General features: G+C 43.6%; 4 protein-coding genes across 31 annotated transcripts; 3 read left to right on the top strand and 1 right to left on the bottom strand.

Annotated features, from left to right (window-relative positions):
• Positions 1 to 5686: 5686 nt before the first annotated feature.
• AAK1 (AP2 associated kinase 1) lies at positions 5687 to 148721 on the bottom strand. Of its 21 annotated transcripts, none has more exons than XM_042840274.2 (22): positions 148223 to 148704; positions 147621 to 147978; positions 78863 to 78981; positions 75318 to 75426; positions 72793 to 72935; positions 65545 to 65666; positions 63530 to 63611; positions 59575 to 59707; positions 57911 to 58014; positions 55766 to 55845; positions 53378 to 53532; positions 52350 to 52609; positions 51323 to 51547; positions 46723 to 46952; positions 43945 to 44102; positions 42352 to 42468; positions 39018 to 39113; positions 24696 to 24797; positions 23710 to 23811; positions 21677 to 21787; positions 18110 to 18214; positions 5687 to 7694 (listed from the first exon to the last, which is right to left on the bottom strand). In XM_042840274.2, the coding sequence occupies exons 2-22, from the start codon at positions 147781 to 147783 to the stop codon at positions 6553 to 6555; spliced, it is 3858 nt and encodes a 1285-aa protein (XP_042696208.2). In that variant the 5' UTR covers positions 147784 to 147978; positions 148223 to 148704; the 3' UTR covers positions 5687 to 6552. The 21 variants fall into 21 exon arrangements, with proteins under 21 accessions (XP_042696208.2, XP_065440494.1, XP_065440493.1 ...); XM_065584422.1 differs by having other exon boundaries at positions 46723 to 46949; XM_065584421.1 differs by having other exon boundaries at positions 148219 to 148456.
• Positions 148722 to 153657: 4936 nt separating this feature from the next.
• Positions 153658 to 170336, top strand: LOC122172156 (uncharacterized protein KIAA2012 homolog). Of its 2 annotated transcripts, XM_065584443.1 has the most exons (3): positions 153658 to 153791; positions 162713 to 163297; positions 164284 to 164905. In XM_065584443.1, the coding sequence occupies exons 2-3, from the start codon at positions 162760 to 162762 to the stop codon at positions 164835 to 164837; spliced, it is 1092 nt and encodes a 363-aa protein (XP_065440515.1). In that variant the 5' UTR covers positions 153658 to 153791; positions 162713 to 162759; the 3' UTR covers positions 164838 to 164905. The 2 variants fall into 2 exon arrangements, 1 of the variants encoding a protein (XP_065440515.1); XR_006172198.2 differs by lacking the exons at positions 162713 to 163297; positions 164284 to 164905 and adding an exon at positions 170207 to 170336.
• A 1931-nt stretch (positions 170337 to 172267) lies between these two features.
• ANXA4 (annexin A4) lies at positions 172268 to 197346 on the top strand. Of its 3 annotated transcripts, XM_024105607.3 has the most exons (14): positions 172284 to 172371; positions 173700 to 173800; positions 180382 to 180435; positions 182342 to 182429; positions 183629 to 183723; positions 186739 to 186852; positions 188709 to 188799; positions 191233 to 191312; positions 192558 to 192614; positions 192940 to 193033; positions 194281 to 194376; positions 195212 to 195270; positions 195606 to 195728; positions 196860 to 197346. In XM_024105607.3, the coding sequence occupies exons 3-14, from the start codon at positions 180427 to 180429 to the stop codon at positions 196917 to 196919; spliced, it is 966 nt and encodes a 321-aa protein (XP_023961375.1). In that variant the 5' UTR covers positions 172284 to 172371; positions 173700 to 173800; positions 180382 to 180426; the 3' UTR covers positions 196920 to 197346. The 3 variants fall into 3 exon arrangements, with proteins under 3 accessions (XP_005285267.1, XP_023961375.1, XP_023961376.1); XM_005285210.4 differs by lacking the exon at positions 173700 to 173800 and having other exon boundaries at positions 172268 to 172371; XM_024105608.3 differs by lacking the exons at positions 173700 to 173800; positions 180382 to 180435.
• Positions 197347 to 199425: 2079 nt separating this feature from the next.
• GMCL1 (germ cell-less 1, spermatogenesis associated) lies at positions 199426 to 230160 on the top strand. 5 transcript variants are annotated; one of them, XM_065584441.1, is made up of 15 exons: positions 199604 to 199734; positions 200693 to 200816; positions 205277 to 205427; positions 205966 to 206062; positions 207153 to 207250; positions 207773 to 207885; positions 208713 to 208778; positions 210084 to 210168; positions 212157 to 212247; positions 212820 to 212960; positions 219273 to 219342; positions 225206 to 225281; positions 226835 to 226980; positions 227216 to 227303; positions 228666 to 230160. In XM_065584441.1, exons 3-15 carry the CDS (start codon positions 205404 to 205406, stop codon positions 228792 to 228794), a joined length of 1224 nt encoding a protein of 407 aa, XP_065440513.1. In that variant the 5' UTR covers positions 199604 to 199734; positions 200693 to 200816; positions 205277 to 205403; the 3' UTR covers positions 228795 to 230160. The 5 variants fall into 5 exon arrangements, with proteins under 5 accessions (XP_005285269.2, XP_042696198.2, XP_005285268.2 ...); XM_005285211.4 differs by lacking the exon at positions 205277 to 205427 and having other exon boundaries at positions 199428 to 199734; XM_005285212.4 differs by lacking the exons at positions 205277 to 205427; positions 227216 to 227303 and having other exon boundaries at positions 199426 to 199734.
• The last annotated feature ends 3675 nt before the right edge of the window (positions 230161 to 233835 follow it).

Here is a 233835-nt window from a genome sequence, read left to right as displayed (position 1 = left end):
ATGTCTGCACTTTTTGATCTTTCTTTTTAAGGCACATTTACCCAAATCAATAGGCTCAGTGTAACATACTAGCTGGTGTATACTTGTAGGTGTTAGCGGCGAGGTAGTGGTAATGTACAGAAAGTAAAAAGCTCTATTTCCAGGGAAAGAAGAGAGTTTGTGTAGATTTTGTGTGTCATAAAGAGCCTGTGTTTTTGCAGTAAGGTCCTGAGATCCACCTCTGCTGCTGCTTGAGTGCAGATTAGCTGAACACCATGATGCAACCCTAGGTTAAGCAAATCAAAATCCCTTTAAAATAACATGGGACCTCCATTGTGTGACCCTGCTCAGAGAGGCCATGCCAGTTTGAATTTCCTGGTTCAAAATCTAGAATCCTACCTCTCTTTAGGCTTTTTAGAAGCACCTGTGACCTTGGTTGTTGAGCACCATGGTACACCTGGGCGTGCAGAAATTCAATTATCAGGAAGGTTTTCTTTAACACCAGCATGACAAAAGAGACTGTAAAACCAAATGCTTTGTATCCAGCCCAGTGAAGATTTCATGCCAACAAGAAGAAACAGAGCAGGGAAGGTGCATTTTATTCAGATGAGGTTTTTAATAAAATGTACATAAGTTTACAGCTCTAACATTTCTTCATCAAGACTATCAGAAACATAGCAGAATCACACCTGGAGTGCAACAGGACTCCGATAATCTGCCCGTCAGAGGTATTTCCAACACCATTCTGATTTCACCCAAATAAAAATGGGATTTGAATGAAGCTCTGGTCTTACAATACACAGCCTACAGTTGCACACAGATTGTATTCCCAGTTATCTGACATGTCCAACTCAGACTTTGTGACATTAAGAGTGTCTTTCACTATTTTAGTCAATGATTAGTGGAATCTACCTCATTCAGATCCACTGGATATTTTCTCATCAGGCTTCCTCAGCCAGAACATAATCTACCCTCCCTCTACCTGTATAAGATTATTAATCCCTTTTTCTTTCTCTCTTGGGGGGAGGGGGAAGTAATCAGTGACTACCCCTCTAATTTCACAGGTGGCAAGTCTAGATTTATTGTAACAGTAAAGCATTTACAGTACACGTAACAAAAACGAAAGGCCATGGTTTAGCAGGATCACCACCACAGCTGATCATAATTCAGGAATGTGTTTCAAAAGCAGAACAAGATTACAGGGTGAAAATACCTAGAGTAAAAATACTTTGAGTCTTTGGGTGTCCTAAAGAGGCCTGGATTTAAATAAAAAGCTAAACAATAACCAACTCTCCAACATGACAATCTTTGGTGGAAGCTGAGTTAATGTAACGGATTCCCACTTTGGAGTGATTGAAAGTCTCAGTTATATCGAGCCCACTCAGTATAAACTTGCTATATTAAATGTAGCTGAAAACATGCCCCGCTACAGTGTTTCGGGATTGGTTACATGGGTTTCTTGCAAGTTTAGGATCTTCTGTGTGCTCCATGCATACTGTAGATTGCAGTTGAGTGCACGCTGGCTTCAAGAGAGTAAGATTGTAAACTCAACACTTATCACATATACTATAGTACTGAGCTGGCTGGAAGGGAGAGCAGATGCAGTTACGAGTCTCGGAAATAGAGCAATAAGATAAAGAAGATGCAGGCTAATCCGAAAGCAGCTCTTATAGCTATGATCATTGTAAAAATGCAAAGGGAACAGAGCGGAGCTGATTGCCTGGCCTGAATTTGTGTGTGCAGAAGCTCTGATTAAGCCTTTCCAAGGAAAGGGTTTAACCAAACTCAAATTTAAATTGGCAGCAAACTGGGAAACAACACCACCACCACATCCCCAGTTGAGAATTACAGAAGCAGAAGATTGTCACAGGACTGACTGGTATTTGTCAACACAGCAGGATGAAATTATATTTGAGTTCTTTCTGTGCCATGAGTGCATTTGGAAAGGGGGGGGGGGGACAACCAGGAGAAATCTTATATGATTTGAGGTATGACACTTGTTGTATATTTAATGTCAAGGGGGGGAGGGGAGGGGAGTGGGAGGAAGGAGAATCAGAATAAAAATGGCCTCCCCTCATTCTACTGCTGCTATCATGAAGGGAGGAGTTTTCTCCTCCTTCCTAGAAAGTCAATTAGGGACAGCCACTGAGTTGCAGAGCTTAGAGAGAGCGCCTTGCTCTGCTGATTGCTTAAGGCCAACGAGGAAGTTCACCAAGACCCTGTTTTGTGCAGATGGGCCCCTAAACCAGTGACCTCGATGGGATTTCAGGCAGGCACAGTCTGCATTGATCCATTTGCAAGACTGGAAGGGGTACTATTTTCAAAAGCGCCATGTAGCTTAGGAGACTACAGTCCTTGAAATTCAACAGGTCTTGGTTGCTTCTGAAAAGGGACCTTTATCGTTTTTGGCCAGAGCCAAAACTGAAAACCGATTGCTTCAATTTACTGGCTACTGGGAAGTGGCAGAAATAAGAAATTTAATAGAACTTGTTTTTTTAAGTTGTGCTTATGTTCAGAAAAGTGATTTAAATTGTTGCATTTGTATCTCTGGCTAGTGAACAGTAAAAAAGTCAAAGCCTTATGAAATCAAGATTGCCAAAAAACCCAGAAGCTCCATAGTACATTCTGCCACGCGCATTAAAAACAGTGAACTTTAGATGATACAGCGAGATACCAATAAAAAATGGAGTTCAGGTTGAGGTTGTCGTGCTGACAACTTGAGAGGTGGGGGGAGGGAAAAAGTTGATCTGGAAAAAATCAGATTAACAGGGCAATGAGATGCAATTTTCAGGGTTTTCTGATCATAAGCAAAATTCCAGAATTTGGTAGATTGAGCAAAATGAACTCATCTGAACAGAGTGCTCCTGTACATAGTTAAACTATTCACCTGTTGGGTTTACTAGCAGGATTGTTAGTTTCTTGTGCACAGTTTTAACTTGCTTTTCATAAAAAGTGCTTGAGGAATGAGATGTCAACTGCCAACATCCTGGTTGGAAAATTCAATCCATAACAAAACCTAAATAAAGAAATTGAGGAAAATACTCTCAGCTGTCAAAACTACTGTACATTTCCCATTCTCCCTTTCCTGCCTGGCAGTGTAAGATAGCTAGATCTGAATTACCTGCAACTCCGGTCTTCATTACGGACTAATTGGCAAGAAAGCAAGGAGCTGGATCCTAGCAGGAGTTTGAAGAAGGATTTGCCAATACTTTTCCATCAGTACTTTTCACAAAAAGTCAAGCATTCCAAACAACAGACAGAGCAACCGAGCTCTGTAGTAACTTTTTCAAGTAAAAAAAATATGACACCCATTAAAAAAAAAAAAAAAAAAAAAAAGAAACTAGGTTTGGGAATCCAGTTATCAGAGACAATGGGTCCAGTTCTCATCCCATTTATGCTGGTGTAACTATTTATTTCCATGGAATGGCTCCTCATTTACACCAGATTCAGTCCATAGAATCTAGATTTCTCCTTCCTTCCCTCCACTACCTCACCAAGTGAAGTTAACAGTTCAGAGCAAAGTTCTGTCTCCAGGTTCCACAAGTGACCATAACAGGGGATTGCAAAATGCAAGGACAAATCTGGGCCCAAATACTCAGTCTCATCTGTATGCCTTGTATTTCACAGTTTGACATCGCAGATGTTCCAGGCATTCCGCATTCATCTATTCCAGCAGTAACGCATTTGATACTTTTTTTTTTTTAAACCAACCAACCAAGCCACCCACCCACAAACTATATCCTCAGTTTAGTTGGGGAAAAATGTTATTTCCAAGAAACTCAGAAACGGGTTCACAGTACTTCCGTTTTCTAGGATGGCTGACAGGGTCCGCTGCCACCACACAGCTACAAAAATCTAACTTGAAACGCAACGGACAAGCAGCAGGAAGTTGCCCACCTTTTAAAAAAGGGGTTCTACTTAACCTGAGCTAGGCTAACTGTGTCACCAACCGCCAGCTATCTATGCTCCTTATTTTCAAGTATTCTTCCCTCCCCTACCTGAGTATTAAGCATATCAGGTCAAGTTCTTTACCCTTGGTTACATTCGTACAGCCCCGTTGAAGTCAGAACTGCACCAGTCCACCAGCAAAATGTGACTCGTGTCACTGACTGCAGTATGGGTTGGGCAGAGGAAGAGGAACAGCGTTTCATTAATCCTCTCCCATTTGGTGGCAGACAAGTTTGTTCTAATTCTCTCTCCTGGCTGTGATGTTAACAGTGAGCTGTAGGACTAAATGTTTTGCTTTGCATAGCAAAGATCTGCTTATATGTAGTTTCAATGTGCCTTCTATGTTCCTTGACCAGCTATTTGGGCACCTGGGAGCTCAACGTCATAGGTCTGAGTTTTTGCAAAGCAGTTTCCCCATGAGACTGGAAGTCTTGTGTTTAAGTGACTGGACCCGATTCTACACTCAGTTACACCAGGTTTACACTCATGAGAGACTGCTGGATTTACAAGTCATGCCCTGATTGACACCAGTGAGAGAGGAGAACCCCCGCTACATACTCCATTCAATAAAGCTAAAGATAACAGTTTCTAGGAGCACATGCCCATCTTGTAAGATGGCAGAACCTAAACACCAGTCCCACACCATCTATTTACAAACTTTTAAAACCTCGGCAAACCAACACTACCCTAAGATTTCCCCTGTGTAAGCCCAGAGAATTCAAGGAGATGTTGCGAGTGTAACCAAGGGCAGAATTTCCCCTTAGTTTTCAGTGCAAAGCTCTAGGTCAGGGGTCAGCAAGGTTTGGCACGCGGCTCGCCAGGGTAAGCACCCTGGCGGGCCCCGCCAGTTTATTTACCTGCTGACGCAGCAGGTTCGGACGATCACTGCCCCCACTGGCTGCGGTTCGCCATCCCGGGCCAATGGGGGCGGCAAGAAGTGGCACGAGCGAGGGATGTACTGGCCGCGGCTTCCTGCCGCCCCCATTGGCCCGGGATGGCGAACCGCAGCCAGTGGGGGCCGCGATCGTCCAAACCTGCCACGTCAGCAGGTAAATAAACTGACCCGGCCCGCCAGGGTGCTTAGCCTGGCGAGCCGCGTGCCAAACGTTGCCAACCCCTGCTCTAGGTCATTTATTATTAAGTTGTCAAATTAAATCGGGAACAAAGTCATAGCTACGCTCTTAAGAGCTGGCTCCAGAAACTACTGGCGTCAACAGGACTGTCTCCATTGACTTCAAATAGGCATTGGATCAGGTCCTTAGAAAATGAGAATCATGGAGACCTTCCAGAGATCGCGCTCTTCTAGGATGTCCACTAGGAAAGTGGCTTCTCTGGATATGCCAGATGACATTTAAAAAAGGGCAGCACTATTAATGATCAGCAGCCAAAAGCATCCCTATAGTCTGACATTTAGAAGTGTTTTCTGGGGTGAAATAGCTTGAAAAACAACAGATTTGGCAGGGACTGTTTTGTTACCTGGTGCTTGCCATTAAATATGCACGCTTATTAATTAAGGATACTTGCCTTTTTCCTTCCTTTGCGAAAAGACACGGGGGCAGACTAACAATTCCTAAGGAGGTCAACTGTACTCCTGCTCAGCCACCAACAGTAACACATGACAAATATCACAGTTAACTTCCACACTAAACAACAACTATATTTTCCTCTACACTCAAGTGTGATACACTAACATTTTAAAATTATATTATAAATACTAAGCAACTGTCCTTTTCCTTAGTAACACAGTAGGATCATGGTATTTCTGGAGTGTAGCCAACTGTGAGAGGAAGAATATGTCTGAAAGATTGCTTTGCCAATACTTCCATCCATATGTACCTGGGACCTGATCCCAAAGAGCTGATCCAAAGCTCATTGAAGTCTTTCCATTGACTTCAACCGGTTTTGGATCAGGCCCATAGAAAGATACACATTTTCATGTATTTTACCTGCAGACAGTGAAAATTGCCTATTACATCTGCAATGAGGGAAAACTGCTTATAGGCAAGAAGACCAGCACAAGGCCTATGCAATACTTAAAAGAGGACTTCCATGGTGCATAGGTCTTGTGGTAGACTAGTGGCATGTGTCAATTTTACTCCACGTGCATATGATCCACAAACACACACACACACACACCCCTCATCAAGTTGCCAATCTACAGCTCCTGGCTTTGTGATGACATTGGTCTCTTCCACAATTCCCCTTGGTAAGAAGAAAAAAAATCATGACAGCCTTTCTACTTCAAACTCATTTCTTCTCCAGAGCATTAGCTTGTCCTGATTGATTTGCTCTGGCATCCTAACTGTATGCTAGTATCAATGGTAATTCATTTTATCCCAAATGGATTTCCCCCCACTGAAGCCAGAAAATATGGAATATTACTGGTTTAAATAAGAATCTAAAAAGTATTGGGGGGAAATAGCCACTAAAAAAGGATGGGAAAAACCTTGAGAGCCTGGAATTCAATATCCTGAAACTATCTAACATAACTTAAAATGGTTTAACTAAATATCACCGCAACTGGAGTTTTGAACAACAAAAAAAAATATTGCTATGGTTGCTCGTTTTGACTAAGAGATTGAAGGTCCTGTGAGAAATGCACATTCCCCCTTTCTCTCAGACTGTTTAAGGCTTTTGCTTTCCTGATTTGGAAGGAAAGGGTGCTGAAGCAAATGGGTCAACGCTGGGTAGCTCTTTAGTCCTGGAAGACAGAGAAGCAATAGAGACAGATCCTGCGATAGCCTGTTTGTTGGTCTGAGAAACCACTTTGTATGCTGCTATAGGTTGGACTTCCAGACCCTGCCCATCTTCCGGACTGTAGTGACGGGAATACTTTGATAGAGACTGTGGACGGAAAGGCTTACTAACCATTGAACCCAAGATGGCTTCTTGGGGGAGTGCATGTCCTTGGTTTTTATCATTAGGAATGCCACCAAGATCTTTAAATGTACCTTTGGGAGGAATGCCTTCTTGGGTCTCCACTGGTCTTACGGAATGAGACGGAAGGTTGGCTGGCTGAATAAACCCTACCCCAGAGTACTGAACTCTAGATGAGACAGACAATCCGCATGTTCCTGTATCCAAGTTTTGGAACTTGGAGTTATCTACATGTTGGACATCACCAGTTTGACCTAGGAAAGAGGCTTGAATGTGAGGCTCCTTGGAAACGTTATGAAAAGTCAACTCTTCCAAGCTTTTCTTTTTTGTGAAAGGGGCACTTAGGAATACATCTGCCTCTTCTGGCTGCCTGACAGGCACATTGCTCTTGGAGATGAAGGGAGCTTTGGTAAAGATGTCCAACTCATCATGCACTATTCTTGAGCTTCGGAAAGGAGCCGTGGCAAAGACATCTGGCTCATTGAAAATTTCTCCGGAGTGCTGCTGAAAGGCTGTAAACAGAGCTTTCCCCATACCGCTCTGGGAAGGCTGGGGCTTGGAATCTTCTCTGGAAGCCACAAATCTTTCCTTGAGTGTCGATTGCAACTTACTGGACTCCTCTTCTTCTTCTGAGTCCATAAGTAAAGGCCTGGACCCACTACAATCCAAGATGTCCACCTCATGGTCTGTCCCCTCTCCCTCACTGCTGTGGAAAGAACTGTTGCTTGAAGGCCCATCTCTTGCGAAGTAATCAGATTCTGAATTGTGCTGAGTTTTCACTTCAAGCATTTCAGGCTGGCCTTTGTACAGAGGAAGTCCATCAGTAGCAGCAGACAGTTTACTGTGCTCAGTGGTTAGGACAGGATATACAACTTGTTCCCTCTGCAAACCTATAAGAACAAAACAAGAGCATTACTCAATGGGCTAGATTCATGTAGTCAAACACAAAAGAAACTTAACCATATCAGAAATGTTATGATGTTCAGATTTAAACTGCCACACATGGAAAATGGGAAAATAAAATAAAATTAAGATCAGGCAAGGCATTCAAAGCACACAAACTGGAAAAAAATTAAGCACTTCCTCACAATTAAGGACACCACAAGTACAACATGTTAAAAAGAAATGGAAGATGTTAGATACTCAGACGTTCCAATTCAACATTCCCTCCTGACATCGTTCTACAAGGATCTTTTCTATAGATCACTCACAAGAACCACAACCTACGTGGGTTTTCATTTCGGAAAACTGCTGTCTAGCGTGAAGTACCAGTGAATGGACAGGTCTCAGTATAATCAACACTGCCTATTGACATAACAGCCCCCTACTTGCAAATAGCAGTGGAGTAGAATCTCGATTTTACAAATCCAATCTTACAAATGACTTCTTATATGAACCATCTTTCTGATGGGGAGGGCAAAAATCATAACACAAAAAATGTCAGTGAAGAACAAGTTGACATTCACATTCTGATGCATTCAGTGCCTTGCAAATCACTTTGCAGTGGCTTGAAGAACAAGAAAGAAAAACCAAGAATGTGGTGCACCACCCTGCAACTTATGCACCATACCTCTTGCAAAGTTGAGATCTTCAATTTTATGAACTCTTGGATTTTATGAATGCCTCAATTCCAAATTAGTTCATAAAATAGGGGTTCTACTGTATATTGTTTGGCATTTTTTAAAGATTTAATTTTTATTTCTGGGAGCTGGCTCACAGAAAAAAGTGGCATTGCACTGAGGGCACGTAAAATACACACACTGGCGTCCCTTACTGTGAAAGTAGTAGGTGTTTTAAAAGAAATAAAACGTGTTTCCTTTAGCAAGGTATCCTACAGGATTTTGTATCAAATCCGGTAATTTTCACAATGGTACTCAAGCCATTGCAAAACAGTCACAGTTAAATTTAAACAACCCTATATAATGATTACAAATGAAATATCTAACACGCTTCTAATGGACTAGCTTGGTTCTAGGTGTTAGTAAGATATTACTAATAAGGAAGAAATGGAGGCTTACTATCCTGCTGTTCTCTAGTTATACAAGCTCAAGAGTTGGCTTGTTTTTGCCTTATGAATCACACAGACAGTTATCAGAATACAAGATATCTTACCTTCAAAGAACTATTAGCAGGTTAGAAGTATGTCATTGGACTCATGTTAGCAAGAGGATAGGAAAAAGGCACATGAAAAACTAAAGCAGTATAGATTCCAGACAAAAATATTTGGGTTTTGGTACGTGATATTCATCGAGCAATAGGACAGAAAAATGCACTTACACTTCCTTTTGCTTTAAGCAAAACACATCTCGCAGTTTTGCAAACTTGCATGATCACCCACCCCCATCCTCTGCATATATAAAATATGTAAACATACACACTGAACTTCAGGCATAAAACACATAATATATTACACCAATTTCTCATAATTAAAGACAATACTCAGATAGACATCCAAACGATTGTTTATTGGGAAACTATTCACTTAAAATACATTACACTGTAAAGTAAAGCAGTGTAGATATAGGTGAGCATTTTATAAGATACTGTACAAAAATACTGTCTACCTTCTCTGAAGCGTATGCTGTCAGGAATGATTTAAACTTAAATACTAATCTCAGTTTGACTACAGTAACAAAAAAGGTCTAATTATCTATATAGATTTTTTTTTCTCCTTTCAAGAGGTTGACTATATATTTACTGAGTGCCCACGCTGGGTGGTATTGTGTGATTTTTAAAGCAGCAACTGACAAAGACCAAGACTTGCAGAAGCCTTACATTGGAACATGATGTGGTACAGGAAAATAAGGAAGGGGGTGGGGGGGAGAAAAGAGGATCATGAGCATGCATCATCACAGATGTAACATACATGCGAATTCGCTGTAATTAATGTTATAATGCAAACTATTCAATATTTTTGTAGACCACTATTTCACTAGACAAATCATTTTACCTGAATTATGATTTTTCCTACAAGATTATGCAGATAACACTGTATCTACAATCATGGTGTACAGAGTATGATCTATAAAAAGATAGAGATAGGAGGGAAAACAGGTTCAATCTAATTTAAGCCCCAATCAGTTAAGGACAGTAGCAGCATCCATCTGAACAGAATATGGAAACAGCACCGGATAGTTACATTGCCAAGGTTCTGAAGTTAGCATAATTTGTTCCATGACATTCTGCTCTCTGCCCTTGTTGTTAGCTTCAGCCCGGCAAAGCAGCTGTTCTATGCAGTATTCCAAACTATGGACTGTCAGGGCAGCCGCAGTTTGTGCACGTGCCCAGCTTTCAGCCCATGCCAGACCAGTGGCTCTGCGCTAGGTCTACATCCTGCAGAGATGCATGCAAGGGATGTAGATGCTCTTCTGGGTAGCCACTGCGCCTTCCACTTGTCAATACCTCACACTTAGGCTTAAGTGTGGATGGCCTTGGACATTCGGGACAGAAATTCACCCCCTGCAGAAGATCAGGTCAAAGGCCTCTGCATCATCATTTAGCAAGACTTCAGTGCCCAAAACAGTGCTTACACTGTGCCTAGATCTTGTGCTGGCCTCTTGCACAGGGGCCAGTTTCACCCCGAGCCTATGTAATAGTTGCTGGAAGGTACTACAAGAATTAGAGCATACTAAAGATTTTCAAGACAAACAAGTGTGTATAGGTGTGCCACTTGAGACGCCATGTGTCGACAAAAGTGGAGTTCTATTCAAGTGTACAGTGATTGCCATCAGAATCTCAACATTTGCCAATGGTTACCACACCAGTATCTATGCTACCACACTTGTTTCCTATTCTAACTACAAGTGGGGAAAACTTGGCTCCCCTACACCATGAGGAGTTAACGTTCCTCTGATACTAGCTATTTTTTTAAATGGCCAGCCACTGTATTTTAGCATATTGCTATCATATGACAAAGAAAGATGAGCAGAAATGCAGCAAGGTATGCAAGTCTGAGGTGTCACCTTTGCTTAGTTGGGACAGCACTGTCCAAGAGAGGGGCCAGCCACCCCTCAGTGTAACTTCTGATGGTTCAATGCTTTTACAAGGTAATTAACATTTTAGTTGTGAGGGCAATATTAATAGAGAAGGACAAAGTTCTACCGTCATTAGTCACCAAGGGAAATTTTCCGGCATCTTTTCCTGAAGGAAGAAAGTGAGAATTTTGTAGCAGTACCTTTAAAAAAAAAAAAAAAAAAAAAACACACACAATCACTCCACCCCACAATGGATTCAACATTGATGAAGGATCCAGGCCCACGTTCTAAATTCTCTGGTTCTCTCAGTGCATTTCACTAAGAGAAGAGTAAAGGATTAGTTACAAGAGTAGCTAGTGCACCAGTCCCATAACTAACTAAACTGCCAAGCTTTTTAGAAATATTTAGGTGTGTCCCCTTTTGGACAGGGGCAGTAGGCCAATGGGTTTGTTCTTACAGATAAATAGTTTTTATATAAGTGAGTTAAAAAAAAATAGGGAGATAGGATAAAGTTAGACTCTGAAGTGCTCAAGGTCTGCATGAAGGTGGTGTAAAAGTTAACAAGCAACCCTGTGACAGGAACATGAAGACAGTCATATTCGGCCCAAGCCCCAGGTTTTGCCGTTGATTAGTCTGGAGGAGCATGCAATGTAAACATAAGTGCAAGTGGATCCTTTAAGTTAGCTCCTATAGATAGTGTCCAACATGGACGGTCCAACAGTTCCCATCCCAGGTCAAAGAGAGACCAATGTGACTGATGCACTCAAGGGAAGGCGATTTCTATTTTAAAAGGGTACCAGCCATTTCATTCTATGTCATGGGTGAAGGGTGGAAAGGACCATTCCACAAATAGCTGTGGTTAGAATGTAAAGGGCAGGCTTAGTAAAATTACGACAGTGCTACTAGCTTTGAAATCCTATTTCATGGCACTGTTTCCAATCACACTATCGGTAAGCAAGCTAAACAAGATGCTTGGTTGCCTTTTATGAACACACAGAACATCCTCAATCTCCACACATCGGTTTTTTGGCATCATCTATAGGCCCAGTTGCCAACCTCGATAAAGTTGTGCAAGAATGGGATGCACACAACCTCTCTTTGTTGGGAGATGATACTCTAACACTTTAGCATGCCAAGAAATATTAACACTGCCAACGGGCAGTTGCCCTTCAGTTATCCAATCAGAAAAATGGTCCATACTTGTAAAGTTAGAATATTTCTAAGCATGCTCACTAGTAATAGTTGAAGACTTTATTCCTTAAGATGTTTACATAAGATAGAACTTGGATTAGATAACTTTTTCCCCCTTGTATACAATACTTGGTAGAAATTTTTAGACTCAAACATTGTACTAAAGAAAAACACTCCCCGAGAACATCGACTTGCTTTACCTTCTTCAGAGAGAAGGTATATATTAAAAATATACATCCTGGGATAGATCAGGATCTGCACAATGCCGCAGTGTAGAATACTCACAATAAACAGATGTAGTTCACGTTGCTACAGTAAGTATAGACAAAAACAAAACAAAACCCCTCTATGTGATAACTGCTGCTTTGAGACTTTAGTTTGCATAGATTAGCAACATATAAAGCCTGTAATAACCTTAATGTTTATAGCGTGTGAGAGGGAAGAGACAGCTTGTTACAGGTTAGAATATATCAACACTTGAACGGTTTTCTTCTTTTTATGAACATTGTGCAGTGATTGCAAGCTACTAGAATAATTAACGCAAGAAAACAAAAAAAAATACACTGAACAGCTTTTGCCTCAAGTCAATGGGAAACTTTTCATTGACTTTAAAAGGACACTGGATCAGGCCCTACAATTAGAACGTTTGAAAGAATACAGGTATTGCCGGAGTTGAAGTTGCCTTTCAATGCAGTAATTCTGCTGTTTTGTACCAAACATTTTATCTAGACAAAGCCATAAAGATCCTATCATCTGATGTTGACTGGGTAAAACTAATACAATAGCTGGAACATATGGCTATTGGCTAGGTTTGTTTGTGATCTTAAAAAAAATAAAAAATAAAAAAAATAAAAAGTGATCAATGCTTCCCTTATTCACCTTCATTGAGGAGATGGTGTATTCTTTCTTTGTACTCGAATGCCCGTCGAGGTTAAAAATAAGGGAGCAGTAATCATAATAAATATCTAGCTCATACATAGCACTTTTGATCTATAGATCTCAAAGCACTTTACAGAAAGAAGCCAGTACCATTCCCCCCCCCCCATTTTAAACATGGAGAAGCTTAGGCACAGAGGGGTGAAGTGAGTTGACCAGGGTCACCCAGCAAGCCAGTGGCAGAGCTGGGAAGAGACTCCAGCTCTTCTGAGGACCAGTCCATTGCTGTATCCTCTAGGCCACACTACCCCAAAGATAATGATTTGTGTCTCCTCTGTTTGGCATCTTGTGCAGCCATTTATTCCCCTGCAGAGTGAGTAAAAGCAGGTATAAAACATTCTGATTAGGAAGAGTTTTATTCCCACTTCATACATGTTTAAGTGATCCTAGTAGTGGAGAATAAAGCTTACTCAAATTGTGAATAAATCTTCTTTTTAGATAAAGCTGAGACAATTAGACTCCTCAGATACACATAGTTCAGGTTTAAAGAATGGTTTGTGATTGCTTCAGAGGAATACCCGGCTGATTTAGTATGGGTAAATCTCACTCTGGTGGAGCAGACTAGCACAAGGCCTATGCACCACTCCAGTCCTTTTAAAAAATAAATAAAAAAAAAATATAAGAGGGCTTATGTGGTGCACAAGATTTGTGCATGCCCTTTGCACACAAGTGAATTTAATCCCGTGTGTGAAACAGCTGGCCTCCATCTATAAGGAACAGTTCTAACCTCATTATTCCAAAACTCAGTTTTCTGCTAGGATGAAGTGGTTGTAGCATGCAGTGCCCACACTTTGATGCAAAGTTGCTACATGATTAATTTGGATCGATTATTTCCATCCCACATCTCTCAAAACATCCCTTCCTTTTACACCCAGATTTACCACACCCAAGGCTGATTTCTTATAAATTCCTTCCACAATTTAAAACAAAAACAAAAACCAGGAAATTATTTTTTTTAAACCGAAAATGCCGCTGAAGAAAATTAATTCCAAGTCATGAATGTTTGTGCTTTATCCCATGTTTGTGTCCCTCTTTGAGGTCTGTGGCTTACAGGCTCCACATCTGGGGTTTGCCAATGCACCCCTCAACTTTCTAAGCTCACCTGGGCCCCCCGTTCTCATCGGATCTTGTATTTCAGTGATGCAGCCTTTTCAAATGGCTTTATGGAAAAACCATTTTAGGCAGAGCTAGCTCCTGGCTGGTTGTGGAAAAGGGGGATGGGGGGTTAAAATAAGTTTTTTAAACGGTAGCAGGATCATCAGTAGAAGTCCCCTCCACACAATAGCTGGGATTTGCTGGAACGATCACATGCACCTTGCAATGTGTCGTAATAGAGCCCAGAAGCTCTGACCCAGTCACCTTTGCCACTTGAAGACACTCGCATCCATTTTGATCAATTGTTTTGTGGGGCTCAAAGTTTAACTGTTCACCAGTTTGTGCAGTAACTTGGAAGTCCACAAATAAATCCTGCTCCTGATGTGATAATGAAGATTGCAAAGTCCTATCTCTGCCTTGAAAGGGGAGTTGCTCGGACTTTTGTATGGTGGCTACATTTGAAAGTATAAAATCCTGTAGGCGCATCCATTAAGGTACCAAGGAAACCAATGTCAAGAACTGCACTAGTGACCCAAGGACATTGGGATGTGATGGTTCCTTCATCGGTATATGAATCAACAACATGTACTAGCAGAAAAAGGAGAATCATCTTGTGTCATTTCACTCAGCATAGATTTCTACCCATTTGGGGACAACAGATGGAGGAACAAACCTTGGAGGAGATAGATAAGCATTTGACTTGTCCCCCTTCTTGTTTTCATGACTATAATAGAACATCTTTATGGTGGTTAGTAAACTTGTATTCTTATGCCAAATTCTTTGGCATAGAAACTGGATGACAGTTCACTCTGTGCCTTTCCTTCTTGCTAGCAATTTTCACACAACTTCTTCCCAATTGGGCAGTTTACACCACGTGAACCTAATGTTTGCAGGCTAAAACCATTTTTTTTAAAATATAGAGATATACCTATCTCACAGAACTAGAAGGCACCTTGAAAGGTCATTGAGGTCAGTCCCCTGCCTTCACAACAGGACCAAGTACCGTCCCTGACAGATTTTTTCCCCAGATCCCTAAATGGCCCCCTCAAGCATTGAACTCACAACCCTGGGTTTAGCAGGCCAATGCTCAAACCATTGAGCTATCCCTCCCCCATTTTGGCAGTTTTTAAAATTAATCCCCCATCTCCTTTAAAGAAAATGAAGTCTTCATACTTCTCTTGCATTTTCCATTCCACACATCTCTTCTGTAACATTTCCTTAACAATCAGTGTCAAGTCTTTTCTTATGAGCTGGGTCTAAATCATACACCTTTATAAAGGATTATGCTTCCATTGTATTGCATTTCCCTCCCAGATCCATGAATAGCTATTTTAAAAACAATAAAAAGAACATATACCTCTGCTTATTTAATAGCATCATTCCAAAACAACCCAGTGCTTTTATAATGTTGATTCCAGAACACTTGAACAAACTATTAGATTTAAAATCTTAAACATTCTTTAAAAGTACTTTAATTCACAGAAATCTCTTGGTTTCTAATATACAGTAGATGGTTACTTTTTTTTTTAAATCCATTCTCTTTTCATGTATTTTCAGTATCTGGCTATACAATAACTTTCTATCTAAAGCTTTTTCATGTTCTCCAGTCCAATTTGCCTGCTTTAGGAATAAAAAACAAACAAACAAAAAATAAAAATAAAATTCTATTGACAATTTTACTAAGATCATTTCCATAGCTCTCTCATGTAAAGCTTCTTCTGGAAAGTGCAGTATTACACATGTAATGATACAACACATTTAAGCAATACTTTTATTATGAAGTGTAGATTTTAAAAGAAGATTAACGGAGAGCAGACAATTGATGGTTAGTTCTATTTACAGAATTTGTTAAACTAAATGTTGGTGGTGGTGGTGGGGGAATAGTGGTGAAACTGGAAATAGGAGAGAAATGCTCACAGACTTTAATGTCTTTCCCTCTCAGGGAGAGGTCAATACATCTATAATTTAGTCATTCATACTTTCGCACATGAGAGTCTGCACTTGTACTAATACAGCTACATACACATACACAAGGTTAGCAGTAAGCTAGTAATTATTCCACTACAGAGGAAGAGTCCTTTTATTCAGGAAGAATTTTCAAATATATGATAGGAATGCTGGACTTTAAGATCATAAGCCAATGAAAACAAGTTTAGCGTATCCAGTTAGTTGACAAACTAAGCATGTCAAGGTAAAAAGAAAAAGGTAAATGCCATCAAATTGTATCTAGCTTGTCAGCACTCATTTCCAACTGTTTGAGGAGAGTGCATGCTTGTTCTACAAAGACTGAAGATCTGAATAAAGTTTACAGTAACTTGTCTACTGAAAAATGGTTCCATACTTAACTATGTTGCACTATATGTAGTTACAAGGGAAAAGAGAAAAACCCAGAACAGATACGAGACGTTTGACTAAAACCCAGGTTAAGAAAAAACAACTGTTGGACAATTTGGTTTGTACACAATTTACAGCTTGTTTTTTTAATCTAAAAACACATACATACACGCACGCACACAAAAATAACAGGAAAATACATCCGCTGCTGCCACATTGCCCTTTTCGGTTAACAGTTCATTCAGTATAAAGACACTACAGCCATACTCGCATGTATTTGGTTCTCAATTTTTGAAATATTTCACTTGGGGTCCTTTTTCTATCATTAACATTTGGGGTTCTTTTTTGAGAAAGCACAATCTGTTCGTGAGCAGGATCATTTTAGAGGGGGTGTGGAAAACCCTCTCAATTTACATGATCACCATATTTACCGTGCAGCTCCACTGCAGCAATGCCCAATTTATTTTTTTTCCCCCTCTGAAGCATATATTGCCAATTTAAAAACATCTTCTCCTAATTTGTCTCCTACCTAGGAGATGAATAGCGCTAGTGATTTTATGTGTCCTTTCCTTTTGCCCATTTGTCGGAAATCCTCCCTTCTCCCCTCTAAGGTTAAACACATATGTTAGCACTCTAGCCTAAGGAAAAAGAAATATCCGTTGTATGCCATTTCTAGCAAGGATCATACATAGACTACAATTAACTAATTCATTTACAGTTAAGCTTTCGGTGGAGCTATGTGTAAGTCTCAGCAGAGTGGATAATGAGGAGTAGTGCTTCCTTTAGACATATGCTAGCCAAGACAGGTGCATAAGGAACCATAGCAGATTGTACCAGGGATGAGCTGAAGGACGGACTATGGGAATAGGTGGGACAGAAATAGAATCCGTTCCTGGGCCGGGAGATGGGAACATAGGGGGTTGTCTCCTTCTGTTTGCAGATTTTTTTTTTTTTTTTTTTAAATAAAACCCAAAAAAACCTGAAGGTTAACTCCTCTGGAAATGAAAATGTAGATAAGGTACGTTACAGAAACTGCATCTGCTACTGGGTCACTGCTACAGGTCTATGAGCTGATCCACCAGCAGTAAAGACCTGGCTAGGTTGGGAAGACTGGATTCAGAGCTTCCACTGTTGTTTCTAGAATGCCCACCTGAAAGGGTGAGAGATAGGAATTCAGTATTGCACAGGACACACACAGGTTAGTTTCAGATGTTCAAGCACAAGCAAAGAAAGAACAACCAGAGAAAGCAACTTTAAGCTGAGCTAAGCTATTCTATGTTACGGGTATTATGGTATGCAGTGTTGTTATAGCCGTGTCAATGGCAAGGATATTAGAGGAGACAAGGTGGGTCAGGCAATATATCTTTTATGGACGGACTTCTATTGGTGAGGGAGACAAGGTAGCAGCCACCGCCAAGATTTACACACAATAAGGCCTTCATGGGGCAAAGTAAGCCTTCTAATTCATGACAGTGGGGCAGCCAGGCCAAATTTGAGTGAATGGCATTGTGACCAAGTGGTGAATGAATCCTTCTCAGTATTGTATTATCCTATCTCACTGGGCCCGATTCTCCTCTCCCCCCACCCCCCATGTTTGAAAATCAGGAGTAACCTGAAAGAATGGAGCAAGACAAACTGGCATAAGCCAGAGGAGAATTAGGCTCACTGATAACTAAGGAGATATGGTTTCCGTGTAATTTAGGTGTACGGCTTAGCATGACTGCCCAATAAACTGGTTGCCATCATGTGTGTTCTTTTTAAAAATCCTCGCTTACCTTGTGAATTTTTGGATATCAACACTGGGATAGGGTCAAACTCATCTTCTGCCACCTTTTCAGAGCCCTCAGGAACATCAAAGCCTGATATCAGATTAGTATCTTCTGCAGTGTAAAGGAGAAACGCAGGTAAAGAAGCAAAGATAGCAAAAAAAGCATGTTAGAATTGCCAAAAATGTTAGGGTTGGTTTTTTTTAAGTGGTTAAAAAGTAAGAGTTTAAATAAAAAGTTGAAATAAAGTTGGTAAGTCTATAAGAAGATAATAGGTGAAGAGTCAAACTCAAAAGCAAAAAAATAAAAACCAAACCCAAAACATACACGCACATACTCAGCTGAACCAATTAATGAGAACCAACATAAAATTTGGCCAACCCAATGCTTTAGCAGTTAGTACCTTTCCTAGCTATGCTAGAAAACATGGTTTGAGGTTACACTGGCACACTGCATGGCCAGCAAGAATAGGGGGGCAGGGGGCAAAGGAAAGAGGAATGAAAATATTCTTTTGCATCTTATGTTCTTATTCTCAAACACCAGTACAGTTCCAGCAAACAGTCTACCTCTTTGGTCATGGGACCACATATATAAAGGGAGATTTTGAGGAGAAAGATGGCAGCCTGGCACAAGGGAGGTGTACAAAAGGTCCAAGACCGATTAATCAGATGAGCCAATACATGAGTTATTGCCCGTGGGAAAGAAGGCAAATAGGGGCTTGAAATCAATGGGAATTAGGTGCCTAAACTTGTTAGGGATTTTTTGAAAATCCCACTAAATGCCTCTCTGCTTCTTTAAGTAACTAAGTACCTTGGAAAATCTGGTCCTCAGACCCTATGTGAAGCATATTCCCTCGCTATGGCTCAGGGAATAAGAGTAAATAGGTTCTGTTGACCAGAAGCATTCTCCCACTCATACAAAAAAATCCCTTTAGATGAAGTTGATAGATATCCTACTAGATTTTGGCCGTGCAGGTGAAGGAAACCCTGTGAAAACACCTGGCTCTTAGGAGTATAAAGGGGAAAACCACATGTTTCTACAGAATGAACATGCAGACAAGCCAGGATCATGCAAGTAGGCTTTATGGCTTGGCTTAGAAGTAGTGTTCTTCAGCAATCAGACAAATAGCTGAGCACCTTTTTGAGCCAACCAATGTTCTTTTCTGCTCTATCCATAATTGTTGATAGCTTTGAGACAACAGAAGTTTGTAATACATTTAGCCATCTACATCTGTAGGCATTAAGGGAAGATTGTTGAAACTTGCACTCATTTTAGGCATCTTCTCAAGATGAGACAAATGCAAGCAAGTATATACTTTTGGATGGGTTTCGTTAAGAGATGCATTTTCTCTTCAGCTCACTGTTTCAGCTATTTATAGTAATAAACACACACTATTCTGTCACAGTCTTTCCCATCCCACACATCCGGGATTCAGTTTTTTGTTGAGTAAATGCAAAGTAATGACAACCAAGTCTTGAGGGGTTCTAATTTACAGCCTAAGAAACACAATATAACCTAGCAATACATTTGAATTCTCTAGTGTAACTTGCTGAATAAGATACAGCGGTTTGGAGAGAACATCAACTCATCTCTGGATATTATTGTTATTGATATAAGCATCCAACCCATTTTTTAAAATCTTTCTACATTTATCAAAGTTCCCAAGAGCCAATAGCTGACGTGATTAAGGCATGTCTGTAGTATCAATAATATCTTGCGGCATTGAGTTCCACAGGCTGATTATTCTTTTGCACACAGTGCACAATTAGCCAGTTCAACTTATTGCCACGGGATTCACTGAAGCAAAGAATTAAAAAAAGGATTAAAAAAAGGATCGGACAGCTATATGGATAAGGAGATCATCCAGAGCTATAATAAATAATAATAATAATAAAGATTTTGTAGAAAAGCCACAGACAAGAGTTTTGGAAAAAGATATAAACCTTATGTGTCCAATAACCTTGAAAGGGAAAGTGAGATTTCCACGTTTGCCCTCAAGGCAATAGAAATAGTGGGAAATCAGGCAGAAGTCTCAATTCATTCTCTCATTTCTTATTGAAGTCCAACATTTTGAGCTTCCATTTTGCTGAGTTCCATCACAGAATAATAGCCAGTGAACATACATTTCAAGCCATTTACTCAGAATAAAGTGGCAGGGAAGTTTACTGTTGCAATGAGTAATTAGGAGAATTGCTTGTTTAAACCCAGAAGCTTTATGAAAAATGCAATCTCATTTTAAAATGCCATTGACTGTAAAAATTGATTACAGACTATTTCTACTGCACTTCCTCTAGGGACTGAACATTTTCTGTTGCCATAGGGATGCTTATCAATTGAGCTAAACAAACCTCAGTGTGAACAGACACCCAGAGGTCAAATCCAGGTTAGTATTTCGCTCTTTGGGCCTGTCTTTTCAATGCATTAAATGAAGGAAAAACCCCTGTAGAGAGGTATTTACCATCCAAGATACACTCCACATTTTATTTGCATATTACTCATTGCCTGGCATTTTTCTAATAGTTGGAGATGTTACGGTGATCGCTTCAGCACAGAGCAGGAAACTGGAAGATCACAGCAGGAAAAGTACATTTTAAAACCTGTGCTTGAAGCTCTGAACTAATGAGTGATGGTGAAACATTCCAGATCCAAATACACCGAGGACCTAATTTTCACCCCCACTGACTTCACTGGAGTGGTGGATGGTGAGCAACTTTGCGGGGGGGGGGGGGGGGGGGGGGGGGGAGGAAATCAAGCCTCAAGTATATTCAGATCCTAGCACAGATGGTAAATGAAACATGCAAGGTCTTGCACAACACAACAAGAGCAGAGCTGGAAACAGAACTCGGATCTCCTACGCCAAGGCATGTTCGTTAGCCACTAGACAATGCTCAGGCCAACCTCCAGAATTGCAATTCTTCATAGCCACAACACGTTAGCCCATTGTTACTCTGCAGTTCAGGTTCCCCAGCCCACCTCCCACAAGTATACCCCACTAAACTTTTCGGTTTGTACATTACACTTGAACACCTAGTCACTTCTGTAATTAGTGTGACTTGGTTCATGGGCTTTTTCTAGCTAAACGCTTCAGGGAAGAGGACCTGTTCCTGAAATCTGGCAATACTAAGTCACAGAGGACTTATGCTACAGACAAATCAAACAGTGGCTCTTCGAGATGGGAAGCACAGGGTTTCAAAAGCACACGTGGTCAACCAACCAACCACCCACCCACCCACCCTATGAATACTGGAGCATTAAGGCAAATACTATTACACACATGTACACGCAAAAAATATACAGCAAGTAAGTCTTAAGTGCATTTGTTTGCAGAATCATGCTGAACGGTTTTCATATTTTCTGTTGGTAATTTGATGCCCCCAGTATTAAAGGCTACACTGTACATTACAAGTGTTACCAAGTCAGGGGACAAGGCAACAGGGCCCAGTAAAGAATATGGGTCAGATCATCAGTTGGTATAAATCAGCATAATTCCACTGATTTTGAGTTACACCTGCTGAGGATCTGACCCTACAACATCAAGTACGACAGGTATGACAAAAACGCCCAGTGGCAGGTTACCTTTGTGAGCTTGAGCTGAAATAGCTATAGGAGCAAACTCGTCCAAGAGGTCAGCAGCGGGGTTAGAAAGCAGAGAGCAGTCAAGTAGAGAATCTTCCCCAGTGAGCGAGTCTGTCCAGATTAACAGCCATCAGGCCACAGCAACGACAGCATTAAACAGCACACACACAAGACTGTTAGATTAATACTGTCACACTCCTGTTACCATCCAGTTAGTACTGAAAGGGCAGTTTGCAGATCCTGCATGTAGCCACATCTAACATTATTCTGGCGGGGAAAATTTCCCACCATTAGAGAGAGCAGTGAAGGATCCCAAAAAGTGTTTTAACCACCTACATGCAGAAAACCAGATTCACCGCAGGACAGCAGCCACCTCTGGAGCTGTGAGAGCAGCAGCCAAGTCAGAATCTTGCATAGTGGAATGGGCTAGACATTAGCCAAGAGAAGAGCGAGAGTCCCTCCCCTCTTGCAAAAAAAACCCCTGATGGATCTTTGGATATTGTTTAAGTCAAGACTGGAATGAGGAGGCTTTTACAATTGTTGGCCTGGTTTAAGGTCTTGTTGGAAAGACATACAGACTATGGTATTTACTTTGCAAAGAAGGAGAGAGTTGCTCATAGGAGAATTTGAGCCCATGATTTCAGGGAAGCAAGCCTGATATTTTAGATGCAGCTGACAACCTTTTTGAGATAAATAAGTAGCTGAGCTCAAGTATCTGAAGAGGCTTGTCAGCCATAGATCAGACTACACACCATTCATTTCTGTGTAAAAGAAACATTAAGTAACATTTCAGATATCTTAAAGCTACTGGTCTCCTGTGGCACATTGGGACGCTGTCAGCTGGGGCCTATCCTGCGAAGTGCTGAACACCCTGTTGAAGTCAGTGGGGCTCTGAGAAGATATAAGGATCCACCCGTAGGAGCAATTTTCAGGATCAGGGCTTATGGGGTAAGGAAGAAGGATGAATTGCCAATTACAGAACACAGACAAAATACATCTCTACCCCGATATAATGTGACCCGATATAACACGAATTCGGATATAACGTGGTAAAGCAGCGCTCCAGGGGGGTGGGGCTGCGCACTCCAGTGGATCAAAGCAAGTTCGATATAACGCGATTTCACCTATAATGCGGTAAGATTTTTTGGATCCCGAGGACAGCATTATATCGGGGTAGAGGTGTACAGGTGACACTGAAGACTGGCATTCATAACAGCCACAGGAGATCTCAGCAGTAAACTGGAAATTACCAGGGAAGTTTCATATTCATATTGGCAACACACCACTAACAAATGTCTATAACTAGAAACATATGATTTTAAGGGAAGCTAATTGGGGGAGGGGGACACGACTTTTTATTCTAGTGTGTTAAAGAGACATTAATGGATTAACAAACCATAGAGACATGGTCTGTCTACTCAGCAATTGGGGATGGGAGGGGGGAAGGTGATTGCCACATGCGTAGGGATACCCGAGTTAGCTTTGATCTAGTTAGCTTGCAAGCACAGGCTAGCTACTCCACTGCATAGTCAGGGTCCTGAGTGGGCTTGCACTCAGCAGCTAGCCTGTGCTCCCAGTGCGTAACTGCCATTGGCACTTCAGCATGTGTGGATGTGTTCTAGCTAGCTCAAGTTCACATCTCTGATTACAGTGTAGACATACCCACATTTCTACACCCTCAAGATCCAGAGGCCTCTCTAGCCATATATACCGGAACAAACAAACAAAATTATTTTATATATGTGTCACCCTCATAGGAGCAGCACTTGTCAGTCCATCGTAACACCTGCTCTGGAACAAAAAAAGGGTACTTACTGCTTTCTTAAGATTCTTCTCCCGTGGGCTAACAGTGACCTTTAAGGAACCGGCTGAAATTAGCTTTATAAACACATGGTCAATTTAAACTGCAGGTGAGGTTAGGGGGAGGAGAGAGAGAACAGTTTAGTCCAGTGGAGAAGGTCTTCCTATTCACTATAAAGAGGTCCTACACCCTAACGCTACCCCCCCATTTCAGTTTGTGGCATCTCACCAACCTGTTCTGTTGGAAGCAACTGAGTCGGTCTGGGAGGGGAGGTGCTGGGGCAGTGGAGCCTCCAGGCCAGGTATGAGACTCTCAACAGGTATGTCATCTTTTCCTTTCAGAATGCACCCGAGATCAGAGCAGAGAGAAGGGAGAAGTTAGTTTACCAAATACAGCACAGGTTGAAGCGGAGAAGGCAGTTGTCTGAATCTTTAATTACCTCTTTAATACATAGGTCAGCTAGACTGGCAGGAATGTGGCAGCTTGATATTATACTCAGGTTTGTATAACAGCAAATCACTGAAACAGACCACTCAGGAATAACCCAGAGCCTGAAAGTTATTAGTCTTAAGTTTTTGCTAAGAAATCATCCATTAAAATTCCATCTCTCTTGGGTATTTATATGTCCCCTATTACCAAAGTATCCGAGTGCCTCTCAATCTTTAATGTATTTATCCTCACACACCCCCTGAAGCAGGGCACTGCTATTATCCTCATATTACAGATGGGAAACTGAGATCCAGAGAGGCTAAGTGACTTGCCCTAGGTCACACAGAACTCGGTGGCAGGGCAGGGACTTGAACACAGATCTCCTGAATCCAAGGCTAGCTCCCTAACCACCCATCCTTGTTCAGAGGCCCTACATCCATTCCCCTCACCCAGCACATTATCCTTCCTCTACACACGGCTCAAAGAATCCCCTCCCCAAACACCACACTGTCACAGCTCTGCCACATTATTGATGACAATAGGGTAAACCTCAAGAGTTTACAGCAGTGCTGAGCTGTTCAGCAGTGACTCCCCCTGGAGTCAAGGGGTATGGTGCCTTGAGAGGCAAATTCGGCTCTTTGCACATACTCTCTTCTAAGCAAGGTGTGTTTTGCAATGGCTGCTGGCCTACCTTTCGCCTATCCTAGCCAGGCAGCATAAACATGCACAGTTATCGTGTAAACATGCAGGAGCACAACATGCCATACAAATTACAGTTTGTTATTTTACCATTCACAGCATCAGAGGTGCAACCGAAGGGGTCAGCTAGAGGCAGGATATCAGGGAGCAGAAGCGCAGTCTCAGGAGATTTGAGACCCTCAATCAGTTTTTCTGGGTTAAGCAGAAAAGGAAGAAGAAAGGAAGAAAGCAGAAAGAAAGAAAGAAAAAATCAAAGATATTAAACAGCTGCTCATCTGAGGGACCAATCGTCTTACATTACACTCTGTTAGTTCATATTAGCATGGCTCTATGCAGGAACACGCATCCTGCTTATACAGCGCCCGCCAAACAAGGATCTCAAAGCACTTCACTGAAGTATTTAATTGATCCATTTTACTTAGAGCTAAAATGACACCTACAGAGGTTAAGGCCCTAATTGAGTAAGTATGTAAGCATGTGCTTAAGTACTTCGCTGAACTCGGGGCCCTAAGTGACTTGACCAAGGTCACACAACAATTCAGTGGAAGAGAAAGTGTTCTAACCCCCACTGCCTTGCTCTAGAATACCAGGCTATGTTGCCTCCAGGAAGTCACCACAACAAAAACAAGCCAAGTCTTGCAATAGCATTAAAAATAAATAAATAAAATATATCTATAAACCCATGAACTGTAAAACAGTTTAAAGCTCGTGAACCTTTCCCTAACTCTTCCTATATTAGAAAGCTATTTGGTTATATTAGAATCATCATATAAAAAGAAGGACACAGATCGTCAAACCCACCCAAAAGAGTTAGGCATACTATTTCCATTAATTATTACTAAAACTGCATACACAAATGCCTTAGGTGGCTAAAGAAAAATATTAAAACACTACAAAGCCAAGCCTCACAGATCTAACTTGGGTTTATACAGCTGTCCAGTTACCAATCTTTTTTTTCCCTCCGGATACCAAATATATTTTAAAATTGGATGTCGAGTTCTTGGCAACGGAATGCCCATTATTTCCATTGCTGAATATGACTTCATTTTGGCAACTGCCAGAGACGGTGCTAGGGTACCTGGTTAGCATGGGCAGACAGTAAAGCTGGCTTAAGTTGCATGTACCTAGAAATCAACCTGGCACACACAACTGTGGAGAATTATGGATCAGGCCCCATGTGTGGTATTCAGATCCGGGAGTTTGGTTTGGGCCCTATTTCTCATTTTAGCTTTTACATTTCCTGTAAAATTCGGCTCATTTTCTTAATCACTGTACAAGCCTTGCACAGCACAAGAGTTAAAATTACAAAGTTTGGTATTTTTTAAATTAGATCTGCAATTTTAGTTATTCATATTTGAGACACCTTCCAGGGGCCTGATTTCCAGATGAGGGTCTCTAGTCGGACACTCAAACTTTCTGAAAGCAACCTGGAATTGTTTGAAACCATTCTCCTCCATCACCCCCCCCCCCCCCGACCTCTTAAATGCATTTCTGTTCCACCCCCATGTTTCTTTAGTGAAATGTGTTCCTCTTTCATTTCCGCCCCCCAACCCCAAAAGGGATCATCCATTTAACCCTCACATGCAAAAGGATCTCTCTTTGGTCAGCCATATGGCAATTTTAGCAGACATGCAACCACGAACTGACTCATTGAAACATCTTCTGTTGATTATTGTGGGATGTGAGTGTTAGTGAGTCTCTAGTCACTGGGTAGCTGTCTCCTGAGAGAACGCTTGGAGTTTTAGAGAGCCGGAGAACATTTTTCGAACAAAAACTTGGGTTTTCTAGATGGAAAAAGGCCTTCCCCATTTCCTAAAAAGTGAAGCTATTCTCATCTTCCCCACACCCGCATCAAGTTTACAATTTTTCCATGTAAAATTTGATGAAAAACTTCAGTGGTTCTTTGCCATAACTTGTTGCCTGTTTTTAATTTCTTGTTTCTTTCACTGCCAACTTTGATTGGTCAGCATGGTCACTGAAGTGCTACGTTCTTATGAATGCTGACATCTTTTAAGAGGACTACATCCCTTCAGAGTAGGGTTTACAATCTAAGCTAGACAAAACACGTACAGGGTAGGGAGCAGGCAAAGGAAGTTCACAAGGAATGTGATTGCACAGTCCTGTTTGTTCTAATTGAAAATATAGACGGAGTGAGATTTTCAAAAGCTCCCAAGTGACTTAGTAGCTTTCAAGCATGTGGGTGCATTTGAACAGCCCTACCCATAGTTTCTATTTTATGTTGTACTCAGTCCTAAATGTAAGGATTGTGAGATGAAGCATGGTAACAGTAGCGGTGAAAGCCAATACCTGCAGGTTGGGGACGGAGTGAGGGCTGCTTAGCAAGTTATTAAATGCTCATTGACCTCTATGTAGACTGATCTATGGTTCTGCTTTAAGCAGCAGGAAGCGCTGCTATATTAAAGAGGTGCGTCTCTCTGACAGTTAGATTAGGGCAGTTTCTTTAAAATAACATGCTTATGAATAAACCACAAGCTCAGATTCTTGACATCAAGATCATCCAGCACAAAACAGGTTCGTGAATTCAAACTCTTTAGAATAACTTCACCAGGATGCATTTTTGACCACAGACGCCAAAGAAAAATACATAAACAGAAGGAAACGATCTTTTACCTTAGACTACTTCCAGTGCACTGATCTTAGGCAGCTGCAGTTCAATGGTAGGTGTGCCTAGAAAGGCAGAGCTCCCTGCTCTTCAGCCTCTCTAGTGATATGCCCTCCATCCAAGCAATAAAATAATTCAAGCTAAATGCTAGTTTTTATTTCAGACAGGAAAGTTACTTCATTGGAGCGGAACGGAGGTCACTTATTGGTTGGGGGAGAAACCAGCATGGTCAGATAACTAAGCTTAAATTGGAAAGATCATTGTGCATGAAGAGAGATAGAAGCATTTACAGGGGAAAAGTTACGATGGAGATCTCAGGGTCTCATTCCATTATCTGTACAAACACAGTAGCTAAAGTACACGCAGTCTTCCACATGAATTAATAAGGCTGCTTCTTGGGTAAGCAAATTTCATCCTCATCATCAAGCCTTCCACATGTCTTGGGTTCCACATGTGACAGGACAATCAACTGCCAAACAAACACACAATGCTTAGTGCTAGCTGCATCTTCCATTATATTTCATGGGATGGATTCTATAACCCCCGTTTTCTTTAGGCTATTGTGACAGATCTGTTACTCTCCTAACCGATAAAAATCTTCTCCTAGAAGATAAATAAGGGAAAGATTTTCAAAGCTACAAATAGCAGTCAGGCACCCAACTCCTGCTGACTTTCACAGAGAGTTTAGTACTTCTTTGCCATCTGTGCTTTGGAAAAACTACACCTAAATCTCTACAACACAAGGGGGGTGGGGAAATCTATTTAAAATCTGATCAAACTTTAAATAACTAAAATTTTTGCTCTAAAGGTTTTGTTAAACATTCTTCTACTAAGGGACTAAAAAGGTAAGTTAAGTTACATGAATAATAGCAAGTCTAATGTAAAAACAGAAGTCACTGAAATTTTTGTGTTACAGAATCAAGGCTCATTATCGCAAGATCTATGTTAAATTCTGTTTTTTATAGCATAGCTGAAAATTTAATGGGGATCTTTCCAACACAGCTTGCACTAGTGTAACTAACATGTAAAGTCCATCTGTGCCTGTGTCACTTCTCAGGTTATATCACTGAAGTGTGATCTACTAAGGATACCCTTGAACAACTGCACAACTGGAACGGACACTGGAGTGGTGTTAGCTGTCATGAACACCTAATACAAGGTCCTTGTTTATGGGTGCAATGCAAGGAACTGGTGATAATTGAGAGCTTTCAATAGGCTGAGCTATCACCGATCTTTTTACCCATATTCCACTATGGAAATTAAGATTAGGTGGGGGCACGGATGAATCCAAGGGCAAGCAATGTTTGCAAAGACCAACTGGACCGTATAGGTTGGGCCTGTCTTCTGGCTACGGTTGCTGAGGGACTCCTAAAGGGTTCCTACACCATTGAGCTCCTTGGATATTTACTACTGGACCTTCAAATTTAGCTTCTGGCTAGAAGGCTTTTGCTGTCTTTTCTGGAGCTGAGCTCTGCGCTCTCATCTCAGAAGTCCCCGCCCCACGATAGGCTGCCAAACTTGATGAACAGTCTACATCATGGGTTCTCAAACTGGTGGTCATGATCCCTCAGGGGGTCACAAAGTTATTATGTGGGGGTCACAAACTGTCAGTCTCCACCCCAAAACCCGCTTCGCCTCCAGCATTTATAATAGTGTTAAATATAAAAAAAAAAAAAAAAAGTGTTTTTTAATTTGTAAGGGGGTGGGTCACACTCATAGGTTTGCTGTGTGAAAGGGGTTACCAATACAAAAGTCTGAGAACCACTGGTCTAAGTCTTCCAATCACAGCGTAAGTGATTCAGCTTAGGTCTGACTTTGTTATTTATTTTCTGGTTGGTTTCCAGGTTGGCAGTTTTCATTCCTGGTAGCAGGAGGGTGATTCTTAATGTTACTGCGACTGGCCTTGCTTTTACATGATCAAGGCTGCTGGCTGGGTATGCAAATTGTATCCTTGAGTCTTCATGCACATCTTGCCAGAGTTGACCCAAGAGAATTATTAAAAAAAACCCTCATATATTGTCAGACCCTTTTTCTGGAGCTGCTGTGGGAAACTGAAATTCTGCAGGAGTATTACTATTTACATATCATTTAAGCTAGTAACAACAAGCATTGGGGGGGGACGGGGACCGTTTCCTTTTGGGTGTGAGGCATGTTGCATAGAAAGCAGTGTGTCCACCAGTCACCTGCATTTGAGGACCCTGGCATATCATTTCAAAGGTGCTGAGCATCGAAGTCAATGGGAGATGCTGATTGCTCAATCTCTTTGAAAGCGAGGTCACTTATTCAGCAGCTAAAACGCCTGCTTCTCCTCTCACTCACATCAGTGTAAAATGGATACTGGAGTCCAAAGCAGTTGCAGAGTTACTCTTGACTTACATCAGTGTAAGAGCAGAATCAGGCACCAAATATTGATTCAGGAACATAACATTAGAAAATCCAGCCTGAACAATTTGGCCTGTGTCCCCAAATCCATATCCGATCACGTGTATGCAAATCAGGTACTTCAGGTCTGCAGTTAGTTCATTGGCATGAATCAGGGATTTTCCATCTGCAACTGCTGAAGGCAATTTTTTTTCAGGCTCGTAAATTGCATCCATGTTTGGTAATCTGACCCTGGAATGTCCTGGCCTAGCAGTGAGTTTAAAGAGTGCGGTTACAAAGCCCTAGGAATTAGAGAGGCTGATGGGCCTTTAACTGGAGCAGTCCATTAGGTAGAGAAAGTAAAGGAGGATTCCTAAGAGACTTTCAAATTAAGCAGGGAAGGAAAAAAACACCAAACCAAACCAAAACCAAACCACATTTCTCTACTATGATCCACAATAATTCAATACCACTCTAAACAATCAAGCTGCAATATCTCAAAGCCAAGATCTTTATAGCCAGGCACTGCACGCTACAGGAACGTTACTCACTCTCGTGCCATGGAGGAAAAGCAAAAAGAAAGATAATTCAATAGAGCACACAGCAGAGTCCTTTTCTTCTGGTGTCAACTGAGAAAGAAAAACAAGGTTGTAAAAATCCTGCCAAGTCAACTGTGGCACCGGGGATTGGAGGTGGGATGGGGGGGAATAACTGAAGTAAATAGAGTAGTCACTCAGGAAGATTTCTTCCTATTGATTAATCAAGTATTAAAGATGAAAGGAAAACTTCTAATTATTCAGCCTCAGACGGCTCTGACTAATCAAAGGATGGGCCTGGACTTTAATGCTCCTAATGGAGTTTCTGCAGACCTGAATTAATATATATTTGATATTGCAGAGCAAAAAAAAAAAAAGTTTGTTATAAGAAATTAGCAGGGTGAGGTGTAATAAATAGAAAGCAGTTCCTTAGCGATGGAAGGTGGGTTTTTCAGTCTCCTAGGGGGCTTAGTACAGGTCACTAAGCTTTTAATGGGAATTGAGCATCTCAGTCCCTTAGACCTGACCTATACAGTGTTCGTACTGGTATAACTATGTTGCTTGGGGGTGTAATTTCTCTACCAGAATAGTTACACTGGTACAACCCCAGTGTAGATGCATTTGCACCAGTATGAAGGTGCTTTACATCAATACATCCTATTCCCATACAGGAAGGGGGAAAACAAGCTATAGCAATAGAAGGCATCTTTATACAAGAGTAACTGTGCCCACACTAGAGCGGTTGTACTGCCTTATCGAACCAGGATAGCACTACCACATCTGTGTTTAGACAAGGTTTTAAGCAGCTTTGAAAGCCTGCTCCCTATGCTTTTTGCTCCAGTTTTGCCAACTCTAGCAAGTCTCATGATTCTTGGCCTTTTTTTTTTTTAAAGCTCCTGGAGTCTTGTCATTGCGGGTCTCTCAACTCAAAGCTCAAAACCCAGAGGGCAAATAAGAACCCAACATTTGTTAGTTTAAAAATCTCAATTGTAAAGCCAATCCTGATTTTGTGCAGGGGGGGCGCATAACTCTTGATTCCCCCCACACTGGGGTTGGCAGTACTGGGGGCACAGACACAATTGCAATTCAGCTGCTAGCTAGCTGTACCGTCTCAGAACAGCACTGATCACAATGGTGAGACTGTTGCTTTGACACACCTCTTGGGAAAAGAAAACACTATGAGGGCGTGGGGAGAACAGACAGGGAAGAGAGCCTGTCTACTTATTTGAAAAAAGGCAGAAGACAATTGTGAAGAGTTAGCTGTAAGCCTCCAAGAGCTATACAATGGGTAATTTCTCTTTAAAAAGCAACACTACTTGTTGGGCCACATGGGAATCTTAATAAACACTGGGGATCCGATCCAGTTCTGCTCATGGATACAGATGCCACGTATATTCTTTCTCTGCCTACTTTTCCCCAACTACTCTTGCCTATTTAGATTGTAAGCGCTTCGGGGCAGGGACTCTCTCCTACTATGTTTTCTATAGTACCTGGTACAACAGAACCTGGTAGCAGTTGAGGCCTGTAAGCATTACTATAATGCAAATAAATATGTATCTAGGGGCAGAATTTGGTTCTGTATCATTTTGAGGGGAGGTAAGTTACTATATGAAATTAAAGCTATGCCCTAAGAAAGAGTGGCAGGTTTGGGGGCAGGACAAACCCTCATTATCCTTCATGGATGGACAATACTCTTCTATTTTCAGGATAGAGGGTACTTAAGACTGAAGATAAAGGCTGAGGTCCATCAATGCCCATTATCTTGCAGTCACAAGAAGTCAACCAGGAGTAGAATAAGGGAGGAGGGGAGGGGAGAAAGTGCAGCTCCCCCTTCTCTTCTGTAAGCACAGGTATGCTACCCCTGCTCTCTCCACCTGGACTGTTCCTTGAGAACTCCCCCATCCCCCCATTTCAGTCTACTGTAACCACTGACCTGACCCTAACAGATCATTCAACTCCACAGAGGAAGGAGAAAATAAGCCAAGATCCCTGCCAATGCAGCATGGCTGGGGGTGGGAAATTCATTTTGGAGGAGAAATTCGATTCAACCCAAGGCTGTGAGTAAGAATTACCCTAGCTAAAGTTCTAGTCCCATTCATGCCTGCAAGAGACCACTGATCATCAGGTGACTGTGTATTTCAGTTCTGAATTACTATAGCTTGGATTGTGTCAGTATGACCCAAGACACTCTTACACTGATCACTGGGACTGGTCAAAACGTTTTGTTCAAACCACTATCCTCCCTTGCAATGAAAGTAGCCTTAAAAAAATAATTTGTTCCCCCAGAATTTTTTCATTCTTTTGATGACAAATAAGAAACCCCCAAAGTCTTCAGTTTCCATTTTATCAGTTATTGTTACCCTCACACGCCAGCACTCCCCGCTACCCTTTTTTCAGTGCCAAAATTGGGGGGGAGGGGAGAACTAGAGAGAAAGGGGAAAATAACAAACATGAACAAAATTTGGAAAAGTATTTCAGTAGCCTCCTATTTCACATATTCATAAACGTTTGTACATCTAGGTATGTACGTTCACTAAAGATATGGATAAACATTCCAATATGCCCTAATATTGTGAGACTATGGAATTAAGGCCCTCATTCAGGTGCTTAAATGTAAGTACGTCCAGAAGTTTGTCCCTATTCAGCAAAGAACATGTGCTTAAAACGGACTGTTTACATGCTTGAAATTAAGCATGTGCATAAGTACTTTGCTAAAGCGAGTCTTCTGGGCTGTTTTGGAACAGACCGTTAGCAAAAAAAAAAAAATGCATAAACTCGAACTGTATATACAGGTCACATGTAAAAAAACTGATGCGAGGTTATTGCAGAGGAGGAATTTTTTTTTTCAAAATGAAGTAAAATCTGCCTTCAAGTTTCATAACTCAGTTTAATTTATGGCTTCCAGACTATCTTGTGCAAAAATTCACTTCCAATAATACAGTGGCTACTTGTTCATTGTAAGCTAGATTTGTATTGATAGGAATCAAATAGCCACACGCAGCAGAAAAATTAGCATTCTGATCAACCGCTCCATTATGATTAATCAGCAGTGAAGCCTGGAATAAGCTTATTAAGAAAAACTTGGCTCACTTCCCTACACAAGCACAAAGAAAAACGTTTTCAGCATGAATATTTCATTTTCCAGTATTTTAACAGATGTTTTGCTGTATTTTTATACCTCGCTTGCCAGCCTCGCTTACCAGTTACATTTCCATTAGTGATTGTGCAGAATAAAAAGGGACGGGTTAAAGAAAATCCAATTTCCACTAGACTGTTGCTTTAATTTTTTATCTCTGTTTCTCCACTGGACACTGGACCCCATTTTCCCTAGAACTATTCTAATTTGAGGAAACATTCTTAATGTTAAGTTATTGAAATGAAAACAAAACTCCTCAACTAGGAGACTGTGCATCCTTGGGGCTGATCCATGAGAGACGGTAAGAGTACTCTCCATCGGCTGTCTAAGGCCATGTCTTCACTGCAGAGTTAACTCATGTGATCAGAATCCAAGTTAACCGAGCCCAGGTGGGAGCAGATGCACTGCAAAGCTCTGTCCAATTTACTGGGTCCTCCCTGGTGCTGCAGTCCCCTGTGTGTGTTGCTGGGACGTCTGCAGGGGCAGCTCCAGGCACCAGCGCTCCAAGCGCATGCCTGAGGCGGCAAGCTGCGAGCGGGGGAGGAGGGGGGGAAGGGAGTGGCAGCCTGCCAGTCGCCATGAGGGCTGCAATCAGGCAGTCTTCGACGGCATGCCTGCGGGAGGTCCGCCAGTCCCGCGGCTTCGGTGGTAATTTGGCGGCGGGTCCGCCGAAGATGCGGGGCCGGCGGACCTCCCGCAGGCGCACCACTGAAAGCCACCTGCCTGCCATGCTTGGGGCGGCAAAATACATAGAGCCACCCCTGGACGTCCGGGGGCGCATCCCATTATTCACTGAGCTACAGTGAGCTGAGGCGCTCTGTGATTCTTTCCCAGTGAATTGTGGGAGAACTTGTCTGTCCTTCCGGGAACACACAGAAATTGTGGGAAGTTGTTGAGGGACTAGGAGGACTCAAGCGGTTTAGCCTACATCCTCACTACAAAGTGGGCACAATCCAGCCCATGTGAAAGCAATACCTGGACTCTAATCCTTAGCGGTTATGTCTACATAAACATTGAGGTGGTGATGTGGCTTGGGCTGGTGTTGTCAAGCCCACCCCACCCCCAGACCCAAGCCACAACATCTACACAGCATGAGCCTCACCAACAGATGTCTGTGAACTCTGGCTGGGAGACTCATTTCCAGATACAGTGTAGACACACCAGCCAAGCACCGCCCAACTCAGGGGAGAAAGTTTTGGGTGAGAATGGGAGGCGGATTAGGGGCGACACCTGAAGCAGCAGCAAAGCCTGCAGTGAAGACAGACCCTAAGAGAGTTATTCCTGCAGCACAAGTGGTAGAGGCTCATGCTTTCAGTGCTGAAGTCCTCCGATCAAAATCTACTGGTGGACCAAGCCAGCAAGGTGGTTAAAACAAATATTCTACAGCTGACCAATATTTGCTGTACTCTCCCTCCTTCCCACCCCTTTCGGAAAAAAAAATTTAGCAGACATTAATTTAAAGCAAATGTTTATCAAGTGGCTGTGCTCTCCAACTGACCCTCGCCAGAGAAGTTAAACTAACTCAGTACGAAGTATGTAACCAGACTCTCTTGCAGTCAAATAAGGAATTCTAAAGCAATTTGTCCACACACATTTAAAGAGAGTTATACACAAACAGATGCCTACAGGTAGCGCAAGTCTGGCTCTACTTGAGAGAAGGGACTCTATAAAACGGTTGTCTTCCAACTAGATGTATCCACTCCCCTCATGCCTAAGCTACCTATACTTACTTAGCAGACATGTTTTTGCAGGAAGTACTGTAGAGGCAATTACAGGTATGGGAGAGCACGCAGGGTGCGTCCTGCCTGATGAATCTGTGAAGTTGACAGCCAAGTTCAAGTCCAGAATGCTCTTCACTGCTGACTTTAGAGACACAGGCAGCCATCTCCATTTTCAAATCGCAGGACGAGTTTGTGCCAGAAGCAGATAGAAAAAACCCCAGAAGCATGTGACCTGAGCAAATGTGCCATCAAAGTCCGAGAAGAAGAAGTAGTCACTGTAGTCTGAACTTAACTGTTCCAGTAGTTTGAGCACCAGATGCAGACCGGAGCATGCATCCTGCAAACATGTACACCTATAACTTCATACATGCATGCAATGGATTAGTGAAGGCAGGTTTGGGCTCTAGCTTTAAATATGAGACATATATGGGGCTAGCGCAGTCCAACATCTCAGAAACTATAGACAATCCCTCCTCTGATTATTGTCATCAAGGGCAGGGTTGGAAGGCAATTTCCTTTTAATGGTTTCTATAAAGAGGCTTAAGAGCTGCCTGCAGCTAAGTCTACCAATGCTGCTTGCTGCATGGAAATTCAATAAGTAATATGAAAAAAAAGCTGGCTCAGCATGCTAGCCTCTGCCATTTGTGTTGTGCGTACTCTGCAGGGAGTTTAGCAACTGCTTCAGGCTGACAGGCCAAGAAAGAAAAATGCTTCCAATAGCATTTGGAAAAAAAAGGAAAACACAAGGGGATCCCCTAACAGAATGGAGTATCAACTCTCGACGTGTGCTCATTTAGGAGAGGCAGGGTTTGGGAAAGTATTTATTTCTGTTGCAGCATTAAGTTCGCATGGCCCAAAATTTAAGCCCTGAAAGTGACCTAAAAGCACGAGCTGTCACTGCTTGAGCTGTAGAGCCAGGTTCTGTAGTTGGGCCCTGTAACAGCCTCACATCCTCTGTGGATTGGACAGAGACAGGGATCTAGAATACAGACTAACCAGTGGGTGACACAGAAACCAAGGGTAACATTTTTACAGCAGAAGTAGTGCTAACCAACAAGCCAAAAAAAAATAAAAATAAATAATAATATCGACCGTCTTGTGGAGGAGGTTCGAATTTAATATCTAGAAGTCTGAAACGGCTCTAAAATAGCCTTAAAAAGTATGATTAAATACCGGAGTATTCTTTAAATTACACTGGTCTACAATTTTTGAGAAGTCGTCTGCTTCAGAGATAAAATGTGCTATTTATTATGTATTTTGATGTGCTGAATTCAAAGATGACAATTAAAACAACTGATTGGCTGCTGTTTCTAAGATATTTAAGTGTTTACATTTTATGTCTATGTATATGGTGTAGACAGAGTTTTAATCATAAATTGTAAACCTAGGTCTTTTCCTGTGTTTATGGTTGCTTTACATAATAATATTTCACCTGTCCTGTTTACATAACACTTTAAAAATCAGCAAAAGGGTTATATAAATAAAATGTATTCTGAAACAAAAGGCAGAAAACTATTATGTACATAGTTTAGTCCTATTCAGTGTCTACTCGGCACTTCTTGGCTTGTCTCTTGTATTCATTAAATGGAGCATCTCATATCACTGTCCAGCAATAGGCTGCAAGCATTGATGGGCTCCATTTGTCCTGATTGCAACAACGGAGAAACGCTATGTCCTGGTGAAATCGCTCGCCATGCTCATCGCTCACTGCTCCGCAGTTTGGTGGAAAAAAACTAGATGAGAGTGCAAAAAATGGATCTTTAGTGACATGTTGCAACCAAGGCTTTTGTATGCCTTGAGGAGGTTTTCCACCAACAACCTGTAGTTGTCTGCCCTGTTTCCGAGAAATTTTATTGCCACTAACTGGAAGGCTTTCCATGCCGTCTTTTCCTTGCCACGCAGTGCATGGTCAAATGGGTCATCTCGAAGAAGTTCACGAATCTGAGGACCAACAAAGACACCTTCCTTTATCTTAGCTTCACTTAACCTTGGAAATTTTCCACAGAGGTACTTGAAAGCGGCTTGTGTTTTGTCAATGGCCTTGACAAAGTTCTTCCTCAGACCCAGCTTGACGTTTAAGGGTGGTAACCAAATCTTCCTTGATTCAACAAGTGGTGGATGCTGAACACTTTTCCCTCCCAGGCTCCAATGACTGTCGGAGTGGCCAATCTTTCTTGATGTAATGGAAATCTCTTACACGACTATCCCATTCGCAGAGAAAACAGCAGTACTTTGTGTATCCAGTCTGCAGACCAAGCAAGAGAGCAACAACCTTCAAATCGCCACAAAGCTGCCACTGATGTTGGTCATAGTTTATGCACCTCAAAAGTTGTTTCATGTTGTCATAGGTTTCCTTCATATGGACTGCATGACTAACTGGAATTGATGGCAAAACATTGCCATTATGTAATAAAACAGCTTTAAGACTCATCATCGATGAATCAATGAACAGTATCCACTCATCTGGATCGTGAATGATGTTGAGGGCTGCCATCACACCATCCATGTTGCTGCAGGTTACAAGTTCACCTTCCATGAAGAAGAATGGGACAAGGTCCTTTTGACGGTCACGGAACAGGGAAACCCTAACATCACCTGCCAGGAGATTCCACTGCTGTAGTCTGGAGCCCAACAGCTCTGCCTTACTCTTGGGTAGTTCCAAATCCCTGACAAGGTCATTCAGTTCACCTTGTGCTATGAGGTGTGGTTCAGAGGAGGAGGATGGGAGAAAATGTGGATCCTGTGACATTGATGGTTCAGGACCAGAAGTTTCATCCTCTTCCTCGTCTGACTCAAGTGAGAATGATTCTGGTGCATCAGGAACCGGCAGTCCTTCTCCGTGGGGTACTGGGCGTATAGCGGATGGAATGTTTGGATAATGCTCAGTCCACTTTTTCTTCTTTGACACACCTTTCCCAACTGGAGGCACCATGCAGAAGTAACAATTGCTGGTATGATCTGTTGGCTCTCTCCAAATCATTGGCACTGCAAAAGGCATAGATTTCCTTTTCCTGTTCAACCACTGGCGAAGATTTGTTGCACAAGTGTTGCAGCATATGTGTGGGGCCCACCTCTTGTCCTGATCTCCAATTTTGCAGTCAAAATAAAGGTAATCGGCTTTCTTAACCATAGTGGTTATACTGCGCTTTTGGGATGCGAAAGTCATTTCATCACAAACATAGCAGAAGTTATCTGCACTGTTCACACAAGTATGAGGCATCTCTGCTCACTTTGGCTAAACAGAAATGTGTCCCTTTGCAAAATCAAACACTGACAAATAAGAGAGCACGACACTGTATGATTTCTAGAGCAGATATAGGGCAATTTGTTCAGCAGAGTGATGTAAGCTTCGTTATGATTGCCCCATCCTTGACTTCTAGGAATAACATGATGCAATTCATATCATGTATGACGCAATACCAGCTTCAGATTGCATCATTCATTGTTTTGCCTAAAAAGCAAGTACTGTCCAAACTCAGTCATAGATTTATTCATAGATCCTGTCAAAGATGTATTTTAGTCATTTCTGGTTTAAATTGAGATCCCTTCCCTTTATAACTCACTTATCCTCCGCCATTCCCAAGTCAAGGGTCGTATATACTGAGCCAATAGCATATCTTGAAAACTAGAGCCAATCAACAATTTTAAGCATCATTTTCATTCTCAGTGACCCAGAATTAGTCAAGTTTGACTACATTTATTTCAGAAGCATTTTGGCTGTAGAGCAGTGTTATTGTATAAACTGAACCCTTGAAATAAGTTAGAGAAAAATTCCATTATTATTAGTAGTAGTAGTATCATCTCAATAGCACCCCAGGATTGAATCAGGAATGAGAACTCCATTGTGCTAGGGGATGTATATCCATCCCCCCACACCTACACACCCCTACTAGGGCCCATTTCCAAAAGGTGAGGAGCATTTGTCACTCAAATCCTGCAGGCTTTTGATATAGGCCCCAATTTTCAAGTTTCCCAAGGCGCAAACCGGAAAGTGACAAATATTGATATTAAAACTCCACATTCTGTTCTGGTTACCTGGTGTGTCGGATAACGGAAGAGGAATGAAAGGATCAGGCACAGCTAGAAGCGGAGGGCTAGTGTCCAGACTCAGGATGTCTTTTGTTTTTTCAGCTGGACAGGCAACAAGAAACAAGAGGAGAGAGAAAGAAAAAGCAAACAATGTCAAGCAGAAAAGGTGCAGCACTGAGACACAGATAGATCTTAAAAGATTTAAACCATGCCTGGGGAAACATGCTTATTTTGTTATGGAAAAGTTAGTAATAAGACCATCCTGAGCAGATCCATTGTGCTTTTAAATCTATACATCTCAAAGTGCTTTTCAAAGGAGGTACTATTATCCCCATTTTACAGGTGGGGAAACTGAGGCACAGAGTGATGAAGTGACTTATCCAAGGTCACCCAGCATCAGAGCTGGGAATAGAACCCTGGTCTGCTGAACCCCAATCCAGTGCCAAAACCACTGAACCAGACTGCTCCCCGCCCAGCCCTGGCCCCAAATTCACACTATTATGCCATCATATGCTTCTCATGCACTGAGAAACGCAAGTCAATTCACGAGCACTCCCTCATTAGCACTCACTTAAGAGCAAAGAAGGAAAAGAGATGGTGCTTCCACCGGGATTGGAAACTTCCAACAAAACTTCTGAGAGGCATGCCCAAAACAAAACAGATCTTAGTGCAGGGAAGAGTCTATGGAGGTAGGAAACTTAGAGCGCAAAAGCCAAAGAGATCCACAGAACAACGCCAATTCTTTATTTCTATTGTAGTAGCCCAGATCAGGGCTGTACAAATAGAAAGCGTGGAGAGTTTCTGCCCTGAAGAGTTTACATTCTATGGATAGAAGACAAAAGTTGGGAGAAGGGAAGTGATCATCCAAATTGTACTGATTGAGGAAATGAAGTAAAGAAAGAAAGTCACCCAATATCTGCGCAGCGGCAAAGCTCGGAATTAAACCAAGGTCTCCTGAGTCCCAGTTCAGTGCTTTACCCTCAAGACCCTGCTTCCTCTTGTAATATTAATACTAAGCTTGTTTATAGCACTTTTCAACCAAGAATTTCCAATGATGTAGCGAAGACATTGAGTCAACACCTCCCAACCCTTCAAAGCAGGAGAATATTACACTCATACCTGTGTTCAGACAGCTGAGCAAGCTACAGTGTCATGGGAAAAAGTCTAGAAACTTTTGGCCCAAGGCGAATTAAGGACACTTTGTACCTGGAAGGACACGGCCTTACGGGATGTGTGTTAGGGCATTTAAATAATAAACAGAGGACCAGCACCTCAATTGGTATAAATTGGCATTTCTCCGTTAAAGTCGATGCAGCAACACTGATTGACACCAGAGGCAAGTCTGACCCAGATTGTGTCGAGTGGCTAGAGGAAGTTAACTCACTAAAGCGTCTTCTAGTTATTCCGCAGCTCTCTAGCTAGTGGGTACAAGCCACTGCAAAGCTACTGAGCTCTATTATAAGCTTCTCTAAGTCTCACTTCTATTTAGAAATCATCTTAAAATTGATTTCTTTGTTTTCTTCCTTCCGAGTAATTAAGATTCTAGGGTGATCTAAAATCTGACCCAGCCCCATAACCTGGTGCTCTCATTAGCACATTCCACGTGCCCACAGCTAATTTACGATGCAGAAAGACTGTCTACTTGCCTTGAAGCTTGCTGACCCCTGTGGAAGTTTTATCCCAACAAATCCAGTTTTTAAATGGTAAAAAGGTCAAATGTTTAGCTCGGCGTTTGAGCCTCCCTCCCACCGCCCCAGACATTTTGTTTCGGGTGGCTGTGGGTGTTTTCCAGAGTGCTGGGATTTTCCAGGTGCCCCCGCAGCCGAAGAAAGTGACAAGATGTGCAGTAGCATCCAGCCAGAGATTTCTGAGCTTGAAGAAGCTGGGTTGGGTTTTACTTGAGAGCAAGAGAAATAAATTTTTAACGAGGCCCTGATCCTGCAACAGCATCCACTTGGGCACCCGCGCAGAATCCAGTGGTGCACCACACCAGGCTCCATGCACTCAGATGCAGTTGCAGGATCAGGTCCGAATGAATTGCTGATCTGTGGAATCCACGCTCGTACAATCAGTTCCCACTTTTTCCATCTACCACGAGGTTTATATAGTGTCCTTAAGCAACCTTGCTATCCTTCAATTTGCAGCAATGGAGATTTAGGTTAGATATTAGGAAATTCTTCTAACTAGAAGTATCACAGAAGATTAGGGTTGGAAGAGACCTCAGGAGGTCATCTAGTCCAACTCCCTGCTCAAAGCAGGACCAACCCCAATTAAATCATCCCAGCCAGGGCTTCGTCAAGCCTGACCTTAAAAACCTCTAAAGAAAGATTCCACCACCTCCCTAGGGAACCCATTCCAGTGCTTCACCACCTCCTAGTGAAATAATGTTTCCTGATATCCAACCTAGACCTCCCCCACTGCAACTTGAGACCATTGCTCCTTGTTTTGTCATCTGCCACCACTGAGAACAGTCGAGCTCCATCCTCTTTGGAACCCCCCTTCAGATAGTTGAAGGTTGCTATCAAATCCTCCCTCACTCTTCTCTTCTGCAGACTAAATAACCCCAGTTCCCTCAGCCTCTCCTCATAAGTCATGTGCCTCAGTCCCCTAATCAATTTTGCTGGACTCTCTCCAATTGGTCCACATCCTTTCTGTAGTGTATATGGAAGCACTGCACAACCTCCCATGATAACCTGTTCCAATCTCAGTCATTGGAGGTTTTTAATGACAGGGTTAGGCAAACACCCCTCAGGGATGATCTAGGTAGATTTAGTGCTGCCTTAGCATGGAGGGGACGGACTAGATCACCTCTGGAGGTCCCTTCCATCCCTATATTTCTATGATTCTATATCTCATCACAGCCACTCGAAGTGGAATCACTTGGCACATCTCAAGGAGTCAGGCAAGTTTTGACTAACAAGTTCCCCTAGCCCCATCCATTCCAGACTACATCTTCCAGTGCAGAACAGCTACTGTATGATGCATAATGGTTAGTAAGGAGAGGCTCTGACTTTCCTATAGACTTTAAGGGATTTATTCAGTGTTTAACTTCGTCCATTCATTCTGGATCCATTAGCCAACTGAGATGAACTAAACAGGTTTCCCAGGATGAGGTCTTTCATTACAGGGCATCTCTCAGTAGATGTGTCCCTCCTGCCATCCTTTTTCAATTAAGGTCTCATGCCTGTCCTGTATGTGCTACTGAGATGCCCAAAGAGGCGACTGGCTGAAGAAACAAGGTCAGTCAAATGGATCTGGGCCTCCAGAGGGCTGCAGAAAAGCCACCACCACCTGTATTATCTCAAAGGGAGGCTCTTTCAGGGTACGCTCACGTGCTTACCTGATGCAGCTGTAAAGGAAGAACCACCGAAAGCATCTGCCTGTGTTGTAGAGGGAGCTGGCTGAAAGCCTGGAATCAAGTTCTCTGTGGAGCTGCCAAGCTTTTCTGGAGGTTTACCTGAAATTCCAGAATGTCGGATTACACTCGACAGTAGATTGCTCCCATTTTGAAGCTGATCTACATTTCTCTATTTAAACACCTATAAAATACCATGGCAGAACAGTATTTTTACTCATACTTCTTGCAAGCCATCATTCATAGAATATCAGGGTTGAAAGGCACCTCAGGAGGTCATCTAGTCCAACCCCATGCTCAAAGCAGGGCCAATCCCCAACTAAATCACCCCAGCCAGGGCTTTGTCAAGCCTGACCTTAAAAACCTCTAAGGAAGGAGATTCCACCACCTCCCTAGGTAACCCATTCCAGTAATTCACCACCCTCCTAGTGAAAAAGTTTTTCCTAATATCCAACCTAAACCTCCCCCACTGCAACTTGAGACCATTAGTCCTTGTTCTGTCATCTGCTACCACTGATAACAGTCTATATCTATCCTTTCTGGAACCCCCTTTCAGGTAGTTGAAGGCTGCTATCAAATCCCCCCTCATTCTTCTCTTCTGCAGAATGAACAATCCCAGTTCCCTCAGCCTCTCCTCATAAGTCATGTGCTCCAGCCCTCTAATCATTTTTGTTGCCCTCCGCTGGGCTGGACTCTTTCCAATTTCTCCACATCCTTCTTGTAGTGTGGGGCCCAAAACTGGACACAGTACTCCAGAGGAGGCCTCACCAATGTCGAATAGAGGGGAACGATCATGTCCCTCGATCTGCTGGCAATGCCCCTATTTATACAGCCCAAAATGGCATTAGGCTTCTTGGCAACAAGGGCACACTACTGACTGATATCCAGCTTCTCGTCCACTATAACACCTATTTTCTGCAGAATTGCTGCCTAGCCATTCGGTCCCTAGTCTGTAGCAGTGCATGGGATTCTTCTGTCCTAAGTGCGGGACTCTGCACTTGTCCTTGTTGAACCTCAGATTTCTTTTGGCCCAATCCTCTAATTCGTCTAGGTCCCTCTGTATCCTACCCCTGCCCTCCAGCCTATCTACCACTCCTCCCAGTTTAGTGCCATCTGCAAACTTACTGAGGGTGCAGTCCACACCATCCTCCAGATCATTAATGAAGCAATATAACTTAATCTGCGTGCTGCAGGTCTGTATGCAGCAATGTAATGGATATACCGTGATAGGCTCTGGCCCTGATAAGCCTACCATCCTTACTCGAGTTCTCCCTGACCTCACTGAGAGGAAGGCACTAGCAGAGGTGAGCAGGGGTTGCAGACGAACATTACATCTTGGAGGGCTTGTGCAGTATGCCACATGCCCAATTAAAGTAAGAGACAAAACTACTGGATGCACAATGTTAACAGGTTAGTTCCGCGGGTTCTCGCGCTCACAAGAACTCTCTGTAACTGGGACATTTCAGAAGCCTCTAGCTGCTGTCATCCCCCCCACCGTTATGCCATTCCCGCTTTCCCAGGTCCAGAAGGGAGCAACGCCAGTCGCTAGCTGACACCGAAGCGCTCCTGTAAACTCACCGTCGCTCAGTTTTGCAAAGTCCTTGTTCAGCAGCTCCTCCGCCGTGAGTTTGGAGAAGTTATCGTCATCGAACGGGTTCCACGTGGAGACGTCCGGTGGATTGTAGACATTCTGCTGTGAGGTTCTAGGGGAGCCAGACGGTGTCGTGGATGCAGACCTAGAAGCATCCCACCCAATGGAAACATGAACATTAGTAACCAGGCAAGTCAACTGGAAATTTTCTGAGTGCAACTGGATGAAGGGCTTGCTTGAGATGGTGAAGGGTGGGGCTCAACAGCTCTGGGGCTCACTTCCAGTTTGTGTCTTGTGTTATTAAAGTACCTGCTTCAGCCAGCCACCAGCAGCGGTCAAGCAAGGGATTCCCCCCCATGTATTCTGGAAATTTTTATCTCCTTCCTCTGCAGCATCAGGGATGGCCATGATTGGAGATGGGATTTTGGGTGGGGTGGGCCTGGGCTCTGCGGTGGCACCGAACATTCTCTCTCTCTCTCTCAGGTGTCAGCTGGCTGGTTCTCGCTCACATGCTCAGGGTCACACTGATTATCATGTATGGGGTCGGAAGGAAATTTCCCTCCAGGTCAAATTGGCAGTGATGTTAGGGGTCTCTTGACTTCTTCTCCAGCATCTGGGTGGGGGTCACTTGCCAGGATTATCTGGGTACATCTCATTTAATCCTTTTCCTGCCATTGAGGGGCCTGGAGCACTGGTGCACCTTAATCCCTCCTATTCTCGGTCTGTGGTACATAATAGTTTAGTCTCCTAGCAATCTCATTTCCATTGGTGGGTTTAGTGAGGAGGTGCTGAGTGGTATTGGTGGCCTGAGACATACAGAAGATCAGCTAGAGGACCTAGTGCTCCCTTCTGGCCTTAAACGCTGTGACTCCCTGCAATGGAGAAAGTCAGACCAGCTGATCATAATGGTTCCTTCTGGCCTTAACGTCTATGAACTTTTTGCACAAGTTGCTTTTCTTTTTAACCCACACTACGCACGTCCCTCAACCCAAGTCACAGCCAGGTCCTGGATAGCCTTCATAGGAACCAGCATTAATTTGCTATCATGGAAATAGCCAGGAGACCACAAAATAAGGGGTGGGAGGGAACAACAGAGCATTAAACCAACAGCTGCACCGCGGGTGCTGGTGGTGAGGGCGGAGGAGTTGGGGAAGACGGGCAAATAACAAAGTAAACAAAATGGTGGGAGCCAAGCACTCCCATGTACTCCAGGGGTTGCACTTACAGTGTTCTATTTAGAGTTCAGGGATGCAGGGACTGGGCTCTTCTGATCTGTCAATGTAGTGCCTAGTGTACTACTCGCACCGGGGACACAAATAGACACGTATTAGGGCCTTTGTGCAGCTGGAGCAAGGTTTTCAAACCGTGGGGGGGCACGGAAGAACATTTGGAGAGCGAGCAGCAATGCCAGGAAGCTTGTGCCAACCCCACATGGTGGGGAGCGTGCGCCACCTCCACCCCCCAACTCACCTCAGCGGGCCAGCATCATCTGCCACGGCCAGATGGATTTCCGCTCCCGACAGCCTCCGCACCCAGAGACCGTCGCACGTGCCTTCCCCCGCCCTGAAAACCCGAGCGGGGAGGGGCAGTAATTGGCCCTGCCCTAGCAGGGCAGCCTGGCCCGCTGCTGAAGCAACCTTGGCTGTGCCAGTCAGTATCTGTGTACTTGAAACTTCCAGGTTTAGGTAAATTAAAGCGGCGTTAAGGTCTCGGTTAGGTTTACGAGTAAGCTATCAAGTATACTTTTGCATGCGTCTATTTTTGTCTGGGTTTGGGGGGGCTCAACCAAAAATCCTAACTCAAAAGGGGGAGAGGGGCGCTCAGCTCAAGACGTTCGCAAACCGCTGCTTTAGGGAACCCTGTCGAAATGCCGTATTGCAACATGCAATAAAAGACTGTATCCAACAGGACATGTGGCAGCCGCCTGATTTTACAGGTTTGATGGTATGGATGAAACAGAGCAGATTCTTTGGGGGAAGCATTGCTGCATGTGCCTCTGACGCAGTAGCGAGTGGGGTGGATTGACCTGGGAATGTCGTTTAGTTTTACTGGGGCTGTCTGCATGGGGGATGGGAGAGCAGAGGATGACTTTAGGTGAGAGATGGTACCTGAGCCAGGAAGGGGGTGGGGAGTCGAGTCCTTTGCCTGGGAAGCTGGACAAAGGGAGAGGGGGAGAGAGCCGGCTGGAGGGGTATTTGGTTTCAGTTTGGGGCTGGCTGGGAAGAGGCAGGGAACCCCAAGTCTGGGGCCTAAGATCCTTGCCCCCCAGAGGGACCTGGCTGAGGGGTCCTGGTTGTATCTACAAGCCCTGCTTGAGACTGTGTTCCTGTCCTCTAATAAACCTTGGGTGTTACTGGCTGGCTGTGAGTCACGGTGAATCACAGGAAGTGGGGCGGGGGGGTGCAGGGCCCTGACTCCCCCACACTCTGTGACAGTGCCATGTTCAGAATAACGGCCAAAGGATTGCTGGGGGTTCCGTGCAAAGCAAGAGCCAGGGGCTACTGATAACCTTCTTGTCCACCGTGTAGTCCACCGGGGGTGGGGGGCCCAGTTTGCTTGGCACATCGAGAGAGCAGAAGCAGTTGGAATTTTTTTATCCTCTGGGCAAGGAACAGGCTTTGGGAAGGCTTTCAGGCATGCTGGGGGGGAGGGGAGTACCAAACTGGGGTCCCAGATAAGCTGACTCAATCTCACTTTCTGGGCATTCCAGGGCAAACAGCTTCTCCCCTCCCTCCGTACCCATCATAAAATCAACAGCCACCTACTTGGACTTGTTGAGACTGGCCTCAGCAGCAGCCGCCTGCAGGAGCTGGGTAGATTTGCTGACTGGGACCCCAAAAACTGCGCTGTGCGTCACGTCGCTCAGAATCCTCCTGTGTCCCACGCGCTGCGTCTTGGGGGAGGACGGAGGGGTGAGGGAGCCCAGCTTTTGCCCCTGGACAGCTGAAGGCGGTGTCGTTTGAGGTTTTTGCTGTTGCCTTATCGGGGCCTGCTTCTAGGAAGGGAAGCAGATGTACAAGCTACTCATCCACGAACAATGGCAGGGTTTGAAGAATTACTGAACATCAGGGCCCTGACCTCACGCAGCATAATGGAGCAGGGGAAAACTGAAAGAGCCTCACTGACCTACAGTATTAGGGTCCCATTTAGATATAATCACAAGTGACAACACTTTTGAGCTGCGCTGGAGCTCTGGCAGGGAAGACGGATTCAGCGTGTGCTACTAAAAGAGAAACAGCAGCCGCCACAACCAGGCATAATGGTTCACAACCAGGGCAGAAAAAATTCACACTAGAGAGGCCAGAAGTCTTGTCGGCTGGATGGATGGGTTAGAGGTTGTAGCAGGACAGGATTAAGGAGCAGAATATCTGAGAGTGCTAGCTGTTTATCAGGGAATGGATCCCCATGGATTTAATGGGATTTCCACAGAAACCTTGGATGTAATAGTTTCTTCACCGCTCAGGATACAAATTTCTTCCAAAACACAAGCCAGCCACATGCTTCAGTTGATTTGGGCTTGTTGTGTAACCATTTCAAGCCCCCATCCCAATACCCCCAGTGAGAATAGAACCCAGAACCTCCAACACCAAAACCCACAGCCCAGCACTTGAGCTAAAGGAACAATCCATTAGCTGGTAGCAGAGATTGGCTCCTATCTTCTGTGGCTCAGACAGTAGGGGGATACAGGACATAGCCAGCATGACACAAAACTATCCCAGAGCTGTGGGAGCCAACACTATTAAACATTACCGGAGTGTACACAGCTCAACCAAGGAACAAGGAAGGGCTGGACAGAAGGGAGTGGGGTAACAAAGTATTTGAAAGGTTTTAACAGCAAAAGGGGAAAGGAATTGCATAGGGAGGTTGAAGGGTGTAATGCTAGTCCCTAGCGTTTTTGATACAAAATGAAGACACGATGGGTCAATTCTGAAGCCTTTGAAATAAGAACTTCAAAATGTTACACAAAACTAGTTTCGCTTTCTGACCGCGTCACTCCTGCGAGATACATATACATGTACACCCACTAAGAAGACTGTGATGTTCAATAATAGCATGATCTGTCACCACTTGGTTTCTAAGTCAGCCTGCCAAGCGCGACTTCACAATCCAGCTGTACCTCAATCCCGATTTTAGAAGGGAAAAACTGGGGTGTGGAAAGAGATAGGAATCTATTTTATTTCCCAAGTTGAGGCATTTCTGTTAAGTCTCTGCTCCAGTATGCAGCAGCATCTTGGTCCATCTTCAACCAGGAAAGAGACATTTCCCTCTTTGTTCCTCCGGAACAAAAAACAAACAAAAAAAAGCACACATCCAGCATGGAGTTTGAATGCTGCAGTGTCACGTGCTCAGAGTGGCAGAGGAAGGCAATCAAGAGCAATCTTCCTTCACCTGCTTCATTTTAAGCCTAGTATCGTTCTCTGTAGGTCACAGTAAAACGGTGTTCAGGAAGGGACAGACGGGTTGTACTGAAATCTCGGCAGAAACGTATATGGCTTGTAATGTCAAAAAAGTTATGCAACGTGAAAAGGCCTTGGCAGGGCCAAGCCTGGCATTCTCTGCTGAGAGAGCCTGCTATGAAGAGATGTCGTCTCACTGCTCATTTTTTAAAGGAAACAATTAATGCTTTTTCCTGGTTTCTGTAGGAATGGGAACTGCACTGCATGCAGCAGTTGTGATTCATCTTTTTGGGGATGCGGGGGAATTTTCACGCTGGATTGTTTTATTAAAGTTACGAAGATTTTCACGTAATTGAATTGTGTCAAAGGATCTCCAGGCACCTTCAGAAAGGCTCTTTAAGTCTCTGGAATTTTCTCCTGTAAGGGGAGTGGAATCATTCATAGATTACAAAGCCAGAAGGGACCATTGTGATCATCTAGTCTGACCTCCTGTATAACATAGGCCAGAGAACGCCTCCAAAATAATTCCTAAAGCAGATTTAAAAAGAAATATATATCCAACCTCGATTTAAAAATTGCCAATAGTAGGGAATCTACCACACGTGACCCTGGGTAAACTGTTCCAATGGTTAATTACTTACACTGTTAAAAATGTACGCTTTATTTCCAGCCTGAATGTGTCTAACTTCAACTCCCAGCCAATGGATCGTGTTAGACCTTTCTCTGCTAGATAATGAATGGGCCTGATCCAAAGCCCGTTCAAATTCAATTGTCAAACTCCCCATTGATTTTGGATCAGACCCACATGGGGGCAAAGCACTAATACACCTTACCCAAGGTCACCTAGCAAATTCAGGAACACAAGATTTGTGACTGTGTCCCCTATTCAATGTCCAGCTAAACATGAAAATTTAACTCATAGGTAACAGAGAAAAGTATGATACAGCCATAAGGGGTGGGGAGGGCAGAGAGAAACACTGCCCCAGCTTTTGGTCATATGAGTAATTCTGACAAAGTCCATTGGCCAAATAACCCTGGTGACATTCCATCAGCTTCACAGGGACTACACCAGAGAAGATCTGGGCCCAAGAAGAGTTACTTACTTATGAGGATAGCAGGATTTGGCCCTTAAATTTGGAATCAAATATTCTCTAGTAGAACTGGTTTATATAATGCAACTTACTTTGTATGTGTAGAAGATATAGCACGGAAACTGAGTGCATCCTCTTTTCATGCACAAACAAAATTGAAGTGATGGCCCTCCACTCCCCAAGAGACAAGCAAGAATGAATAGGCTTGGGCAGCAATGAAGGACAAAATGTAACTGCAGACACATTTTGGTAACGGGAGAATCACACTCTCTGGCACATCTCCCCTGTCTTTAATGAGTGGACAGTCATCTGCTCTCACGTCTCACTGCAAGGAAAGTCCTATTTCCCATCAAGTAAAGAGCACTCATTTTGGATATATGTGCAAGGATGATTGGGAACATGGATGAGTGTGGTTTTTTTTTTGTTTGTATAATCTGTTGTAAAAATCTCTTTTTCAATATAGCCAGAAAACACAAAACACGCCCACCCCACCTACCAGAATCAAGGCAGAGTGGAAGGCTGCTCTTTTTGTACCTGCTTTTTCCAATCAAGGTTTCAAGTAAACTAGGGTCAAGAGTCTCAGAATCTACTCCTGATTTTGGGTGCTTCAGTTGGCAGATGCCCAAGTTCATGGCCCATGTTTACTAGATGATCACAATGGTGCCTTCCTGCCTTGGAATCTAGCAATCTACAATGCCTCAAAGTGGACTGATTTCAGGGAGTGTTTAGCACCTGCCCTCTGGGGAAAATGCAAAACACCCACACCCATGTCCCTAAAGCATCTGTTTGGGCACTCAATTCTAGTCACTTGACAGTCTTTGCTTAGGAGACTAATGCTGGCACATGGAGTGGGCACTACCCACTGACCTTGGTCAGCCCACTCCAGGAGAGAACACATCAGTTTTATGCCATATGTTAGCATTACCTCTGCATAAACACGTCTAGATGACATCATAGGAAAAAATGTTTGCCAGCTCCTAATGGGGCACATTGTTCAACCAGATTTTCAGAGCAAGGGGCTAGGAGTCAGGAATCCTGCACTCCGCTCCAGTCTTAGATAGTACCCCCACTGCTGTAGTATCAGTGTACCTCACAAAGTTGTAACGGCGGTATCCTCACACACTCCTGTGAAGCAGGCTGTGCTATTACCCCTACTGGACAGAGGGGGAACTGAGGCACAGAGAGACTAAGTGACTTGTCCAAGTCAGAGTGTCTGTGGCACAGCACGGAATTGAACTTGGGTTTCCCCAAGTCCCAGGCTGGATTGTGAAGTCACGCTTGGCAGGCCATCTTTCCTCTCCTGATTTGCAGTATCCATCTCTGCTACAGTTCCACACCCCGCCCCCACATCAGTGAAATGCATGTGATGCCTATCTCATGCAGGGTTGAGCAGCTTTGCCATATGTATTCAGGGACACTTAATGCAGGTTAAGTATATTCTGTACAAGAGAGGAAAAAGTTATTCTCCTCCCTTCTCTCACCTCAACCTACACTGCTCTGTTACAGAAGACCAAACTTCAGTATACCTGAGGGGCAGTTTCCACAGAGAATCTAGCACCTACTGGTAGGAAAAAGCCCAAACAAAACCTGTCTCTTGGAAAAGCACCTTAGAAGCAGCAAGACTGGCTCTGACAGCTAGAGCTTGGTACCAAGTACTGGAGTTGCAGGCCTTATCCCCTAGCCCCTTTGGGTTGAATCCTGGGGGACAAAAACAGGATCATATCCCGCACAACTAGCCAGGCAGGTTGCGAGTTTGGTTTGTGCCCGGGAAGTGCTTCGAGTTCCTCCAGTGAGCAGCACTTATATTGCACTTCCATTCCTTCCCCCCCCCCCCCCACTCCCTTCTCTGCAGCTTTCAAGGCCTCGCTGGTTCTTACCACTTGCTCCTGCGCAGGTGCTGGCTGGACTGCAGCCTGTGGCTGCTGCGGCACTGGAGCCTGTTGCTTTGGCTGAGCCACCACTACCGCGGTCTTCTGTTGCATGGCTGCCTGCTGCGCAATCAGCTGCTGCTGGTAATAGTTCTGCATCAGTTGCTGCTGCGCCGGCGCTCCCTGCTGGATCACTTGGAACTGCGACATGGCTGGCTGCTGCATCACTTGGAACTGCGGCACCGTAACAAAAATGGAGAGCCATGGCAATTGGGGAAATAAAAAACAAGCGGTGAGGACTTCGAGGCCATCTGCAAAGGGCTACTGGAAAACTGGATTTGTGCCCTAAAAATGTAGCAACATTTTCTATTCCTTCCCACCTTGATCAAATGTTAAAAAGGTCTCCTCTTTCCTTGTTTTACTGGGTATCTCCTTGGCGTGACCCTGAGTTAACACACCTACCTATTCAAGTTTAACAGAGGCTTCCTTTTACCACTTCTCAGTTAGGCATTGGGCTTATATTGGGTACGTCTACACAGCAAAGAAAAACCTGCAGCTGGCCTGTGCCAACCAACTCAAGCTCACAATGCTTGGACTTGAGGTTTTTAAGGTCAGGTCTGACAAAGCCCGAGCTAGGATGATTTAGTTGGGGTTGGTCCTGCTTTGAGCAGGGGGTTGGACTAGATGACCTCCTGAGGTCCCTTCCAACCCGGATATTCTATGATTCTATGACTTGGACCCACCTTCCAGGGGGTCCCAGAGCTCAGGCTCTAGCCTAGAAGTCTACATAGTACTGAAACAACCCTGCAGCCCAAGCCCTGCTAGCTTGACTTGGCTGGCACAACCCAACAAGGCCCTGATAGCAGCTGATGACTCAAGGTGCTAACAATAGAAGAGAGAATAAAGAAACCCCCTCGTTCCTCTAACGCTTCTCTGTGCCTCTGCTAAGAGTAGGTTGGAGACATCTGTACTTGCTACCTTGTGGCACCATGGCCTAGTACAGATGCCAGACGCACTGAGAAGCAACCATGCTTACCTGCTGAGCTTGCATCATCTGCTGTTGCTGCTGCAGTAGCTGCTGCTTCAGGAAGAGCTGCTGCTGATGCTGAGGTGTGGCCTGCGGCTGAGTAGAAGGGACTGGCGGCTGGGCTACTGGGGTCTGCTGAGGAGCAGGCGGCTGCTTGGGCTGGGGCTGAGGGGCAGGCTGTGGTTGAGCTTGCGGAGGTGGCACTTTAGGCTGCTGAACGCTTGCAGGAAGCGAGGGCTGGCCACCACCCAAAGCAGCAGGGCCTGCAACTAAGAGGGGAAAGACGACGTACACAGAGATCAGAGCATGCAAACGTCCTGCTGCCCAGCAGAGCTCCAGCAGGGTCCAGGAACAATGCTTACACTCAGCCTCCCCTTAGAGAAGAGTCCTAAAGAGAGGCAGCATCTTATTGTTCTTCAGGAGCATCCTAGGGGATTTAATAGGGAATTGTATAGGAGGATTCCAAAAATCCATAGGTTCTCAGCTAGACTGTCCAGATTCTCAGAGCAGGTGAGACAGCACCAATGATTTTCACAGGAAATTTAGGGTTTTTGGAAGTTTCCTGTGAAAAATTCCATTTGATAAAAATTAAAAAGAAAAAAAAAGTTTCCAAAATAACTATTTGCGCAGCGCTAAAAAAGCTTTATATGTTACTATCAATTGTAAAACTTTACCAAAAGTATTTTCAAGTTTTCATTAAAACAAAAACCATCAAACAAAACTAGAAACTGTTGACCAGGATGAAAGATTTCTGCAAAAAGTTTTGGTGGCTAGAAAAACCAACCACCAACTTGCTTCAAATCAAAACACTTTTTTCCTCCATTGAAAAAGGTACCAGCTAGCTCTAATTCTTCTTACACTAAACTTCCTTAGAAGCCTGTTTAATTTCTGTAAGACTATCCGTTCTCTCTGTACTCAGTTCTACAGGATTTTTGCCATGACTGAAATGTTGGAATGAATTTATTAAGCAAATTCAAGGAGCTTCTGAGCAGGCTCAGGTTCTGCTCTGTGGATTTTATAAGTAGGCCCCGACCCACCTTGTGGCTGGATGGCTGCCTGGGCTGTGGGCCTCTTTCTAGGGGTGAGGGCTGGCTGAATAGGCAGAATTCCAGGGTTGGGTTGAGTCTGTCCTGCTTTAGGTCTCTGACGTGGAGCTATGGAGGTTTCCATTGGAGGAATGGGATCAGTCAGCCTGAGTCGGAGGAAAAACAAAACATGAATAGAAGAAGGTAAGCTGCTTCCAATTAGCTGCTTGAATTAAAAAAAATGTTTTACTGAGCTACTGAACACCATGGACAGTGATTCCTAAGGCAGGAAACTGCTATGGTTACATAGGTCTGAGACATAAGGTAACCATAAAATCAGAGCTATCTACATCAAAAGCCAGTTAGATTCCCATTAAATAAGACTAAGGAACAAAGAACTAAATTTACCTGCAAAGTTCAGGCAAACCAACATTCTAGCCCAGTGGCCAGTAATCGTATTTTTACAGAATAATCTTGTTATTACTTAATATTTATATAGTGCTTTTATCAGTAGATACCGAAGTGCTTTACCAAGATCAGAGAGTATCATTATTCCCATTTTAAAGGGGAGAATAACTGAGGCCGACAAAGGAAGCGACTTGCCCAAGGTCACTAAGCCAGGCAGTGGCAGAGAAGGGAACAGCATCTATACCTCCCAATTCCCAATCTGCTGCTTTACCTAGTTAGTGGAACTCCCTCCATGACAATGCAAACTGGGGAAGGTAGCACATGGCATTGCTCCGACTGCTGCCAACAATGCTTAAGTAGCAAGTGAATAATCAAAGTGAAAGACACCGGAGTGAATATACATGAGTCATTCCTACGCAGGCTACTGCAAGTCATTTGGAAGTTGAAACAAATGCACTTGCAAAATTAATCCAGCATGTTCATTTTGCCTTCTCTTGTGATTATGGCTTTTCATCTTGCTGGACAGCTGGAACGTGTCAAAATTGCTTAATGCATTTAATGTGCATGTTTGACACAACATACTATTTAAATCTGGACTTTTTATAGATTTATGGAAGAGCAGATGAAGGGCATAATGAATTCGCTTTATGGCAGCTGGCCTCCTTCAGCAGAACTGTATAGATTGGCATCTTAAAAAGTACTCTTACCGAGAGGTGTTGGCTTCAACCGAAGTATCAGGTACTTGTACTTTCCCCTTCATATTTACCATCCCATAATAATGCAAACCCGCAGGGCATTATTGTGCCCTGAGGCGCTCAAGACATCTTAATGCCTTTCAGTATTTTTGATCGCTGAGCTAGATAAGAAATTACTCTATTATTATTGAAGCTCGGGTATAAAAATACTACTAAGGGAAACTTCTGGGGCTAATTGCTGCTAGGTAGATTGCATCACAAGAGGTATTCTTTCAGTGTTTGATTGTTATCTACATAGGGCCTATGAATATATTAGACACACTGCAGTAAATATAAAAGATGTACTCAGTGCCCTGAAGAGTTTACGGTCTGACCTGAGTCAGGACACAACAAGAGATGGAAGGATGGAAGATGGGTCCATCAATGGCTATTAGCCAGGATGGGCAGGGATGGTGTCCCTAGCCTCTGTTTGCCAGAAGCTGGGATTGGGTGACAGGGGATGGATCACTTGAGGATAACCTGTCTGTTCATTCCCTCTGGGGTACCTGGCAGTGGCCATTGTCGGAAAACAGGATACTGGGCTTGATAGACCTTTGGTCTGACCCAGTATGTCCGTTATGTTCTTAGCGAGGTTATTAGAACATCAACGAGCAGAACGACATGCATTACAGCAATATGCTCCCTATGTGGTGGATTCTCAATCCCTGGCAGACTCCAGACCTTCGCTGATTGTCATTCTAAGAGATGTTCTAGCTCCAGCAGAAGCTCTGGGTGAAATGGTCAGGCCCATGTTTTGCAGGAGGTCAGACTAGATCGTACTGGGTCCTCCTGGATTTAAAATCTATAAAAGTTCATGTGGTTGCTCTGCAGGTTTAAACTCTGGGGGCCTAACCCAAAGGCCACTGAAGTAAACAGGAGTCTTTCTACTCATTTCAATAGGCTCTGGATAAGGCCCTTAATAGGGATGCTGCAGAACAGACTGATAAACCTTTGGCATATGGACTTCAAGCTGCTACATTGAAACAGTGCCATTAGTTTACAAAAATCTAGCAACTGACTCAGACGCAGCACTGTGCGTACGGGGAAAGAACTCGCTTTCATCTTACCATTTGCTGCCTTTCACTTTAATGAGCATTTTTATTTTAAATTACAAGTCCCAGGATTACAGTAGAAACCACAATCTACTTTCTGTAGCGTGAGCCAAAAGATAACACTAGTGGTTTTTTTAATGGAAACACGGTTCAAAATCTGAAAAGAGACAGATGAAAAGAGAAATGTGTTACACAGATGCTCTTACCTGGCTTTTGGCTGGCTCTTTTTTGCAGCTGCTTCACTAGCTTTCACTGGTTCTGGGAGCTTAGCAGGGATTGGAGAATTCTGAAAATCCAAAAACCATTGGGTTTACTACACACAAAGTAGAAATCATGCAGGATTATAGATAAAGTTTGCAAAAAAAGCCTGAGCAAAATCAATGGAATTTAGGATCTTAAGTCAGTCAAGTTACATCATTTTTGAAAATGACAACTACCCCATCATTAATGGCTTAGGGAAATAAAGTATGGAAACCCTTCCAATGTTAAAAGTGACAGACAACCTTATAAATCAGGACCAAGTCAACTTCATAATGTCTGGTTGCCATTTGTGGAATTTGAACACAAATATACAAATAGACGGTTGACATGACACAAATGGGTATTTTAAAAGGTAACAAATATAGATAATGAATAAGATTTGTTAATATTTGAATGGAAAGTTCATGTACGTTAACTTTGACAAAATAAAAAAGTTGCAAATATGCCCCAAACAAGAGAAATGTAATCCGAAGCTGAATGGAAAAACCAGGAAGTCTCCAAACCATTATCTTTAGGCAACTGGATGAAAGTTGTGTACCACCCAAATATCCCTAATACAGTATAAAGCTCCTGTAAACCACAGTTTTGAATTGGATTCTAACAAGATATACTAAACATCATCAGATGACTATATTCGATTTAGTGTACATTTTAAATGGAATTTGGCTAATCTCAGTTAACCAGACTATAATCACAAACCCAACTGCAGTAATGATTACATATGCTATGAAGAATTAGCCTGGAAAAATCAGTTCCACAAGCTTGGTCTAGTTTGCCATGTACATATGCACCTCAACAGAAGTTCCCCATGACAGCCTCATACTGGTAACTTATTTACCACCATGTCCAGTTTATTTGCCAGGGCTGATTTTTATTTATTTATTTTAAACTATGGGGAGTGGGGAACCAAACCAAACCACAAAACAGCATATGCTTCTGTTAATTATAGGCCTGGGAACCCACTGATGCAATAGGCCAGTTGTCCTAATATTCAGGGTTTCCCCCATTTTTCACACAAACAAGTTGTACCACCAATTGTTTGTATAGTAGCCCTGCAAGATTTCTATCGCTACTTATGTTCACGTAGTCATTTAATGTTGCTTAATTATCAGCTGAAAAAAGATGAAGGCCTACATTTTCAAGAGGAACTACTGATTTTGGGGGGACTAGCTTGAGCCCCCTTCAATGTGTCTGATTAATCACTTTTGGAAGTTTCAACTTAAATGTGGGAGAGAGAAAGAGAGAGAGAATGAATTGACTCTATACGGTGAACTTGCCCACTTCCCTCACACCTACAATGAACAGGCTTCCAATCTCCACAGAACAAAACATGGGCAGCATCCCAACCCTTCCCCACACCCCCACCTCCCAATACCACAAGACATTAATGACTAGAGAGTCATTGCTGGTGTAGCGCAACACACAGAAACCTCCTCCCTACACCACTCTATTGTACTTTACTGCAACATGCTTGGAATCCCATGGGCTGTCCTCTTTCTGGGTTGCATCATTGCTACCTACCTTTGCTCCTGTACCGAAACTGAAGTGCACATAAAAGAAGGGCACTTAAATGCATCCCCCCTCTTCTCTCCTTCCAAGAGACATGTTTTCACTGCCTCCTTTGATAACACTCAGACAGAAAGTGTTTGCTGATTTTTCTTGGGCCTGTACAACCAAACCTCCAGAGATTTGTCCTTCCTAGCCGCCCGCATTTTCACATCATTTAGAAGCTGTCAAATCTCATCACCCCTTCTGCTGCTGCTTTTAGACATGGTGATGGATGGATGCCACCATGAAAACAGCAAAATTACTTCCTTTCCCGCACTTTGCTAGTTATCTTCCCCAGAAAGCTTTTAATCTACCATCTACCTGTATTACTCAGTAGGTAGGACGTGTCCTTTGTGCAATCACTGATTCCTAGTTGTCTCAGACAAGGAATCTGCCATTCTTATACCCCAGAGCCACAAACTAAATTAAAGCAATGGGTTTCTCCAGCAGCCTAAATTAAATGGAGATAAGGAATAATAGTGCAAAGAACCTTCAGATGGATTCCAGCCCCAACTCCACTGAAAGGGTCCCTGCGAACTTACCTGTACATTTGGGACAGGGCACTCCCTCTTTGTTAACTTGAATGCAAAGTAGGAGACCTGGTAAATATCAGGTCTCTTGTCAGGGTCTGGTTCAAGCATATACCCTAAAAAAAAAAAAAAAAAGATCATCTGAAGACTTGGGTGCCAAATATTAGATGCAGATTCATGGATAATCATGCAGCTAATGTCTGCCAGATTTGCACATGGTACATGAGCCACACCTTCCAGGTCAAGTTTGGATTGCAAGGCAGCAAATCTCTCACACCCCTCAAGAGATGGTGTACTTAATGTACTTATTCTGCTGCGATTGTATGTATTCTACACATATAGACCAGAGTACCAAATCTTGCACTGGACCTGCTGGGATTATACAGCGTACGTGTCGTGGCTCAGGGTGTCCAAGAAGTCTTTAATTGCAATCCTGGAGCCCTACTGTACTCCCATTAAAGTCAATAGCAAAGTTCTTCTTGACATCAGACGGAGCAGGAGCAGCTGCAGTTCCTTAATTAAAATACCAAGTCAGTTTACTTTCCCAAGCAAACCAAGGTAAGCATATTCATCTACCAATGGAACTTTTTAATGGTGCCCCTACAGTAGAAGTTGTCAGACTTCTTGGTGTGTCCTTGGCCCAAGTTACTGCTCCTATCTATAATTCAGTTCTCCAACTTTGAATCAGGGATATAGATACTTTCCCCTTCCCTTTATTTTGTCTATTTAGAGAGTAAGCTGTTTGGAGCAAGGACCAGCTGTTGCTATGTGTATGTACAGCACCTGGCACAGTGGAGCACTGATCTGGGATGATTTAGTTGGTGTTGGTCCTACTTTGAGCAGGGGGTTGGTCTAGATGACCTCCTGAGGTCTCTTCCAACCCTAATATTTTAGGATCTCAGTTGGAGGCTTCTAGTTCCTACAATAATGACAATAGAAAACTTTACATGTTTCTAATACTCTACCCATCTCTGCCTGAGAGAGTAGCTGAAGGACATCTGCATTGACTTGTCCCCTGCATAAACTGACTTCAAGCACTAACTTAGTTTTAATATCTGCTCAAACCAGGGCATATGGAACAGTGAAGAAGTACCAGCTTATTTTGAAAACATGTTGGAGTCTGCGTTACTCACACTCCTAGCTGGCAAAACCAAATGCTCTACTGAAAGCAAGCAAGATATTCCAGCTTTGCTGAGAGTAATGCATTGTATCCTTAATTACACAATCACTTGAGTCAGTGGGTTATTTATAATTATTTTACTTCTGTTTCTCAGTTCACAGAAGAAGATGAAATCTTATCACTAGTCTAAGTCACTGTGGCTCTTTTCAGCTTCTTATGCAAATAGACTTATTACTGGAGAAACATTTTTGCATAAACAGGCTTATTGTGCAAGTTTCTGAAGCAATCGTAAACCAAAGGGTTGTCTATTTCCCTAGTTTTCCACATAGAGTTTCTATTTGGATGGACTGTGATAACCTACTATCATAACCATCTTTGGCACAGCCATCTTCTAAATGACTGTAAACTCATTTGCTTCATCCTTGCATGTGAACAGGCCTTTTTGAAAGAGAGTACACACTCTAGGTCCATAGCTTTAATAGTTGGAAATTATAAAAACCAATAGAGCTTTATTTGTAACATGGAACCAAACTCTGCTATTGAAACATATACTCACGTATGAGACAGTGCATGTCCTGGGAGTAGCGAGAGTTGTCCGGAATGGTGAAGTTTCCATCACAAATTGCCACCTGACTCTCCCCAAATGGTAAAGTAAAGTAACACAATTTGTACAGTAAACAACCAAGGGCCTAAAGAGAGGAAAAAACAGTAGGAAATATTTAGACAACAGTAACCACTGCCACCATAGATTAAAGAGGAAGGATAGTCCAATGGTCAGAGCACTAGCCTGGGACTCAGGAGAACAGGGTTCAATTCCTTGCTCTGCCACAGGTTTCCTGCATGCCCTTGATCAAGTCACTTAGCCTCTGTCTCAGAGTTCCCCCTCTGTAACATGGGGATAATAGCACTTCCCTACCTGACATGTGAGGATAAACACATTAAAACAACATGAGGTGATCAGATACTATGAAAATGGATGGCAAATAAGTACCTAAGATAGACCACACACATTATTAGCCACAACACCCCCTCAGTCCACATATCAATATCTATATGGAGGGGACTAAGATACAGCTACTTGGTCCCAACATCAAATTAATCTAAATATACTTCATGTGTTGGGCCAGGTAGGAGGCCAAAAAGTTGTAGGCGCTTCAATCATACAAACTCTTCACCCACATTTGCCATTGTCCCCCATGGTGAGGAGGGTTATGCTGAGTAGAAAGAACAGTTTCACAGTACAGAGGTTCTCTTCTGGCTGAGGATTTTGTCTACAATGATTTCTCTGACCCAGAGCAATTTCTGTTGTCATAAATCAGCCTCATTAGGTCAAGGTCTAGTCACAGCTGCAAGCTACTTTTAAAATGCTCCACAGTCCTGAAGAGAGGTAGGTCTTATCTACCCTAGAAAGCTTTAAACACACCAGGATAAACAAACCAGCAAAACCCTCTTAGGGCTCGTCTACACGCACATTTAGTTGGCAGCAACCTGGGGTGTGAATCTACACCACATTAGCCTGCCGCCCTCTAACTGTTCGTGTGGACTCTGCTGACAGTTCATTGATCTGCTTCAATCTAGTCCTCTTCGAAAATGAACTAAATCAAAGCATATTAAACTTCAAATGCACATCAGCTGGGTCCATCTGGACAGTTAGTCTGTGACAGGCTCGCCAGGGATAGATTCATGCACAAGTTTGCCGCAAACGGATGGTTTGTGCAGACAAGCCCGTAGTGCAGATGCAGTTATACGAATACAAGAGTTCCTCGAAGTTATACCAGTATGAACTCTTTGATACTGGTATAATTGAGTCCATACTGGGAGTTGTACTGATAGAATTGTACTGCTAAAATGTGACAGCCCTAACCAAAATAGTTCCACCTGAACTAAATCTGTGAGTAGACAAAGCCCAAGTAAATTTGTATTAGTTGAAAACAGAGAGTAGTAAGAGAAATACAAGGGAAAGGAGGTTAAACGAAGCAGGATGGTCTCAGGGAATTGCCAGACTACAATCAGACAAATGGTCCATTCAGTCCTGATCCCATTTTTGACAGAAGCCAGAACTAGCTGCTTCAGAAGATGCTAAAGTCTCACAAAAGGGGTAATTTTGTAACAACAAAATCTACACAGGGGAAAAGTTTCTTCCTAACCCCAGATGTTGTACAATTGGCTTTTGCGTATAAAGAATATGAAGGAAGGTATTGTAATGAAATTGTGTTCTTCTTTAACATTAATTCTGGATTTTTAAATGTAATTTGTGAAATAGCTACAGGGAATGCATGGAGTTTATGACGCACAATTATTAATTATTATTATTATTACAGTAACACTTACAGGCTCCATTGTGCTAGGTTCTGTACAAACAACATGACCACATCCACACTAGAAGCCCTTCATAAGTTTGGGAATAGCAGTACAGTATACTCCCAACTATCCAAATAGTGGGGGGACATGGATTGTCTTCGGGTAATTGGGAGTTCAGGCACTCGAGAGGGCAGGAGCCATTCAGCAGCAGGGTGGCCTCTTCTGTGGCCGGGGACTTGTTCTCCTTGCAGTCTTGGCCAGTGGTCTCTGCTCTGCTCAGTTTATTTGCTCCTGTGACAGAGGGGCTGCAGAAGGCGGGCTGCCACAAGGATGGCCTCCCCCAAAGCTGCAGGCTCATTGTCCTCCTTACAGTCCTGGGGTCTGTTCTGAACCTCCGCATTATTCAAATCCCTTCCTCGTCCACCCCCCCACCCATGTATTTCATGCATCTCCTGCTCAGAGCCAAGGAAGGGTTCAGAAAACGTGGAGGTTTGACAATATGGTTTGTTAAAAAGGAGTATACTGTACACTACACTGGAAAAGCACTCCTAGGATGGATGCAACTATATCAGTAATGCCATGCTTCGTAGGGCATGACCATTCCTCCCCGAGCCATACAAGTTATACCAGGAAAAGCCCAGTTTGGCTAGTAAAACTATGCCTACACTAGAGGCTTCTGGCAACCGAGCTTTTGTCAGGGATCACACCCCTGACAGAGCTATTCTGGCAGGGGTCTGAGGCATAGACCTGCCCCAAGAGCCAGACACTGCCCCAGAAAGGATACGCTCTGAGGAGACAGGAAAGACAAAGGATGGTCAGGAAACAGACACTGTGAAGGTCAATGACTGGGTCCGGGTCAAACAGCAGGTCAGTAGCGGAGTCAGGAATAGAACCCAGGGAGTAATTCTGCCTGGGAGGGTGCTAGGGTGGCATTAAGTTTTGTGCCCTCCTGCTTTTGAGCTACTGAAGGGGGCCATCATAGGCTGCCTCTGGCTAGCAAAGCCACCCGAGACCCCTGCAGGGCTGCCCCTTACGCTGGAGGCATGGGGGCTGCCTTGCACAGAGCCTGCATTGGAAAATTTTTCCCCAGATTGGCTCCCTTTTATGCTGCCACAGCCGTGCAATTTCCAGTCAACTCCCAGTCCAGTGCCCTATCCACTAGATCACACTTCCTCCCAAGCCAGAGGCTCCTCACAACAAACAGCCCCCAGCCCTATAGGGGCTCCCACTGAACATAGCAAAATGAAAAGCTCAATAGGACTAGGTGTGCACGCAGGGTTTTGCGGGACGGAGCTCGTAGCAAGGAAAATGGCCTCTTGCACAGCAGAATGTACTGTGCTCGCTTTTCTTCCTCTCGTATACATTGAGCTGTATACGTAGAGCAGTTGTTGAGGCTACAGTTCAACTCTTGTACACCAGTTACTGTCTGACCGTTACCTAACTCAGAACTTTACAAAGCAGTTAGCTACACCCAAGCGTAACCTTTAAACTAAGCCATTCCATTCCTTCTACTCATTAACTTCTGCAGAACCACCATTATGCGGACACACCAGAGACAGGAGTTTCTTCTCTTTTTTCACTCTGATGTGAAGATAAGCCACCTGTATTTTATTCGGTCCTATGGGTACACATTGCTCAACAGTCACATTTCACCTTCAATAGGACAGCAAGTAAAACAGGTTTAGAAGTTATCACTAGAAACAGAGTGCTAAAAACATCAATGAGGAAAAATCTGGTTTTTCTACAAACCGAAAACTATAGCCAGGTTTGGGAATCCAGGGCCGAGTTATTGTCTCGGGTAGGAACCCATGTCAGACTTTTTTTTTTTTTTAAATACAGTATAGCTTTGATTTTATGTGATCAAGACCCAAAACCAGGTGCAGCTTTGGATCTGTTCCAGTCTGGGGATTTATCTGAACCCAAACCAAAAAAATGCTAGGTTGCACACTCCTGGGAAGTGTTATCGGATTTGCACTTACATGTGCAAACTGCAACCAATGAATTTCATACAGCTCTGAATTAAAGCATCATAAGAGGGAGTAGAACAGAGATTCAATCATGTTTCATGAACTGGCCACCATCATTTGAAATAACTCAACACAAAGATCAAATGGAGGCTCTCACTATACAGAACTAACTAAAGTAATCCAAGTTTTTTTATTCAAAGCTGCAAGTCAGTTATGTGAATTTTGAGTGGATTTCATACATACCCATATATCTGCTTTTGTAGTAATAAGTTTGCCACTATACAGGTTGACCATTTCTGGTGCTCTATAGGATAATGTGGTGTACCTACAAGAGAAAGCTTTGTTAGTTAATGGAAGTCACAGGGTAGTGAGTTGGGGAGGGAAATTCATTCATTCATTCATTTTAATTACACAGGATTCCCTTCCACATGCCCCAACAATTCAAATTTCACTTTTCTATAACAGAAATGCGCTAGGTGCTGAAGTTCTAAACCAGCAAAAGGATTTCTAGTGCATTTTATAGGTTGAAGTATGATAGAATGAAGCTGGTTATTAAAAAAAAAAAAAGTTAACTCCCACAGACTTTCTAGGGAAACGAGGGATATTGCAAGATCCTTTTAACAGCCAAGAGTTTGCTTACAAGAAGTCCAATCCTCTTACAAGTCAGAGCTAGTAACATACAAAAACTCAGAATGTTAACTTGCTATTCCACATAGGTCGGTAGCTGCATGTCCCTTGCACTGTCCTCATTCCCGGGGCTTTGGACAAAATCCAGTCATTATAATTTCAAGTGTGGCTTCTAATAAATAGGCTTCCATGCTGGGAGTTCTGCTCAGAGGTATTGTGAACAGGAGGAAAATTACTTTATAAAAAACAAATGGTAATTGAAAACTGCACCAGTTGTAACTAAAGTACTGGCAAGAGTCAGACAGTCTAAAAGATCTCTAATAATTAGGTTTTGTATGAGGGTGGATACCTTGATTTAAGGATGCTGTGGTCATGTGTGCTATTTACCTTGATTATGGAAGGGTGTGGCACAGGGCCAGCTTCTTTTGCCAGCTTAGCAATAAGTGTGCAAAACAGGCTTGGACTGCATTGCAAGACTAGGAGCACTATAAAAATCGAAGTCAAACAGCTGTACATGTGAGATGCAGGAAGGACTCACTTTTCATAGGGTTTAGTTATTTTCATGCAATTCCTGGCATGTGATTTTATAGTCAGGGAGTGTTAGAGTAATCAAAGAGTTTTCAATAGAGATTTTAAGCTATATGAGACCCCAGGTCTCCCATTCTCTGTCCCTTCCTTTCCCCCACATATCTTCCCCCCGACCATCACCTCCCTGACTCAGGACCTGCTACAGTATCACCCAACTTTTCTCCCCTTTTAACAGCTTCCTCAGGACCCCACTTTGCAGCCACCACCTGTCAAATCTCAGATGAACACTTTCAGAGCCCCATGCTGCATTTTTTAAGGCAACCATAAGAGTCACTGCTGAGTAATGTATGGTGTGTCAGGGATTATTTTGTCCTATTCATTGCCTCGCAGTGCAGGCAACCCTAGGAGCGAGGAACTGAGACATACTGACCCCCATAATGTAGACCACTGAGCTGGTCAGTATCTATCAATTCAAGGGTTCTATTAGTCTTAAATCAATTTCCTGGCTTTCTGGAGTAATTTGTTTCCTCACCCACAAAGCATCCAAACTACCATGCTTAGACCTATGCACAGGTTAGCATTATCATCACCACCACACCAGGGCTAGGATCAGGGCCCTATGGGGCTAGGTGCTGCATAAATTCAGAACAAAAAGACAGGCCCTATCCCAAATATCTGAAGCGTAAACTGTAAGCTAAGAGACACCAGATGGATACAAATAAACCATTGGGGAAAACAACGAGACAATATTGGTTACCATGTTAGACAGCGGCCTCAGCATACCAGCAGCCTAACGGTTGTCATGTTTTTTGGTAGGTATCGTGACAAAGGAGAGTTTTAAGGAGAGCTCAGAGGGAGGCTCATGAGGTAGCTTTGTGGAGGTTTAGAAGCGTGAGGGGCAGCATGGGAGAAAGCGCAAAGGAGTTTGTTTGAAATTTTAGCAGGTGGGCGACTGAGGCTGGCATCATGGACCAGTTGGAAGGGGCAGTCAACATCTTGGTTGCAAACGAAAGATGACAGAGAATGGGAGACCTGCAGCTCATGTACTAATATTAACAGCTATGGGGAAAAAGAAAGAAAGAGAAAGAGAGAGAGGCACTTACTTCTTGATCTCCTCTTCTACTGCATTCACTCCTTCCATTTGAGGGTTCTGGAATTTGTTGGTGGCACTTCCGAAATCACACAGGACATAATGGCCACGATCATGTAGCAGGATATTTTCAACCTAGAAGCATTGCACACAAAACACATCCATTTCTTTGCATTAAATAAGAGTTCTCCTCATTTTCTATAGCCACAGCAAGAGGAATATTTTTAAGATTCTACAGCACATGTACTGGGTAAGTTTGAAATAGAAACATTCTTATAATAAAGAGGGGAAGAATAGCCATATAAACCAGCAAGACCCATGCACACCTCGGGGGGGAGGGGAGGAAAATCACATGGAAGACCATGTTCTAGCAGCAACCCTTCCCCTACATGCCCCTTTTCATTCCCCTCAACCCCACAAACAGATTGTATTGTCTCCATTAAGATTGTCAATTCTTCAGGACAGTGACTGTGTCTTAGTTGTCTAAAGTGTCTAAATATATTTTAATTGCTATGACCTACATTTTCAATAGTGAATTTTAATTTGGTGTGCTCAGCAAGAGATGCTTAAGACGGGCCTGATTTTCAGGAGATGCTAAGCACCTGCTGTCCATGGGGAAAGAAAAATAAAATCAGGACCCTTTAAAGTTGCCTCAAGTTGTGCACCCACAAATAACTAGTCATTTTAAAAAAATCCTTGCTTATACAAGTATCAGAGGAGTAGCCGAGTTAGTCTGCATCCACAAAAACAACGAGGAGTCTGGTGGCACCTTAAATTTGATTTGTTTGTTAGTCTTTAAGGTGCCACTGGACTCCTCGTTGTTTTTGTTTATACAATTTCTGCATAGAAAATGTAGGGTACCAAATATGCAATGGTTATAGCTAAAGAAATAAGATCTGAGCACACAACATATATACCTTAGATCTACTATCAAAGTGCATCAGCCAATGACCAACACGGACTCCAGCCCTCTCGAGCAATGTCTTCCCCACAAAATAGCTTGCAGAACTAGGCCCATTAGATTAAGCCCAGTTCCTCAGTTTCTTTCTCGACCACCGGCTACATTGATCACAGGATTGTCACTGAATTTTATCCAGCTTGATTTTCATGCAGGCTGTCAAAAGGCTTAGCACTTACAAGTGTTATTTGATAGGCCAAAGCCATACAACTGGATACTGAAACATCTATGATGGGCACAGGGTTAGTCTCTGGCTACTCCCAATATTTAAACATTGCCAAAACACTAGGATTACCCAGGTATTGTTTCAAACCAGTAGAACCATTGCCTTCCCTCACACTTAGGCCTTTCAACACAGATGGAAACAGAGAAAGAGAGAGAGAAGGAAGGATAGGCCAGGGTTTGGACACTAACCTAGGTTCAGGAAACGTCTGTTCAATTCTCCACTCCGCCACAGACTCTGCGAGACACCTTGGGAAAGTCACTTGGGTTCTCTATGCCTCAATACCCCATCTGTACCAATGGGGAGAGTAGCACTGCAGAACCTCACAGGGCTGTTGTGAGGATAAATATATTAAAGCCCTGAGAGGCGCTCAGATACCTTGGGACTGGAGGACATATGGCTACATAAGATATATTGCTTTAGACGTCCAATGCCATTGTACAAATATTAGCTAATAAAATGGTTTTAAAAAGCGACTTCCCTTTAAAGATGATCCAAAAAGTGGAGCATTTTAAGCAACAGAAGAAAATAAAGCCTACAACAATTGCGGCTAGGAAAGAAAAAATTGCTGGATTGCTTAATCCATCCTCGTAACACCCCTCCCCCTCCACTGACATTCATCTGCTTTGAATAATGCACTGTACACAGCTGTTCTACCTAACAGAGCTACAGCAACAGAGATATTCCTTATTCCAGGCAAATACCCTGTAAACATTTCCTTGAAAGCCCCTCCACTTTAGCTTGCTGAGAATTCCTACACTGTTGTGCACGGAAGCATCTAGCAAGGTTTATTATGGTGGCATCAGGCTCTTAACATGCAGGTTTCTTCCGACACCCTTTCAATAAACTTCCAAAGAAAATAAAGCGATTCTGATGAGAAATGAATGACCGTTGCTGACTGGTGGGCCAACATAATGGATGGTTTGTTTCAAACCCAGGCAGGAGGCGCTTTTGTTCAGATCAACTCAACAACCAGGACCAGACTATTACAGACGCTGAGCACTGAACTCTAGATGAAGTCATTGGGAACTCAACGGTTCTACAGTCGGACACTTACAGTCCAAAAATCGAGACGGATGCAGGAAAGCTGTGGGTTGCTTTGGCTTCATTAGCCAAAGGACGTAGCCTTTACCTTTGGATTCGGAGGCAGCTACGGCTCCCTGCTAACACAGCGAGAGAAAAGGTAATGCGGGGAGTGGGGAGGAAGTGGGATAGATCAGTATTTTCTTTAATTGACAAGTAATAGGCACCTATCACCCACATCTCTAAAGAAAGCCATAGCTTCAGACCTTGCATGTTGCACTTAATATGGCCTAAAATTTTCAAATCTAACTAAGTGATTTGGGGTGCTTTAATTTTTGGGTACTTGACTGAGACCTTGAAAGGGGCTGATTTTCAGAGCATGGGTGCTCAATGCTTTCTCAATAACAGGGCCCTGTAAGGGGTCTCAAGCTAGGCATCCAAATATTAACCCCCCCCCCACCCTCAAAATCAATATTTACAGTTTAACTGTAGTATTTTATAGCATAAAAAACTGCACACCACCATAGCCTGGGGAAGCATTAGGATTTTGGCATACTATCACCACGGCCAAGATCATGCTTAATTATTATAGTAAAGTTTCAACAAATATACATCACTAGGTTGAACACAGAAGCCATGGAAAAAAAAAATCCTGAGACAGATGTTTATAGGTGGTGAGCTGGGGAAGCGGGGAGAATAAATCAGATGCACTGTTGTCCAACAGAGACTCAGGACTGCCTAGTCACACTGCATCAGAAGTATGACATTCAGAGGATTAGTGTTTAAAAAAAAAAAAAAAAAAAAAAAGAAGCAGAAATCCATAACATTAGTATGCCAGCAAACAGATTCTGACTATTCCATAGCTCAGTAAGGCCAAAAGAGCCTGTGTTTAGATCATCATCTGTATTGATCAGAGCGGTGTTTTACAATCACCTGCTGCATCTCTGCTACCACAGAAACAAGCAGTGCCTCTGTCAATCCAGCCTCCTTTGCAAGTCTGGAGTTTGGAACGGGTTTGGACTAAACAGAAGTATGGTTTGAAAGAGCAGGCGGCTTCTCATTAAAGGGAGCTTGGAGCTGACCTGTGCTTTAGAAAATGAGAGTCACATTGAACTAAAGAAGAAAGGGAGGCTGAATATTGACAAGCTATACAAACAATTGCCTGGAACTATGTAAAGCAGGGGTTCTCAACCTCTCTCTTTCTAGGCCCCCCCTCACCAACATACTATAAAAACCTCCACGGCTCACCTGTGCCCCAATAACAGCTTTTCTGAGTATAAAATCTGGGGTCGGTGTTAATGGGTAGCAAGCAGGGCAATTGCCTGTGACCCCATGCCACAGGGGCCCCCACAAAGCTACATTGCTCAGGCTTCGGCTTCAGCCCTGGATGGTGGAGCTCAGGGCCCTAGGCTTCAGCCCTATGCAGTGGGGCTTCGGCTTTCTACCTTGGGCCCCAGCAAGTCTAATGCTCGCCCTGCTTATCAGCCCCCCTTAAATCTGCTCACAGCCCTCCCTTCTCCCCCGGTGAGGCTCCAGACCCCTCGTTGAGAACCACGCTAACATTAGTGATGTTATCGTGGAAATACTTGCTAGGATTCTCCTACCACCCACCTCTATGGGTCCCTAAGGCTGAAGTTTTCTGGAAAGACTTGCTCTCTTTTAGGCACGAAGACTACATTTTTCCCCTAAACAGGGTTCACTGTAAAACCAGGGGGGTCTGCAGCAGAGAGATACTAAGGAAACAGAAAGCATTAGAGAACACCCAGTCCAGTCTGCAAGTGAGCCGGATGTGAATGAATGCCTCAGGACCATGCTGGAGATACTCTTACTCAAATGGAAACTTGAAACAGATTTTGAAATGCCCTGTGGTAATAAGTATGCACCTATATCAATACACACACAATGCCAGTTATTGTATTATATGTAAATATACACAGTACGGCCGTAAACGTGTGCATCACAAATACAAAGAGATGGCTTTGTGCCACACAGCAGCCTGCCATCCCATTGGGAATGAATAGCATTGACAAAGGACACAAGGGTTCCAATCCCAAATACAGTGTTACCCTAACCTGAGGGGGCCAGGGTTACCAACACCCTTGGGGGAGGGAGGGGTGTCTGTCTTCTCTTACACTTCGGCAAGACTGGTATAATTTGTCGTGCCAATGAAGTCTCATTGTATTGAGCTAGAATTGTGTTCACAATATGGAGTCTTTAAGAGTAAATAAATACATACATAGTATCTCGCTCATCATCTTTAGATCTCAAAGCACTTTATGAAGGAGGTCAGTATCTTTATCCGGGGTGCTGGAACAATTTGTATAGTGGGGTGTTGAGAGCCACTGAACCAAACTGTAAACCTTGTATATGATGGAAACTACTTCAAGCCAGGGGGTGCGTCAGCACCCTTAGTTTTAGCACCTATGTCATTATCTCCATTTTACAGATGGGGAACTTTTAAAGTTTTATATTCGGCCACATTCAGACCCCTTACCATGCTGCAATCAATGAGACTACCTTGAGAAGGATAGTGCTAAATCAGTAGCATCGGAATCTGGTGCACAGCATCAAATGTGAATAAAATATGAGCATCATCGTGCAGTATCATGAACTACCAAAAACAAATTAAATACCTTGGAGAGGCACCCTAAAGCCTTGCACAACACAATGGTTGACATTATATTTATTCATCTCATGAAGTTTTGGTTAAAGATCAGAAGGAACAATTTCATTGTATTTGTGGATTGCTCCTGCTTTAAGTTTACTCCTCTTCCTCCTTTCTTAAATGAGGCTTCCTCCTCCACCACCACCCAGCCCTCTCTTCTTTTTCATTATATTATATTATATATTTCCCATCCCCCAAGTGCTTTTACTGAATATTGTATTATCTGCACTGCGGTAACACCCAGGGACTCCAATCATGGACCAGGGTCCCACTGTGTTAGGTGCTGCACAAAACAGAACATAACAGATGGTCCCTGTGCCAAAGAGCTCAGAATCTAAGGGCTTGTCTTCACTACGCGCCTGGATTGGCAGGTAGAAATCGATCTCTCGGGGATCGAATCATCGTGTCTCGTCGGGACGCGACAATCGATCCCCAAATCGACACGCGTACTCCACCAGCCCAGGTAGGAGTAAGCTTCTAGGGGCTATAGTAAAACTAATATTAAACTTTGTGTTCATGTCCCAAGGCAGAGGATGGCAAATTTTTTCCCCGACCCCTAGGCGTAATCTTATCATTAGAGAGGAGCAAGGTTTCTGATGTAGAGACCTCACTGATGAGCTAGTGATATTAAACCAGCCCATAGCAGTCAGTTTCAATTGTGTGTGTGTGTGTGTGTGTGTAAAAATAAAATAGAGAGAGTATACAGAAAGGATTAACTCATTAATCCATCACAGATCTCAGCATTTATTCCTATGCTACATACTGATAAAGAGTTTGTTTGTAAACCATTAAATGACGCTAAAGCCAAAACACAACAGGAGGTGTGAGATTAGTAACTATCCAACAGATTCCTCTCTGTAAACCTCTTTTTATGTGTATTGCCTATCCAAGCTACTGGAAGATTCCCACTGGGGGGAGGGATAGCTCAGTGGTTTGAGCATTGGCCTGCTAAACCCAGGGTTGTGAGTTCAATCCTTGAGGGGGCCATTCAGGGATTTAGTTGGGGATTGGTCCTGCTTTGACCAGGGGGTTGGACTGGACCTCCTGAGGTCCCTTCCAACCCTGATATTCTAGGACTTCAGTGAACTTTAAATCAGGCCCTAAATTTGTCCAAAACCAGAATCAGCTCACCCCAACTGAAAGCCATCTACAACCACATTCATTAGATTTATTTCATGCATTCCAACCGACCACACCATAGGTCACAAATATGTTAAGTGCCCTGAAGCATAACCACATAACTTAGCTGACTTAGTCTTACTACCTGGTTCTTTTTGGTGCACGTGTTTTGTTTAGCTTCTCTACAAAAGTGGCCTGCCGCATAGAACAAACATCCCTTTAAGGCTCAGAAAACGAAGCCTGATCCGTGAAGTATATTTTCAAACCTTCACATGGATTCTGCTTCTTGGCTGAATACATCATTCGGGCATTTTAGGAGTTGGTTGAAAGGAACAGGGAATTCATGTTTTGTTTCATGATCTCAAAGATGGCGACTTCAAAAGCGTTCAGTGTTGGCCTGATTCTGCTCCCACTAAAGTCAATGGGGGTTTGACCATAGACTTCAACAATCTTAGCCTAGCAAAACAAAGGGTGAGGGGATAGGATTGGTCTCTATAAATATATTCAAGGGGGTGGTGGAGGGAGAGAAGAACAACTATTTAAGCTACAGGACAACACTGGCACAAGAACAAATGCATCTAAGCTGGCCATGAGTAAAGGCAGGCTGGAAATGAGAAGGATTTAAACAATCAGAGGAGTGAGGTTCGGGAACAGCCTTTCAATAGGACCAAACAAACTTTTTTTTAAATTGCAGCGTGATAAGTTTATCAGCAGGATTATACAACAGGTTGCCTGGGACAGCAGAATACTGGCCTCCATGATGGGTCCCTTCCAGACCCGTGTTCTTAATAGGCAGCAGAGCCAGGTGAATGTTTCCAGAAAACTCACCTTTAGATGCTGCAAAACAGCACAGGGTAAACGAGAGTCAGAGTTGCATGCTTAGGCAAGATCCATTATACAGAAAAACCCATGGGCTGAACTCTCCACTCAAAAGGTGGCTGGAATTCATGGTGAACAATTTCTCTCATCAACTTTGGCAGGCTTTTTGTGACACAGTTGTTCACAAATGGCTGCATAATTTGAGCAGACCTATAGATGGTTGAACATATGGCAAACAATGTGACTTTTCTGTTAATAGGCAAAAAATTTATTCATGAGTACATTTTCTCATCAATATAAACGTTATGGCAATACACCGAGTCCCTGATCAGGAGTGAGACCCATTGTGCTAGACATTGTCTAGAGAGTAGATGCAGTCCTTGCCCAGAAGAATTGACAATCAAATATGTTATTCAGACAGCTCCACCCTGTACCATTGGTATCTGAGAGTTACCTTCAGATCCCTGTGGATTATAGGCGTTTTACACTGGTGCAACCTGGCTACAGCTTCACAGGTATCGCAAAAAATCTGCAAGACCTCATTCTCTGTGAATCCCGTCTGCAAGCGTTGGTTCATCAGGTTCACCACCTGGCCTCCTGAAAGGAGGAAAAGGCAAAATAAATTAATTAAACATGCACCTACTGCTAAAGCACAGATCAATCAAAAAGGAGCCACCTTCTCGAAAGGGGTCCAACATGCCAGGTTTTCAACTGCCTGGTATTGTGACATGTGTGGCCTTAGGGTCTGAGCATAATCCTGGGAACTAGAAACTCATGAGTTCCAACTCCACCTTGGATCAAATCTCCCCCTGCAGCCTTCAGCATCTCACTTAAGCAACCAACTTAACCTCCTGGTCCATCGGTAAAATGAAGTGTCTGATGTACCAAACTGTCAGGAGGTGCCACATGGAGAATTTATGTTTGGAAAGTGATTTGAGAGTAGTTACTGATTTTAATCTAAGATTTAAAGTTACCATTAAGCGCCTCCAGCCCCAAATCTATACTAGGAAAAATAACTGCAACGTTCAAACATGTTTTTGATGAAGCCATGTTCTTTTCTTTTCTCTGTAGTCATAAAACCCCCACAAGATTAGAGAAATACCTTTTAGTCGTACATAGTTTGGGCTAAACCAGCGGCTCCCAACCTTTCCAGATGACTGTACCCCTTTCAGGAGTCTGATTTTGCTTCAAACCTCCAAGTTTCACCTCACTTAAAAACCTACTTGCTTACAAAACCAGACATAAAAATACAAATGTCACAGCACACTATTACTGAAAAATGGCTGTCTGTCTCACTTTTACCATATAAATTATAAAATAAATCAATTGGAATATAAAGATTATACTTGCATTTCAATGTATAGTATATAGAGCAGTATAAACAAGTCCTTGTTTATACAAAAATTTTAGTTTGAACTGACTTTGCTACAGCTTTTTATGTAGCTGGTTATAAAACTAGGCAAATATCTAGATGAGTTGATGTACCCCCTTGGAAGACCTCTGCGTACCCCCCAGGGTACGCATATCCCTGGTTGAGAACCTCTGGGCTAAATATAGTTAACCAACTTTTTTTTGCAAGAAAAAAACAAACAAAAAGAAAAGACACCCCCCCCTCCCCCCCCCCCCCATATGGTTTGGCCAGAAATGCGTCTCAACCATGAATTTTTTTTGTAGTGTAGATGGGGGACCTTGAGAAAGCAACAGAGTGAGAGCGACAGACCAAAATTTTCAAGAGTGACCAGTGATTTTTGGTGCCTCAATTTGTGTACCTGTCCTCTGAAAGTCTGGGTACGTCCAGGTGTTATGAGTTGAGCACCAAAAATCACTAGTTACTTTTGAAAACCTTGGCCATAAAAAACTTGTAGCAAAGGAGAAGTGTCATTTAAGTCATAAATATCAGAAGGTGTCAAAACCTGTCTAACATGAATATACTGTACAGCAGTGGCATTAAGCTCAGTTTTAAACTGTTCATGCTCTTATATCAGAGTGTGATCTCTGCATATGGAGGCAGAATGATTGATATCATCAGCTCTCTTTACCAAGGAGGAAAGCAGTGATAAGAGGAAATCTAATATTTTTATAGAATTGTGTCTAAAATGTTTAGAAGCATTTGTCACCTAAGCATTTTCAATACAATTGTTTTCATGACACTAGGGGGCATCTGGATGTGGGTCTTCTCCGTCCCTATCATCATTGTGGGAAGCAAAGCCTCAGCCTTCCCTCCAAGCCCCATGCAACAGATGTCTCTACACAGCTAACAGATGTGCAATAGCATCCATCTCTCTCTTGAATAGCACACTGGCAGATTCCTTTTCAGATTTGTGGTAATCAAGTCTTCATAGGAGTCTCACTACTTGACAATGCTCATGTACCTCTTCCTGACCTAAGGGGTTATTCCGGAGGCTTGTAATCAATATTGTTTATACAAAAAGTTACTTTATTCACCCTTCCCCTCCTGTCTGGCACTTAATTTTAACAATGTCCAGCCCACTGGAGGCTTTGATCTATCTGTGGTTAGAATCATTTGAAGTTGGGGAATTAGAAACAGACTCATACACTGTATTAAAATGTAACTTGCAGGAAGACACACCACACCCCCACACCCACCCCCCATTAAGCAAAGGAGAATTTCACTGTTTAGTCTGGTGGCCTCAGAAGACTGAGGTTATTTCACGTGGAAGCAGCAGATGGAAATAAAATACAGAGAACCATTAGGCCTAGCAACTTAAGCAATGGACATCTTAGCCAATAGAAGAAGGTGCTAGCAGTTCTATATTCTTATTCTCGTGTATAATGGAGACCTATTCATTTTATTGTGGGGCAGGATTCTCGACTGGCTTGGTTACCAATTATTCACCGATGACAAGGAAGGGTTGGGCCTAGGAGTAGTTTTCCTAAAGAAATTTATTATACAAGTGCCTTGAGAGTTCCTCAGAGGAATACCTGTCCCAATGAGCAACACATTGAACGAACACTTACCTCGGCAAAAGTCCATTAGAATCAAGACTTCCCACACATCACCACTGCTCACTGAGTTTATACTAGAATCAATGTATCCAACAATGTTCTTGTGTCCAGATAGATCCCTCTGTAAGAAAAGACACGTTAAAGCACAAAAACAGCCAGGTATACAGCAGTTACATTTTAATAAATTGATCTGTACAGTACAGACTTCCCAGTGTTGACCTGTCTAGTCCCTGTGTTAAGGAACAGATCACACAGAAGTTAGTCAACTTTTAATTCTGCCTTTGTTGGTTTCCTGTCCAGTGAAACTTAGGGCAAGAAGTCTTGAACAACAAGTCACCCAGCCCCCTGAACAATCTATTGTGCCTCTGGTCAAGAGGTGTGCCCATGAGACTAGCCTGATCCAGATTTAGGTTCTCTCACTGATTGGGTGCTCCATGGGGAGTAACCTAGAGCAAGCACTTATATCTGCACAAGGGAGACTGAGCCAGCAATTGCCATGTATAGAATGAGCTGCATTTCCTCTCTACCCTCCCCAGATTAAACTGCATGTTAAACTAACAAGTTTGACCTTTTAAAAATGCAGCTCTCTTCTGTAGAGTGATAGTAAAATGGCTTTTTGGGATCCTACATTTAGCTATTTTTGCATCTTACAGGAGATGCTTCTTTCAAACACCCAGGTTTGCAAACATGCTGGGATGCAACAGTCAAGGTGGGTTCTTTCCTTCTTGCGCAACCTCATCAGTAATAGGCCTTGGCTACACTTACCCGCTAGTTCGGCGGCTGGCAATCGAACTTCTGGGTTCGACTTATCGCGTCTAGTCTGGACGCGATAAGTCGAACCCGGAAGTGCTCGCCGTCGACTGCGGTACTCCAGCTCGGCGAGAGGAGTACCGCGGAGTCGACGGGGGAGCCTGCCTGCCGAGTGTGGACCAAGGTAAGTTCGAACTAAGGTACTTCGACTTCAGCTACGTTATTCACGTAGCTGAAATTGCGTACCTTAGTTCGAATTAGGGGGGTAGTGTAGACCAAGCCATAGAGATTCTTCATGTTAAATTCTGCCTTCACTTACAATCAGAAGATTAGGGTTGGAAGAGACCTCAGGAGGTCATCTAGTCCAACCCCCTGCTCAAAGCAGGACCAACACCAACTAAAGCATCCCAGCCAGGGCTTTGTCAAGCCAGGCCTTAAAAACCTTTAAGGTTGGAGATTCCACCACCTCCCTACGTAACCCATTCCAGTGCTTCACCACCCTCCTAGTGAAATAGTGTTTCCTAATATCCAACTTAGAGCTCCGCCACTGCAACTTGAGACCATTGATCCTTGTTCTGTCATCTGCCACCACTGAGAACAGCCGAGCTCCATCCTTTTTGGAACCCCCCTTCAGGTAGTTGAAGGCTGCTATCAAATCCCCCCTCACTCTTCTGCAGACTAAATAACCCCAGTTCCCTCAGCTGCTCCTCATAAGTCATGTGCCCCAGCCCCCTAATCATTTTCATTGCTCTCCACTGGATTCTCTCCAATTTGTCCACATCCCTTCTGTAGGGGGGGGGGGGGGGGGGGGGGGGGGGGGGGGGGGGGGAGGAGACACCAAAACTGGACGCAGTACTCCAGGTGTGGCCTCACCAGTGAGGAATAGAGGGGTATAATCACTTCCCTCAATCTGCTGGCAATGCTCCTACTAATACAGCCCAATATGCCGTTGGCCTTCTTGGCAACTTGCATCTATGCAACCTTATTACCCTCAACTATAGCTATTATCTTCCAAGGGTTAACACAGGTGTAAGGGAGGGCACAAATTGGAGACAATGGGGTTGGAGGGTGGCTCTGCAATTGGAACTTGGTTAATGAGTCCATTGATGATGTGCAAGCTAGAAGAGAATCCAGTTCGCTCTCCCAATGCTGTGTCAGTTCTGCAGGTCTGACATGAAGTAAGAGTTTCACATGAACAGATAAAACAATGCAGAGAAGGAGCAGGCCTGCTGAGTAAGGTATTACTCTTTTTACAGTTGCTTTTCAGGTTTTACCACACTAACATGAGATCATGCAGATAGTTTTGTTCCATAGTCAATAGAAGGAAGTGGACAAATAAAATGCAAGCAAACCAACTTTTCGAGTATAAACTTGAAAAAAAAAATCTAATACAAGATCAAATCTTGCTGTGCCCCCACATCATCATCTAGGGTTAAGATGATGTCTCCATGAAAGCTGTGCCACATCGTGTGGTGTGGTAACTCCTGAAATTCATGTTCATAGTCACAGCCGTAAAGTAACACACAAGTTACTATAGAGGACGCACACTTGCTACTGTTGCAGGTAAGGGATTCCATCATACATGTCCTTTTTCCAAGGCTACACCTAATATGAATTCACAATGGGATAAGGCTCTAAGTTTTAGGGCAACTCAAGGGAAAAAAAAAAAAAAAAAAAGCCTTAAATCGCCATTTCAAAAAAACTTCAGTGCCCAAGCTGCTAAGTTCAAATCAGGGTTAAGAGGCCCAGATGGAGGCAGCCCTGCCCTACCCTGCACACAGAAACACCCTCTGAACTTGTGTTTGTATAATGCAAAAAAATTACTAACAACCCTATTTAAATTATGTCTGCAACTAGCCTACAATACTACCAATTACTTTTAATATTCTGGACTACTGTTCAAGGCTATTACAGACAGACAGTTACCTTTATAATAGCTACTCATCATACACAGTTTTACTAGACATCCATATCAACATTTGTACTAATTCCAACCAGAAGGTTAGCGGCTGCTCTCAGATTAATCTCTGCTTGGATGTTTTCCATTCAAATGCTGACCAAGTTCAAGTGTACTAAGCTCAGTATTACTAGCCTCCAGTGTTCAAAAAAAAAAAAAAAAAAAATTAGTCAAGTTCCCTCTAAGCTGCACAGCCACGCAGCAGGCTATCAAGGGTGGGGAGAGGTGCCTCTACCCCAGCTATTGCAGGAAGGGAGGGCTGGGGGGAGTCCTCTCTCCCCACTGCAGCCTCAGGGCAGCCTATACCCCAAACCCCTCAGCCCATACCCCCAGCCAGAGCCCTCACCCCAACCCTCTGCCCCAGTCTTGAGGCCCTTCCTGCACCTTGAACCCCTCGGCTCCATCTCTGCCACACATCACCTCCATATTGGTGCACGTAACAAAATGCATTCCACACATGGATGTAACACATAAGAGGGAGCATTGGTCAATCCTTCCTCCCCCCCCCCCCCCCCCCCAAAAAAAAATGCATGAGATTTTATAAAAAAACATTTTGGTTCTTTGCTTTCTGGATTTTGAAACTTCAGGATTCATATGTTCTACAACAGCCATAAGGGCTAGAAACTTACTTTGAAAAAATGATGAAAGCTGAGATTCTCATGTAGTCACGTGACTCCAGGAGCTAGCTCTCATTATATATTTATTTTAAAAAGGAAAAAAGGGGGAAAAAACCCACAAATATTGCAAGACTTGTGATAAAACTAGGAGAGTCGACAACACTGACCGATCACAGCCCCAGATGACATGCCTTTCCATGAACACTTAGGACCCCTAATGCAGCATGACTTACCATGATCTGAATCTCTCTTTTGCAGACTTGCAAATCATGCTCATTGTTGACGTACATTCGTTTCAGGGCACATTTCATCCCATTGTTAGTCCTCACCAGAAACACGATAGCAAATCCACCTGTAAGAAACAGCTCATTCAGTAATGGAGAAACGCCTTGATCCATGCTTCCAAGCCTTGTCACTTGGCTTCTGGCTGTTTTCACAGCCTCCTTGGTAAGGAGGATATTCAGCAGCAGTCCTTCGTGACAGTATCTTTGATCAGCCCAGCACTGCAGCTTGTATCTCTACTTACATGGTTATTTCAGGGAAATAAGCATCGGAAGGGGCAAATTTTCAATTAAAGAAATCAAAGTCAAGAATATACCGATAGCAACAAGCAATTATGCAAGTTACTTAGCATGCCACATGGTCTTTTATTGCACCATTAGTTTCCATTAGAGAGGAAATATGGAATATAGAACAGCAGCACTGCCTTCTACAGAAGCGAGAACCACAAAACATCCACGGCCTTCACTAAATGCCTCAAGCGGAGCACATTTACAGCTTTTGAAGCACTTTTGCAAATTGCATTAGAAGCCCAATTCCTGCCACATGGAACACAAAGCAATCTCCTGTGCGTTGTTTGATGGTATTGCTTTAAAAAAGCATCACACAATTCATTTTGTGGTCATGACTATTAGCGAAGTCACGACCCCTACAACCTACACCGCTGGCTTATGAGGAAAGTCTTTCATCTTTATTACCAATGCTCAGAAATAAAAAAAGGCCAGTACTGCGTACTTGGAACACTCGACAAGAATAGGACGACTAGAGTATTCTCTCATCAGAATTTTGAGCCTGGCTTTTAGAGATCAAAACAAATTTGGACGCAGGGATTCCAATCGCCTTCAGCACATTGTTGAAATGATACATAATGATAAAAAAAGAAGACAGCAGCATACTCAAAATGACAGCCTAACAGCAGTGTGGGGACATTTCTTTATCCTTAAATCATAGCAGACATTTCCTTAAAGTATCTGAGCTACTAGCAATAATGTATTTTTGGACTTTAACTCAGTATCTCCTTCAGCACACCAAGAGAGATCAGGCTCCAATGTGCTAGGAGCTGTACTTAGTACAGACGAGACCATCCATGCCCCAAGAGCTACGATCTAAACAGAGAAAGTGTGGAAGAAAAAGGGGAAGAACAGTATTGTGGTTAGAACATTAGCCTGCGGTTCAGACTTCCCCAAGATCACACAAGGGGTCTCATTGTGCCTCAGTTCCCATCTCTCAAATGCAGATAATACTAACTTTCCCACCAATGGGGTGTTGTGAGGTGTAGGGTGACTGGGCCCTCACAGGATATCTAGACTATAATCATACCTAGATATTTATTATTAACCCCATTTTACAGAATGGGGAAACCAAGACACAAAGGGTAGGTCTGTACAGCAAAGAAAAACCTGCAGCTGGCCCGTGCCAGTCGACTCAGACTTGTGGGACTGTTTCATTGCTGTGGGGACTTCCAGGACTCTCCCATGGCACAGGGTCCTAGAGCCCAGACATCTATACAGCAATGAAAGAGCCTTGCAGACTGAGCCCTGCGAGCCCGAGTCAGCAGGTCTGGGCCAGCCGTGGGTGTCTAGTTGCTGTGTAGACATACTCAGAGAATAGGGAGCAATGCATCCAGGTGCTACTTACATGCCTGAAGTTAAGCATGTGCTTAAATGCTTGGTTGGGTCACAGCCTAAGACAGTGACTTGTGAAAAGTCTATGGCAGAACCAAGAGCTGAACCCAGACCCGCCCCCTCCCAGTGCCTCGACCATGAAACCCCAATGTATGGATAATGAATTCCTTATAATATAAGGAATTAGTACATGTTCAAAGCTTTCATTTGTGTGGGTTCTGGGGGTAGCAGGTTTGAGGGTGGGAGGAGAAGACAAGCCTTTTGATAACATGTCCACTTATGTGGTGTAATTGTAAGTACAGAACTTGTATTAACATTTAAAAAAAGAAGAAAAAAAAAAAAGATTCATTCTTGGGTACAGAACCACCTGTGTAGTAAATACCCCAATCCATTAGCTAATATATTCCACCACATTACGGTGACTTTAAACATTTGAGTGGGTAACCAAATCAAGAATAAAATTAAAATTTCCGTCTAATCTAATGGGGGTTGGGGGAGCAACACAATTCTCATTACATCACCACTTTTGTGTATGTACAGAGCCTAGTACGAGGACCTTGTTCATGACAAGGGCTTCTAGGAGCTCTCGTAATATAAATAAACCAACCACCACCGATGCTACATGCCCCTTTCAAAGGGGCTATCAGAAACTTTTGCTTTCTGCATTCTGGAAGGACTCAAGAACTCTCTCTTCACTTGGATCTTGCAGAGTGCACGGTTCAACCCAAGGGCTGGAGCACAGAGACTGCTTTCATCAGTCCTGTGAAACATAGGACCATCAATGAAGAGATCAGTGCTCGTGCTTTGAAGACTTCAGGTTTCTTCTGGGCAGGGAAACCTCTGGTCATTGCTCCTCAAGAAGGGACCAGCAGGAGTGTACTTTTCAGTAACAGGTTCTGTAAATAGCAGCTTGGGCTGACCATCCTGGTTCTCAAAGGGTATTTTCACCAACATGTGCAGCTTTTTTGACAAGCTAGTGATCTGAGCATGTTTAAGGGCCCACCTCCCTGTGGGCATGCTGATCTAATCCTCTACAGATGCTAGATGGATGGCCTCTCATGAATGGAGACAGTGCTGGTGTGACATCCTGTGCCAAGATGCTACAGGGGGAGCAGCCAGAAGCGTACGTGGCTAAGGAAAGAGCAAAGTTCAGTTTGTGAACTGGAATAAGGTTCTACAGCAGCAGCAAAAACCTGGAATCTAGTCATTGAAATTCATCGCTAGGACACCCAAGACAGCTTGCCCTCTTTTAATACACTCTAGAATAGAACCAAGGCTACATTGCTTTTTGTTCTGATGCCATGGACATTTTAAGTATCAAGCCCATCAAGTCACTTACCTTGGACTTATCTCCCTCCTCCTCCCCAGACCTTACCATAATAAGGATGGATATTTTACTTCCGCATCAAAGACACAGTTATAGTTACCAGCCCCATGTGAATGGCATTTTAAGGCCAAAAAGGCAACCGAATACACTCTCAAAAGTGACAAAATCTGAACCCGTTCAGACTCCAGGATCATTAATTTATTTGCAGGGAGTAGAGGGGGAAAGAGCAGGTGGAATGAGCCCACTGCAGTTTTGTAACAAGCAGTAAAATGGATTCTGCCAATTTACATATTTAGCAGCAAGCGTCTCTCCTTACAGGGCTTTCAAAAGGTTTAAAGATACAAAGGGAGACAGAACACTTAACTCAGGCAGGCTCTTTGTGAAATATTCATCTTTGCCTGGGATCACTTACAAACCTGATCTGTGAAGTTAAATGCAGATATAGTACCTGGGGAAGGCAATGAAAAATTAAGTGACTTTCGTAGAGCAGAAGTTCTCTAATAGGGGCTGACACCAGACACCTCAGAGTTAGGCCTAGGATATTTATGTATAGGTAAAAACAACAAAGAGTCTGGTGGCACCTTAAAGACTAACAGATTTATTTGGGCATAAGCTTTCGTGAGTAAAAACCTCACTTCTTCGGTGCATCCGAAGAAGTGAGGTTTTTACTCACGAAAGCTTATGCCCAAATAAATCTGTTAGTCTTTAAGGTGCCACCAGACTCTTTGTTGTTTTTGTAGATACAGACTAACACGGCTACCCCCTGATACTATGTATAGGTAGTAATCACATATTTGGGACCCAACTGTGCATACGCGGGTTTCTTCATGTTATGTTGCACAAAGATATAGCCACCTGCTAAGTAAAATTTAGCATTAAAATCATTTGCGTTTGACAGGCTAACAATAACTAGTGATTGCGGATTGTTTCCAAAATTGGATGTATATGCAGTCTAAGGCCTGGTCCACACTGACTTTAATTCAGATTTAGCAGCATTAAATCGAATTAACCCTGCACCCATCCACACAAAGCCATTTATTTCAAAATAAAGGGCTCTTAAAAATCGATTTCTGTAATCCACCCCGACGAGTGGAGTAGCGCCAAAATCAATTTTGTCATTTCGAATTAGGGTTAGTGTGGCCGCAATTCGATGATATTGGCCTCCGGGAGCTATCCCACAGTGCACCATTGTGACCGCTCTGGACAGCGATCTGAACTCTGATGCACTGGCCAGGTAGACAGGAAAAGCCCCGCGAACATTTGAATTTCATTTCCTGTTTCCCCAGCGTGGAGAGCACAGGTGACCACAGATAGCTCATCAGCACAGGTAACCATGCAGGCCGATAATCGAAAAAGAGCACCAGCATGGACCGCACGGGAGGTACTGGATCGGATTGCTATATGGGAAGAGAATTCAGTGCTAGCAGAACTTGGTTCGAAAAGACAAAATGCCAAAACTTTTGAAAAAAAATCTCCAAGGGCATGATGGAGAGAGGCCACAAAAGGGACTCAGATCAGTGCCACGTGAAAGTCAAGGAGCTCAGACAAGCCTATCAAAAAACAAAGGAGGCAAACGGTCGCTCTGGGTCAGAGCCGCGGACATGCCGCTTCCATGCCGAGCTGCATGCAGTTCTGCGGGGGGTGGGGGGGGTCCTCCAGGGACATCTCCATGAAGCTCTCCTGGAGGTACTCCAAAAGCCTTGCCACAAGGTTTCTGGGCAGTGCAGCCTTATTCCGTCCTCCGTGATAGGACACTTGACCGCGCCATGCTTGCAGCAAGTAATCTGGTATCATTGCATGACAAAGCCTGGCAGCGTATGGTCCCGGTGCTTGCTGGCATTCAAGCAACATCCATTCTTTATCTCACTGTGTAATCCTCAGGAGAGTGATATCGCTCATGGTAACCTGGTTGAAATACGGGAATTTAATTAAGGGGACAGAGGTGGCTGTTCCTACTGGGCTGTTTGCCTGTGGCTGAAAAGAAATCCTTCCCTGCAGGTAGCCAAGCGCGGAGGGAGGGGGGAAATTGGCCCAGAGCTTTTCACGTTTTGCTAGCAGGGATCTTCCCTGATACCAGCCACGCGGTGGGGGGAGGGATAAAGCGATCATCCAGAGAATTGGATGGGGGTGGTTAGTTTGTTTTCTGCTGCTGAAGGTTAACAGGAAAACCGCAGCACTCAACGGGCTTTGCTTGGTATGTGGGAAAGGAGGGCGCAGAAGCCGAAAGACAATGGCTTACCATGGCCGCATGCAAGCCGAATTCTGTTGCCCGGACCTGCGTCTGTGATCTCTAGCAGCAAAGCCACAGGCACTCAATATTAAGAGGCAAAATGCGACCTTGCACAGAAATCACATGTGCTATGTAATGTGAATAGTGTTGGTCACCGTGAAAGAGTATAAGCATTGTTCTGCAAAATGTATCTTTTTAAAAAATTCTCTCCTTTTTTCCCCCCTCCCTCCAGCAGCTGCAAATTCTTCAAGCCGCCCTCCTCCGTCCCGAAGGCTATCACAGATAAGGCATCGGAAAAAGACGCAAGACGATATGTTCACAGAAATCATGGAATCCACCCGCAGTGACAGAGCTCATCTGAATGAGTGGAAGGACACGGTTTCAAAGTATAGGAAAGAAGCCAGTGAAGGTGAGGACAGGAGGGATGCTTGAGAGGAGAGGTGGCGGTGGCAGGAAGATCAGAGGAGGCAGGATGCAATGCTGGGGCTGCTGCGTGAGCAAACAGACATGCTCCGGCATCTGGTGGAGCTTCAGGAACGGCAGCAGGATAACAGAGTGCTGCTACAGCCCCTGTATAGCCCCCCTCCCCATGTTCCATAGCCTCCTCACCCAGACGTGTAAGAATGCGGGGGGTGGGGTGGGGTGGGGGGTGGTGGGAGGGGAGGCTCCGTACACCTTTCCATTCCACCCCAGTGGACAGCCCAAGCAAAAGGCTGTCATTTTTTTAACCTTTTCTTTGTGGCCTTTTTCCTCCCGCCGATCCTCCTCCCAAACCCCACCCGGGTTCCCTCCCTCTTTTTATAATCAATTAATAAAGAATAAATGATTTTTAAATGATAGTGACTATTTCCTTTGAAAGCAAGCTGGGGGAAGGGGGAGGGTAGGTTCCTTACAGAGAAGGAGTCAATAAAGGGGGCGGGTTTTCATGAAGGAGAAACAAACAGATATTTCACACTGTAGCCTGGCCAGTCATGAAACTGGTTTTCAAAGCTTCTCTGATGCACAGCGCTTCCTGGTGTGCTCTTCTAATCACCCTGGTGTCTGGCTGCGCGTAATCAGCAGCCAGGCTATTTGCCTCAGCCTCCCACCCCGCCATAAAGGTCTCCCCCTTACTTTCACAGAGATTGTGGAGAACACAGCAAGCAGAAATAACAATGGGGAGATTGGTTTGGCTGAGGTCTGAGCGAGTCAGTAACGATCGCCAGCGACCTTTTAAACGGCCAAATGCACATTCTACCACCATTCTGCACTTGCTCAGCCTGTAGCTGAACAGCTCCTGACTCCTGTCCAGGCTGTCTGTGTATGGCTTCATGAGCCATGGCATTAAGGGGTAGGCTGGGTCCCCAAGAATAACTATTGACATTTCAACATCCCCAACGGTTATTTTCTGGTCCAGAAAGTAAGTCCCTTGCTGCAGTCCTTTAAACAGAATAGTGTTCCTGAACATGCGAGCGTCATGAACCCTTCCCGGCCAGCCCACGTTGATGTTGGTGAAATGTCCCTTGTGATCCACAAGTGCTTGCAGCACCATTGAAAAGTACTCCTTGTGATTTATGTACTGGGTATCCTGGTGCTCCGGTGCCAAGATAGGGATATGGGTTCCATCTATCGCCCCACGACAGTTAGGGAATCCCATTGCAGCAAAGCCATCCACTATGACCTGCACATTTCCCAGAGTCACTACTTTTCGTAGCAACACCTCAGTGATTGCTTTGGCTACTTGCATCACAGCAGCCACCACAGTAGATCTGCCCACTCCAAATTGATTCCCGACTGACCAATAGCTGTCTGGCGTTGCAAGCTTCCACAGGGCTATCGCCACTCGCTTCTCAACTGTGAGAGCTGCTCTCATCTTGGTATTCTGGTGCTTCAGGGCAGGGGAAAGCAAGTCACAAAGTTCCATGAAAGTGCCCTCATGCATGCGAAAGTTCCGCAGCCACTGGGAATCATCCCACACCTGCCACACTATGCGGTCCCACCAGTCTGTGCTTGTTTCCCGGGCCCAGAATCGGCGTTCCACGGATAGAACCTGCCCCATTAACATGATCTCCAAAGCACCGGGGCCCGCGGTTTGACAGAATTCTGTGTCCATGTCCATGTCCTCATTACGCTTGTCGCTGCGCTGCCGCCGCCTCCTTGCCTCATTTTTCTGGTCCTGGCTCAGCATAAACTCCACGAGAACGCGCGAGGTGTTTACAATGTTTACAATGACTGCTGTCTTGAGCTGAGCGGGCTCCAGGCTTGCCATGGTATGGAGTCTGCAGTGTTCACTCAGGGAAAAAAGGCGCAAAATGGTTGTCTGCCGTCAGTTGCTTTCATGCAGGGAGGGAGGGGTGAGGCTGTACCCAGAACCACCTGCGACAATGTTTTTTGTCCCATCAGGCACTGGGATCTCAACCCAGAATTCCAATGGGCGGGGGAGACTGCGGGAACTATGGGATAGCTACCCACAGTGCAACGCTCCAGAAATCGACGCTAGCCCCGGTACCTGGACGCACACTGCCGAATTAATGTGCTTAGTGTGGCCGCATACATTCCACTTTATACAATCTGTTTCCCAAATTCGATTAATCCCGTAGTGTAGACATACCCTAAGTCTGGAGCAATGGCTCTCAAGCTTTCCAGACTACGATACCCCTTTCAGGAGTCTGATTTGTCTTGTGTACCCTCAAGTTTCACCTCACTTAAAAAACTACCTGCTTACCAAAAAAAAAAACAAAAAAAAAAAAAAAACAAAACAAACAAACAAAAAAAAGACAAATACCAACAGTGTCACAGGACACTTATTGCAAAATGGCCGACTCATTTTTACCATATACAGTAATTATAAAATAAATCAACTGGAATATAAATATCGTACTTACATTTCAGTGTACGGCATATAGAGCAGTATAAACAAGTCATTGTATGACAGTTTGTACTGACTTCACTAGTGCTTTTTACGTAGCCTGTTGTAAAACTGGGCAAATAACTAGATGAGTTGTTGTACCCCGGAAGACCTCTGCATACCCCCAGGGGTACGCGTATCCCTGGTTGAGAACCACTGGTCTCAAGGACAGCAATAGGGCCTATTGAAACTGGTACTAGCCATGGGATTCATTTCATTAACGAAACTGAAATTACTCACATCCTTTACTCAACATGCTCAAGATGAAAGCCAGCAATTGTAGGTTTCTCTAAAGAAGCCACACTGGCTTTTGCATGGTCTGGGACAGAACTGACAGGGGACAGCCTGGGTACAAGGGCTTTCCATATGCTGCCTTCCCCACCAATGGGGCCAGAAAGATGCCACTAAGGACCAGCATAGCGTGGGCTCAAGGTGAGGTCCCTAACTATAGGCAAGTAGTGAAACAGATTTTAAACTAGGACACAACCCCAGGGTGGAACATGTCCTGCAGATGCTGTTCTACCCAAGCCAATATTTTCCACAACTAGCTAGTTATTTGGGGAAGGGGGTTAAATTTTTTGGGTGTCCAAGTTGAGACACCTGAAATTGAAGCCCCTTTGAAGTGTCTCAAGTCACTTGGAAAATCTTGGACCAAAATAGGAGCCTTCACGGTTCTACTCTAACAAAGTTTGCTCTGCTACTGTACGATTTTGAAGAACTGGTTTATACATCTTGGCTGTGCTACCTTAATTTCCACATGCATCAAATGTCCAAGAACGCAAGAGTTACAGCCCTACTGAATTAGTTTCTTTTATGAGAGTCTTTCATTGAGCTACTTGGAAAAAGGTCTTTACCCACCCCTGAAAATTGAAAAACACACAACAAAACACACAGTTTGGGCTTTCTTTTTTGAAAAACAGTTGAATGGGAAACTTCTACACAAAATTGCATTTAAAATCATAAAAAAAACTCATTTTCCATAGAAATCATTTAGAAACAAGTCTTGAGCAGCTCTAGTCTGATTTCTATTTTTAATTTCAAGCACAGAAAAAAAAATTCAGGGTACACAGCTCCTGATGGCATCTGATCCATCACCAAAACTACCTGGAATGGTTAAGATCTTGATTCAGGCAAGCACCACCACCACCACATTAAGGAACATCTGTTAAAACCAACCCTAGAAAATTGAGTTCTATTCCCACGCCTCCTGGTTTACAGGACTTGCTGGAGAAGACTATATCCCCATTTATAATACTTCACATCAGATTCCCCAGCAATTCCTTTTGGTAGAAAGAAACATGGTGCTGCAGAAGCAGCAAATAAATAAAATAAAAAACATAACTCCTATCTACAACAATCTTCTCCCTCTAGGCATTTATGATTCTGCTCCAAGAGAGTGGTACCGCCTCCAAAACAGACTAGCTACTAATTCATTGCTTAGAACATACCAGGGTGGATAAAAAAAAATAAAAAAATTAAATTTTTTTTTTTAAATCAGATTTTTTTTTTTTTTAATAAAATGCTTTGAGGAAAAAACCTATCTAAAGATAGTTTTAATTAAGATACATTATAGCTCAAAAATATCTCATGTAATAGGGATTATAAATTCTAAATCTATAGTAGGAGACAATATATTCATGTAGTGTTTAAGAAAAGTTTTGTAAATGAGTTATAATAGTTCATGGATTAGGGACCCAATCTTATGGGGTTCCACAGGCTTCTGTATAGATTTAGGTTAATCTTTCTATCTACCCAATGGGACTAGTGCTCAGTCTAGAAGATACCATCAGAGATGCTTAGTTTTGCAGTTCTCAAATTGTGGATTTGTGTCTCCAGAGGTAACATGCTTGTTAACAGCAAAAATGTTTTTAAAATAAATAAATGACATATAGAGGTGAGAAATAACAGACCTCAACTCTATTGTCCCTCTTCAAATTTGTGTACACAGAGTCAATCCCTTACCTCTCTCTAAAAGGTGCAAAGTTTCAAAAAGTTCAATGAATAGAAGATTGTTGGGGGCAGAATCGATTGTTGGGGACAAGGAGAAGAAGTCTGGAGATAAATGTGAGAAGTGAGGGACATATGCTTTTTTGTTAAAATATTATATGTTTGCTGTTGAAGAAAAAAAATCCAGAATGTTTAACGTGGTTGTTTTAGTTAAATAAAGCAATTTAAATGTCCGTCTGGTGAGGTTTTCCTCCTAATACAGCGTGGCAAGAAAATCCTCCAAATATTAATGACTAACCTGTTGAATTGGGAGATATTTATGAAGTCATTGGGAGGTGAACTATCCGCTTCAATTACCTTTGGTAAATCAAATAACCAAACAATCATTCATTTTCTGACATAGCTGTAAAACTCATCTGAAAAGCTTTCAAAATAAATCACTGTTTAAAAATGTATAGTGTGTACCTTCTAAAAATGAAACCTACATCTCTCTCTGAGTTGTGAAGAATATGTATTAAGGTTATAACCACCAATAAGAATGCACTCATATAGTAAACTATGATTAAATCAAATCCACCCTGGAACGTACCCTTCAGAAGCAGCTTTCCGCCCCGTAATAAAATTATTCCTGAATGTTGCCATGCTTATTAACTCAACCACTCCTAGAGCACAGCTGATAGAATATGTATCTCTGATCTACATTGTGCTACTTTTGTTGGAAGTGACCAAGCCAACAGGCCTCTCAATTAGATTGACCCCAGTGGTTCAAGGGCAGCAGATAACAGAGAGTCTAGAATAAATTAGAAAAAAATTGGAAAGTTAATTTCTGACAAAGTAGGATAAAAACTTGGCCCATTAGGGCTTGACATGCTTCATATAGTGAAGTGTCTTCTGCATGGAGCGATGGGAGTGGAGTGTGTATGGGGGAAACTGGCACTCTCTCCCCCTAGATTGAGTTCAGAGAGATGGACAATTTTTTTAAGTTGTCATTAGTGTTTATTACAGCACAGCTTATAAAATGTGCTGTGAAGTTATATCCTTACACCCTTTCCTCAATCATCTTCAACTGCTGTCAACTTCCACTGAGATGATTGCAAATTTAAGCAATTCAAAAGAATTTAGGTGTATTTGCAAACAAAATAAGCTATCAAGAGAATGACTTGCTACCCAGAACAGCGGCAAGCTTCTCTCAACAGGAAATTAGTTATGGTTTAATCACAGTGCAAGACAATAAAATACAACAAACAAATGGAACTAATTACATTTGCTATCAGACACAGAACACATAGCGGCCAGAGTCCATTCAGAAGGGGTCAAAGAATTTTAAGGCCAGAAGGATCATCATATCACGTAGTCCAACCTCCTGACAACACATGCCACAGAACATCACCCAGTTACCCCTGTATTGAGACCAATTTGTGTCTGGCTAAACCCTATCTTCTAGGAAGCCATTTGGTCTTGATTTGGAGACATCAAGATATGGAGAACCTAACATTCCTCTTGGTAGTTTATTCCAACAATTAATCACTCTCACTGTTAAAAAAAAATGTATGCCTTGTTTCTAATTTTAAATTTGTCTGGCTTTAACTTTCAGCCTTTAATCTGATGGAGAAAGACATAACCGGGACGAAAGAGCCCTTTAGTACCTGGTATTTTCTCCCCAGGAAGGAATTTTATACACTAATCTTGATCTTTTGGATAAGCTAAACATATTGAGCTCCTAAAGTCTCCCAGTGTTCTAAGGCATTTGTCTCCAGCCCAGGTTTCAAGGTTGTTTCCATTGAGCCTCTCCTGCATGCTCACTGCAACCAGGTGACATTTACTACAAAGCTTGATCGGAGGCCCAGGATCGCAGAGCTCAGTAAGCGTCACCTGGCTGCCAGTGGAGTGGGAATGAGAACCGAAAGAGAAGCACTCAGTAAGAGATGGTAGCAAAGGTGAGAGAGACCGTCAGAGCACAGAGATTAGGGGATACAGTAGAACAGAACAGCTGCTCTGTCCCCAGAAAGCCCACAGGCCCCAGAACACAACTGCCCCATCAGAGTGCAAGGCTGCTTGGATCAAGATGGATCATGTGGAATCCCCATCACTGGAGGTTTGAGGACAGATTGGATAAACACCTGCCAGGGACAGTCTGTTTATTTGATCCTGCCTCACCGCCAGGGCCTGGATTTATAACTTCAAGGTCCCTTCCAGCCCTACATTTCTAGGATTCTAAGACATGGACAAGCTCCCTGGATACTTTAGGGCCTAATGTTCACAAGTGCTTAGCAGCCACAACTCCAACTGAAGTCAATGTGAATTACGGATCCTTGGAGTCAGCCCCAATGTAAACAAGGCCCCTGCTCTTCCCCTGCAATCACACCTATGGCTACAGTGCAGACATACCCTTAGTTACAGGCTAACCCATTAAGCTACTGAAAGGGGTAAAGTCCAGTCTCTCTTGCACCTTGAAACAAGCTGCCAAGTCACTCTTCTGGGTGTGAATGGGTTCGTGGCAGAGTAAAAAGCAAGGGAGGAAGAGAGTCATAAAAGGCCCATTGACTGAACAGTACTCCTATGAGAAGGTTGGTCTTGCAGCAACAGCACCGGCCTAGGGACTCTGAACACTTGGGTTCAGTTCGCAGCTCTGGCACAGACTCCCTGCGCAAATGTAGGTCGAGTCACTTTCCCTTTCTGTGACTGGCCTGCAAAGTAGGGGCAATGCTTCCTTGCCTTCCAGGGTGGCAGGAAGTTGAATTCACGTATTAATGTTTGTGAGGTGCTCAGACAGTCCACTGATGGAGGGCTAGCTGGGTATAATATGAATTGGGTGCCTGGTTCAAAGTGTTGGGTACACAGGAGTCCCAAACAGATCCAAGAGGGGGAAAAAACCACCAATAGCCATGTGTCTTTCACCTTGTATTCCTTGCACACTTTCAATGGCTTCAGTGTGACTCCCCTAGGAAGAGGTGATCGAAGTCAAGTTACAAAGGCATCAGGACTAGGTTTCCCAGAATGCTGAACACCCACAGCTCCAAACTGACTTGGAAAGGAACCAGCTCAGCTATGCGGGATGGGAGGAGAAATTGGGCCACCAGTTATGCAGTGCAAATATGCACGCACGCACACACCTGCAGTTTGTTTGCCTCCATGTGACGGAGAGCAAATCAGAGCCACCACAGGACTGCTCTTCCTTACAGGATTGCAGAAAGGCTATTCTGGAGATCACTCCGGTCCAAGGTTGCTTGTATGTAGGTCTATGTATTTCTACTGCAACTATCACTTGGTAGTCAAGTGCCTGGAAAGCCCATGAGCACTATCTGTCCCCCCCACCCTTTTTTTTTAAGCTACTTTCAATTTTGCTTTTTGAATTAGAACCTTCCAGTTCTCCTAGACAATTGCCCACAGCTCCATAGGCTCAAGAGGTTCTGTGACAAGAGGCCTCTGCTCGTCAAGCCTATATGGCTAGTAATGTTCCACTAATAAAGCAAGCCTCTAGGGAAGGGAAGCAAGTTTACAGCACCCAGCTAAATAGGAGTTGGTTACAAGCTTGTGCGTGCTCTTAATGGCCAAAAATCTATTTCCTCTCCTCATGCAGGGCATCCTATGAGAGCAAGAGACCTGTGTATCTCAAGCATTTAAGAACTAAAGAGATTACACACACACACACACACACACACACACACACCCCATTACAGAGAGGCTATCCTTTATCAATATACTGCGTGTGTGCATAAAACACACGCACACGCGAATACACCTATGTAAATAGTTCACTCCATCCATCATTAAAATGCAGCAACCTCTGGGTTGGAGAACAGTAGCAGTACATAACAGTTGAAGGCACCAAAAAAAACCACCACCACCACCATACTATGCCCAATTAATATCACACAGAGAATTTACATTCTGCCTTTCTAAATGGCACAATGAGCCAGGCTGGACACTAGAGTAAACACATCAGATCTTAGAAGAAGTGCCATGAGATTTTTAATGACCAGGAGGTGGTCAGGATATGACTTAATTCACATTCAAATGATTACATCTGCAGCAGCCCAGCACCAGCCAGCATGACACTGGAGCACTGGTTCAACATTGAAGGAGGAAGAAGAATGCCACCTGTCCAGTCACTAATGCCACTTCCTGCAGTACTTTGGTTTTCACTGAAAGCCTCCCTTTCGGAGTGGGCTGAAATCTGACTAAGGCATGGGCATATTTTAAGACCGACAACTGGAAGACACAACCTCATATTATACTGCATCTCCTCTGGAGATGCATTGATCTGGAGGTCTATTCTGCTACTCCACATCTCACAAATGTCTGCCTTGCAAATTTACTGCTGGCCACAAAATAAACACCGGCTTTCCACTTTGTCACTTACAGTGACTACGTACACAATGAAGTACACGCCTTGCCAAAGAAGGGAGTTACACCACTTTTTTCTTTTTCATCAGGCAAACAAGGGAAGGGAATACTGCAGTGTCATCATTTTAAGGTTAGAAGTTAGGCTAGTTTTATGCGCACAAGGTACTTGATGCATGGTTTACACTTTCATTGGCAGCTACGGAATAATCCAGTTTAAATGGTAAAATAGTAGCTCCTAAAGGACTTTTGTTTTTACATGTTTAGTATTGGCTTTTCAGTAAGTGATATGCAAAATCCAGTGAACATTTTTCAGCAAGGTACTAAAAGGTAGTAACAGGAAGCCCAGCGGATTGCTGAAAGTGTATCGTGGCAGCTTCAAACTGCATTGAAGAGTGATGCTGTTCAGCAGAACAGGCTAAGGAAGTGAGCCATCCTACTGAGCAACTGAACAGCAGCCAGCGCAGCCTTAGTAAGACCTTTCCAGTAGATTTAGGACAATATTGTTCCAGCAGCATTACTCAGCAGAATTAGAATAGGATGGCCTAATTTTCCCAAGGCGCTGAGTACACATTGGTGGCTCTGAGTATCAGGCCACCAATATTACAGCCCATGTTGCCAAAAAAGTGTGGCCACCTAGGATTTCATGGCTACTAGACATTGTGGCCACTCAGAACTTCACAGCAACAGGGAATATGCAAAACAACCATCCAGAGTTGTAATTTTGAATCGGATACAAAAGCCTCATGTTTCTAGGCTTAAACCAATTAAAGGTCAGGAAGGAATTTTCTCGGGGCGGGGGGGGGGGGCAGGTTATACCATAGCCATCAGCTGCAGGGTTTCTTTCACCTTCTTGTGAAGCAGCTGGTGCTGGCCACTGTGAGAGACAGGATATTGGAATAGCTGGACCACTAGCTTTATTCTGTATAGTAATTTCTGTGTTCCAGATTCTCCTCCTTCAAAAATCCAGGCCCTTACTATCTGACCTAAAAAAAGCTCTCCATGAGCAGCATATGCCCTATGGCACACAGTTGAGCAGCGGCACAGATACACATGTTCACGACACTATCTAGCTGTGAAATCTTGAGTGCATTTCGTTCATGTGTCAAGTTTAGACACACGAGCTAAATGAGCTTCAATAAGTTCCTTCAAATCTTTTACTTGCAAGTTTTGATCTCGGACAAGGTGACCTGGGACACTGGATTTTCGAAAGGTTAGTTCTCATTGGGCTCAAGAAAATGGGGTCGTTCTGCAGTGAAAAACCCGCCTTGCAAAACAGAGCATTAGAATGCTAGTCTAGTGTTACTACAGCCGTGACCTAACTGATCACATGGGCTCCGTGTGGAAAATAATGTTACAAGGTGTAAGTCATCAGCAGATTAATTTTCCCTCCATTGACAATACAAGTTTGTTTGAATTGGGTCTAATCCATTGCTTCCATTTACTTTTTAAATTGTGCATTCAGAACAGCTAATATTTACTAAAAATCTATTTTGTTTCCATTATTTGCTCCCTCATTTCTGCGCATGATACTTTTGCCCCTTGCAAGACAAAACCCCTGTGGTATTAATTTTTGGCCTGGGAGTCGCATCATTTTAGGATGACAACCAACATTTTGCTCTTAGTGCCTTTCAACCAATGTGCTTTAAACATTAAACTTCACACCACCCTTTGGACAGTGAGCCTATGTTGACAGATGGGGGAAAAAAGGACAGATGACTTAAGTGATTTGCCCAAGGTCACAAGAGGAGTCAGTGGCAGAGCCAGAAACGGCACCCAGGGGAAAGATTCTCAGCGGATGTCCATCGTCATAGCTCCATTGAAGTCAACTGACCGTGGGAGTCCCACCTTCCCTGCTGTAATGAAGAGGCCACAGATTTCAATAAAATACAAGCTTGGTACGTGGATTTAACACAATGAAGGGAAAGCAGAAACAAGTGGCAGGGGATGTCATTTTTCAACAGCAAATGGTTTTTATAATAGAATTAGGGTGAGCTATAGATTCACCCACCACTGCTCAATTACACTGCTCAGCAAATGGGCTCTGGTTACTTTAATTGCCCACCACGTGCCATTTAGAGAAATCAAGCGTCAACCTCGGCTCTCAAGGTTTCTGGAGGACAAGGAGCATCTTAGCTGGATATTAATTCAATGGATTTTGATTTTTTGTACTCTACACCAAAAGAGCATCCATCCGATGTGTCACACACCCACACCCTTAGGAAAGGGAAACAGACCCATCAGGTCACCCCTGATCAAATCAAATAACCAAGCTACAACAAGCATCAATCAACTTCCCCACACCATCCCCAGTCTCATACCACCACCACTACCCAGCTTTCAACTCCAAGGGAGAACAGGTAAGGGTGGCATGCTCCCACTGGCATGCTCGGAAGGCTGACGAACTCTGGCTGCTATGGACTTGAAGCAGCAAGTTCCAAAGGTCCAGAGGCCCCAAACACAGAATGCTCTGCTAGCTCTGGATTGCTTATACCAACAGGCCTTCAGCTCAACCACAGCAGCATTTCACAGGGAGAGAGGCAGCATCCTAGAGACAGGGCCCAGGTGGTTAGTCTTTGTAAGATCCCATGTGAAAGGAAGCCAAATTCAAGTTTGCCAGGCGTAAGAGCTAAATTTTGAACCCACTCCTTGGCAGGCAAGGTACAGCAGCACAGATCAACTCAAAAAGAAAAACACCATTCCCCACTTCAGTGCTCTTCTTCTGACCTTCTTTACAGGTCAGTATCAACGGCAGCTATCAGCTGCAGCCATTAGGGGCCAGACTTACATCGGTCTTTAACAGTTTAAAGTGACTTTGTCAGGCTAAGAGTCATCATTAAAAGCAGTTACCTACCACTGTTCCTGATTTAATGCTGGAAAGGCCATCCAAACCCATACATTTCTTTTAATCATTTATGCACCTTGAAATAAGAATACAAAAAAAAAAAAAAAAGGGGGAGGAGTCCCTAGGAAAAACCAGGCTGTAAGCCACTCACCGTCTGGTTCTCGCCCATTAGCACAATGCTGCAATAATTGTAATCGCTGCAGGAGGTTGTTTAAATCTAGACCCAACAACTGTTCATTGAAATTGATTTTAGGAACCCTGGAACATGGACATTAGGATACAGACAAGCTTCTAAACACAGAACTAGAGTTTGGCACAAGATACTCAGTATGGTCTTTGCAGCGATACTCCACAGTTTCTTGAGAAACTATTACTATTTCTTGTAAGACTAGCACTTAAAAGGCTCCCTATTGAGATCAGGGCTCCACTGCACTGAACACTAAGACACGTAATAAAAGACAATCCTTAAGAGCTTACAGTCGAAACAGACAAGACCTCAAAGGATGGGAGGGGGGAAAAACGGTAGCACAGAGATGTGCAAGACCACACAGCCAGTTGGCAACAGCGCGAAGAATAAACCCCAGAACTCTCAGGACAAGGTAGATCGTTTCCCCACATTGTAACGTGAAGCAGCAACCACCAGCTGTAGAACTACAACCCATCAGAAATGCTCTTGTTCTTTCCCTTGGCCTCTTGCTTCCCCCTCACCTGAAAAGATGTTGAGGAAAGCTCGACCTTCACTATCACAGCCCTGGGTGAAGCAGACCATCCAGGAAAGTCTGCTTGGAGCAGAGAGAGACCCAAGACGACAGCAGTAAATCTGACTTCACTTCGGCACAGCTCAGCTTGAGCTGAACTTGGGACTCCCAGCAAAAAAAAAAAAAACAACCACCACACACACACACACACACACACAAAAGCACCCTTACAAACCTAAAGATTTTTCATTCTAAACCTAACGATCAAAATGAATTAAGAGTCGATTGTCTGGATTGTTTTATTTTAAGCTCCGGGGGGAAAAAAACTACAAAAATTAGAGCAATAAAAAGAGCTGCAGCTAAGTCCTTTCCACTGGAGTGAAATATATTTTTGTATAAATAAAAAAAAAAAGTTACTGGAGGACAGGCTCTGTAGAGTCCCTTAGACTTGTTTTCAATCACCAGAGGTGCAGAGCACAACCAATTGGTAATTTTTCTCCCAGTAACTCATAAGCAGCTGTTGCAGCACTGTAGGCCAAAGCCCAAATTAGCCAAATTTTGGTCAAGTTAAAGGGAAATGAATCAAAGAAAGAAGAAACTAGCAACGCAACAAATAAGCATTACCTGTGGAGTAACAAGGAATGCAGACTACAGGACCATTCAGGTCTGTTTGGAGTGACCATCTATCCAGCTACAAATAGCCAGATATTGCTCACTCCAAGACCATGCACACGTGTGGTCGGATCTGGACAGCACCAAGCCAGCCACGATCTTGAGAGCTTCCGCTGCCCTAAGTGAAATTAGACGGATGTGCCTGATATAGGGTCAGAGGAAGTGGTCCTTACCAGAGGAAAGTTTAAGGCAAAGGAACATGTTCATGGACTGCATTAGCAGACAGGCATTTTCCTACCATTTTTGGCACTGGGGGAGGGGGGGGGGAAGAAGAGATTTGAACTCTGCCTCAGTACAGGTGAAGAGATGCACAACTTTACCTCCAGCTTCAAACAGCTGCTGACATTGAAGTAAAAACTTTCAAGAGGGACAACAGAGCTGATGGCATCTGCACTACAAGTGCCCCTTGTTCATAGGCACCTGTGTTAAGAGTGCTTCTGAGCTTGCCACAGGCCAACCTAGTAGACAAGTAAAATTATATGGGCTGAGATTTTCAAAGCAGTATAAGGGAATTGTCTTACACCCGAGTTAATAGAAAATGTGGTCTAAATTCCCAGAGGCTCCTTTGAAAAACTAAAGCATAACTCTAGTTCTAAGGCCTCTCTCTCAAAACACACCCACCCACCCAGGATACAGTGAAAGCCTTGTGAAGTAAGTGCATCTCATGATCTCATCCATTTAGGATGAACATTGGCCATGTCAATCTTAGCAAAGTTCAACCAGGGCTTCACCCTCTTTCCCCCCTCCCCCATCAGCTCTTCCAAACAAGTTCTGCCCCCCAAACTCCACCCTTAGCTGGGTAGCAAACCCAGCAGGTTTGATTTGGGGACTGCACACTTTGTTAAGCCTCTTATGCCAGATACCCCATGCTCTGCAGCTTATTCTTACAGCTAGGTCGCCTTGAGACTGAGCCAAGAAAACAGGAGGACCTGATAATTTGTGGCCATTACAGATGTCCTGGGGGTTGGTATGCCAGCTTCAACGTTTTGGCCAAATCCAATGCTCATAGTTACAGTCTCAGCATCTCTGTAGTTTCAATAAGATGCAGGATTCTTCCCAGCCTGTCAAGCGCTGATAAACAGCTGCATTCCAACCTACAGGTGATCCCTTTCTACTCCCCTGATAGTGGTGGTATGAGGTATCTTTTTGAAGTGATCCCCATTGGACGAAAGGAACTCAATGTGTTCGGAGTCTTCTTGTAACCGGCAAATCACAGGCAGGCAGTGACGGCCGTGTAATAATGGCCTATTTGAGACATGTTTCCCAGTAGGCAATTGGATTAGCTGGTATTGAGACCCCATGCAGGAAGGCCAGAAAAGAGTCTGGAGGTATTTAGCAACCAATGTCTTGATTTACACAGGCTGCGTAAGAGAAGAGGAGTCTTTTACTCTTTACACAGCAAATGTAACATGAAGGGACAATATGGGCACAGTGGGGTCCAATCAACTGTGTTCACTAACTATGTGCAACAGGCAAGGCTTCACACCCCCACACCCCCTAGAATGCTCACAAACCATTTAAAGAGGTGCTACCCAATTTCTATATGCTACAGGGAGATAAGGCAACATTAGAGTTTCTAAATAAAATAGGTGGTATCTGATTTAATGTCGTTCAGGCAAAAGTTTATGACTGGTGATTTCTCAGGTAGAGAGCCCTGAGGCTTGGGCACAAAGAGGGAACAGAAGATTCCAAAACAGCGTTCTAAGAGGGGGAACCGCGTCGCATGGGGACTGGAAACCAAGAGGAACAGTGACAGCTGCCAATACTTGGTAACAGAATTGCCTTATATTCACAATGTAGGGGCCTCCATCATGCTTCTGGCCAAGATCTGTGACAACAGCGACTTGCCTCTCTACTCAGACCTCTTCAACCACCTGCCAGTTCGCCTGTCTTCTACACGCCCTTTATGGTCACTTTTGCCACCACAGGACATGGCAGTGGAATCTGCTTGGTGTAATGAGCAGTCAGCGACAGTCATTAATCACTCTCTCATCACCGACCCAACTATCTGTCCACTGCACCTGTTATCTCTGAACCGGTTTCGAACAGGACAGGGCAATTTTGAGGCCAATCTCTTCAAATGGGGATGCAGATGCAGTCAACTTCAGACTATGTCGCATATCCTTGACGAGCGCCCGCTGACTTACTTGTACGGTGGGCTACTGGCTCTTCACCTGGCTGAAGACCATGCTATGAAATGACTGGGCACGCTGCACATATGCAGAGAGTCACAGAATCAGCTTTTCCTGTGTTGCAGGGCAATGGCAAAAGTTTTGGGGTGGTCTGCATACAGTCTGGGCTTAAGATCAGGAGCACTTGTGTTCACGCAGGATAAATAAGCAAGTTACACTATGCCTTATTCCATGTCCCTGATTTCTTTAACAGAAAGTGACTCATTGCAACGCCCCGAAAGCTACCACAGATAAGCAGAGGGGCAACAATGTCATGTCTCCAGTAGCTCGTATTTTGAACATCAGGAAAAGCACAGGAGCTGAAGGGTGCTCTACAACACTTTATAGCAGATGAGATCTCATCTGTCAACATGCACACTAAGTTTGCCTTGTTCACTTCGTACCATACAACTTCTTTGCTGCAGGACTAGCATAGGATAATTGCCTTACACTGAAACAGCTGTTTCACAGGAGACCACATGGTCCAGTAGTTTGATCAAAGGACTGGAAATCAGGAGGTCTAGGTTCTAGTCCAGATTTTGCCACTGACTCACCATGTGACCTTACACAAATCACTTAAAGACAGAAGTTAAAAACAGTCTCCTCGGTCAGATGGGGATAATAATGCTTATGAACCTTTATGAAGTATATGGAGAGCTTTGGATAGAAGACATAATATGGCAATATTCCTAACTGGGGATCAATCTCAGAAAAACAGAATCTGAAAGCTTTAGTCTGTAATGCTTTTGATTTCTCAATCTTTAATACAGTCTAGAAATTAGAAGACTTCAATGCATTGGAACAGAAAACCTTGAGATTTTATACAATGCTGAATAAAAGCTGCGTTACCGTCCAACTTACCTCAAAAATAAAATAACTTTAGTAGCAATGCAACTCAATTACTCAACCTTAAATGCATCTGAATGTGCCTGTTAAAACGGATCAAAGTTCTGGTTTATTGAGGATCTCTTATCAGAAATGCAAGAAAGGCAAGATCATGCCCAGTCTACACTTCAGAGTAAAATTCTTTCCAGAAGGGCAGCATGACAGTGTCCTGGATTTTAAATATCCATTGTAAATAAATCAGTGGCAATGGGTTATAACAATCAATAAACAGCCAATGTTAATTTAGAATCTATGCTATTGGGAACTTAACATGTTCAGTTCAATGATTGGAAAGTACAACCCACACCTTCTACTTAGAGCTGTGCCAACGTGGAAGGTTTCGTACAGCTAAGGATGGTCTTATGGGTAAGGCACAGGACTGGGACTCAAGAGATCTGGTTAATGGACTCCCTGTGTGACCTTGGGCAAGTCATAGAATCTCTCTGCATGTGTGGCCTGGGGGAGGGAAGAAAAGAGCGAGAGCGCGCGCGCACACACTGGACCAGGACTCAGTTTGAAATGGTAGTATGTCAAAGCAAAGGGACAGGACGTTACTGTGCAGCAAGGTGGCATGCCGTAGATTCACACCCCGGCATGCTACACACTAACATCAGAAAAGAGCAACAAAAATTATTAGGGGTATGGAACAGCTTCCATATGAGGAAAGATTAATAAGACTGGGACTTTTCAGCTTGGAAAAGAGACTGCTAAGGGGAGATATGATTGAGGTCTATAAAATCATGACTGGTATAGAGAAAGTAGATAAGGAAGTATTGTTTACTACTTCTCATAACACAAGAACTAGAGGTCACCAAATGAAAGGCAGCAGGTTTAAAACAAATAAAAAGGAAGTATTTCTTCACACAATGCACAGTCAACCTGTGGAACGCCTTGTCAGAAGATGTTTTGAAGGCCAAGACCATAACAGGGTTAAAAAAAGAGCTAGATAAATTCATGGAGGACAGGTCCATCAATGGCTATTAGTCAGGATGGGCAGGGATGGTCTCCCTAGCCTCTGTTTGCCAGAAGCTGGGAATGGGCAACAGGGGATGGATCACTTGATGATTACCTGTTCTCTTCATTCCCTCTGCGGCACCGGGTAGTGACCACTGTCCGAAGACAAGATACTGGGCTAGATGGACCTTTGGTCTGACCCAGTAGGGACATTCTTATGTTAACACCCTGTGTGGACAAAACCTTGTTATTAACCTACATGAAAAAATTGCATTTATTTAACTAAAGGTGGGATTTTAAACCTATTTAGTTAATCTGGAGCCAGCCCCTATATGGACACTTATTTTACTTTAGCTTAAACCTGCTCCAAACAGACGCAAGCTACATCAAAATAAGCCTGGTTTAAAGCAAAATAAGAGTGTGTCCAAACAGGCACGTGCACTGATTTAGCCAAATTGGGTTAGCAAACACACATATGCCCCTTTAGATAAACTAGTACAACAACGGTCTTCATTTGCATTTACCATTCCCTTTAATATCTTGCTTTGCCTATGCAATCTGGATAACGGAACCAGATTGACAAGTGGTTTCCCTGCTGTTGTGTTCAATTTCACAACTCCACAGAGGAAAGGATAAAACAAAAAAAGTTTCCACTGTAATTGTCAAGGAGGTTCTTTAGAATGATTTTGCTCTGTATCTTAGATCAACCAGTTTACTTCCAGCTACTCTAGTAGAGCAAGACTCAGGAAAGAAAGAAAGAAAAAAAATTAGTCCTAAAAGAGACTGACTAGCTACTAAGGCGGTCATGTTGCCTTCGTGCACAATTGTTTATTCAGCTGTTTTTGAGGCGTGTGTAGCTTTGTGAATACAAGGCTTTTATGCATGTCGTGAGCCTTCTAGAGTGAAGTGGAAAGACAGTGCTTTGAGCTAGCTCAAATTGCTGCTGGTTAGGAGCAAATCTCACATACTGCAGACTCACTCCCTTGTGGAGACTGTTTGTTCGTTCGTTCTCTGATGTTGTCCTTTCATACAGAATAATTCAGCCACCCAGATTGAAAATCCATTTGCTTTCCCTCTGTGGGAGAAGAACTTTTCATTCCCATTTACTGGGGTTATTTCATACAAGAACCTTTAGGGTGAAATGCAGTCTGAGGAGTCATTAGTGTTTCCAAATTACATTACATCACACACAAAGCCCCCCTAAACTGATCTATTACCCTCAAAAAGAGTCATCAGGGAAGGTAAAGAAGCAGGAGTACCATCATCCAAATGCAATTAGGTCATGATACAGAAAGTGTGTCTCTATAAAAACTATGGTGAAAGCACCTTTTAGAAAGATGCAAGTGCTATTTATGTACGAGTAAACGAGGCACAGGCCACAATCACTTTCTAGTTGCATGTTTTATTCTTGTAAGAATTATTGTACAGAGATTGCATTACCACAATTCTATGTCTCCTCCCCAATCATTTCAGCTTCCCTATGGAACATTCCCATCATTTTTTCCAAAGGAAAAGTTGGATGATCCAAAGACAGTTGGGCTTGGGGAGACGGCATCACCTTGTCTCTGTCCAAAGCAAAGAAAATTATGATGCCAGAAACAGCCAAACCACTATTAACTCATGGATTCCAACTGTATAAAGCAAACTTTCTAATAAAATATGCACTCGGTCTCATTTTGTAGACATTAACCATCTTACATTCTATGTGTGTGCAATTCTGGTCTCCCGTGTTTGAGAAAGAAGAATTCAAACTGGAACAGGTGCAGAGAAGAGCTACTCGGGCAATCAGACAAATGAAGAACCTAGCTTATAAGAGGAGACTTAAGGAGCTTGGCTTGTTTAGCCTAACCAAACAAATGCTCTCTACAAATACATCACAGGGATAAACACCACCGAGGGAGAGCAGTTATTTAAGTTGAGGGCCAATGTTGGCACAAGTATATAAACTGGCCATTTGTGCTTTGCCGAATTGGGCCCTAAACTCTAATTTACAAAAATCAAAATAGTATGTATCAGAGATTATGATGCCATATATCATGCAAGCTAGCAGAAGTATCCCACAGTTTGCTTATCTAGCTATGCTAGGCTTGCTTGACCACCTAAGACCTTTATTTATTTATTTAATTTATTTTTAAACAAACACCCCCCCCCCCCCACACCACACACACACACACCCCCCCTATGATCCAGTTACAGGAGAACCATAATGAATCTCTCACTCCATGTATGAGCAACTTACCATTCCTGCAGTATTACTAAAATATGGCGCCTGGCTTTTCTTTTGCCTCACGGTCTTAACTACCATACCCACTCGACTCTATCAACCCTACAAATTAGTCCATTATTGGGTGTGACACCTTGATTTGACCTCTTATTTTCTTCCTGTACATTTTCTCCTTGTTTCTGTACTGAGCTTCCCACTCTTGTACCTTTGACACCTCTCTTGAGTTTGCTTAGTCTTCCCTGTTGTTCATTTAACTACACCAAGCAGTTTTCCCCAGGTCAGTATGCATTGCACTAATTCTGGAACATCTTTTACAGAAAGAGATGGTTCCAGTGAACCACAATTTTAGATTTATCCGCCTGTTGCAATAAAAACACACCCACCAAGGGAAATAGTTCAGTGACTTTAAGCACAAATGATTAGCTGCAAAGTTCTACCGTTTGGTAACTGATACACGAGGAGCAAATTCAGCCTTCAGATATGGCTTACCCCAAAGGCCAATAATACTTAGCTCCTCTATAGCTATTTTCATCAATAGGTCTCAAAGGGATTAACAAAAGCCAAGTAAGTATCACTATCTCCATTTTACAGATGGAGAAATTGAGGAACATGGACATGGAGGGACTTCCCAAGATTACACAACAGGTCAATGACAGAACTGGAACAGAAAGCACATCTCCCAGTTAGGTGTCCTATAGACTAGACCATGCCGCTGTGCATTGAGCTATTTTAGATAGATTAATAGCTCTGCGTGGCAAAGGGGCCTATTACACTCTCACAACTTCCAGTGCACCCAAGTGCTTTAGCTATGCAATGCAAGGTATAGCCCTGTTCTCTTGTGGAGGATAGTCTCGGAACTGCCCTCTAGGCCACCTTTTGCACCCCAAAGATATATAAATAATGGACTAGAAACCCACAGATAGTGGTTCCCTGTTGATTAAGTTCTTTGTGTGTATTTCTATTATTTCTCCTTCACCATATATAAACATGTGTTGGCTTATTTTTATATGGAGCTTTTATATTATATACATCTATCCCCATAATTCAACTGCAGCGGGGTATTAAGACAGCTGTATTGATTTTGTTGGTATTAATCTGATGAATTAATACATTGTTCTTGCTCTCTCTCTTTTATGCAGTTACTGAACTGCGTATTTAGAAAGAGTTAACAGTTTTTCAGCAGGTGAGAGTTACGAACACTACATTGGTTCGAACTTTTTGTTAAAGCGATTCCCTTATCACTACAGCAACTGCAGACAGATTTATTTACAAAGCAGGGTACTTCAGCAGCAGCTCCATTTTCGCTTCAAATGAGGATGATTATTAGACGTCATTTGTATTATTTTAAGCATCTACAAGTCCTAGTCAGACCAGAATCTCATTGTGTGCCAACATAGAACAAAAAGATTGTAAACTCTTTGGGATAGAAGCAATCTATGCCAAATGACTGATGTACATTAAAATAATTTGTCCATCTGAATCCAGTTCCTTTGAAGCACTGTTGATCTAATGAATTCTTATTTGTTTAGGGCCTAAGCCAGAGACCATGAGAGTCTTTTCATTGGCTTCAGTGGGCTGTGGATGAAACCCCACAGAGAACCAAGCTATGGCATGTGATTTTCAAAGGAATCCATAGTTAGGTGTCCAACTCCTTGTGTGATTCAATGGGAGGTGAATACATAACTAGGGTTACCATACGTCTGGATTTTCCCCGGACATGTCCGGCTTTTTGGGCCTCAAATCCCCATCCGGGGGGAAATCCCAAAAAGCCAAACATGTCCGGGAAAATAGGGACATGCAGGGCCGGCGGCCGGGACCCGAGCCGAGTCAGGCTGGAGACGCCGGGGCCGGAGGGAGCCGCTCGGTTGCGGGGGCCAGACTGGGTCGCGCCTCCTCCCCCCACCCCCCCAGCTTACCTGCTGCCTACTTCAGGCTTCCCGCGAATCAAGTGTTCGCGGGAAGCAGGGGAAGGGGTGGAGTTGGGGCAGGGGCGGGGCTGGGGCCCCGTGGAGTGTCCGCTTTTTGGACACTCAAAATATGGTAACCCTAACATAACTCTCCTATGTGACTTAGGACATCTCAGCCATGGTTTATCATAGAATATCAGGGTTGGAAAGGACCTCAGGAGGTCATCTAGTCTAACCCCCTACTCAAAGCAGGGCCAATCCCCAACTAAATCATCCCAGCCAGGGCTTTGTCAAGCCTGACCTTAAAAACCTCTAAGGAAGGAGATTCCACCACCTCCCTAGGTAACCCATTCCAGTGCTTCACCACCCTCCTAGTGAAGAAGCTTTTCCTAATATCCATCCTAAACCTCCCCCACTGCAACTTGAGACCATTGCTCCTTGTTCTGTCATCTGCTACCACTGCGAACAGTCTAGACCCATCCTCTTTGGAACCCCCTTTCAGGTAGTTGAAAGCAGCTATCAAATCCCCCCTCATTCTTCTCTTCTGCAGACTAAATAATCCCAGTTCCCTCAGTCTCTCCTCGTAAGTCATGTGCTCCAGCTCCCAATCGTTTTTTGTTGCCCTCCGCTGGGCTCTTTCCAATTTTTCCACATCCTTCTTGTAGTGTGGGGCCCAAAACTGGACACAGTACTCCAGATGAGGCCTCACCAATGCTGAATAGAGGGGAATGATCACGTCCCTCGATCTGCTGGCAATGCCCCTACTTATACAGCCCCAAATGCCGTTAGCCTTCTTGGCAACAAGGGTACACTTTACTCATATCCAGCTTCTCGTCCACTGTAACCCCTAGGTCCTTTTCCGCAGAACTGCTGCCTAACCACTCAGTCCCTAGTCTGTAGCAGTGCATGGGATTCTTCCATCCTAAGTGCAGGACTCTGCACTTGTCCTTGAACCTTATCATGCCTTAACCACATGCTGGTTCTTATGATTAAGCTGGTTTCCTGGTGGCTAAAGCTTCATATACACAAGAGTTTTAGAGAGCACAGTTTGCCACTCCTGAATTCTGACACAGGTCTGGATTCTGCCTGTAGACACGTGGCTGCAGCGGTACTCAGGTCATTAAAAATTTCACCCAGGGGAGAATTGGGCCACGGATAATACAAGGTGGGAGGAAGGACGCATTACCCTCAACTTACAGAAGATGGCACAGAGAGGTTAAGTGACTTGGAACAAATATAGCGCAGGAGAAACAAAGAGCCCCAGAACTCCTCTGATGAAAATGAAGTTAACGATGCCTAAATAGCGCTCTTCCCTGACACTCCAGTGTCATTCCCCATCCCAGAGGAGGCAGTTTTAGGTAGTCTTAAAGCACCAAGTCCCAGTTTTTAGGGTGGCTGAGTGACACAAAAGAAGTGGTAGGAGGAGTTTAACCTCTATTTCCTTCCCCATATCAGGCAACTGAGGCCAGTATTGCAACAGGTTACGCCCTTGCCCTATAGCAAAGTGTTGGTCATGATCAATATCCACTGACCCCCCAATTATTGTTATTTACAATATCAAGCACCTTACAGCTCTCCTTGGGTTAATGGGAGTGGCAGGACCTCAATACTTTTAAAAATAAAAAAATCAGGTTCTAATTTAAACAGTGTTTGAGGTTTAATTAGAAAGCCATAACAACAAAGCAGATTTACAGTGAAGGCTGTAAATTCCAGATGACACCTCCACCATTGTGCAAGAAGAATTTAAAAAAAAAAAAAAAAAAAAAAAAGGAAGAGACTGGTACAATTTGAGAGTTACCAGCTCAGACTGGATTTCAGCCTCCACTCCCATTTCCTTGTGTTGGTGACTGGCAGTCAGACTCGCAGGCAAATTGCAACTGAATTTCCTTTACCATATAAAGCAAACCGTATTTAGGGGAAATGCTTATGCTACTAGAGTCATAGTTTAACCCAATACTGAGAGGTAAAGTAGTTAATTAAGGAGCCGGCCACAAAAAGTTCAGATAAAGTTGAATAATACAGGAAATACTTGCAGTGTTAAGTGAAGGCCTGCACAGAAAGTGTACATCACGGATTGATTCCTTAGTTCTGGCTGAAACAGTTAAAGCGCATGCTGTGTGTTCAGAAAGTAGGTCTGCACAGCGAAGGGGGCTTTGGATGGTCATATGGAAAAAAAAAAAAAAAAAAAAAACAACCACCAATGAAAAAAGTATCTTGCTTTAAAAGCCAAGTCTGCCAGTTTGTTTATTCCCCCACCAGACAAGGAAATGACTCTGTATTAATATAGTGCCTGCAAGGATACACTTTTTCCACACTAGGGAAAGTGATGTAGGTTTGCATTCTGAGCTTCGGATCCAGATGCCAGTTCTCTCCTTCCTCAGACGCAGCTCAGTTAGTTCCCAACCCCTTTTTAAAAAAAAAAAAAAAAAAAAAGTGCTGAAAGCCTTTGGCCTACCTAACCCCCCTGTAGTCACAGGTTCAAATCCCGACAGAGTTAGCTCAACTATGCATCCTTCTGTGGTAGAGAAGGCTCTCTCACGTTGTTCACTTTAGGGTTGCAACTCTCGAATTGGAGCTCCTGTTTGCGGGGCACGGACAGAAAAGATCCCATATCTCATTTTTAAAGAGATGGGGTTTCCCCAGTATTGCTCCCACTCCTGTTAGATACAGCCATGCTGCCCTCCCCACTTTCAAAAACTTATGCAGCTTCTATAGTTTAAGGTACTTTGGGAAGAAAAACCTATTATAGAATGTAGGTATTTTAGACAACAGCTATTTCCATAGCAGAGTGGGAATGAAGTTTTACCCCAGGAGCTTTGCCCAGGCTCAATATATTGCTGGGAGGAATGGATATTCAAAGGGGGCTCATTTGTGCTGCCGGGGTGGCATGAAGGGCCCTCCCTCCAGCCGAGAGCTATAAAGTGAATTCTAGCTACATTGTCTGTCCATATCCATGTTGTACACACAGTTCTGCACTGTGGTGAAGGGACAGTAATTAGCAGCAGCGTACTGTATATACACAGCATTTCGTACCTCCTCTATTTGTAAAACAAAGCAGTTTGTGCGTGTACTGGAAACGCCCTGTAAAAAAAAGCTGGTCGGCTAAACAGCACACTCATCCTTTCCAGGGTAGGCTGCAGGAGCCATCTCAGATCAAAATAGTCCTGTGGTTTTCTGTGTTCAGCTAAGCATCTTTAGCCAGACACCACCACCCTGGAGAGGGAAGAATGTACGTGTTGGAGGCTCTCTGGCTTTTCTCCCACTCAGATGCCTGTTAAAAGCTTTTTGGCCTGCATTTACAGTTTATATGGATAAGAGGATTTCCCACCTACACCACAGAGCCCCGCTGAGTGAACCTGGAAAGGATCGATTTGAAATGACAAGATCTAGGAGTGGAGGAGTTCTGCCTCCCCCCATCCCCCCCAAGAACCACTTTTTCCCCCCTTCTAATTGCAATAGGCTGCTTGCCTTTTGGCACAATGCCGCCCGATGGGGAAATACGAAGTTTTGCCTGCGTCAGTCTGTATTGCTCTATTTGTATTATTTCATTACTAGTTATGTTGGAACAGAAAGACACTAGGATCCTTGTGGTTTAGGACTTAAGTACCTGCTTCTTACGCCCAACCCAATGTCATAATCCTCTGGTTACGATGGCCTACTTATTTGTATTGGTCTAGAAGAGGCTTTATAGTTGCAAAGGTGTGCTATGTACTACAGAAGGGCTTCCAGTACAGCCTGTAGGTTTACAAGAGCCACAAATGGCAACTGGCTGCCTCATGCCCATTGAGCATCAGTGGGAATCAGGTGCCCAAATCCTGCTTGTGCCTTTGAAAATTTCCCCTAATAGAATCATCTCCTCTTCTGTAACACTGCTCAGTCATAAACCTCAAGTGCTTTCCAAAAGCACGTTCCACTTTCTCTCCACTTTATAGAGGGAAACTGAGGCACAGAGCTGTGATGCAACTTTCCCAAATTCACACACCAGGTCAGTGGCAGAGGCACAAAGGGAAGCCAGGTATCTGGAATCCCAGTCAAAAAACACTCCATGCTCCCGCTGATCCTCCTCATCTTGGGAAGTAATATGGCCTAACAGATGGTCACAGCAGAAAGTCAAATATCCCGGGAAGGATTCATCCAGCTCAACGCATTAAACCAAATATGAATTGGTGCATCTCTGGTGACTAGAAATGCCGGAAGTGTGACTTTTTATTTCAATTCCAGTAGCACTTAGAGCTGGAGCCACGAGGCCCATTATGCTAGTTGACGCGCGCGCGCACACACACACTCCAAATTTGTAAAGTTCTTACGAGACCCATGTAGACACAGATCTGGAGGGAAAAAACCCAGCAATCATCCGGTGCAAGAGAAACAGAAATGGACACCTCAAACTCCATGGACAACTATAGGTTTGCCAGTTGACTGCGAGACTAAAAAGAGGTAACGCAATGAATCCACAACACCGAGGTTTCTCGTTGCAAAGGAGCCACATAACGATTCGCTTGGCCGAAGACCAAGGACAGTGATCTTATGATTTAATAGCAGCCTAAAGTTCTATAACTCTGAATGCTCCCAGTGTTTTTCATTTAATATCTCTTTTTTTTTTAAATTAATATCAACTAAACCAAAAAGCCCAGTTCAGATCCCCAAAAGCCCATCTGTTGCCAATGGCCTGTCTAGCTGAGAAAAGCAGATTATTAAGTACGCTAAGCTGAGGTCTCTGCTCACACGGAGACTTTGCTCCTCAGAGGAAATAACAAGCCTTGCAGACTTGGATGTTAAGACTGCCCGATTTACCTCAAAATGCTGGCAGCGCCCAGTACAAGGGATTCCTTTAATCTACAGTCAGCCCTAGCATATCCTAGTTGTCTTTGAGTCAGATAGGATCTGGTGGTCTGAACTCAGCATAGGGGACAAGTCACATGCCAACTCTAGCACCAGCTCGGACCCCCTCTGAAACCCTGGGCAAGTCTCAGCCTTCCTGTTTTGGCACCAAATAAGAAACAAGGTGCCAGTTCCTCAGCTGGTACGAATCAGCAGAGCTCTGTGGAAGTCAATGCAGCTCTGATGATTTACATCTGCCAGGGATCTGGCCCAGAGACGTACCAACTCAGTGAAGCATCTCTCTGAAACGGGAATAGAGCTTCTGTTAGGACGGATATTCAGAAAGCGTTGAAGGTGTAGACCTCTTATTTCCATATTAGATGCCATTGTGCAGTAGAGATTTCTGTAGATATCATCAGTGGATACTATAGTAATGAACTATTCTGGGTATGAGGCGACAAAGAGTCCTGTGGCACTTTATAGACTAACAGACATATTGGAGCATGACCTTTCGTGGGCCAATACCCACCTCGTATTCTGGGTATGTGCACACCACTGCCCTGTACAGGATGTAATGAGCACGGCTCCACTCTGTCTCTTAGGGCCTGTACTGCTAACAGAAGTCCTGTCACAGCCCAAGAGGGAGGGGACTGTGCTTTTGAAGCAGGAGGATGTGAATTCCATCCCCATCCCTGTATGAAGTTCCAGATGGCCATGCTGAACAGAAGGGTTCTTCAAGGATGTCCTTAAGCGGCCAGGAAAAGAAAAGGGAGACCATCCCAGAAAAGGATGCAATCAAATCAATCTTCAGGAGAAGCAAATGCAAAAAGAAACCAGCGTATGCTAGTGCTTGACAACATCCTTCAGAAGATATATACTACCAATATATTGCAGAAGAGTCTTCTTGGTCAGATTTAAAAAGTAGCCATACTTCAACAAAAACAAAAACAACATAACAAAAAAAACCACAAACAGACTTCAAAGAGAAACTGCAGAGCTACAATTCATTTGAAAATTTAAACACCATTAATTTGGGCTTGAATAGGGACTGGGAGTGGCTGGCTCACTACAAAAGCAGTTTTCCTTCTCTTGGTATTGACACCTCCTCCTCAATTATTGGAGGTGGACCACATCCAACTTACCTGAACCCTGTGAATACTGGTTCTCCACTTGTAAGGTAACTCCCTTCTCTTCGTGTGTCAGTATATTTATGCCTGTATCTGTAACACTGGGCTACAATTTGAGAAGTCGTCTGCTTCAGAGATAAAATGTGCTATTTATTATGTATTTTGATGTGCTGAATTCAAAGATGACAATTAAAACAACTGATTGGCTACTGTTTCTAAGATAGACATAAAATGTAAAAGCTTAACTATGTATATTGTTTAGATAGTAGAGTTTTAATCATAAATTGTAAACGTAGGTCTTTTCATGTGTTTATGGTTGCTTCACATGATAGTATTTCACCTGTCCTGTTTATGTAACACTTTAAAATCAGCAAAAGGGTTATATAAATAAAATGTAGTATTAAACAAAAGGCAAAAACTATTCTGTACACAGTTTAGTCCTAGTCAGTGTCTACTCGGCGCTTCTTGGCTTGTCTCTTGTATTCATTAAATGGAGCATCTCTTGTCACCGTCCAGCAATAGTCTGCAAGCGTTGATGGGCTCCATTTGCCCCGATACTGTTTCTCCATTGTTGCAATGTCCTGATGAAATCGCTCACCGTGCTCGTCGCTCACTGCTCTGCAGTTCGGTGGAAAAAAAATCTAGATGAGAGTGAAAAAAAAAAAAAAAAAAGATATGTATCTTTAGTGACATGTTGCAACCAAGGCTTTTGTATGCCTTGAGGAGGTTTTCCCACCAACAACCTGGAGTTGTCTGCCTTGTTGTTTCAGAGAAAATTTATTGACACTAACTGGAAGGCTTTCCATGCCGTCTTTTCCTTGCCACGCAGTGCATGGTCAAATGCGTCATCTCTAAGACGTTCACGAATCTGAGGACCAAAGACACCTTCCTTTATCTTAGCTTCACTTAACCTTGGAAATTTTCCACAGAGGTACTTGAAAGCGGCTTGTGTTTTGTCAATGGCCTTGACAAAGTTCTTCAGACCCAGTGTGACGTGTAAGTGTGGTAACAAAATCTTCCTTGATTCAGCAAGTGGTGGATACTGAACACTTTTCCTCCCAGGCTCCAATGACTGTCAGAGTGACCAATCTTTCTTGATGTAGTGGGAATCTCTTGCACAACTATCCCATTCACAGAGAAAACAGCAGTACTTTGTGTATCCAGTCTGCAGACCAAGCAAGAGCAACAACCTTCAAATCGCCACAAAGCTGCCACTGATGTTGGTCATAGTTTATGCACCTCAAAAGTTGTTTCATGTTGTCATAGGTTTCCTTCATATGGACTGCATGACCAACTGGAATTGATGGCAAAACATTGCCATTATGCAGTAAAACAGCTTTAAGACTCGTCTTCGATGAATCAATGAACAGTCTCCACTCATCTGGATCGTGAACGATGTTGAGGGCTGCCATCACACCATCCATGTTGCTGCAGGCTACAAGATCACCTTCCATGAAGAAGAATGGGACAAGGTCCTTTTGATGGTCACGGAACATGGAAACCCTAACATCACCTGCCAGCAGATTCCACTGCTGTAGTCTGGAGCCCAACAGCTCTGCCTTACTCTTGGGTAGTTCCAAATCCCTGACAAGGTCATTCAGTTCACCTTGTGTTATGAGGTGTGGTTCAGACGAGGAGGATGGGAGAAAATGTGGGTCCTGTGACATTGATGGTTCAGGACCAGAAGTTTCATACTCTTCCTCGTCTGACTCAAGTGAGAATGATTCTGGTGCATCAGGAACCGGCAGTCCTTCTCCGTGGGGTATTGGGCGTATAGCTGATGGAATGTTTGGATAATGCACAGTCCACTTTTTCTTCTTTGACACACCTTTCCCAACTGGAGGCACCATGCAGAAGTAACAATTGCTGGTATGATCTGTTGGCTCTCTCCAAATCATTGGCACTGCAAAAGGCATAGATTTCCTTTTCCTGTTCAACCACTGGCAAAGATTTGTTGCACATGTGTGGGGCCCACCTCTTGTCCTGATCTCCAATTTTGCAGCCAAAATAAAGGTGATTGGCTTTCTTAACCATAGTGGTTATACTGCGCTTTTGTGATGCAAAAGTCACTTCACCACAAACATAGCAGAAGTTATCTGCACTGTTCACACAAGTACGGGGCATCTCTGCTCACTTTGGCTAAACAGTAATGTGTCCCTTTGCAAAAATCAAACACTGACAAATAAGAGAGCACGACACTGTATGATTTCTAGAGCTGATCTAGGGCAATTTGTTCAGCAGAGTGATGTAAGCTTCGTTATGATTGCATCATCCATGACTTCTAGGAATAACATGATGCAATTCATATCATGTATGACGCAATACCAGCTTCAGATTGCATCATTCATTGTTTTGCCTAAAAAGCAAGTACTGTCCAAACCCAGTCAGATTTATTCATAGATCCAGTCAAAGATGTATTTTAGTCATTTCTGGTTTAAATTGAGATCCCTTCCCTTTATAATTCACTTATCCTCTGCCATTCCCAAGTCAAGGGTCATATATACTGACCCAATAGCATATCTTGAAAACTAGAGCCAATCAACAATTTTAAGCATCATTTTCATTCTCCGTGACCCAGAATTAGTAAAGTTTGACTACATTTATTTCAGAAGCATTTTGGCTGTAGAGCAGTGTAATTTTTACTCCATGCATCTGAAGAAGTGGGGGTTTTTACCCACGAAAGCTTATGCCCAAATAAATCTGTTTGTTTTTCTTGGTCCGAGGAAGTTGAAACCCAAAACACTTTGCCAGCTATTAAACAAAAAAAACACCACACACACAAACCACATTTGTTTAAAATCTGATGGATTTAGAAAACTCTGTTGTGGTTCAGTTTGAAATCTTGGAGCCGTTCCTACTATTAGTGAACAGCGCTTTAAAAAACTTTTAATACCGGAGTAGTGTAGAACTGCGTTAGGACACTTATCTTCAGTATCAGATCTTTAAACAAAACTAATTACCTAAAAAAGTCTTTTTTTTTCTTTTTTTTAAAGTTGGCATTAGAGCAGAAGAAAGATAATCACAATTTCAAGGTGAAGGTCACATGTCTGTTTAAGCATGCATTATCAGCATCACTCCAGAACCAAACAGAAATTCATCTAAGATCTGAAAGCGAGCCTTTTCAGACATTTAAGATTGGCAGAACTGTTCAAGAACTAGACAGACACATATCCATCCAACCCAAAGGAGACACCTAAGAATCTCAACTTCAGGTCTGCCAGGTAGTAGACACCCTGGAACAACAGATACCAATCTCCCAGCAGGGCCAATTTAACCCTTCACTTCCCTAAATCAGTTCCTGGGCAGCTAAATGAAAGTTATATTTGAAGCTAACTAAAGTTATGTGAGTAATTTAAAGGCAAAAATACTTACAAGAATGTTATGTCAAGTTCCGGGGGGTGGGTGGTGAGGGGAGGAGGGGCACGAAGAAGAGGGGTTAAACACCACCAACTAAACACCCTTGTTTTTCCATGAAGTTCACAGTAGAGGCTAAAATTATAAGGAACCCAGAACATTTCAAACCATGGACACACAAATCCAGGATTTGTCTGGATTAAGAAAAAAAAAAAAAAAAAAAAAAAAAAAAAAAGAAAGCGGTTGAGGTAGCGAATATGTTAGCTAACCCCAACCTAACGTCATCCTCTTTTCCTAAACTAGACAAACCAGCAAAATGTACCCAAAACTATCTTAGACTCCATCTCCACTACTAGCTTCACATCTTCCTTTTGCAGTGCAGCATCTCCGAGTGCATCAGCAGAAAAGTGGTTTTATTGTTTTTCACAGGAGGAGCAGATGTCGGTGCCTTCCAGGCTTGCTTCCATTGGAGGAGAAATCAGTGATGCAGTGTCTAGGTATATTACTATTGGAACTCCTTTATTTACCATGTATACACCAGTCCTGGAACAGAGGCGGTCACAAATAGCACATAGACAGACAATCCCTTATTTCAGGGATCTAAGCCCAAATACCAATGACCAGAGAGCAACTCTGCTACAGGAATTGGCTCTAGTTAGAGAGATTAAAGGCAGAAAGCAAGCTCCCCGACTGCTTGCCACCACTCCCCTGTAAAAAGTGCACCAGAAAACAACAATGCAGCTGACCATAAGCACCTCCATATTCACACCTTACACTACTGCAAAGATACCTGTACAGAATATGCCTTGAGGCATCATTTGAAAACTAATATCACACTGAAATCTATGCGACAATGCTGTGTGGAATTATGAATACTCACCAATAACTATGCCTTAAAAAAGGGCTGGTCTTCGCTGCCTTGCTACATTGGCAGAGCGCTTTCCTGTCAACATAATTACACCACCTCAACAAGAGGCGGAAGCTATAGTGCAGTACAGACAACGCTTTAAGGCAATGTAATTTACATCACTTAGGGTGGTGGCTTTTTCACAGCCTTGAGCAACCTAAGTCACATCAGCATAAGCAGTAGTGTAGACAAGCCCCAAGTCTGTGACTAAAACAGGTATTCTCCAGACAAAGGTAAGAGACCAACACTTCAAACCAGATGTGGCCAAATTCAAAGCGTTTGTATCAGATGTTGCAGGACCATTTGCATGGTCGAAATCTCCAGTGGGAGGTGACTGGGAAGAGCGTATGGTATCCACATGCAGCAGGGAAAAGGAATTGTATCTGGGGATACATTTCAGAAGCGCACATTTCAAAGGTTTACTAGACTATAAAGAGGTGGGGAGCAAGCCCCTCAGGTGAAGGATCACTTAGGACTCAAGGAAAACCAGCACCTTGGACTCTGGGAGGATCCTGGCTAAGAGCGAGTCAACTGTTGCTGGAAAGGGAAGATTATTCAGGGTAGTTTCCTTACCAAAAAGACTGTAGCTTGGTAAATTAGATCTTTGCTATTACAGTTATTTTGACTTTTGTTTATTTGTAGGACTATCTTTATTCCTTCTGCTGGTGTCACTTAGCCTATGTCCTTTGGTTAAGGAATAAACTTGCTTTATTTATTTTTTACTATAAACCAATTCAGTGCTGTGTTTGAAGGGAAGGGTATGTTCGCCCCAATTAAGTATGTTACAACTTATTAACTGACTTTTAAAAACACGACAGCAATCTTAAGATCTTCTGTGAATGTAAATATGACAGGGCCTGTCCATTGTAGAGAAACATCAGAGAAGCTCGGGGGCTGAAGTTCATTGAAGGTCACCTACTAAGCAAGATTTGGGCCCGGAGGAGTTTGCTGGTGAGGAAGACAGACTGGTATGGCAGGGAGCGGACACAGTCTAATCTCCAGAAAAGCTTACTCTTGCTGAGGCAGAGAGGTAACACAGAGGCTCCCAGCTCTCAGCACCCCCAGATTGTTACAGCTGTATTTTCTTCTATGACTTAAAACTTGCTCAAAAAACACTAAGAAGAACTTGAGACTGTGTAATTGCACCATTTGCCCTAACAATAACTAAAAGCCTCTGATACAGTGAAGGGAAATGGAGTGTAGCCAGGACTCTGGATTTAAAATAATCAATCCTACCTTCTAACTTCACTGTTTATACTACAGTCTACAACTGCTACCACTGCAAATCTACAGTGGTGGGGCATCACGGATCCTAGTTTTCCGGGTGAAGAAGCCACAAGAAGGCTCTCCCAGTAGAAATACATAAATCCAAGGTTTTGCTTTGTGAAGCCACAATCTTGTTGGTGGCACACTAATTATTAATAATGGTGGGTGTCATGGTAGCATTTAGAGGCCCCAAACAAAGGCCCATTGGACTGTACATAGACATGCTATGAGCTAATCCCTACCACAGAAACCTTACAGTCAAGAGGACAAAGGGAGTATTACTAAACCCAGTTCACAGGTGGGGCAGAGAGAGCTAGGTCTATACTACACTCTACCCATGCTGCAGTCACACCTCAGGTATACCCATGCTAGCACGGATATGCAACAATGTAAATGCAGCAACTTGGTCTTTAGCACGGGCTAGCAACTTGAGAATGGACCTGAGGTCCACAGTATGCTTGTGCAGCCACCTCTGCACGGCACCCGCGCTGCTATTTGTAGCCATACTAGTGCAAGTTAAACTAACGCTTCAGTGTAAACATACCTGTAAGTGACTTGTCCAAGGTCACCCAGGGAATCTGTGGTAGAGATGAGAACTGAGCCCTCATCTCCTGAGCCCCAGTCCAGTGCTTTAACTACAAGACCACTCCTCTGTGTATCAATAGCTATTAAAACCAGACCGCTTGTCATATAATGGACCCTGAAATTACCAGCATAGATGCAGCCAGCGTGTGATTTACAAAGCTAGAGTTTCTTTGCCCAGTTTCAGCTCACACACGCACCACAAAAAAGTCAGGTCAGCCTGAATAAATAATTTAGTCAAACCCTTCTGAATATGCATGTCTGGTTTGGCCCCACACAGCTGACCTGTGCCAAGGGGGTGAGGAGAGCAGGACAATGGGATCTGTACCTCCTATTGGCTGAAACCAGAGGAGCCCTAACTACAGGCCAGAGCCAGCGTGCTAGAGGATTTCATATCAAATGAGTCAACTGGCAGAGAGAGTCTTGCCTCATTGTAAACTTTGCACGGAGCACAGAATCTAGCTGTGCAATGGCCTGAGTGAGAAACCAGACACAAAAGGGGTTCTGGCACCCCACGCAGCCAAGAGAAAACACGGGCCATTCAGGCAGATCTAAAACACTTCTGATTCTGCAACACAGCCTCAAGCCCTGTCCCTGCTGGTCATTAAGAATGCCTCTCATAAGAAGCTCAAGGAAGCAGCAGCAGCTCAAACAGCTTTGACTGAAGTACTGATTACTTTCTAGTCTTTAAACACCACTAGGCACACTTTTATTAAAGTGTCTAACATATTTAACGTACTAAAGGATTTCATCTCCCTAGGTAAAACAAAAAGCTCCAGTTTGTTTGAAGTCGGAGGGCCGGATCCTCAGCTGGCAGCCAAGTTCTGCTAACTTACATGGGACCGGCACTGAGTGAGACATTTAACTGCGCATCTTCATAATCCTGGGGGGCAACGTGTCAAATAAAAAGCCACCCACCAGAGAAACAGCACTCCCTCAGCTCTGCTGAGAAAGCTAAAAGCAGAGCTGTAAATCCTTAGGGGGCAGAGAGAGAGAAAAAAAAAAAAAAAAAAAAAAAAAAAGAGGCGGCTCATGTCTTTGGGAGGCAGTGTCATTAATATTCAAGTCTTGAGACATCAATGGGCAAAATTTACCTCTGTGCAGGCTGCCAGCACGGCACCCCTGGTATAGGGCATAAGTGGTGCGTAACTGGTGCTGAGCCCTCCGCATAGGGGCAATTTACACCTGTGAGAATGCACTCAGATCTCCAAACCCTTCTAGAAATACACTTGCATCAAGGAGGGACCCTTTCTGCGAGGTTTTAAAGTGGCAATTAAATCATCCACAGGAATGAATCAGGATTGCAGGACTCGACCGGAGCAGCCGCCCTATGTGCGGCAAGCATGCTTAGGTTTTTCACCCAGTTACATTTGCTAGACGTGTTCCATTTTCACGGCCTTGTGCACAGACTTCATTCTTTCCTGCCAGAGACCGGCTTGCACAACTGAAAGCTGACAGAGGAACGTTTTATTACTATGCAGCAAGATACACTGCCTTCTCCTAGATTACTTTGTAAAGCAGCTTCAATCCCTCTGTGTTGTGACAACTTCAGTCCCTGAACCTCCAGCACAAGACAAACAATTAAAAGGTCAGGAGTAACTCACAGGGCCAAACACAACCAAAACAAATGGTATCAGTCAGCCCTCTAAGAAGTACGTTTCAACTGCGATTATGCCACACAGCAGCTAACAGCATTCGAGAGGCCTTGTTCATCTCCAAGTGAAGTAAGCAATGGAACAGTGGACCAAGGCTGTTTCAGAGTGATCCTGACGAACTGCAGAGAATACTAGCAGAGGAGAGATTACATCTCCTTTGGGGGCTCAATGCATAAAATGCTTTGGAGGCATCAGATTTATAATCTAATGAAAACCAGAACTGCTGACTCAAAAACAGACCAGGAAGGTTAAACTCCTTCTTTCCTTGCAAACAAGCTTTTACATACAATAAGTTTACTTCAGGCTCTGCCACCCGTGGGCTGTGCAAGTTATTTCAGCAAGACACCCCACTGTGCCTGTTTCTCTTCCCACCCTTGTCTAGTTTGATTTTAAACATTTCAGTGCAAGGACGGTCTCCCAAGATATGTCTATACTTAGGGCGGCGTAGAGCACAGACACTGCCCAGCTAGCACAGGTAGAAATAGTGTAGATGGGGACGCATGGCTTAGCCTAGTAGAGTGCCGTCCACACTTGACCCCCCAGGTATATACATGACACAGCTCTAGGGTTACCATTCGTCCGGATTTACCCAGACATGTCCTTTTTGTGTTAAAAACAGCGTCCGGGGGGGGGGGGGGGGGGGGGGGGGGGAGACTTGTAAATCACTGAAAATGTCTGGGATTTCCCCCCATGCAGAGCGAGGCGCGGCTGGGAGGGCTGCAGGAAAGTCAGCTGCTCGCATGGGGCTCTGGCAGCCAGAGCCCTTCCCCTGCAGCTTGCTGGGCTGGACTCCGGAGCAGCTGTAGAGCTCCTCCTCCCCCCCTCCCTGCATTCTGAGCCAGCCGGCCGGCCTGCCGTGCCATTCGCGTCGGGCCTCTGAAGCTCCTCCTCCCCTGCTGCCCAGCGCCCCGCTCCGGCAGCACTGTGCAGGGGCAGGGACCGGGTTGTGTGTTGCGCTGGGGAGCGCAGCCACGTGTCCGGCTCTGCACAGAGCCCAACACCATGTTCTGAGCGGCGGGGTAAGGGGGCCAGGGGGCAGGAGAAGGGGCAGGGAGATTTTGGAGGTGGCAGTCAAAAGACGGGGGGGGGGGTGTCGGGAGTTTGGGGGGGGGGGTGGAGAAGGTTTTGGGCAGTGAGGGTACAGGTAGGGGGTAGGGTCCTGGGGGGCAGTTTGGGGGGGTCCCAGGAGGAGGCAGTCAGGGACAAGGAGTGGGGGGGGGGGGCTGTCAGGGACAAGGAGCAGAGGGGTTTAGATGGGTTGGGAGTTCGGGGGGGGCTGTCAGGGGGTGGGGAGTGGTTGGATGGGGCGTGGGAGTCCCAGGGGTCTGTCTGGGGGTGGGGGTGTGCATAAGGGTTGGGGCAATCAGGGTACAGGTAGGGTTCTAGGGGGCCAGTTAGGATGGGGGGAGGGTCTCAGGAGGGGGCAGTCAGGGGACAAGGAACGGGGGGGAGGGTTGGGGGTTTGAGGGGGGCGGGAAGTGGGAGGGGCAGGGGCAGGGCTAGGGCAGGACGGGGGCGGGGCTCCTCCCGTCCTCTTTTGCTTGCTGAAATATGGTAACCCTACACAGCTCTCTACATGCCCAAGCAGCACATCCTAGGTCTACACAGCTATTTTTAGTGTCCTGCTACCAAAACCTTCCCCCCCCCCCCCCAACTGCCAAATGTGGCTACACACCACAGTGACAAGTGTAGAGACAGTCCACACGCCACCATAGCTAGCGCCCAATGGGGCTCGAGGGTGTTTCAGAGCTATGGTAATAAGGATATAAACTGTGTTATGGAAGAAATTTCTTCAAGTGTCATAAGACAGCTTGTAGCAACAGAAGAGTTAAAATATTGTTATGCAAGGACCTCTGATTATTATGGTACCTCCTATTGTGCTAGGTCAGGGGTCAGCAACGTTTGGCACGCGGCTCACCAGGGTAAGCACCCTAGAGGACCGGGCCAGTTTATTTACCTGCTGACGCGGCAGGTTCGGCCGATTGCGGCCCCCACTCGCTGTGGTTCGCCGTCCCGGGCCAATGGGGGCATCGGGAAGCAGCATGGGGGCTTCCCGCCCCCCCTCCCCATTGGCCCGGGACGGCGAACCACGGCGAGTGGGGGCCGTGATCAGCCGAACCTGCCGCGTCAGCAGGTAAATAAACTGGCCCGGCCTGCTAGGGTGCTTACCCTGGCGAGCCGCGTGCCGAATGTTGCTGACCCCTGTGCTAGGTACTATTAAACATATACCGAGACAGTCCCTGCTCTAAAAAGTTCATGAACAAAACAGGATAAAAGTTTAAAGCAAATATGATTTTTTTAAGGATATAACATGGTATCCACTGGGTGGGGGTGTGTGTAACAAGAGATGTATTTTCGGCTAAATCCTAAGAATCCAGATTTCTGGGTTCTAATCCCAGCCCTGCACAAGTCATTTTACCCTCATGTGCCTCTGTTTACCCATCCATAAAGTCCATGTTCCTCATGGAAGTCTTGTGAAGCTTATTCAGTTAGTGTTTGAAAAATGATTTGAGTACCTCCAATGAGAGGGTCTATTTCAGTGCACTTTGATCTGAAAGTCTATAAGCCAGATCCTCAGCTGTTTTTTTTTTTTTTTTTTTTTAAATAGAATCATAGAATATCCGGGTTGGAAGGGACCTCAAGAGGTCATCTAGTCCAACCCCCTGCTCAAAGCAGGACCAATTCCCAACTAAATCATCCCAGCAAACCAATACTCCATTGAAGTCACTTGAGCAACCACAACTGATCATGTTTTTGCCATGATTGTAAGTCAAACTTATAACTTGCAAATTCTACACTAAAATAGGATGTGTTGATGTTAAATGTGAAGAACTTAAGAAGGGCCATACTGGTTCAGACCAAAGGCCCTTCTAGCCCAGTATCCCATCTTCTGATAGTGGTCCATGCCAGATGCTTCAGAAGGAATGAACAGAACAGTGCCATTTCAAATAACCCATCCCCCTGTCATCCAGTCCCAGCTTCTGGCAGTTGGAAGTTAAGCGACACAAGGACATAGGACTGTGTCCCTGACCATCTTAGCTAACAGCCAGGGATGGACCTGTCCTCCATGGACTTAGTTCTTTTTCGAATCCACCTCTGGCCTTCACAACTTTCCATAGCAATGAGTTCCACAGGTTGACTGGGCTTTGTGTGAAGAAATATTTCCTTTTGTTTTCAACCTGCTGCCTATTAATTTAATCAGGTGACTCCTGGTTTGTGTCATGTAAAGGGGTAATGGAAAGTTATAGACCAAAAAGAAAAAAGAAAAAAAAAAAGGCTCTAGTACTGCAACATGCGACTGAATAAACCAAATCTACAAGAAACAATGCAAAAAAGAGAAGCAAAATTGGATAGAAAGTAAGGCTAGTGAAGCTGAAGCAGGGGAAAGAAATGATACAAGAACAGTCTACATGATCCTGAAACAGGATATGGATCAAAATTCAGACGTGTCCCAGTGGAAGGGAAACAAGGAGAAATTTTGAAAACACAGGAGGAACAAAAAAAATAGATGGGTGGAACACTTCAAAGAAGTGCTAAACCAACCAGAAACACACACAAGACTGGAATTTAACAATGATACATCTATATCTAGGTCTAGTGGTTTATCGGAGGTAAATAAATAAAAATATCGAAGAGTAAAAATCCTTGCAGAAGCTGAAAAACAACAAGTCACCTGGTTTGGACAGCATTCATCCTGAGATGCTTAACTATGGAGGCGAAGACGTGGAATCAGTCAGCTATTCACTGTGCAACAAAATATGGACAGGGGAGAAAGTGCCGGGGGGGGGGGGTGGAAGAGAGAAATTGACCCTCGGCATCATAATCAAGTTACCAAAGAAAGGTGATCTAAACAATTGTTCAAATTGGAGGGGAGTAACACTTCTATCTGTCACAGAAAAAGAGTCTTAGCAGCAGTCCTCCTGAACAGAATGAAAGGAAAGATGGATACCATCCTAGGTGAACAAAAAACTGGATGTATACAAGGGAGATCATGCACAGATGCTATTTTCACCCTCAGATGGATTTATTCAGAACACAATTGAATTCCAAGGCAGATTTGCAATCAATTTTGTGGACTTTCAGAAGGCATTCGATAGAGTAAACAGAGAAACAATGTGGTAAATTGTGGAACAATATGGAATTCCAATAAAAGTTAACATTATGAAGGCATTCTACGCCAACTGAATGTCAAAATGCTGCATTTAAATGGAAAATGAATTGAGTAAGCCATTCAGCATCACAACAGGTATAAGGCAAAGGTGCGTCATGTCCCTTTTTTTTTTGTTTATGCTAATCATGGACTATGGATTAAAACAATACAACAGTGATACATATGGCCTAAAATGGAACAATTCAAGGCTATTTGGTCTAGACTTTGCTGATAACATCACTCTTATCAATGAAGATGCCAATGGACTACAAAAATGCACAAACCAAGTAAAAGTAGTAATGGAGAAGATAGGCTTGAGATAAAGGCTTTACAAAGAAGTGTAAAGTCATGTTAATGGGAACTACAGGGACAGAAATCAAAATTGAAGAGAAACTGGAGAAGGTGGACAATTTTACCTATCTTCAAAGTACCATCAGCCAAGATGGTACTAGTTCTGAGGAAAGAAGAAGAAGAAGAAGAAGAAGAATCAGGAAGGAAAACACTGCATTTGGAAGACTCAAAAACATCTCCCGCAAGACAAAACTGTTGCAATTGTTGTCACCATTGCAACGTATAGCAGTGAGACATGGCCACTTACCAAGAAAGATATGCAAAAGCTGGATGCATTTAATCACAAATGTCTGAGAAGAATATTGGGAACATAGAGAGATAGGAAGACGAATGAAGAAGTCAGAAAAATGACTGGACAATGCAGCCTCTCACAAATAATCTGTAAAAGACGACATCAGTGGCTGGGACATGTGCCAAGAATGGAAAAAGAAAGCTTACCAAATACCACCCTTGAATGGAAGCCAGAAATCCTCAACATGAAATGGGAAGATTTGGAGAGAAGGGCAGTTGACAGGCAAGGATGGCAAAAGTGGGTAGCCCAATGTGCAGCAAAGCACAAGATGGACTAAGTCTAAGTAAGAAGGGGTAATTAACATGTCCCTCTTCACTTGCTCTACACCATTTGTGATTTTATAGACCTCTATCATATCTCCAACTTAGAAGAGACAACTAAGGGAACAGCCCCAGTCTTTACTCTCCGTCATGTGGAAGGTGTTCCATACCCCTAATCATTTTCGTTGCCCTTCTTTGCACCTTTTCCAATTCTAAGACATCTTTTTTTGAGAGGAGGTTACCAGAACTGAACACAGTATTTAAGATGAGTACCAGGAATTTTATAGAGGAATTATGATATTTTCTATTTTATTATCGATCCCTTTCGTAACCATTCCTAACGTTCTGTTTAAAAAATTGCCTTTTTTATTATTAAACTGTCGATACATAGGGAGTGGATGTTTTCAGAGAACTATCCACCAAGATCTCTTTCTTAAGTGGTAACAGCTAATTTAGACCCATTCTTATGTATGTATAGTTGGGATTAGGTTTTCCAATGTGCATTACTTTTCATTTATCAACATTGAATATCTGTCACTTTGTTGCCCAGTGTATGGGGATACTTTTGTAACTCTTTGCGGACAGCTTTGGACTTTACTATCTTGAGTAATCTTCTATTGTCTTCAAACTTTGTCACCTCACTGTTTACCCACTTTCCCAGATCATTTATGAATATGTTGAATAGCACTGGCCCAGTACAGATCCTTGGGGGACCCCCACTATTTACCTCTAGAGTCCTGCAAATCCGCAGATGTCTGCATGTCTGCATCCGCGGATACATTGTTTACCATCTTTATGGATCGTGGCTCAGATGCAGATCCACATTTTTGGATCTGTGCAGAGCTCTATTTACCTCCCCACGTGAAAGCTGGCCATTTATGCTGACCCTGCGTTTCCTATCTTTTAACCAGATACTGATTCATGAGAGGACCTTCCCTTGCGTTCCCATCACTGCTTAGTTTGCTCAACAGCCTTTGGTGAGGGACCTTGTCAAAGGCTTTCTGAAAGTCCAAGTACACTATATTGACCAGGTCACCTTTGTCCACATGCTTGTTGGCTTCCTCAAAGAATTCCAATAGGTTGGCGAGGCATGATTTCCTTTTACAAAAGCTGTATTGATTCTTCCCCAACTTATCTGCGTATCTGATAATTTTATTCTTTACAATAGCTTAAGCCTAACTCCAGTACCAGGCAAATTGGCTGTCTAGCGTATAATTGTAAAGTAGATTGTGTTTTGTAGAATTGCATGTGTGTCTAAGCTGCAGAATAAGAAACAAGCTAATCTGTCACCTCAATGAGTAAGAAAAAAAAAAAACACCACACTCAGTTAAGGACTGCATAACATTCCTATGGAGAGAAGATATGTAAATTGACCCCTGAAGCCAACAATGACCTTTTCAGTTCCCGACTACATTGCAAGGCACTGGGAGAGGATTCTACTGTCACAGTCTGAAACTATCAGGGAATTCAAACCAACCGTTAGATAGTCAAGAGCAGATTTTGCTCATCACATGCAACTCTACTGTATTACTATTGCACAAAGAGGTCCAGGGTGATGGTTACACACCCCAGTGTATTATGATTGCACAAAGAGGTCTAGGTTTGGGGCATGACTCTTCAGGTGTTAGCTGTGCTGAAAGGTGTCTGTGCAGCATGCTTCTTAACAAGGTTTGTGGAGTATGAATAGTTTGCTTTAAGATGGTTTGCTGGAACTTAACTCCAGTCAACATATAAAGAGATTGACATTGTCCCTTATCAGGTACCAATAACCCCCCTACATCCCTACTCCAAGTCCTTCTGGAATAACATCCCCACCCCTAAACACTATCTAGAAAGGACTTGGACATTTATAATGCTTGTTCTCAATGTCACCCAATCATGACAGAATGTGTTAGGAGAACAATGGACAGGTAGTATGGACTAGAGGTTCAAGGAGGGAAGTGGGAGCGGGAGCCAAAACGCCTGCAGCCTATTCCTGGTTTTACCAATCTTTGGCAAGTCAGCTACCTTCTCTGTGCCTCAGTTTCCTCTTGGAGTGAGGAAGCCATTAGACAGTGTCTGTAGAATGCAACGGAACATTAAAAAAAAAATACACCACACCCACCCAAGTTATTAGATGGTTCGGTTAAGTCACCATACCCTAAATACATCTTTTATATAGATGCTTCAGTACAATCCATCACTGAATCTTTACACAGCCTAGCTACACCAAACCTTAAAACCCATAGAGTTTGATTACTTAAAATCTTAGAGTAACTTTTAGCTGAACCAAAAAAAAAAAAAAAACCCCACAACAACAAATCACAAAGCCCATAGGTTCCAACAATAAGCAGTATGCGCTCTGCAAGTATGAAACCAACGCACAGATCCCCAGGACATGCAGAGACCAGATTATAGCGCTTTGTGTTTAGGGAAGCAGATTTCTGAAACAGACTCCAATAAAGAGGGAGTGTTAAGGTGCTCTTTGCTATTGAAGTTAAATGCTTATGTCTCTATGGGAACAGGGAAAGATGGTGTTGCTGTTAAAGCACTGGACCATGACTTTGTAGGTCTGGGGTCATCTCCCAGCACTATCAGACTACCTGTGTGACTTAGGCAAGTCACTTCATCTCTAGGTCTCCGTTCCTCTTCTGTAAAAGAGAAAGAATAATCCTTCCTTTCTCTGTTGTCTATTTAGACTGCAAACTCTTGGGGGGTAGGAACAGTCTTACAATGTGTTTATACAGTGCCTAGCACAATGGAGCAATAACATTGTGCTGGGGCTTTTAGATGCCACGATAAAATAAATCATAAACAACAACTGGGTATTGGCTTGGATGGAAAAAAAAATATTGAAACCAAAGGGGAAAGGATTAGAAGCCACAAGGAGGGATCCAAAATTTCTTCCCTGCCAGCAGCTACTGTGCTACACCCAGGTATCCCCACCACCTGAAGCTAATCCAGTGTCCAAGTGACCCAATCACTCTTCTGGCAGCTGCTCTTCCCAACCAAGCCAACCAAAATCTCTCATCTGAATACTACCCGGTATACATTGTTCACAGTCAGAAGAAAACCTTAAAATGCACCCAATAAATGATTGGCAACTGATTAGACCTTGCCAACTCTGATCATGCCCAAGGACTGCTCCTTGCTTGTTCAGTGTTGTACCCAAGACTGAGCCACCTCTCTCTTCTGCCTGGGTTGGGCATACAAACATTTGGTGCTCCTATGGAACAAGGTTTCACAGCCCATCTGTAGCCAGAGAGGGATTCTGAAAGCCTAGTAGGCAAAGCCCTTGGAATACCACCTTCCAGAGATCTCAGAGTGCTTACCAGGCATCAGTTATGCTTCACAAGCCACCCTTGAGGAAGGCAAGTATTGGTTATGCCCATTTTACAGTGCGTCAGATGTCTCTACATCAGGCACTTGTACCCCATCAGACAACATTGGCTGGAATGTCTTTATCCTACAATGCGTTTTCAACATTGTACAGCTGGGCCATGCCTTTTGCAAGCATCCTTTGCGACTCCTAGGTGGTCTTCAGCTCACACCTGGTGCAGTCTATGCTGACTGCTTGTGGCCACCCGGGGGAGCATTCTGTCTACACCAATCCAGCTGATGCTCCCACAATACAGTGCCCCAGAGAACCTGCTCCAAGAAGCAGGTCCTATGGAGGAAAAAGTGTGGCAGCCACTCCCAATTTCTTGGGTCTTTTTTTAAGCTGCTTCATGAATAGAACAAGGTGAAGCAGCAGAGTTGGAGAAGCTGCAGGAAACCATCTTCACCCAGAATGGGCCAGGTCCCACGGGAATCAGTTCTGGGTGCCACATTTCAGGAAAGATGTGGACAAATTGGAGAGAATCCAGAGAAGAGCAACAAAAATGATTAACAGCCTAGAAAACATGCCCTATGAGGGAAGATGGAAAAAAATTGGGTTTGTTTAGTCTGGAGAAGAGACGACTGAGGGTGGACATGGTAACAGTTTAAGTACATAAAAAGGTTGTTACAAGGAGGAAGAGGGAGAAAAATTATTGTCCTTAATCTAAGGATAGGACAAGAAGCAATGGACTTTAAATTGCAGCAAGGTTTAGGTTGGACATTAGGAAAAACCACCCTGACAGTTAGGAAGTTAAGCACTAGAATAAAATTGCCTGGGGGAGGTTGGGGAATCTTCATCATCAATGGAGATTTTTAAGAGAGTAATTCAAACAGAGCTAACAACCCATTGTAATAAGAGCAAAAGCCAAACTGCGATTGTGGTCAATGCTCACTATTAAACATGCACACAGTGGCGTAGCAAACAGATTCACGTACAGATGTCAACAACTTTGTGGACCAGAAATCCATCAAAATGCACAGCGCCATCTGAGGAGCTAATATGTTGGAGGAATCAGCTTTGCTAGTTATTCATTACTGCATACAAGTTCCCCCTCCCCACCCCCCAGCTTCTCATGCCCCTCCAGAATACATTCCACACCCTCCCAGTGTGAGAACCTTGGGATTAGATCATAGCTCTTGGGGACATGGCTGGTTTTTTACCATGTACTTCCCTACTAAAGGTGCAGATAGGTTGTGACGTTATTGACATAAACTGGGACCATATAGATCATTGTTGCAACCAAAGTCCTGTAGTGGCACCCAAATCTTGTATAAAGGGGGTCAAATGGGGTGTCTAGGACAAGGTTATGGTTTACTGGTTATGATTATGCTGTCTATATGTGTGTATCAGTTTTGTAGTCGAAGTTATGAATATTGGCTCTATACTGTCTGTATGGCAAACTTATGCTATGCTTCTGGGTGACATCCCAGACAAGCTGAGATTAGCTCTGCCTAGCCTGCTTGATGGCCCATTAAGGACCATCAGCTATACAATGGACCCATTGAGAAAAGGCAGATACGCCTTGTACCTCAGCAAAGTATGCAGGGACTGGCCCATGTGACTCCAGACTCCATGTTGCTGTAATTTAAGAACAAAGAGGTGTTCTTACACCTGGAAAAGACTATATAAGGCTGATGCCTGATCTCCATCTTGTCTTCAATCCTGCTTCTTACCTCTGGAGGAACTTTGCTACAAGCTGAAGCTTTGAACAAAGGACTGAGGACCCATCCCAGCGGGGGATGTATTCCAGAGACTTGATTTGAACCTGCAGTTTATTCCATCGCTGCTGCAAGCCTGAACCAAGAACTTTGCCATTACTGTATGTAATTGATTCCATTTAACCAATTCTAACTCTCATCTCTATCTTTTTCCTTTTATGAATAAACCTTTAGATTTTAGATTCTAAAGGATTGGCAACAGCGTGATTTGTGGGTAAGATCTGATTTGTATATTGACCTGGGTCTGGGGCTTGGTCCTTTGGGATCAGGAGAACCTTTTTCTTTTACTGGGGTATTGGTTTTCATAACCATTTGTCCCCATAACGAGTGGTACTGGTGGTAATACTGGGAAACTGGAGTATCTAAGGAGATTGCTTGTGAGACTTGCAGTTAGCCCGTGGGGTGAGACTGAAGTCCTCTTAGTCTGGCTGGTTTGGTTTGCCTTAGAGGTGGAAAAAACCCCAGCCTTGGGCTGTAACTGCCCTATTTGAGCAATTTGTCCTGAGTTGGCACTCTCAGTTGGGTTCCGCCAGAACCGCATTGTCACATAGGTACTCTTGAAAATCCCACTAGGTGCCTAACTCTTATTGTCTTCTGTGGAATTTAGGCACTTATGTGCTGTTGAAATCTCATGAATCATCTTTAGGCACCTAAATACATTTAAAATGATAGTGTGATCTTGTGCAAGTCACCAGGGGCTGAGAGTCTACATGGAGGGGGAAACTGGACCTGGATGTCCCAAGCTAGTACCTTAATCATTAAGTCATCCTACCTACTTTCTGCCTGCCTCTACCCACGCCTATCGAGGTGTCTCCGTAAACCGTTCCCAAGAAGAAAGGCAAGCATGTGCCTCGACTCATTTGTACCTAACATAGTACTGCTGGGTATTTCAGAAACACTCGTGATACATAGATAAATGCAGACAGATTTTTACAGATCACTCATAACAGTTTCATGAGCAATTTGCAGAACTCTGAAAGTTGAATTTTGAACAGAGTTCCCTACATCTCATATGGAACCAGCCAAAAGGTTCTTCATGCAATTGCTACCTACATCACAAGGTTACAACAGAGTTATTAAGACCGCAATCTTAAAATCACAACTCATGAGTCAGCAGCAGCCACAAAGTATATTTAGTGACTAGGCAAGATTTCCTACAGATGCATTTTATTCTATTGTGGCAGTGATTACCTTTTGGAAATAGTATCTTAAGGTGCTTTGAAAGCAGAAAGCCCTCTTAAAAGCTGTCAGTAACACATCCTCAAGTTATGCCTGGGAAGGGAAGTATAAGTTATCCCCATTTTACCACTGGCAGTTGGAGGCAGAGTGGTGAAGGAACATATCCATGCTCCTGCAGAGAATTATATCCAGAGTCTAAGGCAGGAATTCAGGTGGTAAAATACACGAACAAGTGCTAAAAGCATACAGAAACAGGCTTATAGGTGTATTGCTGACATCAGGACAGAAGTATGCAAACATTAAGGGTCTTGTTCATGGAGTCTCTTTTGGAACATGTTTTCCCAGGAAGAGGTAGATAGCTAAATCTACTGATTTCTCTAGGTCTTAGCATTTTATGCTACCAGTCATCACCATAGTTTCAGAGTGCCTTCCATGTAAAATAGTGAAGTCCCTGGTAGAGTTCATGAAGTCTCTGGCACTTTATGGGGTCAAAATTCTGCTTGGGATAGGGTTTGGGTTTTTTTTCTGGATTGGTAGAGATAACTGAGTAGAAGGGGATGTCCGTGTTATGAGTGTCATTCTTATGATGGAAGTTAAAGTGATTCCTAAATGTGACAGAGGCCCATTGGTGCCACCCGGCAAAGGGATCACTGCTCCATGTCAGCAACTCCTAACAGGCCTGACAAACTCACTACACCCAACACATTGCTGTCATAGTAGTTATCTATAAAGAATGTCATGCAAGATCTTAAATGAAAGCCAGGATTACACTGATCCTCATAATTGCATGATGGATGTACGGATGAGATTTAAGAAATTGTGTCTACGTACTAAACATGTTTTAAAACCAATGTCCCAAGCAGAGCTGACAAACTGGTTTCTTCCAGACAGGAGATAATTTTCATTTGACAGAGAGATACACAACTTAAGCATTATAAAGCAACACAATAGTAGCCAAATCTGCACATGGAGTAAAGAAAGGGATGGGAAGACACTGAAGACTGTCTCAGGTGTCATCCTGCCTCTAGGGTGCAAACAAACACACAACCACCAATGACCTTTGGGGAGATAAGTAGCAGGCAAAAAGGACACCATTTTATCCTGCACCTAGGGAGTAATCCAGCAGTGTGATTACACGCATGAAAATGGGAACTCAACAAGGGTTCAATTGAAAGCATTGTCGAGGACATTTGGATAAAGATAGATTTTCATTAGACAAGGGCTTAACCTGTTCAAGTTAAGGTTAGACAATAAAATGTGTACGATTCCTTTTGTTTTATATGTAACCTATTGTTCTTATCCTTCCTCACTCTCAATCTTTGTTAAATTTATGATTGTTTCACTATAACTATGCCAGTGTTATTGTGGTATAAAGGACCTGATCCTGAGTTGTACCAGTCAAACTGTGTATACACTGCTCCTTCAGGGGCAGCTTAGCTGGTAATTTCTGCCAGTTACAGGGGCTGGATACTACAGAGGGAACATTCAAGGAACTCGGGGGCTGTTATGTGCCTATAACTAGCCTGAACTGAGAGCGTGAGACCTGGGAGGCCCTGTTTGAGTGGCCAGATGCTGGTTTCAGAGAGCTGAACTACAGCAGACACAAACAAGGCTGCTTTACGCAAAGGGCAAGTAGCTGAGAGGTTCCTCAGAGCCCTGGGTACTCCTGGGGAGTATCATACTAACATTTCAAAAGTTCCAGCATGACAGTCTTCTATTTGGCCCGCACCATTGGGTCACTCTTCTTGCTCCTGTAGCGTGGGTTTTGGCCAGTATAACTTAAAGAACTGGGGCCATTAGTCTCTTGGCTACAGAAATTACGTGGGACATCAACCTAGACGATCACAATGGTCCCGCCTGGCCTTATATGAATCATGTCCCTCTGAACAGCAATCCTAATTACTTTGGCGTTAGTGCTCTATTCCAGGGCTACCTGCATCAAAACAGGTGGTATGACCAGCAAGTTCTCCATCCAAATTAGAAATTATAACCTCTTGCTTATATAGACCAACATACTTTAAAAAAAAAAAAAAAAAACCCAACCCAAGATAGGAGACTCCATCTCGCCAGCCACCTTTCCTCAGCATAAGACCAGATTCAAGCACTAAAGCCCATGTAGATGGGAGTACAAAGAATGAGGAGCTCTCAGCTGCTGCTTTTCACCTATGTGCTCATTCTTATCACCGGTATTTAATTTGTTTTTCAAAATGATTTGATGGAAGTCAGCTACTGAAGAGCATATTATTCCAGAGAAGTTTTAACCCTCCTTACTGTAACAGTACTGGGTTTTGGCCCAAGGTCAGCAGGAGGCTCTGCTCCTGCAAGATATTCCAGTGACTTCCACGTTATAGTCCACAGAACGTAACAGGAGAGCTAGGATGGTCTTGTGGAGAAGGCCCTGGACTAGGACTGGAGACACCCAGCTTCGATTCCTGATTTGACCATTGACTTCCTATGCAACGTTAGGGAAGTCGCTTCATCTGCGTGTCTGTAGATAATACTCCCCCACCTCACAGGCGTGTAGGGAGGGTGACTTTAATAATATTCGTGCAGTGCTCAGATATTATAGTGATAGGACCGCATATAGGGTCCCTAGGTCAACGGAGAGCTGTGTAGGCCTGCTCCTGGTTTCCAGCTGTAAATTGAAAACAGCTACTAATCTGTTTAATACTTCATCTAGAGATAACTACTGTGCCTGCCACAGGAGAGGGCAGACTGTAAGGAGGAAGTCTGAGAACCCCAGAGATGTGCCAGTCACCCGTGGAACAGGTTTCCCCTTTGATCTTGCCAATGCTTCCCCGCCAGTATCATAAGCAAGAAACCTACCACCTCATTAGCTGTTCTAGTGCCGTATTATTCTTCCCTTCACCACCCCCAAACAAGTGCCGTAGCCAATCCCAGACTCAAAAGATAAATAGGTTTCTTACACATATCCGAAAGATCTGTCCCCACCCAGCAATGAGGTCATGCTACACTGGTCAAGTTATTTATTTGGTTACCTTCCATTATTAGCCAAGGCTTAGTTCAAATCAGTACTTGTGCTTATATAACCTCTTTCGTCAAAGATATCCAAGCTCATTACAAATATTAATTATGCCTCACAACACCCATATGGGCAGGCAAGCATGGTCAGACCTCATCTATCCATCTGCAAAACGAGGCCAAATGGTTAGCCGATGCCCCCAAAGCATTGCAGCGAATCAGCAGCTGGAAAGAGAACCTTGGATTGCCGATTCGCAGTCTGCCTGCTAAGCCATGTTTACCACCTCCAATTAGCAATTCTGTTCAAGAGCTGGAAAGGGGCTTGTCAGATGGAGGTTCCACTTTCAGATTACATTAAGTGAAGAAAATCTGCACCATGCTCGAAGCCCATGCTGGACCTGGTTTAAAGTCTTCCCACGGACTTCAGTGGGCTCTGGGTCAGGCCCCCATGTTGTACAGTTGAGCCAGAGTTATAGGGGACTGGAAACCCCCACTTAACGTAGACCCACTTTCCAGCCCTGATGCTAGTGTAGTACACCTGAGCAGTTTGGAACCTCTCACTAGCCAGTGATGAATACAATGGCATGTCTGGAATGTGGAAGCACTGCATACATGCAAAGCCAGATTTCAACTCCAGCCAGCCTTCCCGGTAAGACTGTCCCCACCCACTTCGGTTTTATGGGAAGGATATCAACATTAGGAGGACTGTCTGTCCTACTCAGGTTAAAAGGGGAACTTGAGACAGTCACAGCTCAGCAATGGGATACGCAGCCTTTCATTTCTAGGTTGTCACGTCAAACCCAGCCCAGCTCTGCTGCGTCCTAGAGCGGTTCTGTTGGCAGGTCTATGGCATGCGAGTTTTGTGTTTTCAATCCGGTCCAGGTGTCCACACTGGAGTCCTCTCTCTCCCCAAGGAGTGGAGTAACTGGCACCCTTGTAAGCTGTAGAAGCAAAGAATGGAATGGGCTGGGATGCGGTGCCATCTTGCCCATGGAAGGGGTCTTCCCTGAAGGGAGGGGGTGTGTGCGCGCGAGACAGTCTATACGCAGAAGAATTAATGGACACCCATCTGACATCAGGAATCATAATACTCAAAAAACCAGTGGGAGAACCCTTTAACCTGTCTGGTCATTCAATGACAGACCTGCAGGTGGCTATCTTACAACAGAAAAGCTTCAAAAACCGACTCCAACGAGAAACTGCTGAACTCGAATTGATATGCAAATTAGACACAATCATTTTAGGTTTGAATAAAGACTGGGAATGGCTGAGTCATTACAAACAAAAGGACACTAAACTATCTAAACTGCTACATGCCACAAGGAGCCACAACAGTAGTTCCCTTAACCCACCCAGCAATATTGTTAATCTTTCCAACTATACTCTTAGCCCAGCAGAAGAGTCTGTCCTATCTTGGGGCCTCTCCTTTTGTCCCTCCAGACCCACAAACATGATTCAGTTCTGCGGTGACCTAGAATCCTACTTTCGACGTCTCCGACTCAAAGAATATTTCCAACATACCTCCCCACAGAATCCCCCCTACCAGCACTACAAAAAAGGATTCTGCGTGGACTCCTCCGGACGGTCGAAACAGACTGGATTTCTACATAGATTGCTTCCGTCAACGTGCAAAGGCTGAAATTGTGCAAAAGCAACATCACTTGCCCCATAACCTCAACCATGCTGAACACAACGCCATCTACAGCCTCAGAAACAACCCTGACATAATCCAAAAGGCTGACAAAGGAGGTGCTGTCGTCACCATGAATAAATTGGAATATGACCAAGAGGCTGCAAGACAGCTCTCTAACACCACATTCTACAGGCCATTATCCTCTGATCCCACTGAGGATTACCTAAAGAAACTACACAGTCTGCTAAAAAAACCTCCCTGACAAAGCACAGGAACAAATCTGTACAGACACATGCCTAGAACCCCGACCAGGGGTATTCTATTTGCTACCCAAGATCCATAAATCTGGAAATCCTGGACGCCCCATCATCACAGGCATTGGCACCCTAACATCAGGCTTGTCTGGTTATGTGGACTCTCTCTCCTCAGACCCTACACTCCCAGCTATCTTCGAGACACCACTGACTTACTGAGGAAACTACAACCCATCGGTGATCTTCCAGAAAACACCATCCTGGCCACTATGGACGTAGAAGCCCTCTACACCAATATTCCACACAAAGATGGACTACAAGCTATCAGGAACAGTATCCCCGATAATGTCACAGCTAACCTGATGGTTGAACTTTGTGACTTTGTCCTCACCCACAACTATTTCACATTTGGGGACAATATATATCTTCAAGTCAGCGGCACTGCTATGGGTACCCGCATGGCCCCACAGTATGCCAACATCTTTATGGCTGACTTAGAACAACGCTTTCTTAGCTCTCGGCCCCTAACGCCCCTACTCTACTTGCGCTACATTGATGACATCTTCATCATCTGGACCCATGGAAAAGAAGCCCTTGAGGAATTCCACCATGATTTCAACAATTTCCATCCCACCATCAACCTCAGCCTAGATCAATCCACACAAGCGGTCCATTTCCTGGACACTACTGTGCTAATAAGCGATGGTCACATAAATGCCACCCTATACCAGAAACCTACTGACCGCTACACTTACCTACATGCCTCCAGCTTCCATCCAGGACACACCACACGATCCATGGTCTACAGCCAAGCTCTAAGATATAACTGCATTTGCTCCAATCCCTCAGATATAGAGACAAGCACCTACAAGATCTTTATCAAGCATTCTTAAAACTACAATACCCACCTGCTGAAGTGAAAAAACAGACTGACAGAGCCAGACGAGTACCCAGAAGTCACCTCCTACAAGACAGGCCCAACAAAGAAAATAACAGAACACCACTAGCTGTCACCTTCAGCCCCCAACTAAAACCTCTCCAGCGCATCAGAGATCTACAACCTATCCTGAAAGATGATCCCTTACTCTCACAGATCTTGGGAGACAGACCTGTCCTCGCTTACAGACAACCCCCCAACCTAAAGCAAATACTCACCAGCAACCACACATCACTGAACAAAAACACTGACCCAGGAACCTATCCTTGTAACAAAGCCCGATGCCAACTCTGTCCACATATCTATTCAAGTGACATCATCATAGGACCTAATCACATCAGCCATACCATCAGGGGCTCGTTCACCTGCACATCTACCAATGTGATACATGCCATCATGTGCCAGCAATGCCCCTCTGCCATGTACATTGGCCAAACCGGACAGTCTCTACGCAAACAAATTAATGGACACAAATCTGACATCAGGAATCATAATACTCAAAAACCAGTGGGAGAACACTTTAACCTGTCTGGCCATTGAATGACAGACCTGCGGGTGGCTATCTTACAACAGAAAAACTTCAAAAACAGGCTCTAAGGAGAGAGTGCTGAGCTGGAATTGATATGCAAACTAGATACAATCAACTCAGGATTGAATAAGGACTGGGAATGGCTGAGCCATTACAAACATTGAATCTGTCTCACACTTCTTATTGTAACCCTTCTGCCCATCTAAGTTGGCAGCAACAAGGGCCATGTAGTGAGGGCTTCTATTTTATCGGGATCAGTACTCACACCCTCTCGGGACACGATGTGACCCACATACTTCACTGAGGTCCTGCAGAACTGGCATTTGTCAATTGAAAGCTTCAAACCATAATCCTCTAACCTATCAAGCACTTTAAGAAGTCTTTCTTCATGCTCCTCCAAGGTTCTTCCAAACACAATCAGGTCATCCAAATAAACTAACACTTGCAGTAAATTCAGGTCTCCCACAACTTTCTCCATAAGACGTTGAAATGTGGCAGGTGCTCCAGAAATCCCTTGGGGCATGCGTTCAAACTGATAAAACCCTAATGGGCAGATGAAGGCTGTCTTCTCCTTTTCTTCACCCAGAGGGATCTGGTAGTATCCACTCCGAAGATCCAACACAGAGAACCACTGGCTTCCCAGCAAACAGTCTAAGGCATCTTGGACTCGGGGCATTGTGTACTGGTCAACCACAGTACGGCAGTTTAGGGTGCGGTAGTCAATACACATCCGGATTTTCCCATTCTTTTTACGGACCACCACAATGGGTGAGGCGTATGGGCTGCGGGACTCTGTAATGATGCCATTCGCAGCCAGCTCCTGAAGATGTTGTCGCACATCTTCCATCTCGGAGAGGGCAATCCTCCTAGATCTCTCCCTGAAAGGTCAAGAGTCATGTAGTCTGATGTTGTGCTCGACTCCTTTTGCACATCCCACTCCTGCAATGAGAACACCTTGGATCTTTCACAAAGTTTCCTCCTCAGGTGATCTTTCCACTCCTCGGACAACGGTGAATCTCCAAAGTCAAACTTTGCAGGGTCTATTATCGGAACTTGAGTCTCACACTGGGGTTTTACAATTGATTCAGGCTCGAAGAGATCTGCTATCTTTTGTCCTTGCTTCACAACAACATCTCGACTTGTTTCATTAGCAATCAGTATAGTCACCTTTTCCTGGGCTTCAGCAGGTAGGGTTATGACTCCACTGGGGACCAGCACTCCTTCCGGGAGCTCTCCTTCAACTGGCTGCTCTACCATTGCTAATGCCCCTTTACTGCCTTTCAGCCAGGTACTCATGACAAGCACTTCTTGCTCTGTCCTTGCAGGCACTACTAAGGGGGTTGTGCCCATGTACTTCAGTGCCCCAATCGGTAGCTCAGATGTCTCCTTTTTAGCACCCTCAATCTTCCTATAGGCTTCAGCACAAAGCGTATGGATCATCAGGGTATTCAGGTACTGGTTCCCAGCCCGTCGTCTGCAGTAATCCGCGAGCACCTTGAAGAGACTGGAGTTGGTCCCTATCAGCACAGACACATCAGAGGTCCCTTTAGGGTCAGGGCATATTAATGCAGCTGTGTCCACCTCTTCTCTTACCCCAGCAACCTCCTCTGGGAATTCCAGGTGCACTATGACATACCCTTGGTAGGGGTATTCATCCATGCTGAGGCCACACAGACCAACGCCAGTCAGTGGCTGTATAGGCAGGTGCCTAAGCATTTGTTGGTAGAATGACTGAAATATAATAGTCACTTGAGATCCAGTATCAAGCACGGCTTTACACTCCTCCCCTTCAATCTTCACCATGACCTCTGCTCGAGGCCCTATCAGTCCTGTGGGGATCTCAGCTGGACAGTCTTTTCTGGGGGAATCTTCAAATCCTGCAGGCCTGGGTGGTCCCCATCCCCGGACTCTCTGGCAGCTACTGGATCTCTCCCAACTGATCCTCAGCTTTCCATACACTAAGGAGGGGTTTTCTTCATTATGGCACTTGGCAGCACTGTGTCCATCCTGACCACATCGGTAGCAGAAGAATTGTCCTTTCCCCCTTTGCCCAGATGGGATGGTGGCTCTAAATGCTGAGTTCTCCATCGCCACAGTCAGAGGCTCCTTATTCCCCGAAGTCTTAGCTTGGTCAATGGTGCTTTGCAGTTCAGCTATCCCTTCTGTCAGGACCTGCACTTGTTGGGCAAGTTCCTCTGCGGTGCTCACCATCAGTACACTGGCCGTTTGCAGTGGTGTTGTGCCGGCTGGCTCCAATGTTTGGGCTTCCCAAAATTCGCTGGCAGCCTGCCTTTCTTCCTCTTCTCTGACCTCTTTTATCAGCTGGGAATAACTTGGGGAATGTTCCCGTCGTTCTCTTAGCCGGAGATGGAGTAGAATCGGGTTCTGATACTGAGCTCCTCTTACAATTTGAACCAGTCTGGTCCGATCCATCTGTTCAGCAGTCACTGCACCCCTCATGACAGCTCTCTGAAGCAGTCTCTCCAGCCTCTGTATATAGGCTGAAATCTTCTTGCCAATTTGCTGTCAGGAATTAAGGAACTTACAGTAACTGTCTTCAGGGCCCTCTACACTCCCAGAGGTATGATCAAGGGCCTCCAGGCAGTCCTTCACACTGACCCCAGGGTCAATGAGCTTCAGGGTGCAAATCACATCTAATGCTGGGCCACTAAGGGTCTCTATTAGACATCTTCGCTTTTCTGCATCAGGTACGGCCCACTCCTGCAGCATTTCAGTGGTATGCTCCAACCAGGGTTCGAACTCCTCTGCCCCAGCAAATAACCTTAACTCACAACAAGAGTTTGACCTAGCATGGGACAACACAACCTTTTCCAATATTTGCCCCAGTGCTTTTGCCCAATCATTGGCTGAGGCTGCGGCCCCTGAGCTAGAGGCTGCAGGGCCGGGGCCCAACAAACCTGACATATTAGCCATTATACAAACAGTAATTTCCTCAAAATATAAACACAATTGTTTCCCAATGCAGTGGAACACTCAACAGGTGCTTGCGAGGGGTACTGACCCAGGGAATCCCGGACCAGCCCCCAAAAATGTAACCCTTCTGACCATCTAAGTTGGCAGCAACAAGGGCCGGGTTCTGTATCTAGGGGTTCCGTTTCAATAACGCAATGCAAAACCGGCTCGAGCCCCCACCCAGTGACCTGGGACAATTACATACCACCCCCTGGGTGCCTCTAAGAGGCAATACTTCCCCTCTCGCAAACATATTAGCCATTATACATTCTGAGTGTAACAGAAAATGAGGTAAACGACATCAGCATTAAATTGCAAAAACACCACAAACAGGATTCATAACACAAACCATGAGCAAAAAACCCACCCCAGCAAGTTGGGCTGTGTCCTTTCCCTTGGGTTCTTGAAACCAGCAACCCAAGGATCACTAAAGTCCCAAAAGTCCAACAACCCCCCAAAGTCTCTGTCCCTAGTCAGTGCAGCCCCAGAGTTCGGGGGGGGGGGGCACACAGGGTGTTAAGGGGCACCTTACGTGATCCGAGGCCAACGGGGTTCCGCTGCAGCCTTCACCACGAGCCGCTCCACTCCACCAGCTGCCCCGTGAGCTGCTCCCACCGTCCCACGAACTGCTCTAGCAGCTGCTCCACTCTGCTCACCGACCTGTGAGTCGCTCAGCTCCACTCCAACCGTCCCCGCAAGGCTCCACTCTGCTAGCTGCTCCGCCAACCGCTTAGCAATATAGCTTCAGGCTCCCCCACTAGTTAACAGCCTGTGATCTCAGCTCTTAATAACTTTAGCTCTTTTGTGATTTCAGCTCTTAGCAATTTCAGCTCATAGTAGAGGAGCCCCAGTGCTAGTGCACCATTGGCCCAAAGTGAATTCAGCTCAGCAGTCTGTAACTAGACTTCTAATGGAATCAAAGTTACCTCTGATATTCAACAGTGGAGAGAGGAGGTAGTGCAATTGGTGTTTCAACCCCTCAGAAGAGGCCCATACCATCAGGTACAAATACCTATCCCCATCCTCTCTCCATTCACTGCGTTTTGTAACCCATGCCCCTTGTCAAGCAAGTGCTACTTAGGTAATGGTGAAGGACTCACTCAGTCCTTCTGTCATACAACAGTTTCACTGGCCTTGATTCACAGAATCAGGGTAACAAAACTTTATTCTTCCTGCCCCAATAAAAGAGAAAACTGGGGATCCCACACCAGCCAAAGTAACCACTTTGAGTTGCTGTTGTTTCATGCCAGGCAAGTGGGTGTGCCTATGCAAACAAGATCAGCCCCTGGAGTTCTTTTCCACACTCGTCATAATTCGCCACCAGATGTCAGGGTAGAGCTCATCCTGACTCTGCTTACATTATCAAACTGTCTGTACTAAGCTATCTTGATTATCTCTTCAAAAGTTACTTAACTGGCCTCTCAGAGTTGGTAAGACAACTCCCACGTGTTCATGGTGTGTGTGCGCCCGCGCTCCATTCTATGTATCCGAAGAAGTGGGCTGTAGTCCACGAAACCTTATGCTCTAATAAATTTGTTAGTCTCTAAGGTGCCACAAGTACTCCTGTTCTTTTTGCGGATACAGACTAACACGGCTGCTACTCTGAAACCTGTCACTTTGCAATCCAAAAACATCCATATTCACCTAATTCTGAACATCAGACAACAAATAGTTTCAACCAGAAATAGTTGGGCTTTACTTTAATTCCTGCTCAAGTCTTCAAAAACCTTCATCCAAGACAGGTTGTCTAAACTACATAAGTGGGAATCTGCGCTACTAGCACAATGGTGCCTGAGAAGTTACAAAGCTTGTTATTTATTTATAAATAAATAAATAAAATAATAATAATAATAATAATAATAAAAAAACCACACATACACACCCCTAGAGAGAAGAGCAACAAAATATCCTTTTGTGGAGTTTGTTTCTCTAAGATCTAGTAAAATACAAAGACTGAAAAATCTACACTCGATTGTTACAACAGCACATTTCCATGGTATTATATTCCTTATCCCTGAACATTAGTACACCTCTACCCCGATATAACGCGGTCCTCGGGAGCAAAATAAATAAATAATAAAAAGCCCCCCCCCCCCACACACACACACACACCTTACCACGTTATAGCGAACTTGCTTTGATCCACCGGAGTGCAGAGCCCCGCCCCCCCCGGAGCACTGCTTTACCACATATCAGAATTCGTGTTATATCGGGTCACGTTATATTGGGGTAGAGGTGTATCTATACCTTGGTGAGGAAAACCTAATTAATATCATACGCTCTCACCAGAAGTGGCTCCAAAATTTGAGTGACGAGCCCAAAAAAAAAAAAAACAAAAAAAAAAACCACACACTGTGTTACTCGGAGGAGTTGGTCTGTTTCTACAAAATCAGCTTTAGAAAGCAAAGTAAATGAACACACAAGTTTTAAAAAGCAGATGTGCGTAGAATGGGAAGAAAAGTTGCCTTGAACTTTAAAGTTAGACTAAAAGCAGCCCAAGATAAGTGGGAGATTAGCTATGATGACATGAACCTGCCAATATGCATACACATCTTTGGCCAAATTCAGCCCTCCATTACATCCATGTAGTTTCTCGGGTTACACAGGGGTAACAGCACAGAATATGGTCCTTGATAACTTAAGCCATTACGTACAAGCAGGACACTCATGCAATCTGAGGCACAAGTAGCACAGACATATGAACTTCTTTGCAAATCTCTGTTACTCCCTTTAAAACATGTTTCTACCATCCCAACCCTCTCCCATCACAGTCATATCCCCATTGCATCTAGCTCCAGTTGTCTTAGATTCTACTGTCCTTTTTTTTGATAACAGGATACTAGTGGGACTCATTAGCCTCCATTTGTGATCCATCCAGGGAGAAATCCTAGCTTCATGAACATCAGTGGCAAAAAATGCTCATCAACTTTAGGAGAGACATTCTGACCTCACTGATTTTAAATTAGGCCTTGAAGGGTTCCAAAAGACAAACAGCATTAGCCTTCTGGAGTATCTAACCCTCTGTAAACTTTGGTGGAGAAAGTCTCTTCAAAAACTGGGCCCAACACCTCAATTGGATTAAAGAAAGATGGCTGTTCATAGATAGGGTTGCCAACCCTCCAGGATTACCCTGGAGTCTCCATGAATTAAATATTAATCTTTAAAGATTATGTCATGTGATGAAACCTTCAGTAATACGTCCAACCAAAATTGGCAACCCTATTCCTAGAGGGACTGAAAAAGTTATCCTTTTTAAAAAAAAAAAAAAAAAGGAAAGACAGGAGTACTTGTGGCACTTTAGAGACTAAACAAATTTATTAGAGCATAAGCTTGCGTGGGCTACAGCCCACTTCTTTAGATGCATATAGAATGGAACATAAATTGAGGAGATACACACACACACACGAGCATGAACAGGTGGGAGTTGTCCGCTACGCTTACCTACATGCCTCCAGCTTCCATCCAGGACACACCACATGATCCATTGTCTACAGCCAAGCTCTAAGATATAACCACATTTGCTCCAATCCCTCAGATAAAGACAAGCACCTACAAGATCTCTATCAAGCATTCTTAAAACTACAATACCCAGCTGCTGAAGTGAAAAAACAGATTGACAGAGCCAGACGAGTACCCAGAAGTCACCTCCTACAAGACAGGCCCAACAAAGAAAATAACAGAACACCACTAGCTGTCACCTTCAACCCCCAACTAAAACCTCTCCAGCACATCAAAGATCTACAACCTATCCTGAAAGATGATCCCTCACTCTCACAGATCTTGGGAGACAAACCTGTCCTCGCTTACAGACAACCCCTCAACCTAAAGCAAATACTCACCAGCAACCACACAACACTGAACAAAAACACTGACCCAGGAACCTATCCTTGTAACAAAGCCCGATGCCAACTCTGTCCACATATCTATTCAAGTGACATCATCATAGGACCTAATCACATCAGCCATACCATCAGGGGCTCGTTCACCTGCACATCTACCAATGTGATATATGCCATCATGTGCCAGCAATGCCCCTCTGCCATGTACATTGGCCAAACCGGACAGTCTCTACGCAAAAGAATTAATGGACACAAATCTGACATCAGGAATCATAATACTCAAAAACCAGTGGGAGAACACTTTAACCTGTCTGGCCATTCAATGACAGACCTGCGGGTGGCTATCTTACAACAGAAAAAACTTCAAAAAACAGGCTCTAAGGAGAGACTGCTGAGCTGGAATTGATATGCAAACTAGATACAATCAACTCAGGATTGAATAAGGACTGGGAATGGCTGAGCCATTACAAACATTGAATCTATCTCCCCTTGTAAGTATTCTCACACTTCTTATCAAACTGTCTGTACTGAGCCATCTTGATTATCACTTCAAAAGTTACTTAATTAGCCTCTCAGAGCTGGTAAGACAATTCCCACGTGTTCATGGCGTGTGTGTGTGTGTGCGCTCAATATATGTTCCATTCGATATGCATCTGAAGAAGTGGGCTGTAGCCCACGAAAGCTTATGCTCTAATAAATTGGTTAGTCTCTAAGGTGCCACAAGTACTCCTGTTCTTTTTGCAGATACAGACTAACACGGCTGCTACTCTGAAACCTGTCATCCTTTAAATTCACTTTAACCACAGAATAGAGAGATATCTGTATTAGTACTCTATCATCATCCAAATTCCTCACCCCATCTACCTTACTCCCAAATTAAAAATCAGGACTTTTTGTTGCAGGAAAACAAATGTCCAAACAGAATTTGTACACGGAGAGGAACACACTCATTTTTATGGTGGTTCAGAGGCAAGGGTAGAAATCCACCCTGGGTGTGGGGGGTGGAGAAATAGTGTTTGGAAATATCTGCCATTGGGTGCATTCCAAAGTACTGTCTCTTCCTGAGTCCCTTTATGCGCCAGAGATAAGTCATCCTCAGCGGAGTTTGTTCAGCAGGATCCCAAGGGGGCAACTAAAAGGCCCACTAGGCAGAGGGAAGTCTCCTGCCACTTGAATTCCAATAGTGCTGGTTAAACTAGTTCCTCGAGTTTGCAAGGCACATACACACCCACCCACCCTCATTCATTATTTCAGACTATAATTCTTCAGTCACTTTTGCAAAAATTCCATCTTGCTTCTCACTTTCTATGCCTTGTGCCACCCCACCAACTTGACATCCTTAGTTAAGCAATGGGTAGGGAAGGCTATATTCTTACCCCAGCCAACATCTTAGTTCACCTCCACTTGGAAAGTGCCACCTAATGGGTTTCTTCCTCTAGCAGAGAAGGAGGAGGCTTCTGGGCTCAGTCTTTCAAAATTGCCAAGCGAGCACACGCAACCAGTATCATATGGGTGCAAGCAAGCTTTCCATCCGAGATGGATCCAGATTGCACCAGCTCAAGGCCCAGGTTGCTAGGCTGCTCTCCAGATCCCTAGCACTTCCAATGCAACTCGCTTCCTTAACACCCCTGATTGAGCATTGCAGTGGCACACTGAACGTAATGCCAGCAGGCAGGAAAAATGTGAAGCTGCAGCTTGTTTGATCTACGCTGCCTCCCAAGTGACCCAGATTTCCTCAGCTGTACCCTCTGTTTAGGGAGGGTGATCGCCTCTATTCCCCCATAGCAGCATGATCTCACGGGCCACTAGCCCAATGCCCCATTAAGTGGGCTGGTGAATAGCAAGGCCTTTAAGACATGCACCAAGAAGGAGATGCTCTCAGCATCATAGGGATTTTTGATCAGTTGTAGCAATGGGCCCATTTGAGAGAAGGGACCCAGGCACCAGCATTCAACAGAAGAACTGACTTCGCTCCTCTCACATCCCTGTAGTTTTGCTCCAAGCCATGTATCAGATCTATTTTACAGGCTTAGTTGTGCAGTGTTTACTTGTGCAAGCAGGTCGACAGCAGACTCAGGACCAGGAGTCAAATCCTGGGTCCCAGTCCCATCCCTAACCACTAAGCCATGTTTAGAACCCAGGAGTCCTTAAATCCTGGGCCTTGCCCTCAGCACACAGGCACTCATTCACAAAGGAGCTCCAGCAATAGGTTATTCTGCAGAGGTACAGGGGTATCAGGATAGCATGGCAAGGGGGAAAGCCTTTCTCCCTCCATCACAGCCCCCTTAAGTGTGGGCTACAGAACAGATGTATCTATATGCATTTCAGTTAAACTTATGAGGGCTGATCACGAGAGGTCCCAGGAACATGGAAGCTTTTTGCAGGCTGCTATCAGCATCCCAGGCAGGACTTGCCAGCAGCGATTACTCATCATCAAAAAAGTCTATTTATCCCTTGTGTTACAGGGATGAAGCCAGAGAGGAAGTTTTAGGCTGTGTATGTAATGACAGCAGGACCAGGTGGTAGTTAGCCCAATTCATGGGCTCCCACTGCAAACAGGGCCTTAAAGAAATAGACCAAGACAGATACAGACCGTATATTTAAAGTCAGTGCCTCACCAAGCAAGAGCAAAATCACCATTGCCACCAGTTTGTGGGTTGTTCTGGTTGATCCATTTTGGCCTCCTCCCACATCTCATAGTCAATGGCGTGTGCCTGCCCCACAACCAGCCTTTCAGTCACCCTCAGGTAGGGAGCTACATATCAACCAAGACTTGAAAAGATAATTAGAGATTTCCAAGACACCACAGTGAAAGGGTGGGGAGGAGACAGGACCAAATACATGTCCCTTCTAGGGCTCTCTGAACTGGCATAGGCCCCCCTCCACCCAGTTCTGATGCACCAGCTTCCTTCTCCCTATTAACCCTATTCCAGGCAATCCATTTGCAGAACCCCATACAATTAACAAAACACTGCTCTGATTGAAAATTCAGAGGATGTTGAGCAAAGGATGGCTTATGAGTAGGTCTAGGGGAAGGCAGTATTATTCTGAAGGTCGAGGGTAAGGTTACTAGTGAGAAACGTTCAGAAGGTTCGGTTAGTGCCTAAGCATAGGACACACAACATCCTAGTTACAGCAGCAGTGCTCCAGATAAAGTTATAGTGATAAACATAAAATTATATGCACCCCTCACCAGCTTTCTACATTGCAAGCACTTTACATCTAGTTTAGAAACACCTTTAGGATTTCAAACCCTTACTGGTGGATTCTCCCCCCTTTTTAAAGCACTTAAAACTGAAACATGTAATCTAGATACTGGTTTTCTTTGCAGTAGCCCCACATACATAGACAATCCCATACCCTAACCAGCAGTTAGCCCTACTCCCTCTGTAAAATATGCACTATAAACATAGGGAGAAATTTACTCCCATGTATCCTCCTGACTAAGGGAGGAAAGGAGGAATCTGACTGAAGAAAGTTAGAGGAAAGACCATTGCTTTCACTGTTTATAGGTGCAGAGTTCCCCCACTATAATGTGCCATGATTTTTGTTTTTAAAGCATTCCAAGTTTCGAGCTGGGAAAAATCCAGTCCCTGCTGTTTTTATGCTCTCCTTTTAGATTTCTAAAAAGAATCAGCACTACCCCCAATTGATTTACATATCTGAAAAACAGAAAAGCTGTCAGCTGTAAATGCAATCCAATCCCAAACCCCTCCAGGACAATGAAATCTTGGGGGTGGGAAGGATTATTAAAGAAAGGCCTCAGCCTCTCTAGTCATAGTAAATGGAACAGCTTTCAAAAGGGAAAATAAAGACATGGCAATCTTACCTTCAGCCAGCACTTCATCCACCGTCACCTGGTATCTCCCAATATGGAACACCCTGCCAATGTACCCACTCCCTGCCACTGTATTACTGCCACTTCCTCCACTGGTACCAGAACCAGGGCCAGAACCGCCCTGCTCTCGACGAGAGTCAAAAAACTTCTTCATCTCTCCAGAGAAATAATTGTATTATGATTAAAGGTGATGTTGTCAAGGTCCAATTTTTTCCCCCCTTCTTGATTCCAGCCAATAAAAATAATCCACTCCTAGTGGTGATTTTTTTTGGGGGGGGGGGGTTGTTTGTTTGAAGTAGGGCAGATGCTTTTTTTCCCTCCTGCCAGGCAGAGCTGGTCAGATTTAGACCTGTAAGGATCATATAAAAACAAAGAAGGACAAACGATTACAAACCCTTGGCAAATAATCAGAAAAATAAATAAAACCCTTGTCAGATGTTCTCACCATTCCCCTAAACATAAACTCACAAGCAAGATGGAATTAATCACCCAGCCCCCAAAAGCATTGCAAGCAGTTGATTATATACGGATGATGTACCTCTTCCTGGGCAGCTAATAAATCCATGTAACCCGCCCCCCACCTACTTACCTACCTAGGTGCTAAAGGGGCGGCTGTCCCAGCGCTTTGCTGCAAATAGGCTGGAGCTAGCAGTTTAGCCACAGTGTTACCATTGCTACAGCCTCTCTGCTGGTCCTGGATGGAACATGGTTATAAGGTAACATTGCCACTTAAAGGAGGCAAACAGCAGCTGATAACCAGAGACCATTACAGGGCTGATCTGACTCCAACCCCCACCTCTCCTCCAGCTCCATCCAACCAGGAAATGAACTGTCACAGGAAGTCCCTGCTTCAATCAGGGTGGGTGGAGTGGGGAGATGGTGCATGGGTGATTTCCCATCCTCTCCCCAAAGCTGTTCTTTTTAACCCCTTAATCCCTAGCAGTATTCTCCCTCCCGCCTCCACAATAGATTTCAGCTGAAAAAAAACGAAAGGCTGGTGGAGAGGAAGGGGGCTGAGGGTGGTTTAGAGCCAAAATTAAAGCAGCAGCCGAATAAAGTGGACATCAAAGAGTGTGGTGTTTTTTTTAAACTGCAACAGACCTGCTCTGTCGCATGGCGTTCTGGGAGTGGTAGTTCTCCCAGGTGACTGCCCAAGCCAGCTGTGCAAGGAGAGGGACTACAATTCCCAGAATGCACCAGGAGAGGAGCTGGAGGGGTTGGCGTAAAGCGTGATATGATGCGTTTAGTTGTCAACCTTATTCGGTGCCCCCTTGGCTGGGTGGCTGAGGTGATGGAGCCTGGGCTGTAGGATGATGGGTTTGATTAATAACATCATCTTAATAAAATTTTTAAATCTGTTCTTATTAAAGAAATCACCCCCGCTCCTTCCCTCACTGGCTTGCCGCAAGGGCGCCTGGGAGTTGTAGTTTCTCTGTACCCTATGAAAGCCGCAAGAGGGACATCATGATCCTGTCCAGAAGAGCAGAGCACCCAATAATGTTCTCCAGTGGAGCTGATTTCCTGACCCCCCTGTCACCCTCGCTTGGTAGGAGTTTATATACTCAGCCTCCTTAAACAGTCAGCCAGCTGCTTAAGCAAAACAAACAGGCTCTTCTGGGAAAAACGGGGCTAGGCCTTAGCCATGTTAGTTGTTTGCATTAACTGTGCTTTTCTAAAACAAATTTCACTGTAATGATAATAAATATTCAGTGCTGTGGGACTCTCGCGATTGTCTCGGGAGTTTCCGGATGTTCTGGGGGGTTTCATTAAAACCCCCATTCCTGGGAGTGTGTGATTTGGAGAGAATCTCACTCTTTTTGTTTTTAATGGAAGCTAAGTTGCTCAGCTTCCCAACGGCAGAGAAAAGCGTGAAGACGGGACCTGACTGTGCTCCAAAAGCTCAGAAGCCAGGAGGCAAATAAAAAGAATCCAATGTTTATTATTTTTAATCTCATGATTTTTAAGTCAATTTCATGGGTTTTTTTGGAAACCTGGTTTATGAATGTTTGGGGTTGGCAAAACTGATTATTTATTATTCTGTAATTTCTTTTTCATAGAATCACCAGAGTTAAAGGCCAGAAGGGACCACCAGATCACCTTGTCTTGCCTTTATATCAGCGGCCACTTTCTCCTCTATCCCCTTCCCCAAGCAAGGCATGGTGCTTGGGGAACTTCACAATGACCTCAGTCTTGCAAAGTGCTGATCACTGGGTGCTCAGCTATGTTCAGGATTGGGCCTGCAGTCCTGGCACACCTCAAATGCCCATTGATTTCATTGGATTGATTAGTGCATAAACCCTAATACTAATACCCAACCCTAATACTCTGTGATTCTATGATAAATGCTTTAGGATTGGAGCCCTCAGACTTGCTTCCATGTTGTACCCCTTTGTTGGTCTTGTATATTTAGGCTGCAATCCTGCAATGGGCTCCACACAGGCAGCAGAAATGGCAGTCCAAACCATTCAAAACTCATGAATCGTGTTTCAAAAAATCACGATACTGCCTTAGGAATCATGAGATTTTTCTAATCCTTGAGCCTTTAGATCTCACAACTTCACAACTGTTCTCTGCATCCATGAGGGCTAAAAACTTACTTTAAAAAAAAAAAGAAAGAAAGCTGAAATTCTCATGTAATCACGTGACTCCCAGAGCTGAGGCTTTAAGAAAAATTAGATTGTCGTGAGAGTTGGCAGCACTGCGGCTGGCCCCTATGGAGCTTAGTGCATAGCTTGGGATGTAGTGTGTGAGCCAAAGTCAGATGAAGTCAGTGGAAAGATTCCCATTGATTTCAATGGCCTTTGGATCAGGCCCTTTAAGGCAGTGGTTCTCAAACTTTTGTACTGGTGATCTCTTTCACACAGCAAGCCTATGAGTGTGACCCCCCCTTATAAATTAAAAACACATTTTTTATATTTAACATTATTATAAATGCTGGAGGCAAAGCAGGGTTTGGGGTAGAGGCTGACAGCTCACGACCCCCCAGGTAATAACCTTGCAACCCCCTAATGGGTCACGACTCCCAGTTTTAGAACCCCTGCTTTAAGGTATGTCTACATTAAAGCTGGGATGTGTGACTCCCAGCACAGGTATACAGACTCACGCTAGCACACTAAAAATAGCTATGTGGACTCTGTGGCTCGGGCTAGCTGCCCAAGCTTGGACCTGGGAATCAGACAGGCTTGGATTTAGGGGGCTACCCCAAGCCACCACCCATGCCACAAAATCCGTGCTGCTATTTTTAGCATGCTAGCTTGAGCAAAGCTAGCGCATGTCTGCTACCCAGGAGGGAATCACTTTTCCCACTTTTAGTGCAGACATAAGCTATTTGGGACAGGGTCTTTAGCACAATGGAGCCACCATTGATTAGGCACCATCAGAATATAAACAAACAGTAGTACAGAACTGAGTTTACAAACCTATGCTTTGCTATTGCAAATAGGTTCCTTCCAAGCCCCCAGCCTTACTCATCTAAGGCTCAATGAGGCCTTGCATGGTGGGAGTAGGATGGTGTGGCACCAGGCTTTCTGAGAGCTCCTGGAATATAGAGGGAGCTGCCTGTGAATTAAGATTTATTGGGGCCCTGGACACAAAGAACATTTGGGCTCCCCACACCCTGGGGGTCTAGGGATGTTGGGAGCCGGGGGAGCCATGGCCCACCCACTTTTTAACATGGGTGTAGTAGCCTCAGGCAGGCATGGAGTGGCAGTGGCAGGGGCTGTGCTTTGCGGCAGAGGAAGTGATCAGCTCCCCCGCTGCGAAGCGCAGCCCCTGCTAGCAGCGCCAGCCTCTTCCCGCTGGGAGCCTGGACCACTGTGCAGAGCCCCAGATCCTCCACCTGCCCTGGGCGGCACGTGCTAGGAAGTGGGGGGACAGGCCAGGGGCTGCTCTTGGGAACCCTCACACTCCAGCGCCCAGGGCAGTTGGAGGCAGGGCTGGATTTAGGGGTAGGTGACCAGGGCCGGATTAACCTTTTGTGGGCCCCCCATGGGAGCAATGTAGCATGGCGTGGGAAGGTCAGTCCACAGAATGAGGGGCCAGCCAGGGACAATGGGACATGGCATGGCAGGGGCGGCCCAGCTCCGGCCAGCCAAGTGTGAGGGCACTATTTACAAACCGGCAATTGCCAGACGCACAGTGGCCCGCCTGGCCCTGTGCTGCCAGCGTGTCCCTTCCCCTCGGGGGCAGGCCCGTGTTGCGCCACACTGTCCCCCACAAAAAAAATCCTCCTGACTCCCTATAGCCAGAGCCGCCCTAGACCCACTATACCCAGCACCCCCCCAACCCCTTCCACACAAATGCACAGTGCCCTGCACAACACCACTCCTGCCCAGCGCCCCCTGCCCACAGCCCCACCACAACTGCCCAGCACCCCACACAGAACCTCCACTCCCTAGTGCCCAACATATACATCTTCCCCGCCCCCTCACAGCCCAGCACCACCCCCGCAAAAAACCCACTCCCCCACGCCCTGCCTCCTGGCCGCACTCACCGGCCCTGCTGGGAGGTGACTGTGTCTGCCAGGCTGAGCCAGCAGCGCAGCCAGGGCTGGTCCCAGGGTTGTGAATCATTCCAGCTCCTCGGGAGTGGCGCGATCAGCCAGGCCAGGGCCTACCCCTGCCCAGGCTCTCTCAAGACGCACTTCCCCCGGAGGGGCCCAGCCAAGGTCCCCGCAGTGTCCCGTCCCCCCCCCCGCGACCCCCCCCGCCCCCGCCGGCTGAGACAGGCCAGGCTTCTGCACCAGTCACAGGCAGCTCAGCTCCAGGGAGACAGGTAGGGCCCCACAGGTGGTGGGAAGCAGAGACTGCCTGGGGCCGGAGATGCACTGGGGTCTGGCCAGGGGGCAGAGAGGAGCAGGGAGGTGTGGCTGAGGAGGCAGCCGGCGGGCAGGCCAAGAGGAGCAAGTGGTGGGCGGGGGAAGCCAGAGGGGTCTCGGGGCGCAGTGCAAGCAGAGTAGGCCGGGGCCCCTTCTGAGCATGGGCCCCGCTCCATGGCGCCATTGTAAACCCAGGACTGCAGGAGACCCAGGTTGACCGCCTGGGTTGCGGGGCTTGTGGGAGCTGGACTCGGGGGGTTGTTTTTGTGGTTAGCGGCAAAAGGGAAAATAGAACGTTTGATAGGGTTACCATACGTCCGTTTTTTCCCGGACATGTCCGGCTTTTCGGCAATCAACCCCCCATCCAGGGGGAATTGCCAAAAAGCCGAACATGTCCAGGAAAAATACCGTCCAGCCACTTCCCCTCCCGCGGCTGCTCTGCGAGTCCTCCCCTCTCAGACTTCGGCTCTGTTTAAGAGCCAAGCTGCCCGAGCCAGCGCTACCGGCTTCGGGCAGCCCCCCTTGCCTCCGGACCCCAGCCGCAAGCCGGGCACTTCTCCTCCACGGCTCCAGCTGCTCTGCTCCGGCGGCTGGGGTCCGGAGGCAAGGGGGGCTGCCCGAAGCTGGTAGCGCTAGCTCGGGCAGCTTGGCTCTTAAACAGAGCCGAAGTCTGAGAGGGGAGGAACAGAGGCAGCTGGAGCCGGGGAGGAGAAGTGCCCGGCCGGGGGCGCAGGGTCCGGAGGCAAGGGGGCTGCCCGAAGCCCAAGCGCTACCGGCTTCACGGTTTGCCGGGCAGCCTCCAGACCCTGCGCCCCCGGCTTGGCGCTTCCCCTCCCGGGCTCCAGCTGCGCTGGGGAAGCGCCAGCCGGGGGTGCAGGGTCTGGGGGCTGCCCGGTAAACCGTGAAGCCGGTAGCGCTCGGGCAGCCCTTTTCGCGTGGCTGGGAGTGGGAGGGAGGAGGGGGCGGAGTTAGGACGGGGTTAGGGCGGGGAAGGGGCGGGGCTGGTAGGAAATGGGCGGGGCTAGGGCCCCGTGGAGGGTCCTCTTTTTTTATTTGTTACATATGGTAACCCTAACGTTTGAAGTCACATGTTTCAGCTATTCTGTGTGTGGATTCATTTTTCACTAACCGCCTAGAATGTTCTGGGCCTTTGTAGAATCTCGTGGAACTTTCCAGATTTTCTGAGAATGACATTTTCCATTTCGTCGCTCAGGCTCATTAAAACGTCTCTTTGAGTGACGATGGCCGACGAGAGACTGACATGGCTGGCTGTTTTATCTCTTGAAAATGCCATTGGCCAGGCTTTGGATCTCTCTGACCCTGTGCTTCAGTTCACGAGGGCAAAGGTGAGAAAAGCGACCTTTTGAAATAAAGGACATGGGTTAACAGTCTAAGCCTGTCACCTTCTGTAACGCTACTTAATACTGGTCTACCCCTGGGCAGTGCGTGAGCCCCTTGCCCCACCCCTTCTACCCAAGGCCCCGCCCCTTCTGCTTGAGGCCCTGCCCCCACTCCGCCCCCCCCGCGCAAGCCCCTCACTGGGGGAGCTCCAGCTCACCCAAGGTGCCCTGAGCCTCAGCCAGCCCAAGCCACCCCCGGCCCACCAGTCCACCCACTCACCCCCTGGCCCACCTATCCGCCCGAGCTGCCCCAAGCCCCGGACACCGGAGGAGCCCCGAGCCTCACCGTGGCCATGGTGGGGAGCATTAGTGGAGGGCTGGGGAGGTTTAACCACCCCCTGACTCCATTAAGCATCGCCCATGGGTCCACCCAGTGTTGGTGTACAGTTCAATTTCTTGATGTTAGTACATTTCAGTTATTCTTAAAATTAAAAAGTTTCTATAAGCTCAGAAGAAACTAATTTTTTAATCTGTTTATATATGGCACGAATAAATATAAATGTACAGATCCTAGCTTGCAAATATACCATCTTATATGACAGGGATAAATCATGCATGCAAATCTTGAATCCAAGTTGTGAAATGGGCTACAAATGCAATAAAAAAAATAAGGTATTCAAAAGTTGAACAAATGCAGTGGGGGGTCGCCATTTGGTCTAGGGCTGGCCCTGGTTGGAGGGTCCGCGGATCTCAACAGCGCCCCAAAAATCCACCACTGCTTCCTGTTACTCTCTAGCTTTATAGAGTTTAGAACAGTGGAGTGGGCGCTGGACCTTAATTCTTTTCCCACTTTCTATAGGTAACTTGCTGTGTAATCCTGAGCAAGCCATGTCCCCTCACAATGTCTGTGTTTCCTGTCTCCCACCCTTTGTTTGCCTTGTCCATTTACATGGAAAGCTCCTTGGGGGCAGAGGGTGTCTCTCACTATATGATTTTACCGCACTTACTACAATGGCTGGGGTAGAGTTTTTTGTTTTTGTTGTTTTAATGGATTTTCTGCTTAATGTAAGTAGAGGCTTTGGCCTTTCTTAATACTGACCCACCCTCCCATCCCCCAGATTTTATTGTCCTTGAGGAGTTTGCAATCTGATGGCATCTGCAGTTTTGTTAAGATTCTTTTTGTTTTGACTTTTATATTATATTCAAATATTTAATATAACACATACAAATATAATATAATACACCACTAATATTTGATTATAATATAAAAGTTAAATTAAAACAACAATATAGAAATGAAATATTTCAATAGTATCAAAGCAACATTTTTCAGAATTTTTATTCCACAGGAAGTTTCAAAATTTTGCCTTTTCATTCTGAATCAAAACAGTTTTCTTCCCCAAAATGTTGGACTTTCCCACGGAACAGAAATTCTGTTTCCTGACCAGTTAAACCAAAACTGGAGAAAGCCTTCCATTGACTTCCATGGGCATTGGATCAGGCCCTAAAACTTGCAAAGACATAAAAACATAGAAATGTAGAGCTGGAACTGACTTTGAGAGGTCATCTAGTCCAGCCACCTGCACTGAGGCAGGACCAAGTAAACCTAGTCCATCCTTGATGGGTGTTTGTCCACTTGTTCTTCAAAACTTCCGGTGATGGGGATTCCACAACCCCCCTTGGAAGCCTATTCCAGAGCTTAACTATCCTTAGAGTGAGAAAGTTTTTTCCTAATATCTAACCTAAATCTCCTTTGCTGCAGATTATGCCTGTTACTTCATGTCCTACCTTCATGAGTTTAATTTTTTACTCTAGGCCTGATCAAGCTCCACTGAGATCAGTGACAGTCTCTCTGTTGACTTTTCTGGAAGGTGGATTGGATACACCGTGAGTCATCCCATTAGCTCATATGGGACCACTCACAGTGTGTAAAGTTAAGCACAAAGTTAAGCACTTTGCAGGATTGGGGCCTTCGCTGGTAACTGTAGCAGACTCACATCCACTATGGATGAGCTACTAGAGGCAGATGTACAGTGCACACTCAACAGTGGGTCACATATGTTCAGCCCCAAGCATAATGCCCCGATCCACAAAAAGGTACTTATGTGCCTGACCCACCCAGATTTAGGTGCCTAAATCCCATTTTTAGACGCCTTTGCCCTCCACAGAACTCCCACTCGGCTGCTGCTCCGGAGGCACCTCAGCTTGCTCGGCACCTCCGTTTTTGCAGCAGAAGTGCCATTGGTGCCTATATTTCTGCCTCTGAGTGCACCACTGCCTCCCTCTAGACACCCAGGAACCTTTCTCCCACCTCAGCCCCATAGCAAGCCAGGACCTGGGGGAAGGTCAGCGCTCAGTCACCTGCAGGGCCCGATCTGGTAGGCATGTTCAGAGGCCACTTAGATTTATGCGAGTCAGGGAAAGGGGAAGAAGTTCCCTTATAACCTTTAGCCTACTGGTTAGAGACCACCAGTTCATGTCCCCACTCTGTCTGAAGAGGAGAAGGGATTTGAACAGGTATCTCCAACCTCTCTGCTAGTGCTCTAATCCCTGGGCTATGGGATATTCTGAGTGGGGTTCCCTCCATCTCTCCTCTTGGAGTTGTTCAACTTGAACTAAATAATTGAATAACTAAATACTCACTGGGCCAGCAAAAGAGTTAGAATGACTCTAACCTGGGCGGTGGGAGATCCCTGTGTAAGACCCCCTGGCCCCATCTGCCTGACGCAAAGAAGGGATTTAAACCCCTCTCAGGCTGCTGGGGCCTTGACCTTGATTGGAGCCTCTGGGAGTTGCTGTAATGCAAATAATCTGTGGCAATAATCTAGAATGCAGGTGACTGTCTCTACCACACTCTTATTTGGCTGATTTGATGGAAAATTCTGCGTGTAACTGGGACCATTTCCAGCAGATATATATGTGTGCCTCCAGTTCTTGTTTTAAAGTAGAGATGTTTACTGGAAATACAGGTGTATAAACAAAATGCTAAATCAGATATGTTTTCAAGCAACATGCAGGCAAGAGTGATTAAGTTACTTACGTCTTTGGCGCGGTCTTTTTCTTTCTCTTACTTTGTTTGAACAGGGCTTTTCGACCTGGGCTTCAAGTATTGCCTATGAAAAGTTTCATGGCATTTTGTTAGGGTGCCTCGCTGTTTTTCTCAAATATTGCAAGACCTGTGATAAATTCCTGAGAGTTGGCAACACTCTAAATCACAAGAACACAAAACATAAGAACTTAAGAATGGACATACTGGGTCAGACCAAAGGTCCATCTAGCCCAGTATCCCGTCTTCCAACAATGGCCAGTGCCAGGTTCCCCAGAGGGTATGAACAAAACAGGTGATCATCAAGTGATCCATCCCCTGTCGTCCACTCCCAGCTTCTGGCGGTCAGAGGCTAGGGACACCCAGAGCATGGGGTTGCATCCCTGACCATCTTGGCTAATAGCCATTGATGGACTATCCTCCATGAACTTATCTAAGTTCTCTTTTGAACCCTAGTATAGTTTTGACCTTCACAACCCCTGGCAACAATGGTTCGAACTGGCCTGCAAAGGGCAACTGGGCCAGGGGGGACCTGGGTGGCTGGGAGAACAGCCACCGGAAGGACCTCAACTGCAGCTTCCCCGAAGCTGTTTGGGGTGGCCCAGCCCAACCTGGAGCCCATGCCCGAGATGTGGGGCCTGATCACCTGGTTGCACGACACTAGATTTTCATTATGGGTATATAAGGGCGTAGCTACCCTTCTTTAGGGTGACCAGATGTCCCAATTTTATAGGGACAGTTCTGATTTTTGGGTCTTGTTCTTATATAGGCTCCTATTATCCCCCACCCCGTCCCAATTTTTCACATTTGCTGTCTGGTCACCTTACCCTTCTTCAGCTCTAAACTGGATCAGTGCTGCTGTAACTCTGCTGGTGTCAGGACGGGCGGGGTGTGTTTTGCACACACAGTGTAACTCCACCCCATGATGGTGGCATTTTAACGGGCATCTGCCTCCTCTGTGTGGCGGCATTATGCTGCACTGAGCCAGGAGCCAGCACATTGGGATAGGTGGCCCATTAGTGATGCTATGTATCCTTTTCACACGTTCCTTTGCTGGAAAGGAAGAAGGGGGTCGGAGGAGCCAGGGGAGTTTATTGACTTGCCCGCCCGGCTTCCCCTTCTAAATACCTACCCCACATGCATATCTACCTCAGTTGAGGCAGATCTTGCAACTCTTGCTCATATAAATTGAATAAAAGCTGCCTGATTAGCAATCCTTCATTAACACTTGTAAAGCACTTTGAGGTCCTCAGATGAAAAGTGCTAGAGACCCGAGAAGCATTATTGCTGCATTGTTGCTGATCAAATTTTCCAGCCAGCTCAGCATTCTGTAAATGAAACCACAGGGTTTGAGTCATGGCATGTGGATGACCTAAAAGTGGTTGAACACAGACCTCTTCTGGACATTTCTACACATTACAAGTGATAAGGAGAGGCAGAAAACAGCTTTTGTAGTCAAGCTGGTTGAAAAATTTTTGATGAAACATTTTTCCGCTGGAAAATGCAGATTCAATGAAACCTCTTATTTATTTTTTGTTAAATCACATTGATTTTGGTGAAATTTCACGTAGACCAAAATTGGAAAAAATTTCAAAATTGGTGAAACGCCTCGGTTTGACATTTTTGGAGTGAAAAGTTTTGATTTTTCATGTCAGAAAGACATGTTCTTTCAAAGTTTACTTTGTTTTATACAAAAAATTAAAATAAAAAGGGTCAAAATCAAAATGAAACATTTTGGTTGACCCCAAATTAATTTTGAGGGAGTATTTCATTTAGTGGGAAATTTCAACCTTTTTGCTTTTTGTCCCAATTCAAGATGAATTTTTTTTTTGATGCCTCAAAAATTTTTGCAAGATAGAAAATCCATTTTCCAACGAACTTTACTTGTGGGCATTTTCACACACATTTATCACTTGGTTGCATATAGATTTTTTTTTGGATCAGAGGGTTTGTTTGGGGTTTTTGTGTGTGTGTTTTAAATGCAGTTTTAGTGCTCATATAAAATGTCAGGACAAGAAGTAGCACAATCAGCATGAACTGGCACCTTTATTAGCAGTCTCCACAGAGAAGACATGAATATACTCCCAATTCACCTCTCCAGGCCAGGGTTAAGATACAGTGGCAAAGCAATGCTCAGGGAAGCTTGCAATGCTGCTGTATATACTCAGGGGCGGCTCTAGGTTTTTTGCCACCCCAAGCACGGCAGTTAGGCGGCATGCAGATTCGGCGGCATTTCTGCAGGTGATCTGCTGGTCCCGCGCCTTCGGCGTACTCGCCACTGAATTACCGCCGAAGCCACGGAACCGGCAGACCTCCCGCAGGCATGCCATGCCACCAAAGACAGCCTGACTTCCGCCCTCACAGCGACTGGCAGGCCACCCCCTGCGGCTTGCCACCCCAGGCATGTGCTTGCTGCACTGGTGCCTGGAGCTGCCCCTGTATATATTACACCTGTTCTACAGAAGAAGGGGTCTGGTAGTACCCCTTACAGAAGCTGATGTCATGTCCACTGTCTTAAATGACAGTTCCTCATCTCCTGCAAACAGGCTTGTGAATCTAGCATCTTTCACCAGCGCTAAGAGCAGGTTTATAACAGACTCGCACTGAAATAACTAAATCAGTTTGAATACACTCCTCCAGTTATTTCGGCACAGATCCATGTGTGGACATGTATTTTGGGATCAAAGGGTCCCATTTCAATTTTGCTTAAGTCAGTAAAATAGACACAAAATCAAAACAGGGCACTTTTATTCCGGAATAAGTGTCCACGCATAAACTTGTGCTGAAATAATAAGAGATCTGAATTCAAACAGATTTAATGTTTTCAGTGCAAGTTTGTGTGTAGACCTACTCTTAATAAAGATTTAAAACACACACATGCAAGTATCTAAACTGAAAACCCACTGGCTAAAAAGATACTTGGAGCGGTATGTGTGTCCAATCCTGCATGTTGCTGAACCCCGTCATTCACCATAAGAAGGGGGCCCTCTTCTGAAAGTAAAAATGTCCCTGCATGATCAACACCTAACTGTTCTCATGACCCCACTAATGCAATTGTTCCTGTTTACTCTCTGCTGGTCGCTAGATGGCACTAGATATCACTTAAAATTAATGAAGCATACCAATCAAATTGACAACCAAAAGCTTAGTTCTTCCTGTTGTCTGGTCTCTGCTTTGTTTAGACTAACAAAACCAGAACTGGCTTGTGGCCAATGCAGTTTTATGCTATTACATCTAAGAATTAGAGGATGTTTTGTTAGTATAACAGGTATCACTAATTATATACATCGATAGGTCTTACGGGCCAGAGGGTGAAAATCTAATTTTAGGAAATTCCTCAAACTAAAAACTTTGTTAAAATGGAATCAATACCTTTAGAAGAAATAAGAAATTGGAAGGATATTTATGGTAGGCTGGTGCAGGGGTTTCTCCCAGAAATAATGAACAAAAGGAAACTAAGGAATTCTAAGCAAAGATAATACATTACCATCATTAATAATAATAGGGTTGTAAAAGTATTGAAATGCTGAGTTGTTAACCCAAAAATCTAACCAGCTAGAATGTATGCACCACTTTGCAAGTGTCAGCTAATTACCCAGTTGACTGAATTTCAAAAATGAATGGAGTCAATGCAACTGAAATCGATGACACTGTTGCTTAGTCTTCTAAGGGAGACAGTGGAAACCCCGGGAGTTAAAATGAGACTGGAAAAGGGCAGTAGACCCCATGCAGTCTATTAGGGACCTTGCTTTGCAGATCTACTTTACCCGGGAAGCACATAAGTATTACACTGATGAGCACTGTAAAAGACTCTTAGATAAGTAGTAAATGCTCTGGAAAATATATCACAGGGAGCAATCATGCACTGGCAGGGGAATGAACTAGATGGGAGCTACCAGGTCTTTGCCAGTTTTGAATGTGCTGAGACTGGAAGCTCTTTGGGGCAGGGACCATCTCTTGGTTCTGTGTTTGCACAGCGCCTAGCACACTGGGGTCCTGGTCCGTGACTGGGGCTCCGAGGTGCTATGGCACTGCACGCAGGACCAATGCGACTGACCCGGAGAGCCTAGATGAATGCGCTGGGAGGACTCCTGTTTCACCGTTACAGATACATTTGAAGATCCCGCACTCTTTATTAGGTGGTATGGAAGCCTGCAGAGGGTTAGGGATCCGGATGTGCATCGGGTGGAATTATTCCATAGCAAGCACCACCACACCCTCTTCACACCACTGATGCTGCAAAAGCAGCAGTTCCAATGGTTAGAGGAGGGGACTAGTTAGAGGACCTGGGCTCTGTTCCTAAGTCTGCCATTGACCTGCTAACTCAGATAACAGAGTGCTCCCCAACCTTGGCCGTTCTTAGGCCTTTCCTGCAAACCCTCACTAGGTCCTCCCCTAGTTAACTCTTCCTTAGAGAAATAGGAACTTCAACCTCCTTTATACCCCCATATTGGAGCTAATTGCAAACTCCTGGACTAACCTCAGGATAACTCAGCACAAATACCTCTGCGTCTCAGTACAGGGTTTTAGCACATGAACTTATGACATGTATTCTTTCCTGTGCTGGGTTCTAGAAATCATCCCCCAGTTACAAGCATATCAGGACTTCAGATGGTAGGTGCAAAGTGCTGCTATTATATTGTTATTGAATGACTCCATCCCGGCCCCAGATCCCTGCCACTATGGAGACCTCTGTAATTGGAAAAGAAGGACTGCAACATAACTCTGACAATTGCATCACAATGGTGGTGTCAAATATCCCCATTCTGAGAGCCTGCCTGTCACACACCACTCACCACCAGCCATGCATTAAAAATGAAGCGGCAATCTCACTATGCATGAAATTCATCTGAGACATGTATATCAAGCTGGGTTCTTGTCTCCCTGCCCTTTCATATCATAAGAAAGATTCTGGGGCTGGAATTTAGCAAACAATGCAGGAGGCAAAACTGAACCCAACTCATTTTTCCCATAGCTGTAGCTGCATTGTCTCTGCAGGTTTAGCAAAAGTACAAAACTGGGTTGGTAAGTAAAGCCAGTAGATATGGCTCTGCAAACAAGCATAAGGCATTTAGAAACAAAAAAATAAAAAGTAGATGGGACAGACAGGTTGTAGACAGGGAATCCTTGTAAAGTTTGTATTTTGACGGAAAAGTTCTTTTATGAGGCTGTCTCTTGTTACTTTATAATCTTTGATAACGGAAACAACTGAGTACTGCTCCAATTACTTTTTCATTATGTAAACAGATCTTATCAGAAGTTCTAGTGGGCTGGATTCTCAGATTGTAGCCCGGATATCTAGTTCCATGATAAAAATCTGTATCAGTCTAGTATGATTTTCTGCATTATCCAGCAATGGAAATCAGAAAAGGCCTCATTAGTACAATGTGTGGATCTCAATACTTTCCTAGTGGATCATCAATGAAAACACTGAACCTTGATTCCGATCTCACTTTCTCTGGTGTTACTCCATTGGCATCAAAGGAACCACTCTGATTTACACAGGGGTAAGGGAGAGGTAAATCAGATCTGTTGTCTATAGACTGAGGCCTGGTCTACACTATGACTTTAATTCGGATTTAGCAGCGTTAAATTGAATTAACCCTGCACCCATCCACACAACAAAGCCATTTATTTCAAAATAAAGGGCTCTTAAAATCGATTTCTGTACTCCACCCCGACGAGCGGAGTAGCGCCAAAATCGATATTGTCATTTCGAATTAGGGTTAGTGTGGCCGCAATTCGATGGTATTGGCCTCTGGGAGCTATCCCACAGTGCACCATTGTGACCGCTCTGGACAGCAATCTGAACTCGGATGCACTGGCCAGGTAGACAGGAAAAGCCTCGCGAACATTTGAATTTTATTTCCTGTTTGCCCAGCGTGGAGAGCACAGGTGACCACAGATAGCTCATCAGCACGGGTAACCATGCAGGCCGATAACCGAAAAAGAGCACCAGCATGGACCGTACGGGAGGTACTGGATCTGATCGCTATATGGGGAGAGGATTCAGTGCTAGCAGAACTTGGTTCGAAAAGACGAAATGCCAAAACTTTTGAAAAAATCTCCAAGGGCATGATGGAGAGAGGCCACAATAGGGACTCAGATCAGTGCCGCGTGAAAGTCAAGGAGCTCAGACAAGCCTATCAAAAAACAAAGGAGGCAAACGGTCGCTCTGGGTCAGAGCCGCGGACATGCCGCTTCTATGCCGAGCTGCATGCAGTTCTAGGGGGCGCCGCCACCACTACCCCACCTCTGACCGTGGATTCCGAGGCGGGGATAACCTCATCAGCTACACCTGAGGATTCTGCGGACGGGGAAGAGAAGGAGGAGGAGGAGGAGGACGAGCTTGCGGAGAGCACCCAGCACTCCGTTCTACCCAACAGCCAGGATCTTTTTCTCAGCCTGACTGAAGTACCCTCCCAAGCCAGTATCCAAGACCACGACCCCATGGAAGGGACCTCAGGTGAGTTTACCTTTTAAAATATAAAACTTGTTTTAAAAGCAAGCGTTTTTTAATGATTACTTTGCCCTGAGGACTTGGGATGCATTCGCGGCCAGTACAGCTACTGGAAAAGTCTGTTAACGTGTCTGGGGATGGAGCGGAAATCCTCCAAGGACAACTCCATGAAGGTCTCCTGGAGGTACTCCAAAAGCCTTGCCACAAGGTTTCTGGGCAGTGCAGCCTTATTCCGTCCTCCATGGTAGGACACTTGACCGCGCCATGCTTGCAGCAAGTAATTTCGTATCATTGCATGACAAAGCCTGGCAGCGTATGGTCCCGGTGTTTGCTGGCATTCAAGCAACATCCGTTCTTTATCTTGCTGTGTAATCCTCAGGAGAGTGATATCGCTCATGGTAACCTGGTTGAAATACGGGAATGTAATTAAGGGGACAGAGGTGGCGGGGGAAGGGGAATTGGCCCAGAGCTTTTTGCGTTTGGCTAGCAGGGATCTTTCCTGATACCAGCCATGCGGTGGGGGGAGGAGTAAAGCGATCATCCCAGAGAATTCATGGCGAGGTGGGGGGTGTTAGTTTGGTTCCTGCAGGGATCTTCCCTGATACCAGCCACACGGTGAGGGGAGGGATAAAGCGATCATCCAGAGAATTGGATGGGGGGGGGGTTAGTTTGTTTTCTGCTGCTGAAGGTTAACAGGAAAACCGCAGCACTCAACGGGCTTTGCTTGGTATGTGGGAAAGGAGGGCGCAGAAGCCGAAAGACAATGGCTTATCATGGCCGCATGCAAGCCGAATTCTGTTGCCCGGACCTGCGTCTGTGATCTCTAGCAGCAAAGCCACAGGTACTCAATATTAAGAGGCAAAATGAGACCTTGCACAGAAATCACATGTGCTATGTAATGTGAATAGTGTTGGTCACCGTGAAAGAGTATAAGCATTGTTCTGCAAAATGTATCTTTTTAAAAAATTCTCTCCTTTTTTCCCTCCCTCCAGCAGCTGCAAATTCTTCAAGCCTCCCTCCTCCGTCCCGAAGGCTATCTCAGATAAGGCGTCGGAAAAAGAAAATGCGAGACGAGATGTTCACAGAAATCATGGAATCCACCCGCAGTGAAAGAGCTCATCTGAATGAGTGGAAGGACATGGTTTCAAAGTATAGGAAAGAAGCCAGTGAACGTGAGGACAGGAGGGACCAACGTGAGGACATGAGGGACCAACGTGAGGACAGGAGGGACCAACGTGAGGAGAGGAGAGACGCTCGAGATAAGAGGTGGCAGCAGGAAGATCAGAGGAGGCAGGATGCAACGCTGGGGCTGCTGCGTGAGCAAATAGACATGCTCCGGCATCTGGTGGAGCTTCAGGAACGGCAGCAAGATAACAGAGTGCCGCTACAGCCCATGTATAACCTCCCTCCCCCCTCACCATGTTCCATAGCCTCCTCACCCAGACATATAAGAACGCGGGGGCGGGGGGAGGCTCCGTACACCCTCCCATTCCACCCCAGTGGACAGCCCAAGCAAAAGGCTGTCATTTTTTTAACCTTTTTTTAGTGGCCTTTTCCTTCCCGCCGATTATCCTCCCAAACCCCACCCGGGTTCTCTCCCTCTTTTTATAATCAATTAATAAAGAATAAATGATTTTTAAACGATAGTGACTTTATTTCCTTTGAAAGCAAGCCGGGGGAAGGAGGAGGGTGGGTTCCTTACAGAGAATGAGTCAATAAAGGGGGCAGGTTTTCATGAAGGAGAAACAAACAGAAATTTCACACTGTAGCCTGGCCAGTCATGAAACTGGTTTTCAAAGCTTCTCTGATGCACAGCACTTCCTGGTGTGCCCTTCTAATCGCCCTGGTGTCTGGCTGCATGTAATCAGCAGCCAGGCGATTTGCCTCAGCCTCCCACACCGCCATAAAGGTCTCCCCTTTACTCTCATAGAGATTGTGGAGCAAACAGCAAGCAGAAATAACAATGGGGATATTGGTTTGGCTGAGGTCTGAGAGAGTCAGTAACGATCGCCAGTGACCTTTTAAACGGCCAAATGAACATTCTACCACCATTCTGCACTTGCTCAGCCTGTAGTTGAACAGCTCCTGACTCCTGTCCAGGCTGCCTGTGTATGGCTTCACGAGCCATGGCATTAAGGGGTAGGCTGGGTCCCCAAGAATAACTATTGGCATTTCAACATCCCCAACGGTTATTTTCTGGTCCGGGAAGTAAGTCCCTTGCTGCAGCCATTTAAACAGAGTAGTGTTCCTGAACACGCGCGCGTCATGAACCCTTCCCGGCCAGCCCACGTTGATGTTGGTGAAACGTCCCTTGTGATCCACAAGTGCTTGCAGCACCATTAAAAAGTACCCTTTGCAGTTTATGTACTGGGTACCCTGGTGCTCCGATGCCAAGATAGGGAATCCCATTGCAGCAAAGCCATCCACTATGCCCTGCACATTTCCCAGAGTCACTACCTTTTGTAGCAGCACCTGAGTGATTGCTTTGGCTACTTGCATCACAGCAGCCCCCACAGTAGATTTGCCCACTCCAAATTGATTCCCGACTGACCGGTAGCTGTCTGGCATTGCAAGCTTCCACAGGGCTATCGCCACTCGCTTCTCAACTGTGAGAGCTGCTCTCATCTTGGTATTCTGGCGTTTCAGGGCAGGGGACAGCAAGTCACAAAGTTCCATGAAAGTGCCCTTACGCATGCGAAAGTTTTGCAGCCACTGGGAATCGTCCCACACCGGCAACACTATGCGGTCCCACCAGTCTGTGCTTGTTTCCCGGGACCAGAATCGGCGTTCCACGGATAGAACCTGCCCCATTAACAACATGATCTCCAAAGCACCGGGGCCCGCGGTTTGAGAGAATTCTGTGTCCATGTCCATGTCCTTGTCCTCATCACGCTTGTTGCTGCGCTGCCGTCGCCGCCGCCTCCTTGCCTCGTTTTTCTGGTCCTGGCTCAGCATAAACTGCACGAGGACGCGCGAGGTGTTTACAATGTTCATGACTGCTGTCTTGAGCTGAGCGGGCTCCATGCTTGCCGTGGTATGGGGTCTGCAGTGTTCACCCAGGAAAAAAGGCGTGAAATCGTTGTCTGCCGTTGCTTTCATGGAGGGAGGGGTGAGGCTGTACCCAGAACCACCTGTGTTTTTTGCCCCATTAGGCACTGGGATCTCAACCCAGAATTCCAATGGGCAGAGGAGACTGCGGGAACTATGGGATAGCTATGGGATAACTACCCACAGTGCAACGCTCCGGAAATCGATGCTAGCCCCGGTACATGGACGCACACCGCCAAATGAATGTGCTTAGTGTGGCCGCATACATTCGACTTTATACAATCTGTTTCCAAAATTCGAATTATATAAATTCGGATTAATCCCATAATGTAGACATACTCTGAGAATCAATCAAAAGGCTGTTAAAAAAAGGTGTTTGGCTAGATGCAATGGTATAAAATAGACTATTCCTTTGAGTGCATGTGTAAAATCACAATCCTCCATCAAGTGGGAGGAATCTGTGATCAGCCTTGTACACTCACTTCATTAATTGTTTCTGGTTAAATATGTAGAATAATGAGGAGGCCAAAGGAGAGGAGGAGAATATTGCATTCACGTAAAACCAGATTCTGATGCCCTTACTCAGGTTGAGTGATACCTTACTCCACAAATAATTCCATTGAAATTAATAAGACTTTTTATAGCAGGGATTGGCAACCTTTGGCACGCGGCTCGCCAGGGCAAGCACCCTGGCGGGCTGGGCCGGTTTGTTTACCTGCTGCGTCGGCAGGTTCGGCCGATCACGGCTCCCATTGGCCACGGTTCGCTGCTGCAGGCCAATGGGGGCTGCAGGAAGTGGTGCAGGCTGAGGGATGTGTTCGCCACCGCTTCCTGCAGCCCCCATTGGCCTGGAGTGGCAAACCGCAGCCAGTCGGAGCCGTGATCTGCCGAACCTGCCTACACGGCAGGTAAACAAACCAGCCCGGCCCGCCAGGGTGCTTACCCTGGCGAGCCGCGTGCCAAAGGTTGCCGATCCCTGCTTTATAGAGTAAAGGGCTACTCAGAAAGAGGAAGAAGATGAGCATCTTCTGCAGAGAGTACCCAGTTTTGCAAATGGGGCATGCATGGCCTTTTGTGCTCTGATCTCTCGTGGTGAGTGAAGCAGGTGTTTGCTTTAGAATAAAACTCAGTCGTGGAACCTTTCCTAAGGCATTCCCTCAGACATGTATTTGCGAAGGTGCCCAGAGAGCTCGGGACATGCGCTTCTGTAAATTAAGCCCCAACGTTTCAAAAGCAGCCAGTGATTTTGGGTGACTTGATATTTGGAACCCAACTTGAGACACTGGTGGTCTGATTATCAGAAGAGCTCAGGGCCTGCAACAGCAGCTGAAATCAGTGGGAGCTGCACGTACTCAGGGTTTCTGAAAATGAGGCGTTGGTCGTTTCAGGTTGGAGTCACGCAAAATCCCTGGCTGCTTATGGGAATTGGGGCCTAATTCTTCAAAAATTAAAAGAACAGAAGTGTGGGTTAGTGACTGGAGCAGGGGGTGCGTAGTCAGAACTCCTGGGTTCCATTCTTGGCTCTGCCACTGAATTGCACCCTCCTTTCTTCTGACGTCTCAATCTGTGATGGAATTGGTGTGGAGTAGGTTCCTCCCTGGCAGCCAGGGAAGAAATGCAGAATTCCTCTGGGCAGCACTTCTGTTTCAGAACTCAAAGGAAAAGATATGCAAGGTAGACAAGTACGACCACACCTGTTTCTTCATAGTAACCATGGCGAGGGGACACTGCATAGCACTGATCAGAAAGCAGGGGACCCTACTGCTCTGGAGGGGAGCAAACGCCACAGATCCACATAGGAGAATTATTCTCAGAGCTAGCGGACCTCCTGCAGGCTGCATGCCGTAGGTGGGGAAATGGAGCAGCTCATGTGAGCAAGGAGCTGCAGAGGTGCCTGGATGCAGGTAACTATAGCCAGACCCACAAAGTACTTAGGCTCCTAACTGATTTCAGTGGAAGTTAGGAGCCTAAATACATTGTGGATCTGGATCTACTTGCCTAAGATCTTCCTCCTTCCCCCACCACCCTGCAGAATAACTTTGCAACATCTCCAAGGCCGGTGCTACCATTAAGGCGAACTACCCGGTAGGCGGTTGCCTAGGGCGCCAAGATTTGGGGGCGCCAAAAAGCAGTGCCCCCAATTTTTTTTTTACAGCGTTCCTCCCCGAGCACACCGTCGCTGCTCCACTTCTCCCGCCTCCCAGGCTTGCGGCGCCAATCAGCTGTTTGGCGCCGCAAGCCTGGGAGGAGAATTAGAGCGGGGGCGGCGTGCTTGGGGAGGAGGCAGAGCAGAGGTGAGCTGGGGTGGGGAGGTGCCGCACGGCTCCCCGGGCGGGGGAACTGCCACGGCGGGGGGCACCTCAGGGCGGGGGAGGGGGAGCTGCCACAGGGCTGCTGGGGTTGGGGGGACACAAGGTGGAAGTTTCGCCTAGGGCGCGAAACTTCCTTGCACCGGCCCTGAACATCTCAGTGGTAGAGCCAGAGTTTTGTACAGTTTGTGTATTTTTCCTCTAGGGCTCATCCCCTATGTGATGGAGCAGCCCTGCCTCTGAATAAGTCAGAAGGCTACAGAGCCAGCATGTGCAGTAGCTTCCCAGGGATTGAAGGGCCGACTTCTGGGGAGCCAGAATACATTTCATTGCAAATGAATAGGTTTGGGGCACCATTGCACATTATAAAAAACACTTTCCATCTTCAAAGTGCTTCCCAAATGTTAACCAATCAACCTCCCCAAGCTGGAGTCTGTCCCCGGGGGGGAGTTCCAGTAGACAGAGCATGGATGGCAGGAACTGTGCAGCATTTTCAGAAGCTGAATAACATGAAATGATGAATAACATATGTCAGCATGAAATCATTATTGCTTCTAACCCCGTTGGTTTGAAGGGCAGAGCCATCCAATGCTGAAAAATACATGGGCTGGAAAGCAAACAGCAGATGCAGCTTTCCAAAGGGCATGTGCTAAAAAAATAAAAAGCAGCAGCAACATAAGTAGGAAAGACTTGGCAGCACCCTGGCAAGTAGTTCAAAGGGTCCTTGGAAGAAGAAAAGTGTATGTGAACAGAGAAAAAGACAAGGCAGATCTGATGGGATAGGAATGAATGAGAAGTGAAAACAGTAGGCGTGAAATGCTGCAGTGAGGGGGGAATGGGTGCTCTTGGAATAAATTGTCAGTTTATTTGTTGTTTATTCCACAACTCCTGGGTGTGGGTCTCTGTGCTGCCCAGGAGTCAGGGGGTCAGATCCACAGCTGGTGTAAATCAGCATAGCTCATGCAGATCCTCCAACGGAGGATCAGACCTGGGATCTATACTGACAATACTCAAAGAAGATGGGTATTTTGCCTGGCTGGAGGGTGGGGAGGAGCACTGGGCTCAGTTCTGGAATGACTCTAGATTTACATCTGGAGACTTGAAAGCCAAATACAGCCCACTGGATTATTTGTTGTTGTTGTTTTTCACCCCCTGGGATCTTTGGGCCCAATTCTGCAAAGAGGCTAGTGTTCTCACTATCCATTGTACATCCAAAGCTTTGTCTTAGCTACATGACATGATGGGTGAACACTTTGGTCCTGTTGAAGTCAGTGCCATTTTAAATCAATAGGGTCAGAATATCACCCAAGGACAACACATGTTGATCCCATCCACACTACAAGTTGTAACCCTGTTGTAAGCAGAGCATGGTCTCAGATACTGCAGAGTTGGGGTCCATATAAGTAGGTAGATAGATAGATAAGAAGGATATCAGTGTTGTAAGTGGGATTCTTGCCTCTGTATTTCTATGGTGTATTTGTGCCCTGTGTATCATTTTCCCTCCACAACCCCTTCACTCCAATGAAACAGTAAGAAACTTTATTTTTTTAAACTTCAGGAATAGCACAAGAGCTCAGCCTGTGCTGGAAAAGAAACTGCTGGAGCCCAGGCTGCAATGGAAACAATAATAAGCTAGCTGTACAGACATGCTCTTTGAAACACAGCTTGCCTTCCTTCAGGCTGCCAATTTGAAGTCATGGTAACTTCCTGCAAGAGGGCGGATTGCACAGGAGAGAGATGAACAAGGTGTGGCCTCCCTCTGCACACGCTGGAAAGGAGAACCTGAGAAGAGGGATTTCCTGGTGAGCTTCCTCACACTGCACAAAGGGCCTGAAGGTGAGGACTGTGAGCAAAGGGAATGACCCATCACTGTTAAGTAGAGGGGAAAATGCTAATAAACAACATGGGGATGAACAACTTTTTGTTGTGGGCATTTGTGCTCATTAATTTTAGCCCATGCTTAGATACAAAGGGGAGAGTCACTACACACAAATGATAGCTACCTAGATGATTTAATTATTATTTGCACAGTGATAACACCCTAGGAGCCCAATTCATGGACCAGGAGCCCACTGGGCTAAGTGTGGTACAAACACTGAATGAAAAGATGGTCTCTGTCCCCAAAGAGTTTACAACCAGTGCAAAGGAATGCACATTGGAAAAAATAATCCCGACTACAGATCTATAATAATGGGTAGCTGTTTCCACTAAAGTAGCTGTTACCACTCAAAAAAGGCATCTTGGAGTCATTGTGGATAGTTCTCTGAAAACTTCAACTCAATGAGAAGCAGCAGTCAAAAAGACTATCTGAATGTTAGCAACTACAAGGAAAGGGATAGAAAATCAGACAGATAACATCATAATGCTACTATATAAATCCAGGGTGTGCCTGCCTCTTGAATAATGTGTCCAGTTCAGGTCACCTCATCTCAAAATGAATATAGTGGACAGGGCCGCCCAGAGGATTCAGGGGGCCTGGGGCAAAGCAATTTTGGGGGCCCCTTCCATAAAAAAAAGTTGCAATACTATATAATACTATATTCTCATGGAGGCCCCTGCGGGGCCTGGGGCAAATTGCCCCACTTGCCCCCCCCCCCCCCGGGCAGCCCTGATAGTGGAACTGGAAAAGGTTCAGAGAAGGGCAACAAATATAACAGATATGGAATGGCTTCCAGAGAAGGTGAGAGTAAAAAGATTAGGGCTGTTCATCTTAGAAAAGAGAAAACTGCAGGGTGGTGAAGCACTGGAATGCGTTACCTAGGGAGGTGGTGGAATCTCCTTCCTTGGAGGTTTTTAAGGCCCGGCTTGACAAAGCCCTGGCTGGGATGATTTAGTTGGGAATTTGATCCTGCTTTGAGCAGGGGGTTGGACTAGATGACCTCCTGAGGTCCCTTCCAACCCTGATATTCTGTGATTCTATGATTTGGTAGAGGTCTGTAAAATCATGAACAGTGTGGGAAAAGTGAATAGGGAAGTGTTATTTACCCTTTGCTACAATACAGAAATCCAGGGTCACCCAATGAAATTAATAAGCAGCAGGTTTAATACAAACAACAGGAATGCACAAAATGCAATTAACCTGTGGAACTCAGTGCAGTGGGATGTTGTGATGCCCAGAAGTATAACTGGGTTCAAAAAGGATTACTAGATAAATTCATGGAGGATAGGTCCATCAATGGCTATTAGCCAAATGATCAAGGATGTAATCCCATTCTGTGGTTGTCCCTAAACCTCTGACTGCCAGAAGCTGGAGGGGAAGATAGGAGTGGATCACTCCCCTAAAATAGGATATTGTTCGCAGTAGGGCAGCACTTATGTTCCGAATCTAAGCTAGATACTGTAAGTGGAAGGAATATATGCTCTGAGAGGAATGGCTAGATAGGTGAACCCCAGTTGTAAGAGTCTCCATTTAATTGTGAATTATATTGTGACTGAGTTCATGCCCCTGGGTTTAGTGAGGGGGGACGTGCTTTGGTGCTCCCCCTGAGTGATACTGATAACCCAAACCCCAGAGCTAGGGAGAGGAGAGGATTCCCTAGCTACCCACCCTCCCCCGAGTGAAAGCGGAGTTAGTGACGGGTTATTTCCAAACCTGGAATCCAATGAGTCCCCACCCCTGAGTGAGGGCGTGTCCTGTCCTTATGTGTCAAGCCCAGCGGGGTTCCTGATTAGCTTCCCCGCCACACTCGAGAGCAGCGGACGCCAGGGCCTCTGGAGCAGCGGGTGAGTGGCCGGTTTTCCAGGCAGAGCTCCCCGCAGGCTTGCTGGGGGATAGGGACCCGCCTCTCCCCTGCTGCGGTTGGCGGCGCCCGGGCTCCCTAGCGCGCAATGGGGAACTCCGCTTCCCAAATGCGGCAGGGCAGCTCCCAGTCCCTCTCCTCGCAGCGCTGGGAGCTTGGGGACCCGATCCTGCGTCACAGGGGGCTTCGGGGTGGGAGCGCACCCGCGCCCCTGCCCCCTGTAACAAGCGATTGGAGGGGAGCGCACAGCCTGGCCCAGGGGCGCACAGCCCGAAGCGCTCTGCTAGCCCAAACGTGGTTCGGGGCCGGGGTGTTCTCCACCCTCTCCGCTGGCCAGACGCGTGGGAAAGAGGAACCTGATTCAGAGACACCCTCCACCCCCATCCTGCTGGAGGATGGTGAAAAGTTTACTCCCCCGCCTTCCCCCCTTCCGGTCGCAGCTGCTGTCCCGGGAATGGCCCAGCCCGCCTGGGCTGCGGGGTGGCAGCTTGCGTTTGGCTAGGCAGGCGGTGGGGAGTGGAGGTGGGTGGGGAGAAGGAAGGAGTCAGCCTCCAGGTAGGGCACCCGCTGCTGCTTCTAGTGAGCTGTGTGTGTGAGGAGGGGCTGGAAGGTGTCAGCTCTGGGAAGGAAAGGGGAGCTGGGGGCCAGATCCTGCTCTTGCTTACACAGTGTGACTGTGGCATCACCCCACTGAAGGCAATGAAATCATCCCAGAATGACCCCATCCGAACTGAGAGGGGACTGGCCCATTGCATAGGAAGCAGTTAATGGTGGCAGAGCTGGTTTGGAGGGTCTGTTTGAGGAGGTGGATATGGCAGACAAGAAGCATTACCTGTTAGGTGCCCCAGAGGGAGTGAACCTGGCATTAGCCACTGTTGGTAGAGAGGGGATGGACCTTTGGTCTGACCCAGTGTGGCCATTCTTATGTTCTTAAGCAGTCAAGCAAATCCTGCATCTGCTCTTCCCAGGTAGCTGATCCCTGAGACTTTCAGTGTTTCCATTACAAACCGTAGGCTAAGCCCTAACAATGCCATGGAAAGGGAAAATGCAGTTCCTGCTCTAATTCATTGATTTACACATTCAGCAAAATCCAATTATAGGAGTAAAATGCAGGTTTCTAAGTTTCGATGTGTACTTTCCCCTTTAAAAGGGCTTGTCTATATGGAGAAGTTATTCCAGAATAAGGCTGGGCATGAATTTAAAGTACAATAGCTATTCCAGAATAACTGCCTGTGTGGACCCACTCTTATTCTGGAATGAGCGTCTGAAGGAGAGCTTTGTCTGTCTGGCTCCAAAGCTTGTCTCTTGCAGGAACAGAAGTTGATCCAATAAAAGATATTGCCTCACCCCCCTTGCCTGGAATAGAACAGCAGGGTAGCTATTCTGGTCAATTTCACTGTGCAGAGGAGCTGGTAAGTGTGTGTATGCCTAGGCCTGGGTGTGTGATTCATTATAAAGTCAGAGATCTGAAACAGGCAACCTACAGCCACTTCCCCTTAAAATTCTATATGCTAATCCTGTAGCTGGATCTGCTAGCGTGGACTCTTGCATGCATGTTAAGTGGGGCTACGCTGGCATTGCAAGTTCAGGGGTTTGGCTCACTAGGGCCCCAATCCTGCAAACACTGAAGCCAATAGTCACTTTGACTTCAGTGGGACTGCTCATGATAGTAGAGCGTTAAGCAGGGACGAAAGCATTTTACAGGATCGGGCTTAGGGCTCTCGTAGAGCTGCCAACGTTGCCTTTGGTGATGAAATGATTATGGCGTTCCTGATTATCTTTTGGGTGGGATAGTGAAAGTGGAATCTTAAATATTCAGGCTAAACAGCAAAACATCTGTGTTTGGTGGGAGGAGCTATCACAAAAGTGTTCTGTTGGATTTTCTGCTTTGTTTACCAGGCACCAAAATCCTACTATTGTTTTTCAGACAAATTTTCCATTGGGGCTGGTTCTTCTCTCATATCTATTTAAGCGGTTAGCTTTGATCAAGACACTGATGTAAATCAGGAGTGAAAGTGAGAGGAGAACTGGTTCCATTTAGTTCAATAGGACAGAAGTTCAGTGGGAACTTTGACTGAATACAGGGCCTGAATCACCAATGACCTACACCATGTGGTTTCAATTACACTGGTACAGAATGGATGGACCATACTTCCATTTTGATTTGGTAGCATTTTATACCCATTTTTCACAGATGGAAATGGTGAATCAGGCCCAAAGTCAGCAGGATTTGCCCTCTAATTTTTATTTGCTTCAGACCTGACTCTGGATCATTTCAGACAGAATTAAAAATCATTCTGAAGGGACTCTAGCAACCGGTTACAGACCAAGTTAGATTCCAGGCAGTGTCTCTGAAGGTTTCAAAAATGCATAATAAACTTCAGTGGGCGCTGTCAGGAGCAGTTGCCCTAGATCTTGTGGGGATGTCTCTGCCTTGTGTTATTCGGGGTTTTTTTTTTTTTTTTTGGTCATTTATTTTTAGGCTGTCTTCCCCTACGTCTCTGTTTATATAAGAAAAATTCTGCCTTTGTTATTTCCTCTAGTCAATTTGAACACACGCATCTATGTTACTCCTACTTCTGGATACAAACAACTTGAGCAGTACAGTGGAGGCGGAAAAACCTCTGTGGAACTTCAACGTTGTTTTTTAATTCATGTCTTGCTAAAAGGGATGAAAGCAACTCAAATCAGGCTCTACATTTGGATTTTTAGTCTTGCAAAACCCCATACCAATTGAAAATTTCCTTCAATTTACTTTTAAAATGCACAGAAATGTTAACTTAAAACAAAAATCAACGCTTCCTCCCTGAAACATTTGCAGCCCAGGGACACTTAGCCAAAGTGAAACTGACTCCACTGGTTCCTCTCCACTTGCACAATGAAAAATAGATCAATGTGGTCAGACAGTGAAAAGGACGTTCTGGGCTTGACTCTCTACTGCTTTGCACTTTGTGTAGTCACATGCACCAGTGCAAAGTGCGTGTGAGTGTTACCAAATCAATGGTAGCAGTCTACACCCGCTTTGTACCAATATAAATTACCTGCACGAGGTGCAAGTCAATGGAGAATCAGTCTCCAGATTACTAAGGGCATGTCTTCACTGGCAACGTTCAAGCACTGCCATAGCACAGCGCTGGGAGAGAGCTCTCCCAGTGCTCTTAAAAAAAAAAAAAAAAAAAAAAAACCCATCTCCACAAGGCGTGTAGCTGCCAGCACTGGTGCACTGTCTACGCTGGCACTTTACAGCACTGAAACCCCCAGCACTCAGGGGGTGTTTTTTCACACCCCTGAGCGAGAAAGTTGCAGTGCTGTAAAGGGCCAGTGTAGACAAGCCCTCAGAGTGTAAGGTGAAGTCGGTGGCACTTGTAACTTCTTGAGTGGGCGCTCTATTGTGCATTTAATCAATAGCACTTGGAGATAGGCTTTTTTAATTCTGAAAACTGTGGATAAATTAATTCTCTTCTGTCGGGTTTCATTCATCTATTTTCCATCTCATTCAAAAATCTCTGAAAGTTTTTGTCCTGCATGATCATCGGTCCAGCCCATCTCCTCCTCTGCTAGTGTCCATAGGCTCCCAAGTCCCATTTTCAAAAGTGACTTGGTCACTTAGGGCCCTGACTCCCATGGTCTTTCAACGCAGTGAATGCGTTACATTGAAAGTTGATTGGACTCAGTGTCCATGTCTCTTTTGAAAATAGCACTTAGGAGCCTAAATGGTCATGTACACTGCAAAAAAAAAAAAAAAAAAAAAAAAAAAAAAAAAAAAATTAAATCTCACGACAGCAAATCTCAGAACCTGGGTCAGCTGACTCAGGCTTGTGCTATGGGGCTAAAAATAACACTATAGACGTCCCTGCTCAGGTTGGAGCCCAAGTCTGAAACCCTGTGAGGTGTGTGGGTCTCCGAGCCTAGGCTCCAGCCCAAGTGAGAACATCTCACTACTGTTTTTAGCCCTATAGCAGGAGCCTGAGTCAGTTAACCCATGCTCTGAGGCTCACTCCTGGGTTTTTTTATTTTTTTGCAGTGCAGACATACCCGAAGTCACTCGGGTGCTGTGGAAAATTGTACTTAGCGTACCTGAATGCAGCATGACCTTCCTTCTGTTACCTTTGTCCCATCTGCTCCTAAGCTCTTCAGAGCTGTCTCTTTTTTTTGGGGGGGGGGCCTAACACTTTGTTGGATGCAGCATAAATGATTCATTTAACAATGCAGCTAAGTAAGAACATAAAACTCTTGCCGTTACTTCTCATGTTCATCTGTCAACACATCTTTCCACAGAAGTTGGTCCAATAAAAGGTATTACCACACCCACCTTGTCTCTCTTCCGCAGTAACTTCATGTGTAGTTCCACTGTGCCAAAAGAGCCATTACAAAGATGCTGTAGGCAACTCTGCTCCCACCTGAAGTGAGATGTTGTCTGCACAGCTTTGCTCCGCTAACTACCGTAACTGATTCTCCAACTGGAACAAGGGTTTTGCAACAGGTGGTATGCTATGGCTGGCCTGCATTTTCAAGTGTCTGCTGGTTTGGGTTTTTTTTCCTGAGTGCCCAAATTGGGGCACTACTTGTTGCCTAATTTTCAGAGCTACTGGGCACCCTTGCCTCTCATTGAAATTAATTGGAGATATGGGTGTTCAGCACCTTTCAAATCAGGCCTTGAGAGAAGTTGTCTCAATTGGAGTAGCCAGAAGCTGAGACCCCCAAAGTAAGTGGACACTCTGGGGAAAACTGAGGTCGAAAATATTGATCTCTCAACTTGTCATTGTGCAGGGACACCTTTCAGGGTTTCGGGTCCATGTAGAAAGACAAAATGGGAGATTTTTTTTTTTAAATGATCTGGCATTAATATTGTAACTTCCCCAGCTCTTGATAAACTGAGTGACACGATCATACATAGGTGCAATAATAGATAACTTACACTAATAAACATGGGAATGCCAAGCTTGTCTGAATGGAAGGTCTAAAATGAGGGAAATGGAGAATGTCACAACACAGAATCCTAGAAGTGTAGGACTGGAAGGGACTTCAGTAGGTCACCTAGTCCAATCCCCTGCACTCAAGGCAGGACTACATAATAACTAGACTATTCTGGACAAGTGTTTGTCTAACCTGTTCTTAAAAACCTCTAAGAATGGAGATTCTACAATGTCCCTGGGCAATTTGTTCCAATGCTTAACTACCCTGACAGACATTAGAAAAAACTTCCTAACCAAAATCTCCCATGCTGCAATTTCAGCCCATTGCTTCTTGTTCTATCCTCACAGGTTCAGGAGAACAATTTTTCACCCTCCTCCTTGTAACAAACTTTTACATACCTGAAAACTGTTATCATAAGCCCCCCAAGTCTTATCTTCTGCAGACTAAATAAACCCAGTTTTTGCAATCTTTCCTCATAGGTCATGTTTTCCTGACCTTTACTCAATTTTGGTGCTGTCCTATGGACTTTCTCCAGTTTGTCCACAGCTTTCCTGAAATGTGGTGCCCAGAACTGGACGCAATACTCCAGTTAAAGCCTAATCATCACGGTTAACTCTTCCTTCAAGCTGTCATGGTCAATATTGTATATGTCTGCAATAACTATGGAACCTAAGAAGAAAGAGAACATTCAGCTAGCTTTACATGGGCCAGATCCTCCACTGGGGTAAATCAGGTAGCTTAGCTGCATTGACTTTAATGGAGCTACCACCAGCTGAGGATATGGGTTCTTATGTCTCAACTCCTAGTCTTTCCTCCTTGTAATCTAGTGTTTCTTAATAATCCGGCACATGGGGATTCTTACTTCTCACAAACACCAACAAAAGTCACAGCTGAATCAAAATTGCTGAAACAGCATAATACCACAGCACTCCTAGGTTTGTAACAGTCACATGAAATGACTCCGGGGGATAATTCTGCTGCCTCTGCAGTAGCTCCATTGAACTTCAAGTGCTATTCACCATAAAAATAGTAGCTCTTGACATTGACAAGATGTGAGTTCTTGTTTAAAATGCATGGGCCAAATTGTGACTCTTTTCCTTTTCCCTGTCCCATCAGCTTGAATAAGTGAGCATGGGAAAGGCTCTTTATAGCTTTTGATTATGTTCATTTATAGTTTTTAGGCTTCCTTAATTAAAACAGAAATAAATATGTGCATAAAAACTGGACTCTGAGAAATGGCAAATAAACTGTCTATGGAATCTTCAGAGCTTTAAAAGCAAGTTCCAGCTGTGGGTTTTCATGGAATTATGTATTCTAACTGCAAATACGCAGACAAAGTGTGTAGAACACTGAGCCTTTTAAAGGAGATAGTAATTAAAACCAGAAGGGTAAATCCTATACCTAAATATCTGAATCCTAAATTAGAATTTTTCCCAGATCTCTGGATAATTTAGTTAAAACTGAGCAAAAATTTCCAGCTGAAACTCTTTTTGGCAAGAATTTCAGATTCGCTGATACCCAAAACATTTTGCAAATTTGTGTAGATACTGCTGAATTGTTGGTTTGCTCCCTCTGTCCCCTCCCCTCAATCAAATGTATTGTTTTGACACTTTGAAATGAAATACTTCAATCTTTTTGGTTTGAAACTACTTTGTTTCTCAACTTTAATTTTATTTTGTAAAAATTAAAAAATGTCTTCAGCTGGTTGAAATTAAAATTGAATGGCTAAGCAGCAGTTCTGCACAAAAGGACCTGGGGATTACAGTGAATGAGAAGCTGGATATGAGTCAGCAGTGTGTCCTTGTTGCCAAGAAGGCTAACGGCATATTGGGCTGCATTAGTAGGAGCATTGCCAGCAGATAGAGGGAAGTGATTATTCCTCTCTATTCGGCACCGGTGAGTCCACATCTGGAGTATTGCATCCAGTTTTGGGCCCCCCACTACAGAAAGGATGTGGACAAATTGGAGAGTCCAGAAGGGGGCAACGAAAATGATCAGGGGACTGGAGCACATGACTTACGAGGAGAGGCTGAGGGAACTGGGCTTGTTTAGTCTGCAGAAGAGAAGAGTGAGGGGGGGGATTTGATAGCAGCCTTCAACTACCTGAAGAGGGGTTCCAAAGAGGATGGAGCTCAGCTGTTCTCAGTGGTGGCTGGCAGATAACAGAAGAAGGAGCAATGGTCTCAAGTTGCAGTGGGGAAGGTCTAGGTTGGATATTAGAAAACACTATTTCACCAGGAGGGTGATGAAGCACTGTAATGGGTTACCTAGAGAGGGGGTGGACTCTCCATCCTTAGAGGTTTTAAGGCCTGGCTTGGCAATGCCCTGGCTGGGATGATTTAGTTGGTGTTGGTCCTGCTTTGAGCAGGGGGTTGGACGAGATGACCTCCTGAGTTCTCTTTCCAACCCTAATCTTCTATGATTCTATGAAATGATGTGTTCGTTATTATTTGTATTGCAATAATATTTATCAGCCCTAGTCATGGATCAGGACTCCATCGTGTTCGGTGCTGTACAAATCCAGAACTACAAAGGCAATCCTTGTCCAAAAGAGCTCATTAGGGTGAAGGAAAGAGGTTGTACTGTAAATTGCAGGCATCAAAAGATAGGATTGTCAAAGAAACCTAACGCAGTTAAGCACCCGACTCCCAGATGAAATTTCATGTTTCTCTGGCAGTCCCACCCTTTATATTTATCAGAAACCAGCATATGTTTAGAGTGGTTAAATCTGATATTTGAAGTCATGGATATCTATAAATATCCAAATGTGGTAAGTATCGCTGTAATTCTTAATCTGCTTTTGACTGTTAATAATAGTTGTTTGTTCAGTACAACTCAGATGTAAGTAGTTATCTCAAAGGTGAATGTAACCCACTGTAACAAGAATGTTGGTGGACAGTTACTGCCGTTTGCCTTGAAGAATGAAGCAGTTATGTTATTTCTTTACAGTGTCAGGAAGAACCAGCCCCACTGATTTAAGTCACCTTTGGATAGAAGCAGAGAGGGCGAATTCTGTCAATTATTTTCTAGGACACTTCCTTTTTATCAACACTCCCTCTTTTTTTTTTTATTGCAGATAATCTGTTTGGGTACCTTGACGTTAAAATATTAACTGAATACTATGGCAAAGGTGAGTGTGTTTGCTTCCAGGTACCAGGCAGTGCTAGGTAGACTCAGTTCCTGCATTGACTACATTTATCTGATCAGTGCAATTGTATTTACTTAGATAAATGATGTAGCAAGAAGAGGCTAGCACTGCCTGACACAGTGGGAAGGACTCATTGCTGCCTACTTCCTCATACTATAATGTGGATATACAGATTACTGAAGTTAATCTACTAATGGCCAGGTCTTGCACCAAAATCAATGAGCTTTGCTATCGGCTGGAAAAGACGTCAAGAGGTCGCTTAGTCCTATGACAGTAAGCACAACAGGTTCCTCAGAATTCTACAGTTCCCATCCAAGTTGTATCCAGCTATTTGTGGAAAATGCCTAAGCTTCTCCTGCCAGATAGCTCCTGTTCAGACATTAAGGCCCAGATCCTCAAAGGTATTTAGGCACCTATTCCCATTTATTTCAGTGTGAGTGAGGTGCCTAAATACCTTTCAGGATGGGGGCCTAATGGCCTTATGCACTGAGCATTGAAGTTAATGGAAAGACTCTCATTGTTCAGTGGGAACAGAAGCAAGCAGCGTGAGTCAGTGGATCTGGCCCTGGATTGGGTTTCAAGATCTGGGTTCTAATCTCTCTGACATGATCAAGTCACACCGCCCCGTGCCTCTGTTTCTCCATCTGTAAAATGGAAAGGGTGGTATTTGCCCACCGTTGTAAAAGTGCCATGTAGGAGCCTTATAGGGAATTGCTTCTTTCATGATGATCTGGATAACTATTGATAATAAAGGGAGAAGCCACAACTGGGTTTAACAAAGGCATCAGATTGGCAGGCCAGGAGAATGGAGTCCTTTATTGAATTGCAGAACAAGTACAGTGCAGGCAGCAGCCAGGGGTTTCCCATGCCAATGTGGCTTAATCCTCAATTGAAAGAAATGCGCCGCCACCCCCCACCGGAGTGTCTCTCTTGCAGGGGGAGGCGACGGCTTAGGGCAGAATGGAAGCTTGTCTCTGCAGTCAAAAAAGCTAAACATGTTAGGACCCACTAGGAGAGGGATAGATAATAAGACAGAAAATATCATAGTGCTGCTATATAAACCTATGATGGGCCCACACCTTGAATACTACGTACAGTTCTTGTTGCCTCATCTCTAAAAAGATGCATTAGAATTGGAAAAGGTACAGAGAAGGGCAACAAAAATGATCAGGGGGATGGAACAGCTTCCATATGAGGAGAGAGTAAAAAGACTGGGACAGTTGGACTTGGAAAACAGATGACTGATGGGGTATGATAGAGGTCTATAAAATAATGAATGGTATAGAGAAAGTGAATAGGGAAGTGTTATTTACGCATTCACATAACTCAAGAACCAGGGGTCACCCAATGAAATTAACAGGCAGCAGGTTTAAAACCGATACACACGTGTTTCTTCACGCAACACACAGTCAACCTGTGGAACTCCTTGCTAAGGGATGTTGCGAAGGCCAAAAATATAACTGGATTCAAAAAAGAATTAGGTAAGTTCATTGAGGATAGGTTCATTCATGGGTGTTAGCCAAAGATGGTCAGGGATGCAACCCCATGCTGTGGGTGTCCCTAGCCTCTGTTTGTCGAAAGGTGGGACTGGATGACAGGCGATAGATCACTTGATAATTGCCCTGTTCTGTTCATTCGTTCTGAAGCATCTGGCTTTGGCCACTGTCACAAGACAGATTACTGGGCTAGATGGACCATTGGTCTGACTCAGTCTGGACATTCTTATGTAACCTGCTGTACGGCTAAATAGACTCTCACTTTATCTAAACATGAACCCCTTCCTCAGTTTTCTAACTGGTCTCCCCCCAGGAGAATCTGTATAGAACTGGGATTTTTCATGTGTTCTTCTCTGGTTCTGTCTTTAACAATTGATGTTCTGTATCTTTAGGTTGGAAACCGGGGCACAATCAAAGCGGCCTTGGGCTTCAGGGCAGAGGAAGATGCACAGAAGTTAAGGAAGGCCATGAAGGGGCTTGGTGAGCTTGTATTTATTTTTATGCCTCTAACCCTCTCGCCTCAGAGTGCCAGCATCCTGCATGTCGTACAGCTCACTAGAGCAAAAGTTTGGTAACTTGTGTTTCTCTACTGACTCCTGGTCCTCCTCCCCACAAGCTTTCTACAAACAGGAGGTGGGGATCACCTCATCCAGTCATGAAATGCAGCCGCTTCTGGGGTGGAACAGGGCAGCTGTTATGCAGTATATAACACTATAAGGCAGCTTTGGCACAAATAAAGAACATTATCCAAATGGAAGGAATTTCAATTTAACACTATCTGAGCAGAGGGAATTTAAAGGGGCAAAATGTCATCCCCAGATTGGGAAAGGATAGCACTGCCTCCAACCCTACAGGAAGCGGGTGGAGTTTTTGTTTTCTGGATGTTTGATCATGGAGAGCAGCTGAAGCCTATCTGTCTATCACTATAATATCTCAGCTGCTCATTCACACATGGATAATAAATCTATCCCCACAGCACTCCTGCAAAGTAAGGAAGCATCATTATCTCCAGTCTCCAGATGGGGGAACTAAGGCACAGAAAGGGATGCAGGGATTCCTTCCAAGGTCACCCAGGAAATCTGTGGCACAGCTGGGAACTGAACCCAGCTCCAAGCCCTTTAACCGCAAGACTGTCTTTAATCAGCCTATGATTTGTCTCTCCTGGAATAGGGTGCTCCCAACACCCTATTAGGGTACTATGTCAGGACTGCCTCTGTGGGAAGAGGGCTCGCTTGTAAACTGTCATCTGTTTTCTTGGAGGTCTCCATCCAACTGACGGCTGGGCCCAAGTAAAACGCATTCCTAACAAGGGGATGCTAAAGAGCTTCTGGGTGTGCAACCCACTGACAAGTGAAAGTTATAGGGCACCCTCCATACCCGATCCTCAGAGGATGGGGGTCAGTTACAGCCCCACCAAGGGAACCCTGTCTCTTTAAAGAAAGCTAGCACCATATGCTTTCCTTTGGAGGTTCCCCGGTTCAATCCCCGATATGTCGGCCAAGATGGTAGCCCAACACATGTGGTCTAGTGCTGGTTCTCTAGTGCCGTAGAAAATCAGATTTTAGAAGGAATAAAAATGGTTTGTGTCACACCTGGCAAGTCAGCTGAGTTGCCTGGTTCAAAATTAATACTTTGTTAATATTATAAATATCTGGCTGGCTTTCCGGTGTCTCCCCCAGGTACAGATGAAGATGCCATTATCGATATCGTGGCCAAGAGGAGCATATTCCAACGTCAGGAAATTTTAATCGCCTATAAATCCACTATTGGCAGGGTAGGTAGCCTCTGAATTTGATGATTATGATCTAGACAATTCCTGGACTACATAACTTGTCTGGAAAATTAATGACTTCCCTCATTCAGTTGTGGAGAGGCAAGACACAACTTTTGCTGGCCTTAGCATAAAGCTCACTGCAATCTCCGTTCACTTCAGTGCAGTTGCTTGTCCAAAGAAAATTGTAAGGTACCCGTTAAGATTATCCTCCAAAATGTAGCAGAAATTTGGTCAAGGAATCTATCTACACGCTTGCCTTTATGCTGTCTAGTGGATGATCCTTAATACCACATGGCACTGATGTAACGAATCATACCCGAGATTATATTGCAAGTGACTTTTCCTGTGACACTTGGCACAACTGGTACCTAACAATCCTACGGTGACCATCCAAGTTGTACCCAGCTGTTCAGTGAGAATGACTAAGTTATGACTGTTCCACCCCTGCTTATGGACTCTTCTGCCATATAACTTCTGTTTACGTATTCGATGCCTTGCCCATTGACCACTGAAGTCTATGGAAAGACACTTGTTGAGTTTAATGGGCTTTGGATCAGACCTTAAAGCCCAAATCATCAAGTCTCCACTAATTTTCAGGGTTTTGGAGGTTTTTTGACATCGGAGTTCAATTTTTTCAGAGGTGCTGAGTACTAACACCCCCAAAACTGAAGTCAAGGTGAGCTGCTGGTATCTGGATGCCCAGCAAGCTCTGGATCGCAAGCTGAGCACTCCAATTTCGTGGATCCTCTGGCCTATGCCCATGGTGAGAAGGGCTGCTGAATGTCCAGCTCCCCTGACACCAAGGGGTTAATGGTTGAATCAGTTTAACTTGCTTAACCTGATATTAAAGCCTTACCTTTTATCTTGTGTAAACATTCTGAGCACATGCTGCTTGTTTGTTGAGCAGGCTCTTCTGTGCCTGTAAAGAAAGCGGTTACAGGGAAACAGATCTGTTCACTGGAGGCCACTGCTAATAAAACTCATGGCAGTGTGAACTACTGACCCACCTTAATAGTCACTTGCACACCTGGTAATTCACCCCACTATGCCCTACCCCTCATGCTCCATCCATTAACAAGCAAATCAACCACGCTTTTCAGTCTGATTCACAGGCTTCAAAGAGTGTGACAAGCATTAAGAAAACTAGCCTAGTTTCCAAATAAGGGTCACATTGCAGTGATCTGTTTAAAGGTGTGTTTTTGTGTTGGTTGGGGGTTTTCTGTTTGTTTTTGTTTTAAATTCTTCCTGCTTTTTATGGTGCCTTTCATCTGAGGATGCCAAAGCCTTTTAAAAACCCATTAATGAATCAGTCCTCGTCATACCCCGGTAAGCTTTGTGTATTCTGTTTAGATGGATTAAAAGAAGGCACCAAGAAGTGAAGTCCCTTGGGAGGGCTTCCAGAATGATCGGCCTTACAAAGCCGACGAAAATATTTATTCTAAGGCCTGGTCCACACTAGAAGAGTTATATGGGTACACCTTATGTCCTTTAGAAATGTATCTTTTATTGATAGTTATACCAGTGTATGCAGTAGTGTGGACTCAGTTATACCAGTATTATTATTATTAATGTGTATTATTGTAGTCTTAGGAGCCTCAATCATGTGCTAGGTGCTGTACAAACACAATAAAAAAATGTCCCAAAGAGCTTACAGTATAAAGGTAACCTTTGCTTACTGAACCAGAAACAGCTATACCAGACTAAACACCTTTATACTGGTCTACCTGCATCCCCAGTGGGAGGTGGGGGCGGGTTGTACCACTAACTATACTGGCATCAGGGCCGTCTCAGGCTTTTTTGCTGCCCCAAATGGCGAAGGAGAAGGAGGGGGGGGGAAGCCACGATCGGCGGCACTTCGGTGGCAGCTCAATTGTGCCGCTTCATTCCTCGACAGCAATTCGGTGGCGGGTCCTTCACTCAGAGAGGGACTGAGGGACCCGCCACCGAATTGCCGCTGAAGACCCGGACGTGCCGCCTGCTTCGTTCGCTGGTGTCTGGAGCCGGCCCTGACTGGCATAGATAAAGTGGCATATCTTTCTAGTGTGAACTAGCCCTGAGTTGCTGCCCACGTTCTCCTTTGCCAATCCCCACAATGATTAAGAGCAGAACGTGGAGCGAAAATGGCTTTAGATAGAAATGTTAAACACCCACGTTAACAAGTGAATGGCGAAGCTGCTAAAATCAGGCATGGATGATGTTGGGAGAAGATGTGAAAAATAGCCTCTCAGGTGTATCCTATCATTCCCAAACCAATCTCTCACGTAGGGTTATTCATCAGTAGAGATCAAAGCGCTTCACAGTCGTTAGTGTGTTTATTCCCACAACACCCTGAGGAGGCAGGGCAGTGCTATGATCCCTGATTTACAGTTGGGGAGCTGAACTCAGAGAGATTGAGGTCTTGTCTACACTACAGATGCTATGGCTCTGCAGCTGTGCCCTGTAGTGTAGGCCCTTGCTACAGCGACGGAAGGTTTTTTTTAATTTACCCCTGTGAGAGGCAGTAGCTAGGTCAAGGAAAAATTCTTCCGTTAGCCAGGTGGAGACACCACTAGGTTTAGGTCAGCTTCACTACCTCTCTCAGGGGTGTGAATTTTTCACACCCCTGCGTGACATAGCTAGGTTCAACCTGTACTTCAGGTGTAGATCTAAGCCACTTGCCCAAGAGGATGCAATCTGTGGTGGAGCAAGGGATTGAACCTGGTCTCCCAAGTCCTAGGCTAGAGCCCTAACCACTGGACTAGCTGACTGCAGAGCAGGAGTTAGATAGGATGTACTGGAATTACCAGAGTTGGAATTCAGCCAGGAGTTTTGTATAGAGTAGCAGGGGTGCTGGAACAATTTGTATAGCGGGGGTGCTGAAAGCCATTGAATCAAACTGTAAATCCTGTATATGATGGAAACCACTTCAAGCCAAGGGAAGCGGCAGGATGCCCAGCACTCCTAGTTCCAGCACCTACATAGAGGAGTGGGGCTTTTTGTTCTCATGACTATTTATCACCTTCCCTGGTTTTCTAGGATTTGATTGGCGATTTGAAGTCTGAGCTGAGTGGGAATTTTGAGAAGGTGATAATTGGATTGATGACTTCCATCACACTGTACGATGTGCAGGAACTGAAGAGGGCCATGAAGGTTGGTAAATATTCACTGACGTTACCAAAACACCAGTGAGTTCAATATGTGGCATGAATTAAACATTTCCCATGCAACTTCTCCCGAGGGAGAAAGAAAGAATGTGCGACAGGGTGCTAGTCATGTCACTTAACACAATTCTGGAAGGTGCTCTCTGCTACTAAGCTAATGAGGGTTGTATAAGAACCTGAATAGAACGTTTCAGAGTGGTAGTTGTGTTAGTCTGCATCAGCAAAAAGAACAGGAGTACTTGTGGCACATTAAAGACTAACAAATTTATTTGGGGCTAAGCTTTTGTGGGCTAAAACCCACTTTATCAGATGCATGAAGTGGAAAATACAGTAGGAAGATATATATACACACAGAGAACATGAAAAGATGGGGGTTGCCTTACCAACTCTAACAAAACAAATCCATTAAAGTGGGCTATTATCAGCTGGAGGAAAAATCACTTTTGTAGTGGTAATCAGGATGGCCCATTTCAAACAGTTGACAAGAAGGTGTGAATAACAGTAGGGGGGAAATTAGCATGGGGAAATAGTTTTTAGTTTGTGTAATGTCCCATCCACTCCCAGTCTTTATTCAGGGTTTTAGCCCATGAAAGCTTATGCCCAAATAAATTTGTTAGTCTCTAAGGTGCCACAAGTACTCCTCGTTATTTTTGCTGAATAGAACGTGTGCATTAAATCTTCAAACACTTTCTGGACTGTGTTCTTCCATTTTGTTCTACTGTGCGAGAAGAAAATGAACATGGTGATGTGTTAGGTATAAGACAGCTAGATTGTTAAAAGTTGCAATATGAATTACTTTCACACTAAGGGCCATTCATACGTCCTTTATCCTGCTACCCATTTGCAAAATTGGGTTTGACACTGAAAGAGGTACACGTTCTCTGCACTAAGAATGGCCACACTGAGTCAGATCAGTGGTCCATCTAGCCTAGTAAACTGCCTAATGACAGCAGCTGATGAAAGATGCTTCATAGGGAATGAACCGAACAGGGCAATTTCAAGTGACACGTCCCCTGTTGTCCAGTCCCAGCTTCTGGCAGCCAGGGGTCTAGGGATGCCTGGAGTATGGTCATCCCTGACCATCTTGGCTAATAGCCACTGATGGACCTTTCCTCCAGAAATTTATGTGGTTCTTTTTTTAACCCAGTTATACTTTTGGCCTTAAATAGCCTAGCATTTGTATAACACTCTGCATTTTCAAAGCACTTTACAAACATCTAAAGCTGCTCGGGAGCTTTTTAACAACACTTTTTTTTGTTGGAAAATGCAGACTTGTCCAAACCAAATATTTTTGTGGGAAGGGTCTGCTTGGATGAAAAGGTTTCTTGGGTCCATGATGGAATGTCTGGTGAGAAAACTAGTCGATAACCTAAGATGTGAGAGACCCAGATTGATGTTTCTGGCCTGAATTATACATAACAGGGATTTGAATTTGGGTCTCCCATTTCAAAAGTGAGTGCCTTAACCCCCTGGCTGTTTTGGGGTGAGTGGGGTATCTGTGCCTCTCTGCTTCTTTGTAAAAACTCTCAAATGGTCTCAGTTTCATCCTGTTGCATAATGGGACTTTAAAAAAAAAAAAAATTAAATCTCAGTCTTTCATGAGACACCCAGCTCTACAAACAAATATCACCTCATTGCATGAAGTCTGTAATGTATCCCCATTTAACAAGTGGTGAAACGGAGGCAGAGAAACTAAATGACTTATCCAGACAGGGGGGAGTGCTCATCAGATCCTGGACTATTACTCGAGAGAGTTGATTCTCAGTCCTGTGTTGCCATCAAGGTGCCTCTGTTTGCTGGTAGATTGGAAGCAGCTTTCATCCTGATTCTCTGTTCCGCGTTTAGGGTGCGGGGACAGACGAGGGCTGCCTGATCGAAATTCTGGCTTCTCGTTCCAGTGAAGAAATCCAGCGCATTAATGAGACCTACCATCGTCGTAAGTAGTATAAATTATGAGATGCTATGATGTTATTGCATTGAGAGTAACCTGTACTGGGAGAACAAGTGGGGAAGCTTGCATGAGGTCCAAATATGTCCCAGATCCAGGAAAGCACTTTGGCATGTGCTTAAGTTCCACTGATTAAGCACATGTGTAATAGATATGGTAATGTCCTGTAATATCTTTGGGAGATCTCACTGTATTAAGTTTATGTATCATTGTGGGCCAGGGATTGTATGCAATTCCATGGGCGAGGATGACCACCGTCTTCCTGGAACTAACAGTGGGAGGTAAATTCACCTGGGTTATAACACCTCCAGAGAGGTACCACAACCTGGAGATGCTTGCATATACTGCATTGAACTGGATTCTCCAGAGACCAACAGACAAAGAAAGGACTTTTGGGTAAATAACGTGAGTTTAAACTCACTCACGACCAGGGGCGTGTGCAGAAATTTAACTTCGACCCCTTTTGGGTCCGGAAGGAGCTTGCTCTCCATACAACTGTGGCCCCAGGGCTGGAGGAGTTCTGTGCCCCTGATGATTATTGGGGGGTGGGGGGGGGAGGAGGGTCCATGTCCCTGTTTGCCACTCCCCCCCCCCCCCCTCGTGCACGCACCTGCTCGCAACTTTGTTTCTGATCTAGTAAATGGACAGGACTTTCTATCTAAGGGTGGCCCCAATCTTTCCTTCAAAGTTCCAATCCTTCCTAGGAATTTGGCCTACTGAGGCCCCATAAGACTGATGGGTGACCTGGTAAGATTTTTAGCATGTGCAGAGGAATTCTTATTATCTTTAATGCTTTCACATTAAGAATAAATGTGCTTGCTTAGGAAAAGCTGTGTGGTGACTTATAACTGTGGACAATTGCCACAGTTCATAGCCTTTGGGGAGAAAGCAAAGTACAGATGCAGGTCTGTTCAGGGAGTCTGGCTTGCTGGGGAACTCGCAGTGTAGCCAGGGAGCTGTGCAGCCTGGAAAAATCCCTGTCAGGAGGGAGAGAGACATGCATCTCGGCACTAGAGAGGTGATGACTGGGGAGCCTAGAGTTGGTGCCTTTGCTGAACATGGAGGGGGAACATGGGTGCGGTTGCCCTGAACAGTGACAACATACTTAAAGCTAAATATGTGTTTAGGGATCCTTTCCCGAACCAAGGCTTAAATCACTTTCCTAAGGCTGCCTAGTGATTTATTGGCAGAAGAAGCTAGAGAAATTCCCACCTCCTCTTGACCCCAAAAACATTTAAATTTTCCAGCCAGCAAATGGGGAAAAACACAGTTTTTATTATTAATGGTTAAATACTGTATGCACTACGTATGTTGATCTAGAGGTAGAAGATATTTGTGAAAGTGTGCGCACACACACCTCTCTCTCTCTCTCTACCTCTAAAGATTTAAAAACAACCCGCTCGGCCTTTTAAAAACTATCCTATGAATGGTATCTTACCCACCCCACTCGATTTCTCCAATAGCTCTCGCTGCTAGCAGTTCAACCAAACAATAACTGAACAATCAGAGACATCTTGTGAAACTAAGAAGCATCGTAGTGAGAGCAAGAGACTGGGTATTGCGATACCTTCTTTCTGTCTGCCTTTAATTTGATCGTGACCTAGTGTGCTTGCATAATTTATGCTCAGTGGACAGAGACTTAAGCCTTGTCTAAACACAGAGAGGGTGAAATTCTGACAACACTGAAGTCAATGGCTCAACTCCTACTGACATCAAAAGAGTCAGGATTTCACTCAGAAGTTGTACTGGGATCCTGGTCTGTCACTAGGGCCCCTAGATGTGGCAATAATACAAATAATAATGGTCAAAACTGCTTTTAAAAATGGACTTAAACTGGTTCAAATCCCTGTATAGACAGAAGTTTTAAACTAGTTTGTCTCCTTTTTCAGCTTGTGTCTATATATTTATAGATGGTGGCTTGTAGTGGTCCCTTCGTTTCAGGCTCGGAGGGAGGCCACTCTGCCTCACTACGTAGCTAACCAACTATAATCCAGGGTTCAAGTGATAAGTGTCTCCATACAGAGGTTTGCACCAGATTAACAAAACGCCTTTAGTTAAACCAGTGCAACTTTGTGTGTGGAACAGGCTCAGATTTATTTTAGAGAGAATGATCCAGATTGGCTTCTCCTCCCTTACAACTGTGTAACTCTGTTGATTAATTTCACATACACTGGCCTAAATCCAGAGCAACTCCACTGAAGTCACTTACACTGGTGCAAAGGGAGAGAAGAATAAGATCCAGGGTCAATGTGGCAATTCCTAGGAAAGCAGGTTCAGAAATTGAGGGACAGACGCATAATCCAGACACCTAGGTCACGGCTGGACATGTAGAAGACTTCTCTAAGATGAACAGTGTTTAGGTGCTGAACTTTCTCTCTGTTTAAAAGCAAGTATCCACATATGTCTGTGCTCTCTTGCTAGAATATGGAACTACCCTTGAGAAGGACATTGTCTCAGATACATCTTCCATGTTCCGCCGCGTGCTGGTGTCTCTAGCTACAGTAAGTCCAGTTTAAGAAAAACAGTCTGGTTCTTGTTGCTGTTGAACAAATCCTCTAAGGGCAGGTCTCCACAAGAAACGGACAGCTGTCTAACTATATTGCTCACGTTGAAAAATCACACCCCTGAGCGACACAGTTATACCAACCTAACCCCCAGTGTAGACCGTGTTATGTTGAACGGGGGTAAGAGGGGGTTTCACCTGTCGACATAGCTACTGCCTCTTGCAGAGGTAGATTAATTACGGCGACAGGAGAAGCTCTCTTGTCGGCGTAGTAGCGTCTTCACTAAAGCAGTACAGCACCTTGTTTTAGTGATGAGGTTTCTCTATACTCAGTACCGTGAATGCCTGATTCTCTTCTCTGGGCACGTCTTTGCTACCCGCCAATCCGGTGGGTAGGAATCGATCTATTAGGGATTGACTTATCGCATCTAGTGAAGACGCGATAAAATCAATCCCCGATGGCTCTGCCATCGACTCCGGAAATCCACCACGACAAGAGGCGGAAGCAGAGTCGACGGTGGCATGGCAGCGGTCCACTCGTTGCCGTCCTCACAACCAGGTAAGTCGACCTAAAATACGCAACTTCAGCTACGCTATTCACGTAGCTGAAGCTGCATATCTTAGGTCAACCCCTAGCCTCTCTTACACTGACGTAGGTCAGGAGTAGCACAGTGGAAGTCAGTGGAGTTACACCAGTGTAAAAGAGATTAGACAGAGTTGTATTAAATACTAGTACTAATCCTCCCTCTCATCTGGTTCCTTCTCCTGCTCTCTGGTTTGGAAGTTGCTCCTTTTTATCCCCTTCCTAGGCATCCTTCCCCCTCTCCTACTGCACAGCCTTCCCCTGCTGATCTCCTGCAGGACTCCCTCCATGCCCTCTTGCATTTCAGCTGGTATCTGTGTATCATATTGGTTTGACCCGAAGGGCAGTCTGCTTAGGGGGTGGGCCGGGGTGGGGCAGGAGTGTGTGTGAACACCATGTGCTTTCTTAGGGCCCATGGCCCCCACTGACATCAGATGGAGTTGAGTCCTCAGCCCCTCTTAAAAATAAATAAAATCAGGCCCTTAAATAATATTTCAGAGCTTTCTCCACCACCCCTCTTGCAACACTCTGTTGCATAATTGCAGCTGCTTACTCATTATATATGCTTGGTAACTCGTTTCAAACAGCAAGCTTGCTGGACTCTTTCTATTTGCCCCTCCAAAAGACTGAGTTTAACACAGCCCTCTTGTGTTTCTGCAGGGAAACAGGGACCAGGGAAACTATGTGGATGAAGGCCTTGCTCAGCAAGATGCCCAGGTCTGTAGCTCTTTGTACTCTTTAAGAAAAATCTGCCCCACCGTTGTGGATGTTTGCTGAACCTCCGGTCCTTCCATCCATTGTTTTTTAAAGGCCAGTGAAAGTCCTCAACCATTTAGCTGGCAACTTTGTAGTGGACTGGACTGGGACCCAGAAGATCTGGGTTCTAGTCCTGACTCTGCTGCTGGATGACCTTGAACAAGTCTCTGCACCTCAGTTTCCCCATGTGTAAAATGGGATAATGATCTTTTTGGAAGACCCAAGCTCTCTGGCTTTACTTGAGCTTTTGGGCTAACCCTTATTTCATATGCTTGATTCTTTCTAGTGCTTGTATGAAGCCGGGGAGAAGAAATGGGGGACAAATGAGGGACAATTCCTGACTATCCTCTGTTCAAGAAACAGATCTCACTTATTAAAGGGTAAAAGTCTCAGCAATTTTCTACATACTTTTTTTTTTTAAAGCACCTTTTTAGGTACATCTCTTGGCAAATAGAAAGGCACAGGCAGAGTCTTCTCAAAGGCACAGGCAGAGTCTGGTCTTATGTATCTACTTCAGAGTATTTTAATATAGGAACCTATTCTTGTGAGCCTAAAAGGAACTCGAGAGAGACCAGAATTAACTTGTATGGATCACCTATGCTCCAGTCTTTATACCAGAGGTAGTAAATTGGGACTTTGGCAACAGTTACCAAGGATAGAAGTAAGTTTCTGGCCAACATTCCCCCTACAGGGAAGAAAGACAGGCACCATTCTGCTGGATCAGAGGTTCTCAAACCGTGATCTGTAGTGATCTTGTTAAAACGAGGAGTACTTGTGGCACCTTAGAGACTAACAAATTTATTTTGGCATAAGCTTTCGTGGGCCAAAACCCACTTCATTGGATGCATGCAGTGGAAAATACAGTAGGAAGATAGTTTTTACTTTGTCTAATGACCCATCCACTATTTCCCCAGGCTAATTTTTCCCCTACTGTTACTCACACCTTCTTGTCAACAGTTGGAAATGAGCCGTCCTGATTATCACTACAAGTTTTTTTTTTTCTCCTCTGATAATAGCCCACCTTAATTGATTAGTCTCATTATAGTTGGTATGGCAACACCCATTTTTTCTGTTCTCTGTGTGTATATATATCTTCCTACTGTAATTTCCGCTGCATGCATCCAATGAAGTGGGTTTTAGCCCACGAAAGCTTATGCCCAAATAAATGTGTTAGTCTCTAAGGTGCCACAAGGACTCCTCATTCTTTTTGCTGATACAGACGAACACGGCTACCCCTCTGAAACCAGTGATCTTGTTAGTGGCTCTTGCAGAGCTGGCTGGTTGGAATACTGCTGGCGAAATGGCAAAGCTTCCCTTGTGGCAGAATGTTGAACCAAGTGGGAAAGTTAAGCAACTCAACTTGACCCCATTAAGTAATAATTCATGACCCTGTTACCAGCAGTTGTTGACTGACCAATTAGAAAACTGATGATCGTTAAAATGAAGATAAACTGAATGGTTTCCAGGACAACTGCAATTGTCTACCATTTAAAAAAGAAAGGCAAAATGTGCATATAAAGTACTCAGTTGCTTGACCTGGCAAACTGGTCCTTGATGGTTAAGTCTTTGTAGACAGCACCAACAAATCTTGCTCAATGACTTTTCATTAGTGTGTGTCCTTTTCTAGTCTTTGATGAATACAGAAAGATCGCTAAGAAGGACATTACAGAAAGCATTAAATCTGAGATGTCGGGGGATCTCGAAGATGCCTTATTAGCTGTGGGTGAGTATTCTGGTTTTAAATTTAGGGTTGTTTAGTTACACAACAGACTGTCGGGGTGTAGAATGGGAAAGGATCGCTTCTGTCAGCCTCGAGCACAGAAGCCATGGAGTTGAAGCTTGTTTAATTTTCAAATCCATAGGTAGTCCCTGAAATAGAGGAGGATGGGAGCGTGGACAGGGATGAAATGCAAGGAGCCTGTCATGTGTGCAAAATCACTTTCTCCATTGCAGGAGACGCTAGTGTTTTAGCTAAAGTATTAAGCTTGTTTCACCTTGGCATAGCGAGACATCCATCTTTAGCCGTGCTGTGTCTCTTGCCAACTGTCTTCACAGAGCAACGTGCAGGGGACACGCTTTGTTGATGGCCAGTAACTGTCTCCGTTCTTGGCACAGGTCACACTGTTTTACCCCTTGCAAATACGGCAAGTGGCTGTGAACAAGATGGCAAAAGTTCCACTGCTTCCACACTCATTGTTTACCTTTGCTACCAGGTGCTAAGGGTGTTGACACTTCTCAAAGAGCATTGCAAACTTTAAACAAGTGGCTGAACTGTGATGGACAAGACTTCAGGTTTATTTGAAGGGGCTCATTCTTTTGCATTGCCCTTGCTGTATTTATCAGCTTGTCCAGTGGCCTCTAAATCCATACCTTGGAGCTTCTTGGACTAATAGTCAGGGATGTGCACATTTTGGCCCCGATTCTGCAAATGGATCTGCAGACAGAGCTCTGCATCCGCCACTAACCTTCCATACAGATCTGATGGGAGGTTTAAGCAGTAACTGCAGCCTTGAAACTGAAAGATTTGGAAAATCTCCCTTGTTCTTTTCTCTTCACAGTAAAATGCATAAGGAATAAGCATGCATACTTTGCCGAAAGATTATACGGTTCCATGAAGGTAAATAGCTTTTGTGTGTATGTGGTCCCCCCCGCCCCCAATTAAATATAGAGGCATGCTAAAATAAATAGCAGCTGGATTTAATACTGCAGGGGGAGAGGAGAGAGGGCAGCAACCCAAGCAGTTCATAATCATCATGGATCTCCTCTCCTCCTTTGCTAAGGGACAAAATTGGCATTGCCCCATTATATGCTGAAAATAGGGAACTCTGTCACACTCAATGCAAAATGCTTTGAGCTAATTTTTCACCCAGAAAGTATGGATGAAACCTTGGCCATTAACAATGATTTACCCATAATGCACAATATTTGTACAAGGGTTGCTTTTTTCTTTAGGGTTTAGGGACGGATGACGATACACTCATTCGAGTGATGGTGTCACGGTGTGAAATTGACATGTTGGATATCAGGCACGAATTCAAGACGATGTACGGGAAATCTCTCTACTCCTTCATCCAGGTAAGCTTTCCTTTCCTAAAAACCATGGTCTTGCTGCACACAGCATCAGCCACTTTCCCCCTCTATTCTGACCAGTGACTGGTCCACATTTTTCAAACAAGAAGCTATTATTCTTGAACAGCTTTTTGGGGGGGGGGGGTGAGAGGGGGACAAAGTGTATGAAATTGTCAATTCTTGATGTATATTTTTGTTTTTTCACCAGGCATTCAAAAAAAAATCAAAATATTTTTGAAAATGACCAGGGAGAAGGAAAGAGGGAAATACGCAATAAGTGAAAAATCAGAAAAGAAATTCAGAAAACTTCCAAAAAGGATTGAAAAATTGGGTCCCATCTCAAACCTCACAAAATTTAAACTTTAAAACTTTTTTTTTGCCTTATATTTTAAATTTTGATCCAGCTCTAATCCTGACTTGCATTGCCCTTACAAATTTTGGTGTTAGGATTGTTTAACTGTTTTCCAGTAATGTCAGTCTGCCTGGTCTGGTGATGAATACTAAGATAATACAATCCAGCCCCTTTGTACTGGCTATCCAAGTGAGATTTCTGCCCTCACCCTCTGAGTTGGATCTGAAGCATAGCTTAATGTCTTGTGGACAGAGGATGCTTATTTGTCGACCTTATAGAACTATAAACTGGGAGTCTTAGAAACATTGGCTTGGATTCCTCAAAGGGTTAATGGGCAGGTTTTTTTGTTTTTCTTTTTTTAATCTCAAAGAACTCCTGTAGTTGGATTTCATATTTTAATACTGTAGTGGTTTTTCATTCGATTGATCCTTGTTGCTTGATTTGTTTTAATCAACTTTGCATTTTCAGTTGGATAAAGTATTAACTTAAAATGGTTGTGGGATGTTGTCGCACACGGTAATAGCTCCTGCATTCCCCCTCACTGCATTTTAGTGGTGGGCAATGCGTCCTTATACATGATCAATGTGTGTCAGGTACTCTGGGATGAAAGGTGCTCCTTAAATGTTATCAAACATTAAGTTGGCAAAGAAATACAAAATCACATGGGGACAACTACAATCATCTCAAACTGGTGTAAATGATCCTGTACAGCCTTTTCTGGGAACACTTGCTGCACGTCTAATCATGTCTCTCTCGCCTCTTCTTTCTTTCTTTCTTTCTTTCAGGGAGACACTTCAGGAGACTATAAGAAAGTCCTACTCTTGCTCTGTGGCGGTGAAGACTAAACCATGTACAACTCATTGTCGGGGGAAGAGAAGAAATAGATCACGAGATTTTTTTTTTTTTTTTTTTCCCCAAATACCTTTAGATAGTGCTATTAGAATTGACTTAGGCTAGTCGATGCCAATTGCCTCTTATGATATGATATGCTTTTATTTGCTCCCATTGACTTTGCCAGGTGCAAAACTGGACCCTCTCTCTGGCCTTGGACAAGTCACTTTGCCTCTGTGTTCCATTGTCTTTATGTTCCCTTCTTCAGAGGAGGGTTGTTGGCAGGAAGTCCAAGCACTACAACAATCTGCTGCTCAGTAAGAAGAAACCACTCAGCCTTATCACTACAGCAGGTTCACACATGCCCTCTGGCTTTACCATAAAAATGGCTCGCTGGCCAGTGCTCACTTTTTTCAATGTAATAAACCAATCATTTCTTTACTTTGAATTCCAAAAGGTGTCTTTTCTGAATGAGATGAAATCGCATAGGTGCACTGCACTGGTTTAGCGAGGCTTGTGTTTACTTGCCCCTCCCACAACTTCACATGAGCTGCCTCTCCAAAGTGTGGTCTGGACTACCCCCGCCACAGCAAAACCCAGGGGAGTGTCCTTGGGAAGAAGAAGCCTTCATTACCAGGAGAGGGGAGAAATGGGGTTTATCTTTCTTGCAAAATAAGGGTGGAAGGAAGACCTGCCTAAAACTCCCCTCAGATCAGCTAAAGTCAAGGCTCCCACAGGAAGATCCTGTGTTTCAGCAGTAGTTCTGGCCCTTAATCCCCCCCATATGTGAAAATGGGATCTCTACTGTAGGGGAAGCAGCAGAATAGATAATACAACTCCAACGTGTCGTTCTTTCTAAGCTACAGTAAGTTCAAGCTCTTTGTCCTTGTTTTTAAGACTTTGCATACGTGGTAACTTATTTTGTCTAAGGCTGTGTCTTCACTTAAAACACTACAGTACCAGAGCTGCTGTGCAGCTGTAGCACTTCAGTGTAGACAGTGACAGGAGTGGTTCTCCCATGGCTGGTAGTTAATCCACCTTCCTGAGAGGTGGTAGCTAGGTTGATGGAAGAATTCTTCTGTCAACCTACTGCTGTCTACACCGCTTGGCATAGCTACATTTCTCAGCTGTGTGGATTTTTCACATCCCTAGGAAATGTAGTTATGCTGATGTAAATTTTGAGTGTAGATCAGTCCTAAGTCTGCTGCCTGCCACTGATACTCTCACTGAACAGCCCCCCTTGTCTCCTCCAACCATCTTCCCACTTTCTTCCATGCCACTCCTTACAACTATTGTTATTTTGTGTTATCACAGCACATAGGAGCCCCAGTCACAGATCAGGACCTCACTGTACAAACACAGAGCAAAAAGACAGTCCCTGCCTCCAAAGAGCTTACACTTTAAGTATAAAACGAACAACAGATAGTTATGGACAAATGGGGGTTGGGGGGCGTATAAGGAAACTGAGACAATGTTGGTGTGGTCTCAGCCAAGGTGTAGTCCAGGGGTCGGCAATGTTCGGCACACGGCTCGCCAGGGTAAGCACCCTGGCAGGCCGGGCCAGTTTATTTACCTGCTGATGCGGCAGGTTCGGCCAATCGCGGCTCCCACTGGCCGTGGTTCGCAGTCCCGGGCCAATGGGGGTGGCGAGAAGCGGCATGGGCGACCGATGTGCTTGTAATGATTAGAACTGGGAGCACTGGCTGGTGGGAGTCTGAAAGAACAGGAAGGAGGGGGGAGGAGTGAAGGAGGCTGAGTGAGAGTTACAGAGTGTGCAGCAGCAGCTTGGCAAAGAGGTTTCCACTGTAAAAATAAAGTCCTGTTGAAGCTGTTAGTACCTTGCCTGCTTGATACAACACCCCCTCAGGTTCCCTTTTTTTGATCCCACAACCTCACGCCTATCCCTCTATTATCATTTCTTGCCCCCAGAACTCTTTTGACACCTGAATCCTCCCCTGGGGTGGGAGTGGGTTTAAATAAGGGCAGGCACATCCCTGGCGATTCAGTGCGTGCTATAAATCCCCCCTTCCCCCAGTTGGCTGACTCCCTCTGGGCTAGTTATTGCAACCCCAGAAGCTAAGGCTGGGGCCACTTACAGCAGGAACACCCCCACACAAGTCAGCAGAGGGAATGCCTTGCAACGGGACCGATCAAAAACAAACGTTGCACTCAGTGCAGGGCAGAGCCTTTATCCATAGGCGCAGCCAGCCACCAGCAAGAGAGAGGGGATGCCTTTTGCAATAGGTGCAAAGCAGGAGCCATTGAGGTCAATGGGAGCAGCTTCGCGGCATGGGGCCCCTTACTGCAGGCAGGCTCGCGCGCATCCCCACAGGAGAGCACAGTGCGCATGCGCCAATTTCCCCTACCCCCTCCGGTGGAGTTTCGTTGCTGCATGCGCCGTAGGGCGACTTTCCTAGCGCATGCGCCAATTCCCTCCCTTCCCCCGGGGAGTTTCGTAGGTGCATGCGCCGTAGGGCCTTTCGTAGCGCATGCGCAGCCTGTCCTGTTCAGCGCATGCGGCGTGACCTCGGTCTCTGTGGCGATGACAATGGAAGTGGCTGGGCGTTGCTAATTCCCCCCCCCCCCCTTTGCTGGGCGCTCCGCTCCGCTCCGGGCGGCCCCATGAGGAGGCGGCGGCCCAGCCGCCATGGGCTCGCTGAGCAGCCGGGTGCTGAGGCGGCGGGTGGCGCCCCCTTGCGGGGAGGGGGCGGACGGGGACCGGGGCAGCCGCGGAGGGAAGAGGAAGCGGGGCGGGCCCGAGGGCCCTGGCGAGAGCGACAGCGACGGGGACGGTGAGCGCGAGGAGCGGCTGCTCAACACCCCCCGCAGGTAGTGGGGGATGGGGGGCCTGGCTGGTGGGGGGGTCTCGTCTGGGTTTTTTTTGAGGAGGTCTTGGTTGGTGGAGAGTCTTGACTGGCGGGGGATGGAGGGTCCTGGCTTGGCGGGGGGTTCTGGCTAGTGGGGGGACTGGGGGGACTTGGCTGATGGAGGTTTGGTGGGGTCTCGATTGGGGGGGTCTTGGTGAGGCTCTGGCTGGCGGGGGGTCTTTGCTGCGGGGGGATGGGGGGCCTGGCTGGGGGGGGGAAGATCCTGGCTGGTGGGAGATTTTGGCTGGCGGGGGTGGAGGGATTTGTTGGAGTTATGGCGGGGGGGGGGCGTCTGGAGCAAGGTGGATCTGGTTTGGGTCAGGGAGGTATAGTTATGGGGCCTTAAGGGTAGGGGTGGAGGGAGGGATTTGAAGGGTGACTGGGGAGGGTGGAAGGGTTGATGGAGATGAAATGTGGGAAGTTGGGGCGTGTCTGAGCTGGATGGGGAGGCCAAGAAGGTTTGTGGATGTAGGAAGGGCTGAGTTTCCTCTGCTCTCTGGAGGCTTGTCACATAGAAGAAGGATGGGGGGGAAGGGGCGAGGAGGAGACAGAGAAAACTAATTCTGGAAAAAGGGATTCTAGCCCCATGAAAATTGTCAGGGTGTGTTTGAGTGCGGGGCAGGTGTTGGCTTTGCGACTTCTGTTAGCTCTCCTATTCGCTCTGGGAACATCCTGAAAACTACTTAGCTGTAGTAAACAAAAAGAAAGTAAACATAAGTCACATGAGCTCTGTCAGCAACACATGGGGGGAAATGGTCTATAACTGTCTAATGACTAAGGGAAGAAAAGAAAATCTTGCTAGCCAACTTCTGAGGTGATGCTGTAAGCAATCAAGTGCTTGACAAATATTTTCATTTTCTTTGTGGCAGAATTCCACAGCTTGTGTATGTCTTTTGGGTTGTTGTTTTTTTTTTATCCAGGAAAAAACTAAAAAGTACATCCAAGTATATTTATCAGACTCTGTTTTTGAATGGTGAAAATAGTGATATTAAGATCTGTGCTCTGGGAGAGGAGTGGAACTTGCACAAGATATATTTGTGTCAGGTAGGTGGTATTTCTTTTTTGCAGTAGAAACTCATTTTAGTAAAATAAACAATATTCTGTAAATTTCAAGAATAGATCTGTTTTTTCTTCATCTCTTTCCTTCCCTCCAACCCCCGTTTCCAGTTTCTAATATTTTTGTTTGTTTCTATGCAAAAATATAAAGCACCCTATCTTGTGCTTCAGATGCTCTTGACAACAGCTCAGTTGCCAATCACTGATCCAGCCCTCTCATCCTTGTCTAAACTGTCTAAAGATTTGCAGCCTTGTATGGGAGGTGTACATCTAATTAATGAAATACTGTAATATACTGCTAATTTTTTCAGCTAGAAAGAACAATTAATGGCTAGTCCTCTGCAGTGATAGTAAATAACTTGCATGCTTAAAACTAAGAGCATTATGAGTGAAGGCAAAATGTGAACATCTTTTTCCATCCCTTAACTTGGATGAACTTTCAAAGAGTCAGTAGTACATTGTTTACAGCATTGTGTGAAAAATGCATATAGGAAAGCCTTTGCTACAAAGAACAGGGCTTGTGAAGAATGCTGGACTTCAAAAATTTGTCTCTTTCCTTTCTGTACTAGTCTAAAGACCTTTGGTTTCAAAAAGATGAAGGAAGTAACTGCTTTCACATTCACTATCTGATACTGTAGGTTTCTGTTTCTAAAGTAGAGGTTATGCTTATCACCAGTGGTCCTTCTGCTTTTGAGATTGTTGGTTTTTAAGCTTTCCTTCTCAAGATCTCAAGCAAGGAAGGAGTATAATGTGTGCGCGACAGGTCAACTGATCTAAACCAGTCAAAAAATTGTATGTACCTTATTTATGAGTAAGGCTACGTTTTTAGTAAAGGTCGCGGGCAGTAAACAAAAATGCACGACCCTTGACGTGTCCATGACTTTTACTAAATACCCCTGACTAAAACTTGGGGGGGGGGGTGCCACAGGTGCTAGGGGAGGGCGGCCTGGCTGCTGGGGGGAAGGGGGCGCGGGTGGCGGTGCGTGGCCCGGGACCCCTGCTGGGGCATGGGTGGGGGCAGGCTCCCTCCCTTGCTCCGCACCTCCTCCAGCAGCAACAGAGTTTGGATGTGGGAGGGGGCAGGGGGTTGGGGCACAGGACTGGGTGAGGTGGGCTCTGAGTGGCGCTTACCTGGGGGGCTCCCTGGAGGTGGCTACATCCCCCTCACTCAGCTCCTAGGCAAAGGTGTGGCCAGGCAGCTATGCGCGCTGCCTCTGCCCATTGGCCGGGAGCTGCTGCTGCTGGCCCAGGGGCTGCCCAAGTGCTCAGGTAGCGCCAGAGCCAGCCACACCAGCCGCGCAGAAGTCACAGAAACTCACGGAATCTGGGACTTCCGTAACCTCTGTGACAGACGTGTAGCCTTATTTATGAGTAATGGTTAGGCTGTGAAAGAGGTTCGTTCAGGCTAACAGCATGCTTTTTGCTTTTAAACAACTTTTTTTTATAAGACTGCATAACATCAGCCCCAAATATTTATAAAACAAACATATTTAAAAGTAATTAATACAGAAGATACAGTTCTTATTCACAGAATTTCTTAGAGTGACTTAATTGTAAATATAAGGTGCATGTCCCAAAGAGCTCACTAGTGAACTTGGATGCCAGTTTACTTAGAATGGAGTTGTCTTTCAGTGCATGTGCATCAGCAACTAACCTGGTTCTCAGACAAATACCTACGTGGCGAGTCTGAGTAGGATTCCTCTGGCTGACCGTAGCGGTTGTCTCTTTTGTGCTAAAGCCCCATCTCCAACTTAATTTGAAGCGCAGACTTAAGTGAGCTGAAAGCAACTTCTACCTCTGGACTGAGGTACCGTTCAGCCTCGTGTTGCATTCAAACTCCAGCCTACTATTGCTTCATTCTGGAACCACCACTTATCAAATAATTCTCCCAGAGATTACTGTTGGGTTGACACAGTTATACCTGATGCTTTTCCCCTTGTGCTTCTACAAAAGACAACACTTCAAGCTGTTGTTGACTGATACATTTGTATAACAGGGTAATATCCAGATCTCTGCCAAACAGATCTTGACCCCATGGAGTCCTGGATAGGGTTTGATGTAATCAGATGAATGCATTTCATATGATGCACTGTTGGTGTGAACTGTGATTATGTTCTGTTCCAGTTTCTTAGATTTAAAATTCAGATTGTTGAGCATTTAAACAACAAAAAACACACTCCCAAATCTACAGCAGCTCTAATTAAAAGCTACTGCCGTTTCCATTATTTTGTTTTCAGATTTAATTTTGAGTTTCATATTCAGAAACTATCCATGATCCATAGTGTGAACCAGTGCCTCTCAAACTTTCCAGACTACTGTACCCCTTTCAGGAGTCTGATTTGTCTTGCATATCCCCAAGTTTCACCTCAGCTTACAAAATCAGACACAAATATACAAACGTGTCACAGCACACTGTTATTGAAAAATTGTTGACTTTCTCATTTTTACCATATAAGTGTAAAATAAATCAATTGGAATATACATATTGTATTTACATTTCAGTGTATAGTACTGTATAGCGAGCAGTATAAACAAGTCATTGTCCATATGAAATTCTAGTTTGTACTGATTTCACTAGTGCATTTTATGTAACTTGTTAAACCAGGCAATTATTTAGATGGAAGACATCTGTGAACCACTGGTGTAAACAATGGGGACATGAGAGGTTAAGGAGAATAAGGTACACTTCAATGGGAATTCTACTATCAAGGGATAGTATTCATACAGGTAGTGATTTGCATTGATAAGAACAGTTCTTTGCCATGGGGAAACAATAGGAGAAACCATGACTTCTTCATGGCAAAAACTGTGAAAGACAAAATTCTAGTTTGAAGTCGTCATATGCAACATTTTAATTAGTATTAAAATGAGTCACCTTGAAATCTCGTTAGCCTTTAAAGAATTAAAAGTAATTTCATGCGCTACATCTGAAAATCCCCCTACGAATTTTTTGTGGTACTATTGCACAAAAATCAGCAGACAAACTTTAATCAGAGGCACTGTAGTGCCTCAGTGGTTGAAATAAATTTGGACAAACATTAATTTAAGGTTCTTTTTCTTTATATCTGTGTGCTGTAATGTAAACAGTTATATAGAAGACATTTTTTTGGATAAAATATATGCAAGCAGAAAGAATAAACTCACTGCAGTTCCCAGTCAGAGGTGAAAAATTTACCTAATATTTTTCATGTAGTTCCTAAAATAATCTCAAACAGAACAGTTTATTTTTCCCTGTGGTTCTGTTGTTTACTTTCTAGAAAGGAAGAATGGTTTTGTGGTTAAAGTACAGGCAGGAGTTAGACTTGTGTTCTTGTCTTGGCTCTGCCATAGACTTCCTGTGCTACGCTGGGCAAATCACTTAATCTGTCTTTATTTTTCCAATACAGCTTTGTCATTATCTTGTAAAAGGTTGTAATATTTCTTTTAAAATCTTGATGTGGCTTAATGCGAAAGCATTTAATGTTTAATTTTAAATATTCAATGCATGTTAAATTCAAAACTTTTTTGAGAAAGTGGTGGATTTTGCACCATATTGACCTTGTCTCTTAAGTTAAGAGACATCATGTAAGTTATTTGTTAGTCTCTAAGGTGCCACAAGTACTCCTGTTCTTCTTTTTGCGGATACAGACTAACACGGCTGCTACTCTGAATCATGTAAGGGGAAATTTTGTTGAGTTGAATCTCAAAATTGATTCATGTAAGGGACTATCGCCTTTAATTGGAACTAAATCAGTAGGGTTAAACTGTTTTCTCAATATTATACAGTATATCTGTAATCTTACTACTGGTGAAGCTATCACTCCACCTTTACATATTGGACAGATTGCTTCTGTGTCTTGATGACCATCTGTCAGCTTTAGCTCTCCTAGCTTGTACATTAGTTTGTGAATTTTGCCCACTAGATGGCACTGAGGTACTGAATGAGAGATACAATATACACCTCTACCCCGATATAACACGAATTCGGATATAATGCGGTAAAGCAATGCTCCGGGGCGGTGGGGCTGCACACTCCGGTGGATCAAAGTAAGTTTGATATAGCGCGGTTTCACCTATAACACGGTAAGATTTTTTGGCTCCCGAGGACAGCGTTATATTGAGGTAGAGGTGTATATGAATGAGAGATGTAAATTAAGTTTTTTGGCGCTGCTTGTTAAAACACACTATTCTCCATGAAATCTAGGAGTTAGCCCAGTACATTTGGATATAGCCCATGAGTGTACTAAGCTCTCCACCAGTAGGGAACAAACGATCCAGTTTCTTGATTACAAAGCAACAGTGGTGTATTTCTTTGCTCATAAATAGAGCGTGAGGTGGGGGAATACAGATTTGGTAAACTTTTGATTTTAGATACATATGCTATAATTTGCTGCCATCAGTGGAAATATTGGGTAACAGTGCAGAAGATATGCTATTGTACAAATAGATTTATTTTTTTAATCTCTCAGGTAAACATCACTGAGTGATAGCATCTCATAATGGGCACTCCTTCTGCTGAGATGGAAAATCATGAATCCTAGTAAAGCAGTATTTTTCACTTCATTTGGATGGAAATCTATCAAATTCTAGTTTTATATGCATTACACTTTGTTAAAAAAGGTATATTAACATAAATGGTGTATGTGTATGTGTTTGTATGAATTTACCTACACACAAATTTTAAGATGTATGTGTGTCCTTAGTCTGAGACCACAATCTTGTAAATTAATCTGTATGTCTTGCATGCATTCTTTTTTAATTGGCTTTAAAAAAATCAATGCCTGCAGGATTTTTTGTCTACAAATAGCTATAAGTTAAATTTTGGACATGAGTACATGCTGTGGATATCATGATTTATAATGGAAAACTTTTTACAGCTTTTCTGCCTATTTAAAATGGAATTGATTGGGGAAAAATAACTTGAAAAACAAATGTCTCTACTTCTGTAAATAGAATTGAAATGTGGGTCGATGTTTGTAAATATTTCCACATAATTGGAAGAAATATTGTTAGTTCTTCTTGACATGGAAATATGTCACAATTATTCCAGCTTACTTACCCTATAACTTACTTGATTTTATCGCTAAAGATGATTAACAATTTTGGCTACAGGTTTTCATTATTTGAATGAAATGATTCCTTGTGTTTTTTTTAATAGTCTGGCTACTTTTCCAGTATGTTCAGTGGTTCTTGGAGGGAGTCTAGCATGGACATCATAGAACTGGAGATTCCTGATCAGAATATTGATATAGAAGGTAAGTAAACGCTAAATCTCTGACATCTGTTTGAAAAGAGGGTTTATTTTCAAATAAGTGAAATTGAGAACTGACAAATCAGTAAATAACCACAGTTACCCCCAAGAGAAAACATGAGTTGTTTATGGCTTAGTTTAATCTTGGATTATGACAGGAACTGTGGTGAAGGTCCAGAAACTGACTGAAGAAGCACAGTCTAAAGCAGTGATTTGAACAACATATAGCTCTTCAGAACACTGTATACAGCTCTTGTGGAGACCCAAGTGTTTGAATGAAACACCTCTTTCTCTGTGCTGTCTTGGAAAGACAGCCAGTCAAAGGAGTGTTCTTCATGGTTCTCCACTTGGGACGGATTTGAGGATATGTGTTTGAGCTGTTGGCATCCTTTCCTGGCCTCCAAGCAGCCAGGAATAAAGAAGAACAAGAAGAGGTGTTCTGTTGGAGGACTTGCAGAGAGAGAGAGAGAGAGAGAGAGAGAGATACACACAGTAATTCCAGATTGGTATCCTGACATGTTACAGTGATGGCATGGTGAGATTATAATTCATAGACATCATGCTCTGCAATGTTATGGTTCCCTGGAACTATTTGATGGTGTAAGTGATTTTTCAGCTGTTAAGATGAATACCAGTTGTTTAAACAGCAAAGTAAGTAATTGTACTGTTCAGGTATTACTTCTGCTTTTCAAAAATGTGAACTGAAGAGAACTGTTTAGAAAGTTCTTAAATCCTTGTGAATCAAAATATGGAACGCTCTCTCCTGGGTACAGCTTCTGTGTCCAGTTAGAACTACAGGGCTTATAGAAGTGATACATTTGACGTAAATATTTCCTAATGACCCAGTTGAAAATAATCACATTTGTGGGCGTGGGGTGTATTTCAGTAGTTATGATGTTCTGTGATCAGTCCATTGGCTTTCTTTTGATTTCACTTTTTCCAATTTAGCTTTTTTTCAAGATTAAAGAATTTAAAATTTTAGCAACAGCATAAATCGAAAGGAATCCATAGCATTTAAATATTGTGTACTTTAAATTACTAACTGTGAGATTATAGCTATTTTTCTTTAGATTTGACAATCTGTGCTTTTTTAGCTCTGCAGGTAGCATTTGGCTCACTCTATAGAGATGATGTTTTAATAAAGCCCAGTCGTGTTGTTGCCCTCCTAGCAGCAGCCTGCATGTTGCAGCTGGTAAGTTTTATATAAAGTAATGGACATATGCAGATAGTATAGCAGCCTATGGTTTATTTAGATTAAAATAAAAATTCAGAGTGTAGTTAAAAGGCACACTCATGAACAAATGTTAAATATGTTCACTCTTTCTCCTAATAGATTATAAGAATCATTTTCAGATCAATCATTGGAAAAAGAGTGGGCTGCTTAATACTTATTTAGCACATATATCAGTGAAGCAGTTTTATGTAAACATAAGACTCACTTTTAGTTGAAATATAAAATTGCTTATTGAGGCTTACTCGAGGATGTAAATAGGATTAAATTACCTGTTATAACAGCATTATGCATGTTGATGTTAAATATTTGTAGCTATATTAGTTTCCTTATTTGGAAGAGTTTGATTGTATTGTTCTGGCATATAACTTTGAAAACTTAATGTATTTATAAATGGTCTTCACTAAATTGTCAGTAATGTCCATAAAAATATAAGGCTATGCTTTAAAAACAAACTTTGAATGTTTGTGGATTTATTCACAGGATGGTTTAATACAGCAATGTGGCGAGACTATGAAGGAAACAATTAATGTGAAAACTGTGTGTGGCTATTATAATTCAGCAGGGACCTATGGATTAGACTCTGTGAAGAAAAAGTAAGAATTAACCTTTTTCTCCAGACTGTTTTTCATATGTTAATTAAAATTAAATTTTCTTTTAAAGATGGAACATTTTTCAAAATATAAATTTGACCAGTGAGTTATATATATGAGTTAGTCCCCTGTAATTTTTTAAGTGTATAACATGGATTATGCGTGTTTTAGTTCTCCTGTTTCTACTATTTTGAAAACAGTGGGCTTCCTTTAAAAAAGTGTAGTACAGAGGATGTAAGGAATTAATTGTAAATTTGAAAAGAAGACAGGTTAACTTCATAAAAGGAGTGTAAAATATTAATGTAACTGGCTGTTCTGTTCTAATTTCATTGGATATTGGTGCTGCTGGAATGTTCAACATGATATAAATATAAGTTCTGAATAGTAGGTCTTGGAAGAATTGGGGAGCAGGGTGCTCCATCCAGGTCCTTCTTCCCCAACAACAAATGGTCCCGCAACCCCTTATGTGACATGGAGGTACTTTACTTCACCTTTTCAATTCACACTGCCCACCCTCCCTTTGCTATTACAGAAGATAACCTTTGAAAAGTTTCCTGTTAGTGTCCTGCTTATCTAAGTAAACCTCATACTTTGAAAATGTCTTAAACGTTTCTTTAACCCTTCTTAAAGTTTACGATCATTCAAATTAAAGTAGTATTAAAGAATAAGATGTATCAGAATTTTTAGATCCAGGGAGTTTTGTATTCAGATCAGACATTCTTAAATCAACTAGAAGTTATGAAATCTATTTTAGAGTTTGATCAGTTGTTTAATAGTCCAACATGGATATTTGAAAATTATGAATAATCAACTGATTTCTTTTAATCTAGGTGCCTTGAATGGCTTTTGAATAACCTGATGACTCACCAGAGTGTTGAACTCTTCAAAGAACTCAGGTATTCAGAGTTCAATTAACTTGGGTAATTGAGTGGTTAAAATAGTTACCTCAAAATATGTAGACTAAAACATGTTGCAAGTGGCATATTAGAATATTGATGACCATTACAACAAGAACTAGGCCATAAACATTTTTTTTTTTGTTATGGGACACTTCCAGGGTTGGCTCTGTGTGTGTGTGTGTGTGTGTGTGTGTTGTATAACTTAGCTTTAAAATGTTCTCAGTTGATGTTTGACAAGTTTTTCTTTAGATATTCATGATTTTTACTTAACACTGTTGTTATTGCATCTATTTTCATAATTTTTAAAAATAAGTTTTTTTGGTATTTGACAGTGTTTTGTTAGTGATGATCCTTCGTCCCTACATTGTTAAGGGTGAAATTAACTTCAAATTATAATCTGTAGTTTTTGGATGAGAGAGTACTTTTTTCTGAATGCCTGCCTAGTGGCTTGTCACTTCCTTTCTTCTTCAACTCCCACCTAAACATTTACTTTTCTTTTCATATTACCAAGATCTTGTGCTCTGAATCAGAATATTGTGTATATACTGGTGAACTAAGACTGAATCCTTTAATCTTTCACTTATCTCTGGTCATAGGGAAGGAACCTCCTTTCCTCTTAAATTATTTTCCTTTTCCACACTGGGTCAAAACTGAAACCTTTTAAAAAAAAAAAATTTTGCAAAAACCCCAGAAAAATCCACCCCAGAATAGCTGATAGCACAATGGTTAGGGCACTCACCTTAGTAGGGACTTGTCAAGATTCAAGTCCCTACTAAGCTTGATTTGGAGCAGGGATTTGAACATGGGTCTCCAATATGCCAGGTGAATGCCCTTCTAGTCCACTCTGTCCCTGGCCCAATGAATATTTAGCTATTTATTCAAAGTGGAACAGTTTTAGTAGGAGAGATTATGGAGACCCACTCCAGATTTGCCAATAGCCTGGTAATTAGGGAAACTCACCTCATCCAAATCAGGCAGAGCAGAGACTCCTATATCCCAGGTGAGTATCCTAACCACTGAGCTAATGGTAATTCTGTGTGCTCTCTGTAACCAGAAATTCCATCCGAGACTGGAAAAGCCTTCCCAGCTAAAGTTTTGTCAAAAGCAGCCCTTTTCACAAGTTTCAGTTTTGATAGCTGCATTTTCCAATGAAAAACTGCTTTGTCGGAAAATGGCCAACCAGCTATACCTTTCACTTAGCTATGGCAGGAGTGAATTAACTTCCTTCACTTTCTTCTTTGATATTACTAATTACTTGATTGACTTAGTTTTATACTTATCTCATAGTATTTTCTTTTCCAGCATAAACCTCATGAAACAGCTGATCAGCTCTTCTAACCTATTTGTCATGCAAGTGGAGATGGATGTGTATACTGCTCTCAAGAAGGTACTTGCAAAGGGCCCAGATTGTCCTTGGTGTAAGATTATTGAAGCCAATGAAGTTACACCAGGAATGAATTTAGCGCAATTTATTCAGAAATTTTGATACTTCAGTGTTGTAGTGTAAAGTAATATTCAGAATCTGAAATGATTATATTATTTTGACTTTTTGGTGTTAAAATATGTGTAGACAGAATTTTAAACTGTTTACAGATAATTGTACTGTGAAAATAACAGGGCAGTCGATCGCAGTTAACTCGTGCGATTAACCAAAAAAAATTAATCACAGTTAATCGCAGTTTTAAATCACACTGTTAAATAATAGAATACCAATTTACATTTATTAAATATTTTTGGATGTTTTTCTACATTTTCAAATATATTGATTTAAATTGCAACACAAAGACCAAGTGAACAGTGCTCACTTGATATTATTTTTTATTGCAAATATTTGCACTGTAAAAATGATAGAAGTAGTATTTTTCAGTTCCCCTCGTACAAGTATTGTAGTGCAATCTCTTTATAGTGAAAGTGCAATCTAGGAATATAGATTTTTATTTTATTTTATTTTTTTGGTTACATAACTGCACTGAAAAACAAAACAATGTAAAACTTAGAGCCTACAAGTCCACTCAGTCCTACTTCTTTTTCCGCCACTTGCTAAAACAAACAGGTTTTTTTGCATTTACGGAAAGTGAGAACAGGCATTTGCATGGCACTTTTGTAGCCGGCATCGCAAGGTATTTACGTGCCAGATATGCTAAACGTTCGTATGCCCTTCATGCTTCAACCACCATTCCAGAGGACATGCTTCCATGCCGATGACTTATTTAAAAAAAAAAATGCGTTAATTAAATTTGTGACTGAATTCCTTGGGGGAGCATTGTATGTCTCCTGCTTTTACCCATTTTCTGCCATATATTTTATGTTATAGCAGTCTCGGATGATGACCCAGCACATGTTTTTCTTTTTAAGAACACTTTCACAGCAGATTTGACAAAACACAAAGAAGGTACAAATGTGAGATTTCTAAAAATAGCTACAGCACTCAACCCAAGGTTTAAAAATCTGAAATGCCTTCCAAAATCTGAGAGGGATGAGGTGTGGGGAGCATGCTTTCAGAAGTCTTAAGAGTAACACTACAGAAACTGAACCACCAAAAAAGAAAATAAACCTTCTGCTGGTGGCATCTAACTCAAATGATGAAAATGAACATGCGTCGGTCCTCACTGCTTTGGATCGTTATTGAGCAGAATGCGTCATCAGCATGGATGCATGTCCTCTGGAATGGTGGTTGAAGCATGAAGGGACATATGAATCTTGAGCGCATCTGGCACGTAAATATCTTGTGACGCCGGCTACAACAGTGCCATCAGAACGTCTGTCCTCACTTTCAGGTGCTTTTGTAAGCAAGAAGTGGGCAGCATTATCTCCTTCAAATGTAAACAGACTTGTTTGTCTGAGTGATTGGCCGAACAAGAAATAAGACTGAGTGGACTTGTAGGCTTTAAAGTTTTACATTGTTTTATTTTTGAATGCAGTCATTTTTTGTACATAATTCTATATTTGTAAGTTCAACTTTCAGTATAATGAGATTGCATGACAGCACTTGTATTAGGTGAACTGAAAAATACTCTTTTGTTTTTTATAATGTAAGTATTTGTAATCAAAAAAATATAAAGTGAGCACTGTACACGTTGTATTCTGTGTTGTAATCAAAATCAATATATGAAAATGGTATTCTGTTGTTTAACAGTGCAATTAATTGCACGATTAATTTTTTTAAGCGCTTGACAGCCCTAGAAAATACCCTTTTAATCTTAAATATATTTAATTATACCAGTGTTACTATGATTACAAAATTAATTTCTAATAATTAGAAGTTGAATTAATTACTTGTTTTTATCAGGAGCTTCATAGCGTATATAACATTAAATTTATTGTTTACATAATATTTTATGAATCTAAAATAAGCTTATAAAAATTTGTTTTTAGTGGATGTTCCTTCAGCTAGTGCCTTCTTGGAATGGACCACTAAAACAACTTTTAACTGAAACTGATGCCTGGTTTTCCAAGCGTAGGAAAGGTAAGCCTATTTGTATGGATGTAGTGTTCGTGAAAAAAATGCTGGATTTAGAACTTCAGTGCTCAGTACATACAGCAGCAAATACAGTGTAGTTGTCTTTCAGCTCCCTCCAAAAACACTGCCCCATGTATACCAAAGAGATGCATTCATTTACTTCACCTCAGCTCCTGTTCTCATTATACTGTTAAGGAGTCTTCCCTTGAACTGTTTTGGCCATGCACGTTGAATCTAAATAATTTCAGAGTACACTACTTTATTTTTGTTATTGACTTGTCTAGTGAAATTTTTGTTTGATCTTCTGAAAATTCTGGCCAAACTCTCTTGTATTTCAGTGGATAAAAACAATTTGGTCTAATAGTTTTGCCTTTACAATGATTTGAATGTTGTTAACTTCCTTGGAATTGAGAAATCTATTGTTTCACACTGGTAATTTTGCTTGCAAAATGTAATTGGCCTTTCTCTATTTGGAGAGCTTAAGACCTTCTGTTAAATGTGTATATATTTTAGAAGACAATCAAAATGAGCAAGTTCTAGGAAACCCATAATGGTGTATGTCTCGTGTAATATTGCAGATTTTGAGGATGACATTGCATTCTTAGAATCTGAGCAAGGAAGAGCATTCCTGACAGTATTCAAACACTTGAGATTGCAATACATCATCAGTGATTTGGCATCAGCAAGCATTATTGAGCGAGATTCTCTAGTACCTTCAGGTAAGAAAATACTTTGGACGTTTTGTGTATTTTCTGATGAGTAGCTGGAACAAATTGTGAATTAAACTTTTGGGCTTATACCCTTGTTCCCATCCATCTGTTTTTTTATTCACTTACATACTTTTCTAAAATATTCATTGGGCTGTCAGTTATGTCAGCATGGTCAGCAGAGCTGTAAAACTGCCTTGTATGTCTGAGTAATGTAAATATTGATAATGAAACATGTAATAGAATGTAAATATTGGTTGTAATATACTTCGAGAGTCATCTGTTTCCTAGAAAGAGAATTGGCTAAAGCATTAAATTGAAAGTTAGTGATGTAATAGGTAGGGTTTGTATGTAGATTAGTGTTTGAAACTGGAGGAGTTGCAACAGCTTGTCACTTTGTTCTCTAGTACCTCAGAAGGCATTTGTTACTTTACCGATAGATAAAGTTTGGAGAGAAGAAAGCTCTTGTGTTGTCCTCAGCAAGGCCGTTGGCTGTCTGTTCAGTTATTCGGTTTGCATTTTCCAGTGTGTAAAATGTGCCCAACTTCTTTTGATTTGAGGTGCACATGTGAATATTAAGAGAGAATAATCAATGTTGATGAAAGAAAATCAGGTTGAACCAAGAATTAAAATGTTAACATAAATTGCATTATAAATAGACTCCATCCTCACTCTGTTGGCACAATCCTGAGTAAGCAAATGGTCTTTGCTCCTTGCTCTGAAGCTTAACAAACTTGGGCACTGCCAGATGAACAGAAATATTAATTCTCAAAGTTGGGGGCCTAAACTGAAAATGCGCTGCCACCAAGCATTCAAATTTTCCAGTAGGTGGAGCTCTTGGCTCTCTAACTTCAGTTCTACTTCCCTCTTCCTTTCACTGCTAAGTTAATTGAGCGTGCCTGTTACAAAAGTTGCCTTGATTTCCTCTTCTCCAGCTATATATTGGATCCTCTCGGATCTGTTTCCACCACCTTTACTCCACTTAAACTGTTTTCACAAAGCTTTCTGATGATCTCAAGGTCTCTACTTTATCTTCACTGACCCCTGAGAATACGAAAGTGTCTAAATCTTCTCAAATCTTATCCACCCTAGGTTTTTATGATACTGTCCTTTCTGGTTCACATGCTACCTCATTATCTGTCCCTTCCATGTCTCCTTTGTCATGGCCTCCTTTGTCTATGGAGTTGCATGTTACTCTGTCCTAGAATCCCTCTTCTTTTTGTTACTTACTTTCTTTGGGTGATATCCTGTACTTTCACAGCTTCATTTACCATGTCTGTGGTGATGCACAAATCCACCTGTCCAACCCTTATTCATCTCTGCCCACCCAATTCTGCATCTCAGCCTCTCTGACATCTCCTTCTGGATGTTACTGAAAAGTTAGACTTAAGCAGTTCAGTTTTAACTTTTTTATTTTTCCTCTTAACCCCTCTTTACTCTCTCCATCCTCTCCCTTAGACATGACCTTCATCCCTCTTGTCACTCAGCCCTGTATACTAAGTGTCACCTTTGATTCCTGCCTCCTCGTCGCCCAGATGTTCAAGCCATGTCCAAATCCTGCTGTGTCTTCCTCCAAAACTTCTTCAGGATCTAATGTTTTTTTTCTGTCCCTACAACTAAAATGCTCTTTCAAGTCCTCATGTCCCATCTTGATTACTGTAATCTCACTGACATCCATGCTCAGCCCCATCCACTGCATACAAAATGAAGTTTCTAGCATCATCTACCCAATCAATTTGACCGAGTAATTTAATCCTTTCCTTGACTTCATCTCCTGCACTGCATCAGATTGAAGCAATGAACTTGGCCTTACTTCCATGGCACTAACTGTGCCCCTTGTTTATTCTTTCTTCTTACTGTGTTGCCCTGTCCCTTTTACCTTGTTAGTGGTGTCAGCTTCTTCAGTCATCTCCTCATCTTTGACTCCACACCCTGAACGCAGAACAAACATCTTGGGCAGGATCGTTCCTGAAAACTTGGTTCTTCTGTGACACCTACAAGAAGCTAAAAGGCTGATTGTGGCTAGATTTTGGGTATTTAGGAGTGAAGTACCCCTCCAAAAAAAAATTGTTATAAATATGATCAGTAACCCCCATCACCACTTCACTTAAATCTTGTACTACCTTCCCTTACTGCTTGTTATAAAAACAGTCTCTGGTTTGTTCCATCTTCATCACGCCAGCACAACCAGAGAACTGAATGTTTATCTGAATGGTCAGAAGGTGAAGCATGAAGTAGAATTGGTCTGTCTAGGTGTGACCTTAGACCACACACTGAGTTACCATGCCCACCTGAAGAAGACAGCAGCTAGAGTTACGACATGTAACAATCTTCTTAGCAAACTGGCAGGTTCGTCATAAGGTGCTTGTGCTCCAAATTTGCGGACGTCCACTCTTGCCACCTCATATTCCGTGGCGGAGTATTGCGCACCAGTTTGGAGTCAATCATCACACACCAATCTGGTGGATATGCAGTTATATGCCGCCATAGGTATCATCTCTGGCACCCTGCATCCGACTCCACGCCCATGGCTTCCAGTTCTGAGTAATATCAGATGAGAGGTTGCGACTAGCAAGTTACTGGAGAAAGTGCGCACCAACCCAAACCTGCCGCTGCACAATGACCTTTTTAAGCCACCAGCTGCACATTTGCCATTGTCGCCCATTATGGTTTCATCCGCCACGCCAGGATGTTAGGGCAGAAACCCTCTGGCGAGAGGAATGGATAGCTGTTATAATCCCCAAGCAGTCCCTTGTCGCTGACCCTACACTTTCCCCGCCTGGTTTTGACCTGCCCCATCGCCATCACTTGGCGAGACGACTACACATGCTAAATAAATAAATACTGCTTGTTTGTTTGTTTCAGATTCATTTGAAAGAACTTTTAGAACCCTTACTCCCTTAATGACCCTCCTCTTCCCTCCATTACTTTGTCAGGATTAGTGCAGAGGAAGTTGGAGAAATCCAGTTTATCCTATGGTCCTGTAAGTCAGCCTAGATAGGAAAATATATTACTAACAGGAGATGGAGCCAGGAAATTAAAGATTGCTTTGATATCAGCCCCGTATAAATGGTCTTGTACTCGCTGAGCAGTTCAGTTACATTTTGTGTCCTGCTGGTGGAACAATTCTTCTGGCTTGATAGGATTTTATTCATCTTTGGTTTGGTCGTTTCTTACCTCTTTGTCAAAACCGATCTATACTGTTTTGCATAAATGTAACTGGAGTTGGAGAGATGCTGTATGTTAACTTTATGCCAAGACTAACCTTAGCTTTATAGTGCGGTATTTTATTGTTACTTGTGAAGCTTAGTATTTTTCCTTTTAATTTTTAACATACCAAGCCATGTAATTTTAATCTTCTTTTCACAGCACACCAAATTATAAATGTAGACTTGAAGGTATCTTGATTCCTGAATGTATAATATATGGTGAGGATCCTTTCACCATTTTATTTGCAAAAATTTAAAATTAACTTCATTTAAAATCTTTTATTTTAATGAGATCAATTTCAGATACTGTTACGGAATTCCAGCAATTGGATCTGAGTAAAATAACTGTCGTAAGTACATGAACAAGATGTCAGCAAAACATAGAGGTGCTCAAGCATGGACCACACCAGTCCACGTTACTATTTCTTATCTATCATGGAGTAAGATATCTGTCCTAGAAAAACCTTTTCAGCATTTTCTTGTTCATTCTAGAAAAGGGGTGGTCTGAATACAGAACTAGAAGTAACTTCTGTGTATCTCTTGTGCTACAAGAAGGAAATCTGTTTCCTGAAGTTAGTACAAGATAGGCAGCTTGTGGGGTGGGTTTTTTTGATATATTGTGTGTTTTGATCTGCACTGAGAGCAAAACAGAAGGAAAACAGTATGTGTAAGAAGATTATCCTGGTTTCCTTTATTAGTCTGGTAAGAAAGATGATAGGCAAATGATGAATCCTGAAGATGTCATGCAGGATGTCAAATGGATGACAACTTCTAGCATACACTGTTCATGACTTGACTGAGCAGTTCCTAAACTGTGGCCAGGAATTGCTGAAGTTGATGTATGAATGTGTATATGACTGCAGATGGGAGGGGAATTAGTCTTTGAGAGAACTTCTTAGGATGTGGTCCACAGTGAGAATTAGCGTGAATCCTTTACTCTCTAGTTTCGTTACGTGAAAACAATTGTTTTATGTGAAGTCTGTTTCAAAAAACCAAATGAAGAAAGTTTTTTTTTTTTCTTAACCATGTTACAAGTCTATAAATTTTATCTTCAATGCTGAATGAAGATACATTTGTGGACTTCAACATTTATTACATTTGTAAGCCATTAGTACTCTTTACTCGACAACTATCTGGCTAGGTTGCTTTTTCTTCTCATTTTGAGAAGAAGTTTAATAAATACAGGTGATGTGTTTTGGAACAACTTCGGTGATTGGATGTCATCACTAAATTTTGAAATTATTGTATGGTACCTGAGGAGTACTTCTCAGAGTTCAGAAAATATATTTTGTAATGTAAATCTTTTTAGTTAGTTCCAGATTAAATTCTGTTTAAACAATCTTTTGTTGAGTGGTTGAAAGATATGCTACAAATTATGTTTTGTGTACCGCAAGTGTCCGGGCACAATAAGAGGAAAAGGCAGTGATGCATTTGCCACTCAAGTTTTAGAATAAAATCTTATCTTTGCTGTAATACAAATGCAAGTCTGTTTTAACCATCTTGCTATTGTAGTTTGTCTGGTAACTTTGCTCAAGAGTTCCAGAACAATATTTTTAACTTAAAGTTCCCCTGGTTAACGCCTTTCATGTGCTAAGCAAGTCATTAAAATACAATTAAAATATAACAATGAATAAAATATTTAAAAGCAAATCCTCGTTTCCAAATTACCCTTGACACCAAATTGCCTTTTTTCCTTCTCTCTCTCTCTCTTTCTCTCCCCCTCCCCCCCCCCCGAACTCTTCCAGAGTTTTTCTTCATTTTGATTGTGGTTTCGCTGAAATCCTTTTTATAACTTTCAGTTTCCATTAATTATTTTTATTCTTTTTGGGTCCAGGCTTGCTCTCTTTTGAAGACTGAGTTTTGTCATTAAAGGTAGTAGAGTCAGTATCGGTCCCTTATCAGTCCTAAATCCTTTGTGTCTAAAATTTTGGGCATCCTGAGTGCTTTTTTCATTCTTCCCTTCCTTTTGCCACCTTTGTTTACTCCCTATTTAAATAATTGAATTCTCCCTCCAACTCCCCTTAGACTTTTTTTACCTTATACTTGACTTCACCTACCTGCCTCTTTGCCTCTTCTCTCATCTCTTCACAGTGGAACTTGTTCCGCTCTATATTGAACTTCGGTCCTCTCTTCTAGGTCATTGAGCTTTTAACCAGCTCTTTAATGTTTGCCTTAGAAATGTCCTGTTTTTCCTGTAAAACGGGTAGCTGTGTAAACCTTCCTATTACTCTTATAACAAAACTCCACATATCAATTTTCTCTAATTTTCCCAATAGTTGCATCCTTGGTCCTGTGGTTAGGGCATTGGCTTAGGGTGAGGGAAATCTAGGTTCAATTCCCTGCTCAGCCATGGACTTGTTGTGTTATCTTGGGCAAGTCACTTAGCCTCTCTGTGTCTCAGTTCCCCATCTGTAAAATGGGGATGTCATGCTTTCCTACCATACAGGGGTGTTGTGAAGATAAATACATTGAACATTGTGAAGCGCCGTGAACAGATGAAAAGCATTATATAAGAAATAGGCATTATCCTTCCATTTCCTTTTGAGTGTAGCTATATTCGAATCTTCACTGCTCTTATATTTCAGTTTTATATTCTTTTTGATTGCATAACTTTCCAATATGATCTTTCACTTGAGACTGAGACAGTGATACCCGCTGTGTAAGAGGTTGCCTCAGTACTATTGTACCTCTAAGTATCATTTTGTGATTGCATATGCTATATACCAGTAAGCTATAGTTTAACTGCATTCTAACCCCTTTGTAACATTTCTTTTTGGCATGGGTGGGGGGGAATCTGTTTAGTCATATAGTTATTTCAGAGGGAATGGTGCTGATTTGGTAACAAAAAATGCATGTAGTGTTATAAGTTACTTTATTTTGAGCAGGGTTATTTTATTGGTACTTGCAACTTAAAATAGTTCAGATAAATCTTAAAGATGGGAATACCAGTGAAATATCAATTGACTGGATGTGAATTGGCTATTTAATTAATTAATTAATACGAAACTTTTTCATCTCAGTATAATTTTATTTCCTTATTTTAAATGTTATATAAATATCCCTTTTCCCACATCCAAAGAAATCTCCACATTTATGTATATTTTTTTAATTTTAGAATGGCTGTCCTCTGTTTACAAACAGCAGTGGTTTGCCATGCTCAGAGCAGAACAAGACAATGATATTGGGTAGGTATATTACAGGTTTTCTTTTATTTCTTATTTTGAGTATTATCTTTCTCTGGTATAGACTCTGATATGCATAAATGTTTAGAGTTCACATCAAAATGAGAAAATTAGGCCTAAAACAGTTAGTTATTTTAAACTTCAATCACATCCAATTCTTTGTGGAGCAATCTATTTCATTCACTTTCATCTGGTCAATTTCTGGTCATCTGCAAAATAGAACTGTAAGAACTTGTTTTCTATAATATGACTTTAGAGGTGGACATTATTTTCCAGGTTTTTTTTATACTGGTCAGTATTTGTCACCACTAGTATTGCATATGTGCTTTGAGGATTTGAAATAGTAATTTAGTAATCAATTTTGAAGATGGATTAAGAAAAAATGAAAAATATGCAGAAGCTAAATTTATCCTTCCAGTTTATTTTCCCCCTTTCATGTGGCTGGATGGACAGGGGACAGTGTATAGGCTAAACAAATTTGTAGAACTATTTTGAATTAGGTAAATAGTGGAGGGATAACTCTCAACCTTCAAGTGTGTATAATGAGAAGCATTTTTTCTGTCTACAGTCATGACTACAGTCCTTCCTTTGTATTCTGTCCCAGTTTTTCTTAGTTTCAAAAATAAATCTTTAGGTTCTTATTTAGAAAATAATATGTTGCTTCCATGCAAGTCACTAGTGGTAGCTGTTTTAGTTGGGAATCTTAAAGAGCTTGCGTAGCATAGAAGCCAGATATAGCTTTTCTCTGAATTGGCTCCTAAATTATTTGTTTTGTGATAGTGGCATCACTTGCTGGAGTTTTGAACTGTGTCCCTAGCCTTTTCCTCTGCAGTCTCTTCCTTAGCCATATTATAATGCTGTTTGCAATGCTGTAGTTAGTTTACCTGTCCCCATTTGCATTACAGACCCAGTTTTATGTTGGCTCCCCAGGGATAATACATTTTATTCAGATGCTTTCAGTTACATGGAGTTGATGGCCCTTCCACCTCAAAAATAAATTGGTTAATCCAGGATTTAGTCTGAGTGATCAAAGTGTCCTTCTTCTGGCTAACCATCTAACAAAATGGTAATTACTTTATTTTTCCCTGTAGTTCAGAGTGGGAGAGTTTTTTGATATGGAGTACATTTATCAGAATAACAAATATAAAATTGCTTGTTTAGCATAACACTGATCAATAAAAGCTAATAAGTGTTAATGTGCTGTCCCTTATGTTATAACTGCCACTGGATCAGTCATTTCAGTATCTGAGCGTATTATATGGTAATGTTCACTGAGGTCTAGGGTTTGGAGTTCTAGGGCTGGAGGCCACGAGAACTGCATTCTATTCCTTTTATTCACTGACTTGCTGTCTGACCTTGAACAGGTCATTTCATTTCTTTATAGATATGGAAACTGAGGCAAAATAGGGGGAGAAGGGAGAGGATGATGATGCTTTGTAGCCTGTTCAGTATTAGAGGGCTTTGTAAGACTGTTGGTATTTATAGAGATAACGAACGCTATTTTAGTTTTGTGGCCTGCCTTTTGTCTCCCTTTTTACTTTGGTTCCCATTTTCTTGCATCAGTTCTGCCAACCCAGCCTCTGTCATTTTAGAAAATATGCGCATCTACTAGCCAGGCTAGGGTATGCTTGTTTTTTGTTTGTTTTTTTAAACTTACTTGTCAGATGCCTCTTCATGGCAACAGCATTGCCTTAGAAGGGCAAATGAAATATGCAGTTATGAGGTTTTTTTTACTACTCTTTAATCTTGCATTAAATAAAGTGTATTACAAGAACTGAACATTTTTCCAAGTAGAAAATGCCAGAGTTGTAGTGTACCTATCATTTAGTAAAACATTGCACAGTGAGTTACAACTATGTTATTAGGCTTGAGACTTCAAGAGGAGGAGCAGAGCCAGAGCTTCATATGAAGTCAAATATTAGACAGCGAAAACAAGGCAGCTAAAGCTAATCTCACTTAGGAGTATTTCAGTGCTGCTGTTGCTGTTGAAGAATTTACTTTATTAATATTAATGTCTGCTATCTGGTATGTACTGCTAAAAAAAGGCTTTTTGATAACTTTCTGGATCACATCCAAAACTAAACTGAAAAGAGAAGCTGTTAGCTTAACATTTTGAAGCAATTAAGCAGTTTCATTTAACAGAAAAAATTGTGTTTAACAAGTCTTTAGTACTATTGTCTATGAATCCAGACGTCTCAGGACAAATGTAGATTTATTTAGGTTTTTCTGCATCATTTCTTCTATTGATAGCTTTCTTATATTGTAATTGTTTAATGTTGGGTAGAGCTGGAGAGTGATTTGGCAAATATAATTTCTTAGTTTAATCAGTGAAAATTGTGTAGGTTTGTATAAGGAGATCAGATATCCCAGGGATTTTTCAGTGGTGCCCTAGCTAATTTTATTGAATAGTGTTTTGTCCAGGTCTTAGTAAAATTAGCTAATCTCTTCTTCCTATCCCCTTCTGTTCTGGGATTGTGTAGGAGGGAGATACTGCCCTCGGTGCTTTGTTTTGGCACTTCCTCCTTCTGGGATTTGGTCTGTCACATTACAAATCCCAGAGAGAACCAGATTTTGATTCGCAACTCCAGAGGCTCCACTGCTTGTCAGCAGAACACATCCTCCTGGGACCCAGGACAGTCAGCTGGGGTTCCTAATTAATATTTCAAATAAGAAAAGAGATACCAGGTATTGCTACCAGGTAGGAAGGAAGGTATGAACGTTAGAAGTCAAATGGGTGGGTAAAAGAATAACTTGATGATCAGAAATTTCCCCATGTTTCATCCAGGCCAGTTGCCCTGCCCCCAGCTCAACTTTCTCTGTCTCTTTCTCTCTCTGATAGGTGCAGCTATCAGACACTATAGTATTTGACATCTCATGAAGAGTTTATCAAAACCACAAACCAAATAATCTGAACAAAATGTGAAAACTGTTTGTCACCTACAGAGCTCCATGAAGTGATGTAGTTTTATTTTCATATCCCATCTGGTGCACATTTTAATGGAGCACATGCTATTTTGGACTACGGAAATTAAAATGATTTTGCATTAAAAGTGCATTTTACTCTTCATACACCTTACTACCCTGGTGTGATGTTAGAGTGATTCAACATTTTGCTATACTTGAGAGGCCAGAAGTAACAACCCTTTTCGCTTCAGTAAAGTAGTTTGCAACTAAAGGGGTTTGAACTTTCTTCACTGTCCTTGAAACATTTGAGCTGTTATCACATAGTACTGGATCCAGTCATCAAAACATGTTTTACCTACAGTAAACCTGAAGTAGGCTCACTTTTTATGTTCACATTAATGTAGTTTTTGGGTGCTGAAATAGATCTTTGTGCCTACAGTAGTTCGAGGGAAATGACGGAAGCTGCAGATTAGTCTACTTTAATTTTCCACTTTAGTTTTTTATCTGGGTAAATATTCAGAATTAAATTCTGTTAATACTTTTTGGTACATAAGAACAGCCATACTGGGTCAGACCAACGATCCTTCTAGCTTGGTATACTGTCTTCTGACAGTGGCCAATTGCAGGAGCTTCAGAGGGAATGAACAGGGCAGTTACTGAATGATCCATCCCCTGTTGTCCACTCCCCGATTCTGGCAATCAGAGGCTAGGGACACCCAGAGCATGGGATTGCATCCCATTGATTTTGCCCAGTAGTCAGTGGATCTATCCTCCAGGAACTTATCTAATTCTTTTTTGAACCCAGTTGTTGTTTTGGCCTTCACAATATCCCCTGGCAATGAGTTCCACAGGTGGTGTGAAGAAGTACTTCCGTTTGTTTGTTTGTTTTGTTTTTAAACCTACTGCCTGTTGATTTCATTGGGTGACCCCTGGTTCTTGTGTTATGTGAAGGAGTAAATAAGGAGTAATGCTGTCTAAGTGATTAGTTTAAACTGTTGAATGGTTAATCTTTTTGAATTTTTGTAGCTAGTTGGAAGGAATAGTAGAAAGAGGTTAATGTATAACAAGAAAGAATAACTTGTTAATGATTTTGAAAAGTAACCACTATTCTGCCAGAAAGAATGAAGTTCTGTATCCACAGTGCATGTTTTAATTGCTAAGAATTGGTAACGTATTTGACCGACTATCAGCTAGCTAGGACATCATAAATAAAAATTAATTCTATGGCCAATTTTGTAGAATTTTGTTATGTTTATATCGCACTTAATTGTCCCAGTTAACAATCTCTTTATAAAGTATTTAATCTCCTATGACTAGCATTCTTTATAAAATCTAGAAAAAGGCCACAAATTACTTAGCTGATATTTTCAGTGCTGTAGCTACAAGCGCATGTTTATAATGGCAAGAAATGCAGTAAGTGGCCTGTTACTATTTTGATTGCTGTATCAGTTTGCTTTTGAATTTTTAATAGTAATTTAGCATATAATTTTTTATAGTGATTTCATTTGTTTTCAATGTACCTTGGAGACGTGTGGAATGGATAACGCTTATATAACAGACTACATTATAAATGTTTAAAGCCAGACCATAATATGACTCTTGTTGACTAGGACTTAATTTTTTGAGGCCTGGTCTACATATAGTTTTTGTACCTGTATAGCTATTTTGGTTAGGAGTATGATTTCTTTAAACTAAAATAATTCTACCAAAGCCACCCATAATGTGGATGTAATTATTCCTTTTCCCATATGGGAATAGCTATAATTATATAAACCATCTTTATACTGGTACAACTGCAGCCACAATACGGGGGTTGAACCACTTTAATTACAAAGTGATAAAGTCAGTACTCCTGGGTTCCAGCTCTGCCACTCAGATGCTGTGTAGTATGTTAAATGTTCTTTATGCTTTATATTTAAAGTGGTACAACTTTTGTGTGTAGACAAGCACCTTAACCATCCACCTACACATGCAATCCTTCATGCCAGCCACACATCCCTCCCCCCTTAGGTGCATCTTGATTACACTGCTTTTCTGTGAAGTCCTATAGTCAGATGGCAACAGTAATTTATACAACCCGTTAGTTTGGAGGGTCCAATTATTATTCTGGTAGATGATCTGTCTGTGGGTACGTCTATACTTACCTCTGGGTCCGGCGGTAAGCAATCGATCTTCTGGGATCGATCCCGGAAGTGCTCGCCATCGACGCCGGTACTCCTGCTCGGCGAGAGGAGTACGCGGAGTCGACGGGGGAGCCTGCCTGCCGCGTGTGGACCCGCGGTAAGTTCGAACTAAGATACTTTGACTTCAGCTACGTTATTCACGTAGCTGAAGTTGCGTATCTTAGTTCGAAGTGGGGGGTTAGTATGGACCAGCCCTGTTTGTAATCCTTCTGAATTGCAGGTAAATACTGTCCGAGTGTGTCTACGCTACAAAAATAACAAAATCAGAGAACCCATTTGTCCCACCTGACCTCCTTACTTAGTGTGTGTGACTAGATCATGTCATTTAGCCCCATTAAATGTAAAAGGGTTCTTTGATTTGAGTGTGTCCTCAGGGCACTTACCTTGTTTTATGAATCTACGTATGTTACTAAAAACCTTCAATATTAGAGGCAGAAGCTTTCAATGTCTTATTTTTCATTTGGCTGGAGAAATGCAAGAAACTGTTCTATCTTTAAATTGGATGGTTTTCAGTCGGGTTTTGCCTCACTGACATGTATTGCCTCAATTCAGAAGCAGAACTGAGCTAGAAGCCAGAGCCAGAGGAAAAACTGAACTGGAAGGCTTATATTTAGTAAAAGAATATGAGCTCAAAATACAATAAGAATCTGACTTAGGAGCTGACTTACGCTGAAATTCCACAGAGCATTTTCTTGCTGCTGTTACGGATCTATCTTTCTTACAAGTAAACAATAAATTGTAGAATCATTCTCAAAATGGTCTACTTCATACATTCACAGGCCTCAAGAAATCAATAAAGAAGAACTTGAAGGAAACAGCATGAGGTGTGGTAGGAAGCTTGCAAAGGATGGCGATGTATGTATAAACCATACCTTAATTTGTACGAAACTAAGCTATCTCGAAAGTGTTAAATATTTTCAGAAACTTTGTCTTCAGTGGCTTTTTTCAGAAACTGCACCAAAAAGAAAGATTTTAATGGAAATAAACAAAGCTCCTTCTTATTGAAATACTTGTCAGCTTTCCTAGTTTCTAGCAAAATATTGCTAAAGTCATCATGCTAGTGCTATAAAACAAAGTCTGAATATGGAGCGTTTTTAGAGGGGGGAAAATGAAGTTATTGTTTGAAACTCCTGAGATGCTTAATTATGACTTTTGCAAAGTAATGAAAATCATTACTTTTTTTTAAATATAATTTTAAATATAATGTGCATAATACCATCTGTAAAATATTACTTCTACTCTGAAAAGTGACTGTTCTGGAGAACCAACACACCTGCAAAGATAGTGATATGTATTTTCTTCTTATAGAGAATTATTTGTTTAATTCTGATTATTTACACCTGAGCAAAGCTTTTGAAGAGAATGAGGCTGTCCAGGTGCACTGAGAGTATCATTTGAAGATAATACAGTTGACTAGGTGTCTGGCCTAATTTGGCTTCAAAAAACTTCCTTGGTGATGGGCCGTGACAAGGAAATAATTTAGCTTGCCTCTCAGGTCGCAGTTTGAGTTTTCAGGGCTGGCAGTTGGACAAAAATATATTTTACATCCATAAACTGAGCATATTATTATGCAAATCACTGACATTAAACGTGGAACCCCGCAGTGCCAATTTTGGTCACCTTCTGCAATAGAACTCATTAATGTTCAATGCTCAAGATTACATCACAATTTGGTAGTAAACATCTAAAGATTAGTTCTTATACAGGAATATCTTGTGTATATCCTTATATAGCAGGCCTTATGGAAGAGCATTAGAAAGGTGAAGGACTTGTTTCCCAGCTGCACGCTAAAATCATTTAACCGAAGGATCTGTTGTTTGAAGTAATCAATCACTTCATGGATATATTTAACCCATGGTCCAGAGATCTCTGGAGTTATGTTGCCTGCAGATACTCTGGCAATTGGTGCATTATAAAATCTTTTATGGACAGATGGTTTTAAATTGTGTATAATTCCATGGCTCTGTGTAAGAGTTACGTGGCTACTAAAGCGTGTGGCCTAACCAAATTCCAATGTAGGCAATTGCGTAACTACTCTATCTAAACACCTCTCCTGTTTCAGTTGGCAGTGCTCTGAGATGTACAAAAACTGTTCGATAGTTTTGTTATGTGAAGAAAGATAGATGTGTTGCACCCCAGAAGTGGCTGCATTTCAGTGGTAGGTGAAGTAATCCCTGATTCTTCAATCACATCTGTCTGAGTGGACACTTGCACCCATGCAGAGTTCACTGTTTCAGTAGGACTCCATGCAGACATTGGGATATGTGGATCTGATGCAGATTTTGGGTCTCAGTATATATGTAAGGCTATAAAGTGCTTTGGGATCCTTCAGAGTGAGAAGTGCTATATTCTTACTAGTATAGCCCATTGAAATAAAATAGGTCTTGCATGTTTTCTCTGTTCTTTAGTACTGCTGGCGATGGACTGGATTCAACTTTGGCTTTGATCTGCTTGTCACGTATACAAATCGCTACATCATTTTCAAACGAAACACACTGAATCAGCCATGCAGTGGATCAGTCAGTCTGCAACCACGGAGAAACATTGCATTCAGGTGAGGAATGGCCAACAATTCATATAATTGAAGTTTTATGTTTAAAGTCAGTATTTCAACTGATTTCATACTGGAATTGGTTCATTAACAGATAGCAATTTCATTGGCACAAAATATGATGTATGACAATGTGTGCTCCTGTCTCCCTGGTAGAAGCTGGCTTCTTCCTTTAGCCTCAGAAAAAAAAAATTACAGGAGGCTGAATCAAGTAATTTAACTTTCATTATATCCCTAGATTACGTCTAGCCTCTTTTGATAGCAGTGGAAAACTTATTTGCAGTAGAACCACAGGATATCAGATCCTGACCCTTGAGAAAGATCAGGTATGTTTGTGTGTTTTTTAAATCTAGTAATAGTCCAAACCATCAACAATTACATTTTGTAGTTGCAGACATGGAATTTTAAAATGCTTCTGCCACACATAATGGAAGTTAATATTACTAGTTTAAATGGGAGAACTAAATCAGAATATTTAGTTGGATTTCATTCATGGCTGTAATGAAATTCTCAGGTGCTGCTGAAGATATACACCATTATCTTAATGTCTTTAAGAATGATTGTTAACCAAAATTCTAACACTTGAGAAATTAACCACATTTGATTTAACAAGCTAGAGAAAGAGGGAACCTTTTCATAGTTAGCCAAAAATAACATTAGGCTGTTACCAAAATTTGTAGATATAATTGGCAGTGTTTCCAATTATAGTAGCAAGTAGTTTAATATTAAATATAAAATCTATGCAGATCTTGTGTTTTTAATCATGTTACAGTATATTTCTGAGTATTGAAAATAAATGTCTGTTAGCTCCTACCGGTGTAAAGGACAAATTCAGGACTAATTTGAAATCTTGCTGTTAGGAATAAGTTGCAGAGTTTGGCACATGACTGTTATGTGGACCCTGGTTGGAATTCATTGTCTTGTAACTTGTTCCTAAAGTTTGTTTTCTCTTAAAGATAATGCATAGATCTCCACTTTTGGGTCAATAGTTTAGGCGAGGGAGCATGTTTTCATACACAATATCTTACTATCGGTTCCTTTATTTCCTGATTATGGCAATGTCTGTGTGGCACATGCACACAGGTTTTGTTTCCATGTACATTTCAAAAATTCCTATAGGATACATTTCCAAATTCAATGGGTCCAGATTCGTTCTGAGGGTGACCGCCAAAAATGTTTTGGCTAATTCCACTACCAAGAAATTTTAGCCGCTCCTAGATATAATAAACTAGATTATCCAGTCTGCTGAAACCTCTAAATGGTAGGAGATTGCCCCTGGAGATTCTCTGATGGTAGAGATGGTTTGGCCAACTCCTGCACTTAGCTGATTCTTGTCCCTGGTTTGAGGGAGTGAGGTAGGGAGAAGCTTGGCAGGGTAGAGACTGTCTTGGCAAAGTTGAAGTATAATAAAACTATTCATTTTAGGGTAGCTGGTCGTGTGTAGTGAAGGAGAGGGAATGAATTATATAACCTTGGATTTATTATTGATTTTTTTCTTCATACCCAGTGCTATGAATTTATAAAATGTTTTAAGTTCTGTGATGATTTCCATCTTCTTTTTTGGAGGTAACATACAATTAGATGGAATCTCCAGTCTTTTGTTTATGTACCGCACTTTATTTTTGTTCAGCAGTATGAATTATTGTTCTAAACATATTTGAAAATGTTCCTTCATATTTGATTTACAGGAACAAGTAGTAATGAACTTGGACAGCAGACTTCTGATCTTTCCTCTGTATATCTGCTGTAACTTCTTATATACATCACCAGAGAAGAGAACTGAGTCTGACGGACTGCTTGATAACCCAGAAAACTGAGAGACCTGTTTAGTGGAACACAATAGCACTTTTATAACTGTATGCCTGCTTTAAGTTAAATGCCCTGCTTACACACAGAGCTATGACAAATAAACAAAGGCCTTATATTGTAGCAGATAAATATATACGGCTACTTTTTTTTATCCTCAATAAATTCCTATGCATATCAGAAAAAAAGATCTGAAACCACATAGGCTAAAACTAGTTATACCATACATTTTTTCACTTGTATTTTCTGTTCTACATTAGCAGAGAACTTCCATTCCGAGTTTATATGAAATCTGTTACAAGTTTGTTTGTTTGGGGTTTTTTGTTGTTGTTGGGGGGGGGGCGGCAGGGCAAAATCTGAGCCTAACTGATAAAAGTAAATCGTGCGGATGAAATTTTACTAACCTCTTTGTAAAATTCCTGATTACTTGTTAGATTTGGGTAAAAAAACCTTTCCATTACTAACCACTGGGTTATGCTCTTTGTACCAGAACTGTAAATAGCAAGCTCCAAATTCCGCTGACTCCAGTGGCCCTTACACCAGGGCTACGTTTTCCCTTTAATTTCTTTATAGTTATTTAACTGTTGTACACTTTTTCTGACCCATTTTAGTTTTTAAGTCTTCCACATGTCATATATGTATATTTGTTTTTCTTGGTCTTAGGCCATTTTTTTAAACTTTGTGGAAAATATTTTTTATCTTCTGTTCCTCATTTTTTAGTAACAGTAAGAAAAACACATCTGAAATTTTCAGACAAGTTCATTCAGAAATGCATTTTTTTGATGTACCGAGAAGTCTACAAAGGTGTATTGTCTGCCCTTATGAGTCTTTCTATTGACATAACCACAATTTTCAGCAAGGATTCTGTTGACTCCTAATATATTTGTGTATACCAAATATCAGTTTTTTTAAAACTTTTTTGCTTTCTGTAACATCTTGTTTTAACTTTTCATTGGGAATCTGTATCCCACTTAAGCTCAGGAACTTGTGACCTTTGAGTGCCTTTTGAGTTATACATGCTAACTAACAGAAACTTAACATCAGTTAAGCAAGGTCACAGGATCCAGAATAGGAGCTGAGAGCAAGGGATTCATTTCCAAGTTGGTGTTTAACTGATCCAAGTCAAGGACAAGATGTACACTCTTAGTTTTGTACATACTGATTTGTTTTTTATGTTTGTCTATTGATACCTTGAATTCCTACTTACAGATTTATGGATGCAAAGCAAGAACTTTGCCTCCTTAGGTAGCCTATTTTTTTAATGTTAATATTGTCAGAAAAGGATAGAACCTTTGTACACTGTAACAAGGATACAAATACATGTTTAGCAAAATGACAAAAACAGTGACAACTTGTGAATAAATCATTTAAAGTGAATTTAATACTGCAGTGCTCATTAATCTTTCTTTTCTGCCAGAAATATTTTCTGAATCACCCTGAAAATGTTGGCTATTAGCTTAATGACAATGTCAAAAGTATTTTTGGACAATACCAGAGAGGAAATCAGTCAGGACTTCATCCTGCTAGAGCCTGAAGAAAAGAAGTCAAGCTTGGGAGCTTAGTTGGGAACCTAATTCCTGTTTAGGCGCCTAAATAAGTGGCTAGATTTTTTTTCAAATAGTTGAGAACCCTCGCCTCCCATTAATTTCTGTGGGAATTGTGGATGCTCGGTAACTGGGGGCTGGGAAATCACATCACTTATTTGTGTCTGATTTTAAAAGGCTTCTTCATTTGAAAACCTAGGCCTGATTGGTAGGTGTCCTTTCCAAACTTGATCATTGATTTTATTTCTCATTTAGATTTTGGTAATTCTATTTATGTTGTACTTTCATTTTGCTCTTGAGCCTCTCTTGGCCTTTCAAACCACAGCAGCTAGAATAATTTTTATATCCATCATTTTTTCTTATATGCCTTCTTGAGAGAGATAAATTAGCTGTCATTAGAACTGTGTGCTCAAAGTAATTGAGTGTACTCTGAAGAAGGAAACATGAATTAACCACTTAATGATATCTGGAAAATATCTAATACCTTGTGGTTAATACCTGAAACTAATAAATAAGTGGAGATATCCTATCTCCTAGAATGGACCTTGAAAGGTCATCAAGTCCTGCCCCTGGCCTTCACTAGCAGGACCAAGTACTGATTTTTGCCCCAGATCCCTAAGTGGCCCCCTCAAGGATTGAACTCACAACCCTGGGTTTAGCAGGCCAATGCTCAAACCACTGAGCTATCCCTCCCCTCTAAGTAACAGGAGGACTTAAAAAAAATAAGATGAATCTTCTGAACATTAAATGCTTTTACTTATAATTGCTTTTATAGTAAAAGCATCCTAAAAGATTCGCTTCAATTAGCAATAATTGAAGAAATGGCTAGAGGAAACTCTTGGGAAGGGAAGGAGAAGGCATGAAGTGCCAAAACCTGTTATCTCTATTTTAATGTTCGGGAATTAGCACTCATTTACAAGAGGGCACAGCAGCATATACTTTGAATATTACCACTGCACGTAGGGGAAAGAAAATAAGTTTGAGTCCAAACACAGAAGTGAAAGAAATCACATCACATGCTGCCCTAATTCTTTTGTAAGTATTCTTGTTGTTAAAACATGACAAAATGACAGAACTGTAAGAAGAAAACAAAAAACTAAGAACTGAAGCTTGAATTCCAGTCACAGGTAGTTATTTCAAATAGCCTACGTTTTATTGAACATGATGAAAATTAGTCTAAGGTCAACATTGCAAAACAGAACAACAAAGTAAGGAGGTTTCAGAGTAGCAGCCGTGTTAGTCTGTATCCGCAAAAAGAACAGGAGTACTTGTGGCACCTTAGAGACTAACAAATTTATTAGAGCATAAGCTTTCGTGGACTACAGCCCACTTCTGTAGGCAAGCAACAGAAATCCTTTTCCTGAAGTCTGAGGATTGCTGGTGCTATGCCGCTGGTATAACAGTAGTTGTTATACAGGCACCTAATCTTTTTATGAACCTTACTAAGTTATGACTGTATAATGTCATGCTGCACTGATATTACTCAAGATATTTCCTGTATACCCTACATTTCTTACCAGTTTTAAATGTATTGCCTTTTCATTCAGAGTATCTCCTTGTTCTTGCTCAAATTGGGAAACATTTCCTAATATTAATCTCTTTTCTCCCATTTAACCAAGAATTCAGTGGGATTGTAATAAGAAAAAGCAGGGGCTCTAGAAAAATATATGCTTCATAAACACAAAAGTGATCTGCACCATGTATTTAAATTTCTAAGTCAGAGCTTTAGCAATAATACAATGTTGCTTCTATGAATCTGACATTCCATAGACCTAATTATAACTGGTTTTGGTAGTCAAATGCAGTACCCAAAGCATTTGGCAATGTCTTCCAGTCCTAGCTAAATATTACACTTTTAAGGTGAATTATTCTGTCTGATTAGCTAATGTCCTGGGCTTTGACTTGTTATTAATCCCCACTACCTACAAAGTCAAACATACGACGAAAGTGACCCTCACCCATTTGGTTCATTTTTTGTTTTGTGCTAAAATGGAGTGTTCTCCTTAGACGCTAGATAAAAGGCTGCCACAAGCTGAAGTTTAATGAATAACAGAGAATATTTTCTGTAGGGATGTTGAGGATTAATATTTGTGAAGCACTTTGTATTACCAGATAGTTACTTGTTTGCAGGAATGAGCCTTATTCAGTTAAATGTAACCCCAAAAAAATGAAACTTTAAGTCTTTTATGAAAGGCAATAAGATATATTTAAAAACAGTGTTTATTGTGCCGGTAGGTAACTATTCCCCCATTGAAAAAAGGAAAATCTGACACTATTAATCTAATATATAAATATATTCCTGCAAATGAAAACAGATTTTTTTTTTTTTTAGTGGTACAGCTAGTTCTACATCTCTAGCTTTAAAAGTTACTAAACAATGAATATTCTCATTATTTACAATAATAAATATCTGGTGGAAAATATTCTTTAATATAGAATCAGGAATACTTAACAAGAGGTCACAAAACAGAGCGTCAGAACCATTAGGGCACTTGTGTACATGTTGCGTAGCGCCTGTCTATATGAAACCAAAGGGACTAAGTGTACTGTGAGATTACTTTGTGGGGAAGGGTAGCACAGTCTGGCCCTTAGCTGATGGACAGCCTTTTAGTCTCAATTCCTGATCCTGTCAGTTTAAACTATTTCTCAAATATGGATGTTCAGAACGTTAAATGCTTAAAGGCGTGACAAAGTCAGGCTGGACGGTGGTAAGAGAATGGTCCTGTTGGGTTCTGGGAAGTGGGCGGACACAACCCCACTCACGGGTAACGACCCCTCCCCCAGACTAAGGGGAGGAGCTACTGAGCCCGGGATTCAAACAGAGGGGATGACACAAGAAAAAACAAGTAGATGTGTGAGGGTCACAGGGTCAAAAGTAGGAAGGCAGGTATGTTAGCCCTAGAATGATAAAGGCATTTTTTTCCTACAAGCTGAGAAGGGATTACCTCAGATCAATTAGGGACACCTGAGTCCAGTTAAGAGCTTCCTGAGACCTTTTAAAACTCCTCTTGGGGGGCAGGAGAGAGACAGGCTTCTCCAGGGTGAGCAGCTACTCTTCTCTCCATAGGGGAAACAACTGGAACCGAGTGCCTGCTTAGGGGAAGAACTGACACCTGGGGCCAACAACAGGACAACGTCCCCTCAGCAAGAGGATAGGGAAAGGTATCCCCCTTTGGTTTTGTTTTGTAAATTAGTTTGTTTTGGTTGGTAGCGGAGCACTCCTTGGGCCTGCCCCAGGGCTATCTTGAAAATACGGCTAAGTAAACCCAGAGGAGGGGAAGACAAACAGTCCCCAGTGGGGCTGATTTACCTCCGGCTACCACCAGAGAGGGAAGTGCTAAGTCTGCAGAGCCAGAGGAGATGTCTTGCCACAACGGTACTAAACTCCTTTAGCCATGTTGAAGCGTTACTGAGGACACAGCGTTTTCGACTAAGCTTGGGGGCAGGAATTGTTGTTTGCTGTACACTTGTATAGTGCCTCGCACAACAGCGTCTCCACTTCTAGGTG

This window comes from Chrysemys picta, chromosome 2 (genome assembly GCF_011386835.1).
Source record: "Chrysemys picta bellii isolate R12L10 chromosome 2, ASM1138683v2, whole genome shotgun sequence".
NCBI classification, from domain to species: domain Eukaryota; kingdom Metazoa; phylum Chordata; order Testudines; family Emydidae; genus Chrysemys; species Chrysemys picta.
Note: the sequence above shows the minus strand (reverse complement) of the source record. Positions and strands in the feature narration are given on the sequence as shown.

Coding starts and splice junctions, on each gene's coding strand:
- ANXA4 (XM_005285210.4), top strand. Junction 192,615..192,939: donor TTGCTCAGCAAGATGCCCAG/GTCTGTAGCTCT, acceptor GATTCTTTCTAG/TGCTTGTATGAAGCCGGGGA. Junction 195,729..196,859: donor CTCTCTACTCCTTCATCCAG/GTAAGCTTTCCT, acceptor TCTTTCTTTCAG/GGAGACACTTCAGGAGACTA.
- LOC122172156 (XM_065584443.1), top strand. CDS start 162,760: ATGCAGGCCGATAACCGAAAAAGAGCACCAGCATGGACCGTACGGGAG. Junction 163,298..164,283: donor CCCCATGGAAGGGACCTCAG/GTGAGTTTACCT, acceptor CCCTCCCTCCAG/CAGCTGCAAATTCTTCAAGC.
- AAK1 (XM_042840274.2), bottom strand. CDS start 147,783: ATGAAGAAGTTTTTTGACTCTCGTCGAGAGCAGGGCGGTTCTGGCCCT. Junction 51,548..52,349: donor AGATGATGCAAGCTCAGCAG/GTAAGCATGGTT, acceptor ACGGTGCCGCAG/TTCCAAGTGATGCAGCAGCC. Junction 46,953..51,322: donor CACCTGCGCAGGAGCAAGTG/GTAAGAACCAGC, acceptor TTCCCTTCCTAG/AAGCAGGCCCCGATAAGGCA.
- GMCL1 (XM_005285211.4), top strand. CDS start 199,553: ATGGGCTCGCTGAGCAGCCGGGTGCTGAGGCGGCGGGTGGCGCCCCCT. Junction 200,817..205,965: donor ACAAGATATATTTGTGTCAG/GTAGGTGGTATT, acceptor TTTTTTTAATAG/TCTGGCTACTTTTCCAGTAT. Junction 207,251..207,772: donor CAGCCTGCATGTTGCAGCTG/GTAAGTTTTATA, acceptor ATTTATTCACAG/GATGGTTTAATACAGCAATG.